The sequence below is a fragment of the Balearica regulorum genome, chromosome 12 (genome assembly GCF_011004875.1).
Source record: "Balearica regulorum gibbericeps isolate bBalReg1 chromosome 12, bBalReg1.pri, whole genome shotgun sequence".
In the NCBI taxonomy this organism is placed as follows: Eukaryota; Metazoa; Chordata; class Aves; order Gruiformes; family Gruidae; genus Balearica; species Balearica regulorum.
The window spans coordinates 3,508,757-3,797,114 of record NC_046195.1 but is presented as its reverse complement, the minus strand read 5'-3'; the positions used below and the strand labels follow the sequence as shown (position 1 = coordinate 3,797,114).

The 288,358-nt window shown below is 39.3% G+C and overlaps 5 protein-coding genes and 1 long non-coding RNA gene across 8 annotated transcripts in view; 3 read left to right on the top strand and 3 right to left on the bottom strand.

The window, feature by feature from the left end:
- Positions 1-59,349, top strand: part of TMEM266 (transmembrane protein 266) — an 88,820-nt gene extending 29,471 nt beyond the window's left edge. The window contains exons 5-13 of one of the 2 annotated variants that reach the window (XM_075764408.1): positions 1-92; positions 10,968-11,122; positions 16,290-16,363; positions 25,835-25,891; positions 27,664-27,802; positions 29,327-29,442; positions 39,130-39,316; positions 50,653-50,703; positions 58,795-59,349. The exon at positions 1-92 is cut by the window's left edge and continues 97 nt beyond it. In XM_075764408.1, coding sequence (XP_075620523.1) covers positions 1-92; positions 10,968-11,122; positions 16,290-16,363; positions 25,835-25,891; positions 27,664-27,802; positions 29,327-29,442; positions 39,130-39,316; positions 50,653-50,703; positions 58,795-59,264 — 1,341 coding nt within the window. In that variant the 3' untranslated portion in view covers positions 59,265-59,349. The remainder of the gene's footprint in view (positions 93-10,967; positions 11,123-16,289; positions 16,364-25,834; positions 25,892-27,663; positions 27,803-29,326; positions 29,443-39,129; positions 39,317-50,652; positions 50,704-58,794) is intronic. The other variant, XM_075764409.1, reaches the window with a different exon arrangement.
- LOC142603482 (uncharacterized) lies at positions 56,538-58,892 on the bottom strand. Its single transcript, XR_012837425.1, has 2 exons — positions 58,776-58,892; positions 56,538-56,720 (listed from the first exon to the last, which is right to left on the bottom strand). It is a non-coding gene; the product is annotated as an uncharacterized LOC142603482 (long non-coding RNA).
- A 2,092-nt stretch (positions 59,350-61,441) lies between the features above and the next one.
- On the bottom strand, positions 61,442-92,235 carry ETFA (electron transfer flavoprotein subunit alpha). Its single transcript, XM_075764414.1, has 12 exons — positions 92,112-92,235; positions 84,661-84,810; positions 82,806-82,887; positions 82,626-82,708; positions 81,015-81,114; positions 79,668-79,778; positions 78,336-78,437; positions 77,471-77,539; positions 76,371-76,453; positions 64,219-64,284; positions 61,933-62,013; positions 61,442-61,495 (listed from the first exon to the last, which is right to left on the bottom strand). The coding sequence occupies exons 1-12, from the start codon at positions 92,148-92,150 to the stop codon at positions 61,457-61,459; spliced, it is 1,005 nt and encodes a 334-aa protein (XP_075620529.1). The 5' UTR covers positions 92,151-92,235; the 3' UTR covers positions 61,442-61,456.
- A 9,116-nt stretch (positions 92,236-101,351) lies between these two features.
- Positions 101,352-104,422, top strand: ISL2 (ISL LIM homeobox 2). Its single transcript, XM_075764714.1, has 6 exons — positions 101,352-101,523; positions 102,534-102,723; positions 102,920-103,179; positions 103,282-103,565; positions 103,662-103,832; positions 103,951-104,422. The coding sequence occupies exons 1-6, from the start codon at positions 101,466-101,468 to the stop codon at positions 104,065-104,067; spliced, it is 1,080 nt and encodes a 359-aa protein (XP_075620829.1). The 5' UTR covers positions 101,352-101,465; the 3' UTR covers positions 104,068-104,422.
- A 1,883-nt stretch (positions 104,423-106,305) lies between these two features.
- SCAPER (S-phase cyclin A associated protein in the ER) lies at positions 106,306-267,717 on the bottom strand. Its single transcript, XM_075764713.1, has 32 exons — positions 267,580-267,717; positions 265,467-265,542; positions 261,758-261,875; positions 255,349-255,419; positions 248,235-248,432; positions 238,496-238,596; positions 237,061-237,177; positions 233,867-234,027; positions 226,186-226,448; positions 225,487-225,729; positions 223,727-223,897; positions 223,169-223,244; positions 222,597-222,714; positions 222,149-222,260; positions 221,661-221,801; positions 218,693-218,848; positions 217,477-217,619; positions 213,441-213,522; positions 211,944-212,096; positions 210,643-210,750; positions 196,138-196,274; positions 190,783-190,848; positions 181,367-181,493; positions 162,007-162,122; positions 153,741-153,864; positions 145,313-145,542; positions 141,280-141,435; positions 131,132-131,369; positions 127,861-128,010; positions 111,422-111,613; positions 108,720-108,771; positions 106,306-107,059 (listed from the first exon to the last, which is right to left on the bottom strand). Exons 1-32 carry the CDS (start codon positions 267,633-267,635, stop codon positions 106,965-106,967), a joined length of 4,347 nt encoding a protein of 1,448 aa, XP_075620828.1. The 5' UTR covers positions 267,636-267,717; the 3' UTR covers positions 106,306-106,964.
- A 3,511-nt stretch (positions 267,718-271,228) lies between these two features.
- On the top strand, positions 271,229-284,965 carry RCN2 (reticulocalbin 2). 2 transcript variants are annotated; one of them, XM_075764716.1, is made up of 7 exons: positions 271,229-271,528; positions 271,663-271,768; positions 274,618-274,814; positions 277,319-277,420; positions 278,625-278,721; positions 281,175-281,317; positions 284,159-284,965. In XM_075764716.1, the coding sequence occupies exons 1-7, from the start codon at positions 271,403-271,405 to the stop codon at positions 284,309-284,311; spliced, it is 924 nt and encodes a 307-aa protein (XP_075620831.1). In that variant the 5' UTR covers positions 271,229-271,402; the 3' UTR covers positions 284,312-284,965. The 2 variants fall into 2 exon arrangements, with proteins under 2 accessions (XP_075620831.1, XP_075620830.1); XM_075764715.1 differs by having other exon boundaries at positions 271,269-271,528; positions 277,307-277,420.
- The last annotated feature ends 3,393 nt before the right edge of the window (positions 284,966-288,358 follow it).

Sequence of the window (288,358 nt, the reverse complement as noted above, 5' to 3'; positions counted from 1 at the left end):
GCTTATCGAGATCTACCTTTAGCTGCACTTGATCTCTCTGTGGCTGGGTCCCAGCTTTTGTCAAATTTGGATGAGGAGTACCAAAGAGAAGGGTAAGTGCAAAGGATAGAGTTTTATTTTGTAGTTTTAGGTTATAGGAATTTCATGGCCTGTAAAAAAGAAAACCTTGAGCTGGAGAAGTGCAGCCAGTTGTCCTAAAACTCTTTTTAAAACCATTGCCACAGGGTGGAAGTGCCTTTTTCTAATATTACTAATCTCTGCTGGCTTGGGGCTCTTTATAATTTTAAGTGATTCATAGCTGCTATTTGACAACAATCTGGAAGCCTTCTGTCAGGGAAAACTAGACCAAGCATCTAGCACATCAGACAAGCAGAATGGCCTGGTGAAAGCTCTTTGTGAAAGGTGTTTCAGGATAACAGAGGGTTGGCTACTGTGATTCTTGCACATCTGACTGAGAGATAATGACTTGGTACTGCTGATCCCTGGGCAGATTGTATACTTTTAAGGGAATAATTTCAATTGTGCCATTTGCTTATGTGAGAATATTGTCTTTGGTAATGTATATGCATATTACCTCTGTTTTCATATAACAACTGTTTCAGTTTTATCAGAATAAAAGTTCTTAATCAGTTCATAACATTTGCCCAAACATAACCCAGTGTCAGATTACGTAGCCTTGTTGTCCTACAGGACATTAGAAGTCATGCTTATGCCTGGTTCAGGCTTGAAGTGGCTGTAGGTGGACTGCTATACCAAATTTTTTATGAAAGATTTGGGTCAACTGGAGAGAATCCAGAGGGAAAGCAGTGAGAATGATAAGAGGCTCAGAAAACCTGCCATGGAGTACTGATTGAAATAACTGTTTGTGTTTCACGTGAAGAACAGACTTTCAGGGAAGCTTAAAAGACTTCAGTGAGGAAGAGAACAGTCTCTTAGCGATCTTCATGATATATAGGACAAGAAGTAAAAAGCTGGAATTGCAGCAAAGAAGAGAATAATGAGGATAGCAAAGTACTGGGGTAGACTGCTGGTTTGCATGGGGAGGAGGGGAATAGAGCTGCAATCGCTAGATGTCTTCAAGAAGACACATTTGTCAGGAGTGATAACACTATAGTTTAACAGCCATAGGGACAGATTAGGTGAGCGCTTGTGTCTAGCCCCTCTGATTCTGTGATTACTGTTCCACTGTGTGTTCACTGAACATATATATACTCCGCTGTCAATAAGATCCACCTAAAAGCACTTCACAGTAAGTCTTATAGAGCTCTCACTGATGAAGACATTAAAAGGCTTTATATAAGCTTTCGTTTACTAACAACTGAATGTGTTTTAGCCTGTGCTCAGGAATCAGCAGCGAGACCTGCTTGATCTCTGCTCAGCAGGTATTCTGTATGGTAGTCAGGAAGCTGTATGTGGGGAAGGCTCTTGCCTTTAATTTCTTTCCAAATTGGACTTTATGAGACATCTCCAGAAAGTTGTTACTCCAAACAAGGGGAAATACATTTCAAGTAGGTTATATAAGTATGGTACAACTGTAACATAAAATACCCTGCAAAGCAAAAGAGTCACTTGAAAATTAATTTGAGTATGCAGGTGTAACCCTCAGGCTATTTTGGTGCTGAGTAAATACCAGTTTAGTTCAAATACGCATTTTTATAGATCTTAATGATCTGAAACTCAATTCTTCACTGTGCCAAAGTGCACAGATCTCTCATTGAGCAGCTTTGCAGCCTTAGGCATGGAAATAGACTTGTCATTCCTTTCCTCAGCAGAGATCTCTTTCTTCACACAGGCTTCTTTTGTGGCTTTATCAGTCTGAACGGAAATAAGCAGGTGCCATCCAGACCTCCCAGCTCTAGAGTGGATTCTCTGAGGAAAATTCAGAGCTTTAGTTTGTATGTCTCAATGCATTTTGGCTGAGTATGTTCAGCTGAGTCCCAGGACTACTTCTGCCTTGTGGGAATGGTTGCTTCTTCCTTTCGGAAGCACTGATCGCAACTGATGCCCTGTGAAATTTAGGAGTAGAGCTGAGCTCAAGAAGCCCAGCAGCAAAAGTAAAATACTGTCCCCATAGCACCTCATGGCTTGGTTGGGAATGTGTCTGGTTTTATGAATGTAGTGTAATTTTTCTTACGGCCTTGTTAGATGTGACTGACTTCCACCTAAGTAAGTAGGACAGAGTGTGGGTCAGATCAGTTTGGTATAGGAACTGACTGGTACGTGTCCCTCATGTATGAAGAGAGTGATGTGGGAAGGGCAGCACAGGAGGTGGCAGAAAATGTCTAAGTCCCTGTAGGTTCTGCCAGCATCCATATTCCTAACTGTGAAGCTCTGTTACCTCAACGCTTCCATACAGGTTGCAGGTGGAGATAGCAGAAGATACTGCTAATGCCAGAGAGTACTAAAAGGTGATGTAGGACTCGTCTTCCTCTCCGTGGCAGTCTGCCTTTGTCACAGACTCCAAGTGTTACCTTCTGAGTACTTTTCCCTGAGAATGTCAGGGAAGGTGCCAGCCTGTATGACCTGCATATATTCTGTGTGGCTCTGTTTTTCTAGATCTGTAGCTGATCTAGGCAAGTTGTAGTTATTCTAACTGTAAGTCTCTGTAGCAGGAGGGTCTGGCACATCCCTGTGCTTTGAAAATGCTGGGTTGTTGTTACAAGCTGCCTCTGTCCATGACCTTGGGGGTTTCAACATAATTGTGCACAATCCCTAGTTCCTGATGTGGGTTGTCACACTTCATCATTAGTAAGTCTTCATCTCCACGCACAGAGCAACAAGACAGACATCAGACTAGAGATTAATGAGTAGGCATTAAAGGAGTCTTGTGATTTAATGGTTTGGTTGTGTGCACCCCAAGGCTTTCCTCTAACTTTCCTGCTTTAAGACCAGAAGGTGTTCAGAGTCCAAGCACAAGCACAGATTTAACCTGGTTGCTAACTAGGTTAGCTTTTTGTTTCATCTGAGAGAATGTTTCTCTCAATAAACCCAATATTAATAGGTGACCAGGAACAGGTGGGTCATAGCTCAGCCCTCTTTGTGTGCCTGGAAACTCTCGGGTGGCATCAGACTAGCTGCTCCTCCCACAAAAAATTATAAAAAGAAAAGGAAAACCAAAAAGAAAATTATGGTCTGTCTTTTGTTAGACCATATGTAAACTGACATTTCCATGGCTTTAAAGATACTGGAATAAAAATCTTATTTTGTGCAATTTGATGGGTCTTCGCTCTATCATATCAAATGCTCAGGGCAGTCAGTTCCTATCTGTCAGTGTTGTTGAAGGAATTTTGTGGACAGTTTGAGCTGGTTTTGTCAGAAATTTAGTTTACAGTGCTGATCCCTGTGCTAAGCAACAAAGAAAGGACTGCAGATTAGACGGCACGTTAAGCCTGTCTCTGAACTACACCTGTAAGTAATGAAAGGGTAATCAGGCAAGAAAACCCTTTCTGCTCTCCCAAAAACCCTCACACAAAACACAAAATGTGTCATCTTCTAATGTGAGTTGAGCAAAAATTCTTTTCCCTCTGTAGGCTTCTCAAACAAGGAAAGTATAAAGATTTGCATAATGGAAGTTGGTTAAGGTGGCTGGAATCTGCATTGAAAATATTCTCACTCATCATAAATCTTGTGGGTGGGCTGGCATTGCCGCCTTTGCACTGAAGAGTAAGGTGCCTGTGGTCTCCGCATACGGGATAAGAGGGATTCCTGCATCCGGCTTGCTGCCTAGCTGCAGTGAGGCTGACGTGCCTGGTGTTAATAGAGCTGTGGGTTTTACTCTTCAGAAAAAGGAAATTTTCTGATAAAAGCCAACAATATGTAACTAAAACATTTTGAGTTTTATGTGACTATAGCAATCTCTATTTATAAAGGTATATCTCTTCCACCCTCTGTAGCACTGTGAAGAAATAGTAGCTTGGTTCTCAGAACCAATATGAGTGTGGTGTTCATTACTTATTAGTCCCACTGCTCTGCCCTGCAGTTAACTTGTTAGAATCATCCTTAGATATCGCTGCTGTGCACTGTACTCCATGCTTAGACATTGCAGAAATGATCAAGGCGTAGGCTAGAAACATGTATATGAGAAAGAAACTTACTCAAAAAATGTGCCTTGGATGCTGAGGAGAACATATGGTGTACACTTCTAACATATCTGTAACAGATTAGGTGTACAAAAAGCAGCAGCAAAGTTGCCGATTTTCTTCGTGTCTGTGAATTTATTGGAGAGGCTGTGTCTGCATTGAACTCAGTTTGCATGAAAAGAATATGCAAACATTTCTTTAAGGAGACTAATCACCCAGAAAGCTAAGGAGATTTTTAAATGTTAACATTAGCTTTAAGTGCCACTCTGAATTTATTTTTTTCCAATTAAGTATTCTGTTTTCCAAAAATTACTTTCTCTTATTTTTGTATCAATGACCGATACAAATGATGGGGAATAGTTGTAAAATTGACAACATGCAGACAGTGGTACGTGTGCGCTAAAGACAAGAGGGGATATGGAAAATCTCTCCTTCCTGTATTTTCCTTAAGTTCCAATGAGGAAGTATGATTCGTAATAAATTATAAAAGAATTTACAGACAGTTGCACAGCAGGCTGGCTGTATTTTTTTTGGTGAATATGCAGTTAGGAAGTGAGCTTGTCTCTTGATAAAGATCTGTGTTTAATGGGGGTAGGAAGCAAGGGGAGAGAGACACACCAACTTTAAATTATTTGTTGTGTTTGTTTTAGATGGCAGCTCTTGAATTTTTATATGTTAAACAAATTTGAAACATGAAGGTGCTTTAAAATACTTTGTTTTACATAAACAGCTGTAAAGGTTGGGAGATCATATAGTTAATGTGACTCACTTGACATTAGCTGTAAATAGTCATGCCATTGTAATTTAATCATTTATGATCATCTGTTCATAGCTTTAGATTTGTTTGGTCACAGCTAGGAAGTGCATTAAATGGTAGGAATATCTGAAAAAAGAAAACTGTAGGAAGAGATAGAGAGATAAAAAGGAAGGAGAACCAAAACTGAACAGAGGTGTACAGAGATTCAGAAGTTAACACAGGAAAGAGTTGCGAGCTTTTAAGTTTAAATTGGTTGCAGGCTTTCACTGGTGAATATATTCACCCATCCTGGGAGAAAAGGATGCCTGTTCCTTTAGTCTGTCTTCTGTAATTGCATCAAGTGGATGCCATTATTTCTGATTTTCATATTGATCTTTCAGTTTTTATTTTGATCTCTGAGGTATTTTACTTGTTTTCTAAAAAGCTAAAAGGTGCTTTAACTAAAAGAACTGAAATGGACCAAGTTCTTGCACACTTCTCTTGTTTTCTGCTTTTCTTGTCTCCATCTGGCAGTATAATTAAAAAACAGTCCTTTTTCTGAAAATTTCTGTGCATCTCGTACAGATCCTGGAGCACATCATGTTGATACATGGTGAATAATGTGGTCTAAGCTTGAGATAAAGTGCAAAGGTTTTGGAGGACGGACCTATTTTATGTAGCAAGCAAACTCCCTGTATTTACAGAAGTGGCTTTAAATTTATTTTTAGCTGCCAGCCACGGTCTGAATCCAGAATGCTGGTGCAAAATCTTAATAGCAAAATACAGTGAATGAGACTGTAGTGCTGATTTGTTCTTTGTGCAGTACTATATCACTGCTGCTCTCTGTGCTCTGGTCCAAAACTAAGACCTGCACTGCAGCAGAAAATGAGCATTCAGCATGACAGAACCTGTGAGGTGACCAGGTCTTCACTAGAGAATACATGAAATTTAGGGCTATGTTACAGGGATGTTCAGTCATTTAGAAGCTTCTTTTTCTGTACAGATCCTTTTAAGTGTTTATCTTTGGAAATGTTGTTTTCCAGAATCATGCATTACTGTGTTTATCCTAGTACCTAAATCCTTTGAGTGTGTCCCTCTAATGTCTTTACCAGTAACACCAATTGGTAGAGGAAGCACTACTATAAGTAAAAAAAAAAAAAAAAAAAAAAAAAAAAATTTTTTTATATCTCTGTGATTTTCAGACTTCTGTGGTTTGTAGATCTTTCTGTATTTTCCCAAAAAGAACTTGTTTTTCCTAGGTCCTCTTTGTGTGTAGAAACGTAGTAGATGTAGCCCACAGACCACTGTTTGCAAAGACCTTTATTGGCAGGCAGAAATGACATGGGTCTAATTTATCTGGCTTAACACTGGAATTAATCGTCTAAGTTGGAGAAGATACGCCTTGGTGCAAAAATTGAAAAAAGGATAAGCAATAGGGCAAAGGAGAAATGTGGAAAAGAGGAATATTAGTCTAGAAGGAAGAGTCCATGAAAAGGTCAACTAAATGATGAGCAGCAGTCTAAAAGCAAATCAGATGTTAGGATTCCTTAGGACAGGAGTAGACAATAAAAGAGAGGCCATTGTTGTGCCTCTCTATATATCCAGGCTTTGCCCGTGTCTTGAACATGAGTGTAGTTCTGGTCCCTGTCAAAAAGATACAGATAGAACTGGAAAAGATTCAAAGGAAAACAGTCATCAAAGATGTGATATGACTTCCACTGGAGATTACTATGTAAGCTAGGACTCTTCAATCTGGAAAAGAGAAGGCTCCAAAATATTATGAACCACTCTGGTTGTCTGTATTCACATGCAGAAGGGACTACTAGGACAGTTATAGAAACTGAGTGTCTGCTTCATAAAATGCATGGGCCTTAATTAAATTAAATGAGGGGATGCCATTGCTGCGTATGAATGCTTCACAGACAAAATGCCAGCAAGGGAAAAGAACTAATCAAGCTAAAGAACAACGTTGGCACAAGAGCAAATGTGTACAAACTGGCCATGTGTGAGTTTAAGCTGAAAACTGGGGGAATATTTCTTCCTGTTTGAGCAACTGAGTTTTGCAGCAGTCCTCCAAGATATATAATGGGGTTAGAAATGGTAAAATTTTTAGGGGGAAAAAAAAAAAAAGGATGAGGGTGCTCTCAATAGTTAAACTTCTGTAGTTAAACCAAGCTTGTAGGAGAAGTCCAGGAAAGGGGTGCAGAGCTCTTATCTGTTCCTCGGAGCTGCTCAAGATCTTCAGCTGCTACCTGTAGCCTGCTGTGAGGCTCTGCTGTCTGTTTTGTCTCAGCCAGATTTTGTATTGTTACTTAGCCTTTGCGTGTTTCTGTCACTTCCTGACCATGGCCTTTCTACTTCAGATAGTGATTTGGATCTCATCCATCCTTCTGTTTTCTGATCATAGCCATCTTGTGAGATGCAAACACTTGCTGTTTAACCAAAAGAAAAAAAGAAGAAAAAAAAAGCAGGGTAAGGTATAATGCACATTTTGGGGTATTTGTTTGCAAGACCAGAAAACAGAAACAGTGACAGCTGTTAACAGCTTGAGCAAATTGTTTGTAGTGGTTCCTTACCAAATAAATATATTAAACCTTTCCCAGTTTTGCCTTATGTTCTTTTTTCCAAGCTGTTTATTAATAAAACTAGCAGTGATGATGACAGATTGGTTTTCCACAAAACCATGTGTGAAATTATTTTCAAAAAGAGTTACCCCGGTAAAATTCCACTAAATATATTTTAATGTCTCATAATAAAACTTTACAGCCCTGTATCACCATCAACTAAGAAATTCCCATGCTAGTACATTTATTTACTTCATCCAGGTATTGTAAGAAAGGTAAATAATATTCCTGTTGTATAGATGGACTAACTGAGGTATCTAATGAGCCTGTTAGAAGTGATGCAGTAAAGTTGTCCTAAGTCCTTTACTTGTATCCATATAGTGCATGGCATCCACAGATAACACAGTCAGGACACCAAAAGAAGTTGTACTTATTCTCTGAACAGAATAGAGTACTGGGGTTGGGGGGGGGGGGTTTGTTGTTGTTTTGGGGGGGTTGGGGGGGGTGTTGTTGTTTTTTCTGGAGTGAGGGAAAAGGTTGTTTTACTTGTATATGGTTAGTATGTAATCTCTTAATAAATTTATGAGTGGTGCAAGTTAACTTTTATTCTTCTGAAAAGTTTGTATAGCTGAGTTTCTAATCTGAGCTTTAAACTTAGTGTAGCTTTGCAGCATTGCAGGGGAAATGGCCAAGGTGAGTTTAAACCCACACTAATTCTGGTAGGGATTTGTTTTTCTCAAATACCAGATTTCTCCTCTGTTGAATGGATGAGCCTTTACATATCAGTAGGGAGAGATAGTACTCTACGAAGGTTACAGGGTTGGAGATGAGATTTGTGTATTAGGAGTCAGTGTGGTTAGCATGTCAACAAGTTTATCCAAAATATATTTCTAGTTGGAGTATAATTCCTTTTATTATTTATGTCCATCCTTTGCAAGAAGTAAGAAGTAAAAAAACCCCCTCAACCCCAAAAAACAACCCAGGGCAAAATCAGGACTCTACTACACAGGAGTGTAGAGGTAGCAGGGAATGAGTTAGCTAAGCAGCACCCAGAAAAGAAACCATCCAGCGCTCCTTTTAGAGCTCATCATGATTGTTTATGTCAGTGGATTCAGAGGACTTGGAGGAAGTCTGGGACGAAGTCTGCCAGGCAGTGATGTGAAGATGCTAATCACTGTCCGTTCACAGGACAAGCATTGAACAAATGCATCTTAGTGTAATAAATTAAGATAGGAAACTGGAGGTGGTTTTTCAGTGCTTAATTTTTAAACACTCTTGTGTCTTTGAAATCAATTTATATATTTTGTAAGTGATATATAGGTGTAAACATGCAAATGATCTGCACTTGACCTCTTAAGTTGATTGCTTTTCCAGTCATAAACTGATAGTTTCATTCAGAAGTTTTTTGGAATCAGTGCAATATCAGTACTGCACAGATAGAATAACTCCACATTCTTTAGCATTCTGTGAGTAATGATTAGCTTGAATAACAGTTATCATGGCTATATGTAATGTGTGCTGAGTATCACAGTTGATTTATTCTTACTGGTACATTTGGTATATTTGAAAATCTTGACTACATAGACCTTTTAAAGGCATGTACTTAGGCCCTCTACTGGTCATGTTGAGAATAGGAAAGAGGAAAATGCCTGCAGTATTAACATGCTGGCAAAACCGGTCTTTTTGGAAAAAGGAAGATAAATATAGGAAGAGGATAGAACTAAATCCAGTTCTATTTAAACAGGGCCATTCCCTAGCATTATTTTTAGAAAGACCTAGAAAAAAAAAATCCCCCAAACCCAAAATAACAGTTGTTGTAAAGATGAGTTATTCTGTTTTGAGATGATGTAAAATAAAATCCATTAAAAGATCAAGTTTGCAAAAAGGCCCTATCGCAATGCCTTTTTTTCCTTATGTTTTAGAAATACCTATTTAAAATCTAGTGCATCCTGTATGCAGCCTAGAACTGTAACAAAGTTAAACTAAGGACAAGTTCCTGATAGTAACACTTGTCAAATCTTCTTTGAAGTTTTAAGAGTCAATTGAGGAGGTATTTTGCAGTCAGGTAATCAGGCAATCTGAGTACAAGTATTTAGTTGATATACTTGATTCTGAGAAGCTGCTTGAAAGTGTCAAGTCTTTGAGCACTTAGCGTAGCATCACTTTCTGCCTCATTTTTGAGAGTGGGTATGTCAGGGAATGTTTCATGATGTTTGTCCAAGTGTTTGATTGTAACATGAGTTATTGAGTCTAGAGCTGTTTATTTGGAATTGATCAGTATCATCATACCTTCCTGTATACCACTGATTTCTGTGTATTGATATTTTGATTCAGACAGTGTGGTTACTGCACCACGCTTGTGTATGCTTGCAGCTTCTTAAACCCTTGTTAATAAATCATGTTGTCTCTTTATTAGCTAATGTGTCTTTACAGTGGTTTGAAAATACGAAGTATCAGTAAAGCGTCAGAACTTTCAGAGGTGGGCCAGTACAAGAACATTACAAAACACTATGATAAGAAATGACACAATACTGTGTCAAAGTAAAATTAGGAGAAAAAAAAGTATCAGGATGGGCTTTATGCTTCTGAAGTCCATGCTACTGTTATTCCTATTACAAATATTTTCAAAAGAAAAAAAAAAATTTAATACCCCTCTTGGAAATGTGTATCTGCATTAGCACAATACTAGTGCAACACTTACTGATTCATCAACTTCCTTCCAAAGTTCTGGTTCTCATAGCCTCCTCAAAGCTTCCTTCCTCTTGCTTAAACCTTCTTTTTCCTCCAAAACAAGGTGACCTCATCTAAACTAGGTTTGGGAGCAGTCCCTGGTGTATGCTTGTCCCCAAAACTGTGCTACCCCAAACTCTGGGAAAGTCCTTTTTGGCCTGCTCCACAAACAGATTGGTGAGAGTTAGACAAACAGATGAGCTCAACAGCCTTGGCCAGTTGCTTGACACTTTGCCAGGCTGTCTATATATGCTAGTATAGGTGTAGCTGTGGAGTCACTGAGTTTATTCTTTGGTGTTTTCCAGATTCCTATTGCTCTTTTCTGTGATATCGTGGACTGCTTGCTGCAAACCAGATTTGGCAGCTCTTGTCTGATTTGTCTCATACTAGAACAGGGATAAAGGTGCATGACCGTAACATTCAATAGCAGAGAAATTCTTAAAAAAACATCATTAGCTTCTAACCTAAGCTAAGAACAGAATCCTGCTATGCCTTAGTACTCACAGATAATGCAGCATGTATGTCAAAATAAAAACACATGAAAAATAGTAAAACAGGAAGAAAGTAGAAAAGTATGTATGATAATTAGGGTTGTGTTAGTGCATTGGAAGGCACGTGAACAATGGTACACTCCAGAGGGTTGGAGAGACACACAGGATCCCCAGGGTGAAGTTTTTTGTGAAGTGTTTACCTTGGTAAAGAAACCAAGAGTGATTTTTGCAAAGTCTGTACATTATTGCTGAGTGTATCCGTAACAGCAGAACTTGTCATTTTGAGTTCACTGTTCTTTAGCGCTCTTCCTTTTTCACTTCTTCTTCTTTTCTTTTCTTGTTTTTCCTCTTAATTTTATTTCCTTAGATCTAACTGGCTAAAACCGTGCTGTGGGAGACGAGCAGCTGTGTGGCAGGTATTTTTGCTCAGTGCAAGTCTCAACGGTTTCCTGGTAGCCTGTGTAGTATTGGTGGTGATTCTTCTGACTCTGGAACTCCTAATAGATATAAAGCTTCTCCAGTGTGAGTAGGAGGATTTTTTAATTTTCTTTTTTTTTTTTTTTTTTTTTTAATTTTCATGAAATAAAGGCTTAACTTGCTGGGAGGTTTTGAAGGGGGGAGGATGGTGGGGATTTTTTTTTTTTTCCTACCATTTAAATGATTACTAGGCTAGGTAAGAAAGGTGTTTTTTTTGGAACCCTGGTATAGTGAAGTCAGTCTCTTCCTTATTTAGCTGACCAAATTCAGTATAGGACAAATTTTCAAAGGATATGGGCAGAGTGTACATGCAGAGGTCTGCATATATTGTCATTAGTACTTGAAAAGGTCTGTCGTTTACAGACGCACTCTGTATACATGAAAGATCATTTGTGCATCATTAATTTCTGGTATTTTTCACAACTATGCGGACAGACAGAAGTGATGAACTTACTAGGGTATTTGGTGCTATCTCTATTATTAATTTACTTCTACTGAGGTGGGTAGGATTTGAAATTACAGATTTCTATCTTGTAATTCACTGAAATGATAGAGATTTTCATTCTCCTTTGCTAATACACTGGGAGTCAAACAATAGCTTAAATGGAGTTTTGCTTTATCTGAATTCACTTTACGCAGGTTCCACAATGGAAATTTTAATGCTGTTGTTTTGCTTCCTAATTAATCTTTTTATTTCTATTCCTCTTTTCCTCCTTCTGCCCCTTTTTGCTTTTCTTTTTTTTTTTTCTTTTATGATACTAAGTTGACATGAATACAAGTACCAGCTACATTTTTCCCTATGCCTGTAACATCTCTTTAGAATTCAGATATGTCAAAAAGGCACTGATGGGATTCAGACAATCCCATAAATGCAAGAATACATAGCATGAGAGAGTCATGGTCAGGTACCTTCTATGGCAACTTTAAACTGAGCAAACAAACTTTTTATTCTGTTGAAGTCCTTTTATTTTTGTGATTTGTCAATTGATATTAGTGGAGTTAGATTTCACTGTAAAGATTTAGGTATTGCAATTGTATTAAGATTACTTTAGGGGACTATTGATAATTGCAGCTGTTTTACAAGCCCTGTAAGATGAATAAATGACAAAGCTGTCTTTCTGCACCATTGCCCACCATTTACAGCCCTGTCTGTCCATAGTGCCCACACTGTTCTGAACATGGCCGCTCTGTTACAGTTGTTATTTTCTGTACTCTTGTGATTTACCATTTTGGATGAGGAAGCCCAGAATTTGGACAAGTCTGCTGCCTTCAAAAAAAAAGTCAGGAATGCTAATTATGGGTGTAAGTCCTTAAAAATTGAATGAGGAAGAAGCTTTCAACAATATTTACTGAGGTGCCACATCTTGTGTTCATGTAGAGAAATGTCACTTCCTGTAGAGCTGGAGTCTAAAAACTGTTTCTGTTGATTTCTCTAAGATTAACAACACCGTTTTGGAGACTCTTCTCTGGAAGCACCTGCTTTCTTACCAGTTATTTCCTGAATAATTTTCTAAGGAAGGCTTTATTTTAGGGATCCTCCCTCCTCTATGTATCTAGTGCATGTGATACTCTTTAAAAGCTCTGCAGCTTACACCTCGTGGATGACCTATAGGTGTTTGGTCGAGCCAGGTTATTTCAGTGTTCAGAGGTTGCCCCTGCCTGTATGACTTTTCTGAGCACCTGAGAAAGGCCTCAGTCTGCTCTCTGTTGCTACTTTGCATTTTAACTAATGCATCAACCCATCAGGCTTCTTGCCTTTGTTAAGTTGACTACCTTCTGTTTTGTTTGAAATCAGATAAAGGCTGTCTTGGAGGGGCTGCTGTAAGTATTGCAGGTGTCATATGAGGAATGTGTGTCACCTTAAGGTTTTAAAAAGCCATTAGGCCACAATTATGTTTTTCAAAAATGTAATTACAGTTTTAAATGATTCCTTATTGTGTATTAAATCAACCGATGCATTAGAATATGTTACAGCGCATCACTGCCAATTTTGTTCATAATAACAACTGCTAATCCACATTATAGACTGTAATTACTTAGGAAGCTTCCTTTAAAAAAAAAGAAAAAAAAAAAAAAAAGATGTTTTCTTTTGCTGTAACATTTTAAGAGCATCATTCTCCTCTCCTCAGTCTTTGCTTCCACTGTGTACTTCTCCCATACACAAAACTGTCGGTGTCAGTGATGGAGACCACGTTTGCAAACGTGTAGGTCACACACATAAAAAGGACAGAGACCTTTAAGGGTATTTTAGCACAAAGCATATTCATGCCAGAATTAGAAACCCCAGAAAGCAGGGGACATAATGGGTCTCCTATTATAGATGTCTGTCCTATAATCAGCTTTTTTAGTTCTATCTTGAAAGCTCTTCACATGCATTAACAAAATAACATCTCAATACCTTGTGATGTTTTGCAAATGCAGAAATAGATGTATATTAAGTCACTTGAACCTCATTTCAAAAAAAGAGGGTCATGGCAGGTTCCAACCCCCACTCAGAAATACAGACCATGCTGTCCCTTCCTTGTCTTCAGTCGTTTTAGGGGAAAGCAGCTCAGGAAATCATCTTAGTGTTGTCCTCCTCCAGCAATCAGCTACAGCCAGTGTGTCTGTAAAAGGCATCAGGCCTTCCTGAAAACTGGAAGCTGAAAAGCTCCACTCTGTCCATTTGGTTGCTGGATCAGGGCCCTGTCTGAGTATGTGTGTAGCCGTGCAAAGAAAATGCACGTTGGGCAAAATGCTTGCCCAAACTATGCAGTGACTGCTGTCTGCGCCTTGCAGGAGCAGTATAGTTTGTATCTGCCAAGAAGTCATCATCAAGAACAGCATCCACCTAAACACGCGCTGGTAGTACAAGCTTCTGTAACGGCCAGTCAGGGTTTGTCAGGATGTATTCTTCATCCCTCCCCTCCTGGATATGCATTTTGAGGAGATGTGAAAGAGAGGGAAAGGAGGAAGAGATAGACTGAGGTCGGCTGTACTCTGCATTTTATACAGAGCCATCTTCACAACTAAAAAGCATCCTGGATTTGCCAGAAAAGCAAAATGTGAAATAAACCAGAACTTTTTGGCTTTTAGCTACAATTTTGGGGAAGAAAAAGGTTACAAGTAAAACAAATGTGAAATTCTGTTCCAGATAAAAGTAGAAACGGAATACCTTAGGTGCTTTGCCTCAAACCGAATCCCAGTGATGTATCCAAACCACCACAGAGCAGGGGTGAACACCTGGAGAGGACTCTTCTCCCGGTTTTGTAGATTTTCACTGCATTTTTGAAAGGGAGTGTTTTGGAAGAGGCAAGTATCCAGATTCACTGTATGGGCAAGTGATTCAGCTCTTGTACAAAAGCTTCCTGCTTGGAAGGCTTTTTAAAATTTACTGGTTTACTGGCAATTTAATTGCACAGTGTCTGGCAGCACATCCAGCACTCTGCTACTGTTAGTGCAGCAGCAGCAATTGATTTTCTTTCCAAATTTGTGATTGCTATATCTTTTTTGTCCACTAAGGGGCAGTTGGAGCCTTGTATGTCAATTGACAGCTGTGCACATACTTGAACTTTGCTGTTACACGTTAAGTCTTGAAACTCCAAGACTGCACAGACTATTTTAATCTGTCTGCTGTAGGAATGGTAGATTCACAGATACCCTGAAGCAAAGAGAATTTTTTCTCTTCATTCACTTAATCCAAACTTGAGAGCATGTGACCTTCAGAGTAGGAGTTGCCAGCAGTTCAGATACTGAACCCTTTCAACTTTCTGCTTTGTTTTGTCAGCAACGAAGGGAACTTTGATCACAGAATTTCAGTTCAACTTACTTATTAGGGAACCCTCCAGATTTCAAGACATTCATTTTAGACCACAAAGACAACCCGTATCATACAGCTTCTTACGTAGTCTTGCAGCTAACTCATTTGTCTGAGTTTATTTCAATTTACTTAGAAGCAAAGTAAGTTGAATCAAGTGAAAGCCTGATTTAACGCCACTGAGTGTCTGTGCAAGGCTTTAGTACTCTGTAAAATCATACTTCTAATGAATTCAGATAAGTTTTCCTGAGTGTTCCTGCCAGTCAGTTCCTGAAAGGACTTTTGTTCAAAGTCATTCCACTTTGAAAGTGGAATAACTACTCAACAGTCTGCATGTGTGAAGAGTACCTATATGGGAAGGTAGTGTGTAGAGTCCAGAGTTTTATAAATGACCATTTTAACTTACCCTTTACAGACTTCTTTTCATGGAGGAGTTTGAAATGAAGTAAACATAAGTGATTTTAATGGTTACTGTCTTTCTGAAAAAGAGTGCTTACAAAGGAAATCATGTGTTTTAGCCAATTACTTAAACTGGAATTTTATTTCATTTACTGTAACTTTCTTGAGAGCTCTCATAGAAACTTCCTTAAAGACAAAGCTGTCCATATGACAGCCACATTTCCTGAAGTAGACTGTACCAAAATAATCACATTATGTTTGTTGTACAAATTAGAATTGCTGATATTTCACCAACTCCTTAAAATTAATATATTAAGATTTGATCTTCTTAACAATTAACAATGACACTGGTTCTTTCTGTTGCTTCTCTCACTATGGTTTTCCTAGAGTCAAACCTCACTGAAAGGAATGGGATCCTGAGCCAGTCACGGCTGGTCATGCCAAATCTGGAGAGCTGTACAAAAGTCTACCTACTTAGGTTATTTATTTAGATGATAGAAACGCATTTTGAAGCCCAGTTTGAGCACTAGTTTTTAAGCATCCGTTCCAGACAATTACTGATCTTCTGAGCTGAATAGTGAAAGACTGAATACAAGGAATAAAGGGGGGATAGTAGAGCATTCTGTTTCCTTACAGAATTCTAACTCTGGATTTTTTAGGTATACAGGATTTACTCACACACTTGTACTAAAGCAGTGCATTGAGTGAGAGCATGGAGCAGTGACAGGGCATCAAAGATCTAAAACGTGTATGTCAGTGCTTACCAGCAGTCTTATCTGTAAAAGCTCCAATGAAGGGCTGCCGTGGCTGCTAACGTGCTGGCCTGAATTAGGGTGAGCAGCTGACAGGGCTGGAGTTCCCTGTCCCATTACATCCCATCCCCCTTCTGGTACTTCCATTACAAAATTCAAGAAAGCAAGCTTCAGCCATTTGTAAGTTGTAGCAGTACTAATTATATTAAAGCTAAGTTGCATTCTGCTACTATAATGATGCTTCATTGTATTGTGTTAATTGCAGTTTCAAGTGCTTCACAATTTGCAGGAATAATTCACTGGATCAGCCTAGTCATCCTGTCTGTTTTCTTTTCAGAGGTATGTATAATCAAAGTCTTTCACCCCATACAGAACTACAAAGTATTTTTATGCTGTCATTTGAATTAGCAAGAGTTTAACAGTAATTTGACTGTAAATAAATGTAGCACAGTGTACTTAAAGAAAAAAACAGAAAAAACTCTTACTGAACACACTAAAAAATCTCATTTAGATTAGCAGTTTGTCAGTTGCCTAGAGTTGGCAAGGAAACATGGAAGATACTGTTTTACAAATTATAATTGGAAAACTACAGAAAGAAACAGTCATCTCTGAAGCACTACAGGCACAGGACAGGACTAGTTTCATCCGTTCTCACAGAAATCTTATTGGTGTCACTGAGTATAAGGTATAAGAATAAGATATATTCTTCAGGAATAAAGATCCACAGGTTTTGTTTTTTTTTTTTTTTACAAAAAGATCTGTTTTAAGAATGGAATTCTCCTCTCACAATTTGTGTAGGTAGTTTAGATGTTCTAGGTTGCTGTATATAGACACAGTTAAGAGAATGAAACAAATGGTGAATTTCTTTGCAAAAATTTGTATGAATGTATGCATTGGAAAAGACTGTAGTTATGATATAACAAATGACCAAATTGGGATAATCTGTTACAGCTTTCAACTTTATTCCAAAAAGAAGTCATTGGAATTGAGACATTTAGACTACTCCTGAAATATCCCAAAATATTTTTAAGACTATTTTTCTGAGTCATAATGTGTTATTTGTCACAAAAAAAACCCATTTTATGTTTGTTAAGTTGGAAGACAGCTTGGACTTAAATGTTTTAAAATATTTTTTCTAGTTCCAGAGGAGAAAATATCATAATCCAAACAGATGTTAAAGTCTTCACTCTGTGGTAAATTTAGGCGAAGTTTGGGAAAAAAAAAAAAATCAAAAACCACTGAGCTCTGATATCTGTAAATGATTTGATAGATCACTTGTGTGGAATTCATACTCACTGTATTATACCACTGCTTATTTCCATGGTTCTATTAATTAAATGCATTTCTTTCTGTATATCACTTTGTATTTCTACTCCTAACAGGGATTTTCTAGATGGTGTTACTCGACTGTCAGTTCTGACAGGATTCCTTGATGAGAGGCAGGGGTCTCAAGGCTGCTTTGCATCCTAGCCTTCTGGTGCTGCAGTTACACAAATAGATACGGTTACTATCCCCGTCTTTTGGTGGTGATTGTGGCTTGTAGGACAGAGGTAAACTGACTGAAAAAAAATCTCTAAACAATTAAAAATATTTGCAGAGTCTTTCCTTTGTGAATTGCACATCCTAGTTCTCAAAGGCTCAGGTTTGCTAGATGGAGTTCATTCCCTGTAAAGAAATACTTTCCCTCTCCTCCAGAATCTTTCTTCAGTGGGGATTAGAACCCTGGAGCTCCCTGTAATCCTGAGCTTCCCAACAGGACCAGCTCGTAACTCTGTTGCTAGCAGCATGGCTGCACATGTACACTCACCTGATCTCCATAGCTTTGTGGAGCTTGTTTCACAAAAAACTTCACTTGTGGTCCTTAATTTCCTTCTGCTGGGACACAGTCTCAAGTTCTTTTTTCATTCACTTGTACCACCAACCGCTCTTCTCAAACCCTGATGCAGTGCCTTGCTCCTGTATCCCTTCCACAGTTCAGGTCATACGCTGACAGTTTTTGGTTGGTGGTGGCAGTGCAGACAGATCCTCAAGGCCAAGGAAGAAATGAGTTGTTTCAGTTCTACTGAGGCAGAGTACCCACATAAGTGCGTGAACTGGTTCAGAAGTGTTTTGCAGGAAAACAGTAACAGAAATACTTCAGAGAGCCGAAACTAGTTGCCTGACTTGCCATCCTCATTTTGGATCTGTGTTGGCTTTCCCCCTTCTCTCTCTGGATTAAGTTTTGGAACTACTTGTCTTTGTCTACTTGTTGTTCTCATTTTTTTGTAAGTCTCTTACTACTCACTTTCTGTCTTCCAAAGTATCTTCCTTCACCTATCTCATTATGGTTTGAATTTACACAAAGAGGCCACAAGGCAGCCATGTAAGGAGCACAGAGGAGGGTAGATTTTTGTATATTGGTTCATTTGGCAGCTCAGAGTCCTTGACTAGGTTAAAGCAACAGAGGTGCCCCCACAGATCACCTTGATGTACTTCAAAGACCACAGATCTGGAAGAGAATGAAGGTGTACCTTTCCTACTGGGTTTGCTGGGGTTGGCCTTGTGCCAGGCTGGTTTAATGAGCCGCAGCACATCTGTTTGTGTTGAAATGCTTCTTATCAGAGGAAAAACAGAGGGTTTAGTTTTTTCTCATCAAAATAAAAATTTTGTTTTTTCAAGAGGTTACAAAATACTGCAAAAATTGCGGATCACGTTGGTTTTCTTCATCCGTCTTAATTTTATTTATACTTTTGTTGCCTTCGGGGGATGTTTTGCCCTCTGATTCTCAATACCATGAGTCAGCTGTCTTTGTTTGGAATTATTTGTTGAGATGATTGTGTGTTACAGGTTTTGCAGTGTGTGACTATTCATGCCAGGATGATTTTCCAGAGATGAACAGGTTTAATTAGTTTGCTTGGGTATAACAGGCAACTGCTGAGGATTGATTAGTCCTTCGGTCAGTACCTTTTTCCTCAAAGCAAGGATTCAGGGTTTCTGGTGTTCAGAAAGGGTTGTTTCCATAGCAAGTACCAAATCCTAAGTTTGGATGTTTATTGTTTATTCTGTAGTTTGGTTCCCATTAGTTGTATGTATGGACACATAATGCTTCAGAAAGGCCTCCTCTCAAACTTAGAGAACAAATAATCGAAAGTTGGAAAAGACTTGTTAAAATCCAGAAAACTTTCAGCACAAAATCTGAATGTTTTGGAAGAATATAACTGATTAAAAGCTGGTTCTATAAAGGCGTTGCAAGTAATTACAGTCCTATCATGTTGGAGTTAAACACGCACTGGCTCTCTGCTTGGTTAAAAGGAAGGGGACGAACATGCCAGCAGCTGGCAAATGCCAGCAGAACAGCTGCCAAGAAAATTAATAGCTACTGTCACAGCATATTCGTGCTCTCTCTACACTTGTGTTATAGCCACAAGCCTTAAAGGAATGTATTGCACTCTGTTAATTTTATATTCCTTGTCACTGTCTGTGACTTCCCAAGATTAAAATATCCTTATTCAAGTGAAGTGCACATCAGCTCTTTTTGCTTTTTTCCAAGTATTTGAACAGGATTTACTAGTGGTGATGATTGTGTATGTTTGTCTCTGTTTACATACATCACTATGATTTGTCTGTGCACCAAATGTTACCCAGATGTTAAGACAGAAGAGAAGAGAAAGACACTGGGGGGGAAACCCCAGTACCAACAGCAAGGCAAGGCCGGGGTTACACCCTATCAAGAGGGCAAATTCAGCCTTGGTAATAGTTGGCTGAGAAAAGGAAGATGGGGAATGTCACAGTGTTTTGGTAAGTGGATTGGAGTCTGCTTGTATTTTAATAGTCGTATCACATTGCCACAAATATTTGATTCTGTAGCTGTTGTTCAGTTCTGCTTTTCCACTAAGGTTGATGAGACTGTTTGCGTGCAAGAATGGAGTTCTTTGATATTAGTTGTTCGCATTGCTCTGTATGTGCTTCAGTCAGCCAAGCACTCAGGCATTCTGCTAACTTTCAGCGCTTGAGTGTTTCCCTGGGAGTAACCAAGTCTTCTGATGCGCTTAAAGTTAAGCAATCACGGAATTGGGACTTTTTTTTCTTGCATCTGTATCCAAGAAATGAGTTCTCAAATTGAGTAGACTAAGTCTGGGGTCTTAGCTGATAATAATTTGTTTCATTAGCTATGGCTCACAAGTACATTTTAGATTTTCACTTTTAGGAGGGGGAAAAAAAAACCAAACCAAGACTTTCCTCATCATATATGTTAAAAGAAAGTGTTCCTAGTAGTCTGATACTTTACTCCTTGTTAATAGTAATCCTTGGAAGGAATAAAACCTCTTAAGGAAGACCCTACTATATTAGGATTCTGTTAAAAAGGAAAAACATCCCAAGTGGCAGAACTAAGAGAAAATAATGTCTTTCCAATAAATATTTTTCATAACAAATTCATAATTTTATATTAGAGAAATTAGTTATGATACTTTTGTTACGTTTTTGTGAGCTTTAAACAGCTGAGCAGAAAGATAATAATCTTCTATTAATTCTGTAATTCTTCCATAAACTGTGGCTTCTTTTCTGGATGTTTACTTTCATTCTCTGTACACTCAACTTTTCTCATGGTGCATAAACACAGGGCATTGCTGGCTCTGTGTGTTTTGATTTGTAAGGGGGTTGATTAGGGAGGATCTAGGAACAAAGATATGGATTGTATATACTAATATAATTTCTAAAGGTAAATTTAAGCTTCCTTCTTTGCTAGTGTGTAAAAATTAAATATTTAATATACTGTGAAATTTCTTTTCTAACCACTTTTCTTGCTTCACAAAAAAAGTAGTTACTGGGGAAAATGGTTTTGAAGAGGTCTAGGAATTTAGCTAGACACCTTCCTGTAATGCCAGTCTGCCCATTTCATTTCCAAGAATACATCTGTCTTACATGGTGTGCTCTATCAGTGCTTTCATCTCTTGATAGTGACAGTCCAGCACCTTCTACACAATGCATTTCAAAGATCAGAATCAGCACTAGTGTGATCATGCCCAGAGGGAACTTCTGATGCAGGGTTGCTTGAGACCAGTTTTCTATCCAATCTGCACTTACCTTACAGTAGTACACTGTGTCTCTAGCAAGCCATTTCTATTCCTGAAGAGCTCTTTCAAATATCTCCAGAATTTTCAGTTTAAAATTCATTAATTTTCTCTATATTCTAAGAACAAGTATTATAGGAGAACATAAGAACAAGTATAACTGCAGTGTTTATGCAAAGATGCATTTGGATACTATATGATATCATAATAGTATTAGCGGTAGTCATTGAAAAAAGATGTACTGCGCTCATGTCTATTAGTGTCACCAAGCTTTTGCAGTTAATTATTTCTATGTGAGCACAGCAGTTACAAAGTACAGTACATGGGGAGTGTGCTGTACTGGGTAGTATGTGAGGCGAGGTCAGTAGTTACACATTTCCTTTCAGAGCCTTTACTGAAGAGAAACCGTGTGAGGCAGATGCCTATGCACTGGAAACAGAACGATATCTCAGTTTAAAGATGCTAACATGTTCCTCTGTGCTCTGGTGGCCCGGGGATAGCGTGCACTGGAACAGCTGCTGCAATATCTCAGGACAGGCGCACCAGAAGGTGGCAAAAGAAGATTCTTTTAAGTAGTGAATGAACTAGGAATGAACTCCTCTGCGGAGTGACCCAAACCAGAGAGGTTTATCAATTACAGATTGGGTACAGAGTGTTCCCGGTGGGCCAGCTTCACCTCCCGTCCTGCCTCCTTTTGATTTCTTTACACTATGGATGAATTTGGCACAATGAATCACTGAGTAGTAAATTGTATATTAACTGTGCAAGCAAAAGAGTATTTAAAACTACCTAATGTACATCGCAGTCAGCTGACAAACGTAGCTAGCTCATGCAGATTGTGGGAATTCACACGGCTGGTTCAGCAAAGGGCTTGGCCAGGTTTCCCTATGAAATTAGAGAGAAAACCTGCAGCATCACACAGCTCTTCATAAAGTTCACTGCAGATGGTTAATGCTGTGCAAACAACTGTACGTCACCAAGGGACACTGTCAACTTCAAAATTACGTTTCTGTCTGGAAAATGGTTGAAAATTTTACTTCTATCTGGGTTTACTCCAACTTCAGTTAACAGAAGCGTTCGATGGTTTACCTTTTATTAGTGCACTCAGAAAATAAAAAATGTATTTCTGATATAACTAAAAAAAGTACGTTAAAGACTTTCTAATTCAAAGATTTCGAGTCAAGAAAAATTAAAGCATTCTTTTTCAAGTACAAAACCCTAAGCTGTCAGTGGCTTTGAACAGAAAAGTACTCGCATTGATGTTTAATGTTTGCTTTCAAATCTCTGTGTCCAAAAATGCAGAATGCCTGTAGTGTAATGCAAAACTATGTGTGTGCATTTGCTACAGTGCTGAAAAATGCCTGCACATCAGTAGGAAACAGCAGTACTGCTCCATTTTTCCCTATTTCTTGTAGATTCTTGTGTCTACAAATGGTAGAGTCATGACTAACATTAATGTTTTGTCTGTGATGGATGTTACAGCTGCAATTCTCTTTTAATTCATATACATTTTTCAGTTTGATCCGTGTACAGTGCCTAGGAAGTTTCCTGGATTATTAATTTCTGTCTCTGTTTTTTTCCAGATTCTGCTGCAGGTTCTAATTTTTTAAGTTCTGTACAGAGAAAGTACACAAATGCTATATGTATTCGTTTGAAAGATATTTTTGATTGCTTAGGAAAAATACTAAAATGTTGTTTATGAGTAACACCAATGCTTTTGTTTCAGTCAAAGTGTTTGTTATGATATTGAACAGTAAGGGAGATTTGCCCAATGAAGTCCAAATTTGCTTGGTTCACACTCCTCTGGGTAAGAGTCATGGCAGCAGCAGTGGATGTGATCTCATGCTTTATACAAATAGAGGGAGAGTAGAGAAAGCTAAACCTAGTTTGGAGTTGCCACTAGGGAAGGCTGGCCAGTGGGCAGTAAGCGTACGGCACCTGTGTCTCCAGGTGCATACGGTCTGTGCCTCACTCATGGTGCTTTCTTGGGGCGCCTCATTCCCCCAGGGCACCAAGGAAAAGCTGCCTTACATGGCTTTTGCTGCTTCAGTGGTGATATGGGTTTTTTTGTTAAGTGACAATGCTGGTGCATAGCTTGTAAGACCTTCCATACAGAACAAACGTTTTTAAAGCTTAACCCTCGGTTGTGCCCAGTTTGTTCTGAAGAGTGTGTCTCTCAGACAGGAGCTGGGTTCATTCTGCCCTCACCCTCCCTTCTCAGAGTGTGTCTGCTCTAGCTGAGAGCAAAGATGTTAATTGTCAAGGCATTTTTCTGTGAGGAGGAGACCTGTCTTCTAAAGGTAGTACCAACAAGCATTACCGCATTAAGTGTCTGCCAAGTAGACTTCCAGTCATTGCTGACTTGTGCTGATTCACACCAGCAGACTGAAAATCAAAAATTTGTGCTAGCTTCCAGCCCTTGGAACTGCTCAGGCCCATTAATATGACAGTAGCACAGTCTGATTTAAACACCGGCAGTGAGGAATTAAAAAGGCAGAAAGAACATCCTTTTTTATGTTTCCTCAACAGCCTCATGTTAAATCATATTTAGGGTTGTGAGACACTGTTTCTGTTTTCTTTCTGCAGATACGCCTTATTATTTCCATGAAAATACCTTTGTACGCATCTGTCTAAAGGAAGAAGGGTTTTCACCATCAGTTACTGTAAACGTCTTAAGTGTTCAGCCGTCCTGTAGTTAGTTGCTCATTGACCTAGCACTTCATAAATGCTACCTAAGCGTAGAAGAAAATGAGCCAGATTTCTCTACGCTGTCAGCAGGGTTGCTGTGGGAAGGGTAGCATCCCAAGTGTTAAAGAAGGCACTGCTTTTCCTCATCCGTTTCCCGATGGTTGCCTGTTGTGGAGTTTGCTGTGGTGGACCCCAGATTAACTAATATAGCTGAATCTATGGGCTCATGAGTAACTTGTACTTAAGCATTTTGTGCAGCTTCTCAATGGGGAGTGAAGGAGGTGCTTACAGAGGAGCTGGGATGCTTTTGTCTGAATATATTCTGCTCAGGGCCTGATTTGAGGCTGTAGGAGTGCCTTGGTTGTGCAGCAGCTTGTGTACTTACACCTTGCGCTTACATCACATCACATCATGCTGGTGAATTTGGAGTAATGAATGGATTTGAGGAGCTGCTTTTGTGCATCTCTTCCTCCAGATATAAACCTTGAGCATATAGGCTAATAAGGAAATTGCTGTGAATAGCCTTATTCCTATACTGCATTTGTAAAATGCTTTGGAAGTAAAATGTTCTTTCTAGAAGTACAGAGCAGCAGCAATAGCGGTTCTTGGTGTCTACGTAGAGTCTTGTAATTTTTTGTAGAGGAAAGACAGTGCTGCATTTTCTCTTCTGGCTAGTGACTCCCTTTCTCAGCCAGACCTGGCTGGTGCTCCACATACGCCATTTCTGAGTAAGCGTTGGCTGGTTCACTTTACTGCTCATGGATGGTATGAGGCTGGGCTCTGAATGCACCATATCTCCCACAGCATTGTCTCCCTCTGCAAAACAGGATTAAGTGCTGTTATCCAGGTTTGGAGTGCCAAGATAGAGCTCAGCACAGTCATCCCGGACCAAGTGAGGCATTGGGCTCAGGGGGTCTGGCAAAACGACACATAGAAACAGTACTGAAAAATGCAGTGGTGTTCTGCAATTAGTTAGTGCTGATACATTTGGCATAGATTCGGAGTTGGTTGGGATTTAATATATTTGTATTTGTAATGAAGAGGAGATACATATATTCATGACAGTCACTTTTTTCTGCACAGTTCTTGCCATGGTCACCCCTCGCACATAGGCCTGCCGCACTCTCTGTCATTAGCACTGTTCTTTAATGGATGAAGGAGCATTTTGATCTTCTTTGCAAGGCAGACAGCTGCAGTTAGACTCTTCGTGTCTGTAGTGTCTGTCAACATCAGACCTTGATGTTGCTGTTGGCAGAAAATATCCCTACCAGTTACGCTTTTATATGAATTCAATTTCAATCATTAGTTGGCTGATTGATTTTATTTTTTATAATTTTTTTTATTGCATCTTCTGAAAGCCAGGTTAAAAATTAGGAAATATGCCATTGGATTTTTTAATGGGAATTCACCATTGGTTCATTCTGTGTTCTTTTTTTATTCCTCTTTTCTAGCTACTGATGCTACTTATAGTTGTTTGGCTCAATAGAGGAGGATCACAGAGATATTTTTCTCCCTTATCCTATGACTTTCTGGGATTTGATAATAAGACAACAGCCCTGTACTCCAGAGATGGGGAGTAAGAGCCTCTGCTCTTGATTGATGAAATGTCAGTATGTTTAGGCATCAAGAGGAGGGAGTGCCTCTTTTCTTAGAACATAGTAAGCGCTGGCATATCAAAGATGGCAGGAAACCAGAATCTTCCTCCATTCCAACTGAGGGGGCCCCACAGTGGATCTTATATATGCTTGGGTCAGGGGAGTGGGGATGGTTGGAAACCTAAATCTCACCAGTCTGAAAGAGAAATTTTAGGAGGATGGAAAGACTGATGAGCATTTGAACTTGGAACTTGTTTTATGGAAGTTTCACTGAATCAATATAGTGGTTGGAAAGCAGTACCTGCTTTTGTAATACAGAAGTGTAGCTATTTCTAGATCCTCATTATTATTCAGAAGAAAGGCATAATGCTTAAATAAGACAAAAAATGATCCCCTAAATAGATAAAGGACTAAATGCTTATCTAAAATTACAATAACATGAATCATCTTTTTTTCCTCTTAATCTATTTTACTAGACTATTTTGAGGATTGTGGTCCTTGGCATATGGGATTACATTGAAAACAAAATAGAGGTAAGCACTCTTACTGTTTGTACTGTTTTCCAGGCAGGCACAGTAAGAATATTAAGAACTGCTTTGAGTGGCTTTGATATAGACCTGATGCAATACAATATCTTTTACATCAGATAAATATGCACATTCTTCTCATTATATGCCTATATACATAGCTGTATCACGTAGTCTCTTTTTCTGTGAGAGACTCAGAGGAGTGCGATATTTGGAAATATTTAATTAAGGGAGGGATTGTGGGGTTTTTCCTCTTTGTGTCTATTTATTTTGTTATTAGAGCTGTGCAAGTCTTAACTATTGATACTGCTACTCTGAGATAATGAGCAATATGAGTAAAAATTGCCCTGTGACTTGTGTAATTCCGTTGCCCTAATCAAGTTGAAATTAGAACTGGCTGAAAAATTGTGTATAGTTTTCTGATAGAAAATACTGCTTTGGCAAAACCCCCAATTTTGTGAAACTATTTTTTAATTAAATTGAATTATCATAAACCCTGTCATTTGTACCTCAAATTAAAAATGAGGTAGAATGTGCATACCGTTGCAGAGGCAGATAAGGAAATGCATGTGTTATAAGTAGCATATATTCCCAATCTGAGCAGAAATCTGGAGACCAGGAAAATTAAAAGCTCTTTCTTGATAGTGTCTGATAAACTGATACTGCACAGGATGTACCAGAAGAAAATCTGGGTTTTCTCAGAGCTTAAGTGAGTCTAGAGGCTTGCACATTTTTGTAAGAAACCTTTTAACTTGCTAAATAACTGAAGTGAACCTTAAATTATCGATCCAGAGATTCTTATTATTGAGGCTAAATGCAGCAGTTTCTGATGATTTATTTTGGTAATTTGGAATGGAGCGATATTGTTCACTGTCCATCAAATGGTGGCAGTAAGAAGTGTTTCTTTTCAATACACTGGATTGTTATGCACAATTCTGAATGTGTGGTGCTTATAAAATCTCTGTCCTGCCTCCTTATGCAAACCATTAATCAATGGTCTCTGGCAGCTGGGAAGGGTCTCAGTAGGAATGAAAATGTGGTATTCTGTTCTACCCTGCTAGGTGAGTGTGGGACAGACACAGCGCTATAGCCAGTTTGCTCTGAAATGTACGTACACATGCATTTCTGTCTAATACTTTGCACAGTTGCCTTTTCTGATCTAATCCCAATGCAAGTCATGTCATACAAATCATTTTGCGTGGTCCCGGTTTTCAAAATCCTTGAAAACCTAGCTGCCCCATAAAGGTGAGAGCAGGGAGTCTTTCTGTCTTGATGCACAGACGTTCCCGCACGTTGTGTACTCAGGATGTGGCCAAGAGCTGTCAAGTCTCTTTGCTCCATCTTTTTCTACTTGTCTTCTTGATCTCTTCATTTAGACAGTAAGATATATGGGCAGGGACTGTATGCTTTTTTGGGATGACATTATGCCAAGTAACAGGTAATAAATACCAGTGATAATAAAACTCCTTGGCTGTAATAGCATTTAGGCGATCACTTCAACTGGGGGATTTTGGCCAGTATTTCCAAATACCTTTCTCTCTCCCTGCCCTCCCACCACAGTTTATCTCTCCTCACCTCATAAAATGCACTAAGGAATTCTGATGTGCTACCTGAAAAGGATGCAGCTTTTCTGGGGCTTGGCCACCTCTCATATCGCTTTCAAATATGTACCATAATTGCATTTCTTTTGAGCAAAGTGGAAGCCCTTCAAGACCCCAAGCAGGAATGGCAGGATTATGATCTTTAGGAAGGGTTTGAAAAAACTGATTTCTCTCTAGGTATTTGATGGTGCTGTCATAATCTTGTCCTTGGCACCAATGGTGGCCTCAACAGTGGCTAATGGCCCCAGCAGCCCATGGGATGCTATCAGCCTTATTATCACACTACGAATATGGAGAGTGAAGAGGATCATTGATGGTGAGTGGTGATTCAGTTTGTGACTCCCAAGAATTACCTGGCAGGCTGGGAAAAAAGAGATTTTAAAAATATTTAAAGATTGCTTGCCACCGCTGTTTCTATTGTTCTCCTTCCTCTTACATTTTAAAACCGCTGAACAGAAGAGTTTTGCCTCCCATGGAGGAGAGTTGGTCTCAAGTTCAGGGCTGTATCTCCTGTTTCCTATGAGCTTTTAGAATTGATTCGTTTGCTTTTCTGCTAGGCACCTTCACATCCCCTATCCTGTAAAGTAAATGCCCTGACCTGCTTCCTCTTTTTTGCCAACAGATGTCATTCCCGATTCTGCAAAATAATTGCTTCCAGTCTGCTTTTCTGATATTTGCTGCACCCTCCCCATTTCCATACAGCTAGTTCTGTCTTGGGGCTGTCTTCTCCAGGTTCTTGTCTGTAATACGATTTTTTATGTTAGGTTCTAGGAGCATTTTCTTACTATGGGGGTTCCATGCTGAAAGTGCTATCTGCAGTGATGGTGCGCTGTACAGCATAATAATGTAGTGTGTGTCGGTACTGTTTTGCATAGACCTCTGTGGGGAAGCACCAGGGGACGTAAGAAAGCCCCAGCAAGTCAAGGTTGCAGAGAGCAGAGCTGGTGATTGTGCCTGGAAGAAAGGACTTCAGTGTAGGCTACTTTGTGTTCAGTGCTTTCAGGCATTTCAGGTTACAGGGAGAAGAGGTGGAAAAGGAATCAATGAAGGGTCACTTTGCTTGTGTGTGAAAGATCAGAGTCAAGTTCTTACTTTGGGTTTAGATGCCCAGGAAACTCTGTATTCAGAGTTGAGGAAAGGTCACAGCCCTCTGACTGAAGTGCACAAAAAAAGTTCAGAATCTTGTGTAGCTTCAGAAAACATCAAGAATTTCAATATGCATTGAACAGCTTTGCTGATCAGTCTGAGTTTGCCTTAGTTATGACAGGACCTAAATTTCCAGAGGCGTTCAGAACACCTATTGAAAACTGGGCTGTAGCTTGAAAAGCAATAGAAGATAAATGCCTTTTTGTTTTTTAAAATATCCTTCTTAGTCTGCTGTTTCCATTAAGGACTTCTTACCGCAGAGTCTAGGAATTAAATGCTAAGGGCTCTGGAATAGTTCTTTTCCTAAGGGAGCCATGCTGTTCAGGTTTAGAGGGGTTGGGCCTAATTCTAAGCAGAAAATCCTCCTACCCAGCAATTCAGGAAACTTCTGGTAAACACTGGAAAAGCTCTGTATTAGTGCAGCAGAAGCTAGGAAGAGCGTGCAGGATGCATTTCAGCTCAGCCAGGCAAATGGAGATCTGACCAAACAAGATCTAGACCCTGCTGATGACCTGCATTTCACATGTTAGAAATCCTTTTCCAGAAGAAATACTCTAGTGCTATTTCTATAAGAAATACTCTAGTTCTCTAGACATTCTTTGCCTGCAAAGGTCTGTAGAGGTTTTCTCTCTGAGTAAAAAAAAAATAAAAAATCACAGCTGGGTTACTCTAAGTGCTTATTTGTGTTTTCCAGCCTATGTCCTTCCAGTGAAAGTGGAGATGGAGATGATGATTCAGCAGTATGAGAAGGCAAAGGTTATTCAAGATGAGCAGCTGGAAAGACTAACCCAGATCTGCCAAGAACAAGGGGTAAAGTTCAGTTGTGTCTTTATTTACGCAGAGCTTGTCATGGCAAATCAAACAGTTCATGTACTTTGCTGCAAGCTAAGGTTTGAGAAGTATCACTAGGACTTCTGTTGTAGGGTGACAGGTCTCAGTGTTAAGGAAGTATTAGCTGCAGCCAGGATATTGTCAGCATATTTGTCAAACAGCAGTTGTCTGCATCTGCTGCTGTGCTTGTGTTTTTTAAGGTGAGGAAAACAAATGTGAGGAATAGAAAAAGAATGCTTCCAGCATGTAATTTATTGAATGAGTACGGATAGCTCGATATAATATCAGGAACATGCAAAAGTTGTTGCCATTGTTGGAAGCTGCAGCTATATTAAGGCTGTATTCCGAGGAAAAGTATATGCAGCTGAAAGCTAATGAATCTCCCTGCTTTAAATGCAGAAGGCAGCTTCCCTGTAGGTCAGTCGGAGACTCTTTTGGCAGACTCAGAATGTTGCAATAGAAGCTTCTAGTTGCTGGAAGCAAGTCGAGATTTAAGACTCTTTCCAGGCTTTCAAATATGCAGTGACTCAGTCGTGAGGTAAGGAAAGGTGAAGCTTAAAATACCTCAAATGAATATATTTACATTAAAAAGGTGTAAACCCACTGTTTGGGCAATGAGCCAGGAGTTTTTGCAGTTTGTCTCATGCAAATAAGTTCTTGAGTAACCGCCTTTAAAGTAGAAACTGGGGATGTATGTTGAGGCCCAGGCTAAGTGGGGCATTCAGGTGACCACAACAGAATGATCCCCCAAGTGACTGACTTCTTGTTTCCGTTATAAGAGTAACTATGAGGTATCCAAACAAATCCTGGACGTTTCTGGCTTCAACTCCCACCCCACATAGGTGTTTTGCAAATACAAAATGAGGAGACCTGTAAGTCTGAATGGCTCAATTGTCAAAAAGTTGAAGGACCTGAGCAGGCAGGAGGAAAGGCAACTTGTCACAGAACAGACCAACTGCCCCACAGGTGCATAATCTGAAGCAGGGATTTAGGTGCCTATCCTTTCCAAGGAACCTGAAATACTTGTGAAACCATCAGTATTCAGGTCCCCAGATGGCTTTTTAGATTTATTTCCAGGTCTCCTGAATCTCAGCCTAGAATTCTGCCGTGAACTCTTGGTGGTGTTAGGTTGCCTTGTCTGTGTGATGAATTTGGAAGTCCTGTTGACAGTGTGTGTCATTTCATAACACTGTTTTTGACAGTCTCTCATGTTAACCATAACAAATTTTCTACATCTTAGGCTTCGCTTTTGCAAAAAATTAGTTACTTCCAACTATGTAAGTATCTTCAGTGGCAAAGCTACAGTCCTCTTCATCACAACTTTGCACAATGATATTAAACGATACATGCTTCTGTCATGGTTGTTAAATGAACAGGGAAATGGTGTATATATGCCACTTTACAGAGGAGATATTATCCTTTGACCAAATGCATTAAGCAAATCAGCAATTTCTTGAGTCCCGTTGCAGTATTTTGTTTGTCAGACCATGCTATTAGGCTAAAGTTCTTAGCAGTCATAAATTTGAAAATACTTATTTTTAGGAAGTGTTATTATTCAGCCAGATAACACTCTCAATCTCTAAACAATTTTTGGTATTTTTATTTCATAGTCTTTGAGTAAAGGTGGGCTCATTATCCCAAGTGGGGTTCAGGAGCAGCTTTTGCCACTCTTCCTTCTGATCCACATACTCGTTATCTGCGCGCATGGCTCACAAAACATCTGAGCATAGTAGCCCTAATCTGAGCTCTGATGGTTACAGCGTAGCTATACATCAAGCACAAAGAAATACTGCATTGGTAGATGAGTAAATCTGTGAAAACAGAGCAGGTTGTCTACTAGCTTTCAAGTGTCTTCAGCTATTGAAAAATACAGACTATAGAAAAATGACAGCATGCTAATCTGTTTTATTTTACTGTCCTGACTTCCTGCCAAACAAATGTCTTAGCTGTGTAATATGAGGTAAATGTACTAATTTGCTACAGTTAGCAACATAAGATATTGACACAAATACTGCATCCTTTCATTGTAAATTAATAGCTTCATAATTCAGTCAAGAACAAGTTGTCAGCGTTATAATATTCACGTTAACATTGTGTACAGTATCTGGTGGGAAAAATGTCTCCTAATGGTATTTAATGTCTAAAATTCTGCCAGGTTTTTGCTTTTTCATTTGATCGTCTTTCCTGAACTTTTTAAAGGATTGCTCGTTCATGGAGTTTTAAGTGTGCATGTCTCTGTTTTTGAGTGAAGGGTTGCCTACAGTAGTCTGGCTGCTCTCAAATCTGGAGCACCGGCAGGGAGAGATTCCAGTTTGCCTTGTCTGTGTGGTATCACCTCTGGCATGGGCAGATGGGATAGCTGGGAGCTGCCCGTAGGGATTGACCTGTTGCCTCAGACAGATGTTAGGGCACACCAGTGCCAGCCCAATTAGGAAGAATGGGCAAGCCACTATGGTTGCCTACGTCCCAGCAGTGGTTGTGGACGCTGATTCATCCTGAGGCTGCATCTCCGAGATGACACTGATGATTTGCATTTATTTAATAGTTACAGACAGGGCTGCAAACATTCCTGTTAGAAAGTTCTGAGATCCCGCGTTCAGTTTCTTACTGCTTTGCCACTTGTCAGGCAATTGGGATTGACATTCTCAAGGTCTGGCAACTTCTGCAGATGAAATTATTTTGAAAGTTTCAGACAAAATATTCATTATTTCTGAAGAGGAATTGGAAAAAAAAATTAGCCTGTTTTGTTTGGGATTTAAAACAAAAATAATTGTTGGCCACTTCTCTGAGAAATCACGTGCCCTCCTGTTTTGAAGCTGGTACTTAACACTTGACAGGCAGAAATGGAGTTCTTGTTTTTAAAAACTTAAAGTAGGAAAGATGCAGCCTCCCTTCATCATACTTTTTGAATTCTGTTTCTTTTGTCAATTGTGTATTTTTTTGGCCACTGATAGGGTATCACAACTATAAAGGACATTTCCATTCCTGAATGACATTGGAGATGTACTTTTTGCAAACAGGAAAATTCTTTCCAGATGTTGATTTTTGGCTAGCCATACATCTGAAAACCAGAATATATTTTATGAATTACAGTTGCACGGACCACCGCTTTGTTCTCTGTAGTACCCCACTGAAACTGTTTGAATAGTTTGCTGTTTTATTTATTCTCCATTGGCCAAGAAAGACATCACTAAAAGGGAGTGGAATGTGAGGGCAGTCAAGGCAGAAAATACTGAAAGGTCTGAGGGCAGCTGTACAGGACTTGACAAACCATGAGGGACAGTAACAGGGATTTCTAAGAATGGGTAAAGGTAAAAGGTAAAAAAGTCTCACTGCGATTACTATCAAAAATATGAACAGCGTACAATTGCTGATGGCATTGTTCTATCAGAATAACGTAACTTGCAAAACAAAGTTCCAGAGTTTCATTAACAATGCAAATTCGAGTCAGGGAAGAGTGTGGTTTTCCTCAGGAATCATCTGTAAAGGAATTTCCATTTCTAATAATAGATCTACTTACATGATCTCTTCTGCCTAACTTTCATGAGACTCATTCAGCTGAGTACAGTCCAGCCAAGACTATGTATTCAGCCTTATCACAAGAGCTCCTTTTCTGTCAGCTCCTATAGAATTGGGTTTTTCATCATTCTCAAAGCTGCAACAACTATGGAAGCTATAATTTCTTATTTTATCTTGAAATATAATTTGTACAACAGCTGCTAGTTTAATGACAGGGCTATTTAGCTGGTAAAATTACCTATCGGAGAAATAACTTATGTTATCCTTTTGCAATAATTTTAATTTATTTCTAACTACCAGTCATTTTCTTGGTGAATGGAAGGCAGCCAAGGTCATCCCGTGTTTCATTCTGCCCATAAATCATTAGTTTGCAACTGTCTCCTGATTTTTATTGTTACCAACAATGGCTAAACTAATGGAAATAAACATTGGATTGTATCCCAGTGGCAGATGAGTTTTAGGGCAGGGCATTCTCTACAGACAGCACTAATAGAAGTGAGCAAAGTTATTGCTCCTGCATTAGACACGAGTAAGCTTCTGGCTAAAATGTTCATTGATCTCTCTGAAACTATGTCAATCATACTCTGTTGCTAGACCATTAAAGGGAAGTACTGTATGATTCACTGCTAAGTCCCTTTTTGAGACTTACATGCATATTGTAAAATGTCAGATAGGATGAGTGGCACGTTTTATAAAACCAGGCATGTAAACTGAGACGTTATCTGGAGCTCTGGTTAGGTCTCTGTCATTTTACCTGCTTATAAATAATCACCTAATGCATTCTCTGAGTGAGGAAGTACACAGGTGTGCCCCATAGTTCTTTCTGGTTTGTTTCCTGCCAAAATATTGCTAAGGATGTGCTATTAGAGGACATGTAACAAATTTTAAAAACACTAAACAAGTTTAAATTTACCATCAATGAACTTTCTCTTCATGCCTGAGAATCTAGTTACTCATTCTTATATGAGATGGCCTGTACATCCCTTTTTCTTGGTAATAAGTGTATTTTCACATTAGCCACGTGTATTACACCTTTATTGCTGTCTTCAACTCCCTCATGGAAGGCTGTAGCCAGGCTCTTCTCAGAGGTGCACAGTGACAGTACACAAGCCTAGAATGTGCAAAATTCCTATTCAATATAAGAACAAACATTTTCACTAGGAGAACGGTCAGACACAGGAGCAGATTGCCAGGGACGTTGTGGTATGTATATACAGCCCTGGAGATACTCAAAACTTGACAGACTTTTAGCAACCGGAGCTAAATGGACTTGCTTTAAGCGGGGTGTTGGACTAGATGACCCCCACAGGTCCATTTCAGCCTAGATTATGCTGTGATTCTATGAAGTTTTCAAATATATTTTTTCCATTGCAGAGTATGTTAGGAACTTATTGATAAAGGAACCACCAGAAGCTACCGAAGTATATGGAATTAAAGATAATGAGTATCATAAGTCTCCTGATAAATTATGTCAGTAGCAGTCTCAAGTGGACCAGTGCTCAGTTTGTAATTGTCTTGAGTCAGGAGATGGTTTACTGTAGTGTCCTTGATCGCAACAAGTTGTCTTCCACACAACAGCATTATTTGCCCACTGCCTCTCTGTGGGATTTACAAGGTTCTTAAAGCAGAGCCTATGAGGCTCGAACATAGATACCTCTGAGTAAGTCTTAATTTAAACAAGTCAAAGCATGTATGTAAGTTCATATGCCTTTTTTTCTTTCCCTCATGATATGTATCATATGTATCCTTCCTTACAGGCTGAAGGAAGGGTGGTCTACCTGAAAATAGGAAACATGTTTTTCTCAATACAGCTCTCCTGCAGTACTCTATATTAGAGAGGCCCAGGTCTATATTCAGATGGCTACATCAGCTCCTACTGCAAATAGAAATTTCATGTGTTTAACTTGGCCCAGAGTTTTTACTTTAAAAGACTGTTATATTTTATACCTTTTAATGATTTATTTAACCTGCCCTGGACTGCATGACATGCAGTCAGAGCAATCTCATTAGCTCTTTTACACATTAGAGCTGCCCAAGGTCAGTGTTCGATATAATGTTCAATAGATATAAGCACCTACAACATAATTTGCTCATGTAGTCTCTCACTGAATTACGCCGTAAGGAACACCCACTTCTCTTAGGCTTAACCTTTGTTTTTAGTGGGTTGCTTTTAGTGGCCAAAACTGTATTCCGGCTTCTACAATATCTAGGGATAATTTTTAAGTAAGAATTGGAAACAATTAATATTGAACAGATCTCCTGAGTAGATGCATGCACTTTGTGAGCAAAAATCTCTGTTTCTTGTTTACCTTTTCCTCAATATTTTATTGAATGTCCTTTCATTTTCTGAAATCAATCCTTATGATAAATGATTTTCCATCCCACCCAGACCCTTTTTGAACATGCTAGAGACTTAGAGAGTATGGGTTTGCATTTGGAAGCAGTATATGGAGTTGAGTTTTGGCTCTGTCCTGCACTCCGTGTCTGTTACAGTTATGGTTCCGCATCTCTGTGGAACATGTTGCATAGATCACTTTGCGTCAGTAACAGCGAATGTGGGAGTGAGACAGACACCATTATTACAACGAATACCCTCTTCTCTGTCAATAAAAAAATGACATTTACACACATAAGAGTATTTGATTCCAGCTTTTCACTGTTTTAATGACTACGTAAACTTCAGGGCAAATATGAATGGGACCGGGAAGCTGACCGTCTGAGGTAATGGAAAAGTGTTAACCAGCTGCAGCTGCAGCAGCAACCTCAGTTTCTGCTGTTATCTTTCTGAACATCTCTGTATGCTATTATTCACCTTGTACATGATGTTGAAGTCCAGAGCACTGTGCTGCTTTCCTGTGCCTAGGAATTCAACCCTTCTATCTGCTCTTGACAGTCTCATGTTCAGTTCTGGATTTTAGACCAGCCGAACTAGCTCAGTGTTAAGAGCTGAAAATAAGACAAGCATGTGGCTTGTGTTTGCAGCTAGCAATAAAAGAGGGTTCACATATCACTTAAAACGTTGCAGGTCCTGCATACCCTTCTCATCCTCAGGCAGTGGATGAGGGAAGTATTGCATGAGCCAAGACATCGGTCTAGGTTTCAGTTTCTGCTAGAATGTGATGTTTGCGTGATCTTCATAAGCAGGTGCTTCCTCTGCTGCTGTAGGCAAAAGCATGTATTTCTGTCTTTCAAACATAAGATGGCAGCAAAGCCCCTTCTGTTTTTGACGTTACCAGCAGTGGTAGCTGTTCACCAGAGTAACTGTAATTTTCTCTGTGGATTCCAGTTTCTTATGCTGTCTGTGTGGTTGGGATTCAACCAAGGTAGTAATTTTCCCCATATAAATAGGAAATAAAAGAATTGTTTGGACAAAGTGTAGCTGTCCAGCATGGTGATCCCAGCGATGGTTGCAGACTGCTGCTTGGTCCAGCATGCCAGGCTGAGTAGTTCATAGCTTTTTCACAGAGCCGTATTAAGCAATAACATTTATAAAGGCATCTATTAAAAACTGGATGGTGACTGGATATGGACTTTTTAAAGATTGACAGTAATCTGTGGATATTTGGAAACACTTGCTTTATTGATTGGAACATGTAAGTGGGCATCAGAAAGTCTGGTCTCTTCCCCCATTTTTGCCATAGGTTCACTGCGGCAGGAAAGATCACCTATTGTGCTTCCTTTTCAACATCTGTAACATGCAGTGATTCCCTTCAAGCTTTTGATTGTTACAAGGTTCAGCCAATCTTTGTGAATGCTTAAGCTGGTTAAATTGGGTGTGATGCAGAAATACAATTACGGAGCTGACTTTTAGGTAGTTTTGTCTATTTCTGTTACAAAATACCTGCCTTTTTTTTTTTTTTTCTTCTCTTCCATGAAGAAAGAAATCATATCCTGCCTCTAGGCCAGAATTAAGCATTTTAGTGGCAATATTTCTTTTTCTGACACACAGGAATCTTTTTGAAGGATGAAATGTGAAATGTAGAAAAACAGTAATGATGCCTAATTTTTATTGCCTTTTAGTTTCAGCTAGGCAAGTAGCTATGGTTAGGCAATAATTTTTTAAAAAAAAATCTCCAGATTTATTTTTTGCCTATCACGTTTGAGTGCATTTCTTCCTTTAAACCAAGGGAATGTCTGAAAGGATATCCTTCTCCCTTTAAATGTGAAATGTAAGATATTTTGGGATTTCTTTTTCTTTCAAGTCAAGGATAAACCCTGAAATTCTCTGTGTTGTAAACTTGAACTCCAGACAGTCCTTTCACGGCTGAATGATGCATTCATACTGGCACCTCTGGTATGGCACGGGCACCTTAAGTCTCAGGAAGCTTAGGGCTGGCTGGGAAAAGTGTTAGTACTCCCAGTTTACTACTTCTTCCTTGCTGATAGGTTAACACAAAAATCACCATCTGGGATCTGCCGCGGAGGTTTTGTTGAAGGACTCAAGGAGCAGGGCTGTGTTTTGACATTTGCTGATACTACCCGGCTCCTCTGGCTCCCACTGCCAGAGGACCTTTGGTTAAGAGCAATGTGCATTTCATGCAGCCATCTGTCTGCAACTGCCAGACCTCTGACCACTGATTTCAAGACAGAGACGAAGCTGTGTGCGCTTTGTTACATCCCTGTATTTGGTGGTTTGAATGTGATCTGGAAAGCTTAAAGTGTCCTTTTGCTCTCTAGATTTTGAGTCTTGCAGTGGGCCTTGCAATTTAGTCTAAGTTTCTTTTCTTATGCTCTGGAAGGCAGACAGTCTCCAGATGTGGCAAACTGGAATCCCTTTTTCTTTCCTCTTTTTTTTCTTTCTAAAATCTACGGAAACTCTGTCTTGTTTCCCCTCCAGTCACTTACACGGCTTGGAGGAACTGCTGGCGCTCTGCAGTGTGCCTGGGGTTTGTGCTGTGTCCGACGTGGACCATGGTGGAACAAACTGGGTCCAACGACAGATTCCAAAATCTGACAGCAAAGTAATTTGAATCAGCGTCTGAGAGGGAAGAGCCAGAACCAGATTCACTTAGCGTACATACTGTTACACACCAGTTTTCAAGCACTGAGGTGCTAATTCCATCTCTGTTGTAAATGCGGAGTGACAGGTGCAGTGTGGCTCGCCGTAGCATCATGCTTTCTGATGGCTTTTCAGGCCTTGAACTATGGGAGGCCCAGCAATGCTAAGTTTTAAAGGCCTTAGCCTGTTATTTGCCTCATTTGCTTTTCCCTCTCAGCCCCTCTATAATTAGATGTGACTTGGTCACTGCTGTACTACTGATATTAAAAAGAGTTTAAGAAAGAGAAACCCTCTGCTACACAGCCCCATAGCTGTGCTGGATGGCAGAGGGGAAGGACAGTGGGATCTTGTAGTGCCTGTTTAGGGTTTAAAGGGTCTCTGCAGCCTCTCCAGAAAAATTATTTTCCTTCTTGCATTGTGGAAGACCTGTGGCTGTCACACATGAGAGCAATATGCTGTGTCCATCAATCAGATGGTACCTGGTAGCTTCTGTTTTTTTGTCAGTGTCTGGTTTGTAACACCAGCCAGGAGGCAAATACCCTCCTGGCTGCAGAAAGTCATTAACTGCTGTGGCTTGTGTACTTGAGGGGATTGGCCAGAAAAGTGGCAACCTTCCCCAGGGTTTTCTGCGCACTGTTGAGTACAGAAGATTTCAAGCTGGAAGAGGGCTGTGGTGTCCCTCCCCCTTGCCCAGTTAGTGGAGGAGGACCATTCTGGGTACTGCTTAGAGAACTTCCCTCCATAGAAATCCTCAGTACAAAGTCGTGCAGAATAGGGATGTTTGTCATGAACCTAAATCCCTAGATGCCTGTTAAGAATGGTCTTCTATAGAGATTTCATTTGATTTGGCAGTTAGATCTGTTAAAAATTGTTCAAAATCATATCTTCAGGATGCAGACATGTACAAAATAGAAGACCAGCATGAGGGAGTCACTATGTTTAGATTATGTGAACAATAGTCCAGCTTACATGGGCTTTTGGAGAGCATCAGCACCTCGGACTCGCATCTTGGCTCAACCTCATTTTATTTACTGTCACCAGTTTGTAGTGGTTTAGTGACAAAATGAGTAATAGGTCCCCAACTGTAGAATATACACTTCTGGCCATGCTTATATGACATCAGTGTGTGGTGTTGTTTTTTCCTCTAGTTTGAAATCAGGCAGCTGAGAGCCCACCTTGCTCAGCAGGATTTGGATCTGGCTGCAGAGAGGGAGGCTGCGCTGCAGGTCCCACATGTACTGAACAAACAGACCAGCAACAGGTACAAAGTGGTAGCAACTGAAGATTCAGATGATGAAGCCACCGAGAACATCACTGAGCTGCGACCTCCACGAGGTGAGTACTGCCTGTGTGCTGCTACCCGCTGGCACAGCTGGTCCCATACACGGAGTTACTGAACCCACTAAATACTTTCATTTGACCAGTGAATTGATTACTTTCCCTAGAGACTGCATTTTCCCATTTTTGCAAAGACGCTGCATCTGCTTCAAAGTGGCAGGAACTGTTGTATTTGCGAACAGATTCTGAACAAAGCCAATAAAATGACTTGGGAAGAAAATGACTATGATGTTCCTTCCCAGTGTCGGCATGATTATATCCATCAAACACTGAAGAAGCAGCAGCCAAATCAGAATTGGCAGAAGGATAGTCACTCAGAGGAGAAAGCAGGGAAGTACAGAACAACATTGAAAAACAGGTTCGGTCTTTGGCCACTTGCATTTCAGTGGTTTAGAGAGGACCCATGCATAAGCTGTGAAGCTTGCCTTGCCCAGAGGCTATGCTCTCACCAGGTTGCTTAAAACGGCCAATGCTGGACAGCCCAGCTGTGCTTGGACAGGGCAGCTCTGGTGCCAGAAAAGGAGTGATGCACTGTGTCAGCAGCTCCTGCTTGGATGCCTAAGTGACTGTGATGAAGAGCAGTCCTGTGGGTGGCCTGTGAGTTTGTCTGTCGGGCAGGTGTGTCGTTCAGGGGAGTATCAACAGTTATATTTACCTGGATCCATTTTTATCACAGAAGTGCTAGACCAGAAGTATTTTTGGAGAAGACATAGGGTTTTTTTCCCTGTGATCTCCCAACCCTTACAATGGAGTGCAGAATGTGTCTTGATCTCAGTAACATTTAACATAATATTAAAGAGCAGACAACGCTTTCTACCTTAGTACATATAGATATACTAGTCTTCCTTGGACATCTTAGCTTGATTATTTTAGTAGATGAGTAGTATGTGAATATATCTGAATTAGAGGTTTGCATGGTATCTTTATTTCAGTCAAAGGCCTTCGAATTCAAGGCACAGAAGTACTTTAATCAAAAGGTTTAAGAGAAAAAAGCTCACCAGACATTTTCAACTGATAATCCTTTCCATTCTCTACACAGTAACGAAAGCACGTAGAAATTGTTTTTGTTTTTTCCTCTTTAATAATAGCTAAGCGCTAACCACAATTTTAGCCATTAATTATTCCTGATTTGAAATTGTATTTAAAAGCAGACAGTTGAGCAGACTGTCCCCTAAAATGCATTTCCCCCTTTTTTGTAGTATTGCAGAGGTTTCCCCAGTGGATATATTATAATTTATGCATGTGTTCCTTGAGGGTTACATTTGGAACTGGAGAGTGTTGTGCACATTTAAAAGGAGGCTTGCTGAAATTTTAGTGCAGTGGAGATTTATCTAAAAATTCTTCTGTCCAAGGTATTCCTTCCAACAGCCAGGTTAACACGATTGCTCGTTATTTGTGTCTCCCTGTAAAATGCTGGCCACACAAGCAACAAAGTATACGCACAATCTTCAGGACCAATTTCTACATTCGGTTAGGTAGATTAGAGAGATTCATGCTTTTCACTGAAAAAAGACATTCAGCAAATAAGAAAACAGGGATTACTTTACATATTGGGTAAGGTGCAGTTATGTTATATTTAAACATTCATACTGAGTACACAGAATTAATTTTTGATTCCCAGAAGTCATCTAAAAATGCAGGAGGAAGTATTTTTTGTGCATTGTATCATATATTACATACAATGCCTTTGTAGGTGCTTTGAGAGCTTGTCTTCAGAAGCTAAATTCAGGTGACTCAATTTTAACAATAGTCCTTTATGTTGAATGAGGCAGGAGCTGGACAGAAAAAAAAAAAATCCTGTGGTCTTACAGCAAGGGACACCCATCTGTGGTAGACTGTCCTCGTGGTGGACTGCTGACAAGGGGCCCAATTAAGATTGCATGAGAAACCACAAGCCCAGCAATAATGTTCAGTGCTTTAGTTCACAATCCAGATAACAGTCAGTGGAGGCAGAGGATTTTGCATGTAATTTCCTGCATTATTTTGCAAAGGAAAGTAGTGGGCTACCAGGGCTTTAAATCCTGCACTAGCAATGCTGGCTTAGAGATTGCTTCTGTGTAAGCTACAGGACTTCAAAACCTCAACTAACAGCTTGAGAAGGCAGTTACCCCTGGGGAAGAAAGATCGTGAGCCAGCCCTGCCTGGTTCTTCTCTCTCCCCACCTCAACTGCATCTTTCTTCTCCAGCTCTCCCAGCACCAACTTGCACTCCCAGTGATGTGCTGGCTCTCGCTACAGCAGCTTTCACCATTACCTCTTTGGCACGCTGTCAGCATTTTCTTCATCTACGCCCTGCCCATTCTGACCAATACGTGTATCAGCAAAAAATGAATGTGGTACATCGGCTGGAAGAAGAGCATGTCTTCAGCTGAAGATGCCTCCATCTGCGCCGTGCAGAAGGGGCCTATCTAATTGGTGTAGGATCTCCCATCTCCCCACCTGCTGAGGCACACAAAATACTCCTGAGACATGGGTCTGCAGAGCACAGGTGACTGAGACATTTCCTGTAGGTCATTTCTGCATCCTCCTGCTTCTCACATGCTGTGGTTACGCTGGCTATGATGTCTTCAGGATTTTCCACAGCACTCGCTCTGCCTGGAACTGTAAGCTCCTGACTTTTCAGTCAAGGGTTATGTTTTGCAAGTTACCCTCTGAGTCAAACCGCAGTAGGAATTGCTTTGCATCTATTTTCTCTAAGCTGTGTTTCTCCTCCTTAAAGATTCCAGAGTGTTGACTGTAGTTAATCATTCTGTGTGCCACATGGCATTGGTTAGCTTTGAAAAATTTCTTCAGTTGCCTATTACACTGACTAGTTGGAGGAGAAATAAGGGACCAGGTTGCTAATACTGTTAAAAGAAAAGCTACAGTTCAAAGCCACAGTTCAGCTGTTAGGCAAAATAAGCTCTCACGTGCTGTTCTTTTATGCTCTGGCAGAACGTTAGCCCTGCATGTAACACCTGAGGGTAGGGTATGGCATAGAATGCATGTGTTTGTGCCAAACTTTGTCAGCCTTCAAAAAAATCACCGTCTTCGGAGAGCCCTGAACTCTGCCAAAGCGGCAAGCTTGAGTTGGCTAGAGAACATACTGCCTGAGAAAATGGGATATTCCATCTCAAGGTAATCTTATTTCCCCTGTCTGTATTGAACAATGGAAACATTCAGTGCAGAATACTGTACCACGAAGGAGGTATGGAATAAGAAAGCATTCAGACTTTTTACTCATTTCCCTACCTGGGAGTTTTATGGGATAGTGCGTAAGTTAAAGCTCCTCGGGGGCAGCTGTAGCTTGTACTCTGGTATTTACACTGGATTTTGTGCAACCGTTTACTACAGCGCTCAGTAAAGTAAGTCAGGTAACCCCAGCATCACACGGTACACATAGCACCTCAGGGAAGTTGCGTAAAGACACGCGCTGTGGCCTGCACCAGGAGAGCACTGTACGTGCTGGCTGATTTGGTAGCTTTCAGGACGAGTTTTCACCCAGCTTTTCTCTCTGCAGATCTCTTTCTCGTTGTATCAGAAGTGCATTAATTGCTGGTACGGGACTGGGAGAGGCAAGAGCTCTAGTCAGATGGTCATCGGGCTCTGAAAGTGTCCCATAACTCCTCAGCTAATATTTTGGGCCTCTTCTTGAAGGACCACTTCTTGAGTCAGCACAGCTGTAAGCTGGTCAGTCCTGTGCTGATTCTCCGAGACGGTTACTGCCTCACACACTTCTCTGCCCAGAGTACCTCCTAACATAGTAGGAATAACTATGGAAAATGTACGGATATATGGTGTTTTCTAATTAATTTGGCTAAGATGCAGGAAATTTTTCACCTTTAACTTGCTTTGGATGGAGGTTTTATTTGTCTTGCCAAAAAAATTGATCTCCAGAATGGACAAACACGAAAGCTAAAACACAGGCTTCAGCGTGCAAGTCAAACGGTGCCATTATCAACACCAGGAAAGATGATGGACTCAAGAGAAGGGCAGGACTCTAGGAGCTATAAACCCAGGGCAAAGCTGTGACATTTGCTGCACTGTGAGCACTTTATTTAGCTTCTCTGCCTCGGTTTGTAAAGAGCTTACGGTGAAAGCTGATGCATGTGAATGCACAGCAGCATCGCTAATGATTTTCAGGATTGTTGTGGTCAGCCTTCTCTGAGAGCAAGGGAAATATCCAAAGTGCTGGCACCTCCTTTCTTCTTCCCAGGGATGGTTAGATTTGACATAATGGCAAATATTATCCTATCTGTTCATCTCTAAATTATAAAGGAAGTTTTTTCTCTTGCCGAGTTCTTACTTCGCACAGTATGTAACCGGTCATGGTCAGAATAACATCTAATGTTTTCTGCTCCTGCACAAATCATTTTTAGTGTTTAGTATACAAAGTTCCAGGCTTCAGGGAATGCCAGGTTCACAGTGCCCCATGTAGCCATTAATACTTCCTTCCAAAATTTATTATTCTTTAATCTCTCCCATAATATATGAATTACAGTCCCTAGTGAAAATTTTCCTGCATGTATCATTTCCGTTTTTGAAATTCTACAGTGCTGCCATAGTTTAAGATTAATATGCCACCCTTCTATTCCTTTGAGCAAGAACCGGATCCTAGCTCTGTTACTTCGTATCGCAGAAAGCTTATTTTAGCTCTTCTGAGTCAAATTTCCATTTTTATGGGGTTAGTAGTAAGTCTTTTGCTTTGGGGGACTGCTGCAATTTATGATCGTGCTTGGAGAAAAGTAAAGCTTGCTCTCCCCATAGGTACCCACTGTCTTGTAAGTGAAGAAAGTAGGATATGGGGAGGGGAACGTGACAAATTCTGGAGCTTCAGAGGGTTTCTCTTAAGATTATTCATAAACTGTCTGAGAAGGCAAAGCAGGGCACTGGAAAGGATTTTGTCAGTTGTTCCTTGCAAGGCAGTCTGAGCTGGTTGAACAGTTTTAAACTCTAAGCCAGTTCCTTTGGTGATCATCTGTTAGTGCTCTAAGAGAGCCCTGTTACTGCAGAACAATAGATAAAAAATAGTTTATGGTTATTTTCAAACGTTGAAATGTATCTACTTTGAAGCTTACTCCTGGAAATGGTTATATCTTAAGTGCACTCCACTTCCTGGTTAAACTCCATGCATCCGTGGAAGAGTGAGGATTTGGCTTCTCCGTAGGTGCCTCTTTCAGGCTTTGTGGTTCTCTGTGCACTGATCATCTAGGCGGGAATCAAAGGAATTAAACCATAAGCGACACTTACATAAATCTGCGTGTAGTTAGCGCAGTTAGGCTCTTGAATTTCATAGGCACTGAATGGGTGGGGTAGAAACTTTTCCCTTCCAGAAGTGGTGAGCGCACAGTCACGCGTGCGAGGCTGAAGTTGTCTCCCATCGTTAATGTGCAGAGGTGTGAAGACATTGCTGACAGGTAAAGGAACACAGAACCGGAACGCTTTCCACTGTCCAAGCATGCAACCCCTTTCATAATAACCCCTTTCATAAACAGATCACGCTCCATGCGACAGATGTGTTTTGCCCTCTGACGCCATTATAACGCTGTTCCAGCATCTCACTTTTCTAAATTATTAGCAATCTTTTCCTAATTCCCAGTCTATATTTATTCGTTGCCAGTTTATAACAATTTGTTCTTGAATCCTTTTGCTTAAATTATTCTTCTCTCTCCCTGATGTTTACCCAGGAAATTATTGTTTTGTTGGTAGCCAGATTCTTTCTCAACCTTTGTTTTTCTGGACTCAACAAGTGTGGCTATTTTGCAGAGACAGACCCAAGTTCCTCTATGTTTGCTTCAGGCTGACTGTAACAAGCCAACTCAGATGTGCATCTGCTGATCCATATTCATAGAGAACAAGGTTGGAAAGAGCATTGAGAGGTCCTCCAGGCCATCCTCTACCCAAAGCCACCAGCTGTGCTGACACACAGATCTCTTGCATCTCAGCCATGCTCAACTCAGCACACAGCAGCAGGATCCGCTAAAGCAAGGGCCAAAGCCACCTAATTTGTCAGTTAACGATTTTGGTTTTCTGTCCTGACTTTTCTGTCCCAGCAGTATCTGCTGATAATGGAGACTGTTCCATGTCCCAGGATTTCCTTCTGCACGATGACTTCCATCTGAGGTTGATTTATTCCTTAGAACCAGGCTGCATCTGTTGCTCTGTTTTTTGTGCAAGCTAACTTTGACAGCTCCTCTCAAGGTGGGTTATCCACGTGCTCGAGAATCCATCCGACCTCCGCAGCGTCTGGATATACGTGTGAATGGAACAGTCGTGTGAGTACTGCAGCTTGCACTAAAGTGGCAATCTGCCTTCATACGAAATGCAGGGGAAGTCTCCTGGAAAGTGCCAGCTGGCTGTTCGTGTTTCCTGTTGGCACAAACTTTCCGTGTTGTCAGGAGGAAAAGGAGAGACCTTCTAGGGCCAGCAAAGCAGAGGGGAAAAAACTCTGCTCAGGTTGTCTTGCACGAGACCAGAAAGGTGAACTAGGCAGTACAGCACAGCCTAGGGAGCATGCATAAGCCTTAATAAATTAATTTACAAGTGAGCAGTGAGCTGTGGTTGGACTGCTGAGGAGAAGAGGAGGTTAGATCTGGCTGAGAATTTGGTGATGGTGAAGTTCAGATGGCCAAGGTTAGACAGATGTGGAGTGCCAGAGCCTGCATGGCAAGCTGCAGTGGAAAACTTGCTGGGAAGGTTACAGCTTCATTGGGGAATTTTCGCTTGTGGATTGCCAGTGTGCTCTCAGAAACACCTGTAGATGTCCTTTTTTATGTACATTCTGTCCTCCTTTCTTACTGCGCTACAGTGTCGTACTAAAGCTGTGTTCTTTTCGTGCAAAGTCAGGTTGTGGCAGTGGTATTGGCTAGTGTCAGAGCAGCGTAGCTGTCATCACTGTTCTTATTTTCAGAAGTGTTTAGGGATAAGTGGATCTTATAACTTGTGTCTTGAAAAACCTCCCTGCTCAGTGTATCTTAGTGGGGTTTATTGCAAAGTGTATTTTATCCTACTTTTCTTTCCTAAATGCTTCTAAGCGGTAGCGGTACTTTAAGGAGAAGGCGCTGGTGTCAAATAGCAGTGATGAAGATGAAAGATCTACTTCTTTAGAAACCTCCTAGTAAAGATTGCTTTCTGGAGGAAAGTCAGGGTAAGACCTTACTGTACTCTGAGGACTCTCATCGTCAGTGGGAGGCTAGACAGCAGAAAAAATAAGCCTCCAGTTCAGAACATTCAGCTTTGAGAGACAGAAGGCAGTACAATCAATGGCAATAAAAACAAGAAGTAAAATACTGTAATAATGAAATATTTCAAAAGAAATCCCTTTTTTAAGGCGTCTAATCTAAACGATGTGCAAATGGTATTTATTGTATGCAGGGGTGTTGCAGATTCATTCGCTCAAGTCATTGATGAAACAATTAAAGGTCACCGTTGAGGGATTATAGAACTAAAAGAGAGATCTGCCTTGTGTGGAATGTCATTTATGTGTTTCACCAAATTTATTAGGTTTTTATAGGGCCAGGAGAGAGAGATTACAGTGTTGTCTCTTGGGTCAGATGAGATTATATGGGACTGTACTCTCAATAGTTTATTACTCCCTGAACCATTTTAGCGTGTGTTCTTAGTCTTGCAGGAAAAGAACTGGCAGATAATTTGAAAGCCTTCATCAGACAAAATCCAGTAGCTGTCAGACAGATCCTGACCAAGAGCTGCACGTTTTTTCAATAACGGAGATTTGGATAGCAGGCTAAGAGATGGGACTTATTTCCCCTTCTTGATTTGACTTTACTGCACTTACCATCTGTCAGAAGTGGTCGGTCACAGTGTCAGGGAAGGCTCTTATGCGAGGTAGGTAGGAGTCTGAGCAACCTTCCCAGCCAGCAATTCCCTTCTGTCTAGTAAAAAGTCCAGGTCCTGTTGGAGTCAGCCCTGCAGTCTGTTTGTGGTCCCACGTTACTCTGCTGCCTCACCTCTTAGAGTTATATAGGTGCCATCTGCCAGTAGTAGGTGAAGCAGTTCCTGCTCTCATTTTGTCAGGCTGTTTTGGCAGTCATTCACACCCCATGCTACTTGAGCAAGCAATGCTCACGGACCGTAGGGAACAGCCTGTGTCTGCTCATTTGCTCTCCTGCCCAGCAAAACCTTCTCTCGGCTGAATTCCTCCACGCTGCTGCTGCGTATCGTACAGCTTTCCATTGCTCTCGCTTTCCACGGAAGATAATCGAACCATCCTTGTTGGCTTTTCACCTGGGGAAGAGCTGCCTCACTGTTCCGATTCTACCTCCTCAACTCACAACTACTGTCACCAGATTTCCTTTTCGTTCTTCCTGCTGCATCTAGCAGGAGGATCCCAATCGCCATCCCTAGACATTTTCCTCAGGTTGCCATTTCCAGGGGAAATGAGGGAAATAATACTTTTGCTTTCTGCTTACTGCCAGTTCCTTAGTTTACTATAAATACCATTTGGGCATTGCTATGGCTTGAGGACTTAAATGTGAAGTTTCTCTTCTGGAAAAGGAAGTGCAGGTAACACTGCTGTGTATTTGAAGACATGGGTTTATTTCTAGGAAAGGAGGGAAATCAAATCTTCTGGATCCTGAAAATTCCACGATGGCAAAAATAAGAAAAACACGACGTTTTAAAAAAACCCCAGAAAACTATGAAGAATCAAGTATTTCTTATGACAATTTCCTTTTTGGAGCTGAAACTAAAATACACTGTCAGCAGAAAACACTATGTAGAATTTAAATAATAAAAGCAATCTGTCCTCTTGTAAACCTGGTCCCCCCCTGCTTACTCATACCAACTTCCTACATGCCACCAAGCTGCAAATGTAGTTGTACTCCATTTGACTGCACATACCGAGCGGCAGGGATTTCATCTCACTGTAAATCACCATCAAGTCCTTAAGCAGTGTTCCACAGGAACGTGCCACACTGTACTTTGTGTATACATTTTATATGCACAAATAGTTGCTTTCAGTTCTATATTTGTGGCTTTTTTTTTTTTCAAACTCCTTCCTTTCAGCAAGGTAGACTATAATGAGTGATAACTGGAATTGTTTATAGCCTTTTATGCCCAAAGCGGCTGAGACTCCCATATGACTAAGATGAGTTTGTTAATTGTCAGTTTGCTTTAATGTAATGATTCAGAAACTTAATCTGTTGTTGAAATATTTATTTTGCTGTTGTTTTTCCATTACTCACTATTGGTTTTTATTCATAAGAAGCTATTTGAGGTAAATATATGTACATGCATTTTATATTTTACATGCACATGTGTATATATTTATATGTACGTATTGTACATATAGATAGACGAGCAATGTAAAACAAGGACGTTAGCAAGGCCATCACCTATAGTAACGTGACAGTAGGCAGCGAGGCAGCCCTCCCAGTCTTGCGTGCAAGCGGTCACACGCACAGCCAGGACAATCGGCGATTTTCCTCACCACTCAAAGGGATCCGAGTGAGTGCATTAACGGGGTTTTCAGCTTTTGGCATTGGCCTTTGTTGATCTAAAGAGCAGTCTGTCTGTATCTTTGCTGAATTGGTTTGCAAATAGTGCCCTGGTATGTTCTGTTAGTTGACAGACAGATGGCCAGGGCAGTTTTAAAGGTATGCCATCCTAAAGACGACTTCACGTGAGCCTTGCCATAAGACATGAAAAGCAGATGAATACCTTTTCCGAGTTGTTTTCTGTCCTCGGTGCAAAGCATCTCGGCATTTGGGGCAGCCCTTGGTGAGAGCACCCCAGTGCCCTGTTCATCGCAGAGCGTGGCCGTGTGCTTTCACCAGGTGACGAGGAGGGGCGACCCCCCCCGCAGAACATGCCCTCGCCCAGGCCGAGCTGCAGTTCTCTTTGCCTCATTTCTCTCCTTAGAATTAGACTCGTAAGTTAAATGCGATGAAAGCGCTTTACCAGAAATACAGATATGCAGGTATTTTCTGACTGTAGCCGAAGGTTCCATGCCTGAACAAGAACCTGTATCTATACTGGCTGGCAGGTTTGGTGGCATTTAGAGCGTAAATTATGCATGATTGAAATGAAGTGTATTTTAGTAGCAGATAGCTGAAAAGCCTTGCAATGTACTCCTAATTCAGCAGCATTGCCTTGAGCTACTCTGAGGCCTCTTTTTTAAACTCAGACATTAGCAGAAAGCACACCTCTGACTGCAGGCATTTAAAGATCAACAAGGGCCAAAAAAGCTTTTAAGATCCAATGAAACCAGGAAAACAACCACGTTGCCTTTCAGTGTCAGGTTAGATTGCCTTCTTATGAGTGCAGCTATTTCAGGTACAGAGTGCTTAGTGGTTTGGGTCTTGTTGTGTGGAGAAAGTGTTCCCCAGAAAACATCTGTTTCTTTCACCTGCAAACCGCAATGTGCTGTGAAAAAGCAGGACGGTAGCCACAGAGACCCAGGGGGATGAAGGAAATCTGGCTCAAAGGGGATGAGCATGGTTTTCTGAAACATGGTATCAAAAAGAGCACTTAAAAGGAGAGAATGCTTTTAGAGCGCACGATACACTGCAAATCGGGCAGGTCAGGTTGCTTGTCATTCTTCCTGGATTGCCGATGTTGTCTTCTTAGCAGCAATATTTGCGTTCTGCTCAGAATTGCAACAAGAGGAGTTTGTTGTTGTCTTTTTCAGCAACCGTAAAATGTTGTGCTTTTCTGTAAGATAACAGGAAATCTCACTGCTGCCTGCAGCATCTAAAAGCTGCCTATGCAATATAGCTGCTGCTTTCCCTTTTGTGGTCACGTCTTCATTACTGGTGTTCAGGCGTAAGTCTCATGTCCATACTACGAGTGTAGTACTAGATCCTTGACTTGTAAAAATCTTTATAGTATGTTTTAAACCAACAGATAACGTAATGTTAATATTATGCTGTACATCATTACATATGTATATAATGTAATATACAACAAAATAACTCTCTTTATTCATTCTGAATGGAAAAAAGGGAAGGGAGGGCCCTGCTGACCAGAAAAAGCCCAGCGTTACACTTGTCTCTACAAGGGGCGAGGAGACGGGCCCGGGGAGCTGGTCAGCCCCGCATCAGTCTCTGCAAAGATCATGGAGCACGTTTTCTTTGGACCCAGAATGCCTCATTTCCAGGGTGGGCCCATAAAGAACTGCAAGAAATTGTGATCCCTATTTTGGCTGCAGCCACGGGTGGATGGATGGTGGGTGTTGTGTGTCACCAAATCTCATCTGGTCTTCAGGCTAAAAATACAAAAAACCCAAAAGTTGGTTCTCTGGGTGTACGGGGCAGAGGAGAGCCTTTCACAGGGTGGAATTTCAACTGTGTAATCAAATAAATGGTCTTCTAACGGCTGCTTTTCTTCTTCTTTCAGAGGATGACATGAATAATTACATCAGTCGATACTACAATGAGCCTAGCAGCGGTAAGTTTTGCTTGAAAATGTAAATGCAAACTGCATTTTTGCCTTGCGCTGTGTGCTGTAAACCAGGTGAGACGGAACAATGGTGTAGCTCCGTCCTGGAAATGAAACCCACCGTGGCATCTCTTGGTTTGCTCCACGGAAGTCTGCACCAGAATAGTAATTCATGAAGGGTTGAAGGGCCCCAAGTTTGCTCCTGCTGAAGGCACTCGTCATAGTTTGGAGAGCTGGGAGAGGTTAATTCCCTCCAGCTTTTTAACATATGTATGTTTAAAAAAAAAAAAGTGTGTGTGTAGGTATAATGTATGATATATGTACATCCCGATATATACACGGGGAGATAGGTATATATGAAAAAATTCTGGTTTTGCATACACATGCACATATAATATGTGGGAGATGATACATATATATGTGTGTACACTTACAAGTATAATCTGTTATATGCGTATGTCCCATATATACATCCCTATATATAGTATGTATACAGACAGTGAAATATAGACATATATAAAAAAATACATATATATCTATATAAGGATGTGCCTGTGTATATACATACATACATACATATGAAATGTGTGTGTGTATATGCACATTCATAGAAATCTATATGTATATCCCACATACATACACAGAACCCGACGAACATATATAAAGATACAAATAACTGTATATACATATGTTTGTGCATATATGTATAGAATGTATCATATATGAATCTCCAAACATACATCTCCATATATATGAGAAGATTTATATACATGCAAAGGTAGGTATGTGACTGTGTATATACATATATATAAAAAGATAGATGTATATGTCTTTATATACAGATGTGATAGGCTATGTGTCTGTATATATACATAGAAATTGTATCTAAATACATATATTGAAGATATTAGAATATATAAAGATATATGAACAGGGATGAGGGGTGTGAGAGAGAAGGAGACATGGTCTCTGAATATATGTTTAAATATTGTAGACATAAAAAAATTATCTATGTATATCCCCATATATACATGCACACACACGGAGATATATACATCTATAGAGATGTATATGTAACACAAAGATAGATAAACGTGTGTATAAGGGTATAGTTGTAAATATATATGTGTATGTATGTATAATGTATTATATATGTATATCCCTGTAGATATATCCCTACATTGATATGGATGGGGAGATAGATACAGATACAAATATAGATATGTCTCCATCCTTATTAAAGATACCTTCTTTTTTTATATGTGTGTGTGTGTGTGTGTGTATACACACGTATGAAAAAGATGTGGGTGCGTGACAGTGTCTGTGTATATGCATACATATTTTGTATGTATGTGGTTTGTAGTATATAAAATATGAATGTGTGTATGTGTGTACATGTGTATATATGTTGTATCTATATCCATATATATACACACACATGGTATCCCTACATATATATACATGGAGATATATATATTTCGATATGTTTATATATTAAGAAGATATGTATATTTGTGTGTGCATAGAAATATATGTCTGCATACATTTCTCTATATGTAAAGATATATAAAGGTGTGTGTGATTGTGTATATACATACTTTAGATGCATTATACATAAAACATGAATGTGTGCGATATAGATGTGATGTATTATATACCTTTATCCATTTATATACATGGATATATATATATAAAGATAGGTCGATCTGTGTGTGTATACATGTATGTAAGTCAACATAAAGATATATAATGGGGGTGTATGTGTGTGTGACTGCATGTACATAGATATGTTACTATATATAATGAATATATATTAAAATGTGTGTGTCTGCATGACTATATAATTACAGATTCCATATGTATTCTATAGTACGTATAAAGTATGTATGTGCGCATACATATATAGGTATAATGATGTACTGTGTATATCTAGTATCCCCATATGTATACATGGGGATATATACATATTTATAGAGATGTATATGTGTGAGAGAAACTGTGTGTATATGTGTTTTATACTTATGTAATATGTATAAAAAGTGACTGTAGCTGCATATATTTTAATATGTATAATATGTATTGTATTACATATAATATGGATATATCTCTGTGTGCGCGCACATCATGTATAGGTACAATGTATTTTATATCTATCTCTCTATATAAAGTCCCCATATACATACATGCAGAGGGGAAAAAAGAGGTGTGTGAGTGTGTGTATATATTTTCTTTTAAAATAGATAATTATATATATTTTAAAAGGGGGTGTGTGAGAGAGAGACTGTGTCTGTATGTATACATATCTTTTTAATCTGTATCATGTAGTAGTATCATGTATAATCTGAATTATGTATAAATTTTATATATAAACTATGTGTGTGTACATATATAGGTAAATGGTATTTTATATATAGGTATATCCCCATATATCTCTCTATAGCCTTATATATCACATATATAAAGATAGATTATAATACGATAACAAAGATAATAAAGATAATTATAATAAGATAATAAATTATAATAATAAAGTCAAAAATAGATGAAAAGGAGGGGAAGTGTGAGTGATCAGGTCTGTGTATATACATGTAATTGTGTGTGTGCGTGCGCACTCTCACATAGAGGTGTAATGAAATATATATGTGCATATCCTGTATAGACATTTCCCTCCTGTATATACACACACAGTGAGAAATGCATATCGTTTTATATATAAAGGTATCCATCCATATGTCTGTCTGTATGACAGTGAGTGAGTATGTGTATTCTATTTACCGATAGGTAAGTATACATAGTTGGGGGGGCTATGTATTGTATAGTAGAGGTTTGAAATGTCCATATGTGTTCTGTATTTTTTATATATATATATATGGTGGTCTTTAAGCACACATTTCCCCCATACCTATATGGATAAATCTATCTATAAAGATTATGTGTATATAAAATAATATGTGTGTGAGAGAGAGACTGTGTGTAACTAGACATAGATGTAGCAGCATATGTGTGTACATGTCTATATAGGTATATGATACTGTTTATAGACATATATCCTTCTAAAGTAATCCCCATTGCAGACATGGTGATATATCAAAAAAAAGTGTCTATGAATAGCTAGATCAATAAAGGGAGTGTGTGTGTGTGTGTGTGTGTGTGTGCATGTGTTCCTGTTTAGAGTTAATGTGGGGGTTTTTTTTAAATAATATATCTATATATATCCTCTATATGTATCATCTCCTCTGTAAATATATACACAGAGAACTACATACATATCTATAAAAAGGGAGGGATGTGTGTTTTATTTAATGAGAAATAATTATATGTATTGGGGGGGGGGCTGTGTTTTCTACTCTGTATGTGTATATAGGTATTATATATGGGGGTTCATATATATGCGTGCCCGCGCGCACATATATATATTTTCCCTGTAGCTCTATGGATAAAATGCTGTATAAAGATTATGTGTGTATATAAAGTAGCTGGGGGTGGGAGGGTGGGGGGGAGAGAGAGAGAGAGAGACTCTGTATATATCCCTATTTATTACATACAATATGTGTGAACACAGCGAGATATATACATGGTATTATGGCTACAGTACTATTTGTAGATGTATAGCCCTCTCTATACATTCCCATAATATACTTGGCTATTTAATAAAAAGTTGTATCTCTGTGCATTTGTGTACATAGCTAGATAATTTTGTATGTGTAATATGCATTTTTTTATATATATAAAAACACCATGGAGCTGTCTCGCTGTGTGTTCACTTACTTAGAGGTATACTGGAGTATATTAAAGTATATGGCTATATATACATTCTCCGTGTATGTACACAGAAATTTTTTTTTCAATCTATAACGGTAGCCATATCTCTGTGTGTGCAGGCACGCGCATGTGTGTGTGTTTTATGTAAAGACAGATAATAATAAGTATTTAAAAGGAGTACTGTGTACTATATGTCTCAATGTCTCTCTGTACATACGTATTTTTTTATATATATATTTTTAATATATATATGAGATTCCTAACATAGATGCACATAACACACACCCCCCCATATCTGTATAGCTAAATCTATATATGTCTCTATATAAATATAGTGCGTATAGAAAAATACGAGAGAGAGAAAGAGACACTGTGTGTAGGCATACACAGAGAGAGAGAGAGAGAGAGAGAGAGAGTCTAGAATATGTGTGCATATATATAGGCATATGGTGTTATTTTTAGGTGTAAATACCTCTATAGTCATTCCCAGTACACACATGGTGATGTATATAAAGCTTGGTGGTGGATTGGGGGGGGGGGGGGGGGGGGGGGGGGGGGGGGGGGGGGGGGGGGGGGGGGGGGGGGGGGGGGGGGGGGTGTGCACGCACACACGCACATGCAGCCATATAAAGAAGGGGGGGGGGGGTGTGTGTGGGTGTGTGTGTTTGTGTTTTTGTGTGTATTCCTCTATAGCTATAATGTGGTTTATGTGTGTCTCGCTCTTTCTCTCTCTTTTCACAATAAATATATATATATATACACACACACACACACACACACAGAGTGTGAAATACATATATGTTTATATATAAAGGGGGGGGGGTTTATTTGTAATGATAGCGGAGACTATGTACTATATACCGTATGTGAATATGTGTGTATATCTATTTAAAATGTGTACATTTATAGGTATAATATATGGGGAACTGTGTACTATATTTTGTGTGTGTGTATATATATATATGTCTTTCTGTAGCTATATATGTACAGCTATAATGTATTGTACATGGGGCTCATATACACACGTATATTCCCCATACCTGTACAGCTAAATCTGTGTATAAGGATTTTGTGTATATAAAAATAGATGTGTGTGTCTGAGAGAGAGAGACTCTGTGTGTGTTGCACACACCCCATCTATTATATATGTGTATGCACATATATGGGTATATGGTATTATGTATCAATGTATATTGCTTCATATACATCATCATATTTGGAGATCTGTAAAAAGGGGAGTGTGTGTGGAGATCCAAAGCTGTATAAATAAAGGGGTGTATGCTCATGTATAAGTATACTATGTTGTTATGTATGTACAGGCCTATACACATTCCTCAGATATACACACAGAGTGAGAAATACGTATGTTTATATGTATGGGTAAGCATACCTCTTTTTGTGTGTGAGAGTGCAAGTGTGTGTTTTATGTAAAGATACTTATGTACTTAAAGGAGGCACTGGATATGTATCAAATGTGTGTGTGTATATATGTATACTGTACTATATATGGGGCTCCTTATACACCCCCCCATATCTAATGTCTCTACATATATAGAGGTATAATGTATTGGCACACATTCATATATTCCCCATATGTGTGTAAATAAATCTCTAGATAAGATTATCCGTATATAAAATAATGTGTGTGTGAGAGAGACGCTGTCTGTGTATAGATAGCTGTATGCATTCTATATAATATGTATGTCTGTGTGCGCACGCACATCCATGTAGGTATATGGTATTATTTATAGCCGTATATCCCTCTGTATTAATTTCCATTATACACGTGGTGATGTACACTACAGGAGCGGGTGCTGCCCGAGCAGTCCCACACCATTCATGGTGTTGTGCGCGCGCACACACACACTCTCTCTCTCTCTCTCTCTCTGTGACACATACAGTCTGTCTTCGACATACTCTCTCTCACACACCGCCAGGCGCGCGCACACACACACGCACAGACTCTCTCTGTCACAGAGATACACACTTTCTCTCTCTGTGTCACTCTTACTCTTGGGTGCACTTCCTCCTCCTTCAGGCTCAACTCTAGGTTTCCTGCAGCAGAGTCTTAGGCGTCATATTTTATGAAATAATGACTTTAATTGGCAAGTGCAGTAGCCAGCGGGATCAGCCCGGGTTGTTCTTCTGTGTCCAGGCAGGCAGGGCCTTATCTTGTTGACCGGCAGCTTCTGCAGACTTGCAGCTTCTTGCAGCCGCAGGTTGGAGTCTCCCTATGTTCTGGTTTACACCCCTTGTGCCCCGCCCTTGGTGGCGGAACGTGGAGAACTGAAGCGTCCCAGACTTGGGGGAACTGTATTGAGACAGTAGTGTGATATCAAAGTGCTTTCCCATATACTGAAAGACTAAATAGAGCCCCACAGTAGCTGTGACGAAAACTACCACGGAAACGAGTGAGAAAAATACCTGCATAGTGGCCCAAAGGCCTCGGGAAATCCAGGCGCTCGTGCCAAGGAAAGCTCAGCAGTCAGCACAGATCACACCCAAGTGTTGTCCTAAAGGATTTACTGTAATTAGAAGTTTCTTATTATTGGTAAAGAACTATTTTCCCCCAACCAGCTAGATAAAAAGTGTTTATATGTGTGATTGTATGTATAGACATACAATGTCATGTCTACAGTATATATGTCCCTATATACAAATTCTCTTACAGATATAGCTGGTGGAATTAAAAAAAAAATTAAATCTAAAAGTAAGTATATGTGTGTTTGTGAGAGTGATTGTGTTTTTGCTAAAGATAGAGAAATAGATGTGTATCTAATTGTATATAGACAGAGACATATATACTGTCTAGAAAGTGCGCAGACACATAGAGGTTCACTGTATTCACTGTATGGTTCACTGTATGTATAGAGGTATATTCTTCTGAGGTTATTAATTACAGTTATACACATGGTGATGTAGATCAAGAGTGTGTGTGAATACAAAGACCTATATAAATAAAGGGGGGCTGAGTGTGTTCCTGTATAGCTATAATGTATTGTGTTGTGTTTCATAAATATGTTGACACACAGAAACATGCATGTATGTTTATATATAAAGGTGTGGGTCAGGGTGTAGTATAGTGTTTACGAATTGATAATTGCATGTATGTAAAGGGGGTGCTACGCACTATATTGTGTATGCGTGTCTGTTGTACAAGTGGACATATATATATAATATCTATATTAAATATTCTGTGTGGAGCTTGTATATACAAAGACAGGCATATGTTGCACATATTCGCATGGATAAATAGCTGTAGAAAGATGATGCGTATATAAAATGTGTGAGATGCGCACATACGCAGCAACGTGTCCTATGCAGGGTGTGTACGTACGTGCGCCTCCATGTACGTATGCAGTACCAGTTATAGCTGCGTACATGTCCGAGTTAGTTATATACAGAAGGCCTTATGTAAAAAGGTATGTGTATTTATATGAGTATGGGTACAAGTGAAAAGCTGTATCAGGAAAGGGGGGATGTTCCTGTATAGGGATGATGTATTGTTTGCATGTCCTTACATATACATTCCCCATGTATTTACACGCACGGGCACCTACGGATTTGTATCGAAAGCAGTAGGCCGCTGTAGTCCATCTATCAAATCATTGTGTGCCTATATGTATGTAGGTATAATGAATTAGATGTGCAGTTTCTGATACACATATACACTTTCCCCAGATCTACATGAGTAAATTTCTAGAGAGGAGAACCCGTGGGGGTTTGCGAAAAACTGTGTGTAAATGCTGACACGGTACATACACTCTGTATGTCCGTGCGCACGTGCATAGACATAGAGGTAAATGGTATGATGTATAGAATTTTACATCTCTGTGTTCTGATTATATAGAAAAGCAATATAGAATGAAAGAGGGGATGTTCATATGTAAGTGCAGCGTATTAGAGAATGAAATGTCTCATCGCATCCCAAATTTATAGGCCTAGAAATATGCATATGTATATATTCATAGAGTAAAGGATTGTGTGCGTGTGTGCGTGTACTTCCACCCACGTGGGTATTTTTGTTAGTGCATTATATGTGACGACTGATAATTAAATATACGTGAGGTATTACCGCATGTGTGTAATTCTTCAATGTCTTCATGTATGTAGAGATGTAATGTACTTTATATGGAGCTGCATACATGCAGCCCTTTTTCCATATCCAGACGTAGAAGGCTACGTGTACACAGGCGTACATGCACGATGGCTTCTGAGTAGTATGGAGAAGCAGTGTGAACAGAACAGCAAAGAGGCTTAAGAAATGTGACAGCTGTCTGTGTTGTTAGAGGTGTACATGGGTTCTTTCAGTAACTTACTGTGCTCTCTGTCTTGCAGATAGCGGTGTCCGTGAGGCAGCCCTTTGCGTGGTCACCACCACTGCCATCGACGTGCATCATCCAAACGTCTCTTCTGACCCGTTTACCACAGAGCTGCCGATACGGCTTGGCAGCACCGGGACATCGGCCAGTATCACATCAGGTAGCGCTTCACAATCAACCATCAGTTCAGGGACACAGGCACGCAGCGAGAGCAGCCAGACACCGGGTTCATCTCCAGACCGCAGTACAGCCTGTGAGGACAGTACAGAGGGTGGTGGTGTTGCACAGGGTGACAGGGCACCCAGCCAGGTATCCCACGGCATGGTGCAGGAGCTGCTGTCATCCCTGTCAGAAGAGGCCTGTCTGCCACTGAAGGCAGCAGAGCCTGTGAAGTTGAAGTTTGCAGCTGGCCCAGTGGCATCCGTGGGGACAAGTCCTATTCCAGGTCAGCAACAGAGCGCATATCATCATGAAAGTCTGACTTAAAGATTGCTGCCACTCCTGGACTGTGCAAAGGTAGCACAAGTGAAAGATGAGCAGTGTGGGGAACCCCATGGGAAAACTGCCTGAGCTGGGTCAATATAGAGTGGAAGTACTGTGAGTGTACTTGGAAGTACTTACCAGAGTCCTCTGGAGAAACTTCAAAGACAGTTCCTTCCTTCCTTCCTTCCTTCCTTCCTTCCTTCCTTCCTTCCTTCCTTCCTTCCTTCCTTCCTTCCTTCCTTCCTTCCTTCCTTCCTTCCTTCCTTCCTTCCTTCCTTCCTTCCTTCCTTCCTTCCTTCCTTCCTTCCTTCCTTCCTTCCTTCCTTCCTTCCTTCCTTCCTTCCTTCCTTCCTTCCTTCCTTCCTTCCTTCCTTCCTTCCTTCCTTCCTTCCTTCCTTCCTTCCTTCCTTCCTTCCTTCCTTCCTTCCTTCCTTCCTTCCTTCCTTCCTTCCTTCCTTCCTTCCTTCCTTCCTTCCTTCCTTCCTTCCTTCCTTCCTTCCTTCCTTCCTTCCTTCCTTCCTTCCTTCCTTCCTTCCTTCCTTCCTTCCTTCCTTCCTTCCTTCCTTCCTTCCTTCCTTCCTTCCTTCCTTCCTTCCTTCCTTCCTTCCTTCCTTCCTTCCTTCCTTCCTTCCTTCCTTCCTTCCTTCCTTCCTTCCTTCCTTCCTTCCTTCCTTCCTTCCTTCCTTCCTTCCTTCCTTCCTTCCTTCCTTCCTTCCTTCCTTCCTTCCTTCCTTCCTTCCTTCCTTCCTTCCTTCCTTCCTTCCTTCCTTCCTTCCTTCCTTCCTTCCTTCCTTCCTTCCTTCCTTCCTTCCTTCCTTCCTTCCTTCCTTCCTTCCTTCCTTCCTTCCTTCCTTCCTTCCTTCCTTCCTTCCTTCCTTCCTTCCTTCCTTCCTTCCTTCCTTCCTTCCTTCCTTCCTTCCTTCCTTCCTTCCTTCCTTCCTTCCTTCCTTCCTTCCTTCCTTCCTTCCTTCCTTCCTTCCTTCCTTCCTTCCTTCCTTCCTTCCTTCCTTCCTTCCTTCCTTCCTTCCTTCCTTCCTTCCTTCCTTCCTTCCTTCCTTCCTTCCTTCCTTCCTTCCTTCCTTCCTTCCTTCCTTCCTTCCTTCCTTCCTTCCTTCCTTCCTTCCTTCCTTCCTTCCTTCCTTCCTTCCTTCCTTCCTTCCTTCCTTCCTTCCTTCCTTCCTTCCTTCCTTCCTTCCTTCCTTCCTTCCTTCCTTCCTTCCTTCCTTCCTTCCTTCCTTCCTTCCTTCCTTCCTTCCTTCCTTCCTTCCTTCCTTCCTTCCTTCCTTCCTTCCTTCCTTCCTTCCTTCCTTCCTTCCTTCCTTCCTTCCTTCCTTCCTTCCTTCCTTCCTTCCTTCCTTCCTTCCTTCCTTCCTTCCTTCCTTCCTTCCTTCCTTCCTTCCTTCCTTCCTTCCTTCCTTCCTTCCTTCCTTCCTTCCTTCCTTCCTTCCTTCCTTCCTTCCTTCCTTCCTTCCTTCCTTCCTTCCTTCCTTCCTTCCTTCCTTCCTTCCTTCCTTCCTTCCTTCCTTCCTTCCTTCCTTCCTTCCTTCCTTCCTTCCTTCCTTCCTTCCTTCCTTCCTTCCTTCCTTCCTTCCTTCCTTCCTTCCTTCCTTCCTTCCTTCCTTCCTTCCTTCCTTCCTTCCTTCCTTCCTTCCTTCCTTCCTTCCTTCCTTCCTTCCTTCCTTCCTTCCTTCCTTCCTTCCTTCCTTCCTTCCTTCCTTCCTTCCTTCCTTCCTTCCTTCCTTCCTTCCTTCCTTCCTTCCTTCCTTCCTTCCTTCCTTCCTTCCTTCCTTCCTTCCTTCCTTCCTTCCTTCCTTCCTTCCTTCCTTCCTTCCTTCCTTCCTTCCTTCCTTCCTTCCTTCCTTCCTTCCTTCCTTCCTTCCTTCCTTCCTTCCTTCCTTCCTTCCTTCCTTCCTTCCTTCCTTCCTTCCTTCCTTCCTTCCTTCCTTCCTTCCTTCCTTCCTTCCTTCCTTCCTTCCTTCCTTCCTTCCTTCCTTCCTTCCTTCCTTCCTTCCTTCCTTCCTTCCTTCCTTCCTTCCTTCCTTCCTTCCTTCCTTCCTTCCTTCCTTCCTTCCTTCCTTCCTTCCTTCCTTCCTTCCTTCCTTCCTTCCTTCCTTCCCTTCCCTCCCCAATAACCACACAAACACAGTCACCATTTCTCACTTGTCCTTTATTGTTCACAGACATTCCGCCTCCTCTCATTTCTTCTTCAGCAGTTCTGTCATCTCCGGCACGGCCTAAAACCAATACACAAGAACTCTGCCATCACACTATAACCCACACAACTACATTGTTCCCTAATACAAGACTATACATGCAATTTATTCACACTTTGCCCACACAACTACTACTTCCTTGTAGACATCACCAACTACATGCTGAAGATGTCCAACCACACTCTGGGCTCTCCATTTTCATTCTTTACTAACATTTCAAAACAGCAGGTATTCCTCTACATACTTCATATTCACACAAACACAGCCTATCTATACCCCTACTAAGACTCTACGTTTAACACTTACATTTCAGCACAACAATACTGATACAATAAACACCATGCTTTACCAAAACAACACCCTTCCCAGACATCATTACTAATTGCAATTTATTAAGCATACAAGATACTTACATCTTCACAATACTTCCCAAATATATGAACATACATTCCCCTCACCTGAAAAAGATCTGCCACTAATCCATAGTCCGCAACTTGGAAAATTGGTGCTTCTGGATCCTTGTTAATAGCAACAATTGTCTGCAAGAAACAGTAAACCACGTTGTCAGTATTTCCATCTCGGTAGATATACACACATAAACGACCATCTACAACCAGATAACATCCCTTTCTCAAAGACCCATGACCACAATTGTCTCTGAGCCCCTAAAAGAAAACGTTCATCACAACATTTCATTTCACATGTTTCATTTTCATCTTTAAAAAAAAAATCCAACATACAAGAAACCCCCAAGGAACCCCCCCCCCCCCAAAACCTCCCTTCACTACCAACTGCAAACATTAACTGAATCACTCCACAAAAAAAAATTCTCAAAACGATTAGGTTCAGCCATTCCATTACAGAAATAACTCAGACATACCATTTCAAAAAATTGCAATAAAGACATCACAAAATGCCTCTTTAATTACTACAGAACATATAATTTCCTATCACACAGAACAGAAAACTGCACCTACTCAAACTCCCACCACCGCAACATTGCACAAACTCTCTTTCTTGCTTTCTGTAAGTGTCTGTAACAGCTTTCAACAACGTAACTACAGGTTTTCCACAACAAAATGTAGAACAATATGCAATATAAACACCACCACCACCACAAACCCCCAAACACCACAAACACATTATAAAACAACCCTTATACCAATCAGCAATGTCTAAACCACGACACTCCAATCCTGCCGCCTGTCAACCTCAATGCTACCAGCGTGAACTCCAATTCCAGACAACAAAACTCCACAGGACAACTCCGTGACTCGATACAGATCCCTGCCATCCCCAGGTAGCCACACTTCGCGTATCTCACTTACTTCTCCACCAAAGTTACCAACTCCGTAGCATACAAACAGGGGCAGTAATTCACAGAATACCATTTTCCAAAGCCTACGGTTTTATTCACACAGTAATCTTTTTTCTTCACGAGACCACGTGACATATGCAAAAAGGACGTACCTACTAGCAGAGCACTGCTACTACCCTCTTCCCACCTCATACACAAACACCTTCCACTATTCCTGTAATACATACCTTGAGATATTTTTTGCAAAGGGTTCTTTTCTATCGCTTCCCTACTTTACAAATGCAAGTCTCCGCTGACACGTGTACAGCAAAACACAACCTGCAATACTTGAGGATATGAGCTCAATGCAGGCTGCAATTATACTCTGAGGCCCTACCCTTGGTTCACAGCACCGTGACGCCACAGAAACTAACACTGAGAGTGACACCTTAGGGGCTGCTACCTCGGTCTTTCTGACAAAAAAATTAACACCAGTCATTCCCAAAACACTCCTAAACGCTACTTTGGAAGCCAGTCCTTCTGCTGTCTCCCTTACCTGAGGTAACTTTTTGAATAAGCTATGGTTCTCTGCCTCCATGCTAAGCGGCAAAAACATCGCCTTCCTTGCAACAAAACTTTACAAGTTCAATGTCTTCGCAAGAAAAGATACTCTAAGTGCCTCATGAGAACATGACTGTCAAGTTTTGCACACCTTTTCCGCAGTTTTGTAACCTGTTCAAAGCTCAGGGTTTCATTTCTAACACAAAGCAAAAATTCCTTCCCTGAAAATAACAAAAAAATATTTATGTCATTTTCCTAAAACTACTAACGATGAGGCAATATCAACCTACACTGTTTTATATTTGGCATTTGAAGGAGTAAGATGCGGCAGGTAATTCTGCTCCTCCTTCCAAATGCTGCACTGTGGACCAAAGTAGCAATTCCAATTTCAGATTCTTTCCTATGGCAACTAATGAGTTAAACCTTTTAAAGTTGGACTGCCATTTTATAATGGGTTTCCATTTGAATGGCTAAATGCAGGAATGTCAGAGACATCTTTTACTTTATGGAATAGTACGTTCATAATTCAAACTGCACATTGGTATGCATGAATTACTATGTCATACTCTGAAATAATCGCAAACAGAACTATTGTATAGACTTCAAGCGTACGTGGATTTGTTGGGTTTTTTCAATACATACATACAATTAGCTACTCTTACGTACCACGCTAGGTTGTAGTGCAATGCTTTTTCTCCTGTGTTAGATATTTTACCCCACTGCATTTTTTCAGTAAGCCTTAGACATCAAGCATGTTTTAAAGGGGCAAACTTGCCGTTTCAACGGTTAAAGAAATTGGAAAACTGGCTGAAAAGCTGATGTAAAAGCAAGTCAATCAACTCATTTCCCTCCTCAAAAATCTTTTCTATCACATCCGTCTCCGTACCTTGCTGTCTTTCATCCCGGCCAAATGCTGGATTGCTCCAGATATTCCCACGGCAATATAAAGTTCCTAGAAGAAAAGAAAAACGAGACATTTTTGGTACCCACGACATAGTTTCAGTAAGCTCTTGAAAACCTTACTCAAAATCAATTAAATGCAGTAATTTTTACATAACAGTGATTTTCAGTGTTAAAGGCAACTGATAATTGCTTCCCTTCCCCACTTGGTGATGCAAAGTAACTCTAAAAGGACAATCCCAAAGTAGCATATGGCAAAGACAGATGAGAAAAAAAATAAAAACCAGATCTGCATCAAACCTGAAACACTACTCAGCCCGAGGACATGGCAATCGGTGTTACCCATGACCCTGCAGATTCCCAACGCAAATATTAACTGAGATAACCTAGAAATGGATAATGCGGTTGCCTAAAGAAAAAACCTAGGCTTTTTTGTTTAAAACCTCTGCGATCCTCTGCATAAGATAGATAACACAAAGCTGAAAATCAGGTATTTAACCATTTCAAAAGTTTCCTATGTGGCAGAATACAACATTGCAGGTAGCAAAGTGGGCTACTACACTGTGCACTTGCACCAAGACTTTCTATTATTTACCCCAGTCCTCAATGTTCCCACGCCCTGAAGTTTTTCATCCCCAATTCACTATCAGCTACACAGGATGGGTCAAGAACTGCTTCCAAGGTAAGCACACACAGTACCTCTTTACACTTTACTCCCAATCTAGCATCTCCAAAAGGACATACGTTCAAATTAGATGAAATTTATAGACAAAGCGATCTGTATTGACAGTTTTGATTCACAGCAGACAAGCATGGGTTTTTTTCCCCTCAAGCTGAAAGTCATCCAGGCTATAATCTATCCAAACCCAAGTATACTTTCAGCTCTCTAACACTTTTCCCACCACTGCAAATCCAAGTAGCGGTGAGACATGTAGCTACGTGATTTTACAGAAGAAAAGATCGCACTTTTCACCAACGCGTTCACAAAGGGGAACCCGTAACACCAAAACTAATTAGGAGATCATCCTTCAAAACCAATTAAAAGGTGCTATTTATACATGCTTATCAAAGATACAATCTCAAATACTAACAGAATTTATCATGTTAACATACCAAGGTTAGTCTCTATTTACGACCGTACAAATCTACTTCAAGAAATTATTTTTGGGGCAAGGGAGGGTAAGAGGGTCAAAAACTCTTATCCCTGTGCAACTCAAGATGTGCATTACAGTTAAGTGGCTTTTAACGTGACGGAACAAAGCACAGCTGTGGAACAGGCACAGACCTAACAGAAGAGCCTGGCACATGAAGGTATTCCAATACAGAGAACACGCAGACTGCTTTTTCCATACAGGTCTGACAGTCATTACATCAATTAAAGAAAAAAAGAGATGATTGCTTTCTGATCTTTCTACAGCACCAGATTACAGCTAGTATATTGGGTTTTAAATAGGAAGAGATAAATAAAATTTGTGACGCTTTTCTGCACTTTTCTACAAAAGTGATCTCCTGTAAAAGTTGCAGGGGAGAGAAAACAGAGCAGGAACAAAGTATTTCCTATTAAAAGGGCTTGCTTTGAAATTGAAACACAGAATCTAGTCTATGTATTTCCAGAGAACCACACAGCTGTTGAAAACACGCAGAAATTTCTTACCTCAACAAAAATTTCTAGCCTCAATAGCTTTTTATTCCACAGATTTCTATTGGAGGTCAATGCATTTTAATCACAGGTGCAAGGTAATATCATATATCCATCTAAGAACTCATGGTAAGAAGACAATATTTTAATTACACTAAATAAAAGAACAGATGTTGCAGAACAAATTGTTCTAACATCATATAGCCTTTAATACAAGCTCTTTTTAAAAACGCATTACTGTGATTTGATTTTATTTTTTTTTGGGGGGGGACCAATTCATTAAGTGCCAGTCATCGAGACGACCGGATACTCTTATCAGTCTGTTTAACATTGTGAAATTCAGTCTTTGGAAAGAATCCAGCTACCCAGGAGCCAGAAGCTTGTGCATATATTCCATTAAAATATCTATGAAAGACAAGGATGTTTCATTAAAAGGACATTTGTAAATCATCAGGCTTGTCTAAAAATCCTTTATTATGAATCTAAGCCATGACCTCGTAGGCTATGTGCTTTTGGATCTCTGTGTAAGGCAACTGGTCGCTTCTCTGGGCTGTAACACTTAGGGTAGATCACTTCGGTAACGATTTCATACAAAGAACACATAGAACAGCGCGTTTCTTATCAATAGTTCCATACGGTAAAATAGATTTGACTGCTTAAATCTTAGTTTAAATCTCTTCTGCCATTCAGTAGGAAGGAAAAAAAGGACCCACAAGATCCAAATGATAAAGATTCAGGACTGTTCAGTGCTCTCCACGGAAAAATTTCAACTGGTCATCCAGAAAGGTCGTAAGACTCAGAAATTCACATCGCTAAGATTGTTTTCACGCCAATACCCTTGTTCTTCTGTTTTCCCTGAAATAATTAATTTCTGTTATGTCTTTTGCTGAGTCCTATCATTTCTACTGTTAGCATTCAAAGTCCCAAGTTAGGACCTTAGTCCAAGCACTATAGAGTAAGCGAGGGAGTAAAACAGAAAGCCGATCGGTACCGTACAGCAGCGTCGCTTCCGACTGCGTTATGCGACATGCCTGGCAGCACAGCGCAGAGCACATTAGCGTCTGCACAGAGATCTCACTTCTTCAGAGCTCATCAAGGCAGGAGAGCCACACAAAGGCACACAACGGCATGAATCAGAGTCTGGATCACACCTCTCAGGTGCCCACAAAGATGGCTTCACATCAACTTCAAGTTCCTGCTTTTGGATCCCTGGAAGCTCCTCTAATCGCAGCTGCCAGGTAGCTGATGCACAGCCTACAATTACAGGCACTTACGTCAAAGACCAGGACATGGAGTGGCATTTCTCAACTCCCTGGTGCTTCTGCACAGGCAGGTTTTCACCAAAGGGCTGCTCCCAGCGCTGTGCCACATGCGAACGGTGTAACAAAACAGCACGCAGATTCTATGCAAAGGGGCTCACTGCACTGCCTGATACAAATGAAGGCCCAAAAGCAATTAAAGTCAAGGAAAGAGAAAGTTTTGGTGGGGAATGGCATCAGATGGCATTGGACAATTGCGTTGCCTCACAGTCACTTTATTTCACATAGGAAGTAATTACTGTACACAGCCACAGCCACACCACAAATCTTTATTTTTTATTATGTGGACAGTGGACGTCAACACAGCGTAAAGAAACACTCGAGAAGAGAGCTAATGGTAAGAAGGAACAAAATGGAGGAAATGCGGAGCGCAGGAACCTGAACGGACCAAACAGCCTAAGAGCTTGCGAAGCGGACTGCCGGGAAGCACAATCAGGAAGTACCTCAATTAAAGATGTGCTATTGCGGAAAGGGCTTGGTATGTCACTACTGGGAAGACCTGACGGTGGGAGCATCAGCACATAACATAACCGTTAGGCTTCTCACAAGTGCTACAGCAGCAGCCAAAGCTGATTCTGCCAGAAAACTGCGGCAAAAGCAAGAGTGTTTTAACTTGTCCTGCCATGCAACATCCCACGTGACTCCAGTAGGAGCCAGAACCCTGACAGAGAACTTGAAGTTCGTAAGCACAGGTTTGCATCACAACGACCCTAAAATTAAACAAAACTCCGATTCCCAAATTCATCCCATTTGGAGGAAAGATTCCAAACCAAGAATCCAACTTCTCATTTGCTATTTAAAGTATTCATCTAGCCTTGTATTGTTTTTTCAACAAACATGACCGCGCTATGTCTTGTAGGGAGACTCATTATATGCTAATCGTTAAAACGAAAAAAATCCCCCTAAATCCCTAAACTCCTATTCCTGCTTTAAATGTACCCAACTTACATATTAGCATCTACTGCAAGTCCGTGAGACTTCACGTGCACAAATTTGCACAACGGGCTCCAGAATCCTCATAGCCAGTTACACGCCATGTGGATAAATGTCACAAGAGTGCTATATGTGGATGCTTATAATTACCAACGTACAAATGCAGTTATTTTCCTGTACATACTGACTCTTCCAATTATTTATACAATAATTCATGGCATATAGTATTACTTCATTTTTACTTCCGAGAACATTTTAAAATGCCTTAGGCTGCCTTGGGGCAGTTAACATACCCTTGCTTAAGAGAACCACAACAACAGCTTCCAGTTGTAACTTACAGTGACTTTGAATGCTGCTGTAACAGACTACAGTGCATCTTCCACAGGTGCAACACAAGACGAGGTAGTTACTTCGCAAGCATGCCGTCAGCTACTATTGATTTTTATGCCAACCTTTGAATTATGCTGAAAAGCTTCAGTGTACATCAATTTATCATCCTACCAGTGGCATGCTTTTAAACACGGTACTTTAACAAACCCCTTTGGCACATGTACTCTTTTTAAAGGCAGCTCAGATACTTTATTTTCTTTGCAAGAATGAAAGGACAATGAAAGTAGAAAGAAATCTTTGTAATGGAAATTGCTTCGTACAAGACTCCTTCCAATTACGAGCTATTAACCCAATAAAATATTTTCTACGTTGACACTAGTTCATATATATTACACTGTATATCAAACAATTATGCAATATGTACTACTTCGATGCAGTTGACTCTGCTCCATTCAAGAAGCACACACTACTAGACTATATCCTAACCACAGTTTCTTTTTCACTTTAAGGAGCTTTGATCAGCCAAGCTATGTAATTACTCTTAAGTGTGGTTAGGGTGTCTGCTGGAGTGCAGGGCCATACAGCAATTTTTTTTTCTCTCTCTAGGGAAAAGCACATCAATTGCTTTCAGCTAAATGCACTCACATATGAATATTTTAGTACAATTTAATGTTTCTGCACCAACCCCAAAGGAGCACAGCATCAATTTGTGAACATAGTTTTCTTGGAGTTAAAAGCTACACTGGATAATGCAGGATGAAAGGGGTTGTCAATCCTTAGCTTTTTAGCAAGTCTGTGAAAGGCAGTCTGTAAATTCAGTCCCAGCTGCATACAAACAGCTCTCTAAAGTTTGCCACTATAAAGCTACTTTTCAACAACAGTGAATTATCAGAGGAGATATTCCAAAAACAATTTCCCAAGCACGGTCAGTTTTCCCAATGCTATTCCCATCTGCTAGCTACCTAACAACCTCAACCATTTCTACAATGAAAAGTGCACCTGCTGGTCTGTTACTAAAACTCACAAACACAATGTACAAATAACACATTCCTAAAAAGTAGTTACCTGAAGGTACGAGAAATTAAGTAATGTACCATGTGTTTGAAGAGAAAAACTTTAGTATCTCAATATTCTCTTGTATGGGTAATGAATTAAGAGGTAATGAAGATCTTATCGCTGATAAGCAAGGAGTAGAACATTTTTAAAGTGGGTACAACCAGGATAACACGACTGACACTTCCCATGAAGCTAAGGGAATTAAGTACTTCATTCTGTTGTTACCAGTTTTAGATAAAAGCCAGAGAACAAAAGGGAAGAGAAATACTGAAATAAAATATACTTTGTTTCACTTTCCCTACACTTCCCTATGTGAGAGTGAAGGGAAACAAAACTTCACAGATAAGCTAACCTGAGCAAGCAAATGATCCCTAAGAAAGCGATGGGAAGTAACACAGCAGAACAGTTACTATCCACTTGTTTCTCAATGAAACCGTAACTCGCTCATGCATTTTAGAGAGAACAAACCAGGCTAGGTGAAGTATTTCATTGCTCTGACACTGAATACAAAGACATATGAAATACAGGATTAATATTAATAACGCGGTATTGTCTTTCTCCCTTCCCGCTACTCGCAAAGCGAGAAGATGACTACTAAGGACTAAAAAGCCACTCACTGCAGTGAAAGGGACTGCCGAGTCAAATACCGGGGCACGTACAAGCTCATAAAGCATCCCGTCCTCTTGTAAAACAAGCAAAACAACAAGAATTCCACAACTCTGTAGAAGACCATTCTGCACCTTCGTGTATCTCCATGCCAGAAAATGCTTCCTTGCCATTCAGCTTTCCTTTTCCTACTTCTAATTTCAACCCACTCTTGCATTTTCTACCTACTGTAACATCTTGAGTTTTTCCTGTTCTTCCATGCTTTGGTGCCTTTCCACTGAACCAACATCTCACTCTTCAGCATCTCAACTGAAGCTGCACCTCTTCAACATTCCCCCTTTTCCCTCATTATTACTGTCAATTCCTGACGGTTGTAAATCTGCCTCCCTTTTGAAGTTCCTGCAGTACATTACATCCAGAGAGACCCGCTGATAAGAAGTCGAAGCTTAAGCACACTGGAGCTAAGCAGGTCAGCAAGTTACTCCTGGGGATCATACCTGAACTCGACTGAATTCCTATCTGCCTTCCCCCCCCGAGGTTTCTCAGCACATGCAATATCCAAATGCACCTGCCTTCCGTGCAATCACATCACGTTTCCAGGACAATCATCTAATCCAGTATCAGTTATTGCTACATCATGTATTTCCTAACTTCTGCCTTCCTGAGTTTTCCATCTCGGTTTCTTGTCGCCCGTATTTGGTGCCCAATACAGAATGTACACAAAAAAAGGAGTTCTGCCTGGCTGCGCTTTTCCTGCTGGATGGACCCTCTTGTACTATACCCTCCTCAAAAAGAAAACCTCACAATAAAGTCTGAGATGGTGCAGGTGAGGCTTTCTAGCTGTGGTCCACCGATGGCTAACCGCGGATGGACACCCTCAGTGCAACAATTGTGAAATACCGGTCTGGCCACATCTTCCCTATTGCCAGCTATGACAACCTATGAAGAAAGCTGTTATGGAACTGGACCCTGAAAGAACACAGACTTCAACAGAGGAAAATAAAATAAATTACAAAAAAGTGAAGCAAACATTTAAACTCTGACGAGATTAAACTAGAAGGATGTCTTTCAGGCGGCAGCAGATCCTTCACAAGGTCAGAGGATAACAAAATAAACAGCCTAAAATGACAAGTATTTTCAGAAAAAAAGAAACTCTCAGTACCACTGAGGATTTGTTTGTTTTCTGGGGAAAGAAGCTGAGCGCAAGATAATCCCAGTAAATCCCATCTTCCTTCAAAAGCTAACAGGAGAATGTAATCAGAGTAGGATACAAGGGATACCTTCGGAGACCACGGGAACAATTTGGGTGTCCAAACATAGGTGCCTAGCGGCACTGTACACGGTGTAGGATTTCCCACCTGAATCATAGCTGCTGCTCCAGAAGGAAGTCTCCAGGTCCCACACAGTAACTACCAGCCCTATGAATGTACTTTTTATACCCCAGATGGCTAGAATGGCATTAGACACCTATTTGTAGGCATTCTATCATCCCCATATGCCCCTTCCTCGCAAATCTGCACTGCAAAGGTCACAGTTCAGAAACTTACAGAAGTCAGTTAAGGCTTACAGCAGTTGCTTTCCTTTTCTCACAACAGTCCCAATTTTCTAGTTTAAATATTTGACAAATTATGCAAGTTCATGAGAAAGATTACATACTTCTTTGCATGCTAGAAATGTTGCTAGTTATACCTTGGGTAAGGAAAGCTAATACTGAACTAATAAATGAAGTATTCATGTCCCATTTATAAAAGTTTTAAGTAACTCAAAAACATTATTTATTGTCTTCTCCTCTTCCCTTCATGTTTCTTTCTTTTTTTGGTGAATGAGATATGAAAAAATGGGAAGATTTTCACAGTGAAAACTAACATCCTTCACTATTCGAAATTTCTTATCTAAAAATAGCAGTTAGTCTGGGGGGGGGTGCTGTTAGGGGTTGGTAGACTTGATTTGTGCAAGGAATTCAGTATTTTCTAACTGGATATACTTAAATGATATTTAATAGTAGGCACGCAGGGAAAGGATATTTTTATCCAAAACCAACTAATTTGAACATCCTTACAAGGGTTTTTTTTTTCTTAAACAGAAACCACTTACACAGTCCTTAATCTGAGAACTGAATTTCGTTTTTTTTACAGAACACCTGCATGTAAGAAACAGTGGAAAACAACTGGCTTCTAATTTAAAAAAATACACTCCTAAAATGGCTGTCACTGATTAAAGACATTGAATATACTAAATAACTTTTTTATTTAGGTAGGCAACATTTCATAGTTTAATATATCCACTTATGCCTAAAAATTTCCTTCCTCCCATATCTCATCAAACAATACAAATCAGCCTTCTCTTTTGTAAGACAAGAGAAAATGTTCAAACGGGACCTGCAATCACCTGAAATCAACAGGTAGAAAAAGCCACTAACAGAAACAAAAAGAATATGCCAAACATTTTAACAACTGGAACCAATTTATATGAAAGAAAAATTACCAAAGATCCAGTCAAAAAAACAACAAAATGCAAACATTCCAACGTGAACAAAAGGTCAAAGTTTAGAGATCCAAGGCTGTTTTGGAAGTGTAGATGTACTGTATGGTACTAATTCTCAAACAGAAAGAAGGTGAAATTTGTACTCCTTAACTAACCGCATTCTTTCATTACTTAAGCAAAATGAACTACAATTGCTTCTTGACTGCCAGATTGTTCATTAGTACATCACCATTTCAGGAAAGCTGCTGTGGCTGTGGTGCACTGTCTGTGCTGCAGTCTTAAAAACTAAAGCCAGTCATGGAATTACTGACAGACCGATGACCAAAATCTCCACTCCTTCGCCAAATCCCCGCTCCAAGAAACAAGGGAAGAAATAAGCACACCTTTTAGATTATTACCTTCTCACCCAGTGATCAGCACAGAAACACTCCCCAGCAGTCATGCACAAAAAGTAGCAGTAGAAGCACCTCCCCTCTTCCTGAGCTTGTAACTAACTCTTCTCCCTTGGTACTCTCAAAAATGACCAGATGATTCCAGAGTCCTTTAAAAACAATGCATTCCAATCCTCCACTGAGACTGGGCAAGAGACTATTAATAGAAGAGTAAGAGCATACGCTAAGAAACTTTCCCATCAGAAACTAACAGCTGCGCAGGAGAGCGAGTACGTCTCAAACTCCAACAGTTTCTTGTATACAAGATACTTCCCCCGCTTAAAACCCGCACGCCCAGGAGGGCATGCACCACGTCAACTGGAGTTCAAAACTAAACACAAAACTCCGATCTTGGCTAACAGAACTAACCAATGTGCAAAGCCGCTTGGCAATTTTCCAGATAAAACGTAGTGAGCTCTCCGTGAACTAGTGATACCAAGCATACCTCATAGGAAGAGAAAGCAATCATCTTCTACAGGATTGTTAAAACAGCCAGTACTATCTTGATCTGGGTAAGAAAGACCAGTTCTACTCCTTTAAGTGAACTGCACAGAATAATTTTCTAGCTAAAGTACCAAAGAGACGGTTGAGGTAGAATTAGGAATGTGAAGTTAAGAATTTGCAACTTTAAACTGCCTCATATTTAAGGCACCTATCCACCACACTGAAAAATTAAAACCTCTCATCGGCAACTCTGACGGCTTAGTATCAATTCAACTTGCACTTTAATTACAACTAACATAAAATATTTTCTATACTTCTAAGCCAATGTATGCTGTCCTTGCATGTATTTTAAGAGCCAGAAGAACTATTTGAACAGTGTAAAAGAAAGGACATACAATTTTCAATACACTGAATAACTCATTACTTAATAAATATTTGTTAAGAGGGGAGATGAGAGAGAAATGCATTGACCTGCTGACAAAAAGATGTAGCACCACGCAATTGTGCCAGTTAGGATCGTTTATTGCCACAATAGTTAAAACGTTCATTAGTCGGTCCTGATTAATGGCTGCTTTAACAATCCTCCAGAAGATGACAATGATGACATTGATGTGATCCTATCATGTGGCTGTACGTTCTTATGACTTTCACATGTTGCTATGAGCCATCTGCGGCAAGTTACAGCACTCTATCTTGATCAAAAACTAGCCTTTTTTGTTTCAACATAATTGTTTATATGCCCTCAACTCTGGAAAGAATGTTCATTGTTGAGCCTCGAGACACACAACCCAGGGCTGAGCTGTCTTCAAATTAGCATTTTCCACTTCATTAACGGCGACTCGGGCAGTGAAGAACTAAGGCTGGTCAGTCTCATCTCCTGCCCTTTCAAAACACGCAGTTAAATGACACTCTGCTTACTACCTGGTTTTCAAGGTTTGGGTACGCAACAACCAACCTAAGATCGCCTTCCTTACGACAACCAACTCTGCCTTCTTTGGAACCTGCAATTTCCACATATGCTGCAGTTGTCCTTATTGAATTAGCATTCATTAACTTCCTGAGACCTATAGCTGCAATATGTTAGACCTTATGCCCACTGTGCGATCAACAGAAGGTGCATGTTATTTAAATACAGATGTTCCCTGTAAGGGGAAGCATTACACTGGGGACTACGGCTGTCCTACACTATGTCCCAAAAAATAAAAATTACACACTATGCACAAAAGAAGGACATCACCAGAAAGAGTTAGGGTTGCATTTATAACCTGTAAAGCCTCACAATTTCTTGCAGAGCAGAGGTTAATATCACTGCTATCAAGATTTCGGAAGGACACAACATGCGATCAGATAGACCTTAAGTCTTCTCAATAGTTCTGTTTCTCGGAAGCTGGTTTTTGTAGCTGTTGGTTATCACATAGATTCACAGGTTAAACATCAGTGTGCCTAGAAATAGCTCCACTTATTCCTACAGGGTTATCATCAGACGGCCTCTGATGAGGACTTTAAAAAAAAGCACCAAGCATCCCTATCCTCATTTCAAGACAGAAGAACTCAGAAGCACAAAGTATCTTGTTCAAGAACACCCAGCAGGCAGAACTGACAAGAGACTCCAGAAATCACAAATTCCTGTCTTTGATATCTTCAAGTATTGCTCTATCCTGCTGGATAATATTACTGGAAAAATAACGGTCATGGTTTGAAGTTCTCCAATTTGCAGCTCTTAGTGGTACAAAGGCAAAACATTTCAGATCCCATCAAGGCTTAGGACATGTACAGCTTTTAGTATTATTTAAATTACTGTGATTTGGTAAATGTAGCAGTTGAAATATGACAAGTTTCTACTAAGTTCCAGCTCACTCTCCCTTTCCGGTCTCATTAAACCGTTAACAAGTAAAAAGTTGCTCTTTGGTGCCTTCTGCTGCCATACACGCTCATCAAACAGAACTGCTTACGGAAAGGCTGTTTACGTGATTGTGTAGCTCAAAGTGTACATCTGACAGACTGCCATACCTGCCCACGTTCTCAGTCGCAATTCCCTACTCATGCCCATGATCATCGCATCTCGGTACGTGCCAGTGCACGCTCTACCCCCCACTGCGATGAGCTACATTTGTACCTTCTTATTTGCAAATGCTCAAGTGTGCTTTATCTGGCTACCACTTTCCACACATTTCCCCAGGTCATAAGGAACAATGAAAGTAGTCTCAGACTTCTACATGGCAGAAAAGGCCTCCCTAGATCCAAAAGGCAGAGGGATAGAAATCAGTCCCCTGTGATGTCAGGATGCACAGCAGAAAAGATGAGGACCAAGTTACTTCCCAACGCTAAGCCACTCACCAGAGTATGCCCTTCTCGGTAGTTCACCCTACAGTAGCCAACCTGTAGATTATTTCTCTCTCAAGTTTCTTGCGCTTTCATCTCTCACAAAAATTTTGCATAGAAGGCAATGCAATACTCCCGTTATGGTTACCAAAACTTTAAAAAAACCCATCACCTGTAAAAAAACCCAAACCCCACACTTTCCAGAGATCAAGCCACACATCGATATAATTTCAAGTTTATGTTGGCAATGACATCTTTTAGCGTATCAAAGATGGCCGTTAGAAAACTTAAAAAAGGTTCAGCACAGGCAACTGTGAAAAAATCCAGCAAGCAAAACCTCTGAGAAAACTGTCTGCAGAACACTTCTGATTGACCTGAAGTAAAGATTTACATCACAGCTTGCTGCTGTACTTCTGCAAATGTATGGTCAAATGACAATATCACAATGGGCACACTAGGATTTTCCTGTTAGGCTCAGTATTAAGACTTAGCTCATTTCTAAGCATTTGCTTTGAAGGAAAATGCATGCTAGAAAACATGACGACTCTTTTATGAAAGATATTTCCATACTTACTGGTGCTACTATTTTGCCCGTCTGTCCAACTTGCATGTCATTAGGAACAAAGCCAGCATCAACAGCTGCACGGGAAGCTCCAACTAGTTGAAAGTAAATATTTCCAGTGTTTTCTTTTAAAATATTAGCAAGCCAAATTTATATCACCATAAAAGCACATGTATTTTACTGAAGAGTCCCACACTCTATGGACACATATTTAGAAACTTCCCTCTTAAGAGCTCTTATAGTAATCCCTCTCTATACCACTGGCTGAAACTTCCAAATACTAAGTGCTAATGCACTTCATAAGCAACAGGAAATCCTTACTCCCAGCACCAAAGGGCCATATATTTAAAACCAAGGATTTCAGTCTGGCATATTTCCATTATTTTCTCTTGTTGCTTTTTCAAAAGAGGATTTTCCCATAAATGCCTTCCCAGAATGTTCCTCCAAGTCTGAAGAGAACACATGTGCCATCTTACATTGCTGTGGAGCTCAAAAGTCAGGCATAGAGAAGAAAAATATCAAAGTAAACTTGAAAATGCCACGTGGACGTTTAGTTAGTGAAGCGACCAATTTAAAAACAAAGCCATCTGAGTAGAACTATAAATTTATTATAACATGTGAAATCTAAAACTGAAGTAGTTAAAATGTTAATGCAAACAGTTCCTCCCCCAACCTTTACTTAAAATATTTTGTTGAAACAGTGCACGTGGTCAGTTTTCACCTGTTAATACAAAAGCATAGCAAAAAACCAGAGCCACACAAACTACAAGAACTATAAAGGAGTAAGTAGCATATAAGGATATATGAAGAACCGGTATTTTCTTCAAAGTGAGCTAAGGCCACTTTTTAATTTATGTAACTTCACTTTTTATTTGTGAACTTGTGTTCTGGAGATTTGAGAAGGACAGGGAATATTACAGTTTAGTATTTTGCTTCATACACGGGCATTTCAATACACAGTTGACCACAGGGACAAGACAAAACTTTACCTATGACTAATCTAAGAGGATTTTAAGAATTTATTTGATAAAGACATGAAAATAAAAGACTTTTAATGTGACCTTTTTAAATAAAATAATCAGGGTTAAACAAAAGGAGGAAAACAACTTTACCCGCAGCATGCAATTGATCCGCAAGATCATATAACAACTTAAAATTTTCACCACTCTTCAGGCCTCTCCCTGATAAGTTAAGAACAAAAAAAAGGTGAAGAAAGAAGAACATAATATGCTTTAAGATTATTTTTATTGCCTGTATACATTTTCTGTATGAATATTTCCATTTGGAAAGGCAGAAATATACCCTTGCATAGGGTATTTTTGGTTATATTACTAAATATATTTCATATTCGGAGATTAAGCTTTGGTCTTTGTGATTAATATTATTATTTCATACGTATAAACCAACACCGCTCTGTCTAGTTTACTTCCTGCACACAGCACCATCAGAATCATTCTCTGAAATCAGGGAAACAGGGGGTTTTTTACTAATTTGTGCTCCCCCTGCTGGCTTTAGGTACGAAACTCTGTAGTGAGATAACTTAGGAATATTTTTTTAGCCACAGACACACAGTAAAAATTACATTCCATCGCTTTATGCCTGAAGAGCAGAATACAATCATAATGATTTTTTAAATCATTAAAGCCATTACACGGTCATGTTTGGACTGCCTGTAACGATGAGCAATAATTTTAAACATGACAGATTTGGATCTAAAAACATTTCATATTGCTCTGGTTTTAAAGGGACTCACCACACATGACAAAGTTCTTAGAAAAGTCTACTAGCACGTTAAACTCGTGTTTTGCCTCTTCACGAAACATACGTGTTGGGGTGCATTCCCACTGGCCCTTATGCTATTTTTCAGAATTACATCGTAATTTTTTTTAAATGTATCACCTTATAGTGTTCTGCCACAGATATTATTTAATCCAGATGTACCATTACCTAAATGCAACATATTTATTATCTACTTACCACCCGATACAACCACTTTTGCACTAGTAAGCTCTGGTCGATCGCTTTTTGTCAACTTCTGCTCAATCCATTCAGATAGACCAACAGGTGGTGGAGGGGTTACTGCATTCATCAAATGAAGAAAAACATACACTCAAAAAAGGATAAAGCATGTATTTTCAACCTTTTAAATCTGAGCTTAAACTTTATGCAAAAGTTCATTCAAGAACCAATTCTGCCACAAGCTTTTAACTACTATCAGTAATTGCTCTGCAGCTCTGAGTTACGAGCCTCTAATTAGTTGTGTTTAAGTAACCTATAGTACAAGCTGCACTAAAATGAAGGTCTGCTGTATAAGTGAACACATTGATATCAACCCACCATAGTAAGTGTGGTTCTTATTAACACAGGCAAACAAGCCAGTTAAATAGTGCAATGACAGTGCAATATGCTAATCTCGAGCATCGAGTAGCATTTACTTCCCAACGTTCACAGACGTCAGGACGGTTCAGAGGCAGGTACCGAGCCGCCCAGAAAAACAGGAGGACTGGGACACACACACGCAGCACATTACTAATGATTGCCTCTGCTGCATGTACAGCACAGTCATAAAAAGGGCCACAGTGAAAAACAGTAGAGGTGATCAAACACCAGAAAAGGTTGCCCAGAGTGGTTGTGAAGTCTCCATCTGTGGAGATAAAGCCTGACTGGACACAGTCCTGGGCAATCTGCTCCAGGGTGGTTGGACTAGACAGTCTCAAGAAGTCCCTTCCAACCTCAACTATTTTGTGACTCTGTGACTGGATTTCTCTATTACCAAAGCAACACTGACTTCATTAAAATAATAATTTAAACTGATTCAGTTTAAACTGACCTAAAACAATGTGTGTGTTCTCTAATCAATTTAAACTATTACTGATTTAGCTGGACACTGTAATCACCTATCTCAATTGAAATACGACCGATTAAACCAAAACTATGGCTAGCCAGCAACTTTTATTTTTGCTCAATCTTGCTTTGAAAACCAAGCTGGCTATTCAAACAGCTGTAACTTTAAATAATGAAAAGTTTCAAGATTGCAGTGGCAGAGATTTAAGCAGCGATTGAAACAATCACAGATTTCAGCACTGATAATCTCCATTTTTGGACAAAGGAAAAGAGGCAATAGAGCAGGTAATACATATCCTCCCTTACTAGCCATCACTAAAAAGAGCAAATACCCGTATTAAAAGCATAAAGTCAAGCTTATGACAATCAGTTTGCTTTGAGAAATACTTCTGCAAAACATCACCATGCAGTGAGCAAAACTAACTCTATTACATGAAATGACAAAATACCAGAACAAATACTCACACTTTTCTAAGCTGGCAGTACCACCACTTGTTGGTGCAGCCTCAAAAGAAGTTCCCCGTACAGTAAATACTTTAATCGCTTCATCACATTGCACAGTACAAAGAATATTTCCTTAAAAAAAAAAGTCACATTATATTTTTAAAGAAGATAATATCATACATACTATGCTTTTTAAAAAACCAATAAAATTAACATCAGAAACACATTAGCAGTTCTGCTAGAATAAACAACATTCGCAAAGTTACTTCCCAAAATTTCAGTTTTAGATGACTAAAACTTGAAATCTAGGCACTTAATAAATGTAGATTACAAATATTTAAATTTACTTTTTAGCTCTATGCTTATGAAGCATGATAATAAACCCTCTCTTTTTAAAGGGTACGGAGTATTCAGATCATCTCTTATGAATGAACTTTTAAATTTCAGAAGAAGAGGGAAAAAAAACCCCAATGCAACTTTGAAAGCATCGTTCTTAAACATAAAAGAGTGTCTATAATTCAAAGTAGATCTTTTATCCTGTTGCATAAACTCATCAGAACAGAAGACAATGAGGAGTATCCCAAGTATCTGTCAGATTGTGTTTCTCTCAATAATACATAATATAAGGTATTTACTTCACACTGGAGGCTACAGGGAACACTAAAACAGAAAAATGCTGCCACACCAGTTATTCATAAACAAAGTCATCTTGAAACTGGGAATTACTGGGAAGCAACTTTAAAAAGCGCAACACAAAATCACATTCTGGTAACGTAAGTCAAAATGTAGTACCACGCTGGTGCACGTGGTACAATCTTGTACAGTAATATTAAGAAACACAAGATAATGAGCTCATAGCTAAACTAAAATACAGTGTCAGACAAGCATTAGAGAAACAAGACTGAAAAAAGAATTGCAAATTAAGTCAATTAAATATTATAAATATTTAGTTCAATGTCTTCATAATTAGGAAAAATAACCCTGTGGTATCTTAAATCAGAACTAATGCTAGTCATATTAAATAAAGCTGGACAATTACCTTAATGTCTTATGCTTTGCAAAATCTGATCAGAAGTACATTAACAAAGAAATGCAGTATGTATAAAGGAGATTACCAAATTCTATTAATTAAAGTGACAGACCAGGTTCCTAACTGATAGTACTAAAGTTGCTGGGGTTACCTGCTTTCTCCAACACAGAGGATCATGACCACCCCCCAGGCTTCATTTTTAAGAACCACAGCAATTCAGATTGTAAAGTGAAAATTCCTGTCATATTCCAAGGTTCTGACAACATGATTATGTAGAAAAGTTACCAGTATTGCACCCTTTGTTGCATAAATACCACATACCTTGTGTGATTACCCACCTGCATAGATAGTTCTCACAAAAGTGTCTGGTGACTGAATTTCAATGATGTCAGAAACAGGAGCAACATCAAGTTTGCCAGCCACTCTGGGAATAAGATTCTAGAAGTTAAAGATGAAAAGTTAGCACAGTAAATGCTAAGTAAAATGCACACAGTCAGTAAAAGAATGCCTGCTGTTCCAAGTTTAACTTCATATAATGCTGTCTGTAAGTAAAAAGGGCACGTATAACTGTAACATTTTTGTAGGGCTACTCGTAGTTTTAGCAGCCAAATAAAATCCCATTACTGTAATAACATTAGACATTTTATGAGACTTACTGTAAATAAACTCTTAATTCAATATCTTAAATTAGGAGGCTTATTTGCTTCAGTAATTTAAATCTGAATATAGATGCAACTCACTCAGAAAATTGACAATTATGGATTGCTGAGCTCTTAGCACTTCCAGAAAAAAAAAAAAGTTTTGGAAACTAGTTACCAGAGACAACACAAAAAATACCCCCTGCACTCTCTCTCCCCAAAAGCCAAAATATTATTATTTTAAAAATTAATATTAAAATATATATTCTCCTACTCTGAAACTGACTCTAAAAAATTACTTAGCAACTTTAGGAATAGGAAGGAGGATAAAAAGAGCAACATAAATCAGGAAGAAATTAATAATAGCAGGAGCTTTGCTTGCTTTTTGTCCCCCTCCTAATCTTGTACAACACAAAAGGCCGAGTTCTGAAATCGTTGTTCACATTAAGCACTCAAAAATGGAAGCATAAGCTTTAAAGCAAAAGCTATTAACCTTTACTAAGACATTGCAGATCAAAAATAAAAATTAAAAAAAAATCCACTAAGACTTAAGACATGTAAAGATTTCTCTTAGCAAAATTACAAGTATATGGATTGATATTGATTGGAAGTGAAAGTAGTCAGCTGGAAGGCTGATGTCATCATTCATCCCGCATCGGCAAGATTTCTGAAGTATCCTATTTCTTTAATTTAGCTGCACCACAACCTTCACTAGATTGTTAGAACTGAGTCTCTCCGCATACATAAAAACACTCCCCTTAAAAAACAAGTTTTGAAAAATTGTATTTTTGTTAAAAAACATCTCGGCTAGGGCTTGGATCTGTGTTATTTATATGCATTTACAGACATTTCAATTTACACGACTTCCATCATAGATGCAATTCCCCCCCTGCCCCCATAACAAATTTGCTTCCAATAGGTCTGCACACTTTCATTTCAACATGCAAATAAAACATTTTTCATCTCGATTTACTGTGTTTTTCCTTACAATCTTCATAGTGCTTTCAGATTACTTAACCTATTTTGTGTTACTATACATTTTGCCTTGTGTACATAGAACTAGCTGGTCACCACTAAATACTTCTTCTACACTGTTCCTTTGTCCAAGTCAGCCCGTCATAAAACTCAAACGTGAATCAGCGTTTCTAACTAACGATCTCTTAGGCGAACTACTGTAACATTTATTGAAAACTCCAAACTGTCCAAACTGTCCATGGCTGACCTCACAGGCATTTGATTCACGCTCTTATATACAATGGCATCTCTGTCTCTTTTCTACAAGAAATTTTTGATGCACTTTGGTGTACTTACCTTCCCAAAGGCAGATGCTCCAGCACAAATGTGGGTGTAATTAAATTTTTTATGAGTTTCCAAAATCAAGGGAGTCAGCTCCTCTGAGGGAAAAAAAATATATTGCTCAAAATTTACACCTTCTCTTCAATCGCAAATTAAATACCATTTCTTTTGTCAATAGGTAAGAACAACTCTCACCTGCCAGAAATCCCTTGTATACATCGTGTTGAGCCACTAGTACTTTTGCAACACCCTGCACTTTGCTGAGTTCTTGTGCTACCTATGATTACAAATGAATTATTATTAGTTTGCATTATAACAGGCACCACAAACACATAACAAGAGAGTGTCCTGGTTGCAAAGAGCTCACAGCCTATAGATTAGTTAAAACTAGAACTCACAAGTATGTGAATTTCCAAATCAGAACGAACCTGATGGAACAAAATGCAGATCGTCTGACTCACAGCATAGTGCCTTATGGAATAATGAAAATTAATTTTGTGAGTAAGAAAACTAGAAAGCAAATCAAACATAGGAAAGCTCACCTCCTGTATGCAGGATTACACAATGATCTCATGATTTATTACAACAGCCGATAACAATCACACTTGAGGATTATTGCTCACTATTCTGATATAATCATCAAGAAACCAATCCTACTTTATTTTAAATCGGTCAATATCTAGCGCACAAGCATACAATGCAAACACAAATGTGCAGCAATGTTATTATGATCTTTGTCCGATTTTAGGAGTGAGCCTTTGTTTGCAGCTGACTCTGCCTACTGATGTGATGTATATTTTCAATTCTATATTTATGCATTTTTTTCCTTTAAATTTGCAGAAGTGAAGTTTAAATGATAAAAGGGTTGTTGCAGATCAGAGAGAAGAGGACTGACAGCAGTGTCTGGAGACCACATGCATCGTCTCAGAACTAGCGTAGTTTTACTGAGTTTGCTTGAGTATCAATTTACCCTCAAAAATTAACAAGAGGAAATAAACAAAAATCCCGTAATAGCTGCTACAGAATATCTGTTTGAGTAACTGGCTCTTTTGTCCTATCAATACAGATTCTTAGGCAGAAGCTTAAAAAAAAACCCCAAACCTCCATTTTCTGTAAAGTACTTTTCCCCAGCGTGACACAGATTGCCAGATAGATGCCACATACTTAGTATTAAAAAAAAAACCAAAACGTTCCCAATCATTTTTCTACTATGGAAGTGTCAAAGCATTTTCTTGATGTAGATAAATATTTGCTTCCAGGTCTCCACCTTGAACACCTGGGTCTCAAGTCTTCATTAGTCAGTGAGGTTTCTCCACCTATTTGTGACTTAGTTGGCATAAGTATGGCTCCCACAAGAGATACCACATATTGCTTTCAGAATAACAATTCATAAACAATAGCCCAGTTTGAAAAGTACGAGGCATAATTATTTGTACTTTTACTGTTCACACAAGAGTACATCATGCTGGAATAAAAGTGTCACTAATGTACTACCTATATTGTCTCTAGGTTTTGCACATAAAAATTAGACTGACAATACAACAAGAAACTTTTTTTAGACGTGAGCTATATAACAGTCAAGAAGCACTAATTTCAGAATTTTAGGTTGCAAACACACTCTCGCTATGCTACTAGTAGTTGACTAGTAAAGGCAAGATGCTCAGATGCCCTCTTTGTCACTGTGCTCTTTCACTTCTGCTGGTTTCTGTTTGACCAAGTACAAGCTTCTTTCCGAGTTCCTGGCACTGCAATATTTGTCTTTCAACCTTCACAGGGAAATATTGTTTTAAAAGTTAATTGTTCTTTAGTCCTGTAAAAATTTGCTTGCTTAAGCTTGTAACAACTGATATTGATATTCTCCCTTGTGAAATGAAATCTATAACCATATTTTCACTTCAGAAGAGAAGCACTTCAAGTGCAGGAAGTTTCCGGCAGATTAGCAATTCCTGGCACAGTTCACTACAGAATATTTTTCAGGTTGACCAAGACGCTACCAAGTACTGTTTCACTGCATTCATGATTTCGCTTATATGAAAATAGCATTTCCTACCTTGTCACAGCTGGTACCAGCTACTAGACAAGAAACTTCACCTCCAAGACGTTTTGCCGCAGTGATAGTATTTAGTGTAATGGGTGTAAGAGTCTCATTGTTGTGTTCCGCTACGACTAATGTACTCTGAAACCTCCGCAGCAGTGATGCCTTTAAAAAAAGAGAGAGAGAGGCGTTTGATACTTAGCATTTAAGTAAAAAACCTGTTCCTAAGAGCATCTAATGCTTTACAGAAAGTTATCAGTTATACAAACTGTAAACCACTGCTGTCAAACAAAATAGGTTAAATCTAGATAATTTTAGTTAAGTAGGCAGAATACATAAAGTGTTTAAAAAAAAAGGTATAAACTCGCTTGACTTCAGCATATCTATAACATGCTGTGTTTAAACTAAAGCCTCCACAGGAACATACTGAACAGAAAAATGTTTTATTAAATTACATTCAAGCTCAGCTGATCAACTTAACTAAGTACCTTAAAGAGTGACGATTAGACCAGTACGACTAAGACACAAGGAAAGCAAGGGTAGCAAATAAATATTTACTTGCTGGGTTGTTTGGTTTTTTTTTTACTATAGGTTTTAGCCAAAATCTAGCTCGCACAGAACTCACTTTTTTAATTAGTTATGTATAAAGGCAAAATTGTACACAGTGGCAGGATGACAACTGAGCAGCAAGGGCTCAGTCTGAAAACACACTAATAGAACTGTTGAACAGCATCCGGTTTATTTTTTCCTATTTTCCTTTAAAACATTTGACACTTTGACTACTTAAGTCTATCACCACAATTTTATGGTCCTTAAATAATATTTTTGACTAATTCACCATCCACATGTAGACTTTAACTTCTAAAGGGGAAAGGGGAGGGAGAAATGTCATGAAACCAAACCAAAAAATTCTAAGCTCCAAGACTCTCCTCTCTAATTTTCAGGTGAACCTGGAAAAAGCATTATTCCTGCAAGACTAATACTGGGGTAGGGAAAGGGTTTGAGGTGGGAATGTGAATATTATCCTTCAAGTCTTTGTTTATCCTACATAAAGCCTACATCAAGACTTTGAGTTATGATAAATGTAATATGGAACACATGGAACACAAAATATATTCATTATTATGACTATACCACAAATACCAACACAATGCTAAAGACTACACAGCTAAATACTATTTTCTTAAACATATATTCTGACATCATCTCCCCTCACACCAAATAGGCACTTGTGCACCACTTAAACTAGAAAAGATGCTTCAGAAAATCTGAGAGGCTAAAAATTTATATGGACTTCAACCACACAAAGCCTACCAAGATGCTAAACTTCACACAGAGAAAACAAATTCCGAGAAATTCCCTGAAGCTAATCACAGTGTAAAAATACAAATACAACACAAGTTTGTGCAGAATTAGGATTGTAATTTGTCATTTCAATTAAAACAATGAGGATTCTTGTAAAAGTGCTCTGCATTTCATCTTTTATGCTTAAGGTTACTTGTTACGATTAAAGATTCTAAGATCGTTTGAAGCCTATTGCCAGTAACAAAATATTTATTGCCAATATAGATCATACACCATATTTTTGATTATGTTTCATACATCATTTGCAATAAAAGTTATGAGATTTTAGTCACCGTTTGAAGAATAAATCTATGCTTTTGTGGCAAAAAGCCCACTTTTCCAATGATTTATAGTTGTGTCGCAGGGTAAAGTGGACCGTGCTCCTGAAAGATTCTGAAGTTTTCAAATTTCCAAAGGGAGCCACAGACTCTTTACAGATATCTTTAATAAAAGCCTGGCTTGGCTCTAAGAAGCATGTATTTTAAATACGCACTTAATTCTGACTGTATTATGATCTGTTCCCTAAATAAGTACTGTACCACCAGAAGAGCTCTATATCATTGTCAAGCAATTCTAGAATAAACTGAGAAATATCTTTTTTAGCCAAAAAGAATGAGAGCAATAGATACTGCTTGAGTAGACTGGATATTACAGCATCAACTAGGTATTACTTCTAAACTGGTAATACCACATTTTATATTTGTGGGAACTGCACACCAGCAGGTCACTTTATGGCTATATGCACGACTTTTCTGAATACAAAGACAAGACTAGATTTAAACTAAACTAAAAGTCCCATTCTAGATCTTCTTAGGCAAAAATCCCGGATGACAAATAAGATTCCTATGTGAGTCTGAATTTTAATATACTAACACATGTAAAATCTTTTTTTTTTTTAACAAAACCAAAACAAAACCTGACTTTTGTTTGTTATAATATTCTGCAGTAAAACCAAAGGGTAATTTATCCAGTCACATCTGATCCTGAAAACTGAGAATCTGCAATGACTCAGTGAAGAGGACAGGTAATTATTTTGATGAAGTAACCTGTCCAGCTGCATGTTAGCCCATTATTTCACTGACATAATTTCTCCACCTGTACTTAGGCAGTATGTCTAGTTTCAAGCCTAGATAAAAGGGGAAGGTTGAGTATAAACCTAACCAGCTGGCAGAAAGGATAAAAAGCACAAGAAATAAGACACACAGAACAACCCAACTATTGAAAACAATGCCCTGAGAGGGAACAGCACTCGGCGCTTGTACCACAGAAGACTCCTGGCGAAAACCAAGCTCCGGAAACTCAGGCTATCCAAAGAAATCAGTTACAGTTAAACATCCTACAAACTTGAGCAATCAAGTGGGTTCTCACACACGCCAGTAGATTATGAACACATCTGCCAACAACCACTAAAATTGGAAATTTATTTCAACTAGGTTTAGATATAAATCGAGGGTAGGCACCTACATTTCCCCTCTAGTGGAAACTCCAGACAGTGATTAAGTTTATACTAACATAAACATTTATGAAGGAAAAACATCTGGGGTTTCCCACTCTCCCCGCCCCCCCCTCCCCCAGCATTTACTGTAGAGCAAACCTGGGCTCTGACTTCCAGATGTCTAAAAAGTTGGTAATATTAACCTAGATGTGCAGCATACATCAGTCAAGCCACTCACAAAGTACCAAAGGATTCGCTGAATCTATCATGTCAAGTTTCCCCAAAGCATCTTTTTGCTCCCCACCTGAGAAACCCAGCACTGCTTTCCAAGCAGAATGTGAAAAATCTAAGCATAATATCCAAATTTCTAGACTTCAGACAAAATAACTAAAATTAGCACAGATAAACCCACACATGAGGCCAAGATCCCATACATCCGAAGTACTTATTCAATTCGCTCAGGTGATCTGCTCTTCACAGCCACACCAATGCAAACTGAACATACCTTGGTCTTTCAGCACATAGACAGGTCACCTGAACAGCATACAAGCAGGCCCAGCACTTCTTAAATATGGCTTTGCTGCTTATATGCTACAAAATATATGTATTAACAGCTGGAAAATCCCAGAAAAAAAGTATTGTATATCTTTGCTTGCTGCTTGACGAGACAGGTGAGCAGACAGATATCAAGGGCCTCTACTGTCAACAGTTGATAGCTGACTGCCTGCAGCCTGCTCCAAGGGTGCTCGTTGTAATGCAGGAACTATGAAAATGGTTCTGGAAGTAACACACGTGGCAGACACAGGAACAAAAGATGGAAGGGCCAAAGTCTTTCCAGAAATGCAAGAGCTCCAGCGTGGCCCCACACTCCAAATATGTGTAAATATAAAATAGGCTGTTAGACACTTCACCCAGAAAACTGAAGTTTGCCTCCCAACCTCTTCAGAAGAACTGCTGGAAGTTTTGGGAACTAAAGTGAAATAGAAATTCACAAGGCAAATCACCTAACAACTGGAGCCACAAAGTTATCTCTAGAGCTGATTTTCTTAGCCGTAAAAACAAAATGGCCAGAAATTAAGATTATAAAACTGCTTAATAGGAACCACATATCTCACAGAGACCCATTATCACTGGGCAAAATTCCCAAGAACTGACTCGAGGAACTAGGAATTGGGGTATTACTAAAGATAATGGCTACATTCCTATACAACAAAACGATGCCTGGTTCTATTAACAGGCAGTCTTGTAGCTGCAAAAAAATAAAATAAAATAAAATAAAATAAAATAAAATAAAATAAAATAAAATAAAATAAAATAAAATAAAATAAAATAAAATAAAATAAAATAAAATAAAATAAAATAAAATAAAATAAAATAAAATAAAATATTGGGAAGCTCAGGGACAGGAGCGAGCTCCAGCAATAACATTTATACTTCTCTTAGAACCCCTGTACAGATCTGGCTACAGAAGAGGTCTATTTAACTCCAGGAAATGCTAACTAGAAAAACAACACTAAAGGCCTCTGAACTGAAAAGAAGCTATAACTGCAGCAAAGAACAGCAAAAGAAACAAAGAAAATACTTATAAAAAGGATTTATTTAGGAATTATAATAAAGACTTAAAATTACAAAGGAATTGAAGAAGCAATAAAAGACAATACAGAAGAAAATTTACCAGATATATCCTATGCAAACCATTAATAAAATCAAAGCAACAAAGCTGTTTTGAAATACAGACAACATTACTGAAAGTGAACTCAAGATAAATTAATACACTTAAAAAGCTAATAGTGTGATCTTATCAATGACAATTGAAACAGATATACGAGTATTCCCTAAGACTACAAATGTAGCCCAGTACTTTCTGAGTAAGGCATGTTTCAGGCTATTAAACAAATTTATCTGAATTTTCTCAGGCTAAAAAAACCCACAAAACAAAGAAACCTACACTTGCATCATGAGATATACATTATTGAAATAAAATCCAGCATTTTCAGAAATGCCAGGAAATTGAAAGCTCTAAGCAAATCAACTGGAACTCAAAGACTCAACAGCTGTGAAAACTGGGTCCCCCAAAACACTGTAAAGACAAAGTAAGAGTACCTGCTCAACATCACTAAAAATTAACAAGTCACATTTCGCTTTATTCAAAAGCTACTATATGGTAAAATACTACACTACCAAGTAAGAAAGAAAACCTGACAGTTAAGACCACTTTCACCTGAAGATCTCCAACAGTTCATAAGAACATGCACCTTATTTTGTTTAAGCCAACTCTAAAATATCTCTTGCTCCCCCAAAAAACACACTGCAGAAACAAATGTAACTTTTATTCTATCTGGACCTTTAAAACAGCAGCAGAACCCTGAAATATTACACAAAGCAAAATAGTTTTCGTAAAAAACTGAGAGCCACAATGTCCTTCCCTCTTTCACTCCACTGTGGGAGGTTTTTTGAGGGAGCCTGGAGGTAGAAGTGAGGGAGCCTGAGAGATTAATTTAAGACTTCGAACAGTCAAGACTAGCACTGCTTGCCCTTCATGAATATCCTCAGGACAAATTCTAACTTTGACACAGGTTGAATGGCAACTGCATACAAAACTAAACGCATTGGTATTCTATCCACCTACAATCAACTTGGCCCCAAAGTGCTGTGCAATGTCATCTGAGAAAAATGAAAGAAAAACCCAACCAACACTGTGAATAGGCAAAAAAGCAGACCCTTGCTTATCTGATAAAAACAATAAAGAACAGAGAATGTTAAGGGAACACATTAGCTGTTTGTTGTTTTACAAAGGTAGGAATGCGTGACCTCAACACGCCCCATAACTAAAAGTCTGCAAGACAATCCTGATGATCACAATTTCCTATCAGTACAGGTTTGGAAGGGACCTCAAGAGCTCATACAAAGCTATCCTCATCAGATGCTAAGCAACCATATCTATGTCATTTCCAACATATCTGTGTAGCTTATTGTTAGTGTGTTCCAATGATGAAGACTCCTAGGCAACCTATTTTTAAAACTCACAATCCTTTCAACTAGAAAGGATTTCTTAATGTCTATCTTAACTCTTCATAGCTATCTTAAATAGCTATCTTAAATAGCTTTCTTGCAGTTTAAATTAACTGTTATTATTTTATCATCCACGGACCGATGAAATGGCTTATTCCTATCTCCACACCATTTTTTGTGTCCTTGCAGTCTTGTATTCCTCCTCAGTCCTCCCATCTTTAAGACATGCAACTCCAACCTTTCCTTGCTGCTCATACTTTACAGGTCTCTCGCATCCTGTTTTTCTGTAGACTATTCACTCTTGAACTGCAAGAGCGTTAGCAGTGCTGAAACGGAGTTCCCTTTGCTTCTCTTGCAGACTACATTGTTACCCACACACTGAAGACGCACATAATGTTTTATTGTTTTTATTTTACAAAAATTTATGAGTTTAGATGCACATGGGTGAAAAAAAAAAAAGGAGCTGACTTCACATTTCCAGGACATGAAACTGAATTGTGCACTGATCATGAGAGCAAAGTATTATTTACACAGCAGTACCGTATGTTCTAGGAGCTCTAGGACCTTTGCTCTGGAAAGCCTACAGCCTAACAATAACTGAAAGATGTCCATGATTACAACAGTTATCATTTTTATAGTAACTAAATCATGTATGTCCTGGTCCACCTTTGCTCTTCTTTTAAGATATTCTTAGTACCTGAAACCAATTAAAATATCCATAAATCCTAATGTAGAGCTGTAATACCTGTGTTTTGTCTTGGAGAGCTCAAAAAGAAATTTGTGAGATTTAAACCTCTTTTAGAAGGGCTAGTGGAAGGAGTGTGCATGCTACGAGACTCAAGATATTCAGGGCCATTTCATGAATCATGTACTCCAACTAACCTTGAGTTCACCTAGTTGTTAAATTTGGTAACATAACATAGCTGCTATGACACATCAAGCAGCAAATGGCCTCCAAAAGCCCAGCATTCCTCCCAGCTGAGCAGTATGAAGGTCAATGTGGAAAAGCAACAAGTGTTTCACATTAGCTTCCTTCCACGGACTGTGAGGGTTAAAGCAATCAGGCTTCTGCACAGCTGAGTTCATGTGACTGAAAAATGTTCCATTAACCTCTCAAAACCCCAGAAAGTCTATCCTTGAGCCACAGATGTCTTTCTAACACTGTTAAGAGTTTGCAATAACAAACTCCAAGCCTCTTCCAGCTGTAAGTACCTCTGTTCCTCAGCTAGTCCTGTACAAGGGTGGATGAGAGCAAGCACTGTGAGAAATTTAAGACTTCCCTTATGACTACGTTAGCTCTTCATACAGGACAACAACCCTTAACTCTTGCCTGCAGCCAGCACTGGAAAGGGCCTCTCAAACATTCGGCGTCCACTCAGAAACTTTATTTTCAACAGCCACGGTGTGGAAGGGAAGCAGAGTCCAGCGAAGGAGTTCGGCCTCGGCGGCGCCTGTTCCTCGGCCGCCGGACACCACTGCCGGGCGGGCCGACGGCGGAGCTCGCCCCCACGCTCCGCCCCGCGACACCTCTGCCCCACTGGGCACGGGCCCACGCGGCCGGGGCGGCGAGAAAGCGACCGGCCCCTCGGCACCCCGCACCGGGCGCCGCGGCGGAGCCCCCCGGGCCGCAGCCGAAGGGGCGCGCGCGCTTCCCGCCCTCCCCGCCTGCACTCACCGCCCGCTGCAGGCGCTGCGCCGCGACCGCCCGCAACATGGTTCCACCACCCTGGCCTCGCGCCGCTCTCGCGAGAGCCGCGCCCCACCCCGCCGCCTCATTGGCCGGAGCGGCGGGCCAATGGACAGCGATAGAGGGCCGTCCGGCCCGCGCCCCGACAGTGACTGAGGCGCGCGCGGCGGCCGTTGGAGCGGCCCGTGCGGGACCGTTGGCGAGGCGCGCGCGGCGGCGGTTGGAGCGGCTGGCGCGGCTGGCGCGCGCGGCGGCGGCCGTTGGAGCGGCTGGCGCGGGGCGCGCGCGGCGGCGGCGGTTGGAGCGGCTGGCGCGGGGCGCGCGCGCGCGATTGCAAAGCCGGGCGGTTCTTTATTGCGAGATACGTGAAAACCGAAGGGCGCCGCTGCAGCCCCCGCTTGGCACACCGAGCTGTCCCGCAGCACCTGGCCCTCGGGTTGAGGCGGTACAAGAAGGGAAAACAAAATCGCTGCAGTTGTGCGCGTGCAGCGCCAGCCGAGCACCTCGAGGGGAACGAGGCACTGCTGCATCTCGCAGCACGTGCGCCTTCCCGCCCAAACTGACACCAGCCGCCTTCAGCCTCCTTTCACCCGTGCACTGTTTCTGCAAAGAGTTAAAGGCCATTAAAGAGAAGAAAACAACGGGAAGTGGAGTTACACATGCAAATGCCTATGCTCCAGACCAGATCTTATCCCTAGCCAATAAAAAAATGTGCTTTGCAAAAAAAGAGAAGGGAAAAGTCTGCCTTTGTGGCTGTGGAGCCAGCAGAAGCCTGGGAGGCCACGGCCGGGCACACGGCCAGCCCGACCCTGGGGACATGCCTGGGCCTGGGGCTGCCTGCGCCTTGTCAGATCCCCCTGGCATTAGACACAGGAGATCACATGGGGACAGAGCGTGTGGCGCGTAGGAGAGGCCAGATGCCATGGTGCTTTCCGAATGTCACGACCCACTAGTTGTCCAAGCAGCCTGACAGCTCCAAAGACCAGTCAAGTAACACCAGGACAGCATCCCCTCACCAGGACAGATTTACAGCTGCCTCACCCACACTCCTGCAGCACAGCCCCGCAACAGCATGGGTGAATAGCTCATTTGCTCTGAATAATTTATAGATTTTTTAATTATTATTATTTTTCTAATTTCTGAGAACCACAGCAAAACTTTTTGTGCTTGCTACTTCCACAGCACCAGGGTGCTCTTGTTTCCATACCTCCGGATTTTTTCCAGGTGGCAAGGAGAAGGATTTAAAAATTAACGAAGCAAAATGTTTCAGGCCAAATTCACTGTTAAAGCATGTGCTGTGGCTCTCTGAAAACCTGGTGTCCTGGAGTAGCTGGCCACAGCCGCCACACTGGAGCGACCAGTCCACCAGCCCAGGACCCCGAAGCACACGTGGATTTGAAACATTCCCGACAGACTTCCCATCCTGGAAATCACTAGATGCAGTTTCCTTCTTCCCATTCTGAAGTGGTTTAGAGAAAAAAACCAAAACACCAAACCCTGAACAATTATGGCCATTGGACTGTTCTTTCAAGAATAAGCGGTGAGCTGCAGCATGTCTGTGATTCGTTCTGCATTTCTGAGGCACCCCGTTAGAAAAGCAAAAGGCAAATTGATCAAAAAGGCTCTTCAGCTTTGCCACAGCCTTGGCACAGGATCACCTCTAAAATTTATTCTGCCACACAATTTTCACATCGGATGCCAAAAAGTACTACTGCTTTACAGCAAAAGCTAACCAGGTCCAGCAATGCGAGCATCCGAATGGACAATTTACTTGGTCTCGAATGCCTCTCTAATAGAAGAAAAGCAGCTGTACTGCATATTCCAGCTTCCTGGCCCCGGAGCACTACCTAAACTCCCCAAGCCCTGAGGGCGGGCTGCGGAGGGAAGAGCTGAAGGAGGTGGCAAACCTCCTTCAGGGCCTGTGCCTGATTATATGGATTAAAGCAGCTCCAGGGCTGCTCCAACTTCTGCCCAGGCCTGGCTCCACCCTTCAGCCAGTCCCCAAAAATGAAGAAAACAGAATGAGTGCTTGGGGCTGCCTGTGCATTTCCTGCCTTGATCAAATGACCAGGTGCAAAAAAAATTTTTTAAATGAAAGTTAGGGAAAGGGTGATTTTGCTGAAGTTAGAGGACCCTGAGATGGCTTTGAGAGGAGGATAAATAATTGAAGCAGCTCTTTACTGGCAGTTTGAGAGATGGTTAAGGCGCAGCGTAACTCTTTAGAGATGTGAAGGTTTATACACTATAGAAATCCCTATCTACCCTAGGTAATCCAACAAAAGCACAATAAGAACAAAAAATAAGAACATCCTGGGCATCCTTAATTTGGCCATTATATCTTTTTAATTAATGTGTTTTACTCATTAAAAGTGTGGCACGCAAATTCATAATCCTATTTTAAGCTCCAAAACTCAGCTTCCAACATGCACATCTCATGGGGATGAAGTCTTTATAAAAAGAAACAACACATGGACACCTAAAACCCCCAAAAGCACAAAAATAAACAAACCAATCTCATTTGAGTTTGTTTTTTAATACCTCAGACCAAACCAGAAGTAAGCTACTATCAAAATTGACCTAATTGCATCATACCTTGGAATAAGCTGATCCTTTCGCCATGTATCTGGCTTAATAGCATATATCGTATTTTCATGAACAGAGTGGCATCGCCACCCTTTAGGTCAAATTTCAAGGCGTAGTGTCACCAATCCAGAGACATGACAGGCTTTTTATTATGTTTTCTGTTTAAAATTTTGATTCAAAAACCTCAGCAACACTTCAGATGTGCATAATCCTTATTGAAACTGGCTTGATGCGGATTACACCCTGAAGAACAAAGGAAGTCTTTATCACTTATGGCCAGTGTTTTAGGAGCTTATAACTGTAATCAGGTAGGGATTATATCAGCATGATCCATATTAGCTGAACCGTAGCAAAAAGCTTTTTTCTATTTGACCTTCCCACCTGGGGCATGACACTACTAAAAATGGTATAACATGCAACAAACATGTGCCACTGAAGGTGGAGTCACCATCCACTGCGGGCAGAGGATAGTACTTTGTATTTTGAGAGAAAAATTAGTCATTAAGTAGTGGAAGCAGATCCTTGTATGGTGCATTGTTATCCAGGATTATTTCATTAGGATCTGCTGACCCAATTTCTGCATTGGAAAGGGAATTATATTTTTTCACACTATTGGGGGGGGGGGGGGAAGAGAAAAAGAAAAAAAAAATCAATAACACAGGTTGCTCAAACTTTTAAAAATATGGTTGCAGACAAAAGCAGGTACCTGTATTGGTATCTCTACAAAAGCCAGATGAAACAAGAACCATTACAAATATGTAATCATGTCTCTACTAGAATTGGATTTTGGCTCCCTTAAAATACATAATTCCTAATTAAAACATATGGAATCCAGCTAATACAGCCTCATGACTAAGGGATTTAGTGAAGGGCAGGAATTTTTTTATTACTGCTATGATGGTCCCCTCTGCCACAGGTCATCCTTCGCTTGCTCCTCCTGCAATTGCCCTGGGGAGAGCTGACTCAGATGAATTAGAAGAGCTTCATTTGGGAAGCTTCCCCAACACACGAAAGGATTCGCCTCCTAATCTGTCAAAATCCAATAACGTTAAAGCAACTGCAACCTGCTTATGGCTCAGTGGGGCTCTCGGAGTCAATGGGCAGGACCTGTGGCACAGCACCGGATGGATGGTAGCAAGGAAGGACGGAACAAAAACCCACCTTGGAAGCCGCAGCAGGGGAGATCTCTGCTGCTGAAGTATTTTGTGCCCAAGCATTGCAAGCTCACACAAACCAAATGGTTCAGCCATCCCAGGATGTTGCCCATCCCACTGCACTCACCTTTTCCCCACAAACGTGGGGCCCTCTGCACAATGGTGGGACCACATCTCCCTAGGGTCCTGCTCTCTGCTCCTCATCCTCACTGGCACAAAAATACATGTCCACATGTCTAACATTTGAGTTCCTTTATAGTAAAACACCACCACAGGTGTGCTTAATGCTCTGCACGTCTCAGATTGTCTTTCACAAGGCCTTGCAGTAGCCCTCTGGAAGGGGACACCACCATAAGCCTTGCCCCCAAAGCAAGGGACAGAGGAAAGAGCTCCCCCAAAACCACTCTATAGCAGGGACAATCCTTCTACTGAAACTGAGCCTACAAAACCACCACAAGCAAGTGTTTTCCCTTTCTTATAAACTCCTCTCACCTGTTAATCATTTTCATGTGCCAATCAAGTAATGAGGGAGTCAGGGAGCACCATCACATTTGCTGCATATTCCAAGAGAACAAGATCACCAGAGGAGTTAAAGCTCCTTCTGCTGAGGTCGTGGGACCTTCATAACCTCCTGAAAGCAAAGGCTCAGGTTACCTTGGAAGGCAGCTTGTCCTGCCTGGGAGCAGAAGTGGTTTGTCTGAAGGATGAGGGAAGTGATACCAGCAGGGAGAGCTCTGTGCCCCAGTCAGTGCAGACACCTGCAATGGGTATTTCGCGACCTGCCGCCCTCCTCTGGCACGCAGCTTGCCTTGTCACTAATGGGAGATGCATGTAAAATCCTCTGCCGGGTTATAGCAACATTATTTTTTAAACAGGTAGCTGCATTTTCTGCCTGTTACGCTGCTGGAGAGGAATCCAGATGCCTCTATTCCCACTCATGCCATTCCTGCAGAGGCAGGGACAGTTAGCGCATGAACTCACCCCAGGGGAACAGCCCTTTCCATGCCTGTGAGCACTTCAGGGAAAGTTGCCTTTTTCCTTTTTTCCTTCAGCTCAGTGAATAACACTTTGGTGCTAAGCACGGCGGCTGCAATAGGCCCGTTTCCAGTGTTTTCGGACCTGCTTGATTTTTGATATATTTATTGCAAAGCGTGTTGAGAGAAAAGCACCTTCTTGTGAAGTTATCTGCAGCTTATGCCACCTGGTGACGAGGGTTAACACACCTCCCCCTTGCCCTGCTGCAAAGTCTAAGATGCTGCAACTTACCCATTGCCTTTAATCCCATAGATAGTGGCATAACAGGACCCAGTAGCTGGGGCTTGAACTTAAAATACACACTTAATTTGCCGTTTCAGTGAAAGTAGTTAACAAGCAGGATGGCTTTGCAGGGAGCGGGGCAGCTTCTCCTGCACTGGCAGGCTGCATCAAGACCAGATGCATCTCTGGGAGACATGACTGAGGTCAACCATAAATTAACAGGCTCACTGTGAGGGGAAAAAATAATGATGGGTCTGATTGCATGGCCTGGCATGAAGGAGGCCAGATGAGGTGGGCCAATGAGTCCTTTCTGGGCCCGTGAACTTTCTGAATCTTTCTTATCCGGAGGGGAAAAAATGGCAAGGGCTCCCTTTGCCATTTTACCATGGCTGATTCTTAATCAATAGCAGGGCTGGCAGTAGCTCTTGTGCAATACCACTTTCCCCAGAGCTGGGCCCTCTTCCCCTGCAATGCTCCCAACCCCTGCTGGTCTCAGAAGAATTGAGCCCAAAGCTCCACATAGCAATTCAAATGCATCACCAGACATTAGGCCACCGGGTTAACCACTGTTTAATTTCGTCACATTTGTTTGTGAGTTATGTACGTGCCTTTCTTTTGTCAACATCTCCTTTTAAAAAGGATATTGATTTTGTTTTCAAAGGCTCTCAAAAATAAAATGAATGACTACATTCTAAGGAAGAGTCATTTTCTCAACAGCTGTAAATAATTTATTGTTCGCAACCCACCCAGATCAAAAGATACTTCATCAACTGATGTGGCAAAATCTGGTGCAAGCTGCATTTCTATTATCTCAGATCCAATTAACCATTTGGAGCAGACTAAAACATAACTAGATCAATCCAGAATCAGATTAATATCCAATCCATAATCACATTAATCACAATCTGTCCATAATTAGCCATCAGATAATCCCATTGGACAGGAGGTGACATGCAGTATCCCATTATCTCATTAATTATCTATTTTCAGTATCAGACATTGTCCCCAAACACAAGGAAATGTTTTTTAAAGGAAAAATGGACAGGGAATTCTCCTTCTGCTACATCCTCCCCATTGAAGCCCCCAATGGTTCGATATTGGCGTTTTGCTACATTTCTTTGGTTTTACATGTTCTCTTAGAACCAAGAGCTGTTTTTTTGAGAGATGTCATCTTTTTAAATAAAATATGATTATCTTAGGAAGATGGATAAATAAAACATTTGTTTCATGTGAACAAGTTTATGAAAGAAAAGAAAACCCTTCATCAAAGGTTTTAATGGTAACATGATAACAATAGCTTTGCAATGCTAAATCTTATTGCAGATGGTTCCTGTCCTTTTTTGTAATGTAAGTGAAATTGTGTTCCATCTGTTTTAATTTTAGAATGGACTTAATCCATGGCTGGCTCTGAAAGAATCAGCATTTACTGTCTCTGCAATCTGCTGCAAACAAAAAAAAATTGTTACCGTTTCCCCTTTCTAGAGGGAACTTGTATTTCTATTTGGGAGCAAAAACCGAAGAGTTGCTCTGTAGAGAGTGGGAAGCGCTGTTAGCTGGCCTCACCCCGTGGCCAGGCAGCCCCTGCCAGCTCTCGCATCAAACCCAACTGGAATTGCCCCGAAAGCAGTTGGAAACTCTGGACACTGGGTGGAGGAGAGCAAGAAGTAATCGGTGTGGCAGGAGAGATTGCGTTTGGTGTTGACTAGCAAATGCTTCCAGCATTTCCAGGTGACCTGAAAGTGGTTCTCCAGAGGTCTCTCCTACCTGAATTATTCTATGATTTCATGATGTGTTTTCGTTTAACACCACCCCACCACCCCCTGCCCCGAAATGAACCAACAATGAACCTGTTTGTAAAATGTGGTGGTATAGGGCTGTTTTTACGCCTCTCAGCATTACCTGTAGTCATTTTAAAGTTTTTCATACGTCATCTAGAGGAGGTTCGGGGCTTTAAGCATTTTCCCGGCAAGTCCTTTTTGTGGGTTTTCTACTAAAATGCCCGTGCAGCACAGCCCACCCTGTTCCTACCTGCCTGGTCACAAACCAAGTCCAACTCCAGTCCCACCGTGCCTGCCTGGTGTCAGTGCACCGCTCTGTACTGGCACAGGTGTGCCAGTTTGGAAAAGTTTGGCTGGCTCTACTGTAACCTTTCCTATTCCTAAGTTGGTGGGAGGTTTGGGAGAGCAGCGAGGACTCTGCCCTCGAGTGAGAAGAGGGGTGATGCAACATGGAGCATCCCTGCCAAGCTGCTGTATTTGAAGACGTGTCTCATTTTCCTATCACTCTGACACTTTATTTTTGCATTTTTTTGTTAACACATGCAGATACTGATTCACTCAGGACTCTGCAGATTCCAGCTGAGGCTGAAGTCACCCCTCTGCACTCCCTTTCCTACCAGGCACCCAGGCGTGGGCAGGATACCCTGGGTCACCCCACAGACATGGCAGCGCTGTGGAGGTTCCCATCACCTATTCCACGGGGTCACCCCAGTTTGAAGAGGCAGCCAAATTTTTCCAATGCCCTTCGCATCACTCGCCTCCCAGCTCAGCTCTGCCGCTGGCAAACAAGCCACACTAATGGCAGGCAGTGCTCGGACCGCAGACCCCAACAGGAGCCACGGCCACCCTGTCACTGCCACAGGATGTCATTGCCACACCACATCTCTGGACCTTCACGCATACAGGGATGGGCGGGGATGCCAAAATCCGCTGGTGGCGCACGCCCTTGCTGAAGTGGGTGCCCCAAACGCCATCCTGCTTCCCTCCTTGGATCCTGCACATACTTAAATGTTTGGTTTTGACATTTGGGGTCCTCAAAGGTGTGGCAGGGGCTGCGGTCAGGCTGGGGAGAGTGGGTCAAATAATCAAATGCCAGTTATCCAAATCCTCCTTTCCCTCTCCTCAGCTTCTGGGGTTTCATACCTACAGAGTGCCTGACTTGTACAAAAAACCAAGTGCTTCAGCTGGAAAACGCAGCCTGCCTCCCTCCTCCAAGCAAAATGAGCACAGCCTGCCCTTCCGGAGCCAAAACTTCAAGTCGCCACGTCCTTCCCAAGCCGTACAGATTGGTCTATATCTATCAAATTCCATGTGTAAAATTAAAAAGGTGATTGCGTGGAGGGGAGGGACAGGACCAAAGCCTCAAGACAGCAGCAATCTCAATTCCAGCATGTATAAGCTTTCGTGAAGCTTTTGAGCTAGTCGTGCCGCTCTGCTACAAAGTCTTTGGGAATTTAAAACTGAGTCAAAGGCCACTGAAGTGCTCTCCCTATTTTTCTGCTAATGCACAGGAAACCCGTGGAGACCGAGGGGGGGAAGAGGGAGGAAAAATGAATAGAAAGGATAAAAAAGCAACAGGAGAGGTTCAGCTGCGGGAGCAGCACGGGATCAGGTGCATGAAAATCCGGTAAAATACTAATTTTTTCCTCTAGTTTCAACTCATTGCGCGGCTGCTGCGCGGGACGGCTGCCCCGACGATGCGGTCGCTCCCGTTCGGGTCCGTCGGGGCGGCCCTCCCGCGCACGCCCCCCCAGCAGGGAATCGCTCCGTGGGCGCGCAGCCTTAAGCCGGCGTCCACCGCGGACCCCCCCCATTCCCGTCTGCGGCAGGGATGCGCCTCCGCGCAGAGCCGGGGACTGTCCCGCCGCGCCCGTCTGCGGGCACCTGCCTTGCGGCACGCCGGGACGCCAGGAAAGGGACAACGAAATACAAGGCGAAAGAGAAGAACAGAATAAGGGAAATAAAAGAAGGAGAAAATAAAAGGCGAAAAACAACTCAAGGAAAAGAAGAGGGAAAACGGAGGGGAAAAATAGCTGAAATGAATCTCCGTCTGCTCGGGCTGCTGATGCCGCTGTCCTCTCCGCATACGGGGACGGGGCGCACGGCGCAGGCACCGCGCCAGGCAGTCGGAGGATCCCGCGGCTGCCGCTGAGGCGCGCACCCACCGTCCCCGCGGAGGAGGTTCTCCCGCGGCGCACTGGGTTACCCACCCCCCGTCCGGGCCGGCGTCGAGCCCCGCCAAGCCGGGCTCCCGCGGGGCGCCATGGGGAGTCCGCACCGCTCCGCGCCCCGCCGCGCGCCACCGCGCGCCCATTGTTCACCACGGCCAATCCGCGGGCGCCCTCCCCGCGGCCGCCAATCGCCTCTGGGGGCCGCGCGGTGAGGTCAGCACCGCCTCCCCCCCCCCCCCCCCCCCGGCGGCCGGTGCGCGCTGACATCACGGCGCGGCCCGGCGGGGCGGGCCCGGGGGGGCGGGCGCGGCCCCCGCCCCGCGCGGCGCGGGTAGTGGTGGAGCGGCGGCGCCGCATCCCGCATCGCGCATCGCGGCCGGTGCGCAGGGGGCCGCCCGCATGGTGGACATCCTCCTCCCGCGGCCGCTCCCGGGCGCCATGGGGGAGCCCTCCAAGAGTAAGTGCGCGCAGCGCGGCGCAACGGGGCGCCGGGGCGGGTGGGTGGGCGGGCGCGGGGCGCTGCGGGACTTTGCGGAGCCGGGCTCCCCGCTGCTGCCGTCGGGCGGGCTGGCGGCCGCCGCGCCGCCCCGGCCCCACGGGCGCGGTGACAGCGCCGGGAAGAGCTGCGGCACCGCGGCGGGCGCGGGCGGCAGCGGGCTCGGCCCGTGGCATCTCCGGTGCCGCTATTCCCGTTCGTGCCCAGCGCTCCCCGGCCCCGTTGGCTCCGTTTCTTACCGAATGCCTGTCCCTTCGTCTGTCCGCGCTGCTGATCTCATTGCTTTCTGCTGTTTCCATTTCTTTCTCTCTTTTCCTCTGCTTTTTCTTTCTTTCCTTCCCTCTTTCTCTGCCCGTGTTACCGTTTTTCTTTCTTTCTCGCTTTCCTTGTTTCGGTTTGTCTTTCTTTTTTTCTCTTTCCGTTTTTATTTCTTTCTTTCTTTCTCTTTCTGTTCTTATCTTTTTGTTTGGTTTTATTTCTCTTTATGTCTCTTTGATTTCGTGTCTCTTACTGTTTTCATTTGTCCATGTTCCCGTTCTGTCTCTTTCATTTTTTCCTCTGGTTTTGTTTTTCTTTCTGTCATTCCGTTTTTAATTCTTTTTCTTTCTTCCAGTTTTTCCTCAGCTTTTTTTTTAATGTTTCTGTGTTTCTGGTTTTATTTCCTTTTCTGAAATTCTACTCTTATGTCTCTGTCTTTCTGCATTTATTTCGTTCGATCAAGTTTCTGTTTTGTTTTGGTTTGCTGGGGGGTTTTTATTATTATTTCTGGCTGTATTTATTTCTCTCGTGTTTCCATCCTTTCTTTCTCTCCTTGTCTCTGTCTTTATTTCTCTTTCTTCCTATTTTGGGGGGGGGGGAAAGAAAAAAAAAAAAAAGATGTAAGAATAAGAAAAAAGCGTCTTTCCCTAATTCCTGGCGCTTCTGCTCTTGCACATCGCTTCCCCTGACCGTGCCCTGCTCGCTCCCGGCAGGGCGGCCGGGGCTGGCCCTGTGCGCGGGCTGCGGGGGCCGCATCCAGGACCCCTTCCTGCTGCGGGTGTCGCCGGACCTGGAGTGGCACGTCGCCTGCCTCAAGTGCGCCGAGTGCGGGCAGCCCCTGGACGAGACCTGCACATGCTTCCTGCGCGACGGCAAGGCCTACTGCAAGCGGGACTACAGCAGGTGACCCCGAATGCGCCGACGCTCGTTAAAAAACCAGCCAAACCAAAACCCGAAAAAAGCACAAAAGCCCCTTAACACCCCCGAATTTCCCCCAAACGAAAACCTGACTCTCCGCCGCTGCCCGCCCCCGCGGCGCCGCCCGGAGCCGCCCCAACGGCGCGGCCGCGGGCCCTGACGGCGCGTCGCGTCCCCGCAGGCTCTTCGGCATCAAGTGCGCCCAGTGCCGGGCGGTCTTCAGCAGCAGCGATCTGGTGATGCGCGCCCGCGACCACGTCTACCACCTGGAGTGCTTCCGCTGCGCCGCCTGCGGCCGCCAGCTCCTGCCCGGCGACCAGTTCTGCCTGCGGGAGCGCGACCTGCTCTGCCGCGCCGACCACGGGCCGCCACCCGACGGCGCCGCCGCCCGCGGACCGCGCAGCCCCGCGCTGCCGCCGTCCGCCGCCGCGCACCTCGCAGGTACCGGCTACCCCTCGGGGCGGGCGGGGGGGGGGGTGACGGGGACGGCTGCGGCGGGCGGGCGGCGGCGCTGACGGTGCGCGCCCTCCCCGCCCGCCGCAGAGCCGGTGCCCGGCCGGCCGCCCGCCCCGCGGCCGCCGGCGCACAAGGCGGCGGAGAAGACTACCCGCGTGCGGACGGTGCTGAACGAGAAGCAGCTGCACACCTTGCGGACCTGCTACGCCGCCAACCCGCGCCCCGACGCGCTGATGAAGGAGCAGCTGGTGGAGATGACGGGGCTCAGCCCCCGCGTCATCCGCGTCTGGTTCCAGAACAAGCGCTGCAAGGACAAGAAGAAGTCCATCCTCATGAAGCAGCTCCAGCAGCAGCAGCACAGCGACAAGACGGTGAGCGCCCGCCCGCCCCGCCGGGGAGGGAGGTGGGGGGGGTCCCGGGCCGGCGGGCTCGGGCGGCAGCCGCGCTGAAGCCCCGTGTGCCCGTAGAGCCTGCAGGGCCTGACCGGGACGCCACTGGTGGCCGGCAGCCCCATCCGCCACGAAAGCGCCGTGCAGGGCAGCGCTGTAGAGGTCCAGACCTACCAGCCGCCCTGGAAGGCGCTCAGCGAGTTCGCCCTGCAGAGCGACCTGGAGCAGCCCGCCGCCTTCCAGCAGCTGGTGAGCCGCGACGCGACGCGCCGGGCCGGGCCGCCCCGTCGGGCCCGGACGCGGCGGGAGGGGGACGGGCCAGGGCGGGGGGGACCGCGCCGGGCCCTCACCGCCGCTGCTCCCCCAGGTCTCCTTCTCCGAGTCCGGCTCCTTGGGCACCTCCTCCGGCAGCGACGTGACCTCGCTGTCCTCCCAGCTCCCCGACACCCCCAACAGCATGGTGCCCAGCCCGGCCGAGACGTGAGGCGGCCCGGCCGCCCGCCGCCGCGGGACTTCCGCATGCCTGCGCTCCCTGCATGAGACACCCGGCCCCGGGCCGCTCCCAGAGCGCCGGACAAACGCCTTTTTGTTTTTTTAATTATTCTTATTTAAAAACAAACAAAAAATATGTTACTGACGGCCAAAAAAGCACCGGGATCCTCGCTGCCTTCACCAGACCGGAGAGAGAGCCCCCCGCTCTGGTTATTTCGTTGTTTTTGGTTTTTTCCCTGCGGATTTCGATGTTTCTTTTCCCCAAAGAAACGCGGATTTCCCCGCTGGAGCCCGGCACGGTGACAGGCTGCCTCGCCCGCCGCTTGCGCCGGGGACGGCTTTTCTTCCCTTTTTGGAAGGGAAAAGAAAGAGAAAAAAACCACAACCAAACAAGAGGGGGGAGACTCCCCCGGCGCGCGCGCCTTTCCGCGGCCGCGGAGCCAGCCTGGCCCTCCCTCCACGGAGCCGCGCCGCCCAGCCTCATCTCACGCCGATGCCTCGCCCGGGCCACGGCACCCGGCCCCGCACGATCGCTGGAAAAACGGGACACGGAAACGAGACTTTTTACCGGGAAAACCAGTACTAATAATGTTAAGTTATCAGTGGACGGAGGACGGATTGTTTGAGCCTTTAACGAACAAAAGTAAGTTATTGTTATTTATTGTCAGAGTCAGCGGTTGAATAGTGGGATTAAATATTTTGGACTTAATAAAAAAAGAGAAAAAAAAAAAGAAAAAGATTGAAACGAAAAAAAAGGGGCAGGAGGGCGGCGGAGGGACTGCCTGTGCGCGGAGCCGCGCTGCCGGCCGGGGCGGGGCGGGACGCGGAGCGGGTCGCGGAGCGGGTCGCGGAGCGGCTTGGGGTGCGGGTCGGGACGGGCGCAGCCCCAGTTTTGCCGGCACGGCCTCTCCGCACCGCGCTAATCGGCTTTCCATACCGGGGCCACTTATTTATAGCCGCGGAGGCGGAGCGCAAGTTTCCCTTTCGGAGCAGCCCGCGGGCTCGGCCGGGTCGTGCCCGCACCTGCCGCGGTGCGGGGCCGCCTCGCCTCCTCCCGTGGGCCTGCGGGGACTCGGCCGCGGGGGCTCCCCGGGGCGGCGGCGGCGAGGTGTCCCCTCGCGTGTATTCCTCCCCCCATCTAGACGCAGACGGCGGCTCCTTATCTGCCTTTGGCATCACCTGGGAGCGCGGCGGCGGAGGCCGCCCGACCCGGCGGGCGCGGCTCCCGCTCCCTCCCCGTTACTCGAGCGGGAATGCGCTCAGGGCCGGCTCCCGGCGGGATTGTAGGCCCGGGCAGCCCTAAACCACGGCGAGCCGCCCCTACGTCCCCATCCAGGGGCAATGGGGCCCGCACCCTCGGGGAGCTGGGGGGCACCCGGGCCCTACCCGACCCCGTCGGGAATCAAGGGGATGGGCAGCGCGGCGCCGGCGTGAGGAGGGCTCCATCACCACCGGGGACCGGGCCCCTCAGGCGAGCTGGCCCGCGCGGCCGACCCGCAGTTGCCGTCGGGGAGCACGGAGCAGCCCGTTCTGCCGGGAACGCGGCGGCGGGAGAGGTAAAGGGGACGCCTCTGCCGGGGGCTCCTCTGCTGCCACCGAGGCGGGCGGCCCCTCGGCCCGGGGACAGGTGGGAAGGGGATCTCCCGCCCCCCCCCCCCCCCCCCCCCCCCCGCCGCCGCGGGGCCCCCTCAGTTACCTGGCTCCGGCTGGGTCGGGTTTCAGCTCTCCGCGCTCCCCCGAGCCTCGATTGAAGCAAGCTGTTTCCGTCACCTGGGAGCGGGGCCGCCGGGGCCGCAAAACCGCTTCCGCGGAGGCGGCCGGGGGACACGGGTCCCCGCGGAGCTCCCGCTCCCCCCCCCCCCCCCCCCCTCAGGCAGGGCGGCGGCCTCTCCTCAGGCAGCGGCCTCACCTCAGGCAGCGCGGCGGCCCCGCCGGGCGGGTCGGAATTGCCGCCGGCGGCTCAGGTGCGGGCCGGGCCTGGCCGCTGAGGCCGGCAAAGGGGCCGCGGCCCCGGGCTGCTAAGAGGGGACGGTCCCGGTCTCGGTCCCCGCGGCCGTGAGCCGCCTGCGGCCCGGGATCGGCGCGGCCCCACCGGCGCCTTCCCTGAGGAAAGCCCGTCCCCGCGGCGTCCCGCGCGCCCTCACAACCGCCGCTCGCGCGCGGCCCTGCACGGGGCAGCAGCTGGGGCCTGCGGAGAGGCGCGGAGAATAAACGGTGCTGAGACAGGCCGCCGGTTTCACGTTTTAATTCTGCTTCACGGAACCTTCGCCGTTAAGGGAACATCAGGAGGTTTAAACAAGCGTTATTAAAGTCTTACCGAAACGTTAAAAATGCGCATGGTTTTAAAAAAAAAATCCGTATTGCGTGACTTATCCCGAATCACCAAAAAAAGTGTAAGCGAACTTTCCTTGGAGCCAAATCTGACATTCTTTAGACTTTTGATTAACTGGAAAGGCATCTTAGGAGTCTTTTTTATTTCTCTCCGAGCCTTGCGTTGCTTATGCTAATTCAAACACACCAACATTTGTAACGCAGAAGTCACCCTACAGACAGAATAAGTTATTTTATTACAAGATATATAGAACATATTTTCTCTATTTGCAATCTTGTTTCAGCAGTTCTGCAGTGCAAGTACCACCACATCACAGGGTAGAAAATACCCAAATCATGACATAGGATATGTGAATGAAATAAACGCAACTTATCAAAATTACAAAACAGAACTTGAAAGTATCTACAGTACTTAGAATATAAATAGTGCAAATTATGTATCTACAGCATAAGTATTTTAGAGTATCAAAAACTTTTCGGAATAGGCTTTTAAGGAAGGTAGTCAGCAGGAACCGGTGAGCATGACGATGTTGGGGATTCTAAACCCAAATACAACACTTATTTTTTTAAGAAGAACTGTCGAGCTTCTTCCCAGGACTGGCGGGGGAATCGGTTGGACAGCTCAAGATAATCTTGAGAATTGAAAAATTTTTCTGTTGAAGACAGAACATAAAATTACCAAGTTATTCTCTCAAGATCAGATTGCAATAAAACAGGAATAATGAACATGCGGCCAGTTCCAGATATTTAAGTCATTTACTCCCCTCCCCCTACCAAAAACTTCTCAGATCATGGGGTGACACTCTGTGGAGATCCGGCCATTGAGGTTTGGCTTTAAAAACGGGGGTAGAGGGCTCTGATGAGCAAAGGCTTACATTTTGAAGCTTCTGGATCAGGCTCTCTGCTTGACACATCAGAACACTGTACATCTTTACACATTTTACGTTCGCGGACTCGCCAGCGACCAATTCAGCCTCATTCAAGCCTCGATGGCGAGCTCTCCGGTTAGCAGCTTCTTTTTCCACAAAGGGCTGCGGAGGAGTTTTGCTCCCCACTTTCCCCAGAGCTCACGGTATGATTACAAATGCAGGTTTTACTCCCATGAGTACTGCTGGTGATGTGAACGGGACTACACATGCGGGCACAGGTTTGCGGGGTCCGACCCTGCGAGCAGCACGTGGCAGCGCAGTACCCAACAATGAAGTTTGCGCTTTTAAGTTTTATTATGAGTTTTATTGTTCCCATTTGTTTCTGGGGGGACACTGTCCTTCACATTCAAGCCATATAATGGATAAAAATAATCCTGCTTATGCTATTATTAATTAGCTTTTTTGCAACTGAGGAAACGTTTAGAAATCACACTCACATGTCACCACATAGTCATCTTTGTTTAAAAGTTCATTCAGTTTGAATAGTGAAAATAAAAAGCAGTTTTCCACTTGGACTTTAGATGTTTCTCGAGCAGATTCTCACGCAAACGCAATCGTGGAAAGTTTGTGCCGTAGACACTGCGTAAGGCTGCTTCAGACTTGGAGGTATAATGTTGACAGTAACAATCTCCGTAAATTTATGTTCATTTTCAATTTTTTAATTTATTTTTAAACACGTAGCTTATGTTTTAGACCCTGAACTGCTCATCTTCTGCCAAACGTTCAGCAAAACGGTGCAGGATTTCTGCTTGCTGTTAGGGAGAAATGACTGTCCAAGTGGCGTACTTTATGCAAAATATGGGTGACTCAAGATCAGATTCCCATCAACACACTTGAATTTCAGACACGTTTAACAAGTAATAGCCGTCTTAGCTGAGAATCTTTCAAATGTTTAGCCTAAAGAGGTTAACTGCATTTCACACAATATTTACAACTGAGGGGGGGAAAAAAAAATTGCAACTCTTCCGAACTGACAAATTTTACAGGATAATTACAGGACAGTATTTTACTAATTTTTGGGTCCCCAGGTGTATTGGCATGACTATGTGGCTTTTGCAACCTAAAACTTTTGAAGGCGGCCTTTGTGACAGCTAATTAAATATGCACACGTACAGTATCACGTTTTAAGACGTGATACCACATAGCATTTAATAAAGGTTAACAGTCTGAATTCCTGATACGATGAGCAGCAGACTGGAAGACACGTATGTTTAAGTCAAGATGTAAGCTAGGGAGCATCTTCCCAAACTGTAACATCATTTTGCAATTTACTGTATTTCTTTTGTTGTGATGCAGATTCAAAATATTTAAATCACAGTAAAATATAGTATCTACACATTTTGTTACCCAGTTGCTACCCTGTTACATTTCACTGGAGACATACCCCTCTGCTGAGATAACTGATTCTCCATTTGGCCTGAACTCTGTGCAAAATCCTACAAGGGGGGAAAAAAAAAAAAAAATGGCATCAGGTTTTCCGATCTTACATCTGAGGAATTAAAACAACATTTTTAAGTCTTTACCGTCACTCAAAAATACTAATACTTTATGAAATCTGTAAATTAAAAAACTCTGGCTTGTTTGCTACAAATCATAAAAGAGTACTGCCAGCACTTAAATTCTGTAAGATACAGTGGAATTTTATACATTTATAACTTTTTTTGAAAACAAAACACTCTCCCCCAAAAACAACTTTTAATACACAGCATAAACCCCAAGGTTTTAATATCTTCATAGGAATAGTTATTGTGACTTTTAATTTAAAAGAACATTTATTATAGCTGTGTTTCTGTAAAGTAAATGGTGTTTTAGAATTCTGTTCCTGACTCCAAATACACTTTTACAAAATTCTCGACTTATCCCCATTTCATCGGCTGTGCCTCCCAGCGACGCGGGAGCCCAAGTGAAGTTTTTCCACAGCCGTGATGAAGTCTGGCCAATGCTGCAGCCGGCTGCGTAACCAGCTGAGGTGCAGTCAATCGCGATGTGCGATCCCTGCTGCTATCGGACGGGATGCTGCATCCTCCGGTGTCAGCAAGGACACCGACTTCGCTCGGAACACCGTAGGGTTACGCAAGTCAGCTGCCCCAGTACAGAGAGGGCTTTTGTTCAAGTATTTCAGAGAAGAGATGGTATTATTTGCCAGTAGAAATACAATTTAGCAAGTAACGGATACTCATAAATGTTTTTTAATTATTTCTGTACATCTAGAAACAGAAGTAATGAAAAGAAAAAGGATGATGCAAACTTCATTTGATAGAAATAAATCTGTTGGTAGGGAGGTATAACGTGGGTCGTTGCAAAATCCAGCAATCGTTTTCCTTTCATTTACGCTGCACACATTAAACACACTGTATTTAAGTGTTATATTTGTACACACCACCAAACTTTTACGTAAACGGGACTTCTTTTTACATTCCCTGGCACAGGAAGAATCTCATTTTCTAGTCACAGGGAAACATTTTGCAGTCTTTCCCAAACCTTTCACTGAATCAAATGAGAGATTTGCTTGACAAACAGCAGAGAGTTGAAATAAAAGTACAGAGGAAAGTCTCGTCTGTGCGCGTGGGTATCTGAGCATTCCTCGGTTCCTTTCAGAATCGTTCTCTGCGTGTATATGCAACGTTGGGGATTAGGTTTTAGAATAGGTAAAATACTAAAGTACTAGTGAAGTCAGCAAAGACGTGACACTTTACAGCACACAAGGATCTTCCTTATTTTAATATAACACCTTTTTTTAAAAGCCTGCAAGAACAGTACGTGGGCTTGGCATCTGAGATGTATCTCTAATTGGAAATCAAATTAATAACGTTGACCCTTGTAAATATACTTATGCTTTGCCGTAGCTACTGGGGATTTCAATGCCATTCTCCCTCTTTAGCACAGAAATCAAGGTAAATAACCTTAATCACTCATATAGGAAACACTCTCCTCCACTCTCATGGTTTTTGGCTGAAAAAAACCCAACTAAACTTGCTGCATTTACTCATAATGCTCAAATTATTTTTTGCCACTGCAACATCTACACTGAAATCTGTAGTTTCCCTATAAGAAAGTCAAAGATGAATTATAGCTTTGTATTTAAGCAGAAGTTCATCACTATATGGCAAATTCTTTTAATGCTAAGTTCCAAACTTTTTTTTTTTTTTTAAAACCTGCTACACAATTATTTTAGTACTAAAAGGATAAAAAGTAGTCGCACTCAGAAGTTTGATGTTATGCTAAGACTTTTAGTAAATATTTAGTTCTTGTGCCTTCTCTCCCAAATCCACATAGCCTGCCCTTGGACTAGCTGTAAAGCATTAGGAAAAAGAGTATGAGTAACATTTCTGTATCAACAACAGTAACTTTCAGGTGACTGATACAGAGTTACTAGACTCCTAAAAGCATATTATATTTTAATAGTAGAGTGTTTACAAAAACTGCATTTATTCATTGGAAACAGTCAATAAAATGTATGGAAAACATAAGGCATGTATAAAATGTGATACATCAAGGACAGCATATAAATTTAGACAAAGGGAACAAAAATGTTGTAAATCCTTATTCATAACAGTATCCGCAATGACCTCAGTGGCTTACTGTCAAAAATAAAGATTCCAAGATTAGACCGGTAACATATGTTCTGTGTATTTTCTGCATAAAATATATACACTTCTGTTCAGTTCTCTCTGTAAATCTATTGTACACCGTATACAACTGTACATTTGTATGTAAACACATTAATATACTGATTTCAGATATGCTGTACGTGCGGTAGTTTTTAAAAAAGTAAGTATTTTAAGAATTGTCTTCTTAAGAGCAGGATCTACATCAAATCTTGCTAGCACATCCAATAACTTTAATGAAAACAAGATTCTTCGTGTGATAGCGAGAACCTGAACTAATAGGTAACCTTCTAGGGTTCTAAGATGCCTCAAGTACCGGCATAATCTGTGGTTTGCAAAGAGCTGCAGAGAATCTTCAAGTACTTCAAGGCTGTTTACTTGTTTTACTTAAGTCAAATGATTTCCATATACACAGCAAAGGCAAGGAAAACTGCTGCAGCTATCCCCCACGCCGCTGTTACGTTACTGCGATAGCTACCTGAATGAACGTGGCGAGTAAAACACAACTCATTTCCTGCTCCAGGATGATCTTGTTCTGAGGGTTATTGTAACAAGCAGCTATTAGCGAAGGGAAGAGCACTTTGATTAAACGAGGATCACTGAAATACTGGAAAGGCAACTGGCATAGTTTTTGCAGCACTGTGGGGTGACGGCCAGATTGTACAATGATCTGAAAATACAAACGTAACAAAATTAAAACACGTAATCTATCTGTTTTTCTCTTCCAGTTAACCACCAAGGGCGTTGAAGTCATGCTGAAAAAATGAGCACGGCTGATGAGTAAATACTTAAAAAAAAAAAAAAAAAAAAAAAAGCAAGCTTATAACAGTTAGCCCAAATAACTACTGGTTTAGTGTGCAAGTATTATTTTTATTGCAGAGGAACACAAAGAATATAAGACTGTGAAACTTCTTTTTCCTGTATCACTCAAAAAGACAGTAAGTAAATGAGAAGGGGATAAAGCTGCAGATTACAATAAAATAGATAATTTAATACCTTCATTCAAAAGACAAAGAATTACAGCAAAGGGACTACTGTGAGAGCTATGAAACAAAAAAACCCAACCTCAACATAGTCAGCATGTCTTTAGGGGGAAAAAAAAAAAAAGAAAAAAAAACCCAACCAAAAAAAAACCAACCCCAAAACCATCAAGAAAGAGATCACCCCGACTGTAAAAACCCTCCCAAAGCTCCATCATCCTTTCCTGGAGTGCTCTCTGGCAATTAGAGGGGACTCTGTTTCATGGTACATGTCTGCCACGCATTCTCAGGCACCAAAAAGAAAAGGTGATTGTAAGCTGCACAGCGAGGAGTTTCAGTAAGTAGAGACTCAGAAAGATCCTCCCATCTGTATTTCTTATCTCACTTTCTATCAGTGCCATTGACTCTAAAAGGAGAATTGTTTAGATAAATGGGACTGTTGTCATGAAGCAGGCTAAGTTTACAACTGTGTATATCTGAAGAAATAAGGCAATGCTATTACTGGTCTCCTGCAAAGGAACCTTTCCAATTTACTTGATATTCTTATAAAGTCTTTGTGATAAACTAAAAAATGCCCAAATCGGATCTGTTCCAAGTAACCTTGATTAGACAATTATAATATGAAAGAGCTGTTTGACCCAAACTTGGCTTTTCGGCATAGGAGGAAGCTCCTATAAGGTTAGAACACTGTAAAACTTAGGGTCACGACTGTAAATTGTACTTGGAAAAACACAATTTTACAGGTACACACCCAGACAAGTCTGCATTCAAATTAAAACCAGAAGGACAGAAAGAAGCAGTTGAGACCACAGGAACATAAATTACAGGGATTTACAAGTTTTCAAAGCACTTTTAACAATACCTTCAGAGCACCCTCTCAGTTGATAATGCAGTTCAGTTTAAAAACAAGATCAACAAAGTAATAGTTTGCATTTTTTTCAGTTCACCAGCCAAAAAGACATTGAAAGCCCTTCAAAATACTGGTAGAAATGTCTTAATGCCCTTAAAGACAGGAGGAATTTTTAAAAGACAGCCCAATATGTGACAATTAAGCATACATTCAGACGTTGTTTTGAGGAAAAGCATTGGGATGATTCTAAACTTAGCTGTCGGCTACCACCCCGGAAGCAAGAGGGTGCCTTTCGAGTTTGCAATCACCAAATTTTAAATTAACCGGAGCAGTTATTATATACATCTATGTTTTTCTATGGTTAATTCTACAATCAGAAAAGTACTTAAAATCAATCGTAACTGTACCAAAATAACTGCAATTGGTGTTTCTGATCCAGGACAGAACAACAAAACTCTTTGTTTCTTTTTAATGGCTACTGTACACTTGATGAAGAGGCAGAGGACAAGAAGTTTTTGGGATTTCATTTTTTATTTCACACTTCACTTCCTTTACCTGTTCTACAAATGCCACGCATAATTAGTGAACTCTTGCCAAACTAACAGTGCAGATACCCAGATAACTTCCATGGAATTATTATTTCATTATCTTTTTCTTTTCAACTTTTTTACTGCTATGATGTTATCGACATTAAAGATAAGAAGGTATACACCAGTGCTGCTCATTGTTTTAATCTGGTATTTATCACATGTGGAATCAATTTAATGATTTCAGCTCATTGTACTAATGCAGCTACTAAACCTGATACACTGTATTATGTACTCTGAAAAAAAAGTCATGAGTCACCCCTTACTGGAAAAAACCCCAAACAAATAAACCTCTAGCAGAGCACATATTCCTTGTCTCACTGTAACTGGTGGAGAAAGTGAAGTCCAGCCCTTGACTTAGCAGATGAACAACGAAGAAAACAAATTAAAACCTTGCCTGTAACTTCTTTATGGTGGAAAAACACTTCCTTTTTTTTTTTTTTTTTAAAAAAAAACCAACAAAAAACCCCCCAAAACAAACCAGTCACTTGGCTGAATGATCCCAGGGAGTTTTGCAGGCCTGGAATACTCTTACAAATGCTCTAACGCGACACACAAACTCCTTACTGAAATGCAGTGCAGAAAGCTTGCTTTTCCTCCTGCCACATACTGGAATCCAGACACATTTACCTAGAATTAGCTTTTCTTGTTGCGCTCTCTCTGGCCCAAAAGTCAGATATGCCTGTCAAACGTAACAAGATCCTAATTAAATCACCGCATTTCTGTACAGCAAAGCACTTAAGCACCTGTTTAACTTCAGATACGTGCCTAGGTTCCATTAATATTTGCTTGTGGTTTTATTTTTCTGAATTGAGACCTATCAAATTAGTACAAGATACTTTTTTTTTTTTTTTTAAATCCAGAGGAGGCAACTCACATTAATGTTTTCTATATTTCATTAAAAAGTTTTGCTTACTTTCAAAATTTATAGCTATTCATACAACTTTATTGGTTTTGCCTGTATGTAGCTTAAATAAATTCCAAAGAAGATGTACCTGCTTAGCTTAGCTTATTTTTGCCCCAACACAGGAAACATTAGAAGAACCCTAAACTACGCACAGGTAAGAGAGACAGCAAATACGTGTCTGAAATGGTATTTCATGACGAATTAATGAAGTTTTTAGTTGTGCTACCAGCCCTTCTCAAGACCCTCACACAGAGTGCGGTGATGGGATGATTCAGGGTTAGTACACCAGAAAGCACCGGCCAACGGCACCACCAGCCCTCAATGTGAAAGCCTGCTGAAAATGAGAGGCTAGAGCATCTTACATCGTTTACTGTGCTGAACTGAAGCAGTCTCTATGCCGTGTAAGATGATGGTTAGGCAAGGCTGCACAATATATCCCCCTCTAATACCCAATTTTACTTTTAACCTTTGAATGTTGAAGAATACAATTTTCTCTGCTTGGTCTCTGTCTGGATTTCCAGCTCTGCTATACAACGTAGGCTGCGCCTACTGAATCCGCACTAGCTGACAGTCCAGCACAATGACTAATGTGATGACCTGTGGGAACTTTTCACTGAGCAACACCTTTCAAGGTTGCCTATCAGTTATCTTCTGTCACTCCCACCCGTTTATAGCCTTCTGCAGGTCCCGCTAATTTGCTTAATCTCCAACAGCCAGAGGGTCAGGCGCTCTTTTCTGCCCTACCAGGCAACCCATGCTCCCGTGTGACTCTTTGGAAAGTGCACTCTGCACTCTCAAGTGCAATAACCATCCTGATCCACTGGATTGTTATTTCTGAAGTTTATCACGTAGGAAAGCACGATTCATGATTTCTAAAGTCGCTAGACAGAATCCATTCTTTCCTCAAGTTTCCTTGGGCCGACACTCACTGTATGGTATATTGCTTGGCCGTTTGCTGCACTTACTCTAGCAGTGAAAGTCTGAAGCGGTATAAGAATCAGTCTTTCAAAACAGACTGCAATGACAAAAGCCAGCAGTATGCCACGCAGCACTTGAGCAATAAAAAAAGGACAATGAATCAAAAAAATTAAAAGCGCCTTGTGGTATGGAACAGTAATAAAGTTGTGAGGGGAACTCATCATTTTGCTGGGAGATAAGGCTTCCCCTGTCACTTGGGTAGGGTGTCTGGCTACAGACCTGAGGTGACTGCTAGGAGAATATTCCATTTTGGATTCTGCAGTTCCTCCTTGTATTCCCACCAGGACAGCTCCAGCAGCCGCCTTCTCCCGCTGCTGCTTCCTGGCACCCTGCAAAGGAGATCTTCCCAGGATTGAAGTCCATAAACTGTATAGACCCAAATAACGTAGGTATGATTTTCCTCTGGGTAGAAAAGGGAATGTTGCAGCTAATTTAATTTTTTTATGAAGCTCCAAGGGCCCAAAAAATAACTTCCTGATGAACCTGCAGGAATGAGAATCGTAAAAGTGCGACTCCTTTCCTTGCTTGCAAGGGCAGGGAGATAACTGCTAGCATACGCAGAGAGATGAAAACTAGCAAGGGAAAGATATTGTGAACACCACCTAATTCTATTTACATACTGTATATATGTATACTTTCACTTAATCTTCCTCTATATTCCTTTTATCATGAAGGAAAATGACAATTGCTTTCAAATGCATTCGTATCGATTTTTCTCAAAGCAGGGTCATAAAATCTTCTTAACTAATAGGATCCAGATCTTTTGAATGATACAGCAATAATACAACAATAACTAGTAGTTCAATCAAGTTGTCCTGTGAAGATTTACCTTTTTTTAAGCTATGGAGTAGCATTTTTCGTGACAATTCAAATTTCCGTTCCAAGGTTGTAACTGCACACATTTTACATACGTAAAACATATAAAAAGGGAAACTAATTGAATTTAAAACTTTGCCTGCAACCTTCAAAAGATTTAAAGAAGATTATGATCATGGATTGGTTTTCAATAGTTCTATGTGTGTATGGTAAATATTGTCAGATATTTTATTTCAAGCAACAAAAACATGGTTCAGTCTCAGACCAAGAACTTTTTCACTCCTTGTGTACTAAAGGAAGGTTAGTCCAGGATTACTGCAGAGTGGAAGTGATTTTTAGAGCATTATTTAGTCTAGTTCTACTGACAGATTTAGGTCTTCTTGTTTCACTTGGACATTTGCAGCTCTGGAAAGGCATCATTCATGTCAGTTATTTCTGTCCATACATACCATAAAAACACTGGAATTACATTTCAAAGAGGCTAATTAACTTTCTGGTCAGGAGGAACAGAAAGCCAGCAGCAAGCTTGTTGGCTGTGCAAAGGCAAAACAACGAACTGAGAAGTGAGTATTCAACTGATTCAGAGAGCCAGGTTCTCAATGAACTAAACTGTGCTAGACCAGAGAATCACAATAACACGAATCAATGATAATCACTGACTGAAGATTATCCATAGATTTAGAAAGCTACAAGACATTCATCACATGCCTAAAATGATAATAATATTTACCATTCTATTAAATTATTTCCTCAAAGGTTGCTTCTCCCCACCCCCAAATTAATAATGAAGTAAATCTCACCACAGGTTAAAAATGAATTGGTTTAAGCCTGGCAAGAAGCTGTTCTCCAAATAGTTAGAGGGAGGACAGGTTACTAAGCCAAAGCCTAAGCCCACAACAGGCTGTATTTCACGGTCAAAGCAGCTTCCCTAGCTATCAAACTGAACAAGCTGGTGCGCTTGCCACGAGACACTGGCCACATCCATTTCGGCACAGCAAGCAACGCTGCCAGTGATAATCCAGTGCTCCAGGGTCCTTCAGGCTGGGGGACACAGCCGGTGCTGGCCCTTGGAGACCTATGGGGAATGCACGAGAGCCCTCAGCCTCACTGGAAGACATGATTTAAGTGTTGCCAAATAGAAAGACTGTACGTTGGTACTTTTCACAGCAGACCCCGTAACTTACTTGAGTTCTCATTTTCATTCTGTTGTGTTGCCCCATGACTTCCTGTATCACAGATTTCCCATTACCATTAGGGCAATGATTTTGCAAAAGCTTATTTTTTGTTAAGCTGACGCTTCGCTCAAGTCACCAGTAACGCTTTTCTCCACAAAGGCATACAGGTGTGCTTTCCACACCACAAATAACAGAAAAACTCACAGCAGCCTGGATACTCTCCTGCATCTCTCCTAGTAGCCGCCTGGTTACTCTGCCTGCCAGCTCACACGGCTTTCCAGACATCAACTACACAAAATATCAGAAGAGGTAAAAAATTAGTGTCTTTGGATGTTAACTTGATTGTATTGCTTACTTATTACTTATATTCCTTTTTCTATATCTTAACATTATGTCATGGTTGATGCTGTCAAAAAATGCAACAGAAAAATGCAGACATTTTGGGAGCAAATGCACTGCAGGCATCAATGGCGCTGCTAGGGCACAGCCACCATAAATTAGACCTGCAGAAGTAGTGGGATGTCCAACTACGAAGGTAGAGACGACGTCCAGCCACTCTCAGCTGCCATCTGAGCGCCTGGAACTGCACAGATGCTGCCAGGTCTCCCCAGGAGCAGAGGGGAGCTTGCTTGGCAACACTGCAGGAGGAAAATTATGGGTGCTTTCTGTAGCCTATCAGTTTATTTCATCCACAGAAGAAAGGAAAAATTGCTTCTTGCTGCTTTAAGATAGCAGAGAAAGAAAGATTGCCAAGGAGAGAACCGAGATCTGTAACCACAAAAACCCCCAAATATCAAGATTTGAACAAAACCTTACAAGTCATTTAAGTGCACCGCTCTCGTGTCGTTAACTCAACATGACAACATTGTGTTCTTAGCACTCTACAGTCAGGCTGGTGGTTTTTTAGTAATTTTGACCAAGTACTAGAAGTTGTAGCTCTTTTACCAAATGAAAAGTAAGACAAAATTATACTAACGTGAAGTGCATACAGGAAAACAGAGCTGAATCATAACTTTGTAAAGTTTAAAACTTCCTGAAGCAAAACCTTCCTCAGCTCTTGGAGAGAAAAAAACTGCTAATGAAATGGTGTATTCCATTGGTACTTAGAAACAAATAGAGTAATTATCACCGTGAGTTGAATTAACTTTCTAGAAAAACATCCTTCTCAATAGAATTTCCTTTTATTTTTATGAAACGAAGCATTAAAATGTGCTCTTCTACTGTAATGTATTTTACGTTTGGATGCAATTTTCTTAGAAAACTCAGATTAAAAAGCTAATGGTTCTCTAAGGGGCACTCCTTGCTGTTTCCACTATCTTGTACGACCTATGGTTCCAAACTTGAACATGGCCATTATAAACATTTGGATCTTAAAATTGTACTGTCGGTATGGGAACAGTTAATGTTTCTTTTCTATTTATTTATCATTTACATAAATGTCAATTCTAATTTGGACAAACAACTAACAACTTTATTGAACAGGAACTGTGCATCTAATCTCTGTAACTACAGTATTCCATCAAACAGTTAAACTCTTTTGTTTGATGTCAGGTTATTTATAACACTGTAAAAGAAATAAGTCTTTGTATTAGTAGTCCAGAGTTTCTCTTCAAAGTTAGATCTGCATTATTTCTTTGCTTCTATATAAACAGATCTCATACTGCTAGTATTTAATCAGCAGAATATGTCACCACTTAGGCTCTTCTTCTGTTTTAAGGTCAAGCTCTTTTCTTTCCATTTTGCAAACTCCACTACTGGCAAGGCTCTGAGCAAAGAATGTTCTAAATTCCTCCTAACGTTTATCGGGGAATCAGAGCACCACTTCCATGCAAAAACAATGTTCCAGAATGCTACATTCAAATTTAAAAATAAGAATTTTGTCTATTTGAAAAATTCCAGTGTTTATTTTCTTCACATCACATGTAAGCTTTCAGAGAGAAGATAAGAGAGTTCAGAAATAACATTAGTCTTCCTATAAACCACATTATGAGCATTGTCCCTTTAGAGCCAGCTCTATGGTTTAAGCACACAGATTCAGTGGTGTTCTGTGTATACGTAACAAAGAAAAAAAAATCTGAGCAGTTTTTGTGTAATCATCCTAAGGCGTTCGAGCATTTAGGGCAGGACAATGGCAAATACAAGCACAGTGATGCAGTAAAGATGGAAAAATGTTGATTGAAAGTGATGGTAGGGGGAAATCTAGATAAAGAAGTTCTTTATACAAAGCTCTCTGAAAAATGTCACCCAAAATGACAACTAACAAGTCACCTTAGTTCTAAGACAACAAATGAAGCATATATAGATTAAATTCAGCAATAAATACATACATAATATTAAACAAATATTGTAACAGATAAGCTCCATTACAATGTGATGAAAGGAGAATGGAAACTATTCTAATATGCATCGAAGCCATCTGTGAATTTAACACATGCCCAGGCTACAGCAGAAAATTGTAATCTAATGTCTGAACTAGCAAAGGTATTAAGGAAAAGCCTAATTTTAAAAATGATAGCATTTTGGCATTTAACATATTAACATAAAAATAAGTATTTAAACATGTAACATTGCTCTCATGCATAATGTTACTCATTACTTTAGTACCTTGTTAAACTGAAGGCAATCATTGCTTTCTAGAAAACGGTAAGCTTCATTGTTTCCAAAATAACGTAACAGGAGATTTATATGCTTAAGTGTTGACCTAATAATTTTTATCAGAAGAGAGAATTATTATTCATGAAATGTACTGAGAAATACATATACTGTAAGCTCAAATAAAAAACCCATCATGCCATGTCTCAAATCCTTAGAATACTGAGATGACTAGAATTAGCCCTTGCAATCCTGCACTATTTTTGAAGAATCATCCTCATACTTAGGTAACATTTTCAACTCTGGCGACGTACCACTCGTAAGTTTAAGCTGCTGCTTTGGGTGTGATTCTCTGGTCATTTAAATGGATGAAACTCCACTGATGTCAATGAAGAATTCTTGCTTAAAAAAAGAAACAAGACCTTAGTCAACAGAAGTTCAAACAGACTATGGGCAGAGCTTTTTGCCATCATCCTTGAAAACATAGCTAGTTTGGGTCAAAATCCCCAGAAGGTGTGAATAATTGAAATATTACAGTCTAAAACACATCAAATCTTTCTGTGTCCCTCAGAGCATTTTTGCTTTTCAAAAGCAAGCGTTTTCTGTCACTCTCCAAAACCCTACTTGCAAGTAAGTTATAGAGTCTTAGAATTTTTATTACTAGTACATTTTGTCTTCTGGTTTCCACAATAAACGTAAAGGGTTTGTGAAAATATCTGACCATCAACTAAAAAGACTGTGAAACATCGAGCCATTGCAGAGCTGGCTGAGGAAAAACTTCAAACAGAGAGCAAGAAAATGTACTTTTCTGCCATAAAAAATGTGCTACAATTTACCCATTACTAAGGAGAAAGCAAGATGAGCAAGATTTTCCATAGTACTCACTTTGCAAGATTTAATGTGTTTTGGTTTTTCTTTATGTTTCAGTATCGCTTCAATCAAGTGTTACTTGAGCTGAACATGCTGAAATAGATTTGGGAGACTTCTTTGGGCCTCTTGCAGGCTCCCACCCTTAGAGCAGCATCCAAGTGCTTGGAACAACTGTCAACTGCCCAAGCCCAAAGCTGTGAACACAGAGCAGGCCGGCGTCCTCTCCGCGTGGGGCCAGCGATGTCGGGGACACTCACTGTGGGTCTGCAGAGACTCGGAAAACTTGGAAAAGAGTTTATGGGAGAAGTACAGGGAGTTCCCTCACAGATGAAGCGAGACAGACAATAGCTCACAAGGCCTGCTTAAATATTTGCAGGCTTTAGACTTTGTTTTAGATTTCTGTGTGAAATTTAATTCTCATGAAAAGGAGAGACCGACAGGCTGGGTGGGAAGGAGGCAGAGCGAAGGCAGGCCTTGTGCAAGCTTCTGCGTCCATCTCCGCCAATGGACCTCCACCGGCCAAACCCATAATGTTCCAGGCCCAGGTCTTAGCTGAGAAGAAACTGCTAATTAAGCAGGATTATGCCAAACTTTGTGGTGTTTTTTCGATGTGGACAAAGGCCCACTGGGGATTAAGCTGAGACCACCAAACTCCTTTTATTCCTGACCCAGGAATAAGATTAGAACGTCGCTCTCCGGAGGTGGCATTAGCCAATGGCTCTCTCGATCTCTAAGCTTTAGTTACCAACTATATTTTAAGACTGTTCAAAGTACTGGCTTTTATGACATTGGGAGCGAAGTTTATTCTTTTGTGTTTACAGTTTAATAATAAGGCAATAAGATAAATCCAAGTGCATTCATTTCTCATATTAATTCCTATAAGCTCTGTCTTCCCCTCCTACAAGGAATCACCCAGCCATCATGAACCGAAACTAGATACACTTGATTTCATGTTAAGTCTTTGCTCATATTAAATTACCTTCCCCACACTCCAAAAAAAAAAAAAAAAAAAAGGGATGCATTTTGGAACGTTAGAAATACAATTAAGATGTTATGCATGAAATATGCAGTCCCACATGCTTTTGCCGTATTCTACTTGCTTTGTCATAGATCATTCTTAAAAAAGAAAAAGTTCCTCACTATGCTCAAATAACAACAGAGGTGTCTAACAAGTTACCTAAGAGGCATCCTCGCTTTTCACCGACTGCCTAGATAGGAATGCCATCTTTGGTGAAGACATTGGTTCACGTAAGGGAATTTATGCGGTCCCGAGTATGTAAGGCTGATAGAGAAAAAGCATATATTACAGATCTGGTTTAATTTGCTCCATTTTAACTTGGTGAGTTTAATCCTTAGGGGGTTTTCTGTTCACAAACTGAAGTGCTCCTAAATGGTAGTCAAGACTACAACTTCACATGAATCACTCGCCAAAAGCAGCTATTCCACAAAATTTACCAGGCGTTTTTCATTCAAACCTATAAAGCTTTAAAAGGCTGTGTGTGTGGGGGGGGGTTGTATTATTGGTTGGGGTTTTTTGGTTGTGGGTTTGTTGTTCACTTTTTTCAAAGAACTAAACCCACAATCTCAACAAGAAATCCATACTCCTAAAAATCCCTCCTCTGAAAGGAAATGAACAAAATCAGAATTAGGTGATTTCAGATACTATTTACTTACAAATATGGACATTAACTATACAGTAACTACCAATTCCTGCACCCTGACTTTTGTGTTGTATTTTCAAAAACTCCACCTACCAGATCACAATTGTTCCAGTCACTCCATAGCCCCAAAAGCAACGTAAATAATGAACATTTAATGATGGCCTCTAGTAAACAACCCACATGGAAAGTCTACGTAATATTTGTATAAGCCTTCTTCCAAGTTTTCCTGTCAACTTCTGATTTTCCCAATTCTTCCATTTTAAAAGTATTTTTCTTTCTTCACACTACACTAGAGGAAACTGGCCATATACTTAAAGTCAATAGGCACTAACACTGCCAAAAGCACAAAATAATTTCCTTCCAGAAGGTAACTGTTAAGCTAAAGTCACTTTGTAGGTGTCCCTTAAAACCCAGCAGTACTTGTAACCGTAGTTAGGGTATATGTCACATGCATGTATCTATGTAGGTGATATGCAGATTGTGGGATAAAGTGTACTGCTATTTTATGACAGAAGTAAGACTTGCCATGTGAAAAGAATGTTTAAAAGAAGATATAATGATAAGCCAATCATTTAACAAAAAAGGGAAAGGCCAATCTCACGATGAAGCCTTTCTGGAGAGCTGTATCTCCTATGTTTTCCTTGCACTGGGAATGAGTCATAAATTTCATGATCCTTTCAGAACTGTGCCTACAATACAATATTTTAATTTCTTTGACTATTATACCTGTGACACTGCTGTGTGAGGTTTCATATTCTTAAGACAGGAGAAATTCCTCTCCTAAAATATCCTGTAATCTTACTGTTTTTACTCCTTGAACTGGAGCTAGCTGGCATGCCTGAAACATGTTTTACAATTAATTTTCCACTTCTATATAGCAAGGATAAATTTCTGATAAGTGAATGCTACTATTAAATCTAATTCCATGTGCTTCTATTTTCAACACGGATTATTACATATTAACATTTCAATTGTTTATAAGTTTACAGTAAGAATAATGTACCGTTCTTATGGACAGAAGTGTCTAGGGGTAAGAGGTTTGGAGCGACAGAGAAATAAATTAGACTCACGCAACTGGAAGACAAACTTCTGGGGATGAAATCCCTTCTTCAAGGACACGTGGTTTGTGTGTCCAAATTTTTCCGATTGCATTGGTTATTCTAAAATAAGTTTTTACTTCTATCTACAAACCCTAATTTTATAATTACATTTTTGAAAGCTGCATACACTTTTCCTTAGCTCTTTCACAGAGATTTTGTTTTGCAATCTAGTAATAAGACGTTTTAGTTCGACAATTTAGAAGCATACAGTTCTGTATCCTACAAATCCCAAAAGCTCGTGAGATTCTTCTAGAGCACTCTAAATACACTGTGTATCAAAGACTAAAAGAACAAGTGTTATTTTTATTTAAATAACTGCACAGCAAGACAAACGAACAATGCAACTTCTTTTGGAGCCTGTCAGGTAAGATCCCAAGTCTGAAGTTCTGATTTGTGATGACTTTTCAAATGAAAAATATTCACTAACTGCAATGAATATGGAAAGATTTTTATTCCCAATACAGCAATGTGAAAGAAGCCAAATCATCTGTCATTCACCTTAATTTAATTACATGGCCACATTCAATTATCCAATATAATATGCAAATGAACTGAGTTGACAGCACATGCTAATTATATTCATTATAATAATTAAATCAAACAATGAAAGGGAATAAAAATGTAATGAATTAGAAGAATATTTTTAATTAACAAGCACATTTTAATTAGAAACTGTAATCCCATAGTCTGATAGAGAATGATTGGCTTATTCGAAGATTGGACATTATTTTTATTATGCAGTTTAGTTTCACATGTCTATCCCTAGTATCATGGGACCTGTTTTCCTACGCTAATAGATTAAATGGTGGCCAGAAAAAGAGAACCAGTTTCCTCGATTGTACTTCATGCAAAGCAGATGCCTAATAAAGCCGAGCTCAGCTACAACATGATTACAGAATCCCGTCTCGTGAAACAAAGGCTGTCTAACTCTGTAGTAAACAAAAGTTCACGTGCCGATACAAAACAGACAGTGCAGTTTAGGCCTGACTAATGATGTTAAAGCATTTAAAATATTAAAGAAACACTCCTTGCTTTTTGAAATTTTCAGTTTCATAACTGATTTATTTCTTCAGTGACAGCAGCTGCCCTGAAAAAGCTTTATGAATGTTAAAATACGAAAAAAGGAAAGGAATATTACTAATATATTATATGTGGGCAGAGTCAGCAAAATCATAGTCTTTTTAAAATAAACAGAGCAAGCACTATCAAAACACTTAGGAATGCGTTCCTTAGGAGTCCACTGTCCTCATCGCTCCTCGACAGAATCACTCGGGCCTGGACCAAAAGCCAACCGTGGTGAGAACACTAACTGGGACCCCAGCCACTGTCTGTGTGTGAGCAGGACCCACCGCGGGGCCCTCCTCGTATTCGGGGCTCCTGGAAACTGCAGTGAAATATGAATCTCAAAGATATACAAGAGAAAAGAACTTTCCTTTTTCATTTGCCACTCGACTAAAAGCAGAGCATTACAGATAGTGTAATAAGACCAGACAAACCTAGATGACATTAAATGACTGGCATATGATGCTCTTGGAAGATTTTCTGCTACGAATGTGAAATATTTAGGAAATTGCCCTTTTATTATTTTGACTGCATGGTGGCAATAATTCACTTACTTAAATCACAGTACTACTACAGAAGGTCAATGGTGAGGTTGACAGGCTGTAAAATTTCCTTTTTAGAAATCTATCTATTCTCCAAACTGGGAAACTGCAATTTTTTTTTAGTAATTCATGCCGTTTTTTCTTTATTCCAGTACACTGTTTTGGATATTTATCTGATCATGTGGGTAGACAATGGAATCAGAAAAGGCACACCAAAAACTCCAAGTAACAATTCATTCCTTTTTCTGAGAGTTGAAAGGAATGAAAACATATAAAGGTTTATAATAAGGAATAAAAAGTTAGAGAGGAAAAGGCTTATTTAAACTACAAACGTTTCAAAACAAATGTACATTTCACTGCAAGAATAATGCAAATCTGCTTTGAAATACGTCAGTTATTGACTCTTTTAAAGTTTGTTCAAATACTAAATAAATTTCCGCAGGCTCTGTGGAAATTTGTTTTCATAGTCCAAGCCTGGTATATCTATTTTTATTATGCTGTTCTTTCCAGGAGTTCAAGCCTACTATTTGAAAGCTTTCACTATGAGACCAGTTTTTTATTTTTAGTAGGACTCTGCAGATGATCAACAAGGAAAGAAAAAAAATTGGAAGCTCGTAACATAGTAAAAAATTAAACTATAACTGAATGAAGAGAAAGCACTTCCCTTTTCATGAAAGGCATCATGTCTTCATTGGAAGTCACAACACTAACAGCAACTGAAAATAACAACCGTAAGCAAATCTCACTGCCTGCCTAGTAACAAAAGGAAAAATACTTTCTTTTACTAAAAAAAAAAAAAAAAAAACAAAAAACAACACAACCCTCCCCGCATTTTGCAAGGACCTGAGTAAGCAACACTTCCGTTTTTCAAAATGTTTTTTTAAACAAAGAAAACACAAACCAAACCAAGATGCTGGTTCCTCAGTTAAAAGCTTATCAAATAGGATTATCAGAAATTAAATAAAAAGTTATGCCCATCATGACACCTCTTGAGATAGTACCACCAAAGCAAACCACCATAAAAGACTGCTGTTAGTGTACGAAAAGTACTAAAATACCACTGTTGTTTTACCAAAGACCTAAACTTCTCTCTCAGAGCTGCAGCAGCTACCTTTTCATCTTGAAAATTAAATCGTTCTGGGGGTAGATTAGTGATGGCACATGCCCTCAACCCCAAGCGCACATGCTGAAGACTCCAAGACGCTGCAGAACCACCAGCCGGGAAGCATGCCCACAGACCAACGCATTAGGCACGTACTTAGTCTCTCGGCTGCCTGCCGGCAGCCCCCGTAGCCAGCTGCCGCCATGGCACAGTGCCTGCTCGCCACGGTCGGACCTTCGCCCCAGGGCATGAGCACTAAACAGCGACAGGCGCTATGGACTAACCGACAGCGCTGGTAGGAAATCCCTCTTCTGCGCTATTTCTGGCACGTTTATAGTTGGAAGTCCTCCGTGCAATGAATCACATCTGTTTATACTTGTGTGCCAGAAAAGACATTTTTAAACTGCAGAGAAAAGACAACATTGTTTGCTGGCACTTCTGGGTGCCCGCACAGCCCGTTGTGTAGCAGTGGGAATCGGAAAATGGCAGCAATATCACATGGATTTTCAAAACAATCGTATTAAAAAGCGTCGCCCACAGTCAGGCCCAGACCCTGAGTGGGATTTGATTGCACAGGGTAAGAAGGCTGCAGGATCCTCCCTCCGACTGTGGCCAAAGCCACAGAAACATTACTATGTAATTACATTATATAATTATTATAATATTTCTGACAGCATTGTCAGCTTTAAGATATTATAATGTTCCAATTATAGTCAACAACTTTAAGAACGTTATTGGACAGCTTTTCTCTAAACCCTTGCTGACAAGTTGTAACGCTTCTTTCTTCTGCTCTTCAGCTTAACTGAGGGCACTAAGCTCCTCTCATCCCGAACCCCTACCCCAAAAGCTGAACACAGCCAGGAACCAGGTGTTACAAGTATGGAGAGAGCACAAAAGATGTAAGTTTACAAAATACAGTGTTCAACTGACTCATACCAAAGATGTAGGCACCGTAACACAGTTTCTACACATCCAGAGTCAGGTTCACATCCTCAACAATAAAGAGCCAGTGCAACTTCTGCCCTGCCCAGTTTACTCTGAGATGCTACATATAAGCTGAGGAAACTCAGGGATTTTAAGACTAAAATATTTGAAATAGTTTTGAAGTGCTGTGTCTGGGTTGTTTTATAAACTAGTATGAGAGGTCAGGGTCCACTGACAAAAAGTGGACAACAATCAAGGAAGCTATAGGGGAATTTCCACTGTTTGTTCAACAGAGTATTTGGTTTACTACTAAAAAGATGCAAGGAAAAGAATGGCTTAAACGAGCGCTCTGGCTACCAGGGAGGTGGCTACATTGGCATCTGAGGACATGTCTTCACGGCAGACGAGCTCACTTGGCTTTAGAAGGGTTTACTTGGGTACCACAGCCGTCTGATCAAATTGACACGAAGCTAACTTGGAATTAAAAATATCAGTTGCTAAATATATCTCGGCAGCAAGAAAGGCTAGTTGAAATCAAAGCAACGTCAGCATCATTGTCTGCACAAGAACATGGTGTTTGCTTACGGCTACATAATATTAATGTTTTTGTGTTAAGGTGCAACTTCAGTTTCTCTTTTGCAAACACATATATTTGTGCTCACAGGAATTCCAAGTGCTTCAAAAACAATGTTGAGAGGATTAGTTTTCTTGAGGGATCCATGACTAAATGTGCACTTGATAACTTCTGCTCCCATTTTCCATTTGCCTTACCTGATTATCTGTGTTGTTTACAGTAAAATAGCCCACACAAATAATGACTTCGTGTAGCAATCCTTCACACGTATGCTGGGAACAGTACCAGAGCAGAGAGCTGATAATATGCCGGAATGCAAGGGATAGTCCTTCAGCACCCACAATAGACTGAAAAAAAGGTCAAGAAACAGAAATTACAGTCTGGCAGTATGCTAGAGAAATTGTGTGAATTTCGTATACATCAATTGCACCTTTTTTTTTTTTTTTTTTTTTTTGGCAAAGTATTGACTACGTTCTTTGTTGTGGTGACTTTGGAGGAGGACAGAATCAGCCCTCTTCTTTCAGTAACTTATCCTGTACAACTGGACATAACATTAAAACCCACAAAAAAAAAAAGAATAAATTCAAATTTTAAAGGGACACAGGAAAAATTGGATTCTGCTCAGTTGACATTCAGTGTAGCATAAGGTTGACCATTTCATTTGACATACATTACATGTTCCAGGAAAATTTAATGCTAATAATATTTCTTAGTAATAAGCAAAAGAAACCAAACCATCTTCATTTCTGCAAAAGAGCAAAACACATTTTCTCATTAATAACTTGTGCACTAAATGGAATACAAAGATTAATAACAAATAATGACTTTTCAAACATTAAAAAAAAGTTAGAAACATCCAAAAGGAGAGAACACTCAGCTGCAAAGCTTCTTGGGATGCTTTTTAAAAGTAGGCAAATTGCTGTAACGTGGAGATTCAGAATTAGATTTTATCTGCGCAGCCTACAGCCTCTATTTAATAAACATGTCAAACAGACAGAACGACACAAGGTCAAAGGGGAAAACTAAAGCACCAGGAATGAGCATGACAGTCTACTAACTCTAATGAAACAGCAATGCAGGCCTGTGAGAAAATCTCTTTCATTTGAGAGTTTTCTTGATTTTATACCTTGTAGCCCGCGTTAAGTACATATACATAAATCCCAGTCTGTAGTATAGTTTAGTTTTAGCATACTCTGCATCTACCCAGCGAAAGTGGAATCCTTGACAATTAAAACAGCCTCAGCTGTGGTTCCATCTTGAGCCACGAGCATTCTGGTAAGTTAGTTTCTTTTCAAAATTTAGCGTACAATACAGCCACCATTTACTGCTTTACATCATGTAAATGTCATGGGTTTAGGTCCACCCTTATTTAATTAGTCCTGTCCACGCATGCTGTGACCTAGCACTCTGGGTTTAACCTTTCCTGATAACAACAGGTCAAAGGGCACCTGAGTTTGTGTATAAAAGTTAAACTAATTTTTCAAGGAAACTATGCTTCCTTTTTAGCCAGAATTAATATCAGCTCAGGATCCTGCGTTGTTTCTCACTACCATCTTTCAATTGTTTAGACTGTCAAATTAAATGAAATATATACCCACGAGCCATCTGTGCTAATACAAACTCTAGAATACCAGACCTCTTCTGTTAATCAAAAAAACCCTATTCTAGAGTCCTACTATTACATGATAAAACTATTCCTCAGAGATAATAATCAGACAGTACATAAAATACGCTTTTCCCCTCTGCTGTCTGCTAGCCTGCTACAGTCCACAAGGTCAGAATGGACAGCAAACTGCCTCAGGTGTACGTGGATTTTTTAACATTACAGAAACAAATCACATTAATGCACTGAAAGGGAGAGCTGTGCATCTGTCCCTCACAAACAACATTATGCCTACAATTCAGCAAGACGGCTAAGCGGATACTTCCTGAGCGGAGCCCTGCACGGAAGAACTGAACGAAATATTTCACACTGGTTTGTTTTCCACCCCCCTTTATGCAGTAATCACTATCTTGCACAATTTTACACGGAACGAACTAATGCAGACCAGAGGATTTGGGAATTAATGCTGATGCCTTGTTACAAATGCTCAGATGCAAGGGTAGTTGGTAGAGGGATAAATACAGACAGCGTTAAGTAGAAACTTGTATTTTAAAAATTAATACTGGTTTCTTAAGATATCAGGGAGCAGCTCTTCAGCCCGTAAGATTTCCTATAGCTCCCCTAAAAGCTGTCCCAGTTCAAGTCTTACTCTCTGGCATATACCTGTAGTATCTACAGCAACAAATAAACACCCAGTCTCAATCCATTACCTAGTGAACAAGCTATAGAAGACAACTACCTTTGATACACTTTGATTTACAGAAAGAAAAGGGAGTTAACGGTGCACATAAGAGTTGTTTCACATGAAACTCCAATAAATGTACTGTTTCTGTGCCCCAGAAAAAACCCCACCACTCTGACTGGACTGGATTCTGCAACTGCATCTATACAGATGAGTGTTGCTACATGCAAATTGCTTATTGCTGTTATCAGAGATGCTAAATGTACTAAACAAAGTCAAGAAAAATGAACGGAAGGAGACTTATACTAAATTCTTTACTCATGCAAAGCTCTTGCTGAGTTTAATGCATTTCAGATGGAGCGTGTGGTACAACTTATATACAAATTACGTATTAAATGAGACAGAAACCCATGCTGATGAATTGTGTAAGATTGATGCTGCTAAATGTGTTTTGCAAAGCCATCCTTTTGGTCAGGTGTCTTACGTTAACAACGCAACGGCTTTGCCAATTTATCTGAGAAATATACTAGTATTTGTATTTTCTTTGTATAGCAAAATGATTCATTTACACCAGAAATCTGTTCACAGAAGGTGGCAAGAAAAGACTTACCTTCCCAAGACTCAATGTGATCTTTTTTGAGGTTTTTGGTGACTAAAAACTACGAAAAGTTAAATTTCCAATTTTTGGTCAGTAAAATTTTACTTGCATAAAAAAAATTTGCTATCAAGTGATTTTCAGCTTCAGTTCTACAATCTTAATGCAAGTGGCCACTGAAAGCACTGGAAAAACGTAAATTGTGGTTATAATATAAGCAAGTCCCTTCACATCAGAAAAACTCTTCTTTCATGCTTTTGACCAAGATTTTTTTTTTTACATTTTTGGGGCTTATTAAACATAACGTATATTATGCTGAAAGTGAGGTTCTTTGAACAGAAGTAGTAATGAATGGGATCCAGTCTTTTGCATAGTCCAAATTTTCACTTTTTGGTTAAATTCATTTGCCATAGCTATAACAGCAGAAATAAGAATAATTTGCAATTTTAAGCATGAAAAAAAAACCCCTAAATATTTAATCGTGAAAGTTCCTTCAATAACTAAGATCTTAAAGACAAAACTTAGTCCAAAAGTATATGCAATAAGTAACATTTTCATACTAAGCAAAAGTTTTGAAACATCTGTTACCTGAAAGGCAGGCAGATCAAGAATAGCAAAACTATTGAAGAAACGTAAACTCTGAATGGCAACCTGGACTGTGTTCGCTGCATAGCTGTCTTTAGGACTTGCTGTGTTTGGATCCGAAATTGTCCCGTGGAAAAGAACACAGTACAGCATATGCAAGACTCCAACCAGATCCGTAGACTGAAGAACTGCTGTTAGTCCTGTGGGGTCCTGACGTGTATTGTCAAATATGTTCCAAGATCTGTCAAAGAAACATTAAGCCGTCTGAGGAAGAGACCAGCACGCAGTGAGAACACTTGCCCAGGATGCAGTACTTCTAATAAGCCAAACCTTAGAAAACCAGTAAACTGCTAAAAAGGAAAAAGCCTGATGCCTAATGTGTCAAGAAACCACATTTCCAGAAAATGCTTTCAATAATCTGGGCAGCATCTCACGCCCTCTTTAATTGCCGTGCAGCTGTATCTTTAAATATCTCTCTCCACATACTGGTGTCTTTGCTCCCCAAATGGGTTCGCGATACCCGCGCGAGGCCGCGCAGAAACTCAGCAGCTTTAAAGCTGGAAGCCTGGGGGCACTTTAGGGGCTCCAAGCAAGCTCCGTCTCAGGTCAGTAGCCTACACCCATCTTTCTTTTGTGCAATAGCAGCCAGCAGAGGTGGGAGAACTCCCTGGAGCCTCTCGCTGCTGCAGTGACGGGCTGCAGGCACTGGAACAAAGTGCCTACCTAAGTAGCAAAATAAGTTACTAGGACCAGATGATCTTAATCAAATAGTTCTGCAGGAATTTAAGAATGAAGTGGTTGAGCAGTTAACAAAACACACGACTATTTATTTCAGTCAGATGTTATTACGGGAGACTGTACGGTAGCAAAGCACAAAGAAGCACGAAACGATCGAGACAAACCAGCATAGCTTGTGCAAATGGAAACTAGGTTTCTTCGGTATCCTTTGGGTAGGCACGTAAAATAATGGAGAAGGCTTTTGGCTACCTAGGATATCAGGACAGAGGGCTAAATAACTCGGGATGCCCTTTCCCTTCTCTCTCACACTCAAACTTTCAGAATCCCTCCATGATTTGTAAAGTTTCTGTTTTTTCACATTATTGATCGCCCAGAAGACGATGCAGGACAGTCACTACTAAGGAAGAGTAAGATTGTTTAACCTCCAGAGCAGTGACAATGTGTAGGAGGCAGGCAAATAAAAAGTAAAGCACAGAAAATAATTCAACAAGTTTTATATACTCTGAAATCACCTGAACTTCATTATGGAATACATTTAGTCTATACTGGCAATCAAAGGAAACACAAAAATATTAAGATACAGTGAACAGTAACACTGAAAATACGGTACACAAAAAGCTGGTCTTTGCCTCACCTACTATGTTTCCATCTTATGAAAAAAAAAGTGTCAATATCAAAAGAGACTAGAGAGATTGAGGCTATATATATATATATATTTTTATAATTGAAGGAAAATACAACAGGTGATAGGAGAAAATGTTATAAAAAGACAAATTAGATGAAGGTATCCTTTCCTTCTGTAACAATTAAAAGCAAAGGGAACGGGAAAGCAGTGGAAACAAGAACCACTTTCTAAACCGATCTGTAACTGAAGACCTCAGCTGAATGCAGAAACGACTGGACACTGAGAGGGCTCAGTTGATCTGAACCAGCAAGGAGCTTTTCCTTGACTAGAACAGCTCTAAATGATCTTTTCAGTGCTGCATCAGAAGCACCCTGCACCCCCCTGTTACACATGTTGCTCTGCTCCAGTGAAGTTTCCAACACAGACCCTGGGTAGGCTGACTAATCCTGCTTTTTGTGGTACAGACGCTTGTCTTCAATGGAGCAACTAAACCACGCAATCAGCAACTTTCAGCCATCGTTGTCTTGTTCTGTCATTCTCACATCTTCTAGTGAAGCAAAAAAACAGGTAAGAAAGCACCACCTCACCCAACCCAAGGTCTGTCAACAAGAATTTCTATTTGTAACAGCACACCATTGCTTCCTTGGGCCAAAGACAGAGAAACAGGCAGAGCGGGATAACGAACCCGCATTCTCCACGTTCCAAAGAACGCCCCCACAAACCCCACAAGCTCCCGTTGTGCACCCCTGAGAGTTTGCACAGCTCCTGCGAGGAGGCTGCCATGCTGCAGGTGCAGGAGGGGAGATTTAGGAGGCTTAGGAAGGTTATTTTCACGCTCAGGCTAGGAAGTATCTCTGCACAGCCTTTGAGGGGTCTTCCTGCAGCCCTGAGCCCAGGTGAATTAGGATAGGACGCTATTTGGGTTGTATCCAACTTACTCTACTCGCATCCTTCCGCTGCCATCACTGTTCGCTCGCACCTTTACGTTTAGAAAGCATTTGCTCAGATGACTCGCATCTGGTTTTTATCAGCTAGATCACACATGTAAGGAATGATCTTATCCGAAATTAGCATTTATGGGTTTCTTTCCCATTTCTTTCCAAGTTATTTCTGTTTACAGACTGTGAACATTCAATGCTACTGAAAAAGCTTTTAAGTACAGCATCCTCTGCTGCTACCTCAAGGATTAATGTCCCGGTCCTATTTCAGCGATACCTATGCTGTACAAAAAAAAACCCTGGAGACTGTATAATTACTTCACAGATCTTTAGGTAAGACACAGTGAGAACAAAAGCAGCGTAGCTGTGCCTATTTTCTAGTACCTGTGGTGTTACCAAGTGACTCCATGGCCATCAGTCACCATCACACCCGCACTACGACTCTGCAAGTTAGCAGCAGAGAGTCAGCTGGAGACAAACGTGTCTGAGTTTACTGCACATGTTCCAAAACGGGGTGTGTGTTTAATACTGTAGGATTCTCTCAAAATACATGTAATAACATTCGAAAGATAAGCTGAAGTAAATTTAAAAAGATTATTTAAATTATGATTTGATGCCACTTACCTGCTGCAAAAGAAGAACCACAAACATTAAGCCAGTGGTTTGTAACACTCATAACGACCCTAACACTTACTCTGTAATGAATAAAAAAAAGTGGAAAAAATACTAGAGCTCTAAGTGTGTTTGGGTGGGGCTACGCTGCCCAACAATTTATGCCATTACTTTCCTTTTCCTACGTCTGGAATCCACGCTCAAAATCTTCATTTTTGAAGCTCTGTGGTCTTTAAGTGAGTGCGTTTGAATGGAGTCAGCCGAGACACTTCCCGAACCATCACCTTGGCCTTGCCAGCTGTGCCTTTACGCACATCCCTGCTGCAGACTTTCAAGTCGTGCTGGCACGTGAACCTGGCTGCAAGTGAGGAAGGAACCTGGATGGCTGCAGAAGGAGGCCGAGCTAACACAGCTCTGCAACCGCTGCCGTGCAACCTGGGTTTCTGCATCTGTGGACTCCTTAGTTTCTGATGGCCAATTATTTATTTTGCAGTATGCAGTAGCCAAAATGTGCTAACCGTCACTTAACTACACTCAAGTAACTAGAATGTTTATTTCCACAGTATCACATGAGAGCACAGCTCCTTCTGCCAGCTAATGTTTCTTAATTTCAATCATAGCTTTTCAACAGTACGAAACAGAAAAAAACACCACTCATGGTCAAATGATAACCCCAAATTAATTACTATATATGATACCTCACAGAATTTTTGGTGACTATATGAGATGAGAAGATTGACCAATTTTACCAAAGGTTAAAGTTAGCTTGCTTTCAACTCTCACTCCATCATTACTTTTAAACAATTCCATATGAAAAAGCTTACATTGCTGGATGAAATCCTTTTACCATTTTGTGCTGCTCTGGAACAGTGAATGAATCAAAATATACATAAAAAAGTCAATTGTAAAATAACTCCAAATGCAAGCATTATTTTTTTTTCCCAGAAAAGACCAGGAATTTTAAAGTTATACCACAGGACAAAGCTGTTAAAAAAAAAAAAAAAAAATCTGTCTGCTAGGTTTGGTGGATCGAAGGAACTGTTAGAAACGTTTATTTTTGATGTTGCCTGTATTACAGTTCATGTGTATATGAACAGGCCACTGGCTCCTGTTGGTTTTAACTGTCAGTTATAATCACTTTAAGCCTAAATGTTTACAATAAAAAGGTAAAAGATGTTATTCATACTGGTTGTGGGCTTTAAAGTAGAAAAAACCGTATATGAAACGCTGGAAAATAAAGCACGAACCTTTGTGTATGCTGCTTTGAGTGATTTTGGTCAAGTCTGTATGACAATGGATTTCATACATTTAGCAGATTTTCAGTCCACCTCAAAGGTAAGCCCGGTGAAAATCCAGGGCTGTCAGCACACAGACTGAAGTAAAAACTCATAAAAATCAGAAAAACCAGAAGCTGACCAGAAGTCGTACAAGAAACCTAGGTTTTACGTAACTAATGTTAAGAGAGGGGATTCCTAAGGATGCACCTCCTTGTAATTGTCCTATTTAAAGCAGCTTACTTTCCAACTGTGTCTGTAACAGCTGCCAAAGTAAAACAGGCAGTATGGACAAAACTCCTTCAATTAATCACTGAAGGGAAGCAAGACTTACAGGATTTTTTATATTAGCTTATATAGCTGGGAAAACAGGTTTTCAAACTTTACCGAGTCTCTATATTTAACAGAGAAAAACAGGCAAATATTTACATAACGGTCAAACAACCTGCGGGATCTTAAAAAGAAAAGTTTAATAAATGCAGGGAATTTTCATTATGGGCTGCCGTTATGATTTTCAGCTTCTGCCATCAAGGAGTCTCAGGAATTGGTACAGAGTTTATGACTTACAAAAAAGGTTTAAGAATTTAAAAATACGGATATATCCATCCCAGGAAAGGAAGATACTAAACAGTGGTACTTCATTGCTTAAAATATACCACTATTTATTAAAAACAGGAATTCAATACAGCTTGATGAGAAACAGCATACTCTGCAGAACAAGTATAAAACTACAATTTCTCCAAGCTTCAATACGAGCAAACTGTTTATATGTGAAAATCTATTGTTTTAAAAACTGACTGAGCTAACAAGCAGACAAGCCTCTCTACGGGTATACATTAAAATGTTTGTATATTTGAAATATATACTTTTCATTAAAAACATGGAGCCAAATGGAAACATGAATTTTCAAAAGGCTTAGCATATAATCTGTTTGGTTTTTTAATTATTATTAGGATTTAAAAACTATCATCTGTACTTTTGCTTCTAAATTATTTTATTTAGAAAGAGATGTCAAAATAAAGAGAGAAAATAATAATAAAAGAAGTATAAAGAAGTATTTAGCACCTGTCAGACTTTGTTATAATTCACACTGTCAAGCTAGGAATCACAGTACCGTGTAAAAGCCATGACTTGAAACTTTTTAGTACTTTCAAGATCGAGTTTTAGTTAGTTTACAGTCTCCTTGCTGGATCTGCTGTCAGTTGGAAGTGGTGAGAAGCACAACCAGTGCTCAGGCAGACTTGCATCTGATTTGCCATCCAGCAGCCAAAACAGACATTATCTTAATTACTGTAATAAAACCAAAACCAGACCAGCCTACTTCCTTGCATATCTGTGACATGACAGTCACTATTTTCCTGGATCAAACCCTATATATCTGCAGCTTTCTGCCACTGCAGCTTGTAATCCACAGCTTCATTAGCTGTTGACACAGATTTATATGTATTCCACTACTGTTCTAAGATAACATATAACAATTTAGCTACTGTACTGCTATGACATTCTATTTTCCTAGATTGAGGGAGCTTGCAGACGTTTCTTACATCAAAAAACCAGCAAAATTTTGAAAAAGCTTATGTCTCAAGAAGCTACATGATTTGAGGGACTATTATTTGCAATATTCTCCTTATGCACAACTCACTTCCCTCCTTGTGTCTGTGTTATTGCTAGTCCACTGTACTGCTCTTCCTTGGCGATTAACGCTTACACTGCACTGCTGCTGCTCTTCTCGTCCTGCATTAACTCCATGGTTTAATTTCTTCATTCATAGTTCCCACAGAATGACTAGATTTGTCTTCCGGGAGTTCCAGTAATTTTAACTTGCATTTTAACCTCACACTTAGCAGCGCAGTGCATCCTGTACTGCAGCGGTGGGATACGCTTTGGCAGAAGCGTCAGGACGTACTACTAATGGGCAAAAGTAATATAAGGCATTAACAATTCTCCTCCACAGAATAACAACTAAGCTTCCTGGACAGAACACTCAGTTCCAGAGACTTATAGGGGAAAAAAGGGATATAGATTTGATGAACATCGGGTAGTAGAGGAGAAGACAGGAACAAAAGCAAGATCCTTGCTATGCTGATGAAGGATTTGCCATACATTTTCTTGGTCTTCACTCCTGCTTTTAGGGAAGGGTGAGCTGGGGCAGCATGGCCATATTTTTAGTAACGCTCCTTGCATTCCATGCCTGTTCATTGTTTTCTGTCTTGTGTTTACAAGCCAAGCATGCTCCCTCTGCGTATTCAGGACTCAAGGGCCCAAAATAGGCCTTGTATCTCTTGCAGTTACAGTAATAAACACTGGAAAACAAGGCTGTCGTCCTGAACATCGCTACTGGACATCTGAACTGGACACAAATTGCAATAACAGTAGTTTATATATAAACCACTGTTAGTCTGTATAAAGTCTATTTAATATTTTGCTTTATTTCAGGTTAATAATACTGGCTCTGTGTTCAATTCTGGCTACTGTTACCCTTACTGGTCAGCAAAAAACATCTGAGCATTACCATGGCCACAATTTTCAAGCCTAAGTATCAAATGTCAGGTTCATCTTTTGCTCAGCAAACAGAGATAGCTCGACATTCAGATGTGCTGCATTTTATGAATTCTCACTACAACAATATGGGACAATATCCTATTTTTGGCTCTCGTACACTTTTTTTTTAACTCATTCAGGAGAAAGGAGCTCTCACCTCCATTGCTATCAATGGATGGCACCCAGCAAAAGACAAATGGGACTTCCAGCTGGAGCTCTCAAGTCACCCTCACTCATTTTCACTGTATAACAGACGAGGGTATAAAAATTACCAAAACAAGGTTCACTTGGGGTTACAAGTTATTAATGTTTTCAACAAATGACTTTTATACATATTACAGTGTTTGGAAAATGTGCTATTACATCCACAGCAACACTTCAATTAAAAGAATCAATCTAGCATTTATTAGCCAGTACCAAAAATGATCATTTGAGAAGTAAGATCAATACCAAAGTTAAATCTTTTTAAAGACCTTGACCATTAATGAAAAGAAAATCCCTCTCTTATAATAAGATATGTTTATAACACATGTTCAGAATGGATTCCCTCATTTCAATAACTTTTTATGATGTTAAAATTGAGAATCCTCCAATTTATGTTCCTACATTAGCAAGACTTTCCTTTATTGTGTCTAACTCCATGATTTTGGACTTCTTTTTCCAAGTCTACCATGGGAATAAAAAAAAAGTGTCTTAGTTTATGTCTTAAAATTTTATCATCTACATTATATCAACTATAGACTCATTTAATACTTAATGCTGAGATACACATATGATACAATTTGAGGCTGTCCTCTAATAATCATTATTATTGTGACATCTTGCCTGATGTAGAGGTAATGTGCAGGGAGGTACTTGACTGAGATCTCTTCCCTGTCTATAAATTGTTTTCCATGAAATACCTGTCCAAATAAGCACTGGGTATTAATTCAGAACTGGGTTTAGAAACATTCCACTAAATTTGGGGAGTTTTATGAAATGTTCTTGTGAGGAAGACAGGAAAGTCTGGATTGACAGCTCTTCCTACACTGGAGCTCCACAAATAGCCTAACGTACTTTATGCCCACAGGACAGGATCTCCTCATTTTTTAAAACATGAGTTAGAGTATTTAACTTCTGGCCCTCTGGGGATATCGCGGACTACAGTTGCAGTCAAGTTCATAACAGTCTAGGGGTGTCTGAAAGCAAAGGAGGAGGAGCATCGCGCAGTGCTTGGCCACTTCTAGCTCATAAAGGATCTCATTGTTGCAGGCAGTGCGGATGGTTTGAGAGCCCTGCGGTGGTCCCAACGTGTTAGCCCCCCGGCGTCTGCTGGCCTGTCAGCTTCCCGCTATGCCACTCAGTGGCACAGAGTATACAGAACACCGTATAAAATTACTCCAATGCATTTAATATGGAATGACAACTTTTTATATGATAAATAACAGCCTGAAATAGTTCTATGAGAAAAAAATAAATTAAAGTTGTGCCCCTGACGATCACCATCGAGGAGTATAAAGAAATTTCCAACTGGAAACATCCTATATAGGGGGATACAATAACAGAACAAGTCAAAATCGCTCTTGCAACAATGGTGAAAGCCTGATACTATTTTGGCAAAACTTCTTTTCACGCTATAGTGTCAGAGCACTGGTAGTACTTACTAGACTTTTTTCCTCTCAGTAACCCCTTCAAAAGTATTGTGATTAGTTACTCTGACGTACAGAGGAGTACAGTACGGCACATTTGTTTGGTGCTCAAGCATGTATTAACCAAGTTGGAGAATGAGAAATGCTGGATTCTGACTGAATAGGCTGCACTGGCTCGTACTACTATTTACCCCGAATGAAAGAGGCATCTGTATTTCTCACAACGCGAGGCTGCCTTTTGTGCTGCAGATCATGTATCAAATGACATGTATTACCGCATTGTGACATATTTAAGAATTCAATAAATTTGAGCTCTGTTTCTGCCACCTTAATCTGCGTTTGGCAATACCTTTTTCCATTTAAATCACCTCGAATACTAAGGACTTCTGTACTATGACAGAATTACACTCTGCATTCTCCTCTTAAATGAGAGTGGGCTCAGGTGATGAAAGACATTTAATTTAAACTGCCCTTCTAATCAGTTACACCAAAGCTTTTGATCTAAAAGTGAAAGACTACAGTTTCAAAATCTCGAAGTTCATTCCTCTCATTTCTTTTCATGCTCAAATGAACAATCCAACCTGGAAATCAAGAACAATCAGCACCTTTGGAAAAAATCAAAAGCTTTGCTGTTATAGGCCAGTAGTAAGATCAGATACTTCTTGGTGTAACTGTGAAGAAAAACACTCTACCCTCCGAAATCACTCTTTTGCTGCAAAGCACAGAAGTTCTTCAAAGTAATACTTGCACAGTGCTGTATTCTTTTGGGGCGCAAAGATCTCTTAATTGGGTAGAGCATGCGCCTGCTTCAGAAATCACAAATATTATATTACTTGCTCTTGTAGCTAGAACTATTATTCCACTAAGAGAAGGGTGATTTTTATATATTATTTTTTTAGTATGCATTTGACTTTTGGCAGTGCTCTCCTGGAATATAAAATGCCAAGTTGGCAGCTTTCAGACAGGGAAATTTCAGTAAGTTGGGATGGTCTCTTTGGGCTCATATTTCTTGCAGTTCTTTTTCCATGTGCCTGTGACCCTGAGTTACCAGCAACAGCTCTTACCTACAGCTTTGTTTCTTATTTTATGTTTTATTAACTCCAGTTTTTCAACTCTACCATCATTTTACCCTTCAGGAATTCATTGTAAAGCTCTGTCAGCCTTGTCTTTTCCTGAAATGTGTGACACACTCATGGTGGTAGGTTCTAATATGTGCACCAAAAGCTCGGAATTTTTGACTCTCATAGTGTCAGGCTGTCCTACGCTGTGGGCTACAGAAGTCCAGATTTGCTGGCAGACACATTCCTCGCGCTCACTCCCCACAACCCTGGTTAGGTTACGATAACGAACATTTTGCATTAGAAAATTCCCTGACAATTCCCTTACTGACAGTGGTATTTTAAAGAATTAGGCTGCTCTAGAGACAACTCAATTAAGAGTTGATTTTAGCTGATAATAAAATACCTCTTGAAGTCCTCAGGACTAGACACTTAAAATCAGGAGTGATAAAACCCTCTCTGTGATGATGAGTAAAGGAGATAAAGTTTGCAATTCTGATAAATGACTTACAAGAATCAAGACTCAGTGCAGGTAACTAATTACAGTTCAATGGTGAAAGGGTGAGCAGCGTGAATTTCCTGCACTGTTTCTTTACCCGTTATTACTGCGTGACTAAGAACAGTTCTGTTTAACAGCCTCGTTGGAACGCTCGCTTCCATGAACACAGTGTTGGCACAGGGTTACAACAGCTGCTGCCTGAAGAATATATCAGAGATGACAGACCAAGAGCACCTACCTTCCATTGACAGCAAAACACAGTTGACATATTCCATGCAACACTGCTGTGGCGTTTTGCAGAAAAGTTGCTATTTTGGGATTCTCATCAACAGGGCCTTGAACGGAGAGGAAACAGCAACACAGCTTGTCTATCAATCCTATGTTCACCACGTAACTAGAAAAAGGGGAAAAATTGTATTAAAAAAATAGTCCCATGCCAGTTTTGGAAACTCTGCAAAGGAAGCAATTTCTGCTTCTCTACTACCAAACCATAGAAAGTGTAGACTGTGATTACTTAAAAACTCTTTCTGAAGGGTTCAATAAAACAATTCAAATTACAATAACTTCAGATCTGGCTCTCTGTAACTATCAGTAGTTTTTGTTAAGAGATCTGTCTGGTGTAGGATAATTTGTATTATACTGTACAAGAAAGATGAGTGTAAATGTTTATTTTACCATACTCCTAGAAGGACAATGGAATTTTGCCATAGTTAAATGATTTATAACAATCTTGATAGCTCTGCAGCAGCACAATTTCTTTTTAGCATGAAGAGATAAACTTTGTAGAACACACTAATTCAAGAAGACAATGATGTTACCCAGATAACGTTTTATTGCAATCCGTATATCATAACAACTACTGCCCCAGTTGTTGGGGTTTTTTCCTTTTTAAAATACATGCAGCAGTTAAGAGACTAATAGAACATGCAGGTAACAACCTTCCACCATCAGTATATATGTCCTGGTTCTGGCTAGGATAGAGTTAATTTTCATGAGGCTATCCTAGCCAGAACCAGGACAGTATAGAAGGATCAGGATCAGAAAGCCGCCTCAGGAGCTCAACCAAAACTCAGTGCAGAAAAAAGCATGCTAGTGACTCGGGTTTTTTTTGAACTGAAAACTCGACTTTCTTATTATCAGAGTAGATCAGATCATTGCTGATCATCAGATCACTGCTGCTGAAGTTTCTTCTTTGAATTTCTAAGAGCTTGGAAACCTATGCCTAAAAATTTGCTGTTTGTCCCTCTACGAGGACCTGTCTGTCCATACCAGGTTCTCTCATACTGTGATCATTATCAACGCCACATAAACTGTGCACACAGATAAATTTTTTATAGTAATTTTTACCACAAACATTCAGCTTCTCAGAATTTTCTCCGTCTCAACTGTTCATTCTTGCTGACTTATGTGAGATCAACTTCCTTTGTGAAGACAAATATCCTGCTGCAATCACCTCCTTCTCTTTCCCTCTAATTTTCTCTGTACTTTCCTCCACTCTTGTCGAGTGGGAGAAAAATCAGAAGAACTGCCATTATATCCTGTGCCTCCACCTCACTTAACAGACATGGGGAACCGATTGCTTTCAGACACCATCAACTCATTCACTGTTTTTACACTGATAGTCTACACGAAACCATTCTGTTATTAATATTACTCCATCCTACCAGCTGTTCTGTCCACTCACTTGTCGGGTCCTTTTGTTTGAGATTACCTCTGATAGCATAGGCTCCTTGAGATGGGAACGCCACTGGCTGCACATTTCCATAATGTCAAGACAACCCAGACTTGACTGAGTATGCAACATTATTAAATAACATTGATTCTAGTAAACAAACAATACTGATTAGATAACGCTTGTCACAGGAGTTGTACAAGTATTTACTAAAAATAACTATCCCCTCACATGTCTTACAGTCTGATTTTGAAAAAAACAGGGAATTTTACGATTAGGGAAGAAAACCTCTCCACTTTTCAGACAGTGTTGTTGCTCAAAGACTAATCTCTCTTCAGGGCTAGAAGCTAGACTTTCTGCCAAAGTTTACCCTGCTGACACAAAGCTTTTGGAAGCAATGACGGTAATTAAGAATAAAAATACACTGGATATACAGCAAGAAGTCTAACTACAGCAGAAAAAATTTTTAAAGCTGCTAAAGTATAACAGTTAAACACACTTGAAGATTCACAGAGGTTATTAATTGCACACTCGTTGCTCAGGTAAGTTTGTCTGTTCTATCTAGCAACATGAAAGGTTGCCAGCATTAGGTTTCTTGCAGATTTTGATCTAAGCAATCCACCTGATCATACAGGTGATAAGCAAACTCTCCTGTATTAGCAGAATAATTCCAGGAACAGAGCTGGGTGTTAGATACATCACAGTCACAGAGAAATGCTGAGCGCTAGAAACCTCTCTGTGAAATAGGAGGGGAAGAACTCAGTAATATACAGCTAATACCGATAGATGATTATTCACAAAAAGGCCCAATATTCTCTTCCTTTTTCCCTAGGAACATCTCTGCAATCTGACTGCCACCTGCAAAATGTGTTCATTGTCCAGCTTCCTTTACACCCACACCTGGATACAAAGCAGCTGCTCTTTTGGCAGAGAAGAAATGGATGAGAGTTTTCAGTCTACTGGGACTACTCTTTAATGGCAGCTGGAGACAATGAGAAGCTTCATGAAGCACTCCCTTCCTTGAAGGACTGAGTGTACGGACAAGTGGAATGTCAAAGATGTCTAATCTATTGCCTCCATCTCTAAGTCTTTTTACCTAAGGTAGCATAGTTCTAATAATTTGGCTACCCTTTTGATACCCAGACAGTGTGTAGGTAATTGTTGTTTAGGCAGCAGGTCTACCTGTCCCAAATAGCAAAAAAAAAAAAAAAAAAAAAAAATAAAAAAAAAAAAATCACTTTTATTTTGACTTTCCTCTTTCTTCCCCCATCTTCCTAAAACTCTCATTTAATCAACTCCACAAGGACATACGATACAATGACCTGGAGGTGAAAAATTCTCATTAATAATAGAATTTGTCTGGTTTTGACTAGTTTAAAATGCCCTCTCTCTTTTTTTTTTCCCCCTAATTGCACTATTACCTTGTCATCGTGCCTTTCATTCCCCATTTATAACCAGATCCCCTAAAGTGCCTCAGGTGAGGGACCTAGTTGGATTCTCATGTATCTTCTTATCTTAAGGGTATGCCTGTGCTTGGCCCAGTCAGTGTCAGATGTCTGTTCAGCACAAATATCAATAAGCAGACCTCCCACCCTCCCATTCATAAACGGGGAGAATACAACATCCTGAAATTTCACACTCTTTCAAAACCTGTTTGGGGAGAAGGCGAGTTACATGAGAACAATAAAGTTTTAGAGGTCACTGGTATCTATGACAACTATTTGTTTTGCTTTCCTCCTCCAGCTGTCTTTTCTGTATCCGTCAGCATCATACCAGACTTTGAAAAGTCTGAAGATGCTCACCGTGACACATTTTCAGTAGCATATAATCAGAATTTAATTTCTTCAGAGGGCTGGAGATGTCTTGATGACTATTTATACAATTTACTAGTGAAACTGTACACTTTTAGCAAGTCTAATATATTGCTGGATATATATCAGTTTTATATCTATATAAAATATACAAAATATATATTAATTACATTTATATTAATATATTCAAGTGTTTTTACCAAAGAATTAGAATGTTTCAAGTAAAAACGAGCAAACCAGCGTATTCTCTTTTACTCTACTGTTACAATTCACTCAGTTCTTTTGATTGAAATTTTGCTCAAGAAATACACTTGGAAAAGAAAATTGCTGTTAAAACACAGCCACATTATAAAAATTGAAATAAAATTATAGGAATTATTGGGTAATCTATAATAGGAAGTACATATTTTACGGCAAGCTTATCTGAATGCATGTATGATATGCAGGACCACACAGGGCATGGGCATACACAGCTGGCATAGAGAACTGAGAGAAAATAATGAAAAAATGGAAGCCTACTCCTAGGTAATTAGGAGAAGAAACTGACGGAAAGACCACAAAAAACCCAAGTCCAAAATTAAAAGACTCTTGGTTTTCTGTATTTCTGTGACTGCAGTTTTTTGAAGAACATTTTTGTTTGAGACTATAACATTTCAGTAGTCATCTGGACTATACACACAAACTACTCTAAGTTAAGAGTTGAAGCAGTTTGTTCCTTTCTGAAATCATTGCTGTTTTCTTTCTCTGTAATAAAGAAGGTTTAGAGAAGTTTAAGTATTTTTTTTAACCTGATCAAGTCTTGGACTCTGCTGTTGAAGGCTTCCACTTGTGAGGATTTACTTTTTACTTCCTGTATTATCTTCAGTGCAGTGGAGTGGCTGTTTCCATCTGGGAAGCTGGAGATTAGACATCTGAAAATCACAGCAGTTATCCTCAGAAGTCCTGTTGTTAAACCTTCAAATACCTGCTTATTTGCACTTCTGCCTGAAGTAGCATTATGATCATCTGGAACACTAACCTAAGTAAAGAGAAAAAAAGGAAAAACAACCGTAATTCAGTAAAAAGAATCAAAGTTCGTAGAGAAACACTTAGAAGGTTGCATATAAGTACCCCCAAAATAATAATAAAGTAATATATTCTAGCAGTGCTGATGGATGTTAAAGGATTTAGATACAAGAAAAGGCCTATACCCCTTACGCAGATAATCCAAGCTCAAACAGAATAAATCAAGTCAAAACAGAATTTAGTGTATGAGAACTAAAGGAAGCCTTACAGCAGCAGAGTACTTCATTAGTATGACTGTGGTGCTCTTATGCATACACTGGATTTCTGATGAGTCACTAGCAAAATAATTTTTTATTTTTTTTTTAAACTTAACTGCAAATAAACAAACTACTGAGATGGTTTGTTTTGACTACTGCATCGTGTTACCATGAAGACATATTAAATGTCTTCACAAAGCGTTCGGGAATACCGAGGAAAGATAGCTATTTTCTGTGGAAGGAAGAGTATTTACTGTTGTACAGTAATCCCCTACTTAACTTTGGAAAAACACAACGTACCATCAAGAAGGCTACTCAACAACAAGCACCACTGCACAAGTATTTTGAAAGGCAAAAGTTCTTGTGACACAGCAGGTATGATTGTGGCTCTTCACAGACAAAGACAACACACTTTGCAGGCCACAGGAATGATCTTTGCAAGGAGATCTAATCTCTGATGACTTTCTCCTTCATAGCAAAAAACCAAAGAAACAATTACAAAAATATTATCCTGAAGTAAGCATCCTCCCAAAGTATTTTATGTGGAATTTTAATGTTAGAAAAATTTCAGAGTTTTCAACTGAAAAAAGCGAGGTTGATGGTGATAAAACTCAAACCATAACTAAGAAAAAAAAAAATGGTATCTGGAACAGATACGGGGGAATACAAGGCTGTGTTAAGCCAGAGATGAATCGAGACAGATGAATTACGGTGGTTCCCCTGCACAGCTGACAAAGGCTGCGAGATAATTCTCTTTTCCTAGTAAGTGTCTGAACTTCTCAGCCGAGCAGTTTACTACTAAAGCTAACGCAAAGCAGCTAAGTATTTCAAAGCCCTAAGTACTCCTCAAAGGCAAGACGACCCTTAAGGCAAGAATCCAAATCTTTCTTCGATCCACATTTCTCTTATCCATCTTTTTTTCAAAAAGAGAGAGAACTGCTAAATCTTCCAAAGTCTACAAAACCAAAGAGTGTCCTGATTTCTTAAAAAATGAAAGGTGTTGAAGTCTAAATTTCTGCCAGGAAGGAAGGGAGGGGAGGAGATTAAAAAACCTATCCTGACCAAATCTGATGAGAAGAATCCTGGGGAAAAAAATAAAATTAAAACACTTAAGGAACTATCTGAGAAGACAGAAACAACTGCACAAATTCTAGGGCACAACCTGACATACTGGCCATAAAGGATAACATGAATAATATAGTTCTAAAAGAAGCAAGGGGAAATGCTTTCCATACAAATCTCAAATTGGGCATGGACCAAGTCCGAGCACTTTAATGGAAACCTTCATGCTGTAACTGCTCAGGACAGCGGGAAAAACGCGTCACATGAATAAGGCCTGAACATCTCACTATAAAACACTGCACTTGTCCATCAGATGTCATCACTGGTGAATCACGTCAGTTGTCTCTGAATAGACCTCAGAAAAACAGAATCCCCTTTTTCCTAAATCATTAAACTAGAGCCCTCTCCTAAAAATGGCAGTAAAGCTCAGATGCACATCACGTAAATCTGAAGACAAATCTACATGCAGGATATGGATCTGGAAGGAAATCCTCATGGAGAGTATAAATTTTTTATTTTATTTTTTCATTTCTGCAGTCCAAGACAATTTAAAGCAGCTGAAATTCTGCCCTACTACAATCACACAGTAAGTGAAGCGTGGAAGTCCTGCAGTTTTCCTGGCAGAGTAACAGCAGCGATGCCTCAATCAAGACACGGTGCTCCCAGGTACGTTCATCACTGAGCTTAACGCTGCTGGACTCCACGTACCAACAGACATCTGTGGAGGCACTTTTATGAGACAGCTTGAGGCTTTCAACACCGTAATTAGCGATCAATATTGGCTGAAATGTTAGTTTCAGCCCGGGTTAAAGTCATTTACACTTGGTACATGCAAGTGAGGTCACAGAAAATCGTTCCTCCCTGTATAGGTATCAGGAGGGATTTGGTAACACTTGGTGACAAAGAACAACATGCGCATTTCTTTATTATTCATTAGCTCTGAGCCTTGTGTTGGTACTTAAAACTCATTGTAATAGTCTGTTTCTGGTGACGAGCCAAGTGAGCAAGTGAGAAGTCTTTAGCTGCTTGTTCAAGTTCAATAGGAAAAATAGTATTATGTTGCTCCAGTAACTTCTGTTGACTAAAATAATTCATGCCTAATGATTCTAATTGCCTACCGAAACAGATGGATTAAGCTTTGCAATGTATAAATCAATTTAAATGTGGCGACTTTGTACTAGGAACACTGAGTTTTAGAAACTGCTAACAAATGCTACTGACTGCTTTTCCCCAAAGATAAAAAAATATTAAACTTATTTCTTAAAAGATTTAATATCTTGCAGTAGAGCCTTCCATTTGCTGTAATGTACAGTACAATAAACAGATAATTTGGTCTATTTTTGTCTTCTAGTTAAATGTACATAAGAAATATATTTTCTGAGTATTTAGCCCTTAGCTACACAAGTTCATGCTTTAACATAAAACTGTTCTTCCTAATCTGTAAAATAAATAGATCTGGCACTCTTTATACAATCATTTATTGCAGAGCTGATTTTTCACATTTGATTTTTGGGGAAAGTGTGTGTGTGTATTAATATAAAGTGGGAACAAATGTGGGTTTTATACTGTGTATGTCAAAGAAGAGATAGAAGGAAATGCTGTTTTACAAAAAATGAGTAAATTTGAACTGAATTCCTACCTTTAATATTTTCCCTTTATATGAGCTCAAACGAGTGACGAAAGATCAGCTCTTTTACCAAAGAAGTAATTAATGGGATAGTGTGAAAATGTGTTGAGATTTATGTTCAAAATTAATTGGGGTGCTTGCAAAAGTGATGTATTACTTCGCTTGTTGATTATTATATCAAGCAAGGGGGTAGGAAATCTTAAGATTTAATAGCGTAATTATGAAAGCTTTCAAGCTCTCGTTTCTTTGTGTTGATTACGCAATGAGTTAATGATATTCAGAGAAACTGAACACGGGCTTTGGATCAGTAAATGTTAAAACATTCCACATTCTTATTTCTGAGGTTTAATAGGTTTAACAGTTTGACACAAATCTACAGGTATGATGACACACTTAAACTGACTTGTCAAGTAACTGGCATAAAATATTTTTAATTGACAAAGGAAAAATCAGGAAAAATGTAACTATTGTTCAATTTGACACATCCAACATCTCAACGCTGTTTTAGCGTTTATGATGACTGCGTATGCTGGGCTTAATCAAGACTCCTACTTTCTTTAAATCAGTTCTTGAAGCAGAACACCCTGATGACCAGATTCTCAGCTCTGGTACAGTCCCCATTCAGCAGAGAATTCCCCCTGTGTAGGGATTCCCTTGCTTGTGCAGAGCTGCCATAAGCTCTTCAGCATCTAGGACTTAATCCTGCAAGATGCTGAACAATATGGCCCCAATCCAGTAAAGCACTTAGGCACACAATTAATATAGCTGAAAATGTTACCCCATTCTGACTCATGTCACCAAAAGTACCTCTGCATATCAGAGCACTTTTTTTTGGTGTGCTAACAACAAAATAAAAAATACAGTTTCCAGTTAGCAACGTAGAGCTCTGTCACTGAAAACTCATTTACGTTTTTATTTGTCTTGGAAAAAGCATAAACCTTCACAGCCACGAACAATTTTAAATACAGAGCTGCTAAACCCAAAGGGAAAGTCTTCAAACCCTTAGAAGCACCCAATTTCTGTTCATTTGCTCACTTATGTTGTATTCTTCTCCCATTAACAGTGTGACTTTGTGCTTTTTACACGTGTAAGTCATTGGGCTTGCCTCAAAACCACTCTGGAAAACATGTATTTTCAAAACAGTATCTATAGGATATCAGACTTTCTATGTAGTAAACAGTGAACAAAGACATGGAAATTGCTCAGGAGGTCTATGGGCGGATGAGGTTCCACTTTTTAAATGCCCTACCCCCAAAATACTTTAATATGTCATTATTTCTCCTACCCCAGCCCTATCTTCAAGATTTACTACAGGATTAACACACTGGCAAATAAACAAAATGTAATTTTTTGGTCTTTTAGAAGTCACAGTACTAAAAAGACAAAGACGTGAAGTTTTTGTGCTTTTTTACATTGCCAACACCGACCGAATCGCATTAGAAATGCACAGAGCTGACATCTGGTTTTTGCCAACCTTGATACTCTTAGGTGCTGGTCCTCAGGTCTCCAACTAGAACAGAAACCACAGGGGAGCAGGATTTTTAGATCTCTTACTGACCTGGCAGGCAGAAACTTTCCCCACGGTCTCACTGTTAGGGGCTAGGAGCACTGTCAGTGCACAACAGCTGAACACTAGGGAGACAGAATGCAACTTCAAAACGGACCAGAACAGTCGAGAAGCACGTACATGCCTTTGATTTTACAATCCCTGTCATAACTGGTGTAAATGCGAAGCCGCCTTACTTGTGGCGGTACAGAAGATTAAAAAACTGACCAGAAACGGTTAAGAAAGTAGCAACTGCGATAGGATGTATACTGTCATTTTGAAGCACCCAAATTAGATAGCAGCACATCCCAGAGAAGAAATGGTGGAGAAAAATTACTTCACTGTGACTAGATAGCCAGATTAACTTAAACCCAAAGTGATTGTACTTCATGAGTAAAATTTCATAGGCCGTTTACCTACAATATAGTCTAGACTTAAACACTGTATTTTGGAGAAGAAAAAAGTAACAAGCAACTCACTTTTGATCTCTACTTAAACCGCAATGTTCATTTCATATGTTTTTACGTTCACTAATGATGTTTTACTTAGAACTTTCAGATATTATGCATTTAAAGATTGCCTTAAAAAAATAAATCAAAATCATAGTGATCTGTTGCAGTTTAATCCCGGCCAGCAACTAAGCTCCACGCAGCCGCTCGCTCACTCCCCCCCACAGTGGGATGGGGGAGAGAACCAGAAGGGTAAAAGTAGGAAAAGTCGTGGGTTGAGACAAGAACAGTTTAAGAACTGAAATTAAATAAATAAATAAATAAATAATGAAGATGATAACGTAATTGAAAGGAAAATAACAGAGAAATAAAACCCAAGAAAGACAAGTAATGCAAATGGAAACAATTGCTGACCACCAACCAATCAATGCCCAGCCAGTGAACAAAGAAATATAACAACAAAAATGTCTCAATTTCTAACTCGTACCGAGTACTGATTTGCATTATGCTTTAACTGGTAACAGCAGGCATGCTATGATGGGAAAGATTTGAATGAATTAACAAAATCTTCAGAGAATTTTTACTAGACAAGGTGGCCTTCTCCAGCTTGTTATTCTCAAAAGCTTTTTGAAATTTCCCTTTGATCTATCTGAGAACATATAGTTAGAAAACAAACTGTCACGCTTTTATCGTGAAATCATAAAAGGACAGACACCCCCCCCTCCCCCAATCTGTTTACAAAGCATAAAAATATTTACAAATGCAGGCACAGATAAGTATGGTTTATATATATATGGCTTTTTTGGATATCTTCATGGAAAAGTACAGGACAGCTGTCACATGACTAGGAAAACCCCCCCCCCAAAATAAAAATCTATCCTTACATGCTTACAGCTCACCCTAATTACTGTTTTTTTCACTGTGAAACCTTCCAAAAAAAACAATTAGAAAAGTTCTCGTCATTTTGCAGCTATCTTCTAGGTACAGCAGACAAAGAAAAGGCGAGATAGCAGTCTGTAGATAAATGAAGTTACAACTCGAGCACAAGACTTCTGTGAGCGTAGGCGGGAAGGTTTGCTCCGTCAACCACTGAAACCAGGAGAAACACTACTGCCGACCTCAGCAGACACCGACTTAGGCATTACCTCAGCTAAGGAGGCTAAGAAAGGTAAAATAGTAAGTAAAGTCTACGGAAGGTTTCCTACCAGTCTGTTTAGGTATGAGATAAAGGAAGGTCTGAACAGGACACTTAAATAATTAACAGGCTGGATGTCAGACAAAAAAATAAGAAATACACTCCTTCTGTTATTCTACCATTTCCCATTGGTACCCAAGCTTTCATTGCAGAAAAAATACTTGGTTTTTTGTAATTCTTCAAGTAATACTTTATTTCTCTGTGTAAAGAAAAATGAACATTTTGTCACCAATGAGAAGTGATTGTTTTAAATTTTGTCTTTAAAATGTATAGGTCTGAGTTTTAGAAAAAGTGAAGCTGACATTGCATTCCATTTTGATGAATAAAGCCAAACCTAAACCCATATTAAATTGGTTGGAAGGTTCATACTTGCTGTATTTAAGAATACGTTTAAAGGTTTCTCAAAGCTGGGTCCTCTGCTTCTGTATTCAGCAAATATTGGCATACTTGTTTAACAATCTGTTCAAACCTTGCAAATACATGTTCTCATTTATTACTTCTAGTATTACTTTGGGTTTATTTTCCCACAGTAAGTGGAAATATGCCCAACGCAGGCAAAGGTGGCATCATACAGCTCCCCAAACTAGGAATACTGCAGGGAATTAAATTCTTTGGAGGGGTGTCTTTTAATATTTTGATATTCAGAGCTTGATCCAATCACAAAAAATGCTCCCCATTTGTCCATTTCTTTTTGGTAAAAAAGAAAAATTCAAACTTGATCTGATTTATTATATTTTCAAGAGTGAAAAATCAGGGTTAGAAAAGCGACACTGTATTTATTTTTTTGTACTTAAAATATCTCCTTCATGGAACTACGAAGATATCCTAGGTTAAGGACCAATTTTGCCCGAGGAGAACATAAGAGACTTTATGCACAGGAAAGAAAAGTCCACTGTGGATCTTGAGAACATTAAGCTTTAATTACAGTTTTGCTGCAATTCAAGGGTAGTATTTGGCAGCAGACTCAAAACAGCTCTAAGTGTAGTAAATTTTTCTCGTGTAGTATCTCTGATCTCTAGGTGGCCAACATTTCCTAAGAAATAGCTTCTGTATTTCTTCGGGAAAAGTGCAGGTCGTTTGCACAGGGCTACACTGAGAAAAGGGAAGGTGTTTGGCATCGGACTGAATCTTGTCACTTGTAAAGTGCTGAAGGATTTCATCTCTTGTGTAATTACCCACGGAGCCTGTGCTCTGGCTCGCTCTGCAGAGCGCCAGCAGTGTTGTGACTGGCCCAGCACAATACACACACCTTTCACTAAGTATATTTGAAATCTAATACCTGGAATCCTCTTGGAAAGATTTGGTGGAGAACAATGAGCTGGCAGCTACTTAGAGGAGAACGCATAGGTTGCATTTGGGTTTTCTTTGTGGCATGGACCTTCGGACGAGCTTTTTAAAGTGTTCATCAACAGTCCTACGGCTTGTTGATTCTAACAGCGTCATTTAAATTATTTAAAGTATGTACATAACTTTTCAATTAACAAACTGCTTGGCTCATGAAAATACATACACACAATTTATAAGTAGAAAACCAAGACTAAATATCTTATGATGAGCAGGTCACTATGAATTAAAAATGAGTTTTCAAATAAAATATTTAATGACATTTCAAATTAAATGAAACATTGGAAAATTAAAACTTTCACAGTTAAAGAGTCCTGCCGTTTAAGCACTTCAGCAAATCAAACTACAGCAACATACTGACCTGACTTACATTCCCGATACTGAACACAGAAAAATGAAACACATGTGGACAACTCATAATATTCTATACTTTAAATATTACCATAGGGTGAAGAAAAGAAGAAAACCTCAGAAAATGTTGAAGAGAAAATACTGTCCACTCACCAGAGCTCCTGGTACACATGCTTTTGCAGAATTTATTAGCAGAAGCAAGTATATCCATTTGATTAGAAGTACAGTAGATACAGTCACCAAATACATACAACAAAAGAATCTTATTCTTCTGACCTCTTATTCTCATATATCTCCTGGTGTTCTTATACTTAAAATACTCTAATATGTTTGTGAAGCATACAAAAAAATCTCTACATTAAAATAAGTATTTTACGTACCGTAAACTGGTGTATCAACAGGTCCATTAGAAAAGTGATCTTATTACTAAAAAGAACATAGGTGCAGTTTTCTGCGCAATTACTGCATGTGAGGCTGTAAACATTTACTGTATTGCACAATGACCTAAAAAAATCAGATGGGAGAAAAAGAAAAATAAGAGTGTTACTTTTTTCTTTGGTAAATAAATGGAAGCACATCACAAACCAACCTTTCAGCAATTCACATTTGTTTTTTTTTAAACTTGGGATTCCAAACAGAACTAAAAATTCACATGAAACCAATTAAATAATTCCTAACTTCAAAACAGTAAAGCCATACTTATTAAAAGTCAGGCACTGTGTGGCTACTGGACTCTTCCATATTCAAAACTCACTCTACAGCTAAATAACACACATTGGAATATGCAATTTTGAAAAGCCTGAGCTTTCCTTGTGATACGTGACATCAAAGGTATTTTCATAAGTATAAATATGCATATACCTGCATTCTCAGTAAATGCATACATGTATTCTTAGTAAAAAACTAATATAAATGATGGGTGTAATAGAAAGGCATAACAAAACTTACACAGAAGATCAGCTCATTTCATAATTTGGATATCTAATGTTCTTTTCTTGTGTCTTATAGTTATATTACACAAGTAATTTGGGTATAAAGTCCCTTTCCTAGAACAACCTTCAAGGAAAAAAACCCCTGTACAAAGGAATTCACAGCACACTGGGACCAGCTCTAGAGAGAGACACCAACATGCAGCGCCTGTGAACTAATGCCAGCAACGGAGAGGATCGAGTAATTTGTACTGAAATTCCTGTCCAAAAACTTCTACCGACATACTGTACAGAGCCTTAAAGTGTTACTGTATAGCTACAATAGCATCAGTTGACCTACGCCTACGGCTGGTGGGAAGAGGTTTGCAAGGATAAGAACAGAAAATCGTAAACACAATGAGTCACAGAAAGCTCCAGATGTACAAAACACGCCCAATTATTCTTTGCATCACATGCAGTAACTTCCATCCGCTGCAATGGAAGTGGTGTTGTCGAAACAGGATTTGCAGCAGGGAAGCTGGGACCAGTCCTAAAGCATATACTCACAGAGAAGATAAATCTGACCACGGATAATACTGTTTCAGAATAAACACAAAATTCGTGAACTTCGCTTACTGCAAAAGCTATCACTGTTACTACACAAATATGCACACTGACACACAACACAAATGCATCATAAATATATACAATAATAAATAAAGATGGCTAGAAATTCAAGTTGTTTGTCTAAAGTAAACCACAAGGAAAAGAACTTTTACTTTGTTGTTTTTTTTTTTTAAACATGTGAAAAAATGTGACTAAGTTCAAATAAGCTCCACAGAAGAAAATGAATTGTGAGCACTGCCAAAAGGTCATACAAAAGTGGGACTGCGACAAACAACAAGTTATGGTACAGAAACTATCAAAGCTGGTATTTAACATAACAAGCTGCAGACCAGTTCAACATACTTATAAAAAGAGAGTTGAGGTTTACGCTTTATTTTTCTCCTAAAATATTTTTTGAAACAACAACGTTATTTACATAATAAGGAAGGCTGCTTTACTGATTGCTGTGTTCATTGCTGTGGCATCTGATTACTTAGCATGGCTCCCCCGAGTTGAAATGGAAGCATCTTATGTACATACATTGGATTTCTCAAGCCAAGAAAAGCTGGAAATGCTCAGAGGCCAGAAAAATTAGAGTAAAATCGTTTCCATTTGGATTTCGGGATTGTCTTTTCTTCAGCTGGAGAAATGATTTTGAATTTAAGAAAGAAGCGTTACCTTGCTTGGTTTGACCTGTAAAAATATACAGAATATTTATACCTTTCCTTTGTTAACATTCTGAGTATCACCACATTACCAGTTATATTAATTTTACTGTAATGGTAATTAATTTAACTCTGCTGTCTAATTAAATCAGTTTCAATCTGCAGCTCACGTGATAAGAAAACAATATTAAATTTTTATTTATTGATCAAGGGCAGGTTAATTTTCACCAATGTCACCTTATTTTTACCCTACAAGGATAACACCTATAAAAAACTCAAGTAACATGCTTCATGTGCATTTTTTAAAACCTGCCCTGCAATAGGATTCTCTTTTCCTATCCTGACTATAAAGGTATTTATTTCACCTTCCTCAGTAACGCTGAAAAAAATTTCATTAGGCACTCACTTTTACTTTTCAGGGAAGATTATTCCCATGTTAAGTGTGTTTACAGGGAGAGAGAGATATTAAACTATATTGGTAGTTTCTGTTTTCAGTTGAGAAGAAGATGCTTTAAATCAGCATCTGTCATTTTATCAGCTATTCTGAAATAAAGATTCATTTTCTTGAAATATAAACACTGTAATTTACCCAAAGTGTCAAATATGAACTTGGTGGGTTAACTTATAATTTTGACAGCATTTCACAGTTTCTGAGGTGATTCAGTTAATTCACTGCAATAATGTTTTTTGCTATATGGGATTTCTAATTCCCAAGAGGATCATTTATTTTACCTTTGAAAACACACGAACTTCCCACTTTATATATAGAACAAATTCCACTACTGTAATAATGCATCATGCTTTTGTATTTCCCAACTGAATCTCACGTCAAAAAGAGTACTCGCGTTTTCCGAGACTCAAATAATGCGTTTGAAAAGGTGGTGTAAGCAAATGGATGTCAAATTAATTTTTCACAACAATAAAGAGGGTTCTTTTAATTGATAACATAAGCTTGCTAACTACGGTTCGTCTAAATACATTCTAATCACGGCACGCTCCAAACTATGATTCAGTTCCACAGGTTTTTTTTTTTTTTAATTCAAAATTGGTAGTGTCAGCACAGAAGCCGTCCCCAGGTGGTTCGCAGTGTTAAATGGCAGATTAAAGACAGCACAACTAATTTCTTTACTTTAATCTTATTAAGGGAACAACAGCTGTCAACTGTCACCATTTCTGCACAAGGCCTCTGAGACAAGCGCGGTGCTGCGAATGCCAAGCCAGAACTTTATTTAACCACTGGTTAAACTCTCTGGGATGAAAAACTCAAGACATTTCTTATCATTTTTTCGCTGGTTAGAAGCTCTAACTGCTCTTAATTCCAAAACTTTTCTCTCAAGGGATAGCAAAATCAGTTGAAATAGTAAAGTATGAGCCTCACGTAAAGCAGCTGTTTATTGATTACCGGTGTTGCTCTAAACTTTGTATCACACCCGCAAATCAGCTTTAAAGCCATGTTAGACAGCATGTATACTCAAACCACACAATGAGCCTGCCCTCCAATGCAAGGCTTTCCTCTAGAGTAAATCCAATTATAAAAACACTCATTATGGTACACAAACTTTGATCCAAAAAAAGAAAGCTGTTTTTAAACTAGGCAAAAATACGCATCTGTAGGTTGTATTTATTTTACATGAGTACAAAGAAATTGGAAGAGGATTCATTTTAATCAACAGTCTCAAGTTAGATCTCAACAGTTTATATGTATGTACGTGATTTTCTTTTACGCTAGCACATCTTCACTTTCCTCAATTTGCCTGATATAAACAAGTTGACAAAATAACTTTCTTTTCAAAATACCAAGGCAGCAACAGCATCCAACCCCGCAAAACTAATCCACCATAGTACGCCTGGAGACGTACTGGATATAAACTCACAACTTCTGCTTTATAAAAATCAGGGCATCACCAACATATAACAATTAACCTGTTTCAAGAGCAAAGCTTTTTCACATTATTTGCAGCTTCTGAAGGTAAGAAATTAACGTGTTTTGATTATCAATGAAGAAAATAACCCAAAAAAGCTCAATTTGGCAGTAAAATAATACGAAACTAAACATTATCAAATTTAGGCTGTGTTAATTCGGTAGTCAACTGCTCTTTTTTAACCAGTTTGAATATTATGCAGCACTCTGATGGGGAAGGAAAGTGATCGGTATTGGCACTTGAAAGGGGAGTTGAGAAGTTTTTTACTTACAAAACTATACACAGAACAGCTGTAGAGTGGCATGGTTAAAGAACCACCAAGGTAGGAATATGGATTGAAACCAAAAATAAATAAGAACTGATTTTAAGGTAAAAATACCAATTTTAACTCTTAAAAACTATACAGGCCTTTATACGTCACACTCACGGGGCCTATTACACTATCAGGAACCCTCAAAGATTCATAATCAGTTACTATTTTGTCTTTTACATTATTTAAGGAGTACAATTTAAAAAAAAAAAAAAGGCTCCTGCTGAAGTCTAGGCACAATTAATAAAGAGAAGCCAAAATTCAGCATCGATTCTCCTTCAAGACACTTCCAAAAACAGACTGGAGTTTCATTCTGAAATGTTACTGCACTTACGAAGAAACTATTGCATGGCAAGCAACAATCAAACAATTAATTTACCCCAACGTTTACAGGTGTGACAGAATTTGAAAGTCTTCTACAGAAATTGCCCAGTCCCTGGCTTATCATTTGTTTCATTGCGAGATTTGGCTCTCAATCCAAAAGTTTCCTAACCCTTCACAGAGCTCCTTTCAACAATAAAACTTGCTCCTATATTGCACGGGAGGGCAACATTGCTTCATCCAGCTCTGAGAGCTTGAAATCCAGCTCTGAGACAGACAGCAAGGATACATCACGGGAAGGGACTCATGCTGCAGGTTTCAGCTGTTGAACTTGCAAAGAGGTCATTCTCTTTAGAGCATCTTTATGTCCTTGTCCCAACTGCTAGAGGGAATACCCTTACAAGAAAATACGAGAGCTTGCTTTGCACTTAAAAAAAAAAAAAACAGTGAACAATCCTATAAAACTGCATGACCAGTAACAGCGTGGCTTAAGAAATGTATGCTCATAAAGCCAAGTAAAAATTATAAAAAACAAGCTATAAAACCAGTTCTCAGCTCAAAATAATTCTTACTGAAATAAGTAATTTGTAGCAATCCTATCCATAATATCATGCAGGCACTGTTGTCTGCTTTTGACAAATATAATTATGGTTTGAGCTTTTTTACCCTGATAATATTTGCTTTAAATAAATGACGCAAGAAATTGTATGAATAGAGAAGATACGTTAAAATCAAACTGACTTTAATCATGTCTTAACTTGTAGCAAAAGTCCTCCTTTGTGCCTTACACAACTTCTGCTACTTTCTATTTAAAAATGCTGGTCACCCGAAAAACTCAAAGTATGTCACAAACGCTAATTAAACAAACCCTACAAACCTCATTTGTTACGACTTTCAAGGCCAGTAACATGTCATGGCACAAAGGGGCTCAATGAGTTGCCCATAGCAAATATACAAGGCAACACAGGGGATGAAAATCATCTTCTGGTCTTGATCTTAAGTCATTAAATTATTTTGCTGCACAGCTCCCATTTGCTTTTCAGCAGAGGCATGAGAAAAATACCATAAGATTCTGAAACCCCTTGACATTCTGCTGAATATGTCTTATTTTGTGGTGAACTGAATAAATTAAGGAAAATTACAAAATGCTACTTTAAGAAATAACGCAGCTGGACACTAATTTGTATGTTAACACCAACAGTAAAACCTACTATAATCCATTGCTTTCTCTTTTCCTTTTTCAGTGATTTATTTGAAGGGGAGAAAAATTGCCCCAACACCAAATGTATCATGTGTCTCAAATGTCACGTCTTTTTCACAGCATTTGCCGTCCTGCTGGTCTAACTACCAATCTGGACAGTAGCACAAAACAACAGGCATATTGTTAAATCTTCTGATAATAAAGCTTTATCTTGTAGACATGGGATTAAAGTTCTGAGCTGCACCATACTGCCAGGATTTTGGAGAAAGAGAGATGTAGATAATAGCCCATGTAATCTCCTCACCTACTTGTAAATAGCTTATCCTCATCACAAAACAACAGACAAATTCCCAATTTAAGATGAGTACAAATTGTTAAACATTGCATGAGCACACAAACAATCTTAAGTACAGTAGTGTCCTTTAGCAAAGCATTTTTGGTTAGGGGAAGACTGGAGGGAAATTAATGAAAGGTCTTAATTCAAGTTCTTTCCACAGGGCACAGAGAAAACAGCTGCTTCACTAGATTCAAAGTTTAAGAAGTCAGCATGTAAATTATATTTGCACAAAAGAAAGAAAAATAATTTCAAACCCATTTCAAAGATTAAATGAGGAGAAACATGATACAAATTTTCTTCCTCATTTAAGGAACTATGTATATTCTATGATTATCCTTTGGTTTTGAAACATTCTGCATTTAAAGCAATACATTTGAAGAATGAAATACTTTCAGTGAGACCACACTAATATGCATGAACCAGCCACACTTGTGCCCGTTTCAAACTGCTCATAGAAAGTCCCACCCTCTGGAACTATTGCTTGCTCTCCACAGATTTCGTGCAGATTTTGCACGAAATATGTTCTTCTCTATCAGAAAGACGACCACAGAACACCAACAGATGAGTCTCTGCACCACATGCGACAACACCAAGTTCACTGCGATGCTTCTCGCAGACTCTAGACTCTGTAAGATAGACTCTTGCAGAAAAAACCTGCAAGAGCAGGTAGCTTTAGAAGGCAAGATCCTGTGTTAAATTACGTGCAACCTGATGCATAACTTCCAGACTACAACACTTTTCAGATGCCTCAAAACTGGAGACTGCAATTTGCTGTGAAGTTGAATGAAATGCTGTATTTCAGTAGTGGAGCTGGTCTTCAGGAGATCTTTTTACATACAGAGCTGTCAGAATAGTTTATATTAAGCATAGTTACACTTTAGTAATAGTTTATATCTTTTCTGCCTTGATATTTCTTTTGGAAATACAGATAGGTGAAAACTTGTGTTAATAAAACAAGAATTTTATAAAAAGAATTTTTAAACTTAATAATTTTAAAATTCAGTCATGAATAGGCTCAGGAATCTGAGAAACCAGTTATACTGGTCTGAAATAGGTATGAGATAAGACATAACTGTCGCAGAAAGGAGAACCTCTGGTAAATCTCTTTGGATGTTTCTTCTGTTATACAAATGTAGCTGACATGGGGCTTTATTTACTGGGACACAAGTTCCTCTGAGAACTAATACATCCTCATACTCTCTAACAAACTTTAAACAAAATGTTTTCAGTAACATAAACACAATATTCTCAGACCTTCCCAACAAAAGGTCAAAAATCAAAGATGTATAGAAGATGCACATTCTAGGAATTTAAGGCTAAATTTAAGCTAAGCTTTATGTGGCCACACAGCGCAGCCCTTTCCCTTGCAAAGTTTATCCCACATTCATGCAGATAACTCAAAATTAGAGCCTCTGCAAATTACCGAGACCAAAGGCTGCTGCTGAGCTGCTCACCATAGGATACGTGCATTCTGCATGACTTCGTGAGAAGGTAAGAATTTTTTGCTCTTTGAAGAGCGAAGTTAAGATATTAAAAGCACAGGTTTTTCGTGATGTTCTTTCCTAGCACCTCCCATCTGTCCCATAACATATTAATGGATAGCTTTAATCCCAACCCACACAATGGTGTACTCAAATTTGAATTATTACAACATTAAAATGTATCTGCAAACAAGTGATGACAATGGACCACACCAGTATATTCCTGGGCTTGGTTCCTCTTGTGCTAAATCGTGCCTAGCTGTGCTCTGAAAGCACATGTGTGCCTTTGAATGGATAAAAATTACACTTAGAGATTAGGGAAAAAAGCATGCTTTCAAGTTACCAGTTTTTGCAGGCATTCTGTTTAGTCACCACCTTTTTTGGGGGGGGGGGGGGGGCTTAGACATTTAAGCCCTTCTATTCTTACAAGCTATAAAGAGGAATTCCTCTAATCCACAAGAATTTTGATTTACCTGTTTGTAGAAGCCCTTTCAGCTAGCAGTATCTCAGAACTGTTTCATTTTAAAAGCAGTCAAGCTCCAATGAATTACAACCCTTTAAAAACTCCCCCAGTCCCCACTAGAGATCTTTACCGACTAACTTCAAAAGATATGTACCTCCCTCTTCTGTTTAATACGGTTTTCTCTTTTCTCCTTTTGTACAATTAGGGATGCCACCGCTCAAATATCTCATAGCTAGAAATAAAATCACCAAGTCAGAAAACCAGAGGTTGAGTAGAAATGTCTTTCACCTTTCATGGCAGCGTAGCGTACAGCACGATTTTTATCTGTGAAGTTCAACACTGGACTATGAGAAGAAGCAGCAGTGAAGCAGCAGATGTGAAATAAATATTCTAGCGATTCTAAGCGGCAAATGAAGGACCCATCATACTTACTTAAAAGGAATCCGTGAAACTGCATTCAGATTGGTGGGAGAGGTCACCGCCTGAAGAACATTTTCAAGGGCAGTCAGTCCTCCTGCAGCCCGAAATGCTATTTGATCTGCTGTGTTCTAGATAAACACAAACACAGAAGAGAACCAACAGAAATTAATGAAGTTCCTACATAAAAGATGTGCCTGACTGACAACTGTCCAGAGTTTTGTCAGTGTAGAAAATCCTAAATGCACGCATTTATCATGTTGAACACCTCTGATAAAGAGCATTTTACTGCCAGTGCACAGGGAAGAGTATTCTTTAGAGCAGAAGTTGAAATTCTCAGCTTTTTTCAAAGATCATATATACATATCAAATACTACATAGGTAATACAGCTGAATACCATATTTTCTGTAACAACATATAGCTACAGGGATATTAACTTGAATAAAGTTAATCTTTATCTGTTGTTGTTATCATTGTAGCTATACTTTAAGATACTTTAAAGAATATAGACAATCTCTAGATAGGTACTTCCTCTTCCTTACAAACTTTGGAGACAACCTCCAGGCTTGTTCCCCAATTTGTTCATTGTATTCATAAAATAGCTTAGACGGATCATTTTAAAACATGAGTACCATCATGACATCGATGATACCTGATGGCATATTTCACAGAACGTGGACCCCTTAAGTTCGGTCACTGCTCTGGAAGAAAGCCCGACAGCATCACCAGTCAGATGTCTTATTTTATCCTTTATTCAGGAAGACAGGAGTGTTGCCTGACAGATGCCATTGAGGATACAAGTTGGTTAGATTTTCTGACTTCTCAAATCGGTTACTCAGGGTGTAAGAACCAGGTTAAAAATCTGCATGTGATTTTTGGTGTCTGAGACATGGGAAACTATAGGGGTAAAGTTTGAACAAGTCCCCTAGAGGATTTGTGTAGTTTACCTCTTTGGCAACTCCAACTTATTATCCCTTCTGGTCTTCTGTCTAATCCACTGCCTGCAGCGTATTGAAAATGCAGCAGAATGAATTCATATTTTTAGCTTTGATGTAGGACATTCACATTCGGCTTGTTTAGCATTCGTACCGCTATGTTGCTGGTTATAAACAGAAAGATTCCATTTAAACTAGTTATGTATGTGTTCCTAGCCTTCTAGATTAGCTTTGCTTTATTCTACGTGTCCCCTTTGAACTTCCATTTAGTAGAATTTTACACTTAAATACCATCCTGCCACCATTCATACAGTTTGCAAACGACTGAGTTTTTACTGGAGCAGGTCCAGGATTTTAGAAGTTACTCGTGCCCTTTTCCTTTCATACAAAATCTCCTACTGTTTACAATAAACCACAAACACAGAGAAGAAAAACATCTTCTAAGTTGCTAATTTTATGTAGCTTTATTGGCTGTTTGTATTTATGTATCTTAATTTTGTCAATGATGAGGATATTCTAGTTAGTAAGAAATCATTTTTTTTTTCAGTGCTGCAAGCACTTGGCTTGTGGGGAAAAAATTGGAAGTGCTCTATCAATATAATCATTATTAGTCCATAAAGAATGTATTATACTATAACAGAAAAAAAATATATACCACATAACAGAAAAACTCCAGTGACTCTGGCAATAAAATGTTTCTTTGAACAATTAGAAATATAATTGAAGAAGATACAATATGATTTAGAAGAGAAACATTTTCCCCTCTGACAATTAGGCATTAATACATAAACACAAAAGTATGTATCTTACTTTGCTTTTTAAAATCACGCAACTTTCTCTCCGTTCAGCTTCTTTCAAACATGTTCTATTTAAATTACTTGCTCCAAGCTCCAGAAAAACTGTTTAAATAGGGAAGTCAGATATTCAAAAATAAACTATTTTCCAAAATTAATGTGAACTGCGTGCAGATTTTTAGACATCCAAAATATTTACCTTCAAAAGAATAACTGTTCTCAAATGGAAATCCGTTTGCCAACTCACCGAGCAGTTAAAATAACCAACCACTGATTTTCTGCTGGCTAACTGATAAATATAATTTCTAGCAGTCAACTTTAATCCAGTTAGCCTGGTAGAAGGTGCCTTAACTGAGGAGTTACTTTTGAGTTTCACTCATATATTCTTCCTTTAATTCCTCTCCCTCCGTTCCAACCAGAAAAGCGCCAAGCAACAAGTAGAGCAGCCTCCATAAGCAGCCCTCAGTCGGGGACCTGATAGAACACAACCCAGCAACTGCGCATCCCCCCTGCAGCGGGACTGGGATAAAGCTGTTGCCTCCCCTGCAACACTTTCCACTAACCTGATGGAGCCGGAAGGAAAAGACAGCCAAACAGCAAAGAATTAGGCCTGCCACAAATCAGATAATATTATTTGAGCACCTTGGCTTCTGGCCACAGCTCTCAAACCTTCTCCTCTCCCCCCCTGGCTCCACCGGCACTGCAGAGTGGTTCAGCACCCCCGGACAAAGCCTGGGGCCTTTCTGATGTATTCACCTTAAAACTTCACAAGCATAAAGAGAGATTTTGTTATTTTAAGTGTGTGTTTTCCTTCGTAATCACCACACACACCAGTGTAGAAAAACATGCACGAGGATTTCTGTGCGATTGGCATGCAGCATCGCAGCACACAAACCAGAAGGACATTTATGTGATGCTGCTGATTTATTTGCTACAGCATATTTGTTAGTGCTACTCCAGTTTTAAATATGCCAAGCACCTCCCCTTTCTCACTTTCCCTATTTCTCATGGGAGATTATGCCACAACCTATTAGCTCTCGTGGCAAAGAAGTCTTTTCCTGTCATTTAGACCAAATATGCCCTTTCTCTATTTCATCCCATTACTCTGAGTTATATCCCATTTTATTGCCCTCGTTTTGTTTCTCCCCTTAGTAATTACTCCATTCTTGAAATCGTACTGGTACATTTTCCTACTTAGCTTGTTTCTCAACTCTGTATATTCATTAATGCCAAACCCATCCCTTCCTTTTATTTTTTTCATGTAAACTTTTCTTATCTGTGATTTTTTCCCAGAACTCTTCTTTTCTCCATAAATACCTAGTAATGAAGTGTCCAGAAAGGAACTCCCCTCTGCAAAATCAGTCACCGGAGCCACACTACAAGAAGCTATAATGTCTCCCTATTCTGAGGGGAGATCTTCCTGGGTCTATTTAAAAACAGTATTAATCTTTTGAAGCTGTCTGATTTCCTACACACTCTCCTTCCACTTCCATTGGGAGCATCACTTCTTTTCAGCATCACTTTTACAAAACCGGACTTTTTTTGGAGTGCCTGTTTCGCTTTTGCCTAATACAAAAATGTAAATACAAATTTACATTTTAAAGAACTTCCTTTACTACTACAGTTTTCTATCAAACAGAAGAGAACTTGTAATTTCTCCTAGTTTTATATGATTTAGCTTTATGCCCTATTATTCTCCTCTTTAGATTACTCATAAAAATTAATCAGCACTTTGATACTTAGCCATCAGGGAAATAAATCCCTAACTATGTGCATGGGAGAGGGGGAAAAACCTTAAATAAATGGAAGAAACAAATCAGCGGCAAAGTTGGGAAAGAAACATAAGCACGGTATTTGTTCACTATACTTACAAACTGCCACTTAAGGATTAGGAATACGCTCCTTGTGGCATGATATTTAATATATTTATCTCCAAGGATTCTTTTAAGACGGAGAACTCCAAGAGCTTGTAACCCATTTATCACAAAGCAGTGTTGATTACCAAAGTAACTGCTGGTATATGGTGCCCGTGAATGACCTTGACCACCACACAAGTGTCCCGCTAGTGGGAATCTCAGGTTCAGGGACAGCTCCTGAGCTCGGCCTTGGGTCAGGGGAGGTCGTGAGAACTGAAGGGAGAACATGCCCTGTCCACAAAGGAGCAGAGGAGTCACTTGAATATTGCATTACTGACGTCAGAGTGAATAGTGTGACTGTGGTACTGGAGGAAACAGTGATAAAAGGAATCGTGCACAGGCAATTCCCTCAGCAATCCACAATACGAGACCTCATAGTGATGGGCTGTGTATAAAGAACAAACAGTATTAAATCTCCCCAATGTTGAAAAATATTGTCATACTATCTCTGAAGAATAGCAGCCAAATAATACCAAATTATTTTAGAATATATCTGAATTAATCCCTAATTTAGGTGATTTTCAAATTTTGAAGTATTTATACACTAATCTAAAGAAATCTTTCTTAAAGCATAAACATATGGGAGCAGGCTATCCAATGAATTTGTCTTTCTTCCTAAAATTAACCTATATCCTTCAAAATATGATCTAAACTCAGTTAATGTTCTATAGTACTATGGCTTTACATTAGCTGATACATATTAAAACACATTAGAAATTCAAAAGAAGCAGACCGAGGCATATAACATAGCCTTGCTCACAAAATATTCTTATTTAAATTAGTCCCTAATTGAATCCGTGTCAGAATGAAAGACCCATTCAGGTAACTCTGACTTTTACTCTGATAGCACTCAAAGCTCAGAGTAGATCAGGCACCACGTGAGTATGAAAAATGATAGATTCTGTAAGGAGTAAATATTAAATCCCTATTTGCAAAGAGCAAAACCAGTATGGCACGTTTTTGCTGCTCGAAAGAATCCTCCAGATTTCTAACTTAGTCTCCCAAATGACTTGGCTAGATGTTTTTGAAATCTGTTTCATAATTTCACTATAGAAATTGTTCTTTGAGTGGCTGCATATTTAGATTGGGAAGGTTGTCCAGCAACGGTGATCAGTATAATGGGATTCATGTTTGTTGAACAAAAAAAAATATATATATATATACACACACACACACGTCTGGTTTTCAATCAGTGTGTGAAAATTTGACTCACTCATACATATTTTCAGAAATTCACAACAACTTCAAATGACATTGTTAAACAATTTGATTTCTAAGTACAAAAGGATTTCAAAGCTCTGAAGTTACCTGGTCACACAGGAGAGCAGGGACAAACGAACATGTAGGCAAAAATGATTATTACTGTCATCGCTGCATTTCTTAATAGAGAGAAGAGGCAGCACAAAACCCTTGGGGATGCCATCTAGATGCATCTTAACCATTACAAAACCAATGAGAGACACATAAGTCTTCAGAACAGACGTAGCACTCAACCAATACAAGAAAAACCCCTCGTTTTCTTTATTCCTCACAAGTCTGTATCATTGTGAAATAGTGGTCTTGTTTGTACAGGAGGAAAGCCAACACAGCTGATGTGATGTTAAGTATGTATTCTTAATCTTGGACCATTATAAACTTGTCATTTAGAGCACAGAGCAACTCATTTGAGCAAAAGAGTGCATGAATCAAGTAACTTCAGCAGAGAGTGCATGTACACTAGTGCATGTGTGACAAAGTAAACAGAAAAAACAATAAATTAAACAAATCATGTAACCATTTTACAACTTAATTATGAATTAAGCATTTTAAGAAACTTAAAATTAATTCTTTTTTTAAAAAGAATTTGTTTTTACAAAAACAACCAAGAAAGCTCCCTGCACACTGGGCAAGTGTGGCTGACATTCACCTACCTGTTACAACACCTTAACGGATCTGATTTCCCCTTCTCCCCTCTCCTATGGCTTGAGTGACAACTGACTAATAGGATTACAGGCTCCGTTCCAATAATACAGCTCAGCTACATGCCAGCAAAAAATGACAGCCTAAACCTGAATTACATGGCCTGGGAATCCATCCAATTATTAACTAAAGTAACTGTTATTACCTAACCTAATCAAAGGAGAAGCAGCTGTTAATCTTTGGTGGCCTGCAGTGTAGTAGCGGTCAGACTGGATGAACTGTCTTTGTACTTGACTCCTCTACAGACAATAATTACGTCCTTTGTGATCAAGAAGGAAGGGCTTCCTAACCTTTCAGACAGAGGCAGCAGATGGGGAACAACTGTTTGTGTGTTCATTAACAAGATAGGGTGGATTTTATCAGGGCTGGGCATCTGCGGCACCTTCAGAAGCACCACTTACCCAATGATACAAGTATGTTCGGCAAATTCGAAAATTAGCAGACTAAATAGAAAGTTCAAAATAATGTTTCCATCTCATTGGCTGACAATTGGTACAGAAAAATACATACAGCTTAAAAAAAAAGTGATTTACACATATGCTTCATCGTACCTAACATGGTCAAAGACAGACATGAGAAGACCAATGGACCTGTGCTGTTACTTTACTGGGTCTTGTTTAACTCATTAAATAGTTGGATAATATAAGCTGTATGCTTCAGAAATAAAACCAAATCAGGGGAAAAAGCTCTGATTTATTTATACAAGTCAGTGGGTAATACAAAGTAACACAGAGTGAAATAAAGCGAGCATCCATTAGTAACAGGGTTTGCTTTCTGTGTACCACATTCCAGGACAGAAGCAAGACCAAAGGCTCTGTCCTGTGCTGCCGCTCCCATTTATCCAGGACATCTGACAAACCAAAAATTTGTGAAACAGAAAATACCAGGTCAGAGAAACCTGCCTCATCATCACAGAAGGACAATTTAGTTTATGTTGGGGAAAGTAAAAAAATGATGGGATCACAGTGTGGAAGTACCTGAACGGGAAGAAGATTTCTGATACTGCACAGTTACAGCTAATATTTGGAAGCTGAAATGGGATGACTTCAGGTAAGAATAAAATGATTTTTTTTTAATGCCAAGAGTAATTAATGACAAGCATAATATACTTAGGATATAGTCGACTCTCAATCATTTGAAGTTTTTAAATCAAACCTGATTATCTCCTAGAAAAATATGATCCTAGTTAAATCATAATTTATTAATTTGGTGCACGAGTTATTGGGTGAAATCCAATGTCCTGGACCAAAGTACTCACTTCCATACATTTCTCCTGTTAAAGTATTATTATTAGTTAATAAGTAGACCAGACTCAGAAATAACACAGAGCTTTAACAGCTGAAATGATTTAATGTCAGCTTTACCACCTCTGTTCTATGTAACTTTAGCCCATCACAGTTGAATCTTTGGCAAGCACCTGAAATCTTTTTGAACTAACTTAAAAAAATACAGTGATGTAAACCCTCCCTCTGGGACAAACCTCCACAACCAGTATTTTAATGTGGATTAAAAAGAGTATCTTCCTTCATCAGCCAAAAGAATGCTTTCTGCTAGTCCTGCCTACTATATCCAAATAAAAAGCTGATCTGGAAAGTCTGTTTGAGCAGACCTGGGGAACTAAAACTGTCTGGAAGAAACTATTTCTGAATGAAACCCAAATACTTTGATACATTCTGATTTCTGCAAGAATACACTGAACTTGTGCAGCCCTATTCTATACTTGTTAAACTGTTCACTGAAGGAAGAAATAATAACTAATTAGTAAAAAAATAGTCGAAATCTTTCTTTAAAATTTTCTTCTTTCCTTTTATGCAGTGTTTGAAGATTCTATCTAAAATGCCAGGGGCTAAGAAATGCAGTTCAAAGCTGCCTTAGAAAAACAAACCAGACAACTGAATCCTGGGCTGGCTCCTCTTTTTTTTTTTCCTTCCCCCTCCCTCCCCCCGTTAAATAAATACATATATTCTACACGTACAGACAAAATCATAAATATGTTTGCGACTGTAGAAAACCTACACTCTGTGATTACTCCTCCAGACATAAACATTTACAGTGAAAAAGACTGTAGAGTATACCAAAATGATATTTTCAATTAAAATAGACAATTTTGTTCCCTGTAATACTTTTGTCTAGTGAAGTCCATATTGTAATAATGCCCCTTTCCATCTGAAAATCTCAAAGTGGTTTTCAAACATGAGTGACTTGACCCACAACAGAATTTCAAGCACTGAGTATCAATGGGAAACTACTTTAGGATTAAAACATGAGCTTAGTATCATTTGCATACCATTGTGGGGATGCAGTCATTCACATAAAGGACACATCTATCACGTATTTATCGACTCCTTCCTCACGCATCGCTTGCGTGTTAAGCCACCCGAGCTCTTTACGTAATGCTATGCAAGGCCACGGGAAGGAGGGCTTGCAAAATGCAGCTTCGTACCTTATCCCGCAAAGCAAAGTGCAAATTCAGCCTTAAAGCTGATTCTGAAGCCTTAAAGATAAGGCAGCTCCTCTGATTTCTGTGTTTACATCCCATACAGACTAATCTCCATGGCTTCATCTAGGAGAGGATGCTTACCTAGCATCTCCCCAGCTGCTGAGATGGTAGGTGGATAAATAGACCTTATCTTGCAGAAGGTGGTTCGCTCCCTGCATGATGTCCAGTACTTGCACACTCCCGTGTAGAGCTCAGCCTCTAGCATCCAAGCCATAGGGTAACACCGTTTTTTTTCGCTTTAATAGCTAAGGTACACTAACTGCAACTCCACGTGTATTTAGTACAAAGGAAGACAAGTATCTAATTACAACACAAAGAAAGGATGAAAAAGAAAGCGGTTGATACATCACTCAAATGCCACAATAAAAATAAGGCTTACCTTATAAATGAAAAATAAAAACAAAAGAAGCAGCATTTACTGTTCTACTCTCTGAAAGTACATTATTGACAAGTGACTTAAAATTGGTCCAGGCCTAGGGACAATACCACCACTAAGAAATTGATTCTTAAGCCTGTCCTGCAAACACTAAATGCCACGTGCTCATAAATTTAACTTCCGTCCATGCACATCATACACTTTTTTTATTCTTCTGTTTCCAACTTCTGCCCATACTGTAAGATAAACCATATTGGACAGGGCTCCTTACTGAATTACTGTACTGTAAGATGAACCTTATTCAAACGATTTCCTTCCAAGATCAATAGTAAAATCACAGAGAGGCACTCTATTAACACTTCTGTTGACAAGGACAGGACCCTCACAATCCTCTTTGTGAGGTTTCAGGAGTCAGTGAGAGCCATAAAGCAAAGACAGGTAAAGGTGAACTAGTGAATGCCATGTTATCTGTTTAGCTGCTTTCACTCATGCTAAGTAGCATAACGGGAAACAGACGATATTGCTTGGAAAAATAAGTATTGTCCTTATAGATGTTGTGAAAGACAGCACTGAGCATTGCAGCACTTGTGCTTATTAAAAATAAATGTTTAGTCTATTTATAAATAACAGGGCATCTAGAAAGTACATCAATTAAAGGAAGAAAGCAAGGATAAAGGTTTAAGTTTAATACCAGGAACAACTGCTCCTAGATCTCCATAGATGGCTCCATTAGCTAAGGCCAATTCAACTTTTTCTGAATAATCTCATAAATAGAAGTTCCCCATAAGTATATAAAAAGCACAATTATGTGATCTTATCCTGTTCTCTCTCAGTAGTTTACTGGACAAGAAATTGTCCAGTGAGTAGGAAAGTTACAGCAACACTGAATCTTAAATCCCTATGGCTGACATTTCACTACCGAAAGCTTTCAGCCACTAGAAAGCAGCACTGATTTCAGCCCAACTTGAACTACAAAAACCAGTGCAGTCAAGCAAAATTAAAGATATTAAAATTATGTGGGAGAAGACATATAGAGAGGGAGCAATGGTTGTTTAAAGACCTGTACCGCAGCCAAGAGCACTTGAATTCTGAACACAGCTTTCACACAGATTGCTTTGGGTACTCTCTTGTAACCTCATGGACTATTTGCCCGTTGTCTCATCTCAGGACAGCAACAAGGGACTGCAGGGCAGATTAATAATGTGGGTTTGTGAAGTACTGCAAACGTGAAAACAAAGAGAGACATATACAGGTGATATGTTCTCAAGCCAGAAGTGACGGTCTCAAATGAGATGTAGAAATTTAAAAATCATTTCAAGAAAATATGTGTATAGATATATCATCAGACTAAATGAAATTAAAACTTTTCCTTAGAAACGATAATAATCATTACTTTATCATCATCTCTAAACTGACATCTGCTCATTAGCAGAAACGTGTCTGCGTAGGGCATTTTCTCCTCACTGAGAAATCAGTGCCTGTACTTTATAATGATGTTAAAACCTATCTCGTCTTGCAAATGCTTAGTAATGAAACTTTGCATACCTTGGAATCTATCTATATCCATTATATCCATTCTGATAGGACATATTAGTTCTAAACTGACGTAGAAGGACAAAAAGCCTGATCTGACAGCAAAAGGCCACAAATAGTACAGTGTAAGCAACATTTAATTGCATCCCACAGAACCAGAAATCAACACAGCAGTTTTCAACTACACCCACCGTGCACAGCAAATTAACCTCTGAATAATCTTGGAATAAGTACACTGCAGAGCTTATCTGTGAACTGAACTTGCCTTTTAATACCATTTCCAGCAAACAAGTTAAAAAATAGTCTGTGGCTGACCTCTAGTAACAAGTTCCTATTTATACGTTAATCTTGAGAAAAAGGTTAATCCACAGATTATAGAAACTCTGGGCAAACGAATTATTGATGATATAAAGCTGCCTTGTCCAACCTGCAACACACAGCACACATCTGACCTATTGACTTCTTCTTGGCAGTGACGGGGAAAGGCTCCTTGGGCAGAAAATGCTCCTCTACGTTCGCACACAGCCTGCTCTCTGAACTCACAGCCACCGTGCTATTACTATCAGGACCACTGCCGTAGTTGATCAGATCAAGCGGTGCTTCTACTACTGGTAGCAGTTTGGACCATATGCAATTAAGATGGTAGATAGAGTACAAACACCCCACGCTCCAGGCTTTGAACCCTGCTGAAGTGTCTTCAAACCATGTTTTAGTGGCACTGTGCTTCGCTGGCACTCAGGGCTGAACATGTAAACATTAAAAATCCCTGATGTCCCAGGTAAAGGGTTTAAAGAAGTGAATTATTTTTGAGGAGGGTTACTTACATCTCAGATTTTACATCAATTCTGTCTGGTTCATCAGGTCCCAAGTTCACACTCGGAACTCGGGTTCTGTACTTTCCTGAGAACAGCTTAAGACTCAATTAACACTTGCACCACAGGAAGCATAAATACAGAATTCCCTATGTTACCTTCTGCGTGAGCAAATTAGATGGTAAAACACAGAGTTCCAAGAGCCTGAATTCTAGTTTTAGCTGGTAAACCAGAGTTATTTTTAAGTTTTTCAATTCAACACACTTCGTAAAGTTTGGATTTTGACTTTAATGTTTAAACTGTTATAATTCAGCTTTACATTTGATTAATGACTTTCCTTCATGTGACATCACTGTAGCTCTGGAACTGCTACTGCAGTAGTATTCAAAGTTGAAAAATTAATGGATGGATGGGTGAAAAAATTAATCCATTCTTTGTATAGAAATACATCATATGTTTAGCTAAAATGAACCTAAAAGTTGTAACTTCTGATTATCTATAAAAAATTAAGAGTAGCAACTACTTTCATAAAGAACAAAAACCATAAAGATGAAAGCACAGTGAAGATAGTGTTTGTTTTATTTTTTAAACGATTTGGCCACAAAATGCCCGCTGTCCAATAAAAAAAGAAGGCTTTTTGGTGTAAACCAGCGCACTATGTACCCAAGTCTCCACGTGGCTAAAAGCCAAAAGACACACATCACGCATGTAAGGGAAAGGCAGTCGGTTACAACACGACAGTAGCACTGACTCCGCAGGGTCCCACCGCACTGTTGCACGGCTGGAGGTGGAAAAGGCGCAGGACTAATGTGAGGCTTGTTTTTCATCCACAGCCATGAACTGGCCTTGCCAGCTGTTGCCAGAGGTCAGCCCTGCTCCTGGTCTCACCACACTCCTGCCAGCTGAACTGCTGCTCAAGAGCTATGGAGAACACTCTGCATGATTACACACTGAAGTCTTGACAGGATATATACACACACTGATTACCTACATAAATATCCTAATGCACCAAAACCAGGAGACATGCTGCTTTAAGAAGCTGAGCACAAAAAAAAGCTGTGTAATTTCTAAGCACATCAGCACGTGAAGTGTCACAGAATCAGCGGAACCTGATGTAAGAAAGATGAAGACATGCTACAATAGAATTACTCAAATTGAACAAAACTGGGGTCTGTTTCTCCAATACAAAACTCAACAATATTTTAAAACCTGTTTTGAGCATAGCCATAACTAAACACAAAACTTTGAGACCTAACATGCAAATTAATTTAGCAGGTAATACCTTTGGCCTTAGAAGTCATATGAGTATTAACCAAATTAAAATCTTAGGTAGGCATTTTTCTTCCAAAAATAAAAAGTTGACTTCTAAATAGATTTATTACTTCTAAGGATTAAAAGGACATGCTGTTGTTTCTGCCAGTAGTGTCCTCTAGTGGAGAAATGGGAGATTTTAAGTAAACACGAAAACAGAAGTGGGCTGCTTCACAGAAATCACCCTGGCAAGGAAAATACAAACACCTCTCAATCACAAATGTGCCCATAAAAGTTTGGCATCTTGATCAAGCTTTTTATTGCTCTAATAATGCTTAAACATAAATGTTAAATAACTTCTTAAAGCTTCAGAGAAATGAATCAGTTGTGAGGCTATTTAAAATAATTGGTTGAGTGTATTAAATAATGTACATCTAATGTGCCCACGTGTGTATGCATGTATATACATGAGATCACAAAATACCGATAATATGGTTGTAATTCGGGTAAAGCCACTAGTCCAGGACTTAGGTAAATTCACTAAAATGGTAATTTTTCACCCTTTTTCATATATAATTCCCTATGATGCTTTTTCTGATTCAGTAACAGGGTGACGTATAAGCTGACACCTCCTGTGATTTCTCCAGCCCTCAATGAATCCACGTGTCAGACTTCATGCTGGGTTTCTTCTCGAGGTGTAGATATCCATAACGCTTAACTAGTGACTGTAGCTTGCCTACAGAAATGCTCTGCTACTGAAAGGAGGAATCCATCTGATTCACAACTCCCAAACTCATCTATTATTCTCCTCCTCTCTCCTTTTCATACATAAAAGCCAAAGTAATTTCGTGCAGGGGGGAAAAAAAAATCATCACCGTTTTTTTTTAGAACCATAGATTTTTGCCACCTCCTTGTTCTCAGCTGACTCTGCAATGCTCCAAACACAAGAATTACTAATTTTGAAAAGATTACCAAATCATTGCTCTGCCTTGCTACCACTCCAGCTTTCTTCAGAGATACTGATCAACTTTGCCTCTAAGGAGTCCAGCTGATGAACAGAAGTTAAACTTGGATCAATCACTTTTATCCAAAATTCAGGTGTAAAATTTGCTGCTTCTAATTCCCACTTGACAGTTTTCTTCAATTATGAAATAGAAGCCACAAGCCTCAAGCTATGGCCTGTGTGCTTTAAAGCTATTCTGATTTTTCCAGTGACATCATCTAGCATAAAACATACTACCTATTCACATCACTCTTGCTTAGGTTACAAATTCAAAATTCCTTCAAGAGTTTGATATCAAATTACAGTATTTTGTCTAATTCTCATTCAAAACAACAAAAATTATGCAGAGCAATACTGCCATATCCAGTTCAGATATAATCAACAGCAAGTCAGGGAAAGCTTAAAGATACATCATTGCCTTTCAGCTGGTCCAGAATTCTAATCTTCTGAAAAATAAAGTCCAGCCATTAAATTTAGTGTCTTTCAATCCTCTCTTTGATGGCCTCACTACTCTGCTACACTAGAAATACGCAGCTACCTAGGTGCTCGAGCCAGCTTCACAAATTTTTGCAGCACCAGAATCATATGCATAAGAGTTTAGGAATCACAAATCCCACTGTATTCTTAAATATACTTAAATAAGTAACAACGCTGAGTATTTATAGCAGGGTATTTGCTTCTAAAATCTATTTTGGCTGTATATACATGTCATATATATATTTATATACACATACACACACAGGGCAATTTTAAATCTCCATGGAGACTTTTGAAGAAATTTATCACGAACAGTTCAAAAGCTTATACACGTTCCACTTAACATGGCATTTATTCCATACCTCAGTTCTTCAGCAGTTTTTAATGTCATTGTTTCGGTTTCTGATGATTCAGAGTTTGTATTACTGGAGGGAAAATTAAATTAAAAAAAAAAAAAAAAATCAAGCATAGCCAGCTAGGCAATTCCATGTGCCTTCCAAAAACTGGCCTATTAATCTTCACACTGGCTATGGTCACCATACCCAATGGGCCTGACAGTTTAGAGAATAAAACATAAATACTGGGCCTGACTGTGTTGTTAAAGCCAACCATTTCTGACAGTCTTTACAATGGGATAAACACTGTCTGTCTACAGTCCCCATGTATTTGAAAGCTACGACAAACATTTTACTGAAATGTAAATAACTGACATCATGACTGCTGAAGCAGGAGGCTGAAAAATCTATCTGAAAATCACAAAACCACAAACATTGCCTGACACAAAACAAACCATTAATGGTCACCGAGAGAGCACATTCTAGAGGTTATAAGCCTAGAGATCCTTTTTTAAAAAAAGTATTAAAACACTGCAGTCAATTAATAGCTCCGATTCACACATTTTTCAGTTACAAAATCACACCTTTTCTAAGGAAGTATGTTTTTTTCCCCTGACATCTGTTTCCAGTAAGAATACTATTCTGAATTAGTAATAAAAATAAGTTCCTTGAAACTTAGCCTACTGAAAAGCAGCCACTTTTAGATTTGTGTGAAGAGAGCTGGTAAGTGCGTGCCATGGCCCAATTTATTAAACTCCTCTTCTATTCTTCTGGTTGCATTTTACTTCCACACTTTAACAACCTAATTTGCTGAGATTTTTCGAGCACCTAGGGACACAGCTATCCTCAAAACTGTACAAAATCATAGTAATTCTTATGACCATCAGAACCAGGGAAATGCTGTTTGTTGGTGCTTTGTACCTTGTGACGGATGTGCGGACTTCAGCTGTAATGTCTGCTGAGGCTGGGACATCTATAAAAACCCGATCCTTCCCCTGCAGCCCTCTCCTCAGGAACACCTCTGTAACATCTTCTGTCACATCACTTAGTTAAAGGAATATTATAACTTGTGTCATGACAAAGATCTTTTTCAAACTAGCGGTCCAATGAAAAACGTCATATAAAAATAATTCCAGTTAAGCAGATTAACTGCTGCACTTAGATGCCAAAAATCATGAGGTTCCCTCATGATGATATAGAACCTGTGTGTCATACTCCCAGTCAGAAGGACAGGAGATACATGTGACAGCCAGACAAGCCCTTAATGTAAGCATTGTACAAATTTAACTGAAGTGATTTAACTGCAGTGTTTGAGCTGCAGCTGAGGCAGGTGAAAAGGCTACTGACCTCAGCTGCCACATTCCTCAGAATAACAGTGTCTGTCATCTCTGCCTAGCCCAGACCTATCGAAATCACCTAAAATACTTTAAACATTTAACAGTAGGACTTTTAAAACCTGGACCCCCCAAAAAAACCCCTAAAACCAAATTTTAAGAAGAACTTCAGGGAAGTAATGTTGTGTCTAAGGATGACCATATGAGAGGCAGTAACCTCTGACCCAGGTCAGGTTCACCGCCTTAGAAATATACGTACCTCAGTCAGTGTAACATCTAATGTCTATGCAGTAGAAAATGGTTTTGCTTTTTTAATCAGTAAATCTCACCTCTGTACACTGAGGGAAATACATGATATCAGCATAAGCAACTTAAAACTGTACCTGTAGTCACACTAATAGGATATACAGCTCTAAATATACTGGTTTCTGAGATGTTCCCTATTACAGGACATTTCTGTATGAGTGCTCAAGCCAAACCTGACCAGTCAATCCAGGCTTCCTTCCACATCTGAAACACACTGCTGCCCTTGGTAATGGATGTGTAAAATTAGTCCCAGCAAAGAATGAACATGTATCAAATCAAGAGAACTGTGGCAGAAAAACTGCTTTAGCCCTGCAGTTTTGAACATCAGCTTTGTCCTCTTTATGAGGGTGCATGAGTTTTTCTTTTAGCATCAAAGGCCCATTCGCAGGAGATCTTAAACTGAATGTTATCAGATCTTACTAAGAGCTTGAAGAGTCCCATATGACCATCTGCCAACAGCAGGCCAGGGCTTTTTGCTAACAATTGCATGCATTTTGCTGCTGTGTCTCTCTGTGGGTGTTTGTTTTTTAAATATACCTTTAAACGAAGTAGAGGTGAAAGTGAATACAACTTCCTTCCAGGATTTCTGCCAGAAAGGACGAGAGACTACACACAAAACCCAAGGACTGCCTTCCAATAATCTAAAGCATACCCAAACCAGCACCCCAGCAGGATGTGCTGTGGATACATCTTGGGGACAGCATACCAGACATGTACACCACCATCCGGATTTGTGCCTCCTGCTTGATGTTACCAGCAGAAGCAAGGATACACGATCTGAAGGATACAGATATATTTAAAACTGGAACGACATTGTGGTTTATCACTGTATAGTACCTTTTAAGTTTATTTAATTAAAATACACGTGAACCACAGGTTGTATGCAAATAATGGCCATACTCCATGTCAGATCCTCAAAACTTGCACTTCAACTTGCTTATAAATACTTTTCTGGCACAGGGTGCAATACTTGTAGCAGTTGTAGAGCTTCATCCAAGCAAGCACACGTGGACATATCAAGAAGTGCCCGGAGATCTAACAACCACTTGAAGCAACTCCTCTTTCATTTATTAGCACTGGATTCAAAGCAAAAGTTGTCGATTTTGCTGTGTTGGGGAACTGGCAGCAGCCCATGAATTCTGCATTAACGAGCAGCAGGTAAGGTGCTACAATAAACATGGACAGGACTTAAAAAAACCACAGTGGTTAAGATGTATCTTTGCCTGAGAGACAGATTTCTCAAATTCAAGTATCTAGAGGATATGCTGATACAAAACCCTTTTAGTTTACATTATACAAACTCTTCTTGCTATATTTGTGAAATCGCTTGGCCCCAAGTGCAGAATCTGCTTACGTCCAGCAGACCAGGAAGGCATGCAAGAGAAAAGCAAGTTTGACCACAAGAATCATGCAGGCATGCCTCATCCGAGAATGTTCTCACGTTATAAAAGAAGTTCAGAAGTGAGAAAAAGTCTTATTCATTACTATGAAACACAACAGGTGAAGACTTAAGTCCAAAAAGGAATGGTTAATCTGGTTCGATTCTACGTGAAGGCAAAACCTGGTGAGACAGGGCTGCCAATCTTTCCTATGGGGCTTTTATGTGATTTGAATTTGCATAAAAAATACACTCCCATCCTTTAATGCTGTTTTAGCACAGTCATGGGGTTTCTAATGAACTGAATAACCTTCCTCCTGTTGAGAAATTTCATGGTATTTATTATTTACTGTTACCAACAGCAGCTCAGCTTTTATTTCACAGTTTGTGAAACAAATCTTTCTTTCCCAGCTGAGACTGTATAAATACATTTTGCAGTGTAAACTAGTAACAAAAGAAAAATCCAATGTTTCACAGTATGACTGAAAAGAGGTAATTTTGGATCAATTTTATTTTATAATACTTTTGCATGACTACTTCTGAGCCTGAAGAATTCCTAGTAACTGGCAAGGATCTATTGTAGTGAACTCTGTCCTCCCTCAGGGCAATTCTTTATTCAACCCAGGCCATTAGCAAGGGTAAATCAATGTTATCAGCTCACACACACTGACAGCTTGTGTGGTTCCCACTCCCTCATTCCTCCCCCCACATTATGGTATATTTTTATGCTCTCCAGGGAAATTCAATTAACAGTGTCAGTCTCCTCCTCTCAGTCGATGACTGACACCATCAAGATTCTTTTCACCGTCCATTGACATGTAAGATGTGTCTCCTGATTTCTTGACTCGCAAGTTAACAAGAGAATTACTATCCACTTCTATAAATGACTACATACAATCTCTGCCATAAACACAATGACAGCTATTGAAATCAATTTTTCTTGACCTTATTGATTAGGACACTCAGATATAGTAACACTTCTCCAGTGGTAATGTAATGTTTTAGGGGTAAAAAACCCCAAATCAACAACAAAATAATGCATGCCTATTAATACTATCAAATTTATCTTTTAATTCCCCACTGTAGACTCAACAAGCAGCAAAATGTTGCGAACGATTAATGATTAAAATTTAGCTGCAATTCATGTCTCAAAAAAAAAAAAGTCTCAAAAAACAAATCTCAGAAAACATCTACTGGTAAGAGGCTGGATACAACACCACTTTCCAATAATTATTTAGGTAACTTTCAAAATAGACACATCTTTTTTTTAGTCTTCACGCAGTAACATGATTTCTAGATCTTGAAATAAGTAACAAATGAATTTTTTAATAGTTAACATAAACATTGCAAAGTCTGGAAATGTCACAACTCTTTAAAAAAACACGATCAGACTTGATAAGCAGCTCCAAGTAACCAACAGAATATATGGCCGAACCCTGTGCATCCCAGGCAGCGTTCGGTATTTAAAAGCATATGCTATTAGCGATTGTGTTTCACATTGACTAAGCTGTGAAAAGCATCAAGCAGAGCTCTCATCTTCACAGGCATCAACTCTGAACCACAATGATGCAACCTCCTCCTCAGCCTTCATTAATTTGGTCTCTCTCAGAATTAATTTTCATGATTTCTTGATTACAGATACAAAAGAGAAGTATTTTCTAATGGTTAAAGAGAGAACAGAATACAATATTCTAGCTGAAAAGTCAAATATCGTGGTCCTAATGGAGAAAAAAAAAAGTGCTACAAGACACAAAGTACCGTGGCAGCAGACTGACCACATGATGAAACAGTGAAAAAGATGCAAATGCTGTGCTATCAATTAAAACAACAAAAAAAAATATCCAACAATTACCATAAAACCCCACACACTCTACAAACATACAGCTGAAAAAGTTCAAAACATAGAAATAGCCCGTATATATGCACATCATACCTTCATTCTCCATCAAAGACCTATCCAAAAAATACAGGCTTTCTTGTACTCCAGGAAAACTCAACAGATTTGTGCTCCTTCAAACTCAGCCACAACACCACAATACGGTGGCTGTGACAGTAAAGTTGGCTCCAATTCCTTCCTCTCTTCTCTGCTAATTGTTCTGGCCCCTTACTGTAAAAGCTGTTCGTGGGAATGCACTATAAACTAGATGATGGAAATGGCCCAGGTTAAAAACAATTCTAATGAAAATACAGTGGAAGTACAGCTTGTCATTATCCAGATGACTTAGCATCAGTCAAGCGTGGTTTAAGCACTTCTGCAAAACTGCCAATATAAAATCTGATGTCTAAATAAGAAAATCCACTGCTGCAACCACCACAGAAAAGTGTAATAGCAGACACTGCTTGTTACACAGAGGTTATATATTCATCAATACATGTTTAAAACATTCCCGAATCCAAACAGATGATGTTTTAGAGTAACATAGTTTACAGGTTAATTGTAAGTTATATAGTAACAGTCACAATACCTCTTTTTCCAGAATACGAGAGATCTCTCCTAAAGTCCTGTCCAGAGCAGAGACCTTGTTGTTCCCCAATGAACAGCTATCCTGCATTTGGAGGTGCTTTAAAAGGTCTTTTGCTAATCGCTGTAACCTTCAACAGTAAGCAGAAAACAAAGAGCAGTTAAAGCACAAACTCTCCTGATCATGTAAACTTTCATCTTTGTAATGAAACTCCACTAACTGAATTTCAATAAAGCAATCATGAAAATCCGTGTAAAAGTATTATCATCATCTATACTGAACAGCATGTAAAACATGCAATACAGCAAGGAGATACAGCTTAGAGTGCCTACAACAATTTCACTATCTACTCTTTCAGGGAAATGGCATAGCAATAATGTGAACGGTACAGCCATTAAGGTGCTTCTTTATTAGCTACATGTTTGTTGTTGTTCAATAGAATGAATTTCCCATTTCTCCCTCCACAGTTTGTCCTGCTAGCTTTTGCCATCTTCATTTTCAATGTGGTTTCACCCTGCTTTTTCTCTTCCATGACGCAATCCTTTCCGCCCACTTACCTGAGTAGTTCACTCTTGAGATGAGTAAGGGAAATAGAACAGCAGACTACTTGGCTAATTTCTTAAAGGCATCATAAAAAAAAATGGCTCTTTAGGGTTATTTGAATAAGTGAAAAGTAGTGACTTTGCAGACGACCTCAGAAAGGGCATTTTATTAATGAGGGTCAGTAATGAAGCCAAAATGCAGAGGTGGGAGAGATGCAGATGCATGTGGGTTAGGATTCATTTCAATTTTGCACATCAACATCTGGGCTATTCACCTCCCGCTAGGCAGCGGGGAGAAATATGCAGTTCCAAGGCACCGTTCATCTCATCCTAAGGCCTAAAATAAAACCTGTAGATGCCTTAAGGCAGGTGATACAAATGCTAAACTGGAGACTGAGAGAAGTAGAGAGGAAGCATCATCCAGTACTTGCCATGTATTTGTCAACCGTTGCCTTAGTATCTGCTATTGGCTGCTCTTAATGATGGGCTCAGCGTTTGGTGGGCCCCTGGTTTGATCTAGTGAGCAATCTGTACTGAAAGCGCGATGAAGCTAGTAACCAAGTAGAATGACTGGGAGAAATACTGTTGTGACTAGAAGCACACTATAGGAAGGAAAAAAAGAGGGGAAGGGTATCAATGCTTATCATAAAATGGGAGATCATCAGTGTGAAAGGGCCAGAAAGCATTCGCAAAGTGACACAGAGTAACGGCAAAGAGAAAATAACATTAACTAGTCTCTGAGAGGTGAGAAAGGAGATGGAATGGCTGGGGAATGTACCACGATAGTCATGTTTATTAAAAAAATAAATAATCAGAATATTCATTTCAGGCAAAAATAGAGTTTCCACTTAACAGGAAATAGGTACTTTGTACCTTTTCTTTGAAAAAATTAAGAGCTTTGTTAAAAGCTTTCAAGAGACTCTGAAAATACATGTATGTTTTTAAAGTACAAACAAAAATGATTTGCAGAATTTTGAGTCTTGGACTTCTTACAACCTGGTCAGCTGAACCCACTAATATTCAGCCAGGATTTTTCTATGACAAGAAAAATAAAGGCAGATTACGTCCTGATGAGATTTTCTGCACTGCTATTTCCTCTGTGGACAATGAGGTTGGAGGAAACCTCTGTCTAACTCAGTAAGCCATGGGCTAAAATGGGAAAGAAAATTAAAAGCCAAAACACAAGTAACTGCAGGACTTGGACAGTAAATTAGATGACCACTAACTCTGCTAAGCCTAAGGAATGAATAGAAGCACCAAAGAAAAGTCCAATTGCTGCCGTCCAGGAAGATGATCTAGAAGCAGAGTATTTCAGGTTTTCGCCTAGAATGGGATTTAGAATGGCTGCTGCCTTGGCAATATCCTAGCGCGCTAAGCAAAAATAAAGACTTTCTCTCTTCGAAACGTGTACCCAAATTCCACGATTAAAGCATACACAAAGCACTGAAAAAAACCCACCACACTATACTGTAACTTCATCTGACAGAAGACAGGAAGACAGGTTTCCATTTGCTTCATTTAACATCAGAGGAATGGAATTCAACCAGGATTAACCACAGAGGCTCAAGAAAGGGACTTTCCTAATCTACATCAGGCATCAGCATACAAAATGCGTAATGTTCATCAAAACACTCCTCACAAGGACTCAAACAGAAAATAAGCATATTACATTGTTGCTTTTGTTGTCAAACTCCCTTTCTTTCTCTTCAGTCTATAAAGATGCTACATAAGTTAACATCATGTTCAGTTTCTGTCCTCAGTTTAAAAAAATAAAATAAAATAAAATGCTGTACAACACGTTAACTCTCAAGGAAAAGCTTCCAGCTTTCCATTTCTTCTAAAAGTCTTTCGGGACAATTTTACCAAAATTGAAACTTTCTAAGTGTGTGTTCAGCATCATACAGTAAGAAACGTGAAGAATAAATTTTCAGGTCTGCCACATAAAAGAATTAGCTCTTACATCCTCATATCCTACTGTATGTTGGTCATCTGCCAAAAAAAAGGTAACGTATGCTATGTGATCACATGGGGAAGAGAAGGGAAATAAAACCTCTCTCTTCCCACTGAGTGAACCTTGGAGAAATCGTTTTAATTTAAAATCCTTTACACTGACTTCTTGGCAATGTCAGACAAATAAGAATAATTTTAGGACTGTTTCAAAGGACTAGAAATCTATGCAAGATGACTTGTGCTTGGATATAGAATTTATCATTGCTATGAGCGGGTTCAGAAAGAGAGAACTCTTTGTACATACTGTACTCCTTGTACACTCTTCGCATGCACTGTAGATTAATGGAGCATGGTATCCACACCTGATCCAGTGACTACGTGGAAATACTGTTGAGTCCAAATACAAACATTTCAAGAAAATTATTTAATTTTCTTTCTGTCCCCCAGCTTGCATTCCTCCAACGCTTATGATGCCATACAGGGAATGATAAATAACTGAACATTTACTAGGCTAAATAAAAGGGAAATTTAAAGCTCATGTCTTTCTATCTAAAGTTATTTAGATCTCACTAATTAAGATTTTAGTATTGCCCACAAACAGATAATTCAGAATGCAGAAGAAATATCATCAAGCACATAAGGCACTGATTGGTCTCAGAACGCTACCATAACATAAACTTTAATAAACAGTATCTTCAGCAAAAATGTTATCTGATCTTTTTGCACTGCAAATGGGAAAATGAGGGATATTCATATTAAAGGTTTATATAACAAATATATAAACAAAATTAAAACAAAGTAGTGTATGAATTAAGGGTTTCTTTTTAGCATGGGCTAAGTATTTGTAGCAGGTTTAATGTATTTTATAAGCTAAAGAAAAAGATCTCTGTCAATATTTATAGGCCACATTTCATCTCTAGAAAAAAAGCCTTGAAATAGTAACATCAATGTATTTCAGCACTTCCACATTTAAATCCATGATTTCTTGGCTGTACGCTGAACATATGCAAGGAAGGATTAGTAGGACTGGGCAGAGAGTTGGATTCTGTGCAGTTCCTGTACGGAAGGAGCAGTTACTCGCCTGTACGTTCCTGCCCAGGGCGGCCAGATGCCAGCCGGACACACAGCCCCAATTCTTCCTGATGCAGCCGGTGCCTGGAGAGAACTGAGAAAGTCTGTGGCAGTTCCTGCCCGGCCCAAAACAGGGAGTTACGCTGTATCCTCCTCAAGCGATGTATAGCCCTGCACTGTTCTGCACTGCCTGCAGTTTGACCCCCTGCAGTAAAATTTATACACGTGGTGGCACATGTGTCACACTCCAATTGCTCTAGGTGTGCACTGGAAAACACCATTCCACATCTTGACATAGTCCCAAACACTGCTAGGCACGAAGCATGGAAATCTGCAGCTTCCACACCTTATTTTTTGAAATGGCAGCTGAGAAATTCCTATAAAGATTATTTTCTTTATTTGAAATCCTGTAAGAATGCTCTAGCAATTCTCTGAAGACGACATCTATGTCTACCCAATCATAAAGCAGGTATTTATCTTTTTTAAAAGTTTAATTGAATTTTATTTTATTTATACTTCAGCTCTTCTATGGTTCACCCAGCTGTTTAGAAACTAAATTTTGCAGAAATACTTCCAGCTTCAGAGATTATCTGATTTTTTTTTTTCTCCACTAATCAGTATTTTGGTATAATATCTTATAACTGGCCTAGCTGGACCCTAGCCTACTACACCAAGAAAACCTACAAGGTAAGTTTATCTTATGAATGCACTGATATGCCATAAGGAAAATAAGCAAGAACTGTATTGTTAAAGGCATTTAGCTTTGGGCCTCTGCAAGAACAAACTTCACACTATATTCCCATCTTTTCTCCAGCCCATTCTTACAGGAAATAATTTTTCATTTCCTAATTTTCCTATTTTTGTGCTGCAGTCATTTCTCAGGATAATGGTGGTTCCCGTTTCCATACTATCTGAAGTGCCCCTTTACATAGTTCAAAAAAGTGTAAATAAATTTTTTTTAAAAAGTGAAAAAACCCAATTCCTTCTTGCATAAGGAGAGACTAGCTAAAGTATTAGACTAGGGGGGGTAATTTTTATTTCCCTGCAATCCTGCTAACTCCCTTTAGGCATACGGCAATCTCTCATTACCTTACTCTCCCTGTTGTATTAAAGTATGACAATTACACTTTGCAGATTGCTTTAACACTGAAGTATATGGCCTTTGGATTAGAAGATAATAAATAGATGGAAATAAAACCAACTTTGTGAAAACATTTTCCTTCCCTTTTAAAAACGTGCTCCGATGGACGCCAGAGAATGCTGCAAAAAGAGCGAGCCATCACTGACATGTCTTTTGACAGGCTAACTTAACAGACTGGACACTAAATAATGACATTCATATCAGTTCCCAGAGCATATGAATTAATACTACAAATCCATCAAGAGTCCACCAGCATTTATAAGATGACCGAAGAGCCAGCAATGCCCAACCAGTGAATGCACAGTGGAGAGAGGCCAGGGAGCAGACTGGCTGCTCCCAGGTGAGAATGTCCACAGTCTTTTCCTTGAAAGTCCCTCTCGCCACATAAAATAGTTGAGAGAGCAAAATATCTATCAATTAGGGCAGTATCTGGAATTATTTCCCCAGCCACATTAAGGGACAAATTTTTTTTAATAGATACTAAAAAGAAAAAAAAAAAAAATCTGTTACCGGTATCTTCTAAAACTCTTGTTTCTGAAAAAGAGCTGCTTGGAGCCGTCACAATCCCACTCATGGATCAGATTCAGTGCTCTGAAACTGAAAAAGCTATACATACCATGTCTATCAAAGTAGGATAAACACTGTCTGCTTATTGATATTAGTGTATTACCAATGTAAAGCTTAGAAAGCACTTGGATCAGTGCTTCCTTAGTGCAAAAGGTTTTATAAATCTGCAAACCATAAACTAACAAGAACTACTGAAACAATCTATCAGCTGCAGCAGGAAATCAGTGGTCTCATAATATTAAGGTGGCTTAATCTTAAAGGTGATCTAAAAAGGCTTTTTACCTGCCAGAGACTAATTCTGGGTTCTGTCTTTCTTCTGTAACAACTGACAGCATGACTAAGAACCAAAATCAGATAAGAAATTGCATTCCATAAATGGTTTTAGTTGTTTGCAAAGACACAATCAATTTGGGAGGAGAGAAGGGAGTAAAGCACTGTGGCGTAAGCCAGGAAGCATAAGAGAAAGTTATATTTAATGATTTCATTCTAAAACACAGTTGCTTCTGTTAAGCAAATAAACCTACCAGTTGTGTCACATTTTAAATGGGATTTAAAAAGAACTTTGTTATTTTAAAATTCCACAGCGCACTACGTTAAGAAATATTTTCTGTACATTAGTATACTTTCACTCCAGTCTGAATACCTCAAACCTTCCTTTGGAATTAAAAAATACTGCCATTTGTTTTGACACAAAGAACACCTTTAGCATTCTCAAGTTTTTACTCATTTCATCCTGTGATGTGACTTTCCTCAATAACTTTGTAGATCTCTTGAGAGTGTGTCGGATAGCTGTTAAGACTCCTAATACTGGCAAGAGTTTGCTCTCTCTCAGCCAGGTACAGTAGCAGTTAATATTAGCTCATAGTAGAGTACATTGTGTTCTGGCTAAAAAGGCAATAGTCTGACTATTTTCACAGCTTCTCAATGCAATAATGTTTCAGTGGAGATCTACTACTGTTTGTATCTTTCAGCTAATTCTTATTGGTCTTGGTTAAGTAGGATTCTGTACTTAGTTTTCCTTTCAAAGGTGTTTTCCTATTAATTTTGCCTGTATTAAGAATATGTTTCTCCATGTAAACAGATACAGTCTGGGCTAAAACTACTGCCGCATGACATTTCTTGCCCTCTCATCCTTTCCCTTACATAAAAAGGGATAAAACTACCCTTCCCTATCCATTTTCCATTTTGTATCATGTATTGTGTAAAGTAAACAAATTTTAATTGAAATAAATTAGGCTTCCGGTTGACTCACAGACAGTCCTCTCTTCTTAAAAAATCTTGAATTTTCATTGTTACCTCCTTGATTTCAAAGCAGATTGCAAACATTTGAGCCTTCATAGCAGGTAGGTTGTGTAATTTTGGAAATAACAGTATGATATCTGAAACTATGTTTTAAAAATTCAGATGCAAGCAACTGCTAGATCACCAGAAGATCTGTGATGAAAGTGAGCTACCCAGTGGCCAACATGCCAGGTCACATCTAAAAGGGTACAGCCCTAACACAGGCAACAAAAAGAGGAGGAAAGTAAGAAAGCAGATGGAACAGAAGATTCTGCCTGAAAGCAGACTAACATGTCATTAAGTAAAGAGAAATGAAAACTGTAAATTCAGGATCAGTCACGAGATTGTAAAAAAAAAAAAAAAAGAAAGAAAGAAACATTGAAAAAAATCTGAGTTTCTGTTGCACTGCAATTGAGACAGAACTGACCAAAGTACATCACCGATAATCAGAAGTCAGAAAGAAACTAAAGTGGAAGCACTATAGTTTATCAGTATTTTCAGAGTCACCCAAACACCCCACGTTTCTACTTTCTGACAACCAGACCCTAATTTTTTTATTTTCTGGTAGCAAAGAAAAGCAAAACACAAAAGCTACAAATCTAAAAGTCTTAATCTGCCATGAAACTAATCTTGAAAATTGAAGTGCTGATCATTAAGAAACGAAGCCAACAACAGAACCTTCTTCCCCAATGTGTTTATGCAGGTGTGCCATCTGGTGGAGATCTTTCATTTTCTTATGTCAAGCTCAGTGATGGATTTTTATTATTTTAAAATACATACTGAAATTCAGCAGCAGGTTTATAAACCATTGAAAAGACTATGTGAAAGACAAGGCCTACAGGCTAGTTGTACATCCAACCAAGGAAGCCTAACAGCAAAGATCTGAACATCTTAAGCACACTAAGTGATACATAAATGCTGCTTTCTAGTGTATCAGCAATTTATGAATGATGGAAACAACCACAAAACATACAGGATCTGGTACAGGTTATTACCTCAGTCTGAAGACAATTATTCCCAACTTGGAAAGCAGTTGCAATTTTAGGATGAAGGTGTTTGAATCCAACTGTTGAGGCACCACAGCCTCTCGACTGACCTGCCACAGACTTCATGAGCAGAGCTATGAAGAAAGGCATACCATCTGCCCACTATCCTGTTTAACAACAAACTGCAAATGGATGTCTCAGGAACATTAAAAACACGACAAACATACATAATCCTCTTTACTAATCCATTTCTTGTCACCATTTTCAGCTTAGGAATCTCTTGGGCTGGATGTAGTTTCCTAGATCTGCAGTAATGCAGGTAAACTTCTAGCACCTGCATGATTTTTCTCAGTGAGTCCCATACATCTAATTGCACACTGCATGAAGAACCACTGCCTTTGGTTTCTTTTGAACCTGGCTCCATCTTCATTCTGTGGTCCCCCATCCTCATATTGGGAAGGACAGCAAACAACCAACACCCGTCTTTTCCATGCTATTTATGACCTTGCAGATCTCTGTAACATATCCCCATCAAAACTTCCTCCCATTATCACATTTTTCTCCAGAATGGGAAGTACTAGTTTAACTAAGTCCCTAATACAGAAGTTATACCAGAAATTATTACCGAATTCCTCTCCTGCCCGCTCAGAATCTTTAACAATTCTTGCAGATCCTTTCTGAGATGAAGAACCACAACTGCACTTAGTATTCAAAAGCTGTAGATGACCCAGGCATTTGTACATAATGACATTCCTTCTTCTGTTTTTGCTCCTTTCTAAGTAATTTTGACAAAGGATTTCCTTTAACTGCTAAGAGCACTGAGCTGATATATTCTTGGAACTACCTAGCACTTCCGTAAGTTCAAAGCACACAGTTTGTATGTGAAGATATAATTGCGTTCTGCCTTCCCCCTCCGTTGCATAGCACTTAACATACACTGGATTTCACCTGCCATTTTACTGTCGAGCCACTCACTCTCTTCAAAATTATTACTCAGTGTCAGTTCTTGTGCCTACTATCCTGAATATCTTTGCAGTAGCATCAAACTGTGTCACCTCACTGCTTGCTCTTTTTTCCCAAGTCATCTGTGAATATGTTGAACACCCTAGGACTGCAGAACTCTATGGGTAATCTCTCTATTCTGCAAGGACCAATCATAAACTCTACTTCTTTTCCATTTTTTAACTTATTTCCACTTAGACTACAGCTATATAGCTTTTATTAAATTTTTGGTGATAGACTTTAACAAAAGCTTTTTGGAAATTCAAAATTCCGCATTGTTTGCCAACCAGTTTCAAGGGAATCAGAAAGCAAAAGCTGAGCAATTTCCAGTTTCAAACGAAGGAGGAGGAATTTGTCAGTGATAACAAGTCTTGTTTTAATCTTACCATCCAACTGTTTTCATCTGTGCCTTATCCTAGACAATAAAAAGGTCTATTCTTTGAAAAGTTCAATGCCAGATTAAGACATCTGTGCATTAAATTATCTGTGCTTTCATCATATAAACCTTTGTTTCTGACCAAACAGAGGCCAAACATAAGATTTTCAGTCCCAGAATTCCAGTGCTGAATTTTCACCATCAGTCTTGAAGTACAAAGCTGGAAACTTCTTGCTTCCAGGAAAGAAAAGGATGAGCATGTGTTCTCTTTACTATTGCATCTTACATGGTTCAAGATACACAGTGCCTCCAGAAAAACTTGCATTTATACCGTCTGACCTTTTGTATTAGAAACTGATCTGTAATTCAAGATGGCAATATGCCCCATATTGAGTGGGAATCTTACCACACCTGCTCCACTGGAAATCTCAGAAGCACTTCTGCTACAGACAGGAAGACAAAAAAAAAGTGTATGTCTAAAATGTATAAAGTTAAATGCTTACTTGGCTTTAAATGGGGAATCTGAGACAGCATTTTTTGCTTCCATCAAACTCTCATATTCTTTAGCCCTGGAGGAGAAAATATTCATTATTATTGACTATTGTCTAAAATGTACAGTATGTAATACCAGTGAGATAATTCTAACCTTTGGGGTTTTTCTTTTTCATAGTAACGCTCGACATTTTCTGTCAATTCTGCCCTGTCATAATCCATACCGATGCTTAACTATGGGCATTAACAATTTATGATTGCTACTTCAGAATAACATCAGTACACAAATGGTGCATTTAAGTTGACTATCCAAATGGTAAAAATGGTACAAGCGACATATATGACAACTGCAGTAACCTACTACTTATTACAAAAATTACCACATTCATCTGATGAAAATATTAGTAATTTAGACATGGAGTGCAGATCAGAAGATCATTACATCACAGAGATTATAATTAACATATAAATAATTTGTTATACTTACAGGTACAGGAGTATTTTTTTATGTAACTAACGACTATACTGTAACATAATGAACCTTGTTAGGCATACAGCACAGAAGTAAATACCTCCACACATGACTGTTTTACTGCTGCAAATAGAAACACAAACCTCTTTAGCCCCTTAAAAGTATTATTTACACTGGCAATATGCCAAAAAGTAGGAAGAGGCAGACAAGACTGTTTTTCCACTGCTTGCTTTGACTCCAGCCAGCCTGTGCCAACAGGTGAAAACCATCACCAGCTCCTCAACCAAAACAGGATTCAGGGTGGGAATCCTGTAACCTTCTATAACCACACACAACCTAAAACTAATCCAGACACTACAGCGATGCAGAAAAATTCAGTTCTACACAGAACCCTGTGATGAAGAAACATCCAGCAGGCAGTAAAAGCATTTAGCTGTTAAAAACATTTGATCAGTTAAAATTGCTCCTTCCATATTCATTCTGAAATGAAGACTTCACAGATGCAACACAGACTAGGGACTTCAGGGAGATCCACTGTTCAAGGCTCTTGAGGCTGGAACATGGAAAATTCTTCAAAAAACACAACTGTACACACACATGAAGGAAACTTAACTGGCATGCTGGACTAAATCCGTGATTAGGTGCCCGACCTGTCTCTACCAAGAGCACCCATAACAAGCCCCAGCGCAAAGTGCCAAAAGCCCCTCAGGACAGAAGTAGGAAAAAAAAAAGTCTGCCTCGGGGCAACTTTCACCCATACAAACAGTGTTTCCTATTCATTTCCAAGGTATTCTGAATATTAACTACCATCAGCTGACATTCTTGCCAACTCTACAGACCTCCAATTGTGGGTTTTTTAAAATCTAAGATTTTGACAATGGCTTCCAATGGGAGATGTGTTGCATTGCTGCACTGCAAAAAAAAAGATTTAGTAAAGACATAATTCCTATTATTTCTCTCAGACACATATACTAAACGTTTCTTTGTATTTTCTGTTCACCCAAGTGGACCAAGTTTTCCAAAGCTACTCAAATTTTCCCTTGGCTTGCTTGACCTATACAACTTATGCTACACGTAAATATTGTTACATTACCACTAGCTCTGATTTGTGGATCATTAATAATGCTATTAATCACAACTGAATTTAGTATTAAACATGAAGGTGAGATTCCTTTATTAACCTTTTGCCTTCTTTCCTGCCTCTTAGCCAGAAACAACACATTTCACCTTTGAGTTTTCTACAGACAAGTCAGTCAAACGTGAATAATCACCTAAAATATCTGTTACTAAATGAACATGACTGGAGTGCTTTAAATCTGTTGCAAAGCATATCTCCACTGTACATACTTCCTAGCTGGTAACTACACCTCGATTGCTCGAGTTCAGCTTTCATCAAATCTCCTTTTGCCCTGTGGGTACCGAAGTATTCTTCTGCTAGCAGCACACACATGTTATCCCGAGATAATTTACTTAGCTATATATCAGTTGTTACTATAGCACCAGTTTAATAGCTTAGGTTGTAAATATAATTAATAAGACTAACAAAACTTCTCAACATATCTAATAACCCATTGATCACAATTTGTCCCCTCATTCACCTTTGCCCTTCATCGCTTTGATATTGTAATAGTGATTTAAGATCTAGAAACTCAGGAGAGCGACAGAAACCTATTCGAATGTAGTTATTTATTTTTTTCAATATTAAAATATCACAGCTTCTTAGAAACTGAAATGAATGTATAATTTCAAGTCTTAAGATATAAAGGGGACTGTTTTAACTATTTCTTTTTCTAGAGAAGAGGAATAGTTCAAATATGTACTAAAACATGGTTTGTAGATAATCTGCTAACACCTGTGCAACTATGAATTATCAACATGAATGCTCCTTTCAAACCATCCTCAATAAATTAAGTACTTTAACTATCTATTTGGCCTAAGTTTTGAGTTGATTTTGAGCAGTAAACTCCCAGCCATATGGTGGTAGTACTGTCCAGATTATTGGGCAGAAATATAGCAGACATTACATAAATTATTTAATTTAGTATTTCATATTGTAATTCTGAGGTTATTGCTTTAATTGCTTTTGCCACATAACTTAAGATAATCCTCTTTCATTTTCTGAACATGGACAACCTCCCCACCTTACCAGTATTAAGTTTACACACAGGATCATCCAGGCAGTGTTTGTCATTACTATGCCTATTACTATTACTCAAGTGTCAATTATAGTAACTGTAGAAGACTGGCAAGACTTGGGGGCTAAAATTGATTTTCCAAATAGGTTTTTTTTTTCCCCTCATCCATTTTTTGTTCAAAATTCCATGGAACAATCTTTGTTTCCTATTGCTGCTGGACATTTTTATTAGTAAGTCCTTTGTGTTAACATTAGAAAACTCATGGTGAAATCTTCAATTTAAGTCACGTCTATCTTCAAGGACAGTAATCCCTTGGAAAAGTTTAGTCACCCTTTAAAACTAAAAACAAGCTTAATGAACATGAATTTCATGTCTTGCCAATATAAGTTCTCTTAGATTTCAAAATTTTCACTGTATTTTTCAATAGTATATCACCTTTGGAAAACGATGCCCCCTAATTACTGTTTTACTTATAATTTTTGATGACAAATACACTGACTCACCCAGCAGTCCAACACATTAGAATTCAAAACTGTGTTGGGTTTGCGTGGCAAGGTTTTGGTAGTGGGGGGGCTACAGGGGTGGCTTCTGTGAGAAGCTGCTAGAAGCTTCCCCTGTGCCTGACAGAGCCAATGCCAGCCGGCTCCAAGATGGACCCGCCGCTGGCCAAGGCCAAGCCAATCAGCGCCTCTGTGATAACATATTTAAGAAAGAGAAAACAGTTAGAGAGAGCTTTTGCAGCCAGAGAGAGGAGTGAGAAGATGGAAGAAACTCTGCAGACACCAAGGTCAGTGCAGAAGGAAGGGGAGGAGGTGCTCCAGGCACCAGAGCAGAGATCCCCCTGCAGCCCGTGGTGAAGACCATGGTGAGGCAGGCTGTCCCCCTGCAGCCCATGGAGGGAGGATGAGGGGGTGTAGAGATTCCACCTGCAGCACGTGGAGGACCCCAGGCCAGAGCAGGTGGAGACACCTGAAGGAGGCTGTGACCCCATGGGAAAGCCCACGCTGGAGCAAGCTCCTGGCAGGACCTGTGGACCCGTGGAGAGAGGAGCCCACGCCAGAGCAGGTTTGCTGGCAGGACTTGTGACCCTGTGGGGGACCCATGCTGGAGCAGTCTGCTCCTGAAGGTCTGCACCCCATGGGAGAGACTCACGTTGGAGCAGTTCATGAAGGACTGTAGCCTGTGGGAGAGACTCCATGCTGGAGCAGGGGAACGATGAGAGGAGTCCTCCCCCTGAGGATGAAGAAGCGGCAGAAACACCGCATGATGAACTGACCGTAACCCCCACTCCCCGTCCCCCTGTGCCGCTGGGGGGGGCGGAGGTTGAAGCCGGGAGTGAAGTTGAGCCCGGGAAGATGGGAGGGGTGGGGGGAGGTGTTTTGAGATTTGATTTTATTTCTCATTCCTCGACTCTGTTTTGCTTAGTAATAAATTAGATTAATTTCCTCTCTAAGTTCAGTCTGTTTAGCTCGTGACGATAATTAGTGAGTGATCTCTCCCTGTCCCTATTTCGACCCATAAGCTTTTTGTTATACTTTTTCTCCCCTGTTTGGTGAACGAGGGGAGTGATAGAGCGGCTCTGGTGGGCACCTCACCCCCAGCCAGGGTCAACCCACCACAAAAACCTTTTAAAAAAGTTTTTCAACTATCAGTGCCAATAACAAACTCTTATTTGAGCTTGTATTCCTAGGTCTGACAAATCTTTGACTAAATTCAACAGAAGCAGCTCTTGAGAAAGAATTAAAATTGGACCCGATAACTGCATTAAATCACCAGGTAATATGAATAATGCTGCACCTTCAGCAATCAGAAACCTGGAAGAATATGTTATCCAGTTTCAACAGGGTCTTCTAATGTGGCATTCAGATAGTAGATTTGCTCCTCCAAAGAGGAAAACAATCTGAAACAGTAATACATTGTAAAAGTATTGTGTTTTGGAAGACTAATGTGCCATTATTAGCACTATTAATGAGTTAATAAAACACCTCGTTTTTACTGTAGGTCTAAAAATCCATTTAGGTGATTTTCTCTTATCTGTAACCCTTCTTGCTTAAAAACAAGGCAGAGAAAATAGGTAGCAATGACTCTTACCTTCTGAGAACTATTTTTAGAGATAAATGCAAAAAAGTTATAATAGTTAAGTATTAACCTCACCTGGGGACTATGTAGCTACAAAGACTGACACTGCCAGTTCATGATCCAATGATGTCCTGCATATCCTACCGATTTCCAGATGTCACTTTTTAGACTAATAACAAGTTGCAGTTCTGACAACTCACTTTCCTTTTTAAGATATTTTTAACTTTCTTTTTGTTGTGACAGGCAACAAAAAATGATTAAATTTAGTCATGGGATTTGACACTACAGCAGGCTGACTTCTATTTGTTGATTACTATTGATTTTCTTTGATACTTCATTTAAAAATCAATAGCTAGAAAGAAAAATAGGCATGGTTTACACAAATTTAAGCATGCTATTGTATGCTAGAAGAGGCTACAGTTTTGGCAGGGCACTGGCATCCAATTATGAGAAAAGCTCTTAACAGGTGAAACCAAGGGCTCCAGATCGATATTCAGTTTTCTTTCTCAATCAGAGAAAGTGGCCATAAATTAGGCTCATCAGTGTTATTTTCAAGACACTCCCAAAGCAAATAATTCTAAATTTTTTTTCAGCCTTCCCCTGCACTTATACTAAAGGACAAAAGGGAAAGTTTAGAACAAAACTTAAAGAAAAAAATATTAAAAAGAAGTTTGTAGTACCTGGAGTTCATCCGCGCCTTTAGCTTTTTGGCTTTCTTTTTAGTTTTTTGTTTCTCCTCTCCATCTTTTAATGGTTCCACAGGAACAGAACTCTCAATCACAATATCCACGATGTACTTCTTTAATGACAGGTGCTCCTGCAGAAAATATTGAAATAATATTTCATCTTACAGTTTGTGATGGAGACTATAGATTATCTTCTCTGGAAACAACAGCAGTAAATATTTAACAAAAGGTTAAGAAAATGAAGAAAAATTTTAAAACAAATTTTGGGAAAGAGATTATTTCACACTAGAGAGAACACATCCCAGGTATTTTGTAATAAAGAAGAATAATTATTGAGAGAAGTAAAGGAGAATAAACACTAGCCCTCATTTTCAAGAAACTGTGACCTAAGAAGTATGAACTCCAAGCTGACATCCTCCCTCTCCTCCAAGCTGCCTTTTACAGCTGCATGAAACCAATGCCCTGCCCTACCAACGTAACTCATTGAATGAGCCAATTCTGATTTTAATTCTTCATGAAAATCTAAACTTGTCTTAACTCCTGTTAAAACACATTGCAACTACTCGTCACTAAAAATTTTACCATTTACTGATGGGAATATTCCTTTTCCTCTCACATTAACAAACTGGCATGTAAGTAAAACACTGGTAAAATCTCAGTTGTCCAAAGAAGAAATGCTTTAATATGAAATACAACAGGTTTTACATAATGGTATGCAAGAAAAAGACAACGTGATTACACCATGTGATTTTAAATAAATGCTTTGTTTCAAGATTTTAAAAAAATGTTACCAAAAATTTCCTGTTTCCCTAGAGGTACTTACAGTGAAAGCACAGACTACCCCCATACAGTTCAAAGTCTACATTTAAACTAAGTATTTATCATTTAGAGCTGAATAACCAACAAAGCTATTCCCCTAAAGCTGTTCTCAATTTTGGTTGACCTATGCTGCCCATGAATGGCCATGTAGGTGCTTGTAACAATCCCAGTCATCAGCGATCTATCCAGAAACTACAGATGCAAACAAACCCTCCCAAAAATCAAAAAATCCCCAAACCCCCCAGCAGCTAAACTGTTGATTACCTTCTTTTTCCGCAGTTCTCTCAAGTTAGAAATTTACTCAAAGTACTCTATACAGCAAGTTAGATTTCAACAACCAAGAAGGATTTCTATGAGTGCCCCTTCCAAACTTACTTTTCAATTTAAACATGCATTACCGAATTTAACCTCTTCTGAACTATCAATGTACTTCAGACCTTTGTCAGTGCAAGAAACAAATTTAATCAACACAATTTTAAAAGTGACCCATTTAAACCACTACAATGTCCTCAATTAGCCTACTTCAGTTGAAAAATGTGCCACCTGACGGCCTGCATGATACTGCAACGTCTTTCTACGATAATAAAAGACTAACAGACGCATTCATGCTATTGAAATCTCACATACGAATACCTCGATGCATCAAGTGGACACCATATCTCCACGTTGCATTATGGCTGCTTGTACAACAGCCAATTGTTCTTTTTTTTTTTTTTCAAATAACAATAAACAACTAGTTTAATGCCAGTTATTAGGAAGATATTTACCCCATTTCTAATATATTGAGGCTTATCTTACATTTGTTTTCTTATAGAATCCTGAGCACATTATGAAGTATAGGTCACCACTGCTTCAAGGATAATTTATCCTTGAAAATGATTAGTGCCACAATCAGATGTGGTTATTCCTTCCTTTTTGGTAAGTATCCTTCAAATTCAAAGTAAAAGGCCAAGTGTTAAAAAGTTTATAGACAGTATTTTCCAGAAAACAACCTATATTTTCTTTCACTGATTCAAGAAAATGTTATGCCTGTTGAAAACAAAATAAATCTCTGTGAAATTTCCTGGAAAAAGACCATTTAGTTTTTGTAAAGCACTGCAGCATGATATAACACAGCACTATATATTTGGTCAAAATAGTAATTGAAATTTCTATCTTAAATCATATGAATGCAAAATGAATGCTGAATTAATATTAGACATAAGGAATCAAGCATAATCATGTAAGGAAATTCTAAAAGTAGTGCTGACTTTAACCTTGCTCCACTGCCTACCCTGTATAACTTCCAGTACATCTTGACACTTTTCCCCCCAGTGTATCGTACAAGTTGTTCAAACCATGGATATTGCTATATCCATATGTAACAGTAATTCTAACAGCTTTCATAAGCACTCCCCCTACTCCTTAATATTATCCATTTAATTTTAGGAAGAAGTGCTTAAAGGAAAGCTATCTTCAAGTATCCCAAAGGGCCATACCCTTTGAGCATGACTCAGTAGTACAAGACTAGCAAACTATCCCCATTTTTGATGAGTTAGTTCTTAACCAGTTTGTAGTAGCACAGAGCAGCAACCATCCCAGTGCTGGTTATGAAACCCCAGTTCATTTTTGTCTCCTCAGAGAGACGTATCCCTCAACACCCACCCAAAAATAGCTTTCTCCTTAAACTTTCTTTTAAGAAACAGAAACCTGGTCATAAAACTGAAACTTCACAGGAAACTGATGGGTTTGAGTTTTTCAATGTTAAAAAAAGGAAGGATTTCCTCAGAACAGACTATGACACTACTCCTGCTTTGCTACTAAGCTTCAGGGTACTTAATCTGTGACATTTTGTGGATGCTCAGTTGTTAAAAAAAAAAAAGAAAATAATTATTTCAGTGGGATTGGATTTGTACATGCCCACTTTCCAAACTGAACTAGTACACCCTAGCACTGTAATTTGCCATTAGTTTACCTCACATCTTATAAGATGAAGCACTTGTAATATACAAAACTAATGAGGATGGTTACTGTATTTCTACATCTCTGTTCAACAGTGAAACTGGTTTTTTGGATCATCAGATCTTCAACCTACTTACTCTATCCTCCAAAGTGATAGCAGAGCAAAATGAAGTTCACACTGTGCTTTGAAATGGACACCACCTTCCCCAAGGGGCAGAACATCTCCATCCAGGTGCGGTCAGCCCACTCTCCTCCTGCTGCTGCACGACGGCCATTGCAAACATACTATCAGACTTCTGCTAGGCAGAAATGATGAGCGAGACAAAGCCTTGTATCCCCTTGACAGACACCCATCTCTTTTTCTTAATCTTATCTGTAGCTCAGCAGATGATTCAAAGAGAGCTACAGGCTTCAAGAAGCACATTCATTTCTCAGCCAGTGAGGGCCAAGGATGGTTACAAACCATTTTGCTCACATGAACTCAAGCACCTTCATGAACGATGTTTCTCAGAGTTCTCAGCTTTCACGTGTGGCAGGTCGGATTAGTATCAGACTTCATACATACACCTCATTAACCTAAGACTAGAGTAATAATACCTTGTGCCACAAAAACAGTCACTTTGTGAAGGTACAGATCAAAGCGCAGGATTAGCACAGTAGGCAGACCTACGCCATTCACGTGTGAAACAAGTATAACTAATAGCTTGGTATTGAATAACAACTGACATCTGAAGATAGCTGCTGCTGCTGCGTTACGCTTCAAAGCGGTGTAAAAATATTTATTCCCATGCTTTATTAAGCTTCTACTAGTTGTCTGAAAAAAATAAAGGTTTTAAAATCCACTGAGTCACACTGAAGTACAGTATGTCCAATCCTCTAAATAATTAAATTCATGAGTAATTTTACCTGCACAACTATTAGTTGGACAGGTTAACATACCCTAAAAGTAATTGCCATAAGTGTATGAAAGGGAGCGAAGCCAGTGCAGTGTTTAGAAAGCAAAATTTTGTCATCCTCTGAGCAATAAAAAACTACTCAATTTCAGGGTTTTTTATTTCTAATAAGGGTAATGCAGAATAACTGGGTAATCTAGTCACTTCTTCCTGAAAACCTTTTACTTTTTTTAATTGTAATTTTTATATAAGTAAATGCTAAATGCAGTAAGAATTACTAAGACTAATTTACCCTCTCCGTAGAGGCATTCCGAGTTTGTTTTTATGACAATGTGAAGGAGCATTACTGGCCTGATTCTGTGCTATGTTGAGCACGTTCTGACTCCAAACCCTCAGATATTAGTAAACCACCAGATCTTTGGAGAATTTAGGTCATTATAAATGCAAAACATTATTAAGTAAAGGCTCTTTTCTCATGAAAGCTTCTGTTATTAAGATCTGTATTCACACCTACCAAAAATGTTCATTACAGTTTCAGTTTCTACACCAACAATGTCAATTTTAGCTGCACAATTTTTCTCAAGCTTTGTTTTAAAGACCTATGTATAATACAGCAATTCTGCTGGTTTCGTCCTAACAGAAAACTTTTTATCTCAGGATTACACTAGAACCAGCTATGATGGTTGTTCAGTATCAGATTTCTGCCGTCATTTTTCATACTCGATAACTCATCCCCTAACTTGCACAGCTGGTATCAACTATGTCGCAAAATAAGGTATCAGCTTCCATGAAGATGGCAGAATCTGCATGACACAGAGCACTTGGTCTGTACTGCGTTGTGATGTACAGCTGCAAAATACAGAAATAAGAATTGAATGCTGATGTATTTCTTCATGATCATCTGTATATATTCCTCTATATATACTTATGTTGACAGCTCAGTGATGCATTACAGTGGAAATATTCCTGCTATTTCTCTCCAGTGTTATTTACACACATTCACCAAAGCTAAAGGTTACTTTTAAAACTCATAAGGTATACTGTACCTGTTTCTCAGAGGAAGACTGTCTTTAGCTGAAAAAACTTATGAAACATAAAAGTAATCCGGTAAATATATACAATTTGATATTTCAATGGCATTCTGTATAGACAAATGCTGTTATTTGACGTAACCATATAGACCTCTAATAATTTTTACGTAACACTGAAGTCATTTTTAAAACAACTGAAATAAATTTCCTGTAAAAGTTTCAATACTTCATTTACAAGTAAGGTGATAAAAAACTGACATCAAATGCACGTGTAGAACTGCAGCCACCACAAAGCAGACAACATAGAAATTAGAGTATTTACAGAAAACGTCTTTACCTTTCCTCTCTTCTCCCTCCATCCTCAACTGTTCTTTTAGTCCCTCAGAATCCTGAAACTTTCCAAATATAACAGATGGGCCTTCTCTACAAACTACGTGAGAAATTGAGTTGCCAAAACCATTACAGCTAAAACTAGTAAGGTCATCTATGAAGTCACGTTGTTGCTGGTTGTTGCCTTACTCCAATTCAACTTCCTGAAACCGAGAAACTACCCAGTTCATTTCATATCTTGAAGTTGGTCATTTTAGTTGACTAAGTGCTTCTTATAACCAAGTTTTTCTCTATACACTGAATTACACCCCTTTTTCTTATATGACATGTTTATATTACAAGGATTACAGCATTGCTATCAATATTCTCTGAAATAAAATAAATTTTTCAGACTCCAGAACAAACACAATTGCAAAATTTTTCCATGAAAAGTGTAGCAAATACTACAAAATGCTGAAATGCTACACAATTGAGTACAGTCTGCTTCAGTTTGGATGAGAAAAACCATGCCATAAACTGGATTCTGAACATCGGCAATCTATATGAAATAAAACAGCTGGCGAATATATTTCCTAATTAATACGCTCTTCATACAATACCCATTCACAAGACCAATATCCTTGACTGGCTCACCCATTTAATGTCCTGATTACAGCAACAACATCCACGTACCTGACCTTGACAGATTAAGTGCTGGATATGGAAGTATTTAGCAAACCAGAACACAACTGCAAAATTATTTTCCTACCCAATCTCTTTGACTATGACACTTTTGGCTCTCTGTATTACATATAAGCCACTATTCATTTCACTACTCAGCAAATATTTATAGTAACATTATTAAATTGTGATGTCAAGCGTGCCAAACAGAATTCTTCCTAACAAAATTTGCCCATTCTAAAATTGGAGGTGAGCATAACACAAATACTTATTTCCCTTTCCTTTCTTTATGAAAGCAAGCATTGCCTTTTTATGAATTCTGCCTGGGGCAAGACTGCACAGGTAGGACAATATTGCAGTGAAGCATCTGTATTTGCTCAAGCTGAGAAGAAAATCACAGCCTAGCATTTGTTGCTGTAGGGCAGTCATAACTTAAGATCCTCTGTTCTCTTGTGCACACGTTGCTCCTTGCTGGCTCTCACGAAGCGCAATATCCCTCTTAACACGTAGCGGTAACAGCCACAGAAGGAAAGCTCCGAAAATCCTCCGGTCTGAAGCCAGTCAGCTGCTGGCAGGAGTGGCCAGGATCATCACCTAGTATATCAAGTATTTTCTGCTGCTTTCTATAAGCTCTGGAGTGTCCTGTGCTACCACAACGCAGCACTGGCATGAAATCTTACTGGCTAGAGACAGGCATGCAAAGGTCTGACCTTTCCAACGTATAGTCCATTCTATACAGTGTGCGACACAGTGCTGAATTAGCTATGTTGCCATTATGTATAAACTAACGAATTCATGCAAGGGGAAAACCCTTCTGGCTACTGGACTTTCACCCGAAAACCACAGCCAAAATTACCTTCTTGGAATCTCAAAAGTTTCTAAATATATATCTTTACAAAATACAAAGATATATATTTATAAATATATATATATAGTTTTTAATTTTCATTCCTTTCCGTATTTCTGGATTCTGGCCAGAACTGAAGCAGAAGCACGAGAATACTGTAAGACTGGTTATTTTTATTATTTTTGTATTCTTTCCAACCTTGAATCCCCAAGTTTGGAAAGAAAAGGCATTCTTATAAGTCTTCTAACCCAATTCTGCAGACCAAGGCAACTTGAAAAATATCTGACTCTAGCTATTTATCTAAATTCCATCTTTAGAACTCCCAAGCGCTTGTTTTCACTTGCTCTGTCGTATCAGCATTAAAATAATAAACATGAGGAAGATTATAAAGAAATAGTTGTAGTAGCTTATATCAGATAATACTTGCTGTCATTCATTTACCATTTTAATAAAAAATTAATAGCAAACTGAGTATTTTTATATAAACGTAAGGTACATAAGGAATATATTCTAGCGAATCAATAGGTAACTATTCTGAAGCCTACATATATCTTTTGGATTAACATCTTTACCTGTTTCAAAATAAACAATATCCTGTAACTGCAGAAAATAATTAAAAAATGTTTTCAATATTTATTACCAATGTCAGGAATAACGGTTTCTTACTTGTATATAATCACTCATGGGATGTTTTTGCCAAATTTTGGAGAGTTTTTAAGGTTCAATTCTAAATCATGTTACCACAGGAATATTTGTTCATGATTTTATTTATGTTTCAACAAAACTCCTCAGTATTTTATTTTTTACCTCATAGCCTAGGACAATATTTAATATGGAAAACAGACGCTGACGCAGATTATGAGTTACATCAAATGCAAAATTCATTTATCAGCGTTATAACCAATGACAGCTTGAAACACAAACGGGCATTCATGCTTGATGATGAAGAGATCAAATATTTGCGATCAAATACTGTTATAATACCACAAGCGATGATCCACTCCAAAATACAGAGAAGATTCAAAATAAGGAAGGTATTTACCTATTACCATTAATAAGTTATTACAAGTGCTTGATATGCAAAGAAACAGGTCATAAAGTAATGGATATTCAAGTATTATTTTCTCAAAATTGAGATTATTCACATTTCTACGCTAAATATACTTTAGAAGATGAGTACAGAGCACTAAAAAACTACTATTATTCATTCACAACCGAAGACTGACCTTTCATTGTAAAAGTAGTTTTTCCTTTACTACTTGAATTTAATTAAGATTAGATTTTTTAAATGAGGGAGTAATACCACTTTTTAGCATGTCCAAGCTAAATATTCTTTACCGCTATTACCAACTGCACTGTTAGTCACCTTGCTTGTCCAATAAATTCAATGATACGACAGCCTGCCACTAAGATAAATAGCAAATAGTATTCTGAATAGTAGGTTCAGATATTTCTTGGGATTTTTAATATCATTCCCTTTCTCACTTGTCACTCCAAAACATGGGAACAGATGGCAAAGTAAAGCTGTTTCTTCTAGGAGAATGAGAATTCTCCATACTGGACATAGAAAGCATCACTCTGCAGATTAGGGAAGAAAGCTGGAAGGCACTGACATTATCATCTGGCTGCAAGGGCAAGCAAGAGAAAGGGGGAAATGAGAGTGCAGTTGCCCTGCCAGCAGTAGTTTTTCTTACTGGCTGTGAATATTCAAGATATCTAAGCCAAAAGGAGGAAGGGTGCAGCTGTTGGCAATGATCTATCACAATTAAAGACACAGCCAATAAACAATTAATCATGCACATTTTTGCCAAGAAAAACAACACTTTATAATATATTAAAGGTAAGAAGCTATTACTGCATAAAGTACGAAAACTGGAATTGATGTACGGGGTACCCAGAGACCTTCTGCAAACTGCATCATGGATTAAACTTTATAATTACATGATCATTCATGACAGCTTCTTCTAGGACAAATATATTCATAGCAGAATTACAAGGCCAGAGGTTCCTGCGCTGAAAGGACCACAGCTATCTGACAGATATGAAACATCCATAAACAAAAATGGACCACAGATGCTTGGCTTAATTCCATCCCTCTAGCAACATACAACCCCTCTAAACAATCCTCCCTTCCTCAGGAAAAAGAAAAAAAAAAAAATTCCAAGTAAAGCAAACTTAACCAGAACCTGAGGCTTTATTGGGATGGGGAGTTCTTGTTTGCAAGTGATTTACAGATTGCTTCCACTAAGCAATAGAGAAGAAAAATGGGCTACTGTTGGAAAAAATAATCAGATGCCAAAAAAAAAAAAAATAGTTTACAATGAAGTCTATATTCTGTAACTCTGTGATAAAAGAAACAAGAATATTTTCCAATATATGACCAAACCGTATGCACCACTGTATTACCAAGAAATTATTTAAGTATTATGTACAACCAGAGCTGATTGAAGATCATCTCCTTGTACCGTAATGGTCATAGCTGATTGCTCAAATAGTAACAGATGTTTGAAAGAGACTGAAGTGCAAATATACACCAGAGTAAGACCAAGGCTTCAGACCTTAGGCACACAGAGTTCATACTCGAAAAAATCAGACCCACATGAAAGCTTTAGTCCAGAGCCTTGAATAATCAAACACAAGACAACAGCTTAAAACTGAATGCTAAGGACTTTCATTACTAACGAGTGAAAAACAGAATAAAGACGGCTAAAAACACTCTTGGCAACACAATACAAGTAGGCAGGTAACATACACATGAATGTTCAAGAAGAAACAAAGAGAACTTTTAATCTTGCTTAAAAATTTTTAGAAGATCACATACCCACAAGTACAAATACCCCAGGCTCCTCCATTAGATGAAATGAAAAAAAAGTTCATCTTTAGTGTTATTATTTTCCATTTTGCTTAATCATATCTTTTAGCTAGGTTACAAAAGGAGTTCATAGGATAGTACTCCTTGTTTAAATAAAAGAACTTGAAAACACTCTGATTCAGAAAGGAAAACAAAAAACATTTTTCCCAATACTGCTAAGGCTGAAGCAATAAAACAATATATAATTTAATTTTAATGAAAACATAGTGAATAAAAAAAATATTAGCAAAATCCAGGCATCACCATGTCTCTAGACAAGAAAGCTGCCTGTAAATGCAGAAGAAAAAGAGGAAAGGTCAGGCATGAAAACATTCCCACATCTCTTTCCCCCAGTCATTTCCTCTGTAAGAAATAATGGAAGAAGCACACAACTTTGAGAAAACAGCTCGGTTTCTTAAAGAAAAACAACCCCTCATCCCTAAAAAGCTTTCAGAAATCCAAACTCATATGAACATCAACTTTGCTTGTGTGTTGTCCCAGCTATAAACCTTGCGTGGCTGGAACAGAGCTCGTAGCAGCAGGACTCTGCTGTGGCAGGCAGGCTCTCACCACATCCTGGCCAAAGCGCAGCTCTGCCAGCGTAACAGTGCCTGTACCAGGGAAACCTGCCAGCGCAGTTATGCACGTTGTAAATCAGACCCCGCTACAATCTAGACAGACCTATGCCAGAAAAGGCTTGCACCGCAACCCCGGCCAACTTGACAACCCACACGACAGAGTAAGCTTTAGTCACTGACAATCTGGGTTTTTTAAAAAAGAATGCGGGTGGGCTCAAGCAGCCATGCTTTTCTATAAATCCTCACATTTTAACACTGCCAATCTGCAGACGACAACAATCTCTTTGCTCCATCATGGGATTATATTTTCATTTGATCTACATGTACCTCTGAGAAGTTCTTTGTTTCATTTATATCATGACAATAGAGTCAGTTTTCTTCCCTGACAGAAAAAGGACATTTTTCATTCATTAATATTCTTCCATCCTGCTTTGGAATACCTAAAATTCTAGCATGCACCTTATAGAAATTAACCAAACCCCTGCCAAGCTATCTATTTGGCATGTTTTTTATAATTACTTTTCATTTATTAGAAACATCCATAGACTGCATGGAACTACATGACTTGCACTCAAAAAGTGCCTTTAAACCATGATATTTCGATGAGAGGAGATGCAGACAAGAGATAGGACGATGGTTCCAAGAAGGAAGCTATAAGGATTACCAATGTTATGTGTATTTCTCAAAGCAAACTAGGATAGACAAGGAGGGCAAAGGAAAAAAAAGAGGGAAAGCAGAGGGACATAAAAACGAATAAATAATCTAGGAGCTACAGGTGAGAGTGAAAGTCTACAAGGTCCTTGCAGAGACTCCTCAGTCTAACGAAGTCACCGAATGTTCTCCTATGGCTTTCAGCAGGCACCTTTTCAAGTGATGCACTTCGTGGCAAAAGCCCTTTGTGTCACAAAGGGTTTGATTCAGCAACACAATTAGTCATACCTTCAACCATAGTAATTAACTCCAGAGAAGCCAATGAAACAAACTTCTTAGATTGTTTACATCTCTTCCTGACATGAAACTAATATGAATATTAAGAGAGGGGACAGGAAATCAACAGCATCAAAAACAGCAGTGTGAAAACAAGATAAAGCTGTAACTTTGGTGGAAGACGACATGCATTTAAGCGCAGAGAGAAAATGCAGATAGAACATTGTCACTGCACTGAAGATAACGGTGAAATGACGCAGCACAGTGATAGCACTGTGAGTTTCAGAAATATAAACAAGGAAAGACAACATTTAGCCTGAAGCCTACCAGCTGAAGAGTTTCGCCATATACATGAATGAATGTATTTATAAGAGACTGGACAAAAGAAAAGTGAAAAAGGAAGCAAAAGATGTGAATAGAACTTAATTTGCTTTCACAATATAACCACTGTTTCAAAATTAAGAGTAACCTACATCCTTCTCAGCTAGAGACTAATCAATACCCAAATGAAGAAAATCCAAAAAGCTGAGATGAAATGAAGCTGTCATATAATCTTAGAAATAACTACATGCTTTTTCATTTTTAGTATCTTCATTCATAACAAAACTATTTTCTTTGTGAGTTTCACTAAATATATTGCATCTACAAGTGAATTCATCTTATTGATGATGTAATACTAGCTGTCAGCTCTTGCACAATATATGCTGGAATTAAGCACAATGTATGCTTAATTCCAGAACAATGAAAACTGCTCCAACATAAAGTCATCTTTACCTTGGAAACATTCTGTAGTTTTACAAACATTATAGATGCTATGGCAAAGGGAAGAATCTTGAATATAATAGTTTCTTTTTATATCTGGCAAGATCGACTACTAACATCCACCGGCCCAGAGAAATGAGTATCAATGATTGTTCAGTACAGCTTTTAACTTTCTGCTTAGTCAAATCCACCAAGAAAAGTCCCTACTGCATCAAGACATATCATTCAATCACGTTAATCAGTTTCCAAAGTCTTAAGGAAATACTTATATCTTACCTTCTGTGATACCAATATGGTCCAAATAACCATATTTCAAGTCCTTCTGTGATTTCTCAAGTAGTAATAATAATAATAATGAAGAAATCCTATGGTGAGATTACAATTGAAAAAAAGCTTACTTTCTAGGCAGCTACCTATTATACTTAACAGGCTTAACACAAAATGAGTCAAAGATCAAGAGTAAGTTATCTGAGGTGTCAAGTGCATAAGGTTAAAGGTGAAATTTTATTAGGTCAAAGGTGATATAAATAAAATCTTTTATGTCAAAGAAGAAGGGTCACAGACAAGATGTATATAATCTGAAGACATCACAGATGACAAGTAATAACTTTAAGTAGCACAAGCATGTTCTCACTACGGATACCTTCACTGACTATAAAATTGAGAACAGTGATGAATAAGTAACTATGAATACTATTATGCCTCCCTGGAATACGATTTTACTTCTATATAATACTTAGGAAATTTTTTCTCAAGTATTTCAAAACTGAACCGAAGTTACTGAATGCTTTAGTTGTGGGGGAGGCAAAGTCTGGCATTAACTATGCATGCTGAACAAAGAGATACACAAAGCAGATTGCTCTGAAAAATAAAATTGCTTTGCTCCTTTACAGTGACCGTATCTACAGCACATATATCTTATTACTGCTCTTTGGGGAAAAAAAAACAAAAACCACCACACCAACAAAAAACCCCACAAAACCAAAACAGAGAGAGCCTCAGGCCAAGGAAATTTCAGATTACAATAGTATAGTTCAGAATGGACTAATTAAAATATAGCTATAAATAATGTATTAAATATCTAACAATGGAAGTATCCATATGTCGCCTGTATGCCAAATACTAGGCACCATCTTGATTAAGGATGTTTAAATCTGCTATTGTAATCATCGAGCTGTTTATTCAGTTAAAACTGCTTACTCCTTTTGCTCCTGCACTAAGTACGTATTCAAAGAATCCCATACATTTAACCTCAACCTTAATCTTAAGTTCACATCAAAACGTTTTGCTGAAGAGCACTGGATTTAAGCATCTGATGTTGGACACCACAAAAATCAAGATATCTGTGCCCTCTAGTGGAACTTCTTTTTCACCAACGAAGCTGGAATTGTTAAGCTGTCAAATTAGGTGTTGTGAATAGCGTAAAAAACCCAGTCAAAAGAAAATCTAGTTCACTCTTTTCCTCCATATTTATCAGAGATAGCTGCCCAGCAAGTACCATAGTTCAGTTATCAGCAGCTAGACAGATACAAGAAAATGCCAATATTACAGATTGCCCACACTCTGGTGCATGTACCAACACAAAAGACTCTGGGAAATCTCACAACTTTTATTTCTAGGAGATCAGACGCAGTATGAAGCCTTCTCCCATACATCCAAGTAGGTAAACCTGGCATCTAAAACCAAATCCAAAACTACACAACTCCCGCTAACCACTGTAAAAGAGGAAAAAAAGAACTGAAAAGATAGTTTATGTACATTTGTTACAGTTAGGAAGGGGTAGGCAAACTGCAACTCAGCAAAAATGGATTCCTCGAGACTACTGTATCTCTCCAATTTTATTTTTCCATTTTCCCACTGATAACCGGCTTTGTGGATTTCAGTACCTCAGAGACTTAACTTTCCAAAGCTTTTTAAAAGGGAAAAGAAGCTACTACTGGATGTAAGAAGCTGTAAACAAAGAGAAGATTTCAACAAATAAAAACAGTAACAAGAACTGTGAAGGAAAGAAGGAGACAGCCAAAAATTAGAAGTACTGAGCTGAATCACTTGCATCAGCGTGGTTGGAAACAGATTTCCGAACACAATGAAGTTAAATTGGAATCAGCTCTGGAGAATTGGCTTGTACAGTATTTCTTCCTCATGTGTGACAGGCATAATACGTGGGCATTCACGAATTTTTTGTATGAGACAGAACTCAAAGTCTGACTGTTATAATTTCACTCTTAGAAAAGGCCTTGACTTAATATCAGAGTTTAACTCAGGCAGCAGCAACAAGAAATTAAATCTGACAGCCATTCAGAAATCTTTTCTTTAAAACAGCATCGTTTCTCGATTTAGTATAAAGTGTCCTCGATGCTTCCTAAAAATCACCCTAAGTGCCAATTCTTCTAAGGCAGCTACTGAAAAAGTAATTGTTCTTCTTTGTAGTAACACTAATACTTGCAAAGTGTTTCCAATCTTACATTTTAAAGTACTACAGTTTTCAGCATTATTGACCTTGATGCATAGGATAACGCATCTGGTAATCTAAAAAAGGACAAAAAAAAAAAAAAAAAGAGTAAAGCAAAATGCAGACACCTGCAACACATCAGATTTTTATAAGGAAAAGATAAATATAGTGAGATGAAAACCACCTTTGGAATAACAGAAAAGCAATTAGTCACATTTTATACACCATCTATTTCAAATGGCAATTGCCTAAAGTATTTGAATCTGCTGTTTCTTTCGTTCCTTTTCATCAGTAGTCAAAACTTTCGAATCGATATTCAAAAAGGCACTGTTACTCCCATGCTAGGCTACTCAGCTGGAACGCATCTAAAACTAGAATTAATCTAGAAAAAAATATTACTAAACTTACCACTTCTTCATCTGAAAGCTCTCGTCCTTGGATACTACTGTTTTCTCTCACAGCTTGTTGGTGTTTTTTCCCTTTAATGTGGCTAAAAAGGTATACTTCTGATGAAATCTGTAATGACAATGACTTAATAGTAATTTTTTTCTGCAGTAATTCTGTAAGCTATAAATAACAGTATTGTAAATATAATAAATGCCAATTTGTCAGAAGTATATTTAGAATTCCAAGCACGGTATTTTATTCCTCAACCTAATTTATATAAACATCTTTTATGCAGGACTTGAGAGGAAATTATATAATGATTTGCTAGCCAGCAGTATAATAAGCAATTAAGAAAAATCTTGGCTTCTCATCGCATTTTAACTTCAATCTAACTTCATGTATTGGACTTTCATTCTGAAATGCATGACCAGTGAATATACAAGAGTCCAGACTGCTGAACCTCAGTTTCTGTTCCAGCACCGCCAGAAGTGATCCTGTGCAATCTCGTGCAATTCAGCAATTAAAGAGAAATAATGCTTAGTAAGGTATAAGCTTTTATTCAACAATGTATAGTCTTTGCAAATCAGTTAAACCAGTTACCAAGAAGAACAGATCTCCCTGCTTCCTACTCAGTGGCTGCATGCCCTCCTCTTTTCCACCATTCCTAGGACATATGGAATGGTGGACACAAGAAGAGATACCCTGTCAAGATGGGAGGTCTGCCTAGCAAAACATTTGGTTTCCAGCAGTGACCAAAAAGTACTATACCAAAGGAAAAGTAAGAGATGAAGCAAACACTGATTCTCCCCTTCAATACTTTAAAGCCTCCAACCAAACTCAGTTCAAGAACTTGAGCTTGACGTGGTTTCTCAGTATCTGGCAGCCTTCAGTGAATTTCAATCCAATGAAGCTTGTCCAATCACCCCTGAACTTGCATTAAATTCAAATATCCACAGGATCTTATAACAAGGTGTTCACGACTCAGCTACCTGCTATGTAAAGAACCACATTCTTTGCTGTATACCTAGCTTTTAACTACCTTCACGTGATGCTCCCTAATTCTTGCTTTTCTTAGAAGAGACAGCTAACAACTGAGTACTGTCCACACTCTCCATTCTACCTACAACTCTCCAGTTCTTTCAAATCTTCCCTAAACCACCTGATCTATAGACAGAAGAATCGAAAATAAGGTGCACCTTACAGGAGCAGAGCAGGGACACAGCAGATGGGCAGTACTCTCATCTGTGAACAAAGCATCATTGGTAGCTTCAAGGCTTAGGTTGGCTTTGCAATTCTGACAGTACTCCCTCAATCCAACTTACCATGACACTGCATAATGAACACTGTTTTTTTCGTTCGTATGGTGTAAGTTTTGGTGCATAATCAGTATTAGCATGTCTTCCACTACTTAATTCAGCTGCTTTCTCTTTTCTTTGTTCAATTTGTTCCATGTGCCTTCTGATACTTTCATCATGCTGAATGGAAATTAATCAAAGCAACAAAGAAAAATCGCATTGAGTTAAAGCGAATGGAATTAAACTGTGCAAAGAAGTATTAGGAATTACCAAGTATTGTACAGTTAGGATGAACTTGTTAAATTGAAACTATTTTTTATTTCTGAAAGGCATTAAAAGTCACACATATCACAGACATTTTAACATTATGCTATGATTTTAAAAATCAAATCAGCACTATTTTTGTTTTATAGGTGATTATCAATTAATAATCTGTTGCAAATCCTTCTATAAATCTTTTTGTTACATTTAACATCTCAGTTCTGGTTTTGTTCTTAATGAAACGTTCTGGTAGAGAATACAAGTTCAACTTCCAATTCAACAGATATGTAACTTACGTAGTGCTGTTTTCACTGACAGATATGAAATCACAATGTACAAATTAAAGTAAAATAAATTACTTGTTATTTATCGGCAGTGTAAATCAGGCACTGTTCACCGGATTCTTTCGGAGGGTTTTCATACCTAACCCTCATGAGAATGGAAGAAACTCTCAACTATTATTTAAAATCAGAGGCTGGGGTATTTAATAACAAAACTGCATTTTACAGTACAAGTAAATGCAGCTATGGTGCTTCAGACTAGAATCAGAGCAAAGAATAACACTGAAGTGAAAAATTATTTGCATGTACACATAAGCCATCCTAGGATAAAAATTTACATTATTTATCTTTAATTTAAACTTTAACACAGTTCCACCACAGAACCTTAAAAATATAATTTAACATTTTAGAAGTCTTTACATCTCTTGAAAAACAGCGGATATCGCTTAAAAACTTGTGACACCTTGGTTCTGCATTAGACAGTCAATTCAGGTAAACAGGTGAACTATAAGGGGCTCGATCCTTATGCCTATTTTATGAAATAATTGGAGCCCTTCACGAAACAAAAGGAATAGCATGCCACACGCAATGGCATCAATTTCAATACCTTGTGTGACTGGTGAACTGTCTTTACTAAACAGTGTGAGAGTTTTTACACATTGATTTTCCTCATGATTTAATTCAAAATTACATTGACCTCTCTTGGAAAGTACAGGTTTACTTGTTCTCATGTTCAAAGCTTTGAAATTAATGAATTCCATGGAGCTTGGTCCTGTTCTTTCCAAACTACACAGTGTATGGTATGCACCAAGGTCCTCTTCTTAATGCACACATCTAAATAAAAATCTCATGTAAAGTTACATAATTCAGGACACTGTGCAGTGCACTAACACTTTCACTAAATAAAACATACAAACAAAAAATAATTTTGCAGAAATTTTGCACTGTTGATGTATTTTTCAACTACAGTATCCTTTTATACCTTCAGTTGAATCTTCTTCTGTAGTTCTTCCATGGCTTCTTGTTGAGCTGCAGTAAGAGCTGCCAACCTCTCTTCTCGATCTCTAACCAAAAGATAATAAATACAGGGAAAACTTGCAATAATTTAACTAATGCATAATATTGACTAATTTATGTTTGAAATGGAGAACAAGCTCCTCCAAAAAAGTGAAGCTGCAGCTGGCTCAGTAGAAAAGGAAGTCAACAGAAAGCAACTTAGTTTACAGATGCTTTAACTGCAATTATTTAATAAAGGCAGACACTTGCACCTTTGTAGCAGAACCTGGATCATACCTCAGGCCAAACCACAGCAATGACAGTCAACATGATGCTACCAAATAGCGATGAATGTGCTACCCTGCCACCGTTAGCATTCTCCAGCCAATGGCTATAGTCAGTGAACCAAAGGGGAGATGCACAATGGAAAATCAAACAAAAACCATACAACAATGAGGGCAGTGCGTTTTAGAAAAATGAGCAGCAGTGGAAGTTTGAAAATATAAACTTATAGGTAAAACTTTGACCAACATCAAATGATACAGTCATGAGTGAGAAATTGATGCTCTAGAATATGCAATTCTAAATGTTCAGGATACTGACAGACAGCAGAAGATTAAGCATTTATCTTACTGCCACCTTCTGTGCATAACTGCAGTCAGGACCTTCTATGCTCACTGAACTTGTCTGCCCTACATCCCTCTTCCATGATTCAGTTTTGAATCATGCCTCAAACTTCAGCTGTCCTCTTCACTTTTACCAACTCTCCTTCCCCTCCACAGCAAAGTGCCAAAGCACAGCTGTCAGGCATGTGGATGTCAGTAAGAGCTTGTGAATCCCCTAAGCATCACCCTATTGAAGAGACTAAGATATTTTTTTTTTCCACCTAAGAACAAGAGGTATAACTTGATCTGTTACTAAAACTATTAAGCAGAAACCTGCAGATAAGTTTCCTCAAGAACAACTTACTCATGATCACTAAGACAAGGGATCTATTAAACCCTAAAAAGGAAGAAAGTCAGCTACTCATACTGTTTGCACAAAAAGAATTGGGATGGGAGAAAAACACTTCCACAAGTCTGGCAGCTGTGAAGGGCCAAAAGTAGTAACAAAATCTTTGAGTAAAACCGAGCAATGAAGAAGTCATTCAAAGATGTAAGCCACCTTTTAAAAAGGCATTCTACAATTAAAGTAGTTTGAGTGATAAAACTAGAAAGGATAACACAAAGAATATTACTCCAGCTGCAGTGAGTTTTGTTTTCTGTGGATTTCTGTTTGGTTTTTTTAAGCAGAAAACTTACAGAAAAAACAAAGTCATTTCAGTGAAAGTAGAAGGCTCAGATAAAGGAACATTTTAAAACAAAAAACCCACAGAAAATATAAAAGCAGATAGGAAAGACGACAGGGGAGGAAGCAAGTCTACCGATAAACACTACACACAATTGTTCTTTCAGAAAGTATAAGTGAACACTTCCAATCACCATGGGTGTGGAGGGGGGCAAGGAAGAGATGATGGATGAGAAGCATTAGGTAGTTTATGTGCTATCTCCCCTGAGGTATATAAAGAAAGACTGAACTACAGTCTTTGTTTTTGTTTTAAAGAGCTCCTGACTCGCACCACAAGCTGAAACAAATCACAACTAACACATGACCCAAACCCAAAGCTTATTTTAGCTACTTCTTTCAGTATACATTTTTAAATATTTGTTTAATCCTACAAACTATGACAAATTAATATCATTGCATACTTTGGATTAATCATACTTGAAACAAAATTCTAAAGTTTCAATTTATAGAGCATCAACCTTATTCCTGTAGAAGCCCTTCTGAAAAGCATGCTTTTTACATTATTAGGTTACATTATACAGTTTTATGATTTCTATTGACAAGAAAAAATTTTCCATATTATGGATTTCAACTCTCTGGAATATAAAATACTCTGAAATTACATCTAAAACCTTACTGGAATCAAGTTAATGTACCATAAGGGCAGAGGGGCTTTTAAAGTCAGTTTTAAGTACACTATTCCTTTCATACAAATGCTTTAATCACCACCAGATGCACATGGTAAAGCTTATACTGAAGGAACTTTAAGCAGATATTCCAAAAATTACTCATTCCAGCAAGTATTAAATCTTCAGGATAAGAGTCAAATCCTAGCAGCGGGGGGAAAAAAACAACAAAACAAAACACCAAATGATACCCCTGAGGTTCCACCAAAACATGCCGAAGTCCAAGATGGAAGGGACGGTACAGCCAGCTTCCCGTCAAGCTCATCTCTCCCTTAACTTCTAACCCAGGACACTCTGAATCCTCCTCTAATTCTACTATGTCAGAAAGAAACCTCAGAACTGTTATTAAGGAGATGCAATGACTCTGAGGCCACTCTGACCTAACAGAATCACCAGATTGTAGGGCAGCACACATACATTCTTTCCTACTCTTTCCCAAAATTATCAAGGAAAAAATCTCTCTTGTATAATCAGCATCTGGCAAAGAAAAACAAATGCAAGCACGGTATTGCAATATCAAATACAAAGCATTTGAAAACTGAGTGCTATAGCAGCAAATATAGAGGAAATTTGCTGAAACACAGTACCAACAGAAGGCAAATGGAAATTGCTGTTCTTCACATGTCATAATGAAATAAGTGGGGTGCAACAAAGGAAAGCAGATTTAAAACTGATTAAACAGAAAGAGCAAAGAATTACATGCCTTGAGCCTTTAGACAAATTCTAACCATAGAAGACCTAAGAAGGCAAAGATGCCAATACGACAATTATCTCACATTTGCTTACTGTGAGGGTTTCCTCAAATTTCAGAAAGATGTAGAAGCCTTGCATATGCAGTGGCTATCTCCCCAAAAGAGCATAACCAAAATTCTTCCTGTTAGTCCTAATCTTTCTCAAGTGTCTGTGAATGAGCATAAGATACTGAAAGATCCCTTCCAACTCACCCTATCTCTCATTGTGTCTTTGGCTCAAAATATTGAGGAAAGGTCCATGGAGTCCTGGGCAAGGCCACAGATCCTAAGCACAATTCATTAAAGATCCAATTGAAAGTTCAAGTGCTTTAGGATGTCAAGCTAGAATTACTCGTGATTTTGGAAGATGAAAGAAGGTGACCGATACATTTCTGAATATTTTACTTGGAGGAAAAAAAAAAAACAAACCTCTTCATGACAACTTTGAAGAAAACAAGCTGTGACAATAAAAACGTTTAAAGAACCATTAGTGAACATTTCTTGTCATAGGAAAAATGTAACATCTATTTAGGTTTTATGGAATGCTTGTGGCAGTGGAACTGTAGGGAAAGAGGGAATAACAGGAGGCGAATACAAATAGAATTTAGCAAATTAAACAATAAGTAGAAAGCAGTTTTCCTGAATCAGCCTTGAAAGTAAACTTTTCTCACACACCACAACGCCACCCAACATTCATTCTCTCTGCATTTCATGTTTGGCTCAAAAGACAGAGAGATAACAGCCCGTATTAAAAACCCCTTTATGAACTTTTGATTATGGGCAAAACCATAAAACCAAGTAGTTCGAAGGCAGCAGAATTAATGAAGCCTGATTTCCCGGCTTTGTGCTTCACAAACGCAATCTCTGGTGCCTACTAAGAGGTGAACTCAAATTGATGCCAGTAAGTCCAAAAGCTACTGGAGAGTGGAGGAACACAGGCATATTAATCTTGCTTCCTTTAAAAAGTAAGCTAAAATATGAAAAAGGCAAATTATATAAAAGGTATTGCTAGCAATAAAACTAAGATTAATACAACAAAATACAGCCTTGCATGTTACATTGTGCATGTATCTAAGGAATACAAACATCTATTACAGAATTTATGATTACTCACCTGATTTCTTCTTTCAAACCATTCATCAAGGATATTTATTAATGCTACTTTTTAAAATACTAAGCCTGAAGAGCTCAGAAGGTACTGTTGTTATAGAGAAGCTGCAGTTTGCTGGAAAAGACAACGATGAAGGGCAGGGTACCAACAAAATTATTGCAAAGTTACCTGGCCCTCTCCCGTGCTGCATCTTCTCGTGCTTTTTCTTTCTCCTGCCTCTGCTGTTCAATCCGTGCTTCTTGTTCTTTCCTCTTCATCAGCAGCTCCTCAACCCGGGCCTGCCGTTCTGCTTCCAGGGCTCTTTTGCGCTCCTAAACATAGAAAAGGAAATTCTAACGTTTCTTTTAGGAAAAAAACAAAAGGAATTAATGGAAACTGTATTTTAACATCTGCTAATAGAATTTTATCTTACTTTCATGATGGAGTAAGAACTGCATTTTTATTACAGGAATACTATGCAAATATGAGTATATTCAGAAGCTTGAGCATACACTGAAAGCACAACTGTATGAACTAAGCTACACATTAATTGGCCATATATTTTGCTCATCCTGAAAAAGTCTATCCACTATAAAAGCTTATAAAACTAGTTCATTAATGTATTTCAAAACATTTTAAGCATCCCACAGGATACAGGTGACAGAAATAACATGTGGTCCCATGAAACATTAGTATTTAAACTACGATTCTGAAACTGACTGATACTATAAAACAAAACAGATTTTGACCATTTTTGCACTACCACTGAATATACTCAGTACTCAATTTTTACTTTTTTCTGACTAATTAAGAAACTATACATGGTATTGTAAACCTGGCTGACAGAATGACTATACTTCTATCAGCAACAAGTGTAAAAATAAAGCATGCTTTAGATTCTAACAGAGAACAGTGCCAAAAAAAGCATATGTGTGAGGCTGGGAAAACTTAGTATTGGAATGCTGTATTAAAAAAGAAAAAAACCCACAACAAAAACCAAAAGAAACCAACCCACACCACGACTCCAGGAACACAAACACATTTGCATTGTGGTTTTCACTGATCCTGTAAAAAGTATTGTAATGATGACAGTACACATACAATAAGGAATATTCTTCTGTGTCTTCTTTCAAAGTTTTAAGTGTTACTAATGGAGTAGCAAGTATTTTTTTAAAAAAGCTTAAGACAGACATGAATCACCTACACAGCATCTGTAATACCTCTGCTAGAGAGGTTTTAAGACTCACCTTTCTCCCTCTTACCTATGAAAACATTATAAAGAAGAATCATATTAGAGTATAAGTTGAATAAAGGGGGTAAGACAGTAAGCAACAAAGACTGCATAGCCAAAATGAAAACCAAATACATATTTCATTGTCCCCCTACAACTGCAGATACATTATACCTGAACCGCTTCATCACGTGCTTGTTTTTCCTCTTGTCTTCGTTGGCGCTCTTCTTGTAATTCATTTAAGCGTTGTTCATACTCTTTTAGTTTATTCAACACATCATGACGTTTGTTCTGAGCTTCTAAGGTGTTTATAAATGCAATTTCATTTACCTGTAAATAATCAGAAAGTATAAGACAAGATCTGAGAAGCTGAAATAAGTTTCATTCTTAGGGAATTCCATCCATTTGTTAACTATTCATTTGATAATTAAACTGGTGGGACATTTCTCCAGAATGGGTTGGAAAACTACCAAGTTGAGAATAAGGCTTTGGGGTTTTGTTGGGTTTTTTTGTTTGTTTTGGAGTTTGGGGGGGTGTGTGTGTTTTTTTGCTTTAGTTTCGTTTTTAAACAGAATAGCCCATGGAATATAAATGAGAGAAATTGAATTGTATCAGAAAAACAAGAAATTTTGAGTAAATACCAGGAAAATCTTTCCAGTTTTCTCAGCAACAAGACTTCATTAGTCTATTCTCTCATTCACAGAATGAGGAATCCTATGACCCAGCTGGACAAATCAGTAAAATACGTAAGTGCTAGCAGAATCCAACGGATCTCTTGATCTAACTTTAAATATATGCATACTTGCTGATTAAAAAAGTGAAACTATACATGCTATAAATAAGGAAAAAAAAAAATTAACAAGCTCATTGTCTTCATCTTTCTTATCGGTATAGCCTATTTCACAAACTTTTTTTTTTTCCCCAACTGCAGGACAGTGCCATACACAAGAATAAAAAAAGAAAATAATATGAAAAGGTTAACTTGAAAGAAATTTAATGTGAATAAAACCATCAAAGAATATGTTTTTCTACTACTTAGGTTGATGAAGGTAATCAATATTTTGTCCTTGCTACAAGGTTGCTGAACAAAATTCTTGTCAACTTTAGGCTTTTAAATGCAAATGCTCGCTTTAGAAATTTATATGTACGGGGAAAAAAATCAAACTCTTATTTAACTTAACCTAGATTTAAAATAAAAATTTTAGAATCAAAGTTATTGATGAAAATAATAAAAAATTATCAGCTATAAACCATACTCAAACCTATGACTGAAACAGAAATTCTTTTGCTGTACTCAAAGTTCATGCTCTGAATCCACAAAATAAAAGACTAAAGAGAAGATACATCGACAGACAACAACGGATCACGTAAAGGGTGGAAGGATATTGTTGTTGCTTTCTTTACTGACTAGAATTCATTTACAGAATGGATTTCACAGGTCAGTAAACAACTAAGCACTGGGAATTCAGACAACCAACTGGGAAGCAACAGTTACCATGGTCTTCAGCAATACTACCCATCAGCTATTTCTCTCAAGCCTTCTGGCCCAATTCATCTTTATTTCCAGAACACAAGAACCTCAAGAGGCAGCAGATCTTACACATCTAAACACACACAATACTTGAAACATCTGCTTAGCTGGGGAATTATGGCAAGTGTGATTTAGTTAATATGATTATAGAAGTCACACCGGTGTAATGAAATAATAATGAAGGTATGTTAGACTGAATTAGGTAATCTAGAAATCATTTTAATCCAAGAGACAGAAAGAGTAACTAAGTAAAAAAGCTAAATCAGTTCTGTTGTGCTTATCTTAAATAATACAGATGAACAGCTGCATCAATCACAGCTGGGATACACGCTCATTATAGAACACAACAGTTTAGTTTTAAGGAGATGCATGTATCCTTACTTGTGAAAAACAGTCTTTAAAATATTTCATTTATGTTGTGCTGGTTTTGGCTGGGATTGAGTTAATTTTCTTCACGGTAGCTAGTACGGGAATGTGGTTTGGATTTATGCTGAAAACAGTGTTGATAACACAGAGACGTTTTTCTTCCTACTGAGCAGTGCTTATACAGAGCCAAGGTCTTTTCTGGTCCTCATCCCCGCCCCTCCATCAAGTAGGCTGGGAGTGCACAAGGATTTGGAGGAGCTGACCCCAATGACCAAAGGGATATTCCATACCATATGACATCATGCTCAGCAATAAAACTGGGGGAAGGCTGGTGGGATAGCCGCTGCTCAGGGACTGGCTAGCATTGGTCAGTTGCTGGTGAGCGATTGTTTTCATTTGCATCACTTGTGTCTCTTGGGGTTTATTTCTCTCTTTGTTAGTTTCCTTTTCATTACAATTTTGTTTTCAATTATTAAAACTGGTTTTATCTCAACCCACAAGTTTTCTCATTTTTACACTTCCAATTCTCTCCCCCATCCCACGGTGAAGGAAGTCAGCAAGCGGCTGTGTGGTGCCTAGTTGCCAGCTGGGGTTAAACCACCACAATGTTTGTCCAAGTAATATGAATAAGATAAACCAAAAAGCATTCATCCAGTGCTCGTCTTAGGAAATTGGTATTAAAGGCAGAAGAACACTAACAAAATATTTATTTTAGAGTAACTGCCATGTGCTAACTATAAGTTTCTCTTTACTTCCAACTGCTTAACAATATTAGTGGTGCAAAACACAGCAACGGAACCCTTGTTTAAGGTGACAGAATGCTGGATCTAGAAAGGATGTTTAACACAGGAGAAGAGCAATGAGCTCTCCTCACTTCTACATGCCAGAAAGCAGAAAATTGATAATCAGATCTTCTATTCCTTCCAGAAGCACTAGTTATCACCAAAAATGCTGCCGTACTCTTTGTGAGGAACAAAAGCAGCAAGACAATTATCAGCTCTTTATTTCAACCCATCTTTTCTTCTAGTTCAACACACCATGATGTCTAATAACAGCTAATTAATTTTAAATTCATTTTAGAGAAAAATTATCCCTTCTAGAGATTGGCATTTATCCACTTCATGGTTCGTGTGTTCCTATCTTAACTTGCACCATCCTTCACAACCTACTCATAAGCACTCTGAAGGACAAAACATATACGAGCGTAACTCTTCAACAGTTCCCCTTTAAAACAAAATAACTTACCTTAGCTTCTTCTTCTTGTGCTTTTTTCACAATTGCTTGTAGCTGCACTTCACGTTTAAATTCTGCATGCAGTAATTTTTCTTCCATCATCCTGCGTCTTTGATCTAATAATTCTTCTTTCCATTTCCGCACATCCTTCTCCTATATATGAGTAAATGCATTACTAATACAGTAACTGAAAGTAGGGCCTGAATCTTCAGTTTAGCGAGATTTAGCATTTATGTTGGATTCACGCAACACAATTCAACTTTTACCATGCCTTTCCTGAACCTGAGTCAGTATAGTATGTCAGCAACACTCTCACAGAACTTCATGATTTGAAATAATGCTTTCTTTAGTATCTGTAACGCATGAGTCGTCTATGTGAACTCACAGAGGAAAATTTCACTTCACTGCTAGTTTTAATCTGTAATATTTCTAGACTATGTGGGGAAAAAAACTTTTCTGAAAGGCAGCAGACTGGCTCCTTTGTATTACAGAAACCTTACCCTCTCCATTAATTTTTGAAGCTTCAGTGTCTTCTCTTCACGTAACTTTTCTCTCAGCTGTTGAGCTTTCATTTGTTTCTCTTCATGTTTCTTTTTGGATTCTGCTATTGTTCTTTTAACAAAAAAACAAAGCAGAGCAAAAGCAAGCGAGACAACATTAAGTGACAGTGTTGCAAACATTTCTATGTCATCTTCAGTAAGAGAAAATGAACAGGCTACTGGAGGGCAACTACTACCCTTAAAAGTAAATATTGTTCTTCTCGTCTTCAAATCTTTATCTACTGGACAACGTAGCACAAGGCTAGTTCATTATGAAAATAAAATACTGGATTTCTGTAACACTTTCCACCCACAGACTTAAAGAAAGTAGCTTTACGAAGTTTCATACAGCCATGAGTTTGGTTGCTTGTTTTCACTGGCTACTCAAGACAGGTAACAACTCTAAAACCTTTTGCGTGACGGTGACGACAGTTTCTCATGCATGTGTATTCCATGTCCAGGTGGACGTGCAGGCTCTTCTTCCACTCTGTCTCCCCAAGAATTACTCTGGCGCCACGATTCACGAGCTACACATAAAGAAAACAAAGACTTCAATAATTTAAACACACTTTTCTGGGAGAAGCATAATTAATGAGACTTAGATCCTCTTGAAGTTCTCTCTCCAATGGGTTCTCTTGAGTCTAAGTAAGGTGCAAACACAGACTGACATATCTCTAACCCCTGTGCATTTTCAATGCTTAATAATGTTATTAGACGTGTATCCAAAAATTAAGATAAAACTGGATAACAAACTTTAAAAGTCTAACAGAGAGATGGGGGAAGAGAGCTGAAGAACAAAGACACACTGAGATAGTTTGAACACACAAGTTTGTCTAAGGAAAAGACATAAAAAACACCAACATCATAGTATTTAGATGTTAGGTGGCTCTTCCGAAACCTTAACTAGCCATGAGTAAAATGAGCGTTTTTCTAAATTTTGCTGTCATTTCAACATAAGCACAGTAATATATGAAAACTTACCTTCATAATCTGCCAGGACATCATTCCAGTCCATAGATATACCACAGAAAGATATGCTCCCATTGCCCATACTAGCCTAAAATTTAATATGATCCGGTCAGTAAAAACATAAACCTTAACGCGCAGGTGCACGCACATATTAAACAGTGGCAACTCAGCGATATTCAGCAATGTTTCCAAACTGAATTAGCCATCTCAAAGACAGATGCTGTTTCTGATAGTAGAAATGGAAACTTCTGCTTCACGTAGAGTAGCTCCTGTGTGGTAGCAATGAAAATAAGTCCCAGCTCTCCCAGTTCCACACACAAAAAGAGGCAGCAAGACAACGACTGCAACATCAGAGGCTTTTGTACCGCTCCGCAGCACTGTGCTGCTGAGTTCAGTAAGACTAAATATACCTTAGACAGTATGGTCTAATTATTACATGACACTGTTTACTTTATTTGCATGGAAAACAGGTTGCATTAACGCAAAAGTGAGCACAAATTCTGTATTTATACTCTGCTGACATCAAAACCAGCTTGAAGCTGGGTACTTTAAAATAAATTGAACACTCACAGAGAAATCGCTATCATTGTCAGTCTCAATATTAATGTCATTGTTTTCCTCTGCTTCGATCTCTCTAGTTAATTGCTCTTCTTCTGCAATAGCACTAGCAATGGCTTCTTCATTTGCCTTTTCTAGGCGATCTGCTAACTCTTCTTTCTTAGCAAGGACTTCTGCCATAGACTGTAGGAAACATGAAACCAGAAAAAAACCCCCAAAACCAAAATCAGTAGCAGGCACAAAAAAAGTGGTTTCCATATAGCTAACATGAATTATAAGATTTTTTTTTTTCAACTTTTAATTACTTGTAGTTCCTTCACTGCTATATTTTGTGAAGGTAACTGAAATATAAATGTCACTAAAACTGTTAGCAACTATTAACTCATTTAATAGCTACGCAAAACACTTACGAAATTAATTATCATTCACATCATTCCAAAATGTATTACACAAACACTGTCAATTAAAAGCAACAAAGACAATTATTCTCTAATTATTCTTTTAAATACCTAGTCTTAGGGACTAAGCAACTGAAACATACTCTGAAACATTAATGGCACACCCTGTTGTTATCTCCGGAAAAGGAATCACGTTCCAAAGTATTATTTAAAGATGAAAATGGATCTGCAGATGAACTGTGTGTGGAAACTTTACCGTGGTTAATACAAGGGAATCTCAGGCTGTACTTGTTTTTCAACATGAACGACAAGATAATTAGGCAAGAATGTAAGCCTGAATACGCTGACTGATTGTCATCTTCTCTAATGTCCAGTATCAACTGGTTCATTTCCACTCAGCTACCGAACAGTGTGCCACAAATCAGTGTTCAAAGCAATCTGATCAGGAGTAGTGAACTGCTCACAAGAGACACAGATCCCACCAAACTGTCAGCGTCCTGAATGGTTAATAATTGAGAATCTGAAACAGTGTTAGTGGATGAGATGCTAGAAATCAGCTCTAAAACCAAACAGATACCTGACTTGGAAATTACCTAGCAGGAGTCCAGTTTGTAAAAGATGTTAAAGGGAAAGCGATTTGCAGGAAAATTTCTGCAAAAAAGAATGTTAATCTAGTTTCTGAAAAAAACCAAAACATAACCTGAGAGTATAACCTGGAATTTACATAGCATTACTACAATTCTCAGAGAATTCCAGTAAAGCAGACACACCTTGAAACCTGCAGAATTCTACAGACAAGAAAGGACATTCTTTTTAGGAAGCCACATAAACACAGAATACGGACTTCACGTTTGTTCCTTAAGAATGGCACTTGACCAAATGGCTAGTTGTACTGGAAGACCCAAGAGAGCAGCTCAGCTAGGCTCAAAAGGCAGAGGTCAGCATTTGTTTCTAACAGAATTTTGATATCCCATGTGTCTCCAGTTTGAATAATTAGCAAAATCAGAGTAAGAATTTAATGAGTCTGACTTAAAATGATTGATAGTGGAAGGAAATGAAAAGTTATGGCAAACATATATGTAAAAAAGGTCATGAGAGCACAGATCTCTATTCCAAATAACACTTTTGTATCTTCCTAGTTTAAGTTCAGAAACACTGCTGGAATTAAATCCTATCATGAAAAGTATCTGTGCAACAAATTACTTTTTTCTACAGTAAGTATCTTATAGACTTTTCTACAGTTTCTACAGCAAGTATCTTATAGACTTTTCTACAGTTTCTACAGCAGGCTAACAATAAACGCTGTGCAACACAGAATGAGACAATTAAGGCTTATACTTATTATTTACTCAGAAATCTTATAAGATTTCTTACCAATCTGGCAGCACTCACATTTGAAATATCTGTGGGATCCATTTCAGTTTCAGTTTTAGCTTTTTCTGTGTCATGCCGGTCTATACTATCAGTGGTCAGTGAGGAAGCTTCATTAATCTGCGGAGTTTTTGAAGTACACTCAGTATTTGTGAAAACTGCAGGCATCTCAGAGACTGTTTGCAAGGAATCTTCTTGCAATGGCGTGCCAGTGCTCCCATTGTCTTCTGAGGCGTATGCTGTTAACTAATAAGAGACATTTGCAAAATTAACAAAACCTAACATACTGATTTTTAAAGTCACTAGAGTCAAAAGGATTTTAACAAAATACCTGGTAACCTTACAGTGAGTGATGCAAATAATTCCACGTATATTTCCGTTGCTAATACCCTTGCGAAAATTGGGTCTTTCTACCAGAAATCTTCTATGTATGGGGTGTGCCTAGTGCTGAGCTTTTGGAAAACGTGGGAAACCTGTCCACAGCATTGTAAAATTCATGGTTCATCTTATTATTTTTAACTTGCCTGTTTGTGCCAATACCTTAATGCGTTTCCATAAATGTAACTGAAATAGCCATTATTTTAAAATCCTTTTCCAATCTGATTAGCAAATAAAAGGTCTAGACAACACTACCTTTAGAAAATGCTCTAAAGAAAAAGTTGCAAGATTTAAGGTTAGAAAATGGTTCAAAATTGTACTGACCTGAGTCCTTTCTGTAAGAGGATCTTCAGACTGATGTAAAGGATCTTTCTGTACAAGCCCCGTGCTTCTGGATGCACCACTGTCAGGGAGCAAACTCCCACGCTTATTCTCTGATGGTGGTGAAATGACATTTTCTTTATCACTGTCACCTTTGGACTTTAGCGATTCTGCAGCTACAGGAGTTTTTGTTGCCAAAGCTGTGGATCGAGACCGAACAGGCCTTCCACGCTGAACTGTTTCCCAGCCCTCTGCATCCTTTCGATCTACATAAAAAATAAAACATCCCATTCTAAGAAAGGGAGACTTACAAGTAGAAGTATTATAAACAACTATTTTATTACAGTATTACACAAGTTGTATGATAAAAGTGTTCATTAAAAATCAATACCCAAAAAATCAATTAAATATTCTTTAGCAAAGCTTTTTACTTCAAGGAGCGCTATCAGTTTCAAAAAACACTGAACAACTGTATTCATGGGACCAGTTCTCTTACTTCAAGAAGCTAAGCTAATCCTACACAAAACCACGTGAAAAACGGCTACATGTACTTAAGCTTTTCAGGCCTATGTTGCTGTTTCACGAGATGGTAAAGCACAACAAAGCAATCACACTCTTGTTGTTCTTTGTAGTAACAGTAACCTTAGAGGTCTTTTGTGAAAGTGCAAATCTCTGCAAGTACAGATATAATTGCACTTCTGAGCCTGGCAAGCGTTGTCCAGAATGTGGTTTATTATTCCTCCAGAATAGTTTTCTTTACTTTTTCCATTTGTTCTATCCTGATAATAAAAATACACTAATCAGTGTCAGCTTTTGGAAAACGTCTTTTCCTGGATTCCAGGAAATAGCAAAATATTGCTACAGTGGGACTGCAAATTGACAGAGAAAATAGAAGAGTAGTTTTCTTCAATTTACTTTGATGAGTAAATAGCTGTTAAATACAACTTGCCAATCAACATTTCTGATATCTAATCTAGGTACATACCTGAAAAGCCTTCAAAGTTACATTTGTCTGCCTAAAGTATCGGGTCTTAAGTGTGATCAGATTTCTAGACTATCAAGGTGAACCTCCTCCTCCATATATAGCATTTTTGTGGCCAGCAACTAATACCAGCACACCGTTTCCCATACATCTTGAAATGACTGTGATTCTTTTGAGACCTGATGGTACAACTCACAAGCGGGAAAGATAAACTCATGTGCATCTATTTGCCAAACAAAAGTTCTTGCAAAAAACTCAAGAACTAACTATGCACAATATTTTCCAAGATACTTTTGACATAAACTATTTCTAGGATCATTCACATAAAAGGAAGAGAAGGGTGTGGGAGGTTATTTATTACCTGGAGGAGTACAAAATCAAAAAAGGAACACTAAATTGCCTGCTTTACAGAGGGGAAAAAAATCTAGAATAGAACTCATATAAAAAATTTAATTCTCTGGGTATTTCTAAAGCTTTTACTAACAAAGATGGTCCTGTAGCTCAGACATGAAGATCAGAGCTCAAACATTAAAGTTTAACATAAATATGAATAGGATTAAATATGAGTCTACTTGGTTGTCAAAAAATGTAATCTGAAACACCCAAGGGTGGTGAGAAAACGGAATGATTTGTATATTATGATGAATTGCACATTACCAACTTAAAGACTGGCTTAAAACTTGCATTTCCAGAGATTTGATTTTTAAAAGCAAAATACAAAGTAGTTTTAAAAATATACGATAAAAGCGTTATGCTCTCTAAAAATACCACGTGCTTTCACTAGGAACACGTGATGGTTAGGTTACAAGAAATGAACCATCTTTATGGACTGCCAGTAACTATATGCAGGTCAACACACCCATAGGGAGATGAGAGAACAAAATATTTTTTTCTTCCTTTCAGAACATGTACTTTATGGACTGCCAGTATCTATATGCAGGTCAACACACCCATAGGGAGATGAGAGAACAAAATATTTTTTTCTTCCTTTCAGAACATGTACTTTTTAAAAAGCAATTTACAGTACATATAAAGGACCTGTCTTAACATTAATTTTCATGGTCAAAAATCCTTGAGTCTTTTTAAATTTCCCTCCCAGGCATGTGTTTCTGGCAACTCTAACACATGTACAGAAATTCCGGTACCAACACTTTCAGCAGAAGTGCTATACTACAAAGCACTGCAGTGGCAGTTGTAGGACTGCCAATAAAAATGAAGATTATTTTACGTAAAAGATAAACCTGTTGTATCTACTGGACTAAACTACCTTTAGGTGGTCTTGAACTGATGTTCAACGTCAGCAGTAACCACTAAACTGGAAACTAATGGCACTTTCATACCTTGTTATATACCTTGGCATCTAGCATTTTACAAATATTAAGTGCTTGTTTAACTACTGGATTTTTTTAACATCTCAGGTTGAAACGCAGCAGCTGAGACCAACGGCTGATGTAAGTCATGAGTTACCAGTGAAGTTAACAGGACCGTACCGAAATTTATCTTAGCTGAGCAGCTCGTACAATAGCTCTTTTTACATAACTATGTAATTGTTCACTAACCTTAACTATACTGATAATATGACAGATAGAAAAAGATAATTCAATTTGATATTTTACTGTTTTACTCTAGAAAATTCACTGTATATTTTAAGGTAAACAAAATTCCAAAACTTCATGTGAATGAATGACTATAGCTGATCTGTTCAGATTACCGACAGTAACCAGAGACAGCATACCTCTGCAAAAAGCCTTTCTATGTTCATTCCCCCATGTGCACTTGCACATGCTTCAGTATGCACCACTGATTAGAGAGGGGAATGGCAGTCAGAAAGATAAGGATTATATTTTTTTGCTTTACCACAGACTTTCCATTTGACCCCTGTAAGTGACTTTGGCTTTATTTTCATTTCTTCATCTTTCTATGGAAAAAATATTATTACCTACAGGACCAAGTGATCGAAACATGTTATTACCCTCTCAGAGACAACCATATCTCCGACAATACTCCAGGGAATGGGGTTTTAATTGCACAAGAATCACAAACAGATTGACTGCAGAAAGCTCCAGGCACAAAGCCTCTGTAGAATAGGGCCCTGCGTGACATGGGACAACAAGGACTGGTTAGACCCCTTGTGTATCACAGCTGCTCCTACCCCAGTGACTTCTGTAACTGGTAGGACCACAAAGATTTTGCTGTGTATAGCTTATGATAAAATTTGGCCAAGAAATTTCCCTGCCAAGTATTATACAGACAACGAAGAGACTGTTCAGAAGACTGCTGAAATCCACCAAAAACCCTCCACTGTTTTACTGCAGCAGACTTTTGGATTGTGACTCCTTTTGCTTCTCATTTGTGAAACAAAATTGTTGCAAGAGTTCACTTCTACTTGTTCCAAAAATTGAAGTCAGCTCTTACATACGGCATCTTTTCTACATTAAAAAAGATCAGGAGATGCCCTTTAGTAGTATCTACTACATAAAGACAGTTTTACTAACATCTAGATAATAACTTAATCTTCTATATATATTTATCAATAATAATGGTACTAATATCTTCTAATATCTTTTACTAGTGTCTACTGAAGTTTACTACAGTCTACTGAAGTTACTTCTACAAAAAAATGTTAAAAATTCTTGCCTGCCTTGCCTAATTGATTCCTTGTTTCATGACAGATTTCTCTAAAATGATGGAATTAATCAGAATTATTCAGAGCATGGCAAAGCCATAATCACACTTACTACAATAAGAACAAATCTTTTAGTAAAAGCCATACATACTCAATTTTTAATTTGTATTTGTTCACTGTCAGAGTCATGATTATTATTCAATTATTTTATCAGACTGCTGAAATATTTGGAATCAGTTTAGCAGTTTTATGCCATCTGACAACGAGCTGTGCAAAAGGATTTACTTTTTCATTTTAATTCACTTATCAGTTTAGTATTCAGTCATTTCCAAGCATGTTTTTAACAAAAAGTTTGCAAAGCTAATACATTTATTGACATGAGATCACATAATCTGAAGCAAAGTTAATACTCAATAGGGTGTCTCCCTTCCTCCCTTCCCTTCACTTTTTGCCCTGTAAGTCTGGAATTCTTTTCATACAGCCCAGTAGCCATCTCCACATGCCCAGTATCACATGCTGGATTTGATTACTCCCTGAGTTTTGCTAATGAATAATTCATTTGACTACCTTGCTCATTCTCTAGTTTCATTTGAACTTCCCTGTCCCTGCTTGCTCTTGTATTACGTGGAAGCGACACGCCATCTGTTTTCCTGAGGCCCTCACAGCCACCAGGGCCTTACTCTTTCGCAGTTAGTCCATCTGGAAGAACCAGCCAAGCAGCCTTACTGGCAACAGCAACAAAATAAATCTAGGCAAGTATATGCAAAACTTAGGAGTTCTACCTCAGGAGACACGTGTCCCGTCTTCAAATTTACCTGCAAGTAATATACTACCAAAGCCTGTCTGACCTTCCCCACTCAGTACTAAACTTCAGCCCCAATTTTTTTTTTAAATCTGAAGTAGTATTACTATATCTGAGAGGCACTCTGGAAAGCCATGATTACTCGACAATCCGGAAGCAAATCTAGAAACATGAACTCAGTCGAAACCCAGTTACAGGACGGAAGACATGAAAACCAGAAAAATAAAATAAAATAAAATAAAAGTTAAAATTAAATTAAAAAGAAAGAGAAAATGTAGTGGTGCAAGAAGTGGTAAACTTACAAACTATAACAAGAGATGGTGAGTTAACGGGCAAGACATTAGAGATGTTAATGGTCAGACTACTTTTAATGGTCACTTAAATATACGAGAATGGAAAGAAAAAAAGCTAAAAAAAGAGACTGAATGTAAAATTTTCAACAGAAATTGTGCTTAAGAATTTAACAACCCAGTCAGGAACAAACTGTCCTTTGCTGTCTGTGATGACATTCCTGCAATTTGTTCTTAATACACAGAAGTTACACTGCATTCCACTAAGATCAGGTGCCAGCACGTCTGAACCCAAACCAGGACAGTTACTTCAGAGAACTGTACGTCCCGCAAAGTCTGAAGCCTTAGCTACATTACAAATAACACCTATTCACAACTATGGACATGAGCAATTAATACAGGAAAGTTAATAACAATAATTAATGTGACTAGATTTCAAGTGTGGCAACAGAAAAAATCATTCGCTATTTCTGAGTTTACATGTTCTTGACTGCCCTTTCCCCTAAGTTATGTACAACCAATAAACAATTACTCTAATTGTAAGCACCAATTTCCTGTCTTAATACACACTCTAAAGTTGTATTACCTATTTCACCTCTTACCACCAGCGCCTGGGAATCAATTTTATGCTAGGCTGTTGTCTCTGTGTACTACTGTTACCAAGCCAATCTTCTCTTGCCATAAACTGGTTTCATATTGTAGAAAATACTCAAGCATGAAAGACAATTTTTAAAAAAAAATTCATGAAAATATTGAAGTAATAGTGAGTTTAATGAGGGAAATGAAGTAAGATGATTTAACCTGATCTAATTATGCATCCAGAAAAAAATAATTTAAAGAAATATCAGGCAGGAAAAATAATGCGTTTCTCTCTCCCTAAGGACTGACTTAGTTAAATTTGGAAATTCCATCAACCATGAAACAGATACAATATTATACCACTCATCCACTTCACAAAAAACATTGTCAGGCTTAATGATAATGCTGTTGAAAACGACTGGAGAAAAAAGCGTTTTAGGGAAATCGCACCACTGTAAGGCCCAGCTGGGCTTCAGGGCGGGCCAGAGAGCATCACAGGGTGGCAGGAGGAATCCTCCCTCCCACAAGGACTGCATGTACCAACAGCTGTGAGTGCATTAGCTGGTGGACAGGCAGAGCAGATGATACACAAGCCTCGTATCTGCTTCAATAATGCATGCCAAGAGCCTTTCTGACTCCCTTTGCGTAAACTTCACTGACAGGAGCACAAGAGAATCCGTGAGGTTAATTTGATTTTACCAAAGTGATTCTAGCCTCCATACAAAGGATGCTCCTAAACATGCTCCTAAAGAGAATCTGATTTGTTAGAAACATTACAATTCAGCCACGAGAAAATCATTGAAATTCTCCTATGCTGAATGTCAGAGAGAAGCGATTCTTAAGAATAAACAAAGCCTCTAGAAGGAATGACTTATTTCTTAAAATCAAGTGTTTCAATTCTGAATTGTATAGTACATTTGATTTTGAAAATTACTGAACACTCCTAGGTCAGTACTACAGGACCTAAGTGTTTTCGCTCTTTTTGGAGCTCATCAGCTGCAGGTAACAGCTGATAAAATACAGCACAATGCTGACTCTTCAGCCATTTAAACGCCTAAAACTAACGTAAGGATAAGGTCTTTTGTTTCCCTTTTAGCCTCTTAAAAGTGTTATCCATATGGAAGCGCAGATCAGTTTTATTCCCTCTGTAGCTAATAAAATTCTCCATATGCACGAGAATCCCTAACAAAGGTATTTTAACAACAGCTTGGAGTCTGTCACTTTAATATGAGTGATAATTAACAGAAAAGGGTTTGTTATGAATAGCTTCAACTCCTGGCAAAAATTCAAAGGTGACTTACACCTTCAGTTACGGTGCTGAAAACTCAGCCACACTGCTACCGTTCTCTAACCAGCTCATTGCAACTACATGCAGCAAGATACTCCCTCATGCAAACAGCATCAATTAATTCCCATTCAATCAACCACTTTTAGAGGATGCTTTTGATGGTTCTTTTCTAAGCAGAAGAATCCGCACACTACTGAGCTTACTTATGTTAAATTGAAAGACACTTGGACAAGTTATTTTAGTTCCACAATATACCACAAGTCTCCAAACCGCTATACATGACTTCTACTACTACTATAGGTTGAACATGCAACTATGTTACATTGATATTCTATTACAGTAATTTTTCTTTTAAAAAAACAGATTATGAACATTTCTTTTTAATTTGTTTTTAGAATATCCATTTCCACATCCTGCCTGCTGATTTTGCAGAAAGTCATCTGGGACCACACATGAAAAAAATATATGGAAAAAATGCATCTCTGAAGACAATCTCAGAGTTCCAGTGTGTGCAAAAAACCTAACTTTATAAACCAAAAGGTAAAGTTTTTTTATGTCCACAACTAAACAAATCTTTTCTAGAACGGAAGACCCCAGCATCAAGCATTCACCAAGGAGAATCTTCAGAGAAACAATTCATAACTGAATACGGTCATTCTTGTGTTCAGTGAAAAAACATCAATTGTTACTTCAGCACAGTTCTGGTAACATCATCTCCCCGGGCACGTAAAACTATCTTGAGCTCTTTTACAGATTCCTGGACATCTATTACTCTTTATATTGTTAAACCATTCTAAATTGCAGTTAGTTAGATTAGCAGTTTGTGACCAAAGAACTTTTGTTTCTTGGGGTGTTACATACATTTTAACAGATCAAATTCCAGTTAGTGGGAATACAGTGAACTGTTACCTACACATGAAATCACAACTTTGTCCCAAACTTAACTACTATAATGATAATGTATGGCTACATTAATCTTTTATTGTGATACTTACTTTAAATATTCTATTTTGCAAAATTATACTTAATTTTGGTTTGACAATAGGTCATCACACTCTGAACTAATTTTATACCATACAGTTAGTGAAAATAACTTAAGCAGCTTAAAAAGACTTGCCATTTTTCCGTGATGACTTCTGTACTGGAGGTGGCAGACAGGTTTGTGAAGTTGCTATCTCAGGACTGGCAGCTTTACTTCCATGATTAGCTTTCACCTTATCCGCCCAACTTACACCAGAAGGAGCCAGGCGTGTTGCAGAAATTGTCACTGCAGGGTTCCTAAATGAAAGTCACAGCTCTTTTGAGTGTCTAATCAAATCACAGAATGGTTCGTTAAAAAACTTTATCAGGACACTCTCCGATTCAGACTGAGAGCTAGTTCAAAAATTTTAAAAATGTCTAGTGGCTGACAAAATATGCAGCACTGTAGCGATAGACAAACAATTCCCATAAGAAACATTCCCTGATACTGAATTTTCAAATCATAGAAACGAACACATGATGAGCATTTAGAGCCAAATCTAACAGCTCTTCTAGTGCATCTTCCTGGGTCCTGCCCAAGCGCATCAATGAACTGTACAGAACGGGCTGCAACCATTACTAACACGAGGAGTCTACCGAAGTGTATGTGCAAAAAGTTCAAAAAAGTGCAGGTTTCATTGTAAATGTAGATCACACAAATCCATAAGGTACTCTGTTCCGAGCTTGAGTAAATAAAAGAATAGATGTATTTTCTATTATCTGTTTAGCAAAAATAAATTGTAATTCCAGAAGGGCATTCTATTAACTCTCAGAAATATCCAAATGACTGCTTAAACTTTGCATTTCTGGACGGACAGAACTGTAGTGGGTTTTAAATTTTATTTTGTTTTGCCTTTTGTAAAAAGTTGCCATTTCTGCACAAGGTTTAGAGAAAAAAAAATGTATTTTTTTTAAGTGAAGGCAAGCAAAATTTTTTAAATTGGAAAATGGTAGCATTCATTCCAGAAGCACATGTTCAAAAAGTGTCCAATTCTCTTCTGTAAGAAGAGTCATTTTATCTGTAATCATACAACTGATTTCTCTTCCAAGCTTTACAACACTGATTAAAACAGTCCAAGAAATCCAGCTGCCTCATTGCTAAAACAAACTAAGGATAAAGAAATGGAGATATTGCAAGTTTCGAACAAGTATGTAGAAAACTCCCATATAACTAGACTGTTTGCTTATTTTAAGCCTGGTGAGATGTCAATTTGTCATTATTTCCTATTTTTATCAAGTCAGTCATCGAAAAAACCTATCAGGAATAATTTCATAAATGATAAAAACCCAGCCAATTGGTGGGTTTGTTTTTAATAATCCTCACTGATCCTACAGGGATGCAAAACCATTTCACATGAGGAAAGCAGGAAAAGAGGCCAAGCCCCATACTCTGTCTCTGACAGTTCCATACACCTGAGCAAATGGACTATCAGAACTGTGCAGTACAGAAGGATTTTTCCTTTGGGATACTCTCCAGGTAGCAGCAATTTACCCTGAAAAGTTGTTGTAATTTATTGAACACATCTTTGTGTCTAATAACCAAAGACGGACTTTAATTTTGCGATATTAATTTCTGAAGTAATTCATGCTTTTGGCATCCAAAGCATCACATAATAACAAATTCTACATACTAAGTCTTGAAAAATACGTCTGTCATTTTAAGCTTGGTGTCTGAGCATTTCAATTAGTGCTCCAAATTCCTTTGCATAAAAAAAAAAATGAACAAAATTTTCCAACTCATCTTCTCTGTAAGTGAATTTATTTATCATATCCATCTTGTGACCTCTTCTCCAAATTCTTTTCTTTTTGCATCAATACTGTTGGATACTTCTGATTGTTCCCGTTTCCAGTTTCTGTACTTTCCCTAATTTGTCTACATTGGTTTTGGGCAGAGATGAAGATGACCAAAGGTACGAGTCATTCACTATGAATTTCTACAGTGGTACAACACCACCTTCTCTTCTGTCCTCTATTCCTTTCCTAGTAATTCCTAGCATTCTGCCAGAAATTTCCATAGCACCAAGAATCTCTAGACCCTTGTTTTCTATCCTATTTTCTCACACACAAAATATTGCAGTTGTCTGGTGTTGCCTTGCTTTGAGACACAAAAGCAGACTAAGACAGAAGAAAAATATTGCAAGTCTGAAGGACAGAAAACTCATCTTGGTATTAGCTGCTTTAACAGTCACAGTTGCTAATCATCTCCCTGTGATGGTGAATAAAACAGCTCCAGCAACAATAGCAACGTGTAATGACATTAAAAAAAGAGGCTTAGCTGATGAACATCGTTCTGCTGAGCTGCTGGTTGTGTTCTAATAAAAATAGAAGAGCGTTGGTTTCCACCAGATTCAATTTTTTCATTTGTCTACTTGTGCCTATTTTCTCCCCATCAACATGCATTTAAGCAGACACCTCTCAAGTGTTGTCAGGTAGGTATCAACACATACATCTACACAGAGACTAGCACCATTGGAGCAATTTTTCCACCAAATACACTTTGTAGTATTTTTGTAAAAATATCTGATATTCAAAATTTAAGAGCTCAATACTCAGAGGTACTGACCAAATATTCTAATATTGTATCTCTGCTGAGGACATTGTAACCACTTACAAAACAGGATGGTATTTGCTCTAGATCCCAACAAACCTGAATGAACTAAAAAACACACCCTGAGAAAGCTTTAAATTGGCCACATATGTGCTGTCCAGAACTGAAACAGCACCAGACAGTGGTGCTCTAAACTGGTGTTTATGCACATTTTTGTTGAACTGCTTTCAAACAGCCATTTTCATTTTAACAAATAAAAAATGCTTTATTGTAGCATATAATATGCCCTATATTTAAAGCAGGATCAGTTTTGCTATTCATCAGAATCATAATAATCACACTTCACATTCACTCTTTTTGACCTGTATTTACTTTTGCACGGTCAGCTGGCCATTCACATTGCACACTCTGGCAATTTTAAAATGCCAATTACAAACATTTTGACCTTTATTTTGTACTGGGAAGAGAGTATTAAACACATAGCATGAAATACACTAATTGTATTTTATCTTCAGGTCTTTGGTAATTAAATATATAACAGAGTAAGTAAAAAATAATGTCCTTGATAGGATTTTCTTTTACAGACCATGTACTTTTCTTTCATGAACATGAATAATTGCATATATGACTTAATAAACAGCAAAACAATATATTGATTACTATAGAAAAATAGTTTATTCATGAACTCTGTTTCAAATGAATCCTTATTTTAGCTTTAATAAACTTATGATCTGGTTTCATACCCAAAATTTAAACTTCTTCGAGCATTTGATGTCACAGTAATTCTATCTGTTGATGGACTTGGAATCACATGGCGTCCTGGAGACATCTTCTTTACTTCCCAGGCTAATGAAGTAGGTCTGCAAATTCAGGAAAGAAAACTTTAAAAATAAAATTCGCAATAACTACTCCTCTATTGCCTTAAAGGAAATACAGCACCGACAAACGCTATAAAGTAGTAATTAATACTGCCGAATTTAATCGTACATCTTAGCAATTGTTTCTACACCAACTCCAAACCGTATTAGCCAGACTCGTACCAAAAATAGTGCATACGCTCAAGACTACAATGCTTATTTTAAATGTCAGCGTGGGACCAAATATCAAACCAACCAGTTAAAAGATCAGGGGTAGGACTGGAAATATCCTCTAGTTGTAGTGACAGTAACAATGCACATAAAAAGGCCATAACCGTTTAAGGTACCCTAGGTTTTCCTATCCTGTGTAACAGAGCATTCAATACAGTTTAAGTGCCGCTTTGGTTAATACAGGTATCAAATATCTTCAGTACATTAAAAAAATGAACTTTAGAACTAACCAAATACAACTTTGTCAGCAGTAACGTGTACTGATAAATGTGTACTTGCAAAGATAATTGAACAGGTTGATTTAAGTTAACTGCCACTAACATAAAATGTTCTCATCCAAACAGACATAGTTTGAGGCGGAAGCCAGGGTAGCAGTTTCATTACGTATGTCATCGAAGCTGATGCTGTTTTCTTTTTTATTTTTAAATCTTGATCCTGAAGTTATCTGATTACATGAAAATTACAACTGGCAATTAAAAACAAAATCAAACTAGTAAACCCTACTGCTGATGAAGACAGATGCAGAAAAGCACTTACATAAATTATTTTTTAACTGGTTCCAGTACTACTGGCGGGATTGACAACCTATAATCAACTAATAAAACCACTTAGTCACGTTTGGTCTACTTTTTTTGTCACTACCTAGGCAGATGAGTGAACTCGCTACCTAACAAAAGAAAATGGAAGAACTTGAGCATATCACTCCACACATACTGCAGGTCACCCATCTTCTAAAGGCATAAATTATACCAGCAAAACCTTACTTCTCATTTACTTCTCAAAGCTTAGACACCACGGCACAAATTCAGCACTAGGGACAAATTAGAATGATGTAATCAGTTTTACCTTTCTGATACTATACTTCCAAACCCTTTACCATTTCCTGCAGAGCTGTTCACTGGTAACATTGCCAGGGACAATAAAATCTCCCCTATGTCCTCACACCAATTCTGTCCAAAAGGAAAACTTCCTACTTGATGTCCCAGAGCAGATATTCAAATTGGTTCTATTTGCTCAATCTCTGCTACAAAATTAAGTTTACTATGAGACAGTATTTTGATGTGGACTAAAAAAATAGAAATCTAATTACCTGCTTTGAGCATCAGCTTTTTCTAGCTTCTCCTGTAGCTGTATCCAGTCAATCAATGCTTTGAAGTCCCTTACATAGTTATCAAGCATCATCAGGACTTCCTGAAAAGCAACCATTACATCAACCTTTGTATTTAAAATACAATCCCCTCACCCCAATAAAGGAAATGAAAAGAAAGTAGAGAATTGACTAGTCTGTAGTGCACTCATGAAAAAACAAAAGGAACAAAAACCCTGAAAACAAAAATGCCCAGACAGATTTTTATGTGAACAAACATTAAAACATTTATCCTGTCAAAAAACATGCACATTTTCCAAGATCTCCGCGAGCACCAACGTCCAAGGACAAAATAGCAAAATTTGGCAAGAAAATAATTCCTAACATACATAAGTATCACTGTTTCAGGATTTTTTGTCAGAGTTATCTCTTAAAATATGCTGGATGTACTTCATAAATAAGCAAAGCTGTCTGTAAAACCTGATAGACGGTGTGAGAGACTAAAAATGTCACGATTAATCTGTTTGTGAAGTAAAAATACAAAAGTTACACAACGGCAACTGCGTCAGAGGGAATTCCTTCTGGAGAATCCTGGCATCCCTGCATTAGAAAAAAAACATTAGTTTGTTTTTTTTTTCTGGAGAATCCTGGCATCCCTGCATTAGTTCTTACGCCTCTGAAGTTCAGCAAACTGTACCCTGATCCTATGGAATTTCAAGCGTGCAGAACTTTGAAAGGATGTCTGCTTGTACACGTCCAGATTAATAACAGACATTCTATTGTCACGTGGGATTATCAGCACTATTGTACTAATAAAGTAGTTTTTAATCAAAAAAAATGTCATGGTGGTATTTTGAGAGGCAAAAAAATAAAAGACTGCAGCATTACACTTGTTTTATAAAATCATCGTGTCTGACGTAAACTTACTGAGAAATAAACAAGTTAAGCTGCAAGATGCAAAGTTTACATTCTCTTCCCTGATTAGCACATTTTAACAAATGAAAAAAAAAAAGTCACTAATTGCACATTCTTGTCTGTGGAGTAATTACATGTCCAGACCTTACAACTCCAATACCCAGATTATACTTCTTGACCATTACAAACCAATTAATTTTTTACCATTTTAATAATTACTTTTGACCTAAATGGAGTTGCCAAAGAATTTAAGCATTTTTATGTGAATTAATCACTGAAAGCTGTATTCACAAACATACTTTATGTCTTGAAAGATTTACACATTATCATAAAATAACACAACTGGGAGGAATCTTAATTGCAATCTAGTACATCCTATAATTTCTGGGTAGGATTAAACATACGCTGTCAGAAATGATGTGGGTGCACTGGAGTTTTATTCAAAATATTACAAAATCTTGATTAAGAAGTTAGAATCTTGTAAATTATGTGTTGGTCTCCAACAAATAAAATTAACTTATGAAAGGACATATAAAATTAACTTGACTTCATAAGGCAGAAATTCATAGATAAAATGCCAGTGGCTGTACAGTACGGAACTAAAAGACTTGTTTCTGATAAAAATATCCTTAACTTTCAGAAATTATTGACTGTACCTACTGATTTCCAGTTTGGTCAAATGTACAAGTGTAGTAACTATAGTAAGGTCAGATGACAGACAGAAACAAAAAATTAAAAGTTAACCTGGGAACCTGCAGTCTTTACTCAGACAATACTGTCAATTTTTCACAGCAAAGCAGAGGAAAAAACTGCATGATTAAACTCTTAGTTTTGTTCCCTCCACAAACTGTAGTTGTCTACCATCACTGGTAAGACAAAGGAGCAACTCTTAACCATGCAGGAAGCTAGGAAATCAGTTATATACCACACATAAACTCAAAAATCATTTACTGAAAGTGATCGAAAACACACAGACCATCACAGCCAACATGCATAAGGCACCTTCTCGGCAGAGCTGACTGTCACCCAGCAAAGCACGTTAATGCATTTCTAAAGGAGATGGTTCGATACCACATCAATCAGAAATAGAAGCTTTCATAACTACTCTTTGAAAGACAAGACAAATGTATACTGTATTCTATAACGACAACATGCTGAAAATAATAAAAATCCATAAACGAGCTTGAATTCTATGAAAACTTACATCAGCTTCACGTGCAGAGTTTAAAATGTAGACATTGTTTTATGGTATAAGGAAACACACTAATGAAAAAGTGTTCCTGGTTTGCAAATTCTTTACTATGTCAAAATCATTCCCGCTGGTATTAAGGGAAATTTTATGTTCAAAGCAAGTAGTTATTACTTAGAAATATTTTGGGAACAATTACAAATGCAAATGTATTGGTCATTAAGTGTATAACTACAAATTTTAACAGTAAAACTTTTAACACTGAAAACGCTCTATGACAGTACAGCTAATGCACATTTTTGTAGCCTCATATGCCATTCATCTTTACTTTTAAGTGTCCTTTTAATAGAAAAAGGACCTCTAATGTACACAAAATACTTCACATGAAATTATATGGATGGTTATTCATTTTTTTTAACACAAATGCAAGTCTGAAATTCAGCTTCAGCATTCACGTAAGTATCCTTTTAACTAGTACATACGACGGAGCACATGCTGGTTGTTAGATGGGAAAAGTCACCAGAACGTCTAACATAAGGGAAATCAAACAGAATGCCACTGCTGATGTAAAAGTTACTCTTTGTTTTGAAATACTGCACAAAAAAGCTAACAAAAATCTTCCTTACAAGGCAGTTGGTTTACAGCACCAAAATAATTCATAAGTAAAGTCTGCTACAAGAAATGAACAAGTCAAGTATTTTAGCCAGTTCTTTTTTCAGTTTCACTAATAAAATTTCAGCTTTCTAATTCAATTCACGTCCACTTAGGTTAGCCCATACTAAGCTGTGCTGACTGTTAGTAACAATAAGAGCATAGAAGGCAAAATTTAATTCTGAATCATTTACTTTTCAAGTCTGCTACTGAGATAGTCCTCACCAAAAAAATTAAAATGAATCAATCTGAATATGAGTTATATTTCTGAAGTTAGTTGGCACAGGAAAAAAATTACAATAAATGGCTTAACCTATTTTAAGGAATGTTTAGCTACACATTATCAGAAATGATCAGAGCAGAACCATGCAGCTGTAACCCGAGTCATGTTTTACGAACAAGGGAATACAAACAAGACAAGCAGCTGGAGCGGCCCCATATTCACTGATGCACATCTTTCTCCCTAAAGCTATGAGGGCCATTTTGTCAAGCAGGATGAAGCAGAACAAAAGTGGCTCTGAAAGCGCCGTTACAGGCATCCAGATAACTACATATAGATGTACAGCTAAAATTACCAATTAGTTTACCAATTGGCTGCAACGGATTCGATTGGTTTGTAATTAATTCTAGTTACTGGCGCATACAGCAGGATGGTTGGCGCCATCCCTTTGTCCTACTGACACACAATACTGGCGTGCAGGGCTCTGGGGTCTTGGACATCAATACAGCTCTCCAGCTCACCTACGGTACCGAGTGTAGCAGATATACCCTCTGGTGCTGAAGCAGTGGAAACTTGTACCACTTGAGAAGGTGCTGACAAAAAGGAACCTTTATGGGGTAGACTATGGCTGCAATAGAGTCAAAACAATTTTAAATCCCATTATTTTTCAAGGTCATATCCCTCCCATACGATTTTAAAGAGCCAGTTCAAACTAAAAAAGAAAGCAATACTGTTAAAAAACAACACTTAAAGGAAAATCAGCGACATAAAACTAAAACCACTCACAATACAGCTGTTTCTTTCTCCTCTCCATCATTATCAATAGTTCCACATGTCAAAAAGCTCTTTTTGTGCTTTTCCTTCTTTTCTCCAGCTCTCAATTGTTACTTTGGTTTCCATGTATTTATCTTCAAGTTGTACTTCTAGCCTCTTCTATTGGGTGACCAGATTAATTACATCGCAATCAAGAAAAATCTCTAATACACAGGGTAGCTACATCAGAATAATCCTGTATTCCGTGAATCAGGACAATCTTGACTTGGGTCCTAGACAGGCGCATTATAATCCTTAAAAACAGAAGGTCACTTTGTTTGGAAATCACGTAATGGCTTTGAAACATCATCTTCTCCATTTATTCTCCCAAACAAGGAGGGAAAAAAACCAAGGAAACATGGAAGATTGTAGGATTTTAAGGTCACTACAAATCAAAATAGTAGAATGCACATCATAGAAATTAACTTGGTCACCACATCTGTACTTCAGCTTATTCTCAAGGCTAGAAATGTGTGCTTTATTTTACAAACTAGGCATACTTTACATTGTTTCATTATCTATACTGAATACTTTAGATTATGCATTTACCAACACAAACTCCATTTTATTGTACTGGAGTACATTTTTAGCAGGCAACCTCAGTTCCTTCTTTCTTTATTTCAACTTATGTTCTTAAAGTTTAACTGTTTCACTAATCTGACAAAAAAATTGCTTCAAAAAATTCCTTGTAGCCTTTTTCATACACAGTTGAATTACAAACACTTAAAGCCGGCTCTGGGGTTAAGTTAAACAAAAAAGATTGGCAAAGCAGTTCTTACAACTTTGGGAGAGGATGAAAGGAAGATGCTCCTCTAGCAAAGGGCTCTCATCATACCAATTTCAGTACGTGACAGATAACAGTAAAAAGAAAAGACTCTAAAACAGATGCAGAGAGGAGAAAACCAGATTTTCCAGTAACTAAAGCTCACGTGACTGGTACACATTTTACATGCTCTCACACTAGCACTGCAAAAGCCACTAAGCAGCAAACTCTAGACAGCAAAAGATGCAGGGACACATGTCCTCTTAGATCCAACCGTGAAATGCACCATCCCTGGCCTCGGTTTGTTCCTCACTGATTCACATATCACATGACAGTCGTAATCCTCTACCTGCCAAGGACGTGCTCCTGAGAAGTATAACCGTTACCAAAGTCAATTTGCTCCATAAGAATGAATGTAGCTGTCAGAAAGCACATGCAGGGACTTAATCACACAATTTATTAACACAAAAAATGAAAATGTAAATATATATATATCTATGATACGAAGGAAGGACAGGCAGGAATAGGATTATCCAGACTGACAACTCGGAAAGAAGCCAGCTTTGCAGTAACTGGCTTTTTAGAATAGATTACCATTCTGAAAGATCCCATCCATTTCCATCTGTGAGACTGAATGCCTGATCATTACCCCATTTTCCTGTCCTTCACTGTTGACTTCAACAATTTTGAGTCACCTCTGGAAGATGACAACAATGAAAATGTAAATATCCAAAAAGAGGCAGGAGGAACGTTCGCAAAAGATTTCACTTGGCATTGACTGGCACAACACAGTCACAGACTATTTAAAAACAGACGTAAACATACACTTGCTAAATAACTCCAAATTCCAAAACAGAAGATGTGTATATTTTATAACTGAGTGGTAAGTGGCAGTCTAGTATACTTCTGACATATTCCAACTGCAGAATTAGACCTTCTCAAACAATCTGAATACATATTCCATGAAACCCTATTGATCTCAAAGGGTGTCTTGTGAGAAACACAGAAAAAGAATTATGCATGTTCTAATACATTAATCATTGGCTTAGTCTTTCAGGGAAACTCTTAATCACCTTGGTTTTACTGAATAAAAAGAGATTCGATCATACAGAATAGAGTTCATTTCATGCTGAGATTCTCCTTCTAACTGGCAACGTTCTAGAGGTTCAAAGAATGAAGACATGAGTACAACAAGATATGAAGTTAATGCTCAAAATGGTTACAACATTGATAGAAATACACTTAATAGAGGACTCTAGTAGGGAAATAATTAGCAATTAAAAGAGTTTAGGTGTAAAAAGCAAAAGATGCTGAATAAAACAATTAAAACACACAGATTTTGCAGTTTGGCTTCTTTTTTTTATTTTTAACTCCTTTGGAAAACCAAGATTTTTTTTTTTTTTTTTCAGAGACCCAGAGAAATCCAAGACACTGGAACAAGAATAATGCACCTAACCCCTATGTTGAGGAAGTAAGTTACTTTATAATCCTTCTTGAGATACCTTTCTTACTTAGGGTTTGTAGCACTACAAGGAAAGAAGTAAAATTCACATACAACCAATCACCTCTTCCAAAAAGCCTTATGTATCAAACTGTATTTTTCCCTCCCTGGAACAGGGTACTTTTCACATTTGTAAAACTGAAAAGCATGAAGAACAGCAACAACAACAAAAAGAAACTTAGCCTCAAAAAAGTGAAATGGACAGGGTTGAATTAGCTCTTACCAGTGAAAATAAGATCAAGATCCTCTTTGGATCAACTTGACCATTACACTGAATTATTGTAGATTTCATTTACACGGAACTTAGGAAACCTTGGGTTTTCTACCTTCAGCTCCAACATGTTTAGCAACAGTTTTATTTTCCTGGCTGTCTTTAAAGCCAGTAATCAGCATGGATGACCACAGATCTCAGTCTGCATGCATATATGGAAATCATCAGAATTAGCATACCTGGAACCAAAAGCAGCCCTCCCAAGCAGCTCTTCGGAAGAGACACTAATGGAGTTCCTCTCTCCTTCTGGGAGGCCTTCAATCAACTCACACCCTCTCATAGATATCACCCTGATTGGAAGGCCTTAACTAAAGTTGTTTCAGCTGGTTCTTTTGCATAACAACATCATGGAACATGTCAAATCTTTTAAGGGAAAGGCTTTACCCACCTTTTTAGGGTATCTTGTGCTGTCTGTAAGAATCAGAACAGAACTTCAGTGCTGAATTTTCCGTAAGAGGGAATAAGAATCTCAAGCAGAATTAAACTGTTTTCACTGAACTATACTCAAGGTAGACTGATTCATGAATGTATCAGTAAGCTTTACAAACAAGGAGAGAAACTACCCTTGCCAAAACCTTATAGAAATATACCAATAAGCAATGCTAGGTGGAAAGACAAAAGCTTGTACAAGCATTAACTAATGCTAAACAGCAACTTAAAAAGAATATAGACTAAATTTTTAGATAATAAAAGTCAGCTTTGTTGAAAGGAAAAACAGCTGAAGCCATTAATTCATCCTAGGAGGAAAAAAACCCAATGATTAAATTTAAAGTAGTTTGAGATTCTTGTAGACTTACTGTATCCTTAGGTACGGGATCCAGTTGCTCAAACGCTATCAATAAGAGCTTTATATAAGCATGTGGTGTGGGTTTTTAAAATTCATTTTACATATCTGTGTGTGTGTGTATATATATAACTCAGTTGCTGAGACACCTAAGGCTGCAAAAGAATAGCAGCTGAAGATGCATTTCTCTGTTGCATGAACCAAAATTTTGTTGTCCAAAATTGACTACAGATCTGCCTTCCTCCATCCACAAATAATTTTGAACTTAATTCCTTTCAGCATACAGAAAGAGATTTAAAGGCATTACTAATTCTTTTCTGCCTAAGCTCGTCACCCAAACCTAGAAAATATTAGGTAGTAAAACATTCATATAACCATTAGACACACAGAAACCTAGCTAATGTATAGAACATACAATTTGCCTTTTGAAATGTTGAAGGTTATAGCCAAATCTATTAGAATATATCTAATCTCTATCACTACCGCACAAACTGATTTACGTACAGTAAGATGATGCTTAAAGTTGAGAACCCTTTATTTTAGAAATAATTCAACTATGTTCATTTTATCTATATCTGAAGCAGCAAAGCTGTACCTATATATCTATATACATGATTCAAGAGTTCTCCATTCCAAATCAATAGCAAAATACCAACTTCAGCAGCGCCTAAAGCTGAAAGAAAATATACACAACCACCGATCCTCTTACACACAATTCCACTGTTTGTATCCTTACCACAACCCTTTCGTCTGCAGTTTCAACCACAACCAGCCACTAGAGCCCTTTCCGATTTGGGAGCATCAAACATTGTCTTCAGTGACAACGTAATCAATAAAATATACCAACTTGTAAGAAGAGTTTGACCGCTCCCTAGTTGAAGCCTTATGTATGTAGTACCAAAAATGTTACATGCCTATCCTATCTATTAACAGTTATGTAAAGGACTCACTTCAAAAGATAGCAGCTAAGATATTCTGCTGTGATTAGCTAGAACACATTGACAACTTCACCTCTGGTAGAAACCGGACTGTATCTGTCAACAATAACCACTCCAAAATAAATAACGACAGTCAATAGAATTGATAAAAGTGAAACATTATTAGTCAAAATAATTTGCAAGACTCAACAGTTCTATACTTCATAGCTTAATTAACAGAAATCAGTAATTTATCAAAAGAGTAATAATCATCATTTAACAGTAACCTGTAAGAGAAAATCTCACAAACACAAGACCATAGCACAAACACATATTCCAGCTACTCAGGTAAGGCATTTTTTGTGCTGAGAAGAAAAGATCTTTTAAAAGGTAAAAGCAACATGAATGTTATGGAAGTTTTACAACACCTGACATTGGACTCCCCTGTTTACTCATTTTTGGTTTCTTCCTGTTTTGCAAACAAGTAATCTGATACATGCAGATACATACATCATTGTCAAGCATCTACTAAAATGAAGACTTTTCACTTAAGCTATGTATTATCTCCATCCGAGAACAGATCAAGTAACACGATTAAAATGCTGAATGATATCTAACCCCCCAAATATGTGATAATGATACAAATACGCTTCTGTTCTTTCAGTCACAAAAGTTTAAAATGCTAATCTAATTACAATGCAAGGCTGACTGATTTTCTTAAACCAAAAAATTCTCCAGAGAAGTTTCCTGAGCAGGAAGACAGTTTGGTAACAAAACGTTAAATTGTGTTAGACCAACCAGCCATTTGCAAGCCTCTAGCTACTGTTCAGTTTTCAAACCTGCTTTCAATGAAATGTATTTGTACGCTAATCTCAAAGTCAATTTGGCCGTGTCTGATTACAGCAGAGAACTAGATGCATATGATAAGAAAAATGTTTACTTAAATTGATATATGTAATTTTTTAGTGTTTACATAATCATTTGCAGAATGTGTTGAGTTTTCAGCCATGCTTAATATGAAAACAGAAGGTGTATCTTTAAACATTTCTTTTAAAATGTATTCTTTTGATTTCTCTTAATTCTTGCAATAAATTCCATTTCTAAAGAATGAGTGATTTTTATTAAATGACAATGGTCTTTCTACAGAGCTACTAGAAAATCGTAATACCTTGTGCATCTGTTTTACATTTTATTACAAACACAGGTTATCTGAAATTAGGAAAACTGTCTTACAGTGACTCCCAACCAGACATTGTTTACGCTTGACCACCACTTTCCTAATGCCACAGAGAGAAGAGCAGCAACTACCGCTGCAAAAAGGCAGCGATGTATAATTAAGCCACTTAATAGGAAGCAAATGAATGGGAAAAAGGCTGAATCACAACAGTGCCACCTACAGTAAAGAACATTGCAGGGGAAAAAAAATAAATCAATGTTCAGTTAGAAAATTAACAAAATCAGAACTTACTAAACAAAAATTGATTTCATCAAAAACCTGAGACCTAATAACATTTCTTACACTTCAAAAATTAGTCACTGCCTCAGCTGAAAGCATCTTTGGATATCTGAATAAACATGCCATTGGTTTTCCTATTTACGAGCCTCCCCTAAGTACAAATCAAAAAGTAACATGTTTCTGAGACTAATTTCTCATTTGGCTTTTTTGTAAAGAATAAGATAAGAGTCGGGTGGCAACAGGCAGAAAACAGAAGACTTACCTTGCATTCTACTACACTCTGATCCGATTCACATGTAACATAGATTTCATCAACTGCCCGTCTAAGATTGTCAAAAAGAAATGCCCAGTATCGAGCTCGCAGATCAACTTTTCGAGGCTGTCTTGTTTTTGTTGGGCTTTTGTCAAAGTTTTTATCTCCAGCTGCTGCTGCTGTTAATTTACAGTCTATGGTAGTGCTCTGAAAAAACAAGATACAACAGAAAAGGAAAAGAACAAACAGAAGTATAGTAAGGGGATGGGCTTCTGGGCAACACATTTTTTCAATATATTCAAACATTTGTAAACAAGAAACTTTCCAGTGAAGACGACTACATCATCCCACTGACTTCAGTGTTTTAAAACACACTTTCTTATCTTTAATGTATGCAGCAGCTATGTAGAACTAGATTCTGCTGCTTTGACATTTATAACCCAACATTCACACTGCAGAACAGGACAAGATATTCTGCCTCTTAGCACACTGGAAAGTTACATTTTCTAATTACATATCCTGCCTTACTTATTCTGACAAGTATGCGCATCCAGAGATGAAAATAACATTTTACTAATAATCACATCAGCGATATTCCATCACAGTTACATTCTATTACCCAGACATTACACAGAACTTGATCGTTTTTAAACCCTCATTCTAATATACAAGCATAAATGTCAGTGAAATGCTGATGCGGCTAGCCCCTTTGATCGATACGTTACGGCTACACTGCAGAGGAGATGCCAGAAAGCACTGAATTAGTTACGAAAGGAAGCTTTCACACTTTAGAAGACTCTTCATACTAGGATTTCCTTTCCCCATATTGTTAACATTGCAAGCCCAATTCAACCCAGTGTAAGAGCTGTGCCAATGAATCAAGTTGCTCCTACTTACGCCAAGTCTGCAAGCGTCCTCATGCTGTTCTAAGTTGTAGCTTAACAGCTTTAACTACAACAAATCTGTTGTTTGGTTTTTAGTGTTAATACACAGGCTAATTGATCTAGTACTACTCTGCTGCACAGATGCGGAACTGCCAATACGCTAAATGTGATGAGAGCGTCGGGAGAAGATCCACCCATCTTCACAAGTGCTGGCACAGGCATCGCTACGTACCTATCTGGAAGCACTGTTAGGCCACCTCAGTATTACGTATCTGTCGACCTCGTGCGTTCAACTTAGTCACTCACATGTCTCCTTGACAGAGGTATACTGTCACTCATCTACACAGGATATTCCAAAGGATTCTGAAGCATGCCTATTTGGCTGAAAATATCAAATTAGCCCTTGGCACCATGACCATGTCCATATTAACCTGGAAATTCTCTTCCACAACAAAAAACAAACAGAAAAATCCTGCTACTGTGCCAGATTTCTATAAGCTTCTGCATTCCATAGCAGCGAGGTGGATAAGCACCTCCAGTAAACTCAAAGCACTGCCCAACTGGGTGCCATTTGTGATAGAGGTATTAGATACATGCTACAATAGTATGAGGTTTTTTGCTGTTTTCATTAATGCATTCATTTTAATAGCTACATTAATGTCATTTTCATGCACCGTGGCAAAGACCTCCAGAAAATCAATTCTTACTGGAGTACACTGAAGAGACTACTGCAAAATTCCATTCTAAAACCTCTGCTTTTGGTGACTCAATAAAAACAATCAAAACCAGCATTGCACAAGCCAGTACATGGAGTTTATAATTAGAATACCTAATCACTAACTAGAAATACTGCCAATAGCAGAAAAATTGACTGGGATTCAAGCCTTTTTGTTCCCTATGTAAAAAGCTGGGAAAAATTATTTCTTTGTGCCAAAAGATGAGTTTAATGGCACGTAAGTTTACACTTGGAGACACGAGAATTCTTATAGAAAAGTCATTTTAGACCACAGGCAACTTAAGGTGATCAGGAACTGTAGCATAGTTCTGGTTGGACTTATCAGTGAAAGTACTTCTAAGGAAGAGCTGTAATAACCTTTTTTACGAAATATCTAGAAATCCAAAGATTGTACAAAGTCTAGAGAAGATTGTCCTCATTCTCGTTAACAGGAGCTTTGTTTTGCATGGATTCCTCTTGAATTCCAACAAATTGTGCCTCAGCTACAATAAGTTCCCTGCATGTTTAGGAAACATGTAAATGAACTCATATTTCTCATGCTCAAATTACAGAATGGAAAAGCAGGCAATAACCAAATGATTTTTCAATCACTATATTTAAGAATATAAATTCCTTTCCTCTCTAGATTTTTAAGGGCCTTATTTGATAAATTCACACCATAACAGTTTCCAATTACAAGGAAAATGAACCCTGACACAAAGATAGAACCTGCAAAACTGTTCAGTAAATTCAAGAGCTCAGTTTCTTGGGTAGCCTCTCTCTGTGGGTTCCAGTCTGCTTATTCCCTCCAGCACTCTGACTACCTGTACCTGTGGTGGGTTGACCCTGGCTGGGGGCCAGGTGCCCACCAGAGCTACTCTATCACTCCCCTCGTTCACCAAACAGGGGAGAAAAAGTACAATGAAAAGCTTGTGGGTCGAGATAAGGACAGGGAGAGATCATTCACTAATTATCGTCACGAGCAAAACAGACCGAACTTAGAGAGGGAATTCATCTTATTTATTACTAAGCAAAACAGAGTCGAGGAATGAGAAACACAATCAAATCTCAAAACACCTCCCCCTACCCCTCCCATCTTCCCGGGCTCAACTTCACTCCCGGCTTCAACCTCCGCACCCCCCAGCGGCACAGGGGGACGGGGAGTGGGGGTTACGGTCAGTTCATCACCCGTTGTTTCTGCCGCTTCTTCATCCTCAGGGGGAGGACTCCTCTCATCGTTCCCCTGCTCCAGCGTGGGGTCCCTCTCACGGGAGACAGTCCTTCACGAACTTCTCCAACGTGAGTCTCTCCCACAGGCTACAGTCCTTCACGACCTTCTCCAACGTGAGTCTCTCCCATGGGGTGCAGACCTTCAGGAGCAGACTGCTCCAGCGTGGGTCCCCCACAGGGTCACAAGTCCTGCCAGCAAACCTGCTCTGGCGTGGGCTCCTCTCTCCACAGGTCCACAGGTCCTGCCAGGAGCTTGCTCCAGCGTGGGCTTCCCATGGGGCCACAGCCTCCTTCGGGTGCCTCCACCTGCTCTGGCCTGGGGTCCTCCACGTGCTGCAGGTGGAATCTCTACACCCCCTCATCCTTCCTCCATGGGCTGCAGGGGGACAGCCTGCTTCACCATGGTCTTCACCACGGGCTGCAGGGGAATCTCTGCTCTGGTGCCTGGAGCACCTCCTCCCCCTCCTTCTGCACTGACCTTGGTGTCTGCAGAGTTTCTTCCATCTTCTCACTCCTCTCTCTGGCTGCAAAAGCTCTCTCTAACTGTTTTTCTCTTTCTTAAATATGTTATCACAGAGGCGCTGATTGGCTTGGCCTTGGCCAGCGGCGGGTCCGTCTTGGAGCCGGCTGGCATTGGCTCTGTCAGGCACAGGGGAAGCTTCTAGCAGCTTCTCACAGAAGCCACCCCTGTAGCCCCCCCACTACCAAAACCTTGCCACGCAAACCCAACACAACCACACAGCATTAAACACAGCAAATTCCGCTTTGTAATTAGGGAGGAAGATATAGCGCTGTCAAAATGGTTACGCTCTCACCTGCATTTGTGTTCAGATTCCAGTTTTTCTGTAAGAAGGGGAAGAATGAGAACCTGATTTACTACAATCATGCTAACATCTCTGCTACCCTTGCATATATCTCAAATGCTCTAAGTGTACTCCAGATGAACCCCAGCTAATGTATGCACGAGAGATGTGTTCAGAAAAGATGCATGTCATAAACAACCAATGAACAGGAATTTCAGAAGGGTTTCATATGTCAGAGTATTTCATATTTTTTCTCCTATGACATCAGAGTCACCCTTAAAGAACAGCTTGGAGAAAAGATGCTCCTTAGCTGAGGCCTTGTATATAAACCTTTGAAGCAAAGCTTATACTGGTTAATTTACAGCTCCTTTAAAATATAGTTTATAATGACACAACCTTAACTGCAGAATCATAAATAGCTATATTAAAATAACAGTGTTACCTTTTGCTGCCTGTATTTATAAAACGTGACCTTGGTAAAGTGATTAGGTTTCTACTCATTCAGCTAATATTGTTGATATAAGGGATCAGCTGTTTTGGAATGGGAACCATACATCATTCCCACTATTTGAAAGATACATTTTCAAATGTACCTTTAAGACAGTGCCATGGAATATATTTTGGTATCTAGCAATAAATGTTATCCATCTACTATATTTGGCATCCATTTATCATCTCTCTTATACGTCAGTCATATTTTAATTAAGAAAACAGCATGTTGAACTGTGTTAACTACTGTAAGTTGCAGCTGTTCCATTATTACTCCTGCAAGCAGATTTCCAGTGTCTAAGTAAAACCTAAGCAACATTTACAGTTACTCATACTCCAGTAGAACACCTTTGAAAGGATGCAAACCCCTGAACTACCACATTTCTTGGAAACACAATCACACAAGCAGGTAAGCATTAATTTGGCAGTTAGTTAGTAGAAGTAATAGTTTAAGTTCCTGATACAAGTCAGTTCCAACATTGTACATCTGAATTTGTCACAGCCTGGTATCTGCCACTCAAGGAAAGAGAAATCAATTTTCAGGTAACAATCCAAATCGTGTCCATGTTCGGCACTTCAGTTTCCAGACATTTCATGAAAAAAGATCAAACTCAGTTTGACCTACACCAACTTTACTGAAATGAAAGCTAGTACTCACTTAAGTTTAAGAGTTGCAGCAAAGACTACTTTTAATGTAAAGATACTACTAATATTTTACAGACTATGTTCTGTACAGATGTTTAACAGAAACTCCAAAAAATTACCAGAATTTCTGAGTTAATCTGTATATTGTTCAGCAGCACCTTAACCTGTAAGAGTCTTAAGTCTAATGAACCAAACTAACCTTTCACTGTGAAAAGCAAGAAATGTCAGATTAGATACAGACTTTTCAAGACTGTAGTTTCTGTGCTGATGTACAGCTATAGCTCTATTATTCTTAATCATCCTTCCTGGAATTAAGTTTTAATTAAACGGTATTAATTAGAAGTGCGTACTTGTGACCCGATCATATTTCTTTCATGCTCAGGTTGAAAGTGATGCAATAGTGAAACTCAATTTCCAGAGATGATCATCTCTTGATCTCTGGTATTCAGAGGGAACATATGGACACAGGACAAAATATTTCTAAGAGTATAGTCTGAAGAAAGATATGGAAAAACCTCAACCAAAAAAAAAAACCAAACCCCAAAACCAAACACAATCAATCACAGTGGTTACAAACACACCAAAAAAATAGCTTGTCTTGACCTCCACCCCCCCTCAAATAATATGCACATTTACCCACAGTGTGATGATGGTTTATATAGACATGATCTAGCAGGCCTACACTGAAGCTTGACCTCACCAGAACAAAACCCACCCAAGAACGGCAAAGATTCAGAGGGGCTAGTTCATATTATCTCACTTGTAGTGATGATAGTTCAAACCTTCAACTGCAGAAAAGACAAGGCTTTTGTACCTTTGAAGTTAAGAAACACGGTAATATTCCTTCTTATGTGTCAAGTAACTCAGCGTGGATTATGAAAGTGATGTTAAAACTGAATTTATTCCCCCCCCTCCCAAAATAGTTCCAGTAACTTGCCTTAGAGTTCTGGAAAGTACAAAGTGTGTATTTATTCTCAGGATGCCAAAATTTATTGAACGTAGATTTGCCAGCACCCTACTGAGAGGAAGATGAGGTTGATAAGAGCATATGAAAGAGTTCTTATAAGTTTATTTTCTTGAGATTAGTGACCCATTTATATGTAAAGGAAAATTAAATCTGAAGGCTCAACAAAAGTAACAAAAAAGCCATCAATTAACAGCAGTATCCAGTGTCTGAAATGCAGTAGAAATAACGGTGCTGAATGCCAAACTGAAGTGCCAAGATGCACAGGCTCTCAGCAATCCATTTCAAACCTTAATTGTACCCGCTAGGAACACACTGTGTTTCTACAATATAGTTTTTAGTATAGCAAACCCACGCAGAGCCACTGAATAACAATCAAGTATTCTCCTGAAAACACCGTATTTACATAATCCCAAGTGACTAAAATAGAACCCAAACTATGTAGTATGTTACTCTTACACGCAAAAGGTTCTGAGGCTAAACCCTTATGGGGAGCCCCAACTGCATCAATAAAATTCCACCTTCAGAGAAAAAGAAAACCAGGATACACAGTATTTGTAACATACTAGTACATGAAGAGAGAACACAAGGTTAATAGCTGCTAAATTAACTGGGATAATAACATGGCTATGTTTTAAAGATGCAAATACACCTCTATGGAAGCAGAACATTTTTCCTTTTTTTCTTTTTCAAAAAAATAACATCTTTCGTATGTCATATTATCAAAATCTGACAGACTGTCTCAAAATACTAAATGTCTAAAGCATGCTAATGGCTAAATCCATTAATCAAAGAAAAGCAACTGTTAAAAATATTAAACATGAGGAAAGATTGAGGTATTACTTTATTAATGTAATAAAGACTGTCACTCACACAGAAAAAAACATGAATAAAAATAAGAGCAGTTTCTTCTTGACACTTCCCATTCAGACTTGCTTGCAGTCATAGCTCTCAGAAATTTTACTCACCTGGACTAATTTTTTCCAAAATAGGTTATATTGAAATTTTAAACCAAAATTCTTCAGCCATTAACAGGTCAGGAAATAAACCATTTCCTTAAATTAGGAATTAGCCTTTGTATAAGCTCCATGCTTATAGGAAGAAAATTCTGTATCACTTTATTGAACAGCATTTTCCTTAAAATAACTTTAATGCCAAAATGACATGCATCCAGATTTTAGGAAGCACCAAAAATAAAGGCTGAGGAAGATAACCTAAATTCTGGCTTTTTTTAAACTTCTGAATACTTGACTTTGAAACTTGTATGCTTTAAAAACACAATATATGCACAGTTTTATATATGTATTACTCAGCCAGTAAGTAATTTATCAGTGATATCATAAAACATTTTTATGTTGTAAATTTTACATCATAATAAAAAATGAGCAGATACCTGTTTTGCAGTCTTCTGTGTTCCTTGAGTCACCCTCTTTGTTTTTCCACCAGCTTGCCATTTCGATTTTCCTGTGGGAAAGCAACTGTTTTAATCAACAATAACGATTTTAATTGGATAGAACATTCTAAAACACACATATCCCAACTTGCAATGTACTGATATGGGCACAATTTATGAGTTAAGAGGTTTGTAAAATTATATATTCCAAATATATATTCCACAGTTCAGAATGTGGATAATGCCAGAAAACACATAGAAAATTAAAAAAAAATTACAAAGAAAGGCAAGAACTCCAAACTTCATTAAACAAAGATAAACTAGCTTTAAGTGCACAGTGCCTCCGAAAATCATATCATTTACAATCTACATGTCACATATGATACTAGCTTTCTATATAGATTAAAAAATGTCTGCTCTTGAATGACTGTTCAATCAGATATTACAACATTAAAAGAATGAATATCTTTCTTAGGAATAACAAATGTAATAATTTAGTTTTTCTCAAACTGTTCAAACAACCTACAAGTAGATGTATGTATTTTCTGCCAAGAAAGATCGGGAAAAAGAGAACTTAGGACTGGATTTAGTTCACCTACATTTAGGTAGCCAAAGGAAGAGAGAAAAACATTCACAGAGCATGAGTCAGTCCCCTTAAGATCTGAAATTCCTTCTCAAATGTACCTGTCTCCCTCCACTGTTTATGCAAAGTGACTTTACCGACTATGCTTCTAAAATTAGTTTAAATTCCCACAGTCAGAAAGGATGATTTCAGGTCTCAGTGCTGTGGTGGTAGCAATTTCTTAACTGATTAAGAGCTCTCTTTGCATAGATCAACTTGTGTTAGCCTAGACCTATCTGACATGTTTGCATTTAATCTTTGAGATTTGCTCATGGGCAATTTAAAAAAAAAGAATTTTTTTTTTGTTTGTTCCTCCATCTTAGTATCTAACTTACACAACATGAAAATTACAGGACTCAATTACCAAAAATGTAAGCGAGTTAAGACAAAATACTAACTATGGCAAGAGTACTCTGTAGCACAGATTATATCTAAGTAAAAGTTTCAAGATTATTTAGCTGGATGAAGCCAAGCAAATAAATGTATTAGTTGAATACAGTTCCTTCCTAGACCATGGAGATCATTCTTGAATTTCAGATTTGTCCAGTTGAGTTTTTAACAGTTCTTAGGCCAAATTCCCTAACACAGTCCAGCTGTTTTACATTGCTCTGGTTATGTAAAGCAGCTGTAAACCTGTCTTAATCAAGCAGTTGTACAGCTGGTTTGCATCATTGGCTATTCCAGGGAACACAGCCTTTAATTTTAAAATAAATTAAAAATTATTTGCTTGATAATTAGTTTTTTAAATGCTACATTAGCCAAAACAACAGGTACAAATTAATATATTGAATTTAGCAGTATTCAGGAAAAAATTTGATTCAGCTACCATGTGTATAAAAACTTCCTATTCACTAAAAAGCTTAAACTGCAGATCAGTTCCATGTCAAAATTATGATAACTGAAATATTTCAATCACCAAAGTCTCTCTTCTGAGATGATTTACAGTCTGCAAAGACAAGATTTTGGATGCAGTGGTGTACAGAACTTGCACAGTGAAAAGGCTTACAAATATGGGTATGTTAACATTTTGAACGCAAAAGAAAGTTGCTGTCTTTAGATTTTACAAAAACCAGAATACTAATCCATCATCTAAGAACTGGGAAATGTCTGAACAAGCCTCCTGTAAAGACAAAAAGCAAGTTTTCAAGCACTCTTTATGCAAGGCAGACACTTCAAGAAAACAAAACTTATGTAAATACCAGGTTTTGCAAACTTAAAAGTACATAATGTGTGGCAAGGACTGATTTTTTTCTTATGGTATATGGGCCAAAAATTTTTTGTCTTTCAGCAGCAGCCACATTTCCAAGCTTTTATTAGTCTTTTTCTTCTAGTAAACGCCTCTGGTTATTAGAAGATGTCTTCCTTTCTGCTTTTGCCCTTTTATATTCACAAGTAGTGACAACACAAGAGCACTGCTGAAGGGTTATGCATATGTTAAGTGACGACTGGTATGTAACTATACAACAGTAGCATTGCTATGAGACGCATAGGAACTCAATGACACATGAAGGGCATTATCTGCTAGGAATTTACTGAATTTTAAGGAAAGAACAATAGCAACCAAAGATGATCATCTCATTAGCTATTAAGTTGCCAATGTGAAATATATGAAGTAGCAAAGTTTTGCAGCATTCAGGGAGCTACAGTCGTATTTTACACTTGAAGTCCATTTCCTCTCTGCCTGGTAATTAAATATAAAGCGCACAGAGTTTATGATTTGTGAAGACTTCCTGTCACAAAAAGCTAAGATGCTAGTATCTCCAAAAAAAGCCACTGATAGATTTTGAAAATAGTTTATCTTTTATACTAACAACCTCTCTCTTTTGGATAGTTTTACTGATACAGGAAACATGCTCATCATCCTTAAATTTAGAAAGAGCACCCCTCGTTTCTATTCTCACTATGGCAGACATCAACTGCATATGTTGCTTCAGTGCCTTTGACACTGTTCACCACCAGACCTTCAGCAGGAACAATAACAATTTTCAGTGATATTTCTTTTTACCTCCTTGAATGAATCTGAAGATACCACTGGGTAAGCATTGTTTTCCTCCAGTTCCTATACAGTGTGAGAAATCTAGTCTGTCACTGTTTCATCCAGAATATAATGGCCCTGTATTCACCTACCAGCACTAGACTGAATTCCTACTCACTTCAGTGAAATTCAAAGTTTGAAACTTAGGAACCTTAAAGAATATCGTTCCCTTCATGTTACATTCTGCCAGTTACAATCAGGTCCAATGTTGGGCTTACACACAATGTCTTCAGTCATGACTCTTACAACTTCCTTACTTGGCCAAAGACAGCCAAGTTTCATGACTTTCATCACATACTGGAAAACCAATTTACTCCATCAGACTCTTGCTGAAGGAGTAGATTATACTGCAGGCTCTCCAAAGTGTGCCAGGTACATTTCAACCAATAAAATATGTTTCCTTACCCTGAAATGCTTAATCTACAAATGAATTCTATATGGCGAGAGCCCAAATGATGTTAAACAAACAGGAAATAAGAAGGGAACAGTTACAAATACAAGATTTTCCAACTTTTTGACACATCTCAAAGTTTCAAAGGTACCTTACCTTCTATTAATATTTAAATGCCAAGCCTCTGGGATGTTTTAACTGTTACTAATCATACAGCTTAGATTTTGTCATAAAATTTGTGTGTGTGGTACTTATCTGCATTCAGTGCCTCAAATTTCATGCTAGGCATATAAAATAATTACAAAGGAAAAAAATTCTGAAATCCTCTATGAGAATGATCACGCTTTCCACGGTGGGCAAGATCTAAGTGACTGCCATAGGCGATTGGTGGCCGTAGGTTTGGAATGCAAATTTAATTCTGGAGACAGAGTAACAGACTAGTGAGTTTTTCACACTTATAAGACTCTCCTCCTAGGACACAAAGTCAACTGTACTGCTAATTAGTCTATCCAACAGAATCTGCTGCGTATTAATGAATTCTGTGAAGGCCTATTTTAATTTCAATAGTTGCAATGTGTTCACAGACACTACCTCTTCTAGACCACTGCCACCACGTTGTGGATTTTCACGTCATTGATTTGTATTCATAACTAGAATTTCAGATATGACATAACAAGGGTGCGTGCAGCTCCAAAACATGTAACAGAAGTGCCACCTGCCGTTTCAGAAATCTCTCTGCTTTTTAAGGAAATATTTCTTAGTGACAGGAACTATATCTTTCCGTTAAGGAATTGGAAGGTGTTGGTTGCAATTCTTTTCACTATTACTCTTTTACCTGTGCCCTCTATATAAAATACACAAGTCTTTCAGAGGACAAGTTAAATGGTAAGAAGGACACAAGCATACAAATTTTAAAGAAAATAGAAAAAGGATACAAACTGAAAAAACACATCCAGCATTGTAAGTTATCAACCCTCTATAACTCTACCACTAGTAATAGCAAATGTCCATACCCTCACTGTTTCTGCAGAACCCCCCCCCCAACAAATAACAGTATATAATACAAAACGTTAAATCACACACTGTTACTGCCAAAGCAATACCTCTGGACATTACGAGCAGAAGAAACCGCACAAAGGCAAAATTCTGCTTTGTACAGAAGAGCTGCAGGATTGGCTCAGGCAACCTGAACCTTTGGCCTGATTTACACAACCCCTGAACGAGTTAGAACTGTCCTAATTCATAATACTGCTGTATCATTCCTCTGGGACAAAATACATAAAGATCAGCAGAAAATTAATCAGAGCTCACTGACACCAACATATATACCCTCTATGCCAAGACAAGGGTCAAGAGGCAAAGGATCTGGCTCTGCCAGATTTTCATTAGCCACAAGTTCCTTTCCACAGGGAAATTTTCCATCAGGCAATTATCATCAGATTCTTTGCATTGTGCAAAAGGGTCACCCTATGATTTAATGAAGAAATTTTAAAAAGAAGAAAGCACCAGTGAAAAAAAGTTTAAAAATTACAACGGTGCTAATACAACCAAAAGAAGGAAATGAATATAGCCACTTGGTTTTTAATTATCATACATAACAACTATTTAATGACGGCTAAAAATTCACTTTTACATTCATTCTTCATGTTTTGGCAGAAAATGTTAGACTTGGAGCAAGCATTCATCTACTCACAGTCACTCATTTTTAAGGAAAAAGTCTTACTTGAAAGTTTCTAAAAGAATATTACAAGCAAGGTAGTATTACAAAATAACGGACTCTTGAAACAGAAATGGAATCAACTCACAAATAGCTCAAAAGTAGTTAGAAATATACTCCACGTTCCTTTCACATATACTCTTTCATATTACTACCTTCCCCAAAAGTGTAATTCAGAAGCTATAAATACCGGTCAGATTATGCTCAGGTCTAAATTATTTCCATTTTTTTCTTCCTATGTCTAGCTAACAAAGATTCACAGTACATGTTTTTCTGCTGATCAGTTAGTGCTTACTAAAAATGCCGCTATACAGAATGTACTAAGATAGCTGAGACAACACTGACATAAAACAGTCAGAACCTGAAACCAAAGCTTGTAAATGTGGACACTTGTAATTAGGTTTAGGATGTTTAGCTGACAAACAAAAGTTAACTGTCATTCTGCTTGTCATTGTTCAACAGAGGTACAGCTATGCCTTCTGAACTGAATGCAATTTCCTTAATGAAACCTATAGAAATGTCCATGTACAAACATCTAAATAGGTTTTCAAGCAACTCATTGTCTTCTGTGCCTTTGGACTTTTCAGCTTTAAAAAGACAGAAACAACAACAACAAAAAAATCACAAGTACAAATAATGCATGGAGCAAGCCAAAGGCAGTTTAAACTTTGCATCAGTTTGCTTCAGATATAGGGTTAATTATCTTGTAACTTAGACATAACTTTTCATAGAAATATCTTTTCCACTGGCAGAATCACAGAACAGCTGAGGTTGGAAGAAACCTCTAGAGATTCTCTAGTCCCACCTCCCTGCTCAAAGCAGGGTCAGCTAGGGCAGGCTGCCCAGGACTACGTCCAGTCAGGTTTTCAGCCTCTCCAAGGACAAAGATTGCCCACAGTTTCTCTTGATGACTTGTTCCAGTGTTCAACCACCTTCACAGCAAATTAATTTTTACTTTTAGTCTCAAAAGCAGCAGCACCTGAACAGGTGCATCTGAGCTACAAAAATACTTGAGATGAAGTCCTCAAAACCAGCATTCTGACATCTGGAACAGCTTGAGCAGTATAAAAATTAAAGTCAATTCCTGGCTCGTTAAGTCATCATGCCACAAGAGAATACTACAACAGTAACAAAACTGTTCTGAGGACTTGCATTATGGAAAACTGTCCCCACATATCCTGTTCCTTAAAGATTCTTCACAGATGTTTATAAAAGACTGAAGTGATACCAAAAGAAACTTCCAAACTATTTGTTTCAGAGTGTAGAGAGCAATTTGTTGGACTGCTCTAGCCATCCCTAAAATACTGACTTCCTAAGTTACAAGAGATCAGTTTAATACAGCGTTATTACATTACACAAGTATCTTGATAATATCAGCAAAAGAGACCAGTCTTAGATGTTGCTTACAGACAAAATGAAAATAGTTTTTTAAGCTGTCACTGTAAAGGTTTTATAAAGCGATCTGCCAACTGCAGGGTGCATTTTAGAAAAAAGCTTTAGAATTATACTATGTACGCTAAACATAATTTCTTTTCTTTTTTAAATAGAAAAATCCTATGTCAGAAACATGTTTCCAGGTGAGCAACTCCAGTGGACAGAGGGATGAATGTGGAAAAAGCTGGTGGAAGACTGCTGAATACATACCATCATCTTCTTTATTTTCCAGTGGAACGCTCCATGCAATGAGGTTCCTTGCTGTACGTCCCTCTTCTGCAACTATTTTCCTCACTTTGTCATGGCTATTAGAGCGTTGGAAAGAAGCCTGAAAACAAGAAATACAGGGATGGAAAAAACTCCATAAATTTTTGTTTTGATATTTTATTTTAATCCAATATGTGGTTAAACCATCCAAAGTGGGGTGAATGGGTACTGAATTTTCCTCAACTATCCAAAACAGGTGGACATACTCATTTCACAACTGTTTTTCTGCATGATTAGCAGATTGATTCATCAACATGACATGAGAGTTACTACCCAGCCCTCAGTACGGGTTTGTCTATGCCACACATTTTTAACCTCCATTTAATTGATTGTCAATGCTGCTAGAGCATCGCAGTAGACTTCACAAACGTTTTAGTTACCTTGTGTTGATTAGAACTACTTATTCAAGATAAAAGCTGCAAGAGAACAAAATACATGTGTTGGCTGACTGGAGAGAGTCTAGGGAAAGGCACGAGATTTATCGGAACCATCTGAAACATGTATAAAAACCCCACCTCCTCTCTTTCACTGAGAAGACAAGAACCTAGAAAGTATTTCCTGGCAAATAAAGTTAGCTGTTATTACTAGAAAACTGCAGCTGTTTAAAGGCAGAATAAGAAACATAAGGATAAATAAGAATAAGGATGAACTTCATTTACTTAATAAACATACTTCTTTATACTTGCAAAATACAGCATTGCAAGACCTTTGAAACCAGATACATTAAGAAATATTTGTATCAAGTGACAGATGACAATCAGATAAAACCTTGCCTCTTCTACAGTGTATCAAGATATTCCTCAGAAAATAATTTGAAACAAGGCCAAACTATATACTGTAATGCTAAATTGATGTACCGTGATAGCACAAAATGCTGACCAAGTTATCTTTAAACACTGACAAATTTAACCACAAAGAAGTTACATAAGTCTAAACATTATTTTAGGCACGAACAGACTGACTTTCTATAGCACTAATCTGAAGATGCAATTTTCCTCTTTTCATTCTTACCATCACATGACTCAAGCCTGCAACCGCTTTGGTTTATAGTACTAGTACATCTTTAGAAAGAAAATACAGTAAAAAATGAATATAGCAGATGAGTGGCTATGATTTATTAAGGTGGTAGGAAATGCAACACAAATGAGAAACTGCTTTTACTTCAGTGCTTATGTAACCGCATTTAACTTCAGTTTCTCTCATCCAGATGTCCTCAATTGCTTGTTTCAAAGCCGCAGTGTGCCATCTAGTGCTCCACAGACCTACCTAGAGATATCGCCATGTAATATAACAAAGAAAAAAAATAGCACTACTATATTAGTGAATTTTGGAAAACCTAATGAAGTAAATAAAGCAAGTTCTATATTCTGGCCCACAGAAACCGAAGCAAAGCACGTAAAAAACCAGGATCTGTACTAAACTGGTTCTAGTCTATCCTCATTCTATGTAATTATTGTCTATTCTCACTAGGAATTTTTAGTAACAGTAACCATTTCTGCTGAATCGTTTGGTTTGGGTTTTTAATCCCTTGTTGCTTAACGATACAATTTCTATCATCAATCTAAGAGTTAAAGATCCACGAATGTCACATAACATTTTAAAATGTTTTTAAATGTTTTAAAATCACTTTAAGCTACTGTATAAACTCCCAGTGTAAATACCTGTGGTAGCTTACTTCACAACAGAGTCAAATTTTAACTTAACTGCCTCTGAAATGTGCCTGTCTTAAACTAAAAGAAGAATGTTCAGACTGCTTTTTGCATTAATTTATTCTCAAATCTTCAAAAAAGACCCTAACACTCACCTTAGCTGGCCATAAAGCTAATCTATGGCATCTTCAACTGCCAAAAATGAAATAACAAATAAATCTTTCTTCGTTTATTGCATCTTTTCTTTCAAATCCTGTACCAGCAGACAGCATTCACTCAGGACAATCTACATAATAGTTAACTATGTCATTCCTACAGCATATGCCCACTCATTCTTGCATACACAGAGGATGTGGAAACCATTTGAATTTTTTTCTTTCCTATTATTTTTTTATGCTGTTATATTCCATTTCATCCTTCATTGGTCTTCCTATCTTCCCAGCTATTTCTTTAATCCTTTCTCTCGTTTTCCAGATCTCAGATTTCAAGCTTTCTGAATCAGAGCACTTACAATTTTCTCTTCCATATTGTCTCCAACTGATTCACATTTGCCTTTGAAATACAATGTCTAAAAGCAGATATGAATACTCCAATGAAGACTTTCTCAATGCTAAACACTGTGGACAGGTTATTCGCACCTTACAGATGATACTCCTCTTTAATCATCTCAAAATGGGGGTTTTTACAATACGGTATTACCTCTTCGTCACTTATGATATATCACACATACATTAGCACAACTTACACAGTCACAGAGTAACAAAGCCTGGAAGGGACCTCTGCAGGTCTACTCCAGTCCCCAAGTCCCCGTCCCCTGGGCAGAGCAGACACAACTCTTCTTAATACATAAGCAGAACTTCTCTTGTTGCACACACGACCTTCCGTAACCCCCAGGTTCCTTTCTGCAGAACTGCCGTGAAGACAGTTGTTTTCCATCCTTAGTTCTGGAGATCATTACTTCCAATTAAGTGTAAAACTTTGCATTAGATCACACCAAACTGATTGTTAATTATTGTTTTTTACAAGCCAGAACAGCTTATAAGGAAAGCAGACGTAACTCAACACAACATTCCAAAGTACTTTGTATCATGAAACTACAGCCTGACTTAAATTCTAGTCCCTTTTAAGTCAGACAAAACAACAAAACCTTAAAGGAGGTCTTAACAGGGCCGTTAGCGAGAAGAAGCATACAGCCACAGAGAAGTGTAAACTATTGTGCCAAAGGCCATAGTGGGTATCCACACAGTCATTTCATTTGACTGGACAAGAGCAAGCTTTAATACTCTCCTTCAGGTGAGGGAAGTGGTACAGATACATAGGGTTTTGGCGACTTCCTCAACCCAATTCCCTCCTATTTGCTACTTAACTATCCGAAGAAGTTACCTTCTTCAAAATGGTGTAGATACAATCATCTGCTGGGCAAAAGGAATGACCACACATTTGTTTAGCCTTAAATAGCAGATTTTTTGTGATTTGGTCTGTACTGCTTCTTTGCATGGCTACAAGTATTAAAAGACCTTTTATGAGGAGTTTTGTTTCAATGGTGTTCATGTACATAAATACATTACTGTAAGCAAAATCACCAGTTTAATCCACTGCATTCTCAAAGAAAATGAGTTCAGCTCTAACCTCACCTACTTCAAAGAACACCACTCTATTAGTGTAATGAAACACTATGGTCTTACGCTAGAGCACAGGTGGGATGAAAGAAGTTCAAAATGGGAATCAGCTGAAATAAATGTCTTAAAGTGCAAAAAACTATACACTGACACAACTAGAAATGACGCAAAACCAGAACTACTCAAATTTCTTCTACAGTAAAATTCATTTTTGAAGGTTTCTCATCACAGTGTTACTAAGTTCAATTGAGTCCGTTTCTAGAATCAATACTTTCAGAGAAGGTACAAATGAACCAATTTATCAATGAATCCCAACATGAAAAATTAGTTTTTCATGCAGTAGGAAAAATCCTACCACACTGTTATGGTAGGTTAATGTCTTACCATCATGTTATAGCCTTCCTCCACATCAATAGGCTCACTTACTACATTTTTGGACGACCCCATTGAGTTTTCATACCTGTGTCAAAATAAATGCAATTAATCATTTTCACTTAAACCACTTCTAAAATTCATTTTAGCTTCTTAGCACCATTTATGTCACGGACATCAGATGAACACAGTCAGGTTTTCAGAAGATAGTTTTATTTGTAAAGTTTTCAGTTTTCAGAAGATAGGTTGTATTGCTCCTTATTAAAAGTAGTCAAAGGCCCAAGAAAAAAACAAAAAGAGAATGACCCTACAGAAAAATCTAAATGTCTATGTAGTAAGATAGTAAACAGTACAGAGAATATTAAAACTTCAAAACAAATCATTGCATCAACTGGTCCAGAACAGTAAAAGGCAAGCAGAATAATCTTTCCTGTGATAAAGGACCGGGCAAATTTGTTATTAGTTCAAAAAGAAAAATGAATCAGGGAGATACTAAGAAATCAGTAGCAGACAATTAGTGGTGAAACAAAACAAAATGAAAAACTTCTGTTCTCATTTGAGTGAAAAAAAAAAAAAGTGACGCTCCTGAATACTTTTATCCAGTTTTGAACTACAGAACCATTGCCACAAATGCAGAAGCACAGAGGACTAAATATTTATAGGTTTATCAAGAATTTCCAGAATGGTGATAACAATTCTGAAATAAAACTAAACCCTTATCTCCGGGGTTGAAATACATTCTAGCGAGCTACTAATCAGAGTGGAAAAACTCTCCTGCAACAGATCTTTTTCTTCTGAAGAATCAGATGTTAACCAGCAGTTAATGACACTTCTAAATGATCAGAAATTGGGTAACAGAAGATTAACTTTTAATCAGATCCAAAATGGAATTTTGGTCTTTACCGTTAGTGATACTGCTTTAAGCGGGCTGTTCCCTTATTCTCATATTACACCTTGTACTCCTCATAAACTGCTCACTTTTTAAAAAATAAAGATCCAAAACTTATGTCAACAAACAGGCAGTCGTTAAGATGTGCACTTGTTTCTATGCTTTAAGGCAACCTACTGAGCCTATGAAAACTGAAACATTCTGCAGCTGGTTGAAGGAAGCTGAGTTTTTTGAAAACAAAGTACAATTGTATTTCAGCATCACTTCAGCCATCAGGACAGGCCCAGCACGAGGAGACTTTAAACACCAAGGTATCTTAGAAAACTGTACTTTTGCCCACCAAGTTAACTTGATTAGAATCAAGGTCTAATAAAAAAGCTCATTAAATTGACGCATATATTTAAGGAAAAAACCTGAGGGCCCAAGTATTCTCCCAGTACTGCAGAGCATTTAGAAACAATTTAGAAACAAGAATCTCTGTTTAGAAAAACGTGTAGAGAATGCAAACCCTACCCGAGCACACTGCTGTACTGTCAGCTTCTGTAACCATGACTTTCCCTCTGATAGCGAAGGAAAACCATCAGTTTAAACTATGAACATCGTTAATAGTTTTGAAAATGCAAATACTTGTACTCTTCTGGCAGTTTTTAGGAGTTTAGAGCGAGTTTGCCCAGTAAGCGTGCCTCTCCCTTCCACACACACAGCTTTCACACCAGAAAAAAGGCGGAGCTGTGCAACTCAAAGGAACAGGGAGGTTTACGACGAGCGCAGGAATCTCCCTCAGACTGAGGAAACCCGAGTTTCCTCACAGACTGTCACGACTGCGGGCTTGGGCGGGAACGACGGGCAGAGCCTCGTTCTGGAAGGGCCAGGCCCCTTTCACCGCGAAGCCGAGGCAGGGGCTGCCGCGAGGCACACCTGGGGGCTGAGGAACCCCGCTCCTCCCCACACGGCAAGGCCTAACCAACACCCACCGGTCCCGCTCGCCGCCACGGGCTTCCGGTTGCCTGTAGCAACCGGCCTCACTCCCTCACCCCGCCCCGCAGGGCCGGGCCGTGCCGCCCGGGAAGGCCGAGAGCCCGCAGCCGGCCGCCGGGACAGTGCTCGGGGGCTCCTGCGGGGCGGAGGAGGGGGGAGGGCTGGCCCGCCGCCATCTTGCCCCGCCGCCGCGCCCCGCGCCGCCCCGCCGCCGCCGCGCCCCTCCCCCGCGCCGGGGCGCGCGGAGCGGCCACTCACGCTCTCCGCCGCGCCGCGCCGTCCCGCCCGCGCGCGTCCCGCCGCGGTGATGTCATCGCATCCCGCCGCCAGCGGCCGCCCGACTGCCCGCCCGCCGCCGAGCGCTGCGCTTGTTCGCCCCCCCCGCCCGGCCCGGTGAGCCGCGCATGCGCCCCCCGCGCCGGTGAAGGCATTGCCCTCACCTTGCCCGCCCGCTGCCCGGGCAGGGGGCTGAGGCGGACGCGGCGCATCCGCGTTTAACAGAGGGCGGGAAGTGTTCCCGGGAAGCGTACCGGAGGCAGCTGCAGCTCCCCGGTCTGTGCCAGGCCGTCTGTCGCTTGGGGCTGCCTTGTTAGAAAGTACCGAGGTGCCGTCTCTTCGGGCCTCCCGGAGCCCCTGAGGTGGTGGCGGTTGGTCCCTCAGCATCGAGCCCTTTCCTCACCAGTGGGGAGCTGGAAAAAGGACAATATGGAATATGTGCAAGCCAATAAACAATTGTGTACAATACAATACATGGGGTGTATGTGCAGGCAGAGAGCAAAATGGGACCTAATCCTGGCGTTTAACACTGGGGAGGCGGGAGTTAGGGTACTGTGTCTGGCTTGGGTGCTGCTCCTGGAGAAAGATGGGTTCGTGTGGAGAGGCCAGCCCTTTTTGTGGGATCTGAGGCCTGGAAAACGTGATTTGTGAGGAAATACTGGACAAGTTGAATGTATTTAACCAAAAGAGAAGACAAAAGGGGACATGGTAAGGAGTCATGGTTGTGAAGAGAAAGAATAATCCATTTCCCCCACTGTGACAGGAATGGTAAGAAATAAAAGGCCTAAATTGTAACCAGGACAATTTAGGTTGCCATCTCTAAAACATTAAAACTAATACAAGGATTGGAATAGATGGCTTGGGAGATTTTACATCCTTCAGCTGAAGTCTCCAGGAACAGCAGCGCAAACCTTTCTCAGAACTGACACGTATACTTGACTCGGGTTGGGAGCAGAGAGCTGAGCCAGGCGGCCCCTGAAGGTCCCATCCAAATCCCTTATACTGTCATTGTTCGATAACGAGCTCGCTGATTGTTTATCAAGTCTGAGTTTCTACAACTGCTTCTTTGGTCTGCGGCGGAGCTGAGCACCGTGGTACTGGGCCTCACGTCTAATCCTGCTCTTCTGGTTTGATGGCAAATCAGATCCCACATCAGAAGAGTGTCATTTTATAACCTATTTCCTAAGATATTAATAACTGCACTAAACACAAAGAAGTAGAAAAACAGGTCTGTAATGTCTGTAGAGTCTAAAATACTTCAGGATACTTTGTGTGGAGTGTTATGAAACAATTAGAACACTCAGAAAGTTGTGTGTGTGTGTACTAAAGCAAATGACTGCCATTTTGAAATCCAAACCCAGGGTATTTGAACCTGATAATAAGTGAATTGTTGCTCATTTTTTTCCCTTTCTTAAATCTGCATGCCAAAATCCAACAACTTTTATAATGGAAGAATGAAAGGTAATCTTTGCATGCACTTATATGCAGCTTAAAATGTCTATGCGTGATAAAAAGAAAATTAGGAGAACAGAGCAAAATGGAAACCTAGCTAAGTAAAACTACTCTAAGTCCATTTATTCTGAAAGTGTATCAATGACGTGCATTAGAGAAAAGCAAATTAAGGCTTATTCAAGTTGGGCGGTGATTTATAAAACTAAAATGCAGCAATGTCAAAAAATTTTAGTAAACACCAGACGGATAACTTCACTTGCTAGAAATAGCTGTTAAGAAACTGCTGTTTGTGTTGCTGGATAACTGTTCTCATGCCGACAGTTTAACAGGAACAGATTTACATTTGCAGATCTCATAGCGAAGAAGTCGTGAACATGACCTTCTAACACTAATTCCTTTGTGACGGAAAGAATGGCTCCAAACAGATTTGTGAAGGACTCTATGCAATTTGGCTTGAGGGAAAGGCAGATTTTTTTGAAAACTCAGAAAGTTCAGCACATAAAAAACTTTTCATATGGTGTGACTCGTATTCTGATTTAGAAATAGCTGCACTGATACTCTCTTTTTACTTACAAGTTGCAACAGTGATTCATTGGCTGTGCACTTGGTTAAACACATTAAGGGAACATGAGACCCTCTCGCTTTTCTTTTCCTGCATCCATATCAGAATGATCCTGAATTTTATTATATGACTGATTAACTGTGTGCTGGGAAGTGTCTGAATTGTATTTTGACACTGGCTAACTACCAAGAACAGGATATGATTTCCTATGCTGTCCCTCTTGCTGAGCCTCAGATTTTCGTCCTAATGTATAGAATATAATGACTTTTTGGTTTTGCTTGCTTTATCGCTCCAGTTATTTGTATTTCCTCTTCCTATCATCAGTCATCTTGGCATATGAACATATTGTTAATAAACTTGCTCTTCTTCGCACATCTACGTTGAATTTGTTATTTGGAGGCTGTTGTTTAGGCACTGAAATGTATAATCCGATACACTTGTCACCCCTTGAGATATGCAGCAAAGAGGGGTTTTGAGGTGTTAGTAATGCATTAGACAAAGCAGACTAAACATCTTCAGTACCGTTTCAGAAACCAATCAAATCTTATTCCTGTTTTGATTGCTTATAGGCTTTGCTTTGTCTACACATGCCACATGACTTAATTCACATTTTTGTCTATGTGATTTATATAAGTCCTGATGGGAAATCTGACATTTAAACCAATAAAATGTATTAGACTTAACTCACTATTAGATTTTTTTAATAGAAAGACATTTCTTGTATGGGCAGGAAATTGCAATAACACGTTTACTGATTTATTGCAATATTTTAGTCTCAGATCTTCAAAATGAACTGTCGTAGCTCTTCACAGTTAATAGAATTTGAGGTTAACCGGGGAGCAGTACATTGCTATTGCCACGGAAGAGAGAGGACAGCCCAGCAGACAACTTCCATTAATCGAGGGCTCTGCTTAAACCTGGCAACACTTGTTTCTGGAAATCCAGGTAGGTTAATCTAACTTCTTTCTGTTTAAAAGAGGAGTTCCAGAAATTCACTCATATTGAAAGGAGAAATAACAAATCTAATGATGGCCTCGCTGAAATCTCAATTAATCCAGTAAGAATGATTAATTTGACCTCAGTGGGCTCAGGATCAGGGCAATCCCAATTTCACGTGACAGCTCTAAGGAATGGTATTCCTGGGGAGGGCCCCCTGCTCATTTGCTCCATGTATTTTTAGTTTGAGTGGTAGATCAGGTTAAATTTATTTTACAGCTATTATCTGTGTTGAACAGTTAACAAAAATTTGTATCAATCCACCTTGTTAACTCATTTGTAAAGCATCGCTTCCCTTTAACTTTGTGTTAGAAGTGTTATTTGTGGGTTGGGTCCTCAAGCAGGAGAAGCGTTTGTTCCTTTTTTGCTATAAAACTTTTACACTGCTCGTTTCCTGATAACCATCCCTCACGCCAGGGTTTGCTGATGCTTGTCTGAAGTTCCTAACAGTCACCTCAGTCTGCCAGGCTTCACTGATGCTGAAAAGTTGGAAAATTATCTATGTATCTTGACACTATTCGGTATTCTCCAGTGACACCGCATGGAGGGCAGGGCTGGGCAAGAGAGGAGCATACACTTGCTGCTGCTGAACCGGCCGTACCTTCCCGGGGTGCGCACTCCCCACAGGAGACACCCGGGGCTGGGCGGACCCCGCGGGCCCCGCCCGCCGCCTCCGAGGGGCGCGGGGCCGACCCTGGGCGCAGGCGGGTCCCCGAGCCCCCCGCGGCCGCTCGGCCCGCCCTCCGCAGCCCCTTTCCCCGCCCCTGGCCGCCGGTCCCCTCCTCGGCGGGCGCGATGCGGCGGCGGCGGCCGCTGGTGCCGGGCCTGGCCCTGGTCCTGGTCCTGGTCCTGGCGGCGCTGGGCGCGGCGCACGGACAGCACCGCGCCGACTACGACCGGGAGGCGCTGCTCGGCGGACAGGTGGGCGGCGGGGGACGGGCGGGCGGGAGCGGGCCGCTTCCCGCCGGTGAGGCCGCGGGGCGGGCGGCGCCGGTGTGGGAAGGCTGTGAGGCGTCCGGAGGCGGCGGGCTGACGCGCGGTTCCCTCTGTCGCAGGAGGAGGCGGAGGAGTACGCGCGGCTCAGCCCGGAAGAGCAGCAGCGGCGGCTGAGGGCCATCGTGAAGAAGATCGACTCGGACGGGGACGGCCTGCTCACCAAGGGTAACGGCGGGCGGCGCCACGGCTCCGCGCCGGCCCGGGGACCGCGGGCGTTGCGTGCCCCGGAGCCCAGCTGGTAGCACGCGTGGGGCTTTAACCGGGCGGGGACTCGGCTTCGTCCCTGGCCCGGGTCTGGCCCGGCGCCCTCAGGCGAGAAAAAGATACGCGCTCCCCGTGACACAGCCGATGACTCTTCGCAGTGAAAAACATAACGAGCCTCTTGCACAGTGTGTCAGAAATACCAACAGACCTCATGGAGAGGATATCTCAGTCCCCAAGATTTCTGGTTTGCATGGTGAAAGAAGTGAGGGCCAACCACAGCACACAGGAGTGAGGTAGCACGGGTAGGAGAGCAACACTAAGTTGCAAGTGCCAGCTTTGCACTTGGACATGCTCCTTGCACGTCTGAAGCCACTTTGAATCAAGTGGATTTCGGTGTTCGAAATCCCGTTGGTGCAACTCAGCAAGTCTAAAAGGCAAAGCAAGTACACTGCAGCCATAGTGCTACATATATGCGCTTCAATACCTTGTGACACTAGGTGACACTGAGGGATCATACATGCATTTCGTCACAATAGAGTATCAAATGTCTCCTCCCAGACAGAAAGGTTTTTATCAGTCGCACTTGTGAACTCCACAGTAATCTCAGGCCTTTCAGTACATCATCATGACGCTTTTTTAATTTAATCTTTAAACTCATTATGAAAATGTATTTTGCTGTGATTTTGGCAAAAAATCAGAAGTCTCTCACGCGCATGCACACAGAGCAAGTAGAATCTTTCTTGAAACGCCAGAAGGATGATAATTCATTAACGTGATATTAAACACACAGGACGCTGTCTAGGTGAGAGGACAAAATACGGTTTTAAAGATGCGATCAACTGTCTCTCTTGAATGTCTCCCACTTTACATGCTGAAACTAACCAACTGCACACTTCTGTCAGTGTTCCTGCCTCCGATCGTGTAAAGGTCAGATAGCATGTAGCTTTGGTGGGATGGCTAATCCCTGTAATAAACAGCAGGCAGTTCACAATGTGAAGGCTGTAAGGGAAGAGGTCTATTTTAAAGTGTAGAAATTCCACCGGTATTCCGTCCTCGTGGTATATATTGCACCTGGTTCTCAGTCTAATGGAAACTTCCCCTCATTTGCTAAAGGAAAACTCACAGCGGAATGTGATTTTACACTAAGAAACTTACGGTATCAAAGCTTTTTCAGCTCAGTTATTTCTCAGAGTATTGCAAAATGCTCTTTGAGAACTTTTTCCTTAGTGGCGCCTCCGTTTGGAGGCTAGGAGTGCGAGAAGATGTGATATATTCATACCACTTTGCTAATGTCAGAGCATTCAGTATTTCTGATCAATGGCACTAGACATTATGCGCTCAGGTGCTTGTGCCTCGTGCCTTAGATGCTGGGAAATAAACCACGCTATAAATTATATGTTACCCATCTTTAAGAAATGGTGGTGTGGTTTCTTGTAAGGCAATGCTGGGTTTGTGCACAAGCCTTGGTGGTTACAAAATGTGGCATGCACGCCTCTGCGTGTTCAGTGAATTCACAGAATCTGTTATAAAGTTGGTTCCTTTGGTAATACCAATTCACTATTCAAAATATATTTTAAAAAATACCTTGCTGCTTTTCAAAGATATTTAAATAAATCTAATAAAGTTGTACTGACACTTCTGCCAAGAAGGATAGAATAGGATCCTTTAGTATTTAAAAAATGCTCTAAGATTTTTCTACACCAAAGTAATAATTTCTGTAAGATTTTTTTATTAGTCATCATGATTCTTCAGAGCAGGATTTCAGTTGAGCTGATTTAGCTATATAATTTTGCAATGCAGAGGAAGTGGTCTGAAAATAACTGGATGATACTGAGAGAATATGTTCTCCCAATCTTCTTTAAATGAAGTAACTTTAATGTATTTGTGTGAATTCATCTATATATTAAGCCGTATTTCTTTTAGCCACATTTCTGTAAGAACAAGTAGCTTAAAAGCATTTCCAAAATATATAAGGCTTCATTTCAGCCCCAAGTATAGATAAAATATCCGTTAATATTTTATTTTGGGTAATTAAGGCAATAACAGTGAATTTAGTTTTATTTCAGTTTGTGGATTTTTCAAAAGAAACCCAAAACTGATGGGAAGAATGTGGGGTTTGGGTACAAAGTTATGTTTAGAGTTGTCTGTCTAAACCATATTCAGCATCATTTTCATAAAGCTCTGAATTAGAAAAGAAAAAAGGTGAAAGGACGCTACAGTGTTGGTTGGCTCTGGATTTGAAAAGCCATGGCCACATAATCCTTTCAAACTGACATACATGCCAGCAGCCACCAAAAGGGGCAGGCTTCCTGCTTCCATTGTTCGGGTCCCCGTGAGCTAAATAAGGGCACTTTCTCAGCTGAAAACTAAGCATCTTCCTTCTTATGGGATAAGTTTTTAGCGATGCAGTTTGCTATGCAGCTGTATGAACGCTACCTCTAATAATTTTTCCCTACCACTTCCCATGTGTATCAGAAAGGGATGCACCGCACCGTTTCTGGCAGCACAAATATACGCCGAATTAAAGTAACTGTGTAACTCTGGCCTAAGAGTGCGAAGGGGGAAATGGAACTATGAAAGAAAAACTGAAGGCTGTAGCTGTGATCTATTCTCTCATTCAGTTACCTTGAAAAAAGCCATAGCACCGAGGAAACAGATTGTTTCACTTTAACTAACCTCTTGCCTATATGCTTACATCTGAATTGCAGAGTATATTCCAGACTGGATAGACCCATGGTATCTTTACAGTTTTTATAGTGCAGATGATCCTGAATTTTTTTATTTTATTATTTTTTAAATGATTTTCACAGATGAGCTGAGTTCCTGGATACAGCAGTCTTTTAAACATTACGTTACACAAGAAGCTAAGCAACACTTCAATGACTATGACAAAGACGGTGATGGGTTACTGTCTTGGAAGGAGTATAATATGCAAATGTATGATCGTGTAATTGATTTTGATGAGAACACTGTCCTGGAGGATCAAGAAGAAGAATCATTTCGACAGGTAAAATGTTTCAGCATCAGTTTCTGTAAGCCGTTGGCAAAAGGCAGCAATGTTTGTTTATTGTGACGGAACAAGATGGGTAGAGAAACCGTAGGAGCTGGCGCATGTTTTAACACTTTCATCTATCTGAGATAGGGGAGTAATTAAAGGAAAGTAATGGTGTATTAAAGCTGCTACCAACAAAACAAAGACAAAATGCAATTGTAACCCTTGAGTATATTTTGCTAGCTGAGCGGAGTATAAGTCTATTGACGGTCTCACCGCAGAGCACAAGTCTCCAGCCATCTCCTCAAAACAAGATGGCAATCCATTAGATTAGGTCTGGAGCCTTACCAGTATCCTGCCTTCAGCAGGGGCCAGTACCGCTGGTGTTGGAGGTGAAGGAAACCCTTTAACCCTCCTGATGGCACTGTTCTACCCACTTGTTCAGTTATTTCTCAAGTACCCAGTGCGGGGTATCAGCATTCCCTGCTTTGACGTTTTCTGTCCATTAGAGACCCACAGAGAAAGCAATAGCAATTCAGAGATTTTTTTAGCAATCAAAATGCAACTCTGAAAGCTAAAACTGGATGTATAAACAACAGAAGTTATGGGTTAATCTCACATATGAAAGCAGATACTTAAGAGTGGAAAGGAAAGAGGCAAGAGAGGCAGGAAGGGAAGGTTCAGCAAGAATCACAACATAGCAAAACTTGTTTCGTTTCAAGGTACACGTTTATAAGTACATGTAAATATTTCCCAAAAAGAGAATAAGTGAGTTTTTAGACTATTCTGGCCTGAGTTTATTTTTTCTGTGTGGACTGTTTTGGGCTGCTTTTAGTAAAGTAGTAGTAGATAATACAAGATGTTGGTAGAAGTGAAGCTAAAATAGAAAATGGGCAGGGGATTTTACACACTGAAGAAACAAACCGTAAAACTTTGGAGGTCACTTAACAGAATAATTACATAGCTTTTAAATAAAACGAGACTTTAAATGGAACTACTAGTCAAAATATTGATCCCATGTTTGCGATATTGCCGTAACAAATTTATATGCTGAGCTAGAACTCTTACTCACTCACTCATGCTATAGTTTGTTTCACTGCTTGCAAGGTTTTCCTGCTTGCTGACTTCTTCAACATACATTGTAAAAAGAAAAATTAGCAGCATTGTACAAGCATCGTACGTCAGCATTTTCCTTACTTTTGAAAATTAGCGATCCTGCTCTAACCAGAATGGAAAGAGATTATGGTATTGATTTAGAACTGACATCAAGTAAACATATGAATTCACCAGAAGGTGGCAGCCTTGTTCATCACCTCAAAAAACCCCACTGAAAAATACTTTTCCCCTCAGTAGTTCACGTTGGCAGTCTAGTAGTTTCTGTAGTCAGTCCTTCTGAATTGCCTTCCTATTTAAACCCTCAGCTAAGACCATCTTTTCTTTAAGAGTACATTTAATTATTTTGCAGAATAGTTACTATATTTTGTTACATGCTATGCTCTGTATTAATCAGATTAGCCTAATTTTGAGAGAAGTGTCAATAAATAGGATATAAACTAAGAAGTACATTTTAAAATGGATAAAGTATTTGTGATCTCTGGTTTGCTGGACCCTCCCTTACCCATATCAGAGTCACACTGATAGCACAACACATTTAATCATGGGATTCCTAAATTTTTATAGCTCACATTACAGGCAGCTTGAGTAGAGATCAGTTATCAATGTGTATTTTGTCTAAAGAGACTGTACGAAATGAAACAAGAAAAAAATACAAAAATTTTTGCACATTTGGAATACAGAAACAGGAAGTGTGAGACATTCAGCAATAAGAACTTGCCTACTTATTGTAGGTATTACTTATTTTTAAAAGCCATGCTAATATTTATACTTAAAACAGGTTAGAGAAGTGACTTTGCTTTGAAATATGTCCAGAGGTAAGGGATAACAGTCTTGTATTAAAGGAATCTGTCTAATCCTTCAGTGCTTAAAATGGCTTCCGAAAAGACGTTTTACATATATGATGTTTCAAGACCTTCTTTGAACTACAAACAGCCCTTGATATAAAGGAGATATAGATCCAGAAGGTTAAATGTCCTTAAAATGTAAATTTTGGAATTTGCAATGGCTACCATTAATTATAATCATTGTAGTCCACTAGGTTAGTTTGGGAATTGGTGACTTTTAGAAGAGGAAGCCTGTATAAAGACAAGAATTATTGGTCTTTTCATTATCTCCTTTTTGTGTTTTTGAAGCCTTGGCTAAGACTGTGTTTTAAATGTCTCCTAAAATTGAAAAAAAAGGAAGTTTTTATGCAACTCTTAGCATAAAACGACCTCAACTAAAAGTGCTGTTCTTGTTGCTCTGGATGAGCTCTTTTTAGTGAAAATACAACAGCAGTATAACATGAGTAGGTAATGCGAAACAATTAATATTCTAATAAGCTTATAGCCAGCTACTATAATGTTGTTTTTCCTTTTCATTAAGCTCTCTAACTAAATCTATTTTCTAAGCTTCATTTAAAGGAGAAAAAGCGTTTTGAAAAAGCTAATAGAGATGATGTTCCTGATCTCAACGTGGATGAATTTGTTGCTTTTGAACACCCTGAAGAAGTGGAGTATATGACGGTAAGGATATAAGAGGATATCTTTATCAGCCTGTGTAGGTAAATGCAGCATCTTTTTAATGCGTGTGCTTAGCCCCAGTCCTACAGGAAGTGTGCTTTTGAGCTGTTACGTGTATTGCTTTTACAGACCAAATTAAAAATCAGCTAAATGTGTTGTGGATCCATTGCTGGAGTTCAGGAGCTGGAGCGGTAGTTCAGTGCTTTTCTTTGCAATCTGTTTCAAGAGCTATTATTGCACAACTATCCCAGACTTTTGGGATTGGATTGACATAGCTCTGTCTTAAACTCTGTTAGGTTGGAAGTACATCAGTCAGATTTTAGCTTGAGGAAGTTTAATGCCTCCTTCAGAGTTCAGTGCTAGTTAGGGGGACTTACAAGAAAGATTTCATGGCACAGGAAAAGGTCAAGTGCTAGTTACTCTCACCTTGCTTAAAGGGACACAATAGTCACTTTTATGGCCAAAAAAGAGCATTGAAGCCCAGCTGAAGCTTTAATACTGACTGTACTATGGTTAGAGTTTGGGGGATTATGATTTCAGCCAGAAGCACTTTGTCATTAGTCATCTGTCCCATCACTGCTGTGACTGTTGATGTCATTCCAGCCCAGTACTGGCAGTTGACCCCAGTTAAAAGTACATTGGTGCTTTTCTGCAATAGAGCCTTTGGCTTTGGCTATCTGATGCTGCAGAGCTAACTGTCAGGAGGAACACCAACGCAAGCAGAGCCTCCATTTGTGTTGACATAACTGTTGGTTACAGAACAAGAAAGGACAGAACTGCAAGAACAGGCACACTGGCAAACACAGGACCAAAAGACCAGTTTTCCTAATAATTGCATAAAGTTGCAAAAATGCAAATTAGTGAATACATCACATGAAAAAGAATAGTGAAATGAGATGATACAGCTTTGTACAAATTCATGTTTCTCAGCTACTTGTGTAGTTTTGAATTATGTTGAAGGATTCACCTTTCAGATTTGGTTTTCATAAAACCCGACATCCTGAACTCTTAAGAACAGATCTGTTTTGTTGCACAGGAACCAATTACTGCGCTAGTCTGCGTAAAACAGAAAAGCGGATTTGAAATGAGCAAGTCTTCACTTTAAAGAATACCTTAATGCTTTAAAATGATTTATTGCTGTTTCTCTTGATTACAAGATGCTAATTTTCCACAAATTGATACTTTGCTTTTTGCATGTATGCAAAAGGACTTTGTCATTCAGGAGGCTTTAGAAGAACATGATAAAGATGGTGATGGATTTGTTAGCCTGGAAGAATTCCTTGGTGATTACAGAAGAGACCCAAGTAAGGAAAAAGGGTGGGGGCATGAAAGAAAGAATGGAACAAAAGCTTTTGCAGTGGGGTGAATTGTATGCAACTTTATTTTCAGCTTTTTACAACTCCACCTACAGGTTCTGAGTAACATCATCCTGTCTTTTAGAATAATTCAGTCTCCTGGTACTGGGCAGAGTAAGTCGTTATTTCAGTCTGCCCTGTACGTATTTGGCAGTAGTTTGCGTATAGCCCATTGCTCTGTTTCCTTGCAACTTCTTGTTTTCCTAAAGACTGAAGCATATTCCTCATCACTAGGTATGCGGCTGAAATAAGATGCAGTTTTGCTCACTGAACACATCTGCAAAACCAGCCAGCGTGAACGTAAGGTTGAACTTTCCTGGTCTTGATCAGCTGAAGGAGGCAGCTGTCAGCCTTGCTTTAGAAGGATTGGAGCTGCGTGTGTTTTAAGAGAGGTGGAGGGGAAGTCTAAGCAGTCCGTTCACTGTACCAGTTATCAAAAGCCTATCTGCTTGAACTTTCTGGTTTGGGTGGGGGTTTTTTTCCCCTCCACTCTTGCACTTCCTTAAAGTTACACTATTCCTTCTTTAACAAGAAAAAGGACATTCACTTGGTGTTTATCAGTACTTTTCTCTAACTATGTTGCTAACAGATAAATGTTTTATATGCTGTATTTGATTTGCTACAAGATAGGGCAAATAAATCCTCCAGTTCCAAAAAGACCAGTTGCTTGAGGCATGTGGAAAGTCTGATTGGTCCTAAGGAGTGCTAATTCTTAAGCGAGGACTAGCATCCTAGCTGGGGAAGGTGTTTAAGCCACGTGAGAATATGGAGAGACAGAGGAATAGTCAAGTTTTTCTTCACTCACCCACCTGAAATTTCACCTTTTATTACCATCTTTGTTTGCCAGAGCCAGTAAAAACAATGTCTTTCATGCAACTACAGGGTTCTTTATCCTGCTCTGATGTGAAGAAAGCTTTTCTAAGCCACTCTATCTGAAGTTGTGAGCAAGGAGTGAAATTGTTGCTAGGCTCCTTGCAGTAAGAGGGAAGATAATAGCTTTGCCATTAAAACTTTTTAGCCAGAATTCAGCATCAGCTATAATTGCAGAAACTACTTCAACTGTTCTCCAAAATGCCACCTCTTCTGCAGACAGTGTTCCTGCAGCACACTTGAAAATGACCTGTAAACTACACGGTGGGTCAGGTTTCACAATTGTTTCGTGGTTTTGGGCAACGGTGTATGGTGCATTGTGACATTAGGGGATAGTCTACTTGCAAACTACATGTTAGAAGGGAAGGAGAGAGACTTCACACTTTTTTCTTCTTTTCTAATATAAACTTAATTCTTTTTAAGCTGTTCTTTATCTGCTTGTGATGTCAACTACTTTTGACTTCCATAAGGTTTAAGAAGGCGTAATATCTGTTCATGCTTGTATGCAATGTTTATCAGTGGTGAAAGATCAGTTGGATGAATTGCTTCCAAATTTCTTGAGGAGTTAGAGACAAGTTTAAGATTGCTGGCTAGGTTGCAGGATGCAATATCAGTGCACAAGGTAAGTATAAATCAAGTGTACAAATAAATAAAAACAGTAAATGGGATTGCTTTGGATATATTCCAGGTATTTTAAAAAAAAAAAAGTAAACTAATTTGAAAGCCAGCAGAATTGGTCTATTGAGCCCGCACTAATCAAGAGCTTTGCCTTCTCTATTAGCTGTCACAGATGGGCCTCCCTTGATGTTAAAGCAGGGGAACAGACAGTAGAATGTTATTAAAAAACTTAGTAACTTGGCCTTACAAGTTTCATAATCCCATATACTGCAAAACCCTACTTACCTACCTACTTTTTGGGACACTTGTCAGTTTAAAGCTTTTCCCTACTTTCCTCCGTCCATTAAGTGCTGAGATGACCAATGTCTGGGGCCCTGTAGTATTGCTTATGTTGCAATATGGTACCTGCAACACGATTGCTATGCGTTAATGGAAGAGAGCGATCGTAACTCTCAGTCAAGGTGAATACTGCACGAGGTCTCTGTCATCCGCTTTAACTTTTTCCTACTGGTATGTCAGCTGCGCCAATAAGTAGGAAACCGTCTACTCAGCAGCACATTCTGTATAAAGTATGCTTTCTCCACTATCCATTTGGGTAATTGTGGAGATATTAAAATTAAAAGTTCAGTTGATGGTAACCCTTACTTTAATGTCCGCTTAGTTCAACTGTAAACTTACAGTCTTAGTATTACCTTAGCTTTAAATTGTGTGTTAGTCTGTACAAGCATTTTTTTCATATGTAGACACATGCATTTATTTAATCTAGTGGGACTGGTCTGTAAGGCTTGCCTTTGTTTAGTGAAATCGCTTTTGTACTTTATTTTATGAGATTAAGTGACTTTGCTTGGGAGAAAAGGTGAAAACATCTGCTTTAAGGTAGAGTGGCTTTAAACTTGACAAATGTGTCTTCCTAGCTGCAAGGGAGGATCCAGAATGGATACTGGTGGAGAAGGATCGCTTTGTGAATGACTACGACAAGGATAATGATGGAAAACTCAACCCTCAAGAGCTGTTGTCTTGGATAGTACCTAATAATCAGGGTATCGCACAAGAGGAGGTATGTGTTTTGACTGCTGTTTAGATTTTACTTAATGCGGTAGTATTTTGAAGGTATCGCAACAAAATGGTAGATGCATTCAGATTCATCATGTCTTAGTAGTTGACAAAGAATGCTTAGTAGATCTTTGCATATCTTTAACTTTTTTTTTTTCAGTTTGACAAAGAATGCAGGCCCTTTAACTGCATTAGGTAGATTTGGCATTCCTGTTAATTGTATGAATGTTTGTAAATTAACAAAGTGCTTTTCTACATGTTTAAATAGCTTATCTGGTTTGACTTAAGGGTACAGTATTTTAATCAGTTATTTTTTAGTTATTGTAGGTAAATCTAATGAGCTATACTACTAAAAGAGGCTGTTATATGCTGGCAGCATAATTTTGAAAACAAATTGATCGTGATTCTTCTGACTAAATCACCATAAATTGTAGAACCAAAGGCTTGTCTTCATAAGCAGAAGAAAAAGGAAGTATTCTCTGATTCAAGAGGCTGTAATGCAAACTTTGATGATGATAATAATTAAAATGGTTTAATGAGGGGTAGAACGCCATGTAAGTTTAAGTGGATTCTCATTTTAGCTATCTTTATTTTTTTGTAGCAGGCAGTAGAAGCACTGAGTGTTCCAGAACAACCTATTTTAGTAAGCAAACTTTGCAGTTGCTGACTACAGTAGAGAGGATTTCTGCCTCTCTGCTAGTAACTTTTAATCTTAATTCGTCCCAGTCTCTTTCCTTTGCACTGAAGGATTTTGGTGTTCAGAGTGGCAGGAACAACAGGTCTTCCCAGGCCTCCATAATTCCTGGTAGAGAGAGGAGGGGCTTTGTGTTAAGCAGCACAACCCATCTGCTGTGTTGGACCATCACGGTGCTGAGTTCCCACCTCTTCCTTTTTCAGCTCTGTTGGTGACAGGAAAAGCAACGTGGCTTGCACACAGCACTGGCTGCTCACATATCTAACCTCGTAGGAAGCTAAGCTGTTAAATTGCTCTAGTGGTATTTTTGTAAATGTGGATCTGTAAGCCTTTGCACAGACTTTTTTAACATCTGACTCTTGAGGGTGGTTGGTTCTTATTTCACAGAAACAATACTGTTCTAACTGACGTAAAGTCTGTGCGGTGTTGAGTCTATTCATGCCGGTGTTGGTTTGCTTCGTCGGGGGTTTTTTTTAGCACTTCTTTGCTGTTCATTCGAATTTTAGCTTACGGCAAGGCTGTGCTGTAGTAATAGCTCAGTTCTGCAAGAAATATTGTTTTTTTATTTGTTTCTCTACTGTGCTGGGTTTTTTCTTTAGTTAATATAAGGGTTTAGCAAAGTCATCAATCCTAAAGAGATTGACTTAAGTCATAAACTGCTGTGTGAAAGCTGAATATGGCATTCCTTTTGGCATTGCAAAATGCCTTGAGAAACCTAGTAGCTAAATAACATAAAAATAGAAAAATTACTATACATTCCATCTCCAGGAATTGGTATTTGTTTACCAAGATGCTTGTCTGAATAATCTTTTAGCTTTTGCCGTGCAGACTGCTTTTAAAATCTGCTCGGCTGACGTTAGTCCCTGTTATTTTCTTCAGTCCTTTTTGGTGATGTAAGTCAGCTTAAATGTAAGTAATATTTAATTTATAAAATAAAGTCAGTAAGCAGTTCATTTGAGCCAAACCAATCAAAAAAAGTACGAACAGACGGATTCTCTAAATCATTGTGTTTGTAGATGTTTAGCAAATAAAAACAAAACCCATGTAATACTAGGGCTCCTCTATTTCTCAGAAATAGTAGGTGCAATAGAGCTGCTGTACTAGCTTGTTAGCTTTGAGCTATGTAATACTTGTGAATAAGCTACAACTAAAATGTTCTGCAATTCCTTTTTGTTTTACTGCTGAACTTCCCTCCTTTTATAATATTCAAATAAGCCAAAACCCGAGAATTGTTTTAACTTGCAGTTTCATTTCACATTGTCATGATAGAGTATTTAAAAGATTTTTCAGAAAAGCAAGCTTTTGCTTTCAGCAAATGAGGGAAAACGTGAATTGCTACCCAAAATTAAAGTTCCTGTGCATAGATGGCTTATCTTGTCCACTGCTGAAGGTAGAAAACCCTTTTTCACAGTGATCATGAAATACTTTCCAGTTACATTTTAATGATGAATTATAGCCATGGAGCATTTTTTGCAGCTCAGAAAGCTTAAGCTTAACCTGAGCACTGTAAACGATGCTTATGTTGTCAGACAGAGGGTAAGTATGTGACTGAGATAACTGGGGCACGCTTCTGAAAGAGAATGCTCAACTTGAGGACCTTGTTGGCTCAAATCCTGGTTGAGGTCCCACACATCAAGGACTTGCTATTGTAGCTGTCACTTGGTGGCTGAATGTCCTGAGGGGCCCTCTGAAAGCGCAGGGTCTCTTGGCTGACGTGCTAAGCTTGTGTTTTCTGCAGATCAGACGCTAAAGCTGTGTACCGCCCGCATTTTCTGCAGATGGTACGCTAAAGCCATGTGCTGCATTCGCCTGTGGATTTCAAGGAGTACGGGTACTTCCAGGAAGATGATTAATCTTTCCTGGTTTAATACTGTCTTCTGCCCTCAAAGTAAAACTGTGGGTTTGGCATTGATTTGTTGCTTTAGAGTTGCTAGTGAGCGTAGAGATTTGATATCACGATTTTGCCACCAAATAAAAGAGGCAAAGGGAAACAAACTGAGGAAAGAAGGGCTCTGTTCTGAATGTAAGATCTCGTCTAGCTTGTTACAAATAATGCTTTTGTGGCAGGACTTTGACAGAGCTGTTCCAAAAGTGTATTTCTAAATGCTCATATCTATTAACTGTGCACACGATGTTCCATTTATTTTAAAGGCTCTTCACCTTATTGAAGAAATGGATTTGAATGATGATAAAAAGCTCTCTGAAGCAGAAATCCTTAAGAACCAGGATTTGTTCCTTAACAGTGAAGCAACGGATTATGGTAGGCAGCTTCACGATGAACGTTTCTACCATGAAGAACTTTAGATTATTTATTTTGTAATCTGTTTTTCTTCCGTTTCTTTCATTTGGAGCTTTTGTTAAAAGCACCCATCAGCTATGTTGTGAGTTTTATGCTGTAATTACAGTACACTAATGTTTGCGTAAATAATTTGTATTCAAAATTTAATTGCCCTCCTGCAGACTTCCTTGGGCCTCTTCTAGCCGTCAAAATTAATCTTAAGTACTTACTTCCAAAATTCTGTAGTGTTGGGAAATAAATTACTTAAGGGGTAGTGCTATATTGTGAAGAGTTGTTCTGCTGTACTTGAAGAAAATGGAGGCTCTGAATGATTCTGAAAGAATGCAAACCATAGTAACTGAGAGACTACTATTTTTTCTAATCAGTTTAGTTAGGGTGGGCAGTGGGGAAGATGAAGGGATGTTTAGAGTCAGTATTAACTGTGTTTTATTTACTATGTTTGGAGAAACACTTAGATGAACACCTCAATTGTTTAAGAGGTTTCTACTTAATTTTAAATGGTTTCTATACTGTGTTTTATTGTATCATAAAACTTGCTATTTTTACATCTATAGACAATAATTGTTTTTAATGTACGATTCTACAGCATTAGCAATACAATGGTATTTTGCAGTGTTAAGACTCTTAATTTGTTGGATTAAAATTTACAATATTCTGTCTTTCTGTGTTCTGTCCATTTGTTACTTACTGTGGGTCAACTCCTTGAAACGTGAACAATGTACACGATGTACATAATGTGCAATGGCAACGTTCTTAACATTCTCTAAAAGTTAACTTTGGTTGAAAGCTCCACAATTACCATTCATAAAAGTGAGTACTGCCCCGTTAGGTGATTATTTGTACTAGTCTGAAAGGTTAATGGCACGACAGATTCAATTTAGGAAAGTACATAGATTCGCTTTTTATCTCCTAGAAAGCCGCATAAATTAGGTGAGTTGAGTTATTCTAAACAAAGACAAAGCCTCGCAGAACAGATTGTGTAGTGTATTACGGTGTTATAATTCCTAGATAACTAACTTCTGTAATGCTCTTGCAACGTTCTTCTTGACTAATCTTTTCCTTCCTCCCAACTCGCTTTTTATTGAGTAAAAGCAACCAGTTCTGCCTTGTTTTTTTCCCAGTATACTGTCTATCAATTATTCTCCGAACAAACAGGAAATTCCTTTTGACCTAAGTGTTGAATATCACCATTAGAACAGTAGCAATTTTGATTCAGAACAAAACCACATCTAATTTTAGTGCATTTTTTTAGAGACCATACTGATAGAAATTCAAAATGATTCTTCAGCTTTAGAGGTTATTTTTTTTCTACCCATATTTGTTTATTTCAGTTCCTGAGAATGTGAGTAAAACTCTTGGCCATGTTGGTGTTGGGATCTGATTTAAAAATGATAATAAAAAACCTCTTAATTAAATCCCATGTGTCCAGGAATATTAAAGCAGTTGTTGTCATCTTTGTTGGTTTGAAATCTCCCCAAAGTTGCCCATTTGTTACTATTCTTTCTGGCATTTTTAAACAAGTGTTAATGACAGATTCAACTGCCTACTCAGTATTGAAAGGATGCCACTGTCCTTGGCTCGTTGACTCAGCTCAGTCGTTTGCTGGATTGCAATAATTTCCATAAACGAATAAGAGGAGGTATAGTAAGACCAGTACAATAGCATTTATACAGTCCACGTCCCGGAGTCTGTGCCAAACATCTCATTTATTGCTTATTTTAATATTCCTGTAAGCAGATCATCATGTGAGGTATTACTAGAGCTTAGCTCACTGTAAGATAGAAGTATGGCTTTCCTCTTAATGTAATTTTATGGGCACAGAAAACTTGTGCTTCAAAAGGAAACAATATAATTGTTAATGTAACTGAAATGCGGATTTGGAGAAGTGCTAAGCTCAATCCTTTAATAATGGTGTATTCTGTTGAATGCTTCTGTAATTCCTAGAGTAAATTAACACGGACTTCTTTTTATTTCTGATAATGTTTTTAAAATCAGGCTTCTTTAGGATTAGAAGCCTAATAGTGCTTTCACAAGATGTGTGGCTTTTGATAGTTTAACCTAGGGTTCAGGTTGCCCAAATTGGCAATCCACCACTTCATATTCAGTGAAGTCTGTCCAAATACTCGAGGCGAGAGGAGCTCCAGTACTTGCAGGGTGATGCATTGACAGAATCCCTTACCCAGCATTCTTTAACTATACTGAGAAAAAGTGCAATGAAGCAAAATATCTCTTAGAATTTATACCTCTTTCACTGTAGGTAGAAATTAAATAGAAACTTCTATTTTAATGAGTCAGAGCAGAGATTTTCAGCAGTCCACTGTGGCATCATGTATTTTATATATTTCTAGAAGGAATGACCAGTACTGAAACTGTGATTACCAGAGCCTGCGAAAGTCACACACAAGGTAACCCAGGTTAGCTTAATCTTTGCGTTTCCTGTTGGCCCTCCTCTTTGCAGAAAATGCGGGGTGTGACTGTTTGGTGAAGGCTGAGAGCAGCATCTGGTGGCTCCACTCCCCTCTGACAGGTTTTACAGAAGGTTTTCCACAAGGTCCAAACTTTAGCTGTAACTACTCGTGCTCCGACACGAAGACGTTGTGGAACAAAGGACTGTGTCTCGTGCTATTCTTCTGTCATGTAAGGCTGATGCTTTGTTTTGAAAAAGCCTCCGACCGATCAAATAGAATAAAAACAGGTTGTAGGGATATTTTAGAAAGCAAGAACAGGTTCAGCTAATGCTGCGTTCCATCCCGGTATGCCCTTCTGAACTAACAGACCTGACTCCATCAAAGGGCGCAACCTCTACCTGCGGAAGTTTTCTGAGCATGGTTCAGGTTATGGTCAGCTGGAACAGCCCAAAACGGCCAGTCGAAAAACCCCCAAAAGATCTAACTCAAAATTGAAACCTTAGCTTTGTCTAACAGGAAGAATAAAAAGAGATGGTGAAGGTTGTCACATTTTCTTTACCACCATGTTGTGGTTTGAGGGGAGGAGGCATCCTACTTCAGCACGTTGTACGGAAGGTCTCTGGCCTGTTAGATCCGATCTCACTTTGTAAGCAGTACATGCAGAATACTCCCAATTCAACTACTAACGCTGGTAAAAGCACTTTGTCTCCATGTAATAACCACTCTGGCTTCTTAAGAGAGAGACTGAGCGTTCTTGTTGGCAAGGTAACCTCATCCTCCAAATCAGTTAGCCCTAATTTAGGGGCAGTTATCCCTAATTCAGGGCTCTGTAGGAACAATTCTTTGGACAATGTCTAAGTGAGAGAGACTTCAAAGGAACAGATACTAGCTACACTCAATGATGAGAACAAAATTCCTCTGCTTGTTCCAAAATCCTGCCATTTCTAAAATCAAGGATCTAGCAAACTTTGATTTCTAAACAAACACTGCATGTCAAAATGAAGGGTGAACAGGTCAAAGGGAGAATGATAAGATGTCAAGTAAATGAAGTATCAATATTACGGTGCTTAGATTTGCAAAGTTTTCCAGCACAGGAAGCAGCTCATAGATTTAGCACCTACAGAAACACATCCTACCAAAGGCAGAGCTCATCTCAAGGAAAATGGATGTGTGACAGAACAAGCAAAACTGGAGTGCTGCTATGAACAAGCAACACTTCTCAGAGGGGCACAGCGAAGCCACGACAGGCAACAGTCACAAGTTCCAGCGAGGGAAGTTCTGACTAGGTGAGAATTTCACAGTAGCAGTGGTTAAGCAGCGAAATGGACCCAGAGAGGCGGTGGAAGAATTGCCGCCCTGCAGATAGTCTGAGCTCAAAAAGGCCCTGGGCAATGTGATCCGTCTTTGAAGTTAACCCCGCCTGGAGCAGGAGACTGAAGCGGAGGCCTGCCTTGCACAGACTGGGAGGCACAAGTAATCCTCTTTAGATAGGATCACTTCAAAGCATTTGGCAAGGTGCTTCCTATATAAGTTATTTTGAGCATGCAGCATTTCCAACTACAAGCTCTCCTTTCTTCCTCTGTCTTAACCCCACCCCCCCCAGTTTGCTAGAAGTAACAAAAACCCCTCAGAAGGTGAACGCTG

Coding starts and splice junctions, on each gene's coding strand:
- ETFA (XM_075764414.1), bottom strand. CDS start 92,150: ATGTTGCGGGCGGTCGCGGCGCAGCGCCTGCAGCGGGCG. Junction 82,709..82,805: donor ATACAAGGGATTTCTGGCAG/GTGAGAGTTGTT, acceptor TTTTTCCCTCAG/AGGAGCTGACTCCCTTGATT. Junction 79,779..81,014: donor TGTGAGAACTATCTATGCAG/GTGGGTAATCAC, acceptor TTTTTTTTTAAG/GAAATATTCTTTGTACTGTG.
- ISL2 (XM_075764714.1), top strand. CDS start 101,466: ATGGTGGACATCCTCCTCCCGCGGCCGCTCCCGGGCGCCATGGGGGAG. Junction 103,180..103,281: donor CGCCGCCGCGCACCTCGCAG/GTACCGGCTACC, acceptor CGCCCGCCGCAG/AGCCGGTGCCCGGCCGGCCG. Junction 103,566..103,661: donor AGCAGCACAGCGACAAGACG/GTGAGCGCCCGC, acceptor GTGTGCCCGTAG/AGCCTGCAGGGCCTGACCGG.
- SCAPER (XM_075764713.1), bottom strand. CDS start 267,635: ATGACATCACCGCGGCGGGACGCGCGCGGGCGGGACGGCGCGGCGCGG. Junction 190,849..196,137: donor AAGGCGCGGATGAACTCCAG/GTACTACAAACT, acceptor TTTCTCCTCCAG/GGCTAAAGAATATGAGAGTT. Junction 153,865..162,006: donor GTTTCACGGATTCCTTTTAA/GTAAGTATGATG, acceptor TGATTTTTTTAG/GTCATTGTGCAATACAGTAA.
- RCN2 (XM_075764715.1), top strand. CDS start 271,403: ATGCGGCGGCGGCGGCCGCTGGTGCCGGGCCTGGCCCTGGTCCTGGTC. Junction 271,769..274,617: donor GGACGGCCTGCTCACCAAGG/GTAACGGCGGGC, acceptor TGATTTTCACAG/ATGAGCTGAGTTCCTGGATA. Junction 277,421..278,624: donor AAGAAGTGGAGTATATGACG/GTAAGGATATAA, acceptor TGTATGCAAAAG/GACTTTGTCATTCAGGAGGC.